Source organism: Periplaneta americana, chromosome 9, assembly GCF_040183065.1.
Source record: "Periplaneta americana isolate PAMFEO1 chromosome 9, P.americana_PAMFEO1_priV1, whole genome shotgun sequence".
NCBI classification, from domain to species: domain Eukaryota; kingdom Metazoa; phylum Arthropoda; class Insecta; order Blattodea; family Blattidae; genus Periplaneta; species Periplaneta americana.
Genome location: NC_091125.1, coordinates 72,086,621 through 72,319,120, shown reverse-complemented (window position 1 = coordinate 72,319,120; position 232,500 = coordinate 72,086,621). Strand labels below are relative to the sequence as shown.

The window sequence follows — 232,500 nt, the reverse complement described above, 5'->3', positions numbered from 1 at the left end:
AAATAATTGGTCCTAACATATATAATTAACCATCCTGGAACCGAAAACCGCATTTCTGAAATTTTTGTTTGTATGTCTGTCTGTATGTTTGTTACCTTTTCACGCGATAATGCCTGAACCGATTTATATGAAAATTGGAATATAAATTAAGTTTGTTGTAACTTAGATTTTAGGCTATATGGCATTCAAAATACTTTATTTAAAAGGGGGGTTATAAGGGGGCCTGAATTAAATAAATCGAAATATCTCGCTTATCATTGGTTTTTTTGAAAAATGTTTCATGACAAAAGTTTCTTTAAAAATGATTTCCGATAAGTTTTATTCTTTACAAAATTTTGATAGGACTGATATTTAATGCGATAAATGAGTTTTAAAATTAAAATAACGCCATCTAAGACGGTGCAATGAATTAAGAACAAATGACTTCGTCTATAAGGGGCCTTGGACAACAACAATCGAAAGCTATTAAACATAGCCTACAGAGAATGTTTCTGTGTTTGTATGAAGTAATATCAGAAGCTAAATTAACCGATTTGTATAATTAATTATTATTTCACCATTGGAAAGTGTAGTTTCTCTAGATGGACATAATGCTATAATGTTATTACAGTAACGTCTGAGTAAATCGAGGACAGGTAAGATTAAAATAGCTTCTTATGCACAGAAAATCTGATAGGCTATTTTGTACATTCGTTTTCTGTATTTCTTAAAATAATATTTATGTACACTCATTTTAATCTCAGAGAATTAACGAACAACGAGAGTGTATTGATTTAATATGCAGTAATAGTACGTTAGCTTAACAATCCATTATTTTATAATTCAAATTTTAACTTTGCTCAATTGAATCGTGGTAAAATACATAAAATATATATGCAATAAATGCAATGCAAAAAAAATTGGGTAATGAGCGAAGCAGATTATCTTGCGCTGCTGTAAAAGTTGTTCCCCGGATCAAACGTCCTATTTTAATTATGTAATTACTTTATATTTATTTCTAACAGGTGCAGCGGAGCGCACGGGTACGGCTAGTTATGAAATAAGCCAAGACGAGTGCATCGTGTTTCTATCCTGAAATTGAGAATTCCTTGTGTGAATCCGCCACTTTCTGTCGGTTATCGGTTACCCGGCTAATAGAAAGCATGACGTCATAACATGCTGAAAGGTTGCGCTTCATTGTCGGCAAGATGGGGCTCTTTAACGCAACGGGAACTGCGGAAGCACAGCCCTGCCAACTGCTTCCGAAACTCCGTACTCAAGACCCCAAATAACTACTGCGGTCGATATACTGTTTACGACAATTTGCCTCTCACTCTATTTCGATCTTGACCTTGATTTATATAACAATACGGCTCTAGCTTAACACTTCTCATTGTTGTATGTAAGACCTTAGTGACCAACGCACGTGACCACCGCGGCCGATTCATTGTTTGGGGAATATGGGAATTAAGCAGACCTCGCACTTCTCAGTTATAGAAACCACTCACTATCTTTCGTGTAGTCCGGATTTGTCACCTCGCAACGCGCATGCGTCGGTTCAGAAAACCAAGGCTTTAAGATGATATGCCACCTGACGGCTGAAATGTACAGGGGCTTCATCATGCTGGAAGAACATGCCCATCCGTGTAGCCAAGGAAACTGCAAACAGCTGTTTCTCTACACACATTATTAACAGTGTTATTCTCTGACGGTCTCAGAAAAGCGACATGTACTATTCTTTTGTACGTAATCATTTGTCTTTCTTTCTTATCAAGCTTATTGTAACATTCAAACAACTGTATCTGCACACCATTGAAAACTGAACAAATGTATATATGAACAATTTTTATTGAGAATAATCCCTACTACTACCGCCTAAAATACATTTTAGTACTCTTCCTGAATCACGGTGTATAAAAGAGCAAGGCAATCCCATTACAGCCTCCGATACAAAAATAAACCTTTAGGAGAGTGGAATATTAAAAGGCTCCCCCTCACGAGACAATTAGTATTTAATAATAGTAGGGATGTCAGTCCTACATGCTGCCCGCCTTTGCCACCAAAGAAGCATCCTGGTACTCATTTCTGTTAGTGGCTGAGTGAACTCCAGGCTTATAGTGCAGCCGAAGTACTAGTTCAATAGGAAAAAATGTATGATTTTATCGGGAATCAAACCCACGACCTTTCGGCTTGTAGCGCGCGCCCCAAAATAAGAGGGTTCGATAAAAAAAAAAGTGGTGCAATGCTGCTACGTCACCCACGTGAGTCAGATAGTCTTAGAGCAGCGGTCATCAGCACAGTTCACCCTCGGGTTAGCGTCTCTTACCCACGGATAAGACATTGCACTGGCGTGCATCCGTAGCTGCTGGCAGGTATGCTTCCTCCCTCTCCCTTCTGCACGACGCTGCATATTGCGATACGCTTCTTACCTGTTACCCATTTCAGTGAGTGCTGATGACCACTGTCTTAGAGGGTGTTGTGGAACTGAGAACGGAAGGACAGACGAGTAGGGCAGCGAGTGGTATCGGATGTACAATATTCAGTCAAATACGAAGACTCCAAAGGACAGGAGGATAGTGCAAGCGCTCTAATGCATGTTTAAGATGCTGGACTATTACCAGGCACTGCGTGAGGCATATACGTACAGCGTTGTCATATCGTAATTTTCTTGAAAATACAGCGTTTACTACTCTAACGCTGGATTGTAAGAATGTATTTATTGGTTATTGTATGCCGGTAAGCGATAAAACGAATTACAATACATCACCATCATACAAGCATACAGTAAATGTATATTTTCAAAAAGAAAATAACTTATTCGCTTATTATTATAGACGGTCAACAACGACCGCATGGTACAAATATCTAGTGGAAAATCTGATAACTACATACCCCAAGACAGTCGGCCATTTTTCAGGTCTAAACTGCAGGATTGTCCAGATCAATACTGGGTGCAAGAAAACGAGTCAGTAAATAAGTTGTTCTATCTTCACGAAACTAATACTTAAAGTTGGTGGTCTACTTAGACCATGTCCCAAAGCTGGAGTGAATTAGATAGTTGACTAAATAGCCGGATCTGAAATCAAAAGTCATGATCCAAATCTATGTAGTGCATAGCAATCAATTCCGTAGTAGCTAGTAAACGAAAATGCTTGCCTGATTGATGACTTGTTCACTAAATAAACATGGATGCCTCATCAGCAATTGGAGCTATGAAATCTGAATATGCTTTGGAAGTAAAATGTAGGACAATACATTAACCTTCAATATTGACATTGGTACTTTGGTACATTCTTTACATTTTTAAAGTACTGTAATATTTTAGGCCCTTATCTTTCCACATAACTCGTAATGAAATTTCACTAGAACATTGACTTCTTAATTCAGTGCTGTACCGTGATGTCATAGTTTTAAGAAAAATGGTCTATGAAGAAGGCTGTGATTCAAGCATACATTTCAAAGCACTTTAATGTGTAATTTACTAGTCAGCTAGTTGCTAGTCACTAATGTGTAGTAGGCTATAGACTTGAGCCTAAATATAAAGCGTTAATTCAGTAATATTTAACGGACAATTATTTATCGTTCCAGTAGCCATTTAACTCTGTATTTCGAGTGAGCTAACGAGGTGGGAAGTTTGTACCAAAACACAGATTTCACATTGTGTGGAGATTATCTCACTAGTTGTCTGCTGTGTATACTATATTAAATGTTCACATAAAAAAACTCACAGTATATCCGCAACTGTGGATGGATGACTTTCGTAACTACATTACAGCAATATGCACAGTAAAGAAGCAGTTTCATTATGTGCTAACGTTTGCAGCGTAGTTGTACAGTTTAGTGAGCGGTTTTTAACACGGCAGAATTTAAATCTTTCAATCACACGAAGTTGAATGCAAAACTTCAAGATTTACTGGTAATAATACAAGCCTATCAGCGAATGCAGATACATATTATGTGAAAATAATATGATGTGCATATATAATGTAAAGAAGGAATATTATTTCAGGGAAGCTGTGTCACGAAATATTTATACGGAATACTTTTCTTTGCGTGGGGGATATAACAATCAAGAGAAACATTCTACTTCAAAATTGGACTCAAAATAGACATCATTTTTTGCTTTCTCGACCTATATACGCTGTTATGTTTCAGTCTCCCTTCAAACAATTGCCTGCAGTAGTCACTCTTCTGCAGTCCAGAAGTAAAGAAATGTTAATTGTTATGAACCTCATCCGCCACAAGTGTGATTTTTCAATGAAAAATCCAGGTATGGCGGGACTCGAACCCGGACAGCCTGCGTGACAGGCTGAAGGTCTGTCTACTCAACCACCGCAGGGGTTTCCAATAAATATTGCAATAGATGTGAATCACTCAAAGCTGTAGGAAATACAACAAAAAAGGTACATTTAGTTGGTCTCTGATCCACTGACAACACGCCAAGCGAAATCACAACTAATAAAGCACTAGACTGCAACCAACTGGTGGGTTGATGTCAGTATAGTGCTGAGCAGTGCGGGCGGATTGGCAGTGCTGAGTGATGGGCTACCGTGCATTACTCTGGTTCGGCGGGGGTGAGCAGGGGGATTTGTCTTAGTGCATGCACATCATTCCATCCCGGGTGGTACAAAGGTCCACCCGAGCGACCTGCATGCGAGGATAGTCCCAGTCCCGAAGGAGGACTAACAGGTAGAGCGCTGCTAGCTAATCTTGACAGACAGTGGATCAATACTTACTTTTTTACTTTTAGAAACTGGGAACGTATTTATACCTTACTAACGCAACGTTAACTATTTAGAGAACCAAAATCAGAGCTTTAAGTTAAAGGACACTAATCGAATAGAAACGTATGATAATTATTTATATCAGTTTAGACTATTACGCTATCAAAGAACACGTTCTTATATAATTTTAATTCAATTGGATTTTTGTGGTAGTTCCATCTCTCGTGGATGTTGTGAGATTTACTCGAAATACATATTTAAACGTTAATATGACGATAACTAACAGTCCCTTAAATGTCATTTAACTAACGCTTTATAATGTAATGCTTACTAAATAAATTTTAATTATCTAACGATGGAATGACGTATTTATTGATTTGTTTTCTTGCAACCCAACATACCAAGACCGATCTTTATCATTTCATTTGGCAATATTTCTTACGAAATAGAAATAAAAGATTGAGTAGAGTCAATTCCGAATATAACGTATTCTTTTCATTAGGCCTATTTCTTAGATATTCAAATGTTATTTAAGTAAAAATTAGTGTAATTTAAAACCATCACTCTAGGATGAATTGAATTTTAAATACATATTAAATATGAATAAAGTCCGTCCAATAGTTTAGAATTAAATGATGCACATAAATGGAAAGGCAGATGTCCGACTAGTAATAAAATTGCCGGTCTCGAAAATGCTGAAAAAGTGTATTTATTTAAAGATCTATAAACCATTATTAAGCAGCATTTCAATACCTACTGATGTTGTGAGAGTAATGCTAACAAAGGAAATATTATGTCGTTTCAGCGCCCGCCGGTGCAAATGAAAGTAAAGACAAGCGATGTGACGCAGTCGTCTTGTAAGATATTAAGTCCAACACGCGTTTAATTAACGACAATTTGAATGAACACAGCTCGCCGAGGATTTGCAAGTTTGACCAGTTGACGCGACGCGTTCGACAGCTAATTAAGCTACAGTTTGCTAGTTAAGAGGGCGGCGGCTCGTAATCCTGATTAGCGATTTAGCGCGTTAATGATTAGTTAGGGGAGTATTTAAACTCCCAGTGGGGCGGGGAAGGGAGAATATTGTGACGTTGTTCTCGGGTCACTGGGTCCATTCCGCCTCCACTAATCGCCCGTCCAAACTGACATTTCAGAGCGTCGCCACGCGACATCAACCCCGCAGCAGGGGTGCACACGACTACTACATCAGTGCGCGAAAAAAATCGGTTCACTTTCCTTCAGCATTTCAAAACTACACAGCGCGGCGAACAGGACTTGATCCTGGTAGCTGGTCGCTCTCTCCTCTGGCAGACGGCATACTGACACTTTATACAGATAGAACTTAAGCACTTTTAGTACTCGTAAAGTAAAGCATTGCGACGTGATTGCTGCAATAACCGTCTTGAAAGTTCGACTTCCAACTTTGCATCAATCTTGTTTGTATATCGTCGAGATTTTCTGTGATGGCTCTCTTCGCATGTTGTCTTTTTTATTGTTGAAAACGGAGCCCATTTCACGACGCTTCTTAACCAAGTCAAGGACATATTGCTTACACAGTCCAGTAGCTTCCGGAAAATGTAGCTTAAATTTGCTCAGACATTATTTTTACGTGTGAAATTTTCGTTAAGAGACGTCCACAATTAGTCTTACTCAGGAGGAAAGAACTGGCCTGGGGCTTATTAGGTACTCGTCTGAGGATAGGACCTGATTTTATCAAGGCAGAATGGCCCACCTATCAGCATGGACTTCACTAATGTCACCCAGACCACTTGTTGGGCTTGGACATCATCGTATACGTATAAGAGTGCATAATGGTCCAATGTAAGCTCTAAGTGCAACGATTCGTCCCGCGCCCAGCCTTGAAAAGCCAAGACAAGATAAGTTCTCCAGCGGAAGTAGGTCTCTAAATATAAATGTATTATTTTTTCTAAATTATCATTCGTGTTAGCATTTACTTTTTCTGAACAACGGCGCGTTGTCATTAGTGACATGAACTGTAAGTTCTAAAGAGTCGTAGTTTGAATCGAACGCATAAATGCCGGAACTCGTTTAGTCTTGGGTTCAATTTTCTATGAATCTAAGAGATGACATAACCAATCACGACTAGTAAGAAGCGAACGGGTCATGCGACTGGAATGTCAATTATGATAGACTGGTTTTTCGAGGGCCGAACCCGGGATGGATCCACGCACTTACGCTTACATTGGCCCATATGCGATGATTGTTCCACTCCGACAGGTAGCATTCTTGAATCCGATGCTGACAGACGGGTCATCCCACTTCAGCCCTGCCAGAACCAGGCCCCATTCCCAGATAAACCCCAAGGTCCGGAGCCCCAAGTCCTTAAATCCTATATTAAGCATCGGAGACCCATAGGCCTAGAGCTCCTTCAGTGGAGCAGCGTAACCCGGAGTGAGACTAGTGGCCAACAGGCTTGGAGCTCACATATTTAGTTTCTTACAGTCCCCAACCCCTTGCAAGGACGCGTTTTGCGTACCTTTAAATTTTTCCTCCCAATTCCCTTTTTCGATTTTTCGATAGGCCTATTACCTCCAGACTTCATTTCAATCAATTGTAACTATTCCATATGAGAGCTGAAATGATGAGAAGTGAAGATTCTTGGTGGAATGGAAGAGGAAAACGGGAGTACTCCGAGAAAACATCATTCTTTGTTTCCTCCAAATTCCGTCGCAACCAAACCGAGGATCGAATCCAGGCGGCCTGAATTATGAAGACCAACGTACTAGTGCAGAGCCGAAAATGTGATATCTTGAGTTGGTACAGAGTACAGACTAACAGAAGTTTGTATTTAATTGAATAAAGTTAAGATTTCAGCTTAGTATTAATCAATGGATTATTAAACCACCCTCTACTCCATGTAGCTTTTCTAATTGATTTTACACTCATCTTTTCGTCAGTATGAATAACGTTAGGCCTACATAAAATATTCTTGACTGTTTGATTGTAAGTCTCAAACGTACTCTACCGTTCATAATAATTGATCAGTGCAGTATCAAAACTGATCATTCACAATCTTAGAGAAAATAAGTTAGCTCTGATCTGCCTTATTTAAACTAGATGTGTATTTTATGAAATAATTGGACGCAAAACGTATTATTCCTCACCATTAATGGGGGTGTTGAAAATTCGATTCGGTTACAAAACTGATCATTTACACTGGAGTTCCGATTTCAAAATTTAGAATTTACAGTACCTAAATTTCTTTCCAAAAATGATCATCTATAATGTTTTGGCGTTAAAATACTCATATATGGATTCAAAACTTAACACTATCACCAACATTGGATAACTTTATTATAAATTTCCTTGCATGAAGATATTTGAGAAAACCTCGAGGTAAAATTGACAGAATCTGGCACTGAACAGTGCACAATCGATTGCAAAAATCGTGGTTACACGATGGTGATGACTGCAGAAATAGTAGTAGGCCTAGTTCGCCTTTGTCAGATATAAGACCTGCATAAGAAAAAAAAACAGCCAGATCCCAAATAATGAATTAAAAATTAGAAGAGAAATTTGGCTACATTATTTTTGTGTGTAATAATATTGTGATACTCTAACTTCATATTAACAAAATCTAAATGCAAAGTCCTCAAAATATAACAAGCGCATATGGATTCTAATAATACAAAAAAGTAATGTAAACCTTCAGAAGCATGGCTGATATCAACCTAATCCAGTTTCTTTAGAGCATTCAATCAATTCCAATAAAACTTAGGGTGCAGGGTGAAATATTGTGACAAATGGTGGAACCTGTATGTTCTCCCATTCTACAAAGATTCTTTGCATGAAAGAGTACAAGATCGTCATCTAAATATTGATGATTGATGATGATGATGATGATGATGATGATGATCACGATGACGATGACGAAGAGGAGGAGAAGCAGAATCTCCCAATGACTGGTTTTAGTTTTAATGTTTAACTTGGTTTATTGAAATCATAACTTACTTAACTTAGGCCTACATATTTTTCAAAGAAATTGTGTTATTTTTTCATACTCACTCTTAAAAATGTTAATTAACATGAAACTTGTACTTTGTACTTTAAACTAACAAATAAAACATACATCAGTATGAGCAGTTTCGAAATTAATCACCTTACACATACGTTTGTAAAACTAATCATATGCATATTTCAGTTAGAAATTTAACCTCTTTCTAGCGATATAATTAAGTTGAAAGTTAAACATTAGTTATCTGGGACGACAAAGAATTAAATCACTATACATGTAAATTTTCCACTATTACATTGCAAAGCTTTGGACAAATATTTCGGCTCTCCTGTAGAATTAGAGAAATGTTAGATTATCACTTTAGGAAATTGAACTACTCATTGTCAATTATAAATCTGCGAACAGCTACACTGTAGGTTTTCCACACCGTAGACACGAGGTCAAATGTAGCGAACCCTAGTGAAATGTCTGCTTTACAAAGACTGTTTTTATGAGTGAGATATTCTCAAGCTACTTCCGTTTGATTTAGGCACTCCACTATTTCTCCATTATTATTATTATTATTATTATTATTATTATTATTATTATTATTATTATTATTATTATTATTATTATTGGCATAACGTAGTTGGACTTTTCATAAAATACAGACAAGTTCGAAGTCCTTTGGAGCAATGCGTAGAAACTCTAAGTCACTTAGAGTTTCTACGCATTGCTCCAAAGGACTTGACGCTTGATAACAATTTGATAATCGAAAGAAAGAAAATAAATAATTACCATATTTTTGCTGTGTGTAAAACACTTTCGTACTGCAGTAGCGCCCGTATAAATTAAAAAATAAGTAAACGCCATGGCTCCATCATTATTTCAGTTGGTTGTGGTCGGGTCGGCATTCTCACAGTGAGTAGCCTAACGCACCCAAACACTTTAACTGTCGATAGAAGATTGAGTAAGGACCACTCACAGGTAACGTGGCTGTTATTTTCTTCCAAAGACGGATAGGCTACTTGATTGGCAATGTAAAGTCTTATACCGACTCATTTTAATTTCCAAGTTTAATTCCATAATAGCAGAACTTAATTTTGATATGGGCGAGAAATTGGAAGTTATTTTTCCTCGAAACCTCTCATTCACGAACAGGATAAGGGGCAGATTTAGGACATGGGCTGTCACGTTTTATTTCCTTTCCGATGAAGTAATACTAAACAATTTGCATCGATCCCTATTGGGTTTTAACTAGTGAATGTTAGTCTACTGGCAAGCAAGATAACCGCTAGACCACCAAAGGAGACTGCAGTTTAAATTAAGATTGGTATTATATTACGTCATCTACTTTATTCATTACTGCCTCTTCTTCAGTAATGTGCTCCAGTATGGTACCTTAGGATTGGAAAAAAAAAATATGCTTAATTACTGTTCACCATCCATTGTCCTACATAGAATTTGCAAACCCCTTTAATTCATCTACGACATTGTCGACATCTTCGAACACTCAATCCCCAGAGTGCTTGTCATCCCACTGTCCTCCTAACCGAGGGTCTTCATTGCGCCTTGATCTATCTCCCCTTCCTCTAGTCTTCTGTGTACCCTATTCATGATTTGTTTTAGACGTCTTGTTATTCATGCATTGAAAGCGACGTTCCACAGTAATAGTTTTTTTAGGTTATTTTATTTTTATAATAATTTTTTTTTTTTGGAATAGATAACTTACTTAATAGTTACTTTCCCTTCGTGATATTCTGAGACTCTATTCTAAATATGAATTCCTACCGCAATCAATTTATTTTTGTACTTGTATTTTAATTTGCCGAACTTCACAAACCAAAGTAATTATATTTTTGTCTGCGTCATTATGTATGCGATTTTTCCCTATTATTATTCTTGTTGCTCTACACACACTTTATTGCTATTATATTTCAATGCTATTCGATTATTTCATTATTAGATATACTAGGCCTACAATCTCTCTTGTTTAAAGTCTATTTATTACAGTTTCCAGTCATATTTATTTCTTGCTTCTCTAACATCATTTTAAATTACGTCCTCATGTATAATAATCAGAATTTTTATGTTTGTTTCTACTCCCAAAACTTAGTGATAAATATCCATTTACTTTAAGGAAATTATTATTAATATTAGGGGTGTTACTATTATAATTGAAACTAATTATCCCACATCCTCGTCTGTAACGCAGATGGTCGGACGTCAGTGTATTTACTGTACTTATGAGTAGAGAGCGGATCTGTGTGCGGTTAGAGAACGAAACAGGTTAGACGCGACGCGACGCCAGCAGTAGCAACACAGTTCATGCATACTAACCATGAGGGACAACGCACACAGAGCCGCCCTTTACTTACGAGTCTGTGTGTTATTGATATGTCACATCATGAGTTAGACTATGCCAGAATATTCTGTAACCTTTCATACGTGCACACATCACAATGGTCACAATGACGTCAGTCACGCCGAGGCATATAAAATTCCATAATGTGAACTGGGAGACATACAGATATTCAGACAAGATTACGAAACATGTAGGTCTGTTAGTTTAGTTTAAGTTTCATTTCATCGTAATTCTGTACCATCAACTTATATTTTCCGATCGATCAGTAAACTTAGTGTTTGCAGCCCTTGGTTGTTAAAGGACTTAGGTCTTTTACTTACGCATCTACAACGCACTCCAAGATAAAAAAAAACTTCATGCCAACTTCATTACAATGCTTTCTGGTGAAGGTCCCAGTCACTATAGGAACTAGATAAAATACCTTGAAAATGCCTTGGATTTATAGTATTGATTAGTATAAATTGATGTGATCACTGGGAGAGCTAGCCTATAAGCCCACCCAACCCTCCTTCCCAAATACGCACCTTATATATACGAAAATCGTCGTGCGTGAATGAAGAATACGGCCATAATTCGTTAATGTAACAGAGGGTTTCAGTGTTGCCAACATAGTAATAATACTACACACCTAATCCAACATAACCTAACCTCTCTCATACTACACACCTAATCAAACCTAACCTAACCTTTCACATAATACACATCTAATCTAACCTAATCTAACTTGTCACATAATAGTACACACCTGTAGTATTGCCCGCTCTGCTACTCGTGTCGGTAGCCATCTAGTGGAAGTGGATCGTAATTCCAGAAAGAAAATATGGCGACTTTCATAATAATTACTAGACTTCGTGGAATTGTCACGAGAATCTCAAGGTTTACTGCGCACGGGGTATAGACTGTATGAGAAGGGGGCGTGCAAAGGATGGAGTATGCCTCTAATGTAAACACTGAGCAGTATACTGCGGTTACAATAAAACCTGTATCCTGCGTTGAAGAAATATAACGAATGATCATTGAAGTAGGAAATGTCTAAACATTTAAATACACAATTATTTTATACTGAGATATATTAACTCTTAAAATTTAATGTAAGATACTCATATCATTCCTTGAATATGTGCATTGCAGTGAAGAGTTACGTACATTTTGAGCGACTGCAAAGTAACCTCCTCCGATGGTCACTTAAACGGTTTTTATTTTGGGAAAATGTAGTCTAACTAGTCGTTAGCTTAACTGAAGAATATTGCTGGAGAACCTTTTAAGTGTAGTGTAAATATTCGTAATTTAAATATGTATTGTATTGATTAAGGCTGGTTGAGTGGAAGAGAAGGCCTTATGGCCTTAACTCTGCCAGCGAAAATAAAACATTATTATTATTATTATTATTACGTTCAACATCATACTATGTAATACGTACATATTTGAAGAACGGAAAGTCACTACTTTTCAGTACACCAACTTCAGATCTCTTGTCGTGACCTGATGGTACATCATTTACAATACGAAGTTGTGAATAGGCAGAATTTTTAGCAATAATGTTTCTCAACTTACATTTCACTTTTTCTGAAATTAGTGAATTGTTATTTTGGATAACGGTTTGTGATACTTTATCCACTATATTAAGGGCTTCTGAGAGTTGTAGTTTAGACGATTCTAACAGGATGATACTTTTGGATACGATTTTAAAATTAGAATAAGTGAACAGAATATCTTCCAATAGCTGTTCAGAAGGCAATGATTTTACAGCTGCAACAGCGGAACTGTCTGTGCTATCCAATGAATCAATTACCTCCGTTATTTTGCCGTATTGTTCTGCATAATAATTAACAGCATCCAACCACGTTCCCCAACGTGTCAAGACTGGTTGCGGGGGTAAGGGTATTCCAGGGCAATTATGTGGAACAGCAACACTCTCATTGTAGCATGTTTGATTGCACTGAACAGATGTTAAGCTTTGACTATTCCAACCACAGTAATGCAAAAATAAGTGCTTACATAGGTTTACATTATCTGTAGCTGCTCCATCTATTTGGACCGGTCACAACTCTTAACATGAACTGCTTATACTACGAGACCGGGCGGTCGCTTACCTTCTCTATACTACCGTATATCGGTAACCTGATTGCATGCTGCGTGTGGCAATTCAACGAAGTCTAATAATTACATTTAGTTCGTTCAGTGTATGTTTTGTGATGTATTAAATATTTAATGTTGTGATAATTCCATATATATATATACACACAATAAGAATTGAAATATCCTGTGGCTGTGATAAAAGTATTGAAAATTGGTTTATAGCGTCACATTGGCAGTGATAAAAGTGTGAAATATTCGTTCAATGGCCGGTGGATACTCTACTTTGACTCTTTTTTATCCTCCTATCAGCTTTCTTGTTAGAAATCAATGTTTTATACAACTTGTATAATAATCTAATTGTCTACATGACATGTCTTATGATTATGTAATTCCCACCCTCTTACACTTCTTACTTAACAACAAAAGAGAACGCGATCGGGGTAGTTGATAATGCGTTGTTAATTGAACCGTGCTGGATCGAGCTGCGGCATTCCCATGACATCCGAACCTGCGTGGCGGGCTCTTGGGGTTGTCAGCTATTGTGACAAGCCATCACGAGCTCATGACGTCATCACGCAACAATTAACCTCTATCTCTTGAAGCGCGCCTGCCACTTGATGACAATAGCGCGGATCTCTCGTTTCTTTTGTGCCTCTCGACATGATAGAGATGACACCTAGTGGAAACCACTCCAATTAACACGACAGTTTTCTTTCGCTTGACAAGACAAAGCATAAATGAAGTCTTTAGTGTTTTGTTACGTGTGATTGGTTGGTGTTCGTGACGTCAAATAGGAAACGACGCTGATTGGTCATTATTTTGAGGTTATTGTTTGTTCCCATGTTGTCTCAAGTCCCATTCTTAAGGCCTCGAACACGTTTAGCGTCTTGCTCACAGATGTGAGACTGATTTACCTGAGCATCCCAAGCGTATACAAATGTTCATTTGAATGAAATATTAAACGTGTCTCTTTTTGGGGCTTGTCCGTGACAGAACTAACTTTTATGACAAATATTTGTTTAGTCTGTTTTATAGCTTTCTAGCCTTTCTAGCCTTTGTACGAGAACGTTTGCACATAGCAATTGAATTACAATCGTCAATTCAAGGTGAAAACTAATTCATTGATGTGTCTCAGTGCCCGCTGAGATTCATGGCGGTAGGTTCCATGTTCCTGGTTTTAGTGAGCGTTCGTAATGAATGACAAAATTGCAAATCCCACGAAATGTGAAATTCGAAGTTTGATTCAGAATTTAAACGCAAATTACGTTTGCCCTATGGAATGCATGTTGACGATGGTATGTATCAATCAAGTGTGAAAAAGTAGTGATTAATGTTTAAAGAAGGAAAATAAAATCTTAGCGACAAAGAAAGTTCCTGTCTTCTCTTTCTTATGACTGAAGAATTAATATATATATATATATATATATATATATATATATATATATATATATATATATATATACAGGGTGTTTCAAAAATACGGGGCATAATTTCACGTATGTATTTCCCACGTGTAGACAATCAAAATAGTTCATTACAGCATATGTCCGGAAATGCTTTATTTCCGAGTTATGGCCTTCACAACATTGAAATTCACCGGAACGTTTTTCTTTCCGCAGGTCGTTGCCGTCAAAGGAGACATTAAGAGGGCACTCTGACAGTTCATTCCGAGGCGAAGGTTACATTCAGTGTTGTGTAGGCGTTAGACTGTGCGACATGTATTCAAATCAAGAGCTGGCAGAGATACACTTCATGTACGGTAAGGCGGACGGCAATGCTGCGCTGGCTCGTCGTTTGTACCAGGAGAGGTACCCACAGCGACAATGTCCAGATCGGAAGACATTTGTACGTCTCCATTACCGTCTGTGCGAGTATGGAAAATTTAACTCTTCTGGTTTGGGAAGGGGACGACCAAGATCTACAACTCCAGAAGTACAGGAGGAGAGTCTGGAGGCTGTGAATATGACTCCTATCAGCACACGAAGGGTAGCGTTGCAAGTCAATGTTCCTCATACGACTGTCTGGAGACTGTTGGAATCTCTTCGGAATCGAATTGTGGCATGTTCTGAGGACATAGCAATACTCCTGGAGTTTGGGATCGTGTTCGCAGTCAATGAGACATCGATGTGAGTCTGTATTCAAGCAGGAGGTGGACATTTTGAACATCTTCTGTAATGACAACGATCTGCGGAAAGAAAAACGTTCCGGTGAATTTCAATGTTGTGAAGGCCATAACTCGGAAATGAAGCATTTCCGGACACATGTTGTAATGAACTATTTTGATTGTCTACATGTGGGAAATACATACCTGAAATTATGCCCCGTATTTTTGAAACACTCTTATATATATATATATATATATATATATATATATATATATATATATATATATATATATATATATATATGTTGACGACAAAATTTACAAAGACAAATGCCCACTCTTCTTCAACTGAAAGATTTATTTCCTCAAAGTGAAGATTTCTTCATGAAATTCTTACGAACCATTTTGAGTACACAAAAGTTTGTTCTTGACAATCTGCTAATGGCTTCATTGCCAAATGCAAGGCACTAGACAACAACAATTATCAGAAGGTGCAAAAGAAAAAATCAAATGGGAAAAGCCTGAACATTCCTTTTTGGCGGGAGACGAATCTTTTAATCACATTTGTACAGGAAATTAGACATTATTATCTAACAAACTCCCTCAAAGTAAGTACCAATCAATGAAGTAACATCATCCAAGATCTCCTTCAAAACCAAAATAAGTCAGCGAACTGCGAAAGCAACTGTGTTCTGGGACCGAAAAGGTCTCTTAAGGAATTATTGTAGGCCGACAGATATTTTGAACAGATAGTTTGCTCTACAATTTAGTGAGAATTTCAACAAGCCTACTAGCTGCAGTTAAAACAGGAGGTTTACTGATTTTCCAGATAGATCAATAAGAGAACGGCAGGCCAACAACATACACCACGAAATAAAAACACAGGCATACCAATCATCACTCCTGCATTAGGTGTGTTACTTGCTTCACATAAATTATGCCGTAGTCGTCCTCGATAGCCGAGTGGTTACGTACTTGCCATTAAATCCAATATTCGTTACTTCACACTTAATCAAGCTCATAGGTTCCTGAAGACGAAAAAAACTTATTAGACCTATGTTTTCTGTCAAAAAGAAACCGAAGGCAGGAAGTTCAAGTCACAAATTTACAGCACAATTAAGAATCTTGTCTCTTAACGAAATAACTCGAGGTAAAATTTATCGACCATCTCTCTCTCGCATTACAATTCAAATCCGCCGGTTTTCATCCATATTGTCATCCTATCATCGAAGATTGTAATCTTTCCTTGAAAGTGTTCAAATATGGATTTCTCCATACTAACAGACTAGAAGAGTCGAGCACACACTACGGTGTTAGTAAACAACCAACAAATTGATCGTAGTTGCATGTCATAGTCATGCTTTATCATTCTGTTTCTTTCTCTTCACTTAGCCTATCTGTAACCTTCATTCCATCGAAGAAAGATACGAAACTATCTTATCTTCCTATCATAAAAAGTTTTCCAATGGGTAACAAAGTCACCTATACAAGCCTGGGCACTTCGTATATCATGTTGTTTGATATCTTCAGGAAAAGGCGATGAGGAGTTTGTCTAACTCACAAGCAAACATTCTGATGGGGGCAGATAAAAAAAAGTTAAATTTTTTTCTTCCAGCATGTAAATAATGTCAAAAGAACTGCTTATACAAATGTTGGCCACTCGACCGTAATTACGAGGCTGTCCAGAAAGTGATTTTCCCTGTGGCCGTTTACAGAAAAAGCACAATTGCATGGAAAGATTTATTGAAACAGATACAGCAATTGTTGAGGTATTTGTCAACATATCCCCCACTGGAATTGAAACATTTGTCATATCATGGGATCAATTTTTGTATCCTTGTGTCGTAAAAGTCAGCCGCCTGGGATCGGAACCAGCGTTTGACAGCCGTCTGCAACTCTCTGGCGATCCTATGATATGACAGATGTTTCATTTCCGGTGGAGAATATGTATGTTGAAAAATAGCTCAACAATTGCTGTGTCTGTTCCAATAAATTTTTCCAATGAAATTGTGTTTTCTTTCTGTTAACGGCCACTGGCGAACTTATTTTTTACGGCCCTCGTAATTGCGGTCGAGTGGCCAAAATTTGTATAAGCACTTCTTTTGACATTATTAACATGGTGGAAGAAAAAAAATTAACTTTTTTATCTGCCACTATTAGAATGTTTGCTTGTCAGTCAGTTCAGAAGTGTAAGGAATTTCTTTCAATTCTGACGAGAAGAAACATCTCCAAGATCATAAACTATTATTACTTACTTACTTACTTATTTACTTACTTACTGCTTTTAAGGAACCCGGAGGTTCATTGCCGCCCTCACATAAGGCCGCCATCGGTTCCTATCCTGAGCAAGATTAATCCAGTCTCTACAATCATATCCCACCTCCCTCAAATCCAATTATTATTATTATTATTATTATTATTATTATTATTATTATTATTATTAATTATCACTGTTATTGTCAGATTTATTATTTAACCCTTATGATAGGATAAAAAGCGAGAATGGTGAGAAGTAGTAGTGATAGTGGTAGTGGAGGAAGAGGTAGGGATATAAGCAGTGTACCTAGCATCTGAATTCAACACGTGCGATAAATAGCGAACGAATTTTGGTCTGGAGTCTCCTATCTGGGAGGGTTCTTGTAAGTGCAGTAAATCCACAACATATGGCTCACAGCTTTACTTATGCACCCAGGAGACGTCATACTAAGAATTTTATCCCTTTTTAAAATCCGTCACCCACGGCAAAGCTCAGGCTTTAGGAGCGACTGCCTTCTGATCTGAAGCTGCGTTTGAGCGTGGGCTCGATTCCGGCTTGAGCTCATTGTCTGGTCGGTTTATTCGAGATTTTCTCCAACCGTAAAGCGAATGCCTAGTAATCACATGGCAAGTCCCCGTCCCCATCTCGTCAATTAGCCTACCATCTCGCTATCACCATTTCTATCGACATGAAAACTTAGTACTTGACATGGCATCGTTAAATAACAAGCTAAAAAATTCATACTTATCCCCATTGCCCGAATTTAAGCCCTCGAACCTTGGATCCATGGCGAACATGGTAACCATTAGACCGGCCAAGGAGACAGGATGATGACAGATACAGTTAAATTTTGTCTGTAATCCATCCTCTGGAATTTACTTTCTTTCCAAAGAAAAACGTTTTTGTTAAGCTTCGCAAAAATTAATTGTCCATGGCCGAATTTGAATCCGTGAGCCGGAGGATAATGACAAGTATTCTTTTTCACCAATCATAAATGTAGTATGTATAATTAAATCTTATTTTTTAATGTTGGATTTGCATGCTGTTAATTCCATCTTCGGCTGCCGAATTTACTTTTGAATGATTTTTGCAATTGAGGCGGTCTCTGGAAAAAGGGCCCATAAGTAAAACTCGTGTTTTGAGATATGGATGGTATAAAGATTTGTTTTAACTTTACTTAAAGACAACGTCAAGACAACTAATATAATTATATAAACTAAGTGCATGTTTAGGTAGTACATAATGTGCAAGATCTTATTGGTTTGTTGAGAGAAGATCATTACATAAAATGAAATACTGTCAACTGTTATGGGCCTTTTTTCTGGAGAACAAGTTGGTTGGTAGAAAAATGCATATTATTTTAACATGGAAGTGGAAAAGGCAAGCAATTAATGGCCTATTACTCTTAAACAGCATGAACAACAATATATGTATAATAACTTTATTCATATTTCCAAACAACTGCACGATTTTAAAGAAAATTTCAATCTCACAATATAAACATAGAGTGAAATTATTTTGAAGAAATTAAGAAGAGAGGAAAGAAAGACATTTTTGTAGGCGTTTTTTCCCATCAATGTGGTGCTGTAGTTATTTTGCATCCATATCACATCCGCAGTCATTCTCCGGCTTTTCATCATGGTTATTGCTAGCCTCGAGGATTCCCTCTATCCATACATAACCTTCATTATCCATGTGTTTGAAAAGATCCCTACAGCTCTTCACAGACTACAAAAATCACAATGTTCATTTTAGATTTTCGAAAACGAAAGTTGTTTGAAATATGTGAAATAAGTTTTATATTTCATTTTTAGTTCAAGTCCTGTTTTCTATTTGAAATGATCACAAAACAGATTGCCTAAATAAGATTTTCACGTTTAGACTTAGATTATAAAAAATGTACCCTACTCAAAGTTAGTTTGATGTTGGCAGTAATGACTGTTACTACGTGAGATTTATTTCAAGAGCGATTCTAATATGCCCCTTACGTTTTGATGAATTTTATGCAACCTTTTTCTTCAAAAGAATCATTATTTAAGAGTTTCTTTTGTATCATAGGCCTATTTATTCTTTTCGCAGAAATTTGAAATAAATTTAAAACCATTCTGCGACACTTTTCAACGTTAACTCCATTTCTTCTAATGACATACTGTAGGCTACATCCAAGTATTTTCACGTATTACTTTAGGGTTCTCTGTCATATTTCGGTTCACCTTTTTTTTATATATCGACATGCAGCCTGCTAAACTATAGTCCTGCAGTGATTTCTCCTTTGCATTATAAAATTTACTGAAATACACATTCTTTTTATTATTTATAAATGTTATAAAACATAACTTCTTAGAACAGGAACTAACGGCCACAAAATGTTTTTCTTCAGTCACATCTCCTTTAGCTAAAACACAACTTTTACTTTGTCTTCCCTTGATTTGTATTTCTTCACGTTTCAGTTAACTTTACTGTAGTCTCTCCTTTTATATATTATTTTCACAATGTATTTCCTCCATTATTTAACATGACTGAGTGACGAACGCGGATGTCATTGGCTGACTGAACAGAATTCCGCAGCGCACATCATAATACAACTACTACTGTGTCCTTAATACACAAAACAAAATCAGTAAATCACCAAACTTCATACACTGTTAACAAACAAATGCAGCTAATGAATTGTTCTCCGATGAAAGAGCCCATAGACCTATGAGCCTATTTTCTAGAGACCGCCTCAATTGTAACGCTGTCTATTCTCTTAATATAACTTACTCTTATGTATTCTACTTTCCCTTTTGTCATTCTATCCAGTCATTTATTGGTTGTACGAGTATTTTACACATTTCTCATATGTCATTACCGTATTACATTTTCTGTTCTCAGTTCTTGTAAGAATTTTCATTTCTGTAATCTGAATCGCATTATATCGATTATAATCTGTCGCTCTTCGAAGAAATGGAACAGAATAGAAGAGTAAATAACTCTTTTATAAATTAACTGTATGTATATCTTTTAAGTAATTGCGTAGATATTTTTTATTTTTTCACTTTTGGGCGTGTGATATTTTATTGCAGTGTTGCAAACATAAAAATGCATATGTTTTGTAGAGATATATTTATTTCTGTTTTAACATCAAAATGTGTTGTGTGTCACCTACTTTCTTGTAAAAAGAGGACAACTAACAAGTTCAACATGCACCAGCTCCTTCAACCTCGTCTGGGAGAGAACCGTCAGCACATGATATATAATTACTAGGCTACATGGGTCTATCCAGTTGATGGATAATTTATATTAATTTTTCAACGTAAAAGATTTTATTTTAGAAGGAAGTTTGTTTCTTGCAACCATTCTTATTGGAGTACAGATTGTAACTGTACAAGATAGTATCAATTGGATTATTTCAAATTAAAAATCCATTAATTTTTTACTAAAAGTTGTTATATTTTATGTTCATCATTGAGATTGATTCACAGACAGTGAGTATGTCCAACAGTTTAGAAAAAGTCAGTGTACACAAATGGAACGATCAAAATACTTCAATTCCACAGACAGTTGACACGTGCATAGCCGTGACAAATTTCGAAATCTGTGTTCCGCAATATCACAGTACTTTTTCTTTATACTTTGTGTAATGGGAATGTAAAACATAATCATAATCAAAATATGTCTCCTATAATTCAACAGTATTTTGTACAAAATGGTAACTATTGAAAACCACTATAGGTTCGTTTATAAGGGAAGTGAGACTATCAGAGTTCAAAATCTTCTGTTGCGGATGCGATACCGCCTCTTGTAACGTCGATGCAGGAAGAAGCCCACCGCCACCAACAGGATGGCAAGCACCGTCAAGCCTACCACAACACCAAGCATGGCGTCCGAGGACTGGAACGTGACATTGGAATTGTCGGACGAACCTCCGTCCATCATAAGGCGCTGCGATTGGCTACAAAGTACCGGTCTCTTTTTGTCGTAGAAGTGCACTAGGCGCGTCTCTCGCAGAGCTGCAGGCGATGCGCACCTGTAAAAGAGTGCGACATTCATGCGTTACAAAACTTCAAAGGTCATAGATTCTGTATTCATTACAAAGAGGGACTGTCATGAATTATTAAGACTACTGAACCATTAGAAAGTCTTATCGCTGAAGATTGACAATGGGAGAGGCGTGATGAACCATCAGCTACTGAGTAGCTCAGGCGGCAGCGGGCTTGTTTGCTGATCTGCAGCTGCGCTCGGGCATAGGTTAGGTTTTCGCTTGGACTGATTGGGTCCAAGATGTAGAACTATGTCCTTCCTCGAGTGTGAGTGAGGGGATATAGGCCTATACGAAGTTTCGGATGTCCCAAAAAGTGCAAAATTTGAAACGCTTACTGTACGGAAACCATACCAGCTACGTTAAAGATTTTTTTCAAGTTGGGTAGAAGACAGATGTCATTTCTTACTATGTAAACCGGTTGGGCCAGATGCACGAGGGGCGATGGAGAGCGGCGAAAATGACCGTCTTTAATGACCTCGGTAAGGTGCAGCGACATGAGTAAGGACCGTTTGCGTAGTGTGACTTGAAATAAGGAAGCGAGCAGTATCTCGTTCTTGAGCAAAGACAACACTATCAGTGAATAAAAAGACCATTTATCTGCGAGTTAAATTACGAAAGTTGCGAGACCAAGTTTGTGAGATTAGTAATGAAAATTTAAAAAATGTCAAATATTCCTAAAAAAATTTCGGAAAAAATACCATTGTGAGATGCCAAATGCATTAAGAGAGGTGGCCGGAGCCTACAAGGATTCAGGAAAGACCACTTATATCTGAAGCCGAGCTCGCTAACTCCTAAGCTACGTCAGAGAACATGATTATAACAGTGACCAGTAGAGTCCTGCGTTTGGTTACTTTGAACACAAGTTAGGTGTAGACCTACATTGATCATACCAGCTTCACGAGAAATTGCGAGTCAACAGTTCACGATGCTTTCAGTAGTCTCCCCACACGCTCCAGTACTGTATGTTTACGTCTGTTCATTTGTGTGCGTGTGTGTGTGTATACAGGGTGTTTCAAAAATACAGGGCATAATTTCAGGTATGTATTTCCCACATGTAGACAATAAAAATAGTTCATTACAACATGTGTCCGGAAATGCTTTATTTCCGAGTTATGGCCTTCACAACATTGAAATTCACCGGAACGTTTTTCTTTCCGTAGGTCGTTGCCGTCAAAGGAGACATTAAGAGGGCACTCTGACAGTTCATTCCGAGGCGAAGGTTACATTCAGTACTTGGATCGAAGGTTTCCTGATCGATCGATAGGTAGAGGTGGCCGAATTGCTTGGCCTCCACGCTCACCTGATCTGAACCCTCTCGATTTCTACTTGTGGGGCCATTTAAAATCATTGGTTTATTCGTCTCCGGTGATTGATTTGGAATCCCTTCGGAATCGAATTGTGGCATGTTCTGAGGACATACGCAATACTTCTGGAGTTTGGGATCGTGTTCGCAGGTCAATGAGACATCGATGTGAGGTCTGTATTCAAGCAGGAGGTGGATATTTTGAACATCTTCTGTAATGACAACGACCTGCGGAAAGAAAAACGTTCCGGTGAATTTCAATGTTGTGAAGGCCATAACTCGGAAATGAAGCATTTCCGGACACATGTTGTAATGAACTATTTTGATTGTCTACATGTGGGAAATACATACCTGAAATTATGCCCCGTATTTTTTAAACACCCTGTATAAGTCGGTGAACAACAGGAATAATAGCCTATTCACGTACAAAATATCACTTGGATTCAATAAAAGTAACAAACTATTTATTTAAAGACAGCTTATACGCAATAAAAGATCATTTTTACCAGAAATAGACAAAATTAAAAAAAAAAATCAAACGTCAGACTATTTTCAGAAGCCACTACAATTTGTCCACACATGCAATGAGAAAAACCATTCAAGCTAAGATAAAGATGCATTTACTGAAATATATTAAACAATATTAAATATCTATGCAATGCTTCCACACGCTCTCAGAGTCGCTCTGAAATGCTCAACAAATGTAACGATATTAATTTAAAAAGCACATTCGAATTTCTTCCTACAACAGATTTTGTTAACAGTGTGTATTAGTCGTAGTGACATAAAAGAAATCGAAGTCTTAAACAATTTTGAATTCAATAAAAAAACTCAGGCCCCACATAAAAATATTTTGTCTCCGCGGCCACCTGGCGCCCGAAATCTGTCTACCGCTGACTTTTACAATAAGTAAAACGCATCTAGCTCTTTAATTTAAGTTTGGAATTAACAAATTAAAAATATTAATATCAGAACAAAGTTAAAATTAAACAAATTATGAGTCCGTGGTTTGCGAGTCTCTACACATTACAAATCCTCTGATTGAGGTTCTGGCTGATATACGTCAGAGGAAGAACAATTATTTGTATGCATCTGAAGTCTGATTAGTTTAACATATAGCTAATCGGCGATGTATGCATTGGAGGAGGAAAGGAACTGGCCACCCTACTCCATTGTCTCATAGCCTAGTTGCCTCATAAGTAGTGCCTTTTGGTATCATTTGTGAGGTTCAGACCTGTCTTCGGATACTTGACACAAGAACAATACATTACAATCAATGACTGTAGGCTAAAACATTTTAAGTGTTTCGAATGAAAATTGCTTTCTTCTTTCTTATAAAATACATTTTCTTCTTTCCTAACGACATGCTCATTACCAAATTCTACTATTGCAGCACTCATTTCCAACCGCCTAGTTTTGTTTTGTTTTCGAATGTTCACTGAACAGCAGACCTGAACAACAAGGGAACCGTCCCAGGTCGTGCTGCTTGAATTCATATTTCATAAACGAGGAAAAAGCGAAACGAATGACTATCGCCACGTTTCTTAACGAACGAAAATTAACTTAAATATGCATTTTCATTAAATTCAAGCAGCACGACCTGGAACGGTTCCCTTCTAACTAGCATTGGATGCTGCTGAGCTATACTCCATAAGCCCTACATACCGGTACCTACACTATTGTGGGTTGCTTGGAAACTTCAGGAAACCAAACGCAGGACTCTAGTGATAAGAGATGAATCTGTTTAAGAGATGGAATACTGTTTCTGCTAGCAAGTTCAGCATTGGGTGCGACTCACCTCAACTCGTGCAATAACTTTGGAGTGGAGTTTAGCGCGTGAGGTACAATCTGGTCCAACACCCACTGCAGGGAGCACGTGCAGGCCCAAGGATTATGCTGGAGGTCCACCTTCTTCACGGACTCCCAATTCACATTCCCGCGCTCCAGGGACGACAATGCGTTGTGGCTCAGGTCCAGCTGCGGAGAACAAAGCATAATTTAAAATCGACTTTCTTTTAAGCAGTTGAATGAACACCACAACATGTAAAAATAATTAATTTTGTCTTTGATTGCTAAAATATTTGCTACAATAACGTTTAGATATTGTTATAGTAACTATCACTTTTCAACTGTAAAACTGAATCCCGCTAAATGTATTCTTGTTTGCCATCCCATCATTGGGAATAATGAATTTTACCTTACATGTGCCCTTACTTAAGACTGGAGTTCGCCAGTCAACAAATTAATAGGATTCAAGAATGTCTTCACCGACCATTTGGAAATATAAAAAGAAAATTCCACCTTTTACCAGCTGAAAATGAAGTGCAGTCTTCTCTGACAGACTATTTCACATTATTTATTACATGTATCATGCATTCTCGAATAACAGTTCCAGAAAATACTCATTAATTGCATAATTCGCCACCGTTTTTGTCATTATCAGTAACATTGCCATTTATATTATACTTTTCTTCTTCTACTTTTTCGATATGTGAACAATTGCTGCAATATGCTCCCACTAAGCTTGTTCTGTTGTAACTGACATATTCGTCGTTTTCCTTGGTTTACCTCATTTGTTCCGTAAAATATAATGTAACACGTGTTTCAGAACATGATCATCTTATATTATCTACAATTTAAATGTTGCATTCATATATCTGTTATCACATATTTCTCCAGTAATATTAAATAGTCTATTCTCCATTCCCTTTTGGTGTTGTAATTTCTCTATTAGCCAGGTAATGTCACCCAAGCTACAGATATAAATAAATAGACTAAGAATGTACGGATGAAAGGTATCCAAGGGTATTCAAAATATAAAAAACAGATTTTCTATAGTCCTCAGTTTGTTCAGGATGCTTTTCCGTGTTGGAGGTTCACGTCCATATTGAGTTCTAAAAAGACCCTGAATAAACGTAACAGACCTTTAAATTTGCTTGCCACAACAAGCTTGCTATCTTGTCCTGAGGGGTCGAAATTGTTTACTGAGCACGCCAACGTCACCAGTTGGCGCATGCGCTTGATCGAAGTATGTACTAATACAAAACTTTGAGAGATTCCCTTTGCGTTGTGCAAACCGGAAATGTTCTACAATGAACACCTTTCGAATTTTTTTTTTATTTTAGATATCTTTCATCCGGACACATTTCAGCAGATTCAGCACTTTTCTTATTGCTTCAGTTCATGTCCAATTCTCTTCTTTCTCAAATGATGGTACTAAGTTTCTGCTAAGTGAGAATTTGTATGATTTCAGTGCTGATTTCAAAATAGGAATGTATAAGTTGTGGTTAGTTGGTTTTGATTAATTGGTTATTTGGTTGGTTAAGGTTGGTTAGTTGGTTTGTTGGTTTGTTTGATGTTATTATTGCTTACTTTTTGTTGGTTCTATGGTTCGTTTTGATTTGACTGAATTTTGATATGGTTTGGTTCCTTCTGGTTTGAGTTGAGCTGGATCGGATTGACTTAGTTCGTTGATAAATTTTGCCTGAAACCCTTTCAGTCAGGAAGTCTATTTTAGGTGTCGTAAATCTGTGACACGAAATTAGAATAACCATTTTCATTTTGGTCGTCTGATACCACTGTGATTTAAAGACTATAATTACCGAGCAGGTGCCCACGTCCGTGAAGGCGTCGGGATGCACCTTGGTAAGGCGAGGATTGTGCGCAATCCGCAGTTCCAGTCGCCGGCTACAGTTTTGTGCCAGCGCCGCCATCTCTGCCCCCTCCATATCCTTGGAGTCGTCAATGCAATCCCCGCAGGGAGAAAGAAGACCTGTCAAAAAGAAGTTAAGATGTTGCAAATAATTAAAGATAAATTCCTGTCAAATTCAAGTCCACTTATTAATCATTAGTCATTACTATCGATTTATAATTATGTGAAAACGAAAGATTGAACTTAACAGACGTGTGGAACGTTTACAGATTCTCAAATATTTGTAGTTGTAAGCCTTTTATTATTTCTTTGTCACGAGAATTTTTTTCCTTTCTAATATTTGCCATTTTATGATCATCGTAGTATCGTTTTGTCATAACAAATATTTTACTTTCTATTTACACAGATTATAAAGAGAAAGAGGCATGCGGTAGCGTCGCGGTTAAAGCGTAACGCTGGAAGCAGGAAGGTCGAGGGTTCCATTCTAAATGTAGTCATTGATTTTTTTTCCATTAATTTAATCATTTCGGTCTCACTATGACCTTGGGGTTTATTAAGCCTCTAACAGAGATGAGTACCAGGGACATTTTCTTGGGAGTAAAGGCGGTAAACGACGGGCATATAGGACTGGCATTCCTACTGTCATATCTTATCGAATGTCGGTACAGTTGGGAGCCTTAACCTTTCGCCAACCTGTCGGCCACCATGGCCTGTGATGGGATGACTTTACTGGCTTTACTTAAACATGAAGTATTGTGATGCTGCAAAAGTTCCATTACGAGATTTTCGCGGAAACCCACGCTCTCAGCATCCCTTTATATAAAAAGTGTTATTACAGTGGCGCAGCCAGAATTTGATTCTGAGGGGGTTTGAATTGTTTGAAAAGAACTAACTGCAATACATACGGTAACAAGACTGTAATGTTTCATTACTTATAATTACAGTTTGACTGAAACAATATTTCTCATTGGACTAAATAGGCGCCCAACTAAAGCTGTTTGCTGCTGAGTCCACTGGACACAAATTCAGCATATACTTTCTCGACAAGAATGCAATTATGCACATGCGCAATGCGTTATCATGACATATCAATCATGGAAGTTTATAGTAAAACAGTACCGTCAAAAAAAACTTTCTGAGTTTATCTTTCACACCATAGACTATCGCCTATTGTGCTGATGCGTAAACATGAAATGTAAATTTTTCTCGTTGTAGTTCATTTTGTCGCATTTTACTTTTAGGACGTAAGTTTCATCTCATCGCATTTCTTTTAACGTAGGTATGTTCAAAAGTTGATATTCTTGGTTTGGCAACGCTAGTGTACGCTACTGTAGCCTGTCTCGTAGGCAAAGGTACTGCGTGCTTTCGCTTAGTCTTAACGGTAGTGTAGAGTAACGCATTTCCTTTTTTTATAGTGGTTCCGAAATTAACGTGGCTTCAATGTACGTCCAAAACATTTTAACGAATTTATTTTAAACAAATGTTCCTGAGATGTAAATAAATGTGTATTTTAACGTCTTAGTATTATATAAACATAGGCTATATACTTTTAGAGTTTTAAGTAGGTGTGTGTATTTAACCTCTTAAGAGTTTATAAACATGGACTTTAAAATACTGTAATCAAAAGTAACAGAGAACAAAACATTAACGTTTACCGTAAAATAGAACATGTGAAATAGAACTTTTAAACATTGATAAAACAGGGTATTATGACCATGAAAACATTTCATCATTTCTAATTTTAAAAAAATATCTTTCAGCAATGAAAAGAAAAGCAGTAGGTGGTTTTATGTGCAAAACCCTTAGGGTGCTATTCATAGACATTTCGCTAGCCCGGGCTACGAGCGTGCTAAACAGGATTCATATCATATCATACCATATCGCTGACACTGGTTTATGAATACGAAAAACGTTAGTTCGCTGATCATCCACCGAAAGCCCGCGCTAAGAATGTCTATGAATACGGCCCTTAAAGTTTATTAGAGCCGAAATTAAAGAAAATAATAATTTTGGAATTTTTTTTCAGACAGGCAATTAATAGGAAATTTTGTAAAATGTCCCTTCCTCTTCCTCTTTCATCGAAGAAGCCTTACAACATGCTTCTGCTGAAAATGTAGTTACAGAAATTAGATAACAGTTTTCTATGTAGATAGCAACAGTAAAATCGCCTTAATAACTTGTAAAATATATCTAACTACTGTCGCAAATAATATAGACCTATACATCATTGTTTTTGCTGACATTACTTTTGATTATGCTCCCAATCATTTCTATCAAATGTAGGCCTACACCATACATTCGTGTGTTAACGATTTCATTATTCCTGTGGTTACTTGTTTTTTTGCCAAATGCTAAAACCCAAACATATAACATAGGGTGTTTCCAGAAGAAATTATACTTCCTAATATGTGGAAAGCATTAGTAATTTCAAAGCTTTTGTTAGATCATGAAATAGCATCACACAATGCTGCCAAATTAAATTTTCCAAGTATTAAAATTACAAACTGTAAATTTCACTCAGGATAGAGTTGGCTTAGAAAAATTAAAGGAAATAATATATGAAACCAGGAGCTCCGAAACAAAACATCTGAAATTCGAAAGTGATTAAAAGCTTTTATTTTTTGTTTTTTCTATTTGCCAGCATCAGAGGTAACAGATGTTTTTCAGAATTAATATCACAGGTCCTCTTGTTAGTGAATGTTTTAGATTTCTCATTACATTCTGGAAAACTATATTGTAACAACAATCTTCCCCCCTGAATTATAGGCTGAATCACCACAATTTCGAACTGTACGAACTAGACATAGCAGAATGTTACCACAGTGAATTGCAGCATGAATTTTGCAAGACATACCTCCTATCTTCATAGTCACAGATGTGCTAAAATAAAAATATACTACATGTGAGATGCCGGTACTAAAAATGTCAGAAATGGAAATAGAAAGGACAATAAAAAAAGTGGAATGGACAAACACGCAAGGAATTATTCATCTTTAATCAGTATGAACACTTCAAACACTCGGCATATAACAAGGACAGTGTGTCATTAAAGAATCGAAGAGTCCACTGATTTCATTTTAGAGAAATCGGCAGTTTCATTTCGATACCTCAGCCCCCTGCAAATGATGAGCACGGTACCTGCAAATGCGCCCGCGTCCAACTCCGTCAACTCGTCCATGTGACTGATGCTCACGAATGTCAAGTAGAGGAAGCGTTCGCCCTCCCTCTCTTCCGCGTCCGCACCCCCCGACGGCTTCGGGAAGCTCACTTGTCGGATAGGGTTGTAGTCGAGGCTGAGCCATCGCAGTGCCGGCAGGACGGCGCCTGTCACATCGGCCGGCACCTCGTTGAGCTGGTTGCCTGATACGTCCAGCACCTCCAGCTCGGGTAAATTCCGAAGAGATATCGTCGCCAGCAAATTGTGAGACACATTCATTAACTGCAAAATTACATAAAACTATGAGGTCACTGCACTGTCTTGTCCTGTTGCAATCTAGATGATAAGCATTTGAGACTGTTAGTTACAGAGATGATGTATACCAACCAGCTTACAGTAGAGATTGGTTAATTGAACATTGGATATTTAGAATTTTTGGGTAATTCGAATAAAAGTGTATTCCGTGATTCCTCTTGAAATTCCTATTTAAACCGACGTTAAAATTTTACTTCTTTTTTCGAAGTTTACATTTGGATAATTCAAAGCCATGGTTTTAACGGAAATAGTGTCCTATTGTCTAAATCTAAGTTGTTAAATTATTCCAAGAAATCAAATTCTATTCCTAAAATTCATAATTAACGACAGGTGGAGGAACAGAAAAAGGTCATTGCTACTACTAGATGTCTTAGTATTATCCATTGACTAACCGTAGATAAAGACAACAGGCGGAATGTCCAACGCTATTTACAGATAGTTTATATGTGCCCCCCTCCCTCCCACTCACCATTCAATAACTTCGAACGGAACGAATTTGTGGATAATCTTCATTATTGTACGTAAAGAGGTTATGGTCCGTCCCAGAAATCTGTAGAGTAGAAAGACGAAATAAAACCTCTGTGCAAGTGGTATGTGGGAGGGCTAGAACAATGACCGCTCTAGGGAAGGCATTGGTTGAACGAAGCTACCAATCGCTTGCAGGGAGGAGATCATTTCTATCTGAACTCTCTACCACGAACGTCTTACCTCTTAGCGGCCTCGAGCTGATGCTGCCCGCAATACACTCCGGCACAGATAGACTACGCCCCCATATGCGCCAGTCACTCTACAGATTCCTGGGACGGACCATAGTATGTTATTGGGTTTTCTGCATTCTCAATCTCGAAACGTGGAGCATACTGGCGTACATAAGTTTAACATTAGCAAAGAAAATATCATCAGTTAAGTGTGCTTAAAAGCGACAGGCTCATGTCAGTAGATTTACTGGCATGTTAAAGAACTCCTGCGAGACAAAATCCCGGCACACTGGCGACGCTGATATAACCTCTGCAGTTGCGAGCGTCGTTAAATATAACATGATATAAAAAACACACCAAATGTTACTTCTTACTGTACACGAGAGTATAATTTTTTCTTGATATGAATTCTGTGAAAAGGTAATTTGCTGGTTAATTCAAATTTTGGATATTTCAAACTTTTTCAAATTCCCCTTCGAATTCATTGTAATTAATTACTTCATAAACACGATTCATCACATCGATTTTATTAACTTCTTAGTGCATGTGTACAGTTAGACTATTAGACTACTGTATTATCTAATTACACGATATCTACAAAAATATTCGGAGCCATTAATCTCACCGTATCTACGATGCCGCCCTATCACCAGGTGATATTTTACTTTTACACAAAGATAGGGCGAAGGACAGCTGGCTGATAGGCTGGAGGTCCCATCTAGAACAGGTTCTCTTACTGCCAGTTTCGTTCTCTTTCGAAGAAAACCATACTAAGAAGTCTTACCGTCCTTAAACACTGTTACAGGAGGAATAGTAAATATTTTGGTATATTGTAGTATGCTAATTCTCGGTAAAAATGTTAATTTATACATGTGTCCAAATAAATGCAGAGATACAGCTACTTCAACCTGGCTCATTAAACTCTATTATGAGAGTTATTAGAGAACAACAAATGCATTATTGTGTTTATTGGCTGAAAAAAAAAAAACATTAATAAATGGCAGTTCATAATAATTGTTTGAAAATCATCCTTCTATCCTCAATACACGTTGCAACTCCAATGGTATGTATGGTTCTTCCGAGTTTCTTTCATGAAGACAGCGCTATCAACACTGCGAACGATCATATTGTCTCTTACGTTCACCTTTGTTGTTCGTTTTTCACTCATCCTCACAAACAATAATCTAAGGAAGTAAGAGTGAGGTCTGGGAACCTTGGCACCAATGAACGGGGCCATCGCGGCCGATCCAAAAAATTAAATGAAATTATGGTTTATTTAACGACGCTCGCAACTGCAGAGGTTATATTAGCGTCGCCGGTGTGCCGGAGTTTTGTCCCGCAGGAGTTCTTTTACATTCCAGTAAATCTACTGACATGAGTCTGTTGCATTTAAACACACTTAAATGGCATCGACCTGCATTTAAACACACTTAAATGGCTTCGACCTCGAGCACAGAAGTCCAGCGCTATACCGACTACGCTACTCAGGCTGACTCGGCCGATCCATCATTCAGGAAAAGCGCGAGTCATATATTTTGTCACTTGACGACTAACCTATTACATGCAGGGAGACTCTTCGTAATAGTGGAATTTATTTCTGCAGAAACTGTACATATGTGCCCTAAAGAAGATTTGATAACACAACGGGGCCCACTGAAGTGACTGTCGCTCATACACCACATAATTACAGAGAACTAATGTTGACATGTGGGTTTTCGTAGGGCTACCGATCGATGCAAGTTATGGATGTTGTTGATCGTCAACAGTTTGTACATATGGGCTATTCCATATGAAATCGATCAGTAAAAAACCTCGCATTTTTTATACTCTAATTTTTTCCCTATTTATACAAGGTGCTGAGGGAAGTGCATTTTCAAAAATATACTATCGAAAGTCAAACGGTTTTCGTATTATTGAGCGACAAATTTAGCGTGTTTTATAAAAACAAGCCTCTTTCAGCGATCAGAACTCTGGAACCATTTACTGCAGAACATTGAACGAGAGCTTATTTTGAAGCTGACATTTGGTAGGTTATGTTAAGAAGTAATTCTTATTTTTATTGTACACAGAGAGACAGATAATCTGATTTTACTTGCTTTTAGGCTTTTTGGTCATTTGTAAAAATGTAAAAAATATTGAGAAAAAACCTTGCATTATTAAGAGGGATTCGGCATTGTTTTCTTAGTGGTTCGGCAATAAGTTTCGAGAGTATTAAATAGATTATTTTCACACGCCTATACTTGAACGGCGCAGTACCGCAAGCACTGGCCGAGAGCTGAAGATAAGCGAGCGTTGGGCGTCATTTTCCTCCTGTGTTTATGAAAACCTGTGATAAAGCTAGCACAGCCATGACTGCTAGACGACACATCACGTGTTTATGTCTACTGGCCTTACTTCCCTCGGTTATCTCCCGCCTCACAGTCAGCTGGTTAGTTCAAGCGCGTACTACTTATTTTCTTTATTTGATATTTTCAGTACTTTCTTATCAACGTACCACCAGTAAAAAATATGTGTTTATTTGTACTTTCAATGCGGAACCTAACCATATATTTTAAAAATATTTTTTCTTGGCCAAAGGCGTCTTAATGAAGAAAAATCTAAATTTCTCCATTTCCATAAAAAGTAAGAAAAACTGTTTACATGTCAATATAAACTTTAACTTCTCAGCATAAAAATAAACCATGATTTTGATCATTGGGTGAAAGGGTTTCGGAGCCACAACAATTTAAAGTTGCTAATTTTATGAAAATACGATAAATTTAAATATTATTAATTTAAACACTATTAAGTTCTGATGCCTCAAACTTTGCACAAAGCATTATACCACAGTTGTCTACGGACAGAAAAAGTTTCATTGTATTTAAAAATTGCAAGGTCAATTTTCTCTATATATCGGTCGATTTGAGATGGAATAGCCCAGATGCATATTCAAACGCATTATGACTGCTGGGAATAGTGCTAATCTCATATAGTTTGTTGTAGTCTGCGGTTAGGAAACCGTCGACGGTATTCTCTGCATGCAGCAACAGCACTCTCATCACAACAACTCCGAAGGAACAATATATTAATACTCGTACTGTATATCCAGCATGTGTAAAGACGTGCGGTAGTAACACCTATGCCCCAAACCGTAGCAGAAAATAAGCATAAGCTTCATGTGGTAAGATAAAATATCATCTTGTTTAATTTATTTGCTTTTTTTTACTACTAGATATTTACCGTCGATGAAATTGATCATAACGAGATGGTATCTAGTAAGATGAGGTGAGGATTTGTCATAGATTATCTGATAAAAAAAAGGATAAACAGACCAAATGGGTCGCAGAGCTCCGGATCAGCAGGAAAATGTACCTGCTAACTGAACTACGCCTGTGGCTAAATTTTTTTATGATCAGCAGGCAATTTTTTTTTTTTTGTTTCTTATTATCAAGATAGCAAGATACTACACATAAGTTAAATATATTAAGATTAACTTATGTATGCCGTCTTGTTTAGCTTATCTAAAATTACATGTGATTTATTTATTCACATACATCACAATATATAGGGGGCAATGACAGACGAACGTTTTCGGCATGGTATACCATCATCAGATTGTAAAAACCATTAATAACAAGATATGAACACTTTACAATAGTTATGAATAAAATACAATATTTATAAACATTTGCTATATGATGATTAAAATATATTAAAATTGGTCATTTGGTGTATGGCATTGAAGTTAAAACAAATGATGTGATTGTTCATTAACATATGACATAAGTATGCACAGTAGAAAACAGTGAAACACCAGGAATGAATGCAAGTCTGTTGTGTGGACTGCTAGTTTTCTAATGTGAAGTAGTACAAACTCTTCCTTGGGAAGTACATTACAAAATGACTATAAAAAAGATACTACACGCCTGTTGTCTAATACATGAAGAAGAAGAAGAAGAAGAAGAAGAAGAAGAAGAAGAAGAAGAAGAAGAAGAAGAAGAAGAAAGTACTAAGATGTTGTAGTTGGAAAATAATTTACTCGTAAAGATGGTACAATTCGTATTTACTTAGACTAATATTTAAAGAATATACTATAGGTCTAATGCTTTTCACACGACTTAGTTCATACGTCTCATCTTCTTCGTGGTTACAATATTTTGTCTGGGAGCATGTAATGTTTAACTTACTATAACTAACAGCTGAGTCTTGATATTACAACTAGACAACGTTATTTAAGCGCGAATGGCTCGTTTTTATTTCTGTTTATTCTTTAAAAAATCGTGATCTCAAAAGAAGACTTTTGTCACTAATTATAAAAAGTGACAAGCCTATGTAAGGTAAAACATTTCATTTTTTAACAAGCGGAATGAAGAAACAAGTTTCAAGTTGAAAGAAATGCATTGATGATGGTGGTTATTGTCAAATAAATTATAATTTTCAAGATAATGTTCAATGTCTTGTAGTAAAAAAGAGAAAGCCCTTTTACTCATTATTACAAACATTAATAGTTGAACGCGTTTTCGCTATCAAGTCTGTTGTCTATAAGATAAACCACACTCAGGAAAATGGATTTCGTAGTGTCTCACCTGGAGATGTTTGAAGTTTACATTCAGATCCTTCAGCTGGTTGTCCTCCAAGTGAAGTTCTCTCAGGTTCATGAGATTATTGACAGACGTCCCTATGCTCTTGAATAGATTGCCTCCCAAGGACAGAGACACGAGCCTGGCAGGAAACTCGGGTACTTCGGCGAGCAGATTTCGCGACAAGGACAGACTCTGCAGGGACACAAGGTTCGCCAAGGCGCTGGGTTCCAGCCTTGCGATTTTGTTAGAAGACAGATTGAGATCCGTGAGCGAACCCAGATCTGCGAGTAGGAAGTTGTCCACGACGGTGAGATTGTTGTGGGCCAGGTTCAGGCTCCGCAGACCTCGAAGACCCTCTAACACGTTCCCCTCCACACGTTCGAGGGCGTTGAATGAGAGGTCGAGAGACTGCAGTGCCATATTTGCGAAGGTATTGCCGTCAAGGTTTTCGATGAGGTTGTGAGCCAGAGATAACGTGAGCAGGAACTTCAGCTTGGCGAACGCTGCAGCATGCACGCGTCGCAGTTTGTTGCGTGACAGGTCCAACAGTTCGAGCGATTTCATGTTCTGGAAGAAGAGAACCACACATCTTCAGTTTCTTAATCTAATACCAATTTCATAATTTGTGTTCAACCTAGAAGAATTTAAAATCTAGAGCAATGCTTCAGTTTCAAACCCAACTCGAGCCTGCGTACCTGTCTGCATTTCTCTATCTGTCTCTCTACCTAGTTGTCTATTTACATGTCGTTTTTCTCAAATTTATGCTTATATATCTATCACTTATTTATCTTTGCTTATTTACAAAAGTGAAAAATTGATCTTTAAGAATTTTACCCTTTGGACAATTGCTCCACCTTTGTCCTGAGAATTTTTAACCAATATTAGACAGTCACAAATAGCGAGACTCTTTCGTTATGTGGCTAGCATGTTATAGGGCCTAAGACAACACAAGGAAAAAACATCACAAGGGACTACCCAAGGAAACTTTATGGAAGCAAGGAAAATCAATATTTCTGTGCCAGATGTCGGCTAGACTTGTAATTGAAAAGCTATTGCTACAAATATCTTTCATTATGATAAATGTTAATTTCTGAAGAATTATATTATATATATTATTATATTCCATTACTCTTTCATCGTTCTGAAGAATTGTTATGTTAACTTTGTACAGCAATTCCTGCTTACACAGAATGATTTGGATTGATAAAATCTACAATTGAAGGTTTTTTTTAAAAAAAGAACTATAGTCCAAACAGTGAAAATTCGAGATATTAATCATATGGTGAGCGTATTGTAGCGACCATCTACTGAATCAGTTGTTAGGGGGGAAAACACCGAAGTCCTGTGTTATAGGAGTGGACATTTTCAGTAGTTTTCATAAAACAACCATAGTCCACATACTTTTTTGTGAAAACAGTCATTGTCCAGCCAGGACGATGGTAGCATTTACAAATATCCCATTCATATCATCTCGAAACATTTATTCATACAATTTTAAATCGTAGTAGATTGGCGTAATGTTTCTTAAGTACGCGGCAAAAGCTACCTCAGAAAAAAATACTTTCACACGTGAATTGTTGTATTAGTAATGGAGTCATCCTTAGGTTCAGAAGTAAACCCATGGAAGAAATGTTAACATCGAAAGGAAAAGAAACAGGATATAATAAAGAAGGGAAGATTAAAGGAGAGGTACATTTCAGTCACAACAGAGAATGTTTTCTTAAAAACAGCCATTATCCACAGTTACCTGCATTTATACATGTATTTCTATGAGGCAGTTTAAGTTATAAATGTACTTTAGTTTTCCCACGTTTCTACAAAACCTAAAAAAAATAGCATGATGGACTACATACTTGAAGTGTCAACAACACCCATGCCAGGTAGCTTTTTGTTTCTTCTGAAAATTTATGTTTTTGAACTGTTTTTTTTTTTCAAAAACCCTTCAATTGTTTTCGAATTTCACTTCTCTAATCTGGACAGTTATCCGATAATATTTAAGCACATATTATCTATTTTCACAATCTCTATGCTCTTTGATAAAATTGTTAACAATCAATTATCGTATGTCTTTATTCCAATGATGTTATAAAAGTACCCATGAAAATTCTACCTTTCAACAAATGAAACTCACTTCACGGAAAAATCGCAAATCTTAAAAATAAAATTTATAAAAAAATAATTTCGTTTTTAAATACTGTAGTCACTTATTTCCACTTAAAGATTGAAGGCCTAACTGTTCAAATTTCGAAATTACTGTTTGTAGAGAATGTAAAACAAAAAGAATCTATTAATTGACGGCAAAAACTTAGAATATAGCCTACAAGTTGGTCTACTTCCTATAGAGACATTTCGCATTTAACACCACTGCAACAGCCATCACTACTACCACAAAGGACGATGAGAGAAGAAATTGAACTAATCCCTTTGCTAATCCCCTTCATCGCCGCGTTCACCCGCTGCTTCACATAGCTAGTGTTTCTTTGATATTCACTCTAAACAGCCACCGGCGTGGCTCAGTCGGTTAAGGCACTTGTCTGCCGGTCTGAAGTTGCGTTCGGGCGCGGGTTCGATCCCCGCTTGGGCTGATTACCTGGTTGGGTTTTTTCCGAGGTTTTACCCAACCGTAATGTGAATGCAAGGTAATCTATGGCGAATCCTCGGCCTCATCTCGCCAAATATCATCTCGCTATCACCAATCTCATCGACGCTAAATAACCTAGTAGTTGATACAGCTTCGTTAAATAACCAACTAAAAAAATCACTCTAAACTAACCTCTCTGATTACCTCTACTCTTGTCACCTGACTATGAATGGTCTTACCTCGAGCTTCTTGGCGATGACTTGAATATCTTCCAGCATATTACCCTCCACTCTCAGTTCCTTGAGCTCTTTCAGCTTTCCGACAGAAGCACCGAGGTCCTTGAGCAAGTTATCTCCCAGGGATAGGGACACGAGTCCAACTGGAAACTGGGGGAGGTCGGTCAGCATGTTGTGTGATAGGGACAAGTTTTGCAAGGATTTCAGACTCTCGATGGTCATGGGCTCCAGTTTCGAGATGTTGTTGAAGGATATGTCCAGGTTCGTAAGAGAGACCAAACCCGCGACTATGAAGTTGCCCACTACGGTGAGGTTGTTGTGTGCCAAGTTCAGGCTCCGTAGGTGCTCCAGACCTTCTAGGACACTCTTCTCCACTCGCTGGAGGACGTTAAAGGAGATATCGAGAGATTGCAAGGCCGTATTGGCGAACAGCTTGCCATCCAGATTGTGAAAGCGGTTGTGGGCCAGAGACAGGATGCGCAAAGACTTGAGCTCGGAGAACACCGTAGCGTCCAAGCGTCCCAGCTGGTTATGCGACAGGTCCAGCAGCTCCAGCTTCCTCAGGCCCTGGAAGTGAAGATCACATAATTATGCTCACATCAGAAAATATTTAAATTTCAAAAAGTTTATACATATATCCGGGAAGTTTGAAAACAGTTAGCTACATGAACGCATAAGTCGAGTTCTAATGCACGCAGTACATTGATTTAACTCGTACAATATGCAGTACATGCCATTCAATAATTTCGTGAGCCTGCAGCTGTTCTGTATTGTATCCCAGAATGCATTATACCTACAAGTACACACACATATATGTATACCACATACTGTTCATCGACGACACGCAGTTAGTCAGGAACACATTAGCTTACGAGAAGTGTTTCAACTTCTTTGTACAGTGGCAGTGCCCTTAACTTGCCGTTATTCGCTCCGGCTCTACGAGCGCGACTCTCAGATGCCGCTCGTGTCGAGAAGCGTAGACTAGTTAGTTCGTCAGACACTATCCAGAGTGCACCACAGGCGATGGGTGTACATTGTCCTCGTAATTAAAGATGGGGAATATTGTTGGGATGACACAGGGGCACCTGTTACCTAGGCCACGGGCTTGCGTAACACAAGTTATATAAATTCAGAGTGGAATTGAACCCGGGTCCCTGGCTAATAAGCTCGACGGACTAGTATTGGGTCACCAAGGCAGTAGAAGTGTTTTAAGTGGTAGCGATTAAATCCATTATGTCAAAATGCAAAAATTAAATTTTGTCAAATGATAGACAAGTCGATAACCGAAACTCTAAAAATTTTCCATCAAGTGCGTGGCGAAACAACACGGGCCGTAGCGCAGTTTTTAAGCATCACAAGACTCATCACAAGATAGTAAAACAGGAACGTAAGTTCTTCGGTCGAATTCGAAAGTTTCAGAAGTATTTTAGCAATTACATCAAATCTAGCAGAAGTCCACCGCTGTGGAGTAACGGTTAGCGTGTCTGACCGTGAAACGAGAGGGCTCCAAATTCTGGTTGGGACAAGTTACATGGTTGGGATATTTCCCGAGGTTATTCCTCAACCGATTGAAGCAGAATTGCTGAGTAACTTTCGGCGTTCTACTTCGGATTCATTTCGCTATCAATGATTAAAAGTGTGGTTGTACTCATTACCACGGCCCGAATTAAGTTCACGGTGCAGCGTGCTGTATTCATACAAGACCGCGACCGTTCGTCGATAAAATCATTCACAGAACAGGAGTGGTAAGCACAATAAGACTTAAGCCTCAAATTGCAGTGCAAGTCTTCAGGCCCCTCCTTCATAAAAAAAAACACTAGTAGAAGTGCACTGTACGGTTCGATGCAAATTAAGTGCCACAACTATGCTATCGATATTGCAGTCAGGACTATAACCCTGTATCGCAGTAGCCCCATTCACTCTATCGATTCTACTAGATTCATCGTCACTATTAGGCCTACTATAGATTGTTAAGAAATGGACCCAATCCCCCTCCTCCAACCATATGAGGACTTCTAACCAATATTAAGAATCATTCATCATTCTAAACTAGATAGACTCCTTAGCTTTGTGATCAGCGTGGCATAAAGTAACCCTTACGATCTCACAGAACAGACACAAAACAAAGGACAATAATCCTCCACTTGTTTCCGAAAATAGAGAACGATTTGTAGCCATTTATGCTACCACATCTGAGTGACACAAGATGATGTGAGATGTGGGCTTAAATTTCAGGATCCACGATATTGTCGTTTGCCAATTTGTGTAACAAATATATTTCACGCATTCGTCAAGAAAAAAAAGGCGTGATCATCTCCAAAAACAATACCAATTTCAGTTACGCCTATCTTATCTAAGTAAGATTTTTTTTTTTTTGGAAATATTCAGTAAACAATATCAACTCTTTAGTTACCTCGAGAATAATAATAATAATAATAATAATAATAATAATAATAATAATAATAAACGTTTAAGAACTGGCCCTCTTAGTTCCAATTGTCACTGATATCATAATTTGAAGTAATACTAGGCATTCATATTTATAGCAGAAAGACCTGTTCATGCAATCAGCATGGCACATGGCTTAAAACCAGTGGCCGCTGATTGACTGAGGCAAGTGAGGCCGAGCCTCAGTCACTTGGCTTAACTGAAATCAAATCTTGTGTTTTTATATAATATATTAGTTATTTGAATGAAACATATATCGCTGTAGAAGCAATTGAGAACTTTGTAATGTATATAGACCTGTTTTGCAGTAAAATTTGCTCCTGAGGCCAGGATCGCTCGTGCCGGATCTGACTTGTGATGTATATAGACCTGTTTTGCAGTAAAATTTGTTCCTGAGGCCAGGATCGCTCGTGCCGGGTCTGGCTTCTGCATTTCGTGTGTTTTTGCGTGCTTTGAGGTTGCGTTTAAAACGTTGTAGCCGAGGCACAATTCGTCTGACCTCGTGGCCTGGTCTGGTTTCACTCCTCCCATCCATGGGCCGGCCTCAAGGGTAGAGTGGGGTGGGAATAGCAATGGTGACTTGTCTTCCTAAATAGGCCATAAATAACAAAAATTCCAGCTCTTTGGCAGGCAGAGACGCACACTATTCTCTCTCCTTATGTCTTCGTTTATTACTTAAGCGAAGGTGTTGTACTATTGTACTTCGTAATACAGTAGTGAATCTGGGCCATTGTTGTTATGTATTTCCGGCAAATATAAACAGAAACAAATGAGAGAAATAATGCTGGTGTAGTTAATTCATTGTTAGAGTGTCCTTTTTCGAGAAGAAATAATATTGAAGAAAGGAAGTTTTAAATAAAGAATGAGCCTACCGAGATACCTACGACATCGCTGACAATTTTTCTGGCAGATAACCTTAAAACGCGAGTTTCTATTGCATTCTAGTATGGGCAACATAAATGGTTAAGTGGTAATGTAGTGCAAAATAAACTTCTCTGTTGGCCTTGTTTGTTGCTGTCAAAGGAAAACAATAAAAAGAAAAGAAAGGGGAATTTCAACTCATAATATGGGTTGCTTCATCACACTGTAACAATCACTGAAACTCGCAGTATAACAGCTTATTTGGTGAGTGAAATTATTATTTTTCATTAATAGTAATAATAGTCTAATAGACTAATAATAATAATAATAATAATAATAATAATAATAATACAGTAATAATTATATTAGTAATATAATAATAATAATAATAATAATAATAATAATAATAATAATAATAATAATAATTAATATCATAAATAAACATTTCCTACCGGAGGCACTTAAACTAGTTGCATCTGGCTTCACCGAGGATTTCGATCACCGGCCGCTACTGCTTAAAACAGTAGGATTTACAATACTTATAATAAAATCGTTAATGACAGGTAATTAACTGGGCATAAACTGTATTAGGAACAAAGTACAAAGTATTTCGGTTGTGTTCTCAATATGGGAATACCTGGAAGGCCTTGCCATGGAGAGAGTGCAAGTGGTTGCGACACAGTCGCAGAGTCTTGAGGATCACGAGGCGCTTAAAGGATCCGGCACCCAAAACCGCCAGCGAATTGTCCGCCAGGGACAACTCACTTACGTTGACCAGGGACAAGACAGGCAGCAAGGTTACTTCATTCCGCTCGAATTCGGCAATCAGGTTCGTGTACTTGAAGTGCTGGAAGCTCGCGAGATCAGGTTGGCGCAGCTCTCCCACGCCATTCTTATCCGTGTCCGAACAATTTAGCGTTAGCACATTCTGCGACATTTGACATCGACATATGTCGCAGCGATCCTGCGAGATGGCGGCTCTACTACACAAAATGGCAGCCAACAGCCACACCACACTGTTAAGCATTATGACTCTGACAGTCTGAAACAGAAAAAAAAAAAACAGCATTAACACTTTGTAATAAGACAATGGCGCATTTGAATAGTATGACCACATATGAGGTTTAATACTGTTACGTACTCTTGAATGAATGAAATAGAACTGCAGTTGTAATGAAACATTAGGCCTATATGTATACTGGTACCGTAACCGAAGTTTGGCCCTGATGGAAACCAAGGGAAAGTGAAAGTAAAACTAAAGAAAAAAGGTAGACTATTTTTAACAACTTCAAATTAATGTAACTCTGAAAATATTCAGAATAGAACCCATGTTTATGTGACAGTTTTTGCTCAGAATGTCTTCAGAAATAAACTCCGTAAGTGGTGATAACTCCTTGTGAATCACCCTATATACATTTTACGGACCAATAGGCCTACTGAGAAAGACGAGTATGATGATAAAGTTATTACAGTATTAAGTATAACCAAAATAGGGGTGCAAAGTAAATGCACAGTACCAGCCGCCACCGTTACTAGTAGGCCTACTGTTTACGTTCACGCGTTACAGGATGACCTTAATTAGCTGAAACCAATAGTCAGCTAGCACACTAGATGTTCACTTCCCTCTATATCCTTTTTTTCCATTAAAGCAATATATTGATGAAAACGTAGGCCTACTTCGTGTTCATCACTCACGACACCCAGATTGGAAGTAAAGATGCCCAAGTCGGAGTGTAGGAAATATATTTTCAATTACGTATTTACACCCCAAACTTCTATATGCTTTTAGCATCTACTCGATCATTTCTCTGTAGTTTTCAGCCCTTATATTTCCTAGAAAATAACTGCACACAATCTTCAATTCCACCATATTGTTTTCTCATTATCCAATAGCGTATCTTCAAACACTCTCTTTTACACTATTTCATGTATTTTCAAGCAAGTATAATTTCTTTCAGTTTAGCTCCATTAATCTTGGAAATTTTTCTTTCAAATACTGAAAACCGCTACCCTTCCTGGCTTTTACTAAGTTTCTCATTTTACATACATACATACATACATACATACATACATACATACATACATACATACATACATACATACATACATACATACATACATACATACGTCCACATCTGTGGAGAAACGACTAGAACGTCTGGCCGCGAAACCAGGTGGCCCGGGCTCGATTCCCGGTCGGAGCAAGTTACCTGGTTGGGGTTTTTCCGGGGTTTTCCCTCAACCCAATATGAGCAAATTCTGGGTAACTTTCGGTGCTGGACCCTGGACTCATTTCACCGTCATTATCACCTTCATCTCATTCAGATCCTAAATAACCTCTGCTGTTGAGAAAGCGTTGTAAAATAACCTAGTAAAATAAAAATAAAATGCATGCATACATGCATACATACATACATACATACATACATACATACATACATACATACATACATACATACATACATACATAGTGTACTGCCCAAGGGCAGGTCTTTCACTGCAAACCCAGCTTTCTCCAATATTTCCTATTTTCTGTCTTCCTCTTTGTCTTCGTATATAATCTATATAGGCTATGTTAATGTCGTCTATCATCTGATATCTTCTTCTGTCCCAAACTCTTCTCCCGTTCATCATTCCTTCCAGTAAATCCTTCAGTAGGCAGTTTTTTTCTCAGCCAGTGATCGAACTAATCGCTTTTTCTCTTCCTGATCAGTTTCAGCATCATTCTTTCTTCACCCACCCTTTCCAACACAACTTCATTATTTACTCTGTCTGTTCATTTCACACGCTCCATTTTTCTCCATATCCACATTTCATATGCTTTTAGTTGCTTCTCTTCCTTCGTCGTAGTGTCCTTATTTCTGCCTCATACAATGCCACACTCCACACAAAGCACTTCACTAGCCTCTTCCTTAGTTATTTTTTCAGAGGTCCACAGAAGATGCTTCTTTTTCTAATAAAAGCTTCCTTTGCCATTGCTATCCTTCTTTTGAGTTTCTGGCAGCAGCTCATTTTACTGCTTATAGTGCACCTAAATTATTTGAAGCTGTCATTAAACCTAAGTTAATGGGAAGCGGCGGTAGCAAAATTTGACATTTTTAACCAGTGGTTCATAATTTACACTCATTTCGCCTGGCACCAAAGCATAACTTATAGGCTACCCTCTTGCTTCATATTGTTTCTGCTTAGCTCGACTGTCCCACTCGCATAGAAAAGAAAACAGCAGCTGTCTGAATAGTGTTGTCAGAATTATGTGAGCGTAACACTCAACCCTAAATAAATTTTCCCAAATTCTCTTTCAATTTTGTGAATATATATTTCTGACTACAATCCAAAAATTACAATTAGTTTTATTTGTGCAAGGAGCTACAAATTTTCCCTTGTGTTCTCAGTCACTTAAAAATGCAGAAACTGTGTCCGCCGTTTCTACAGGCGAGGATTTCAGTTCTCACAATTGAACCTAAAACCATTGTAGCAGGATTGAAAAATCTGACGAGTTTTGGAAGTATCTTAATGTCTCTATAATTCGAAGCATGTCATGACTGAAATAAAATTAGCTTAATGAATATCAGACAATACTTTAGAAATGGCAAATGGAGTTAAAACGTTTATTACAATCGCCTTTGCTTCATGTGAGCTTAAGTTCAAAAACACATTTAATAAGTTATGACGTACAATGCATTGACTTGAAAGACTGATTATGTTGCACAGTATGATAGCGAATGTCCCTTCAGCAGCTGCTAATTTCATATTTTTATCACCAAAAATTTCATTTCTAAAAACGATTATGTAAGTAACCGGATGCACTAGTCGCCACAATATTGTTTATCGCTGTTTAAATTATGTTTAATATCCAACCGATCCCCATAACTAGGGTTACCAGACTTCAGGATGTACTGCTTTTTAGATGTGTCCTGCGCCCGGGTAGGCATTGTAGAAAATGAGAAAATCACCTGCTTTTTTTTTCGTCAATTCTCAGTCGACCAATCATCTATATCTGGAGATTTGTAAAATTTAATTTAAGACATATCTTGTGGATTTTCACAAGTAGGCTATTACTGGATGACAAATAATATTCCTTGCTCAAACAGCAAAGAAGTATTACCAACAATATGAAATTAAATAAAATATTAATTAATTTATAATATATACAATTAAATAGTTACTTTAAGTAGTGAGTATTAACAGTTTCATATCAATTTTATTGCATACTACGAGTAAGAACAACAATTTACCATATTATACAAGATACTGGGATTACAGTAAGTGGTCACGTGTCACTTTATATTGTCCTGCTTTTTTGCGGAACTTTCTGCAGGTTCTTTGGGTAGATTCTGTTTCTATTGTCGTGTGTTATAGATGACTTGTATTCACGTAACTGATTTTAGATTTTGTTTTCATATTTATGATAGGCTATTGGTGATTGAGGCTGTAAATTTGCAATCCGGCATTTGCCTTCGTGTCAGAGGGAAACCATGCAAAATCCCAGTCGGACTGGCCGACCACGAACTTTGAACCCGGGACTTCTCGAATGCGAATCTCAAACCTACCGTATGAGCCACTTGGCTCGGTTACAGCAGTTTTAATTAATGAGTTATTAAAATTCATAAACTGACTATTCTCGAAGAGTTTCTTGCACAGACGGCTATTTGCACTCATATTTTTGTATCTTTTTAGCAGGTCCTCTTACCGACTACTTGTAACCCATTTTTTACATCTGAAATCATTGCAACATAGTTAACATAAAAATTAAGCAAAATAAAATAATAATAAATTTCGAAGCTCAACTACATTAACACAATGCCAAGCGTAAGCCAGTAGGCGTACATTAGTATCAGTCAGGTTTCAGAGCTGGACACAACACAAGCACTGCTCTACTTAAAGTGACCGAAGACATTCGTGAAGCAATCGACTCTAATAAAGTAACAATACTAACACTTCTTGACCTTAGCAAAGCTTTCAACTCTGTAAATTTTGATATGCTCACCCATAAATTGAGAAATCTGCATTTGTCAGAGACTGCTGTGAGGTGGTTCGAATCCTACTTACGGGAAAGACAACAATGTGTTGTATCCGGGAATTGAAGCTCTTCCTGGCTTAACATAACATCAGGTATACCACAGGGTTCGGTACTCGGAACATTGTTGTTCACAATATATGTCAATGATATTTCATCTTATGTAAGGCATTGTAACTATCACTTTTATGCTGACGACCTTCAATGCTACATCTCTTCCCGCTTAGATCGAATAAATGACGCTATTGATAAATTGAACGAAGACATTGACTCGATTGTGGCATGGACAAAGAAATTCCATCTTAATATCAATCCTGGAAAGACACAAGCAATCATATTAGGACACAAACGGCAAACCGACGCTGTAAAGCACCTCGACATTTCCCCCGTTAAAGTAAGTACAGTGCATATCCCTTTCAGTTCTTCGGTAAAAAATCTTGGCATTCACATGGATAATAATCTCAACTGGGACATGCAAATCACAGAAACCTGCAAAAAAGTATATTCTATTACCCCATGTGCTAAAAAGGATAAATGTTCATCTTCCCTCTTGCTTAAAAAAGTCCCTTGTGCAGACCCTTGTATTTCTCTATTTTGACTATGCTAACATTTTACTGACTGACCTTTCCAGCGACAACAAAACGAAACTTCAACGTGCTCATAATTTGTGTGTACGTTTTGTAAGCAATGTTCGTAAATATGATCACATTACCCAATCCCTGGAAGCAATAGGTTGGCTTAAACTAGATAAGAAAAGAAATTTACATTCACTTCTCCTTCTCTTCGAAATCTTGAACTCTTCTATTCCTTCGTACCTGTCGTCTCGCTTCACTTACCTTTCTTCCCACCACAATCTGAACACACGCTCTCGCCATGAAACAATACTAACAATACCATCCCATCGCACCTCCTCATACTGATCCTCTTTCACAATAGCCCTGCCAAGACTCTGGAATTCGTTACCTGCTAGCATCAGGGACTGTCGAAATAAAATTCAATTCAAACGCAAACTTACTAGGCACTTGGTCAGTAATTGAGACTCGTTCAGACATGGTTTCCTGTAAATAGTTTTCTTAATCTATCACAAAACATTTCAATATCCGGTAATTTCATCACTATAGAATTTTGTTATTGTAAGTTTAATTTGTAATTCAGTAAATACAAAAATATTCTTTGTTCTTAACTTCTATGGTAAAATGTCTAGCTTTCATTAATCAGGTATTCTTGTCGTACTTTAATTTTTATTGTAATTGTAATTGTAAATTTAATATTAATTGTAATTTTATTGTTCATGTTACAGTTGTAATCCCCTGGTAGAGGGGCAGAGAAGGCCTGACGGCCTTATCTCTACCAGGTTAAATAAATAAATACTAAATAAATACTAATACTAATTAAACGTAATGAATTTTTCTTGATCTTTGAGGAAAGTAAACAAATGCAATTCTGAGTTTCGTCCTTTCTTGTTGCCGAAGTTTACAGCTGACATTAACGTCCTTTGGAAGCATTCTTTAAATATTTTTTTCGCTTATTCATTATCATTTCATTACTATAATACAGTATATAAACAGCTGACTCTTCCAGTAATGTTACTTATCTGCCGCTTGGATCGCTGGCATTATGTGAGCGCATGTCCGTCTGGCAGAAGAAATGGCCGAATTTCCTTATTGTATTACTTATTCTACTGTGGCTGTACCACACTTAGCTAAGTAAAGTAAAATCTGACTTATACCCAATGAACAGGGACCGTATTTTTTGGTAACAGCGATATGTGCGAAATTTTTCACAATTATTTTCACTGTTATATTTACCCTTCTAAATAGTATATAAAATACCATATTGAAGCAAAATAAACTCGCGAAATAACACGACATTTGAATAATTGTGAGAAATGTGTCAATAACCACGAAACATATCCCCTCTACCCCAAAGCTACGAATATGCACCAACATTTTATTCAGTATTGTTAAATGTCCTGTTCATCGCTTCTGTTTCAGTTGAAGTTAATTGCTTGTGGTAAAGGCATCCACCCGTATGTTTAGGTAGTGCAGACGCGTTCATTTATCATCGCTCTCATTATTCGTCTCGTGTGTTTTTGACAGTCATTTACTGTTTATAAAGTTCTTTGTAATTGCTTTAAGTTACTGTTATAGTTGCGATTATGTAAGTTTCTGGAATCTGACTTAACATAGGCGTTAAAATTTGGATCCATTACTGAATAGGATGTCTATAAATAAAGCAAGAAGAAAGTCAATCGCTTCCTAACGCCAATATTTCTGTACACGCTTTAACATATTATGTGGTCATATCGCGAGTGTACGATGACCTTTTTTGTGTATATCAGTAGGCCGTTTTTAATGTAGTTGAGTTTCTGTTTCTTTTGTCGTGTATTGTAGTTCCTATTTCTATTGTCGCTTGTTCAAGTAACTGATTTAGATTTTTATTAATGGTTATGATCAGGGAAAGGATTTATATGTAAATACATATTTACTTATAAAGCTAATATAATTTATATTTTGCATTATCTTTATGTTTCACAATGTGTAGGGTTGAAAAATCCTACTTTTATTTTCCATATTTTTCCATATTTTAGAGTTTAGTACATATTTTCGTTAATTTCCATATATTTTCCATATTTCATATAAAACAGTCCATATTATATTAGGTTTAACAATAAAACAAAACAAAATTCCATTAACTTTTAAAAATACATTTCAACAATAGAGATTTAAACACATGTTCAGTAATCCCTTTAACATCAGAGTTATTTGAAAATTAGCAGTCCTATCAACAATGGGAAAGTAAGTTACAAAACTGTATTAATTTAATTTAAAATTTTTAACAGACTTCAGTTGTGCAGCTCAACAGTTAAATGCCAGTCAGAGTACACATAGGTTCAGTTTTGTAAATCATACTATAAAGACGGTAAATATGCCAAAAGTACGTCATTCAGTCAATTTAAAATCAAAACTAACAAGTTACATTTCAGAATTTAAAGAAGATGGTTTATCAACTGACAATAAAATATTATTTTGTAATTTGTGTCAGTGTGCAGTATCATCTACACAAAAGTTCCTGGTGCAACAACACATTACAACTAGTAAACATCAGGCCAACAAACAACTAAATTCCAAGCAGAGACAATTGTTTTTAACACAACCAACAACATCGAATGTAAGATCTGAGTTTAACATCGACCTGTGCCGTTCTCTCATCTCTGCTGATATTCCTCTCTACAAACTAAAGAATAAGGTCTTCAGGGAATTCCTTGAAAAATATACTCAACATACAATCCCGGATGAGTCAACACTTAGGAAGACGTATGCTCCATCCATCTACGATGAGACAATACAGAAGATAAGAGATGAAATTAAAGATAGTTCAATTTGGGTTTCCATTGATGAGACTCCCGACAAAGAAGGTAGACTTGTTGGTAATGTAGTTATCGGTTTGTTAAGTGAACAATATTCTGAACGAATTCTTTTACATTGTGATGTTCTAGAAAAGTGCAATAACAAAACTATAGTTAAACTGTTCAACGAAGCTATGGGTATCCTGTGGCCAAAGGGTATTATGTACGATAATGTGTTATTCTTTATTAGCGATGCTGCCCCTTATATGGTCAAAGCTGGACAAGCATTATCTGTTGTATATCCTAAATTGACTCATTTTACTTGTGTGGCGCATGCATTTCATCGTGTGGCAGAAGTGGTCAGAGACAATTTCCCTAAAGTAGATTTGTTGATTTCATCAGTGAAAAAAGTATTTCTCAAAGCTCCCAGTAGAGTTAACGTGTTGAAAGAAATGTACCCTGAAATTCCATTGCCACCAAAGCCAATTTTAACTAGATGGGGTACATGGCTAGAAGCAGTTGAATATTATGCCGAACATATAGACTCTATTAACAATGTTCTCCTTGCATTGGACTCTGAAGATGCAGTCTCAATTGATACTGCGAAAACAGTTACCTGTGACATAAGTGTGAAGAATGACTTAGCTCACATTCAGCATACATTTTCATGCATCATAAAAACGCTCAAAAGTCTCCAAAATAGGCACCTTTCACTATCTGAAAGTTTTGAAATTATAAATAGTACTGTGGAACAACTGAATCGTGGTAGAGGTAAAGTTGCAGATGCAGTAAGAGCTAAGGTGGACACTGTACTTTCAAAAAACCCTGGATATGAAGAACTACAAAAGGTTGTTGCTGTGATGAGTGGTGAATCAACAGTGAAGATTAACTTGGACTTATCCCCAGCAGACATTGTGAAATTGAATTATGTACCAGTTACTTCTTGTGACGTCGAACGCTCTTTTAGTCAGTATAAATCTATCCTCAGAGACAATAGAAGAAGATTCACTTTTCAGCACTTGAAAGAAATGTTTGTAACCTATTGTTATGGTAACAGACAATAAAAATTGTGTTTTGTTGAAACTACATTGGAAGATAAGGTACGTCCATTATATTTTTTGTTTAGTTTGATTAAAATGTACCAATATTTAACGTACATAGTCATTTTTTTATAATTTTAAGTCCATATTTAATTCCATATTTTGGTAAAAATCCATATTTAATTCCATATTTTGGTAAAAATAACTACATATATATTTACATATTTCATATATTTTTAGTCCATATAAATCCGTTCCCTGGTTATGATATTGGTGATTGAGGCGGTGATGAATCGTTTCCAATCCGATATTTGCCCTTATGAACGAGGGAAACCATGAAAAACCCCAGTCAGATTGATTGACCAGAGGATTTGAACCCGGGACCTTCCGAATGGAAGCCTCAAACGTTACGGTGTGAGCCAACTTTCTTGGTCTGTATGGGTATTGTATACACTCGTTTTTATGGCTACCGAAAGAAAACCGATTTCTGTAGTCGACTGCAGCAAAGAATGAAGATGTTATATGTAGGCACTAACATCGTCAATCTTTCTTGCAGTATGTTATGCACCGGAGGCTATATTTTATACGACGAGGTTTTGGGGTGACTAATAGAGGACCACAGTGAATTTGGTGTGAATTGTTTGCAGGCAGTGTGGTTCTCTCAGGGGCGTATTTAGGCCTAGACAGACTAGGCAGCTGCCTAGGGCGGCAGATTTGAAGAGGCGGTTTTTAAGCTATTATTGTTAATTTTTTATACATTTTTTTAAATTTTATTCAAAACTCTTTAAAAGAGTACATGAACTTAAACGCACAGTGGAAAAGATAGCGTATGAATGACACTGGCAACAATCAGTTCAAATTTGATGAATGGTCTGCCAACGGAAAAAAGGACAGTTTTTCAATAATAGTGTCACAGTGCGATCATAGCACTTTTTCAATGTTACGCCCTCTCATCGTGTCTCACGTGATAACCTTAAAAAACATTTCTCGTTATTATAGACAGACTGATATCTGAATAAAGCATTGGAAGAGTTTTATAGGAAATTTGAGATTCTAAGCAATTTGCCTGGACAAAACAACACTGAACTATTAGTTCTACGTAGAAGACTGCAAGAGCGTTACAAAGACGACTTGGAAGAATTATTGAGTGATGAGATTATTCATTTTAAAGCATAGAATATATTAAGAGCAACGAAATAAAAGTATCCTTCTTAAATGCATAGTATAAAGTGTTGCTTGAAAACCACATTCAAGAACTGTTTCTTAGTTTAGAATTGCATTACGGATATTCTTGTCAACCGCTGCAACTAATTGTTCGGCTGAGCGCTCTTTCTCACTCCTCAAAAGACTCGAGAATTATTTATGATCACCCATGTCGCAAGATCGTGTCAACAGTCTTGCCATTCTCTCCATGAATTCTGATATTACACAGCAACTGGACTATGAAGTTGTGATCGACGAATTTGTAGCAAAGAAAGCACGCCGTAGACCACTCATTGCCTGACTCGACTTTGAAGAGTTCAATATGCATGTATTTATTATTATTATTATTATTATTATTATTATTATTATTATTATTATTATTATTATTATTATTATTATTATTAAAAGTGGTATGGGCATGTTCAGAGAATCAAAGACAGGATTAGATATCAAAAAAACATTATGGTCTGGTATCCACCAGGAAGACGAAAACGAGGCACGCCTAAATTTACTTGGAAACCAATAATTAGCAGACAGATGAGACAAGCAGGACTGACAGAGGAAGATTGGGAGGACAGAAATAACTGGAGAATGAAGGGGAAAAATGATAACAAAATGGGAGTAGGAAGATGGAAAAAAAAATTGTACAACCTGCTAAATAAATAAACTGCTACTTGGATTAAGTTAAAATAAAGATCGTTGAATGGAAACAACGTGACAGAAGAAATATTTGACATAAACGTCAAAAATTTACTTAATAAAGTCGAAATAGGAAAATATTCCAAACCGTGAAAATCATAATGATGCTGCTAATGTTGCTAGTGCAGATAAACAAGCGATAAGTGGCCCAATAAGCATCTTCGAAACTAATGTAGGCAGTACGAGTGTAAATGAGGAGCTGACGGCAGCATATTCTACAGGACAATTGCACAATATCGGCCGAGCCATAGCTCAGTCAGGTGACAGCTTTTCAAAAAAACTGAAGTGGAAGATCCTGAGATATTTATTGACAGAATAGCTGTGGGAACACATTTTCTCATACTTTCTTGTTTTCTCCTACGTTATTTGTCCACAATTCCTACATCTTTGTGACAGTAGTTTAAAATGTGTTTCAAAATGAATAGGATATACATTTGTAATAGCGTCGTTATACAGACTTGGTACTTACGTGCACACCTCTCACCAGCGAATACGCACTCATTCTGCGTCACGTCCGCATATCTAGTATCAGCTCATTCTTCGATATCAGGTGTGACTGTTTACCTGAACAGATAGCGAGTCGCAGCGACGGATTGTGCCATTGCGCCAGACGGCCTGTTATCATACGACCCCTGTCATCTACAAATATAGAACACGTGCTATAGTCGGCTTTGTTTCAGCAGTGTTGTTGTGCTCGCCTAGGGTGATGAATATCGGATGCCTTCAAATAATCACCAATTTTATTCTTTCGTGTTAACGAACGTGGAAGCAATCTGGAGAAAATTACGGCTCTTCACTGTGCACCACAGTTATTTTTATTACAAGAAATACAACTTTCTGTATTTTCGAAATTACAGTAGAATTCATTAGAAGCATGGTGTCGAAGAAGTGTGGTCAAAGAAACGTTTGTTTGATGGTAGTGTCTTAGAGCATGTATTGATAACTTAAATTTACGAGTCGTCACTGTACGTACGAGATAAAACTTTTCGCGATTGACTAATCTCGTAGAGCAGTTTCACTGAAATCAACATGGATCATTTCCTCAGATGTGAAGTCACTATGTGCCACTCCTACTCCCTGAGATGATAACCTGAAAGTAAGTAGCCTACAAAGAAAATAGGAAACTAAATCAGTATAAAAAGAAAATTGACTAACGAAATGAAAAGAAAGACATGCATATAAGCGAAGAAGAAAACGAGAAAGAAATATAAAAAACGGGAATAAACAAACAATTGGATAAAATGCGAAGACGCGTAATACGAAATTAAAAATTGAAAATAGGGAAAATAAGAAAATATAGGAGAAAATAAAGGAATAAAATAACGAAACAAAATAGAAAAAACCTATGCAAAGAATCAACGCATCAAAGGAAGAGAGGCGGGAAGAAACAAAGAAAGTTTGAAGAAGATACACAAAAGAAGAATTAATGAATTGAGCTCTAGTCCGCCATTATCGATAGATCGATAGCGTGTTATCAAGAGTTCCGCAGTTCGATTCCCGATGTGGGCAATGGAAGAGATCTATCTTCTGTCCACAGACTGGGCATTTATCTCTTCTGATGTGCTGTCCTGTATTGTTTCAGCGGTAGCCTTGCGCCGTTCTGACTGACCGCACGACCAGGGATGCCCACAATGTGTCTCTCAAGTGTTGACCTACAAGTTATATATTATATCCTCACTTACAGCGCACTGAATAGTAGGAAAGGAAGAAGTTAGACAAAAGAAAGACCTGAGCTTATAAAGAAAGGTAAAATCAAATGAAACAGTGAAAGATAAAAGAAATGTACAACAATGAAGTCAGATAAATGTGGTGATACCGAAAATAAATAAAACAGTGAAAAGACAAAAGAAATGTACAACAATGAAGTCAGATAAATGTGGTGATACGGAAAATAAAAATAAAAAAACTCGTAGGTCTAAATGGTTTAAATAATAAATTTCAGATGTACATTTTGCTAGGGATTTTATTTTATATTTATTTATCACAAATGTAACAAAGTTAATATAGGCCTATCTTCGTAGATTTCTATTCATCACTGGGTTAAGTTATATACCTGGATTATCACTTTAAATGACACGCTGTAGTTTCTGAATACTTGAAGACAAAATGGGAAGAACGCTTCATGTCACGTATGTGGTGATGAGGTAATCCCTGGTACTACATAGACATGAAGCATTCCAACTTTCAAAGAGGCTTTTCGTACCACTAGGATCATCTTTCCGTTTCGTGCTTTAGGCACGTGATAATGTTCAAGCACAGCCACTAGATGGTAGCATCAGCTCCCTTTGTACCGAAAGTGAACATGAAGAGTTTTCCCGCTTGGTCTTCATTTATTATCGTAGTTACAGACAGTCAAAATTCTTCAATAAAAGGGACTAAAATTTTTGGTTAAAAGGGATAAAAATTCTTGCGTGAAAACGAAAATTTCTTGAGTAGGTAAACCTCAAATTTTCATCTTGTTTTATTAAATTATTATGTTGCTTAAGATAATAATTGACAATTATAATTATATATTCAAAGTTTTACGGTGACAACAATTCTAAGATACTTAAAACTATTTAACATTCAAAGTACGCAGACAACAGTTCTAAGTTTGTCATTGTAAGGTTTCTTCTTCTATTTGTTAGCACACACGAGAACTGTGGAAAAAAAAAAAAGTTCATAGTCAACATTAGAAACTGGAACCCATATAGCTTGGAGTGCTCCGTCCACAAAATCACTGTGATCTTCATGTAACGACAGCAAACCTTGTCGCACTGAAAGTCCAGGACTATTTTTAATTATGTCCTTCAGTTCACTTTATGCATGTACTGCTACATCAATGAACCGCAATGAACCTCCGTGTTCCTTAAAAGCCAGTAAGTAAGTACTGCTACATCAGGTGACAGATTCTTTAAGGTTGGCTCCTGATCAAAGAGGGGTTTCAAACTGCTTTCAGTTGCATCGAACCGTTTACGAACCATTTCAACTCACGCCATCTAGTGCCAGCATTCCAAACCTTGTGCATTTTTCAAATAGAACTTCTAAAATTTCCAAATTTAGATAATCTATATATTAATTGCTGAAAAATTGAGTATTTTCGCGAATAACGACAGAAAATATGCTAAATTCGCGAGTCATAGGATTTTTGCGATGTTTCCCGAGTTGAAACGTGTAATTATATGATATTTTTTTATGTGAACCATGTTTTAAACTATGTTTATTTGGTTTTTAGGTTTTTCGCGAGTTCGCGAGTCACGAATTTTGACCGTCTCTAATCATAGACATTGTCCATGAATGAGTTCCATAATCTATGACGGGAACGAATATTGTCAATCTGTTTTTTTTTTTTATTATGCGAACTTTTTACTGCGTATTCGTCTACATAATGCTACAACATTCAATCACCGAATAAACTTTTTCAGTGTGAAATTTAAATATTTTATTTACGGTATGACGCATTTGCGTTTCACAACCGTGGTGCAAAAATGTAATCACTCTCATGTTTCGAAATTAATTCTTAATCAACTAAGATATGTAGCGTCCATGAAATTGTTAATAGTAAGATGGTGTTCGATAACTTGAGGCTCAGGATATGCCTTCGGATTACCTGACATGCTCCTTACGGCCGGAAAAATCTCGCAAAAGCATAACTAGGTAAATCAATACACGCCCGAGCGCGCTTCGGATCAGCAAGTAAACGCACCTATCGCCTGAGCCGGAAACTAAAAAAATCAAGGTAGTATCTCTTGAGACTTGAAGGATTGTAAGTAAAATTTCTGATCTCAAGCGACATTATACCGAGAATGTAGGCTAAGTTGTAGTAGGCCTAGTTATGAAATGTCTGAGAGATTAAATTCTTACACACGGTTGCAAAGTCATAAAAATGATATTCATGTTTTTATTTAGTTGATATTTTCATATTTGACGACACATGTATATAAAGTAACACATCAAACATTCCATTGCACAGGACAATAAGTTCGAATTATGGAGTAGGCATATTTTTCAACTATTTTCGAGTGCTCAAAAACTGCGAGAACATTATTGAAGAGGAAAGGAGCAGCTTACTGTACTTCTATCAGAAGTTGATTGGCAGTCCATTCAGGTACTTGAGTATTGAAATAGCAGAGTTCCTCATAAAACTTTTCACAAACATGGAGTAATATGTCCAGCCAGGGTACAGTGAGTATGCTATGTTGCGACTGTAACAGAACTCTAACAAGTGATAATTCCGAATGGGCAACACAACACAGTATCTTCCAGAATAGTACAATGTAAATCTGTGATGGAATGCTTCACATTTGATGGAAGAGCACTTTGCCACATTCTCAGCAATGTCGATTGCGGTCTCCCCAACTGCATTACGAACAGTCACATTCGCACCGATCTCCACCAGAGCACGCACCAGCCCAAAGTAAGAATTTCTGACGGCCACTAACAGTGGGGTGTTACCTTCCTCATCCCTGCTATCGACGTCCACTCCTACCGAGACCAAGAAGAGAGCTAGATCAACATTGCCGGAGTCGACAGCAACCAAGAGACTCATAGACACATCTGCGTGCATGCGTCTGACAACGCATAGTTCGCAGCATTTTAGCTGGCACTTTGTCGCCAGTTCCTCATGACTAGGTTCAATATCACGGACTTCGAACATCTCGGAAAGTGCTGGCCAGTTACAGATCCTGTCAGCATACTGCAGGGGTGTTAATCCGAGAACACTGTCTTCCACTCTGATAGAGGCTGCATGATGTAGCAGAATCTCCACAAAACTGCATTTATGTGACAATTTTGGTGCAGGGTATACAATCTTCTGATACAAGGCAGAGAAATGTAGCGCAGTTCGGCCACCGTTGTCAGTCTCATTAATATCCATAGTGACATTTGGAAGTAAATCCTCATCATTACCGTTCAGAATAAGTTGATGCAGATGGCACTTTTCGCTTAGCATCCGATCAAACATCTCGCGAAAAACGGTGTAGCTTTCAGAGAAATATATGGTCCGCAGTATGGTTCGATTTGAACTGAAATTTTCTGAAAACCACATTGCAGCGAAGTATTCAGCGAAGGTTCGATGCACAAAATATGGTTTTCCAGCAATCACCTGCACAACAACTCCTCGCTTCTCCTTCCCATCCTCGATCCTTTTCAAGAATTTACTCACTTTGTTTGCCAGCTTTGTGTCATGTAATTCTTTCAAAAGATTATCTGGTAACAAAGCCAGAACTCCGGCAATTTTATAATTATCCGTGAAATATTCGCGTAGCAACTCGTTATCATCTTCAATCGCGGCCCTCTTCTTTGAATCTTCCTTCTTTGCGTCGTAATATAATTTCAGCTTTATGTCAACGAAATCACTGTACAGGTTTAATATATTTATTGTTTCAGGCACATACATGATGCCATCCATGATTGAAATAGTCACATATGACTCGAAAACAGTAGCCAACAAGTACACATGCAAAGGAATTGAGCAGAAAGAAACCGATAATTTAGATGAGATGATATCCAGTAGAAGATGGGAGTATTCTAGAATATGGAAGTCGAAATCACCCTTATTGAATTCCCTCTTATTCATACTCTTGATAATCATCAGCTTCGTTTCTGACAGTCTTAACATCAACTTATCCACATGAGATTTAACGCAGCAGTTAATCCACCGAGATTTGAGAAGCTGAAGTTGATCGTTGTCTGTAAGTGGCATTAAAGTGAAGGACGAAGCATTTAGTTCCGATTCCAAGAGATCTTTTACGAGAGGGCGAAATGCCAAACACAATTTCGCTGCTTTGCTGTCCATAAGATATTTTATCAGCTGCAGAGTTTTAGTCGTATATGTGGGATAGATTTCATCGAATCCGTCCAGCAACACTACCAACTTTCCAGACGTCTGCGCAGCATGCCAGAAAAGCGCCCGCTCGAAATCGCTGCCGCTATGCTTGCCTGCAGCTTCCCAAAGGAACTCTACTGCTTGCTCAACAGAGCACTCTGTGTCGCTGAGTTTATCTAAGTTTGCTGAATTTTCGTTCAGTGTGATGGCAATTATCCAGAAGGAGCGGTCCTCCTCCTTGCTCTGAATGGCCATGTGAGTTAGAAATGTGGTCTTTCCAACTCCAGGGTCTGCTGACAATAGGAATAATCTCTCGCTCAAAGACCAAACTGAACGAGGCGTTACTCCAGGGTCATCTGATTCATTAAACTTTTGCAATTTTCTCTTAACATAGTCAAAGTCTAGCTTTGTCAGAGGTTTTCCGAAAGTAGGAATGTGAATGTCCATTAGCAACTGAGATATTATATCAGCAGTTATAGTTCTCTTCAGTGCATTATTATTTCCCGTCAACAACCTAAGTTGACAATTGTAACTTTGAAAAATGACTGATTTCTCCAAAATATAATTTTGTGTAATTTTATGCATTTCTTCAAAGCCACAAATATCATGCACAAGCGGATAGATATCTGGTAAACCAATAGTGGACACTAGAATAAGCTTCTGCTTTTCAGTCAGCCTCTGCAACACTTTTAGATTCTCAATTGCACTTTCCCCACAGTCAACAACTAAAGTATCGCACCAGCGTGTCGGCCACAGGGATAGAACATCCTTCTCCTTATGCTCCAGTGCATCTACGTTTATGAAAAGGTATTTGGTTTGTCCAGCTGCTTCTAATGCCTGGCGAACTTTGACGCAACTCAGAATTGTACAGCCTCTGTCAGCCACTATGTTCAATACTGGATGTGTAAGAGAGATAATGCTTGTGTCCCGAAATATGACATTAAAGCTATTCAACTGCTGCAACTTTTGTTCCGAGAGCTGAACTATTCGGTCGGCTCGCGATTGCATTATGTCCTTCCAGAATTTTGTTCTTTCTGTGAGGTACTCGGTGTCACGTCTCCACCATTCTTCCACATGCTGAATCAGCTCATTGAAAATATCATTAGTTTCGTGCTCACTTGTACCACACATCTCGTGTATCTCTTTTTTTATAACGGCATCCAGATTTTCGGCTCCGGACTGCCCATCCAGCACTTTCACATTCTTCAGAAACGAGTGGAAAACAGATATAAAGTTTAGATTTAACGCAAGATTCTCTAAATTCTGCTTCGTAGGCTGCTTCTTCATTTTTTCCAACATCATTTTAATCTCGGATCTCTTTGCAGATTTCATTATCTCCCCAATCTCCAATAACAACGAATCGTCAAGCACCTTACTGTCTCCATTTCTTTCACAGATATCCTTCACAGATTTTTGACAGCGCTGAAGGTCCTCAAAGAGGGAAATGACTAACTTGTCCTCCTTGTTTTCCTCAGAAAATCCGAATACAAATCCATTCTCTCCTCCGGAGTTGTGTATGTCTTCGCAAAGTTTCTGCCCGTGTGGCAATTGTCGTTTAGTGGTAAACACTGCGTTAGTGTAGAGGAAGAAGGAGCAGTGGTCCAAGTCGGCGCCGAACACTGGGTGGTTGCTAGACGGCGAGAATCGCTGCAGGATGGTGTGGTAGGATTGCAGATACTTGAGTAGGTCGAAGTCATTACCCGACATGCAAAAGGATTTGAGTGGCAGCGTCTGACTCTTCTTATGTTTTAGTTGCAGGAAACTAGTGTGCCAGACATCGTGTAGCAAATACTGGAAGATGACGTCGTCAAAGGCGCCGCAGTACTCCATGTTCGAAGCGATGCGGAAGCTTTGACATCTTTTGTGTCCCCTCAAGAAGAGAAGCGCTATCACCTTGACTTCGAAGGACTCTCCCGCGCCGTCAGCGGCACCACCTCGTCTTTCGAAGTGGTTCATCTCCCCCAGTCTTTTGTACGGATCAGCCTGCAATGTAAACATTTGCATGTTCATTGTAGAAGTTTATATATAGGCTATAGGCTACTGTAATTCATTCGTAACTTTAATTAATCCCCGACAACAGCTTCACTCAAGTTGAGTGATCCATAATTTTATTGTACACGTTGTAACTAATGATGTATCAAACGCTATCTTTTACGAGTTGTGATCATTTAACAGAATGAACCATCAGGAGGTATATGGAATTAAGACAATTTCACTGGCACGAGAACAATCTGTGTAGCTTCAGTTCTGTATCAAGAATGACTGCGGGGTGTGCGAAAATCGCGTTATTCTTCCCTTATGCAATCTCTGAATTTCAATACGCATTTTGTTTGCTGCACCATTGTAAATTATAACGATACGTTGAACTATAAGCTACTGCCCACCACTTTAATTGTACCTTACATGGTCAAAACTACTGATCAGTAATACTGAATCAATTATACTGACAGCACTAATCAGTATTTAAAAGCAACCCTTCACAATCAGTACTACTGTCAGTATTAAAATTCTTTTGTTCAGTACCATATATAAGTAAAATGGATTCTAGTAAAAGAAAGGCATGTTTAGCTATAATATTAGCAGTATTCACACAACGCAATGTTAAACCAAATGATGAGTTAAAGATTATTCTCGTATGAATTTATTAGAGAGGGAAATACAGTTTAACAATACAGAAGATTATAAAAACTATTTTCTAATGACCGAGAGTACCTTTGATTACTAATATCGAATGGTAAAGCCCTTCATACTAAGGCAGAACACGAACAATGCAGATTTGTCCCATCGGTTGAAGAGAGACTGACGGTGACATTGCGATACCTTGCAACTGGTAGCGGTATTAAAGGTTCGAAGTTTCCCCTGTAATGTCACATCGTAATCAGTACGACATTCTGAAAACATGCGCGATATTGATTTTCGTTCTGCAATACTACATAAAGGTAAGACATATAATAAAAAACATGAATAATAATAATAATAATAATAATAATAATAATAATAATAATAATAATAATAATAATAACAATACACGTGTTATTACAAAGAAACTGAAATTACATAATTAATATTGCTATTATATGGTTATTCTGCAGTATGACTATTCCCCAGTATTTGGTATAAATGTGTGAAAAAATGTTCGTTTGTGACAGAGACGACAGTTGTTGAGTAGGGCCTATAATGAAATTCAATTTGTGGACTTATTATACAACTGAAAGGTTCTGGCTTGCAATTTCTGTTGTACATCTTGAACAAAATGGAAAATACATTCTTGCATATAGGCCTATTTATTATTTGGATTTTCATACATTTTATCTTAATCTTGACTTATTTCCAAACTGAACATTAAATAGGATATCACTGAGAGCTGGTATTAACGATCACATAATATAACATGAAAGTGAACGATTTGGTGGACGTCTCCAACAAAATACTCTAAATCTACCAGTGTTTGGTGCAATCTATCGATTCAACTATACACACTTCCAACGGAGTCCGCGAGTAATGCCCCTCCGTTCTCCTTCTCCTGGGACTTCTGCAGCCTCCTCAACGAAGCCATCTGTATCCAAGTAACGGTACTTACACTCTACTTCATCCTGTAAACCTATTGATCTGAAACTATTTAATGATTATGTATGAAGTTCAAATTAATAAAATTGTGAAATGAGTTCGAGGTCCAACGCCGAAAGCTACTCAGCAACTTTGCCCCAGATAAGACTGACGTAGTCCACACCTGTGGAGTAACGGTCAGCGCGTCTGGCCGCGAAACCAGGTGGCCCGGGTTCGATTCCCGGTCGGGACAAGTTACCTGGTTGAGTTTTTTCCGGGGGTTTCCCTCAACCCAATTTGAGCAATTTTTTTATTTTATTATATTGGGTTATTTTACGACGCTGTATCAACATCTAGATTATTTAGCGTCTGAATGAAATGAAGGTGACAATGCCGGTGAAATGAGTCCGGGGTCCAGCACCGAAAGTTACCCAGCATTTGCTCGTATTGGGTTGAGGGAAAACCCCGGAAAAAACCTCAACCAGGTAACTTGCCCCGACCGGGATTCGAACCCGGACCACCTGGTTTCGCGGCCACACGCGCTTACCGTTACTCCACAGTGTGGACCAATTTGAGCAAATGCTGGGTCACTTTCGGTGCTGGACCCCGGACTCACTTCACCGGCAATATCACCTCCATCTCATTCAGACGCTAAATAACCAAAGATGTTTATAAAGCGTCGTAAAATAATCTACTTAAAAAAGACTGACGTCCTACATGTAGGGCATTCATTCATTCACTCAGTGTTCTACCCAACGGCAGGCCTTTCACTGCAAACCCAGTATTCTCCAGTCCTTCCTATTTTCTGCCTTCCTTTTATTCTTCAGTCTCCGCATATGATCCATATACCTTAATGTCTATCATGTAACATCTTCTTCTGCCCCGAATTTTTTTCCCGTTCGCCATTCCTTCCAGTGCATCCTCCAGAAGACAGTTTCTTCTCAACCAGTAATTCAGCCAATTCCTTTTCCTCTTCATTCTTTCCTGACCCACTCTTTCCAACATAGCTCCGTTTCTTATTCTGTCTGTCCATTTCACACGTTCCATTCTTCTCCATATCAACATTTCAAATGCTTCTATTCGCTTCTCTTCACTTCGTCGTAATGTCCATGCCTCTGCTCCATACAATTCCACACTCCACACAAAGCATTTCACTAATCTCTTCCTTAGTTCTTTCTCCAGACGTCCGTAGAAGATGCACCTTTTTCTATTAAAAGCTTCCTTTGCCATTGCTATTCTCCTTTTGCCTTCCTGGCAGCAGCTCATATTACTGCTTATAGTACACCTTCAAGTATTTGAAGCTGTCCACTTGCTCTACTGCCTCATTTAGAATTCGCAAGTTTATCTTCTTTACTTTTCTTCCTATGGCCATGCTCTTCGTCTTGTTGGCATTTATCTTCATTCTATACTGCTCACAGCTGTCATTTAGCTTCAATGGCATATTCCTTAGTACCATCTCTTCTGCTAACAACGCTATATCAGTAAATCTTATGCACTTTATTCTTCTTCTTCCTACCATCACATCCCCCATGTCCTGAAAACAGTTCTTCACTAAATCCTCCAATTAGATGTTGAACAGGGTAGGTGATAAAGAGCATCTTTGACGTACTCCTCTCCTTATTTCACTTCCTTCTGACATTTCTTCTTCTATCCTGACTTTGACTCGTTTCATGTAAAGGTTACTCAACAGTCTCCTCTCTTTCCAATCCACGCAAATTTTCTTTAGGATCTTCATCATTTTATTCCAATCCACTCTGTCAAACGCCCTTTCTAATCCACAAATGCTATATACACTTCTTTATTCTTCTCTAGGTAACGTTTGCCGATTATTCGTAGCAGTTCAATTGCATCTCTCGTACCTTTTCTTCCTGAAGCCAAACTGATCTTCCAACTGTTCTTCCATCTTATAATATAACCATCATTCAGTACACGCAGAAGAATCTTCGCCGAGTGTGATATCAGGCTGATAGTCCTGAACTCGTTACATTTCTTGACATTATGTTTCTTCGGTATTGGAAATAACGCTGTCTCTGTAAAATCTTCAGGCCAGTCACCTTTCTTATATATTTCGTTGCATAATGACAGTGTTGTAAAGTTCACATAAACTGCCTGCGTGTTTCTTCAGAATACGAAACCCACTGCTTTTATCCCCTCATGTTTAAACAGGATACGCTCACCCTCGTTCTCTAGTTGCTGAGGAGGGTGGAATCACGGCGCCTAGCAGTTTGATGATCACATAGCCAAAACTAAGAGAGAACTGGACCCGCTAGAGACAATGTTTTACACGGTTTTTGTGACCTCAGGAGCGTCATTCGGCTCAAAGCCATGCTGAGGGGGGAAGGCATGGCGCGCATCTCGGTTGGGTATATAAAGACGAGGTCAAAGTTCCATTCATGCAAGATGGGGCAACATTACATGTCGCTCGCCAGATGAAAGATTTGCTGCGAGGAACTTTCAGTAACAACTACATCATCTCTAGGCAATTTCAGATGTGTGGCCTTCAAGATCCCCCGACCTAAATCCATGTGACTTCTGGTTGTGGGGATATTTGAAAGATCGTGTCTATCAGGGACATATCCGCACTCTACCTGATCTAAAGGCTAGCATACATCGACATGTCGCTCTGATTTCACCAGATATGCTGCGAGCAACTGTCAACTATGTTATGGATGCAACATGTTGAACAGTGTTTGCAACCATAGTTCCTAATAAACGTGCCGAACCACCGTTATCATGTGTTTAATCTTTCCTGCCTTTTTCCTGCACCCATACCACGTTCTGACTGCTTACATATTTTCACCTAGTGGCAAGATTTGGGACTATTTTTTTTTGCATAAGTCGCGAGCGCATTGCTTAATTAGCATATCTACGAGGTTTCACACTACCGTACCACGATCATTATAGTCCGTGCTTTGCCACGCTGACCACAGTCAGTTTAATTATAAGCACCTGATATTTAAAAAATCTGTAATTCTATATAGCTGCATATTCAATAGTTGGTACGTACTGTAATACATTGTTGAAAGCTAGACCTACGTTGAAAGTGTTCACTTTTGCCTCCAATTTTAACAGTTATATCTATATCTGTGGCTGACAACAGCGTTGTTAATTGTTTAGAAAAATGGACGGTACCTAACGTATTGTGTATAAAAAGTTAGTAGAGGAGATAGGAAGAAAAATTATGTTTTATTTAACGGCGCTCGTAACTGCAGAGGTTATACAGCGTCGCCGGTGTGCCGGAATTTTGTCCCGCAGTTCTTCTACATGCCAGTAAATCTACTGACATGAGCCTGTCGCATTTAAACACACTTAAATACCATCGACCTAGTCCAGGATCGAACCCGCAACCTCGAGCACAGAAGGCCAGCGCTATACCGACTACGCTACCGAGGCCGACTAGATAGGGGAATTATGATCCTCTTAAGAAAAATTTAAATTCACAGGTGTAACAATTAATTTTTTACCTTAAAACCTTCACATCAGTTACAAGCTCGCGCAAAAGATGTGAAAGCTTGGAGACCGTTGAGATTTAAAAGACAGGTACCGGTTCCTCGTCATGACACAGTATAAACTGTGGTCAGGCGTGAAGTCCACTTGCAAAACATTTGCCATTCGTTCACTCGCTGATAGATACTTGTAGTGGATCTCTTTGTGGTACTTTAAGGAAGTTTTATAAATATGCATTTATAAGTGTGTATGCATTTAAATGTGTGTATACAGAGTTTAAGTGTTTGTAATTTGCATTGTAGTTAAGGAAATGGATCCAGCAATTATTTGAAAATTAAATGGGAAGAAGCTTCATAGTGAAACCAGAGAAGTTATAAACGATGTATCTATTGGTGTTTACATCCAAAGAAGCTTCTCAAGGAAATTAAATTTCTCTACACATAGTTCAAAAGCGAGTGTTCAAAAGCTAAAGGCGTGTCCTGTAGCAGTATGAAAACATGTTGCAGAAACGAGGAAAATTGAGAGAGACAACGGTACGTCTTTCGAAATGCCGCATAAGAGAATAATAATTTTAAACGAGTATCTTCCGACCAGACGCATATGACGAAAGTGTAATGCGAAGGATAGTGTACAACTTTACATTATCCGAGAAACATGTTGCAACAGTCACTACATTTAAAATGAAACTGAAATACGCAATTGGCTTTAATGGGGCAATATGAGTGATAGAACTCTGCTAAAACAAGTACGTCGCTATTAGTTGAAAATCACGATGTTAGGCAAAGGAGGATACACCACCTGACATTATTCCTAATTTCGAGCTGAGAGAAGAAATGAGTAGTAGATTTAAAAAAATCAGTTTTTCCACAATCATAAAAAATTGCTGTAATATGCCTATGATCTTATATATAAATATATAAGCTTTCCATGTTATACATATGATTTTCGCATCAAAATACAGTAATTTCTACAGTTATATAGATATGAAGTTGGGTTTTGAGATTTTTAATTTTCCATACAGCGTTTTTTCTTCAGTTTTCCTTGAAAATAAATAATATACAAACTTGTGTTTTGAAAGTCCACTCCTGAAATATTTTGTACCTCAGCGACTGCTACGAGTAATAATAGACGTCGGAGGTAAGCTGGGTTCGTTTCTAATGGCACACTAGTTTCGAAATCTCAGAAAAGATCTGGAGATTACCACTCTCAAATAATCCAAGTTAATTATGAGAAATGGATTCGAGAGAACTTGAGCCTAAATTTGACACCGCATTCTGTTGTATTTGATAACACTTCTTACCGTAATGTTGCTTAAAATTCAACAACTGTAATGGAGGAATGGCTTCAAAAAGAGGCCATTTCTTGCAGTGATGATTTGTTGAAACTAACGCCTTCAGATCTTCCGCGCGAGCTGCACATTGCTAGGTGCTTTAAAAGATACACTATTTTACGTTTTTCTTGTTTATTTTTTAGTTTTTTGTATTTCCTGTAAAGAACAATTTTGCCCTGTTGACGCAGAGTTGTGTTGTCACTTTGCCGACCGGCGCCGGTCTCTCGTCACGAGCATAGACGAACAAATGAATGACCGTATTAAATATTGGATAAAAATTTTGTTTTTTTTTGGAACTGTGTCAGGATAACTGCTGACTGGAAGAACATTACTTAAGTATTATAAATCACAAATTCTGAGAAAGAAAAAGCTGAAGTAAACATTGCGATATTATAAAATAAACCTACCTTTATGAGTCGGAAAACAGTTCGTCGATCTCCGACATATCCTCACCAGATTAGCTCGACTGTGATTCGGACCCAAGGTGATTGATAAAAGGACGAACGGCAACACATCTTCATAACCATCTATTATTCCTTCACGTTGTAAATAATCACGCTCTAGTTGTTGCACCCAGAGATACCTTGAAGATAGAGACCGGCAAATCAGACAAGACTCACGCCCGTAACTGCTTACCGCCAGGCTTGGGTTCCGGTGACGCTACAAAGCAAGTTAACTTTTAAGACTGAACCCATTCAGCCCGGGTTTAATAGGTTCAGTCCAGGCGGGACCCAAGAAAGCCTGCCTGTTTGCTCGTATTATAAGGTAGAGTGACTTGCATTCACGGAAGCCAGTCTGCGCTGGTTAAGATGAAACAGTACTAGTTTGAAATCTAAGTTCGTTGGCTATTTAGTCACTTCAAAAAATCTTTATTTTATGGTCCAACACGGCAGAAAATTCTTGATTAAAGAAATATAGTTTCACAATTTATTGCACTACAGAATTTAATAAAATAATAAGATAAATATTATACATTTCATTTTTCTACAAAGTGTATGTGACTCAAGAAATAACGGCAGATAATTCTTGATTAAAGAAACACAGTTTTACGATTTATTGCGCTACAGAATTCATAAAATAAAAAGACAATATTATACATTTCATGTTCCTGCAAAGTGTATTTGACTCAACAAAATAGTAACATTTCATAACTTGTGACTAAGAGGAGAGGAGAGGAGAGGAGAGGAGAGGAGAGGAGAGGAGAGGAGAGGAGAGAAGGAAATATGTTGAAAAAATATGAACAACTATTATAGAAAAATATTTCATTTTAACTTTTTTCTTATCAACAATTAAAAAAAGCCTCATCAATACTGTAAAATGTATAAAAGTTTTTCGTTCTTCAGAATATTGATTTGCTATTTAACTTCTGAGGGACAGATTTCTTTTTATTTATGAAGCTGAAAGTTTGAATGGTTTGAATTAAATTTACATTACTACGAAGAAAATCAAAGTGCAAGTAATTTATAATAATTGTTGGTATTTAATGGATATTATGTTGACGAGAAATAGTTTTCTTTTCTTTATTAACGGTACGTTTCAGAAAACAACAAATGAAGTTTTCAGTAGTTTGTCTATATCTGTAGGCTTCTTTTCAGATATAAATGACTTAGTTGATATTTATCATGCATCCGAAAGCAGCACAGTCTGGCGCAGGTCGACGGAACCCAACAGTCCTTTCGGGTCACTCTTAGGACTGTTTGGGAGTCACGTGCAACCACACTGCCTGCCTGCTTGTGAGGGAAGGTTGCAGGCGGGCGAACGATACAAAGCGTAAGCCCGCTCACGGAGTAAACAGTCATGGGCAAGCCTGAGAGATATTTTGCCTGTCTCTGCTTGAAGACTATCTTTTTTGTAACCTCATTAAATCTCTTCGCTGCCAGTCTCCAAACATCATCCAGTTTAAATGTTACATTATGAGAAGTGACCCAATTATTCACTAATTCCCATATTCTTTCAATTGAATTTAATTCTGGATGATAAGGTGGAAGTCCCAAAACAGAATGTCCATGTTCATTTAACAAAGCGTCAATCTGGTACGTCACGAACTTTGGTTTGTAATTCTTAATGATGTCTTATAGTTCAGGTTTGGTAAATTCGGGTGGAAAATAAGACGTGTTTCTATCTCGAAACCATTTTTGTATATCCCCTTTTTGTGTATTTGAAACAGGAGCAGGATTAATTTGAACGTTATGGTATGAGGCGTCGTCAATTATGAGAACAGATGATGGTGGTAAATTTGGGATCAGTTCTTCCCTCAGCCATTTCATAAAATTTTCTGCATTCATGTCGTCATGATAATCACCTAATTTTGTCTTCGACTTGAATATATGAAGAGCAATAGGGATAAATCCAGTCTCTCCTCCCGCAAGAACAATTACAAGTTGAAGTCCTTTTGAAACAGGAGCACAAAAACCCTTAACTGATTTATCTGTCCAAGGTAGAGGTGGTGCGTGGTCACTAGTAATATATATGTTTCGTCTATGTATATTATCGGTCTATTTTCTTGTCTGAATTGCATTATCTGTCTCAAAACCTCTATCCTTTTAAATCTAATGTCTTTTCTGTCTGTAAGGACAGACCTATTGTTTTGAGTTCTTTTCCACTTAAAGCCTAAATTTCGCAAAATCCGGCGCAAAGAGGTTTTACTGTCTTTGTAATCAGAGACGAGCATGGAATTTATTAATTGTAGGCACTTCATTTTCACGTGTAGCATATTCTTAAACAGTTCTACGAATCACTTCATCATCCACTTTCGACACAGGCGCGGGCTTTTCCCTTTCTTTCTCTGGGGTGGAAAACGAAGTTGAGGACCCTTCTGTGGACTCTTATGTTTTTCTAGCCTAATTGTACTTTCATTGATACCTGTTGCTGCGGATGCCCTTTTACCGAAATTTGTAATGGTATATGTGAATACCGTGAAGAGCTCATAAAAACATGAACATTTGACACTATTTCCCTAGCTTGACTGTGGAGAGTTTTGGAATTTAATTTAGAAAGCATTAGAGGCATTTTCGTAAATTCACAAACCAAAGCATAGCACACCGAGAATTATTCAGCACTAAAGCACGTGTTTGAGCGGCTGGGAGCAGTATTGGGGAGAGGAGTGTAAAAAGGGGAAGACTCCCGTCACGTGATTCGAAAATAGGAATGGCTGACAAGAAATTGATTTCTGCGTCGCGGACAAATTACATGCCAACATCTCTACAGTCACGGGTTTGTGAAATAGCCAACACGCTTTCGCGCAAACGTAAGACTTCGTGAGCCAATCCGGAAATTAGCTTGAATCTGTAGCTGAGATCATGCTTTTAGCACGTGTACGTGTGTGTTATTGACTGTTGTATTTATTAGTGGTTTCTTACAATCTTTTAAATGTACATTTAGTCATTCTTGGTGTTTTAGTCTTAATATACAATATTCATCTGTTCGTGTGATCAGCATTCGTTTCCAAAGAAAATGAACAGTGTTTAACAGGGGCGTAGCGTGCATGGATGCGGGTGATGTGTCGCATCCCCTGAATTTCTCTGAACAAAAATATATTTATCGTTATTTACCGGTACTTTATTTTGTATCGTGTTTTACCTGTTACACTTAATAATTATTATTTTAAGATTACTTTCAAATTTTAAATGTCGCTGCTACAGCAATGGAAATATATGATATTACACGAAGTGACAAAGACGCGCGCCCGTGCCAATTTATTAACGGCGAGTTCTTACTTCCAAGAAATGTGACTGTGTATGTCACAATGGCAGGAGTATTTCGGAGCGAGGCAACGTTCAACTGCTGAGTGAAAGAACGTCACTGTGCTGAGGATGCGATGTAGATTACGCATATCACGGCCGACTTGATGCTCGCTTCGCTTCAGTTGGCCGTGCGCATAACCGTCCTGCGCCTGCGTGGCAAAATGTGATAGTGTCCTTCACATCAGTGTTGAGCTACATGAAAACAGGTAATTGCTGAGTGGAAGAACGTCACTTATGCCGTTACCAAGGGATGTGATCTAGGTCTTGCACGTGTGCTTATATTGACTCTTTTTGTGTGCTTTATAACTTTGCTGCATGACATATTTTGTTATTGCTAATAGTAATACTTTTAAAAATTATTTGTGAGAGCTGTGCCTTTTAAGTTAATCTATAACATTCTGTATAACTGTAGGCCCTAAATGTGTAATTTTGCCACAACTTTCAAGCGACAGAATAACCTATGTGATTTAAGAATCGCATCTGCAGGTAAGTTTGCCGACTCGGAAACTTTTGTGTTGTTAATGATGATAAAACTGACATATAGGGATGAGTAAACTTTTTTGTGCCTTTGTTTGTTATTTTCTCGTAAAAAATCTGTGTGGAATGATACAGATTATAGTGATTTAAATAATATTTACAGATCCAGGAAACGACACAAAGACTCTGCAAGTCACAAGTGTGGAAAACAACTGCATTTCTTTGTCAAAACCCTAAGTATTGAATTTTCTTTAAGTGATCAGTAAAGGCTTTCTATTAAAAAGCATAGCGAACTTGTTCGACAGAACAGAACAGTTTTTGGCCATCGGATCTTGGAAAATTAGGTCTTGCATTAGAGAGCATGACGAAAAGTAAATCCTCAAAGAATAAAGGCAATTTTTTTAACGAGATTGCAAGGCACGACAGTTTACTGAAAACATACTTAGAATACTGCACTATGTTTCGTTTCATTTCACTTTCAATTCAGAAATTTCAGAGTGACTTGATATTTTCAGTGGCGAAGTCATGGATAATAAAATTATGAAAGAGGATTGTAAAGCACCATTCGTAGCTTTAATTCTGGATGAGAGCTTTAACATAGCATGAAATCGCAGTTATCTTCAATTCTGCGATATATAACAGAAGATGGAGACATTGGAGGAGTTTAAAAAGGAACAGACATCAGCATGGATAGTCTGCAAATGCACTCCTTGAACATGTTCTCGAAGTCATTAACGATTTTGATTGCAATGATAAAGTTATTGCTCAAACCTGCGATGGAGCGGATGTGATGGCGGGAGAACATAATGATTTAGGTGCATACAAAATTTCGCAGCCACTGTAAGTCAGCGAATCTCGTGTACGCTACGCGTACAAATTTATTAAACCTCGTCTTAACTTAGTGTGTCAATTTTATGAAACAAGTAAAAGTGTCTTCACTAATCTTGCTGGATTTTCGAGTTTTTTCTCTAAATCATCAAAGTTGGAATGCTTATTTGAATCAATAATTGATAATGAAGATTGTGGATGGAATCACGAAACTGACGTTTGTGCACGAGGGCTGTTCAATTTACTTAAGGATTTTGATTTTATTTTCTTTTAATATTATTCGCTGCAATATTCCCACATTCTGATATTCTGTTTCAAAAAGCAACAAAGCAACAGATGTTGCTTTTTGTAAAACAAAAATTCTTAATTTCGAGGAGTACAAGCAAGGATTGAGAAATTACTTTCAGGAATTTTGGGAACGCATGGATGATTTTGCTGCTGAAAATTATCTTCAATCTGAAAGATCACGGCTGGATGCAATCCCTGGAAAGGGTAAGAAAATTGTGTATAGGCGATTGTTCAATGAAATCCTGCACGTTATCAGAATTGACATTATTCAAAAGTTTTCTGAAAATTCCAAATTGAAACTTTTGAGTTGCTTGATCATACACAATTTACCACCTTTTCAAATTCGCTCCTTGAAGAAATATTGTTAAACCTAAAAGAAAATTATGAAGCTTACTCGTATTTTGATTTACTGTATATCAACAGTGTAGTCGGTCTCGTTGTATGTACTTTCGTCTTTCGTGTTTCGGCCAGGTTTCGGCCCGGTAAATATCCTTATAACTTATGTTACAAGGAAATTATAAAGAGAATTTGAAAATTCAACTCAAACATTCATCAATAAGTGGCTGTTTCCAGGGACGCAACTCCCACATATAACAAAAGCAGACTACTGTATTTTAATCATTTAAAAAATTGCATCCCTATGTCAAAATGTCATGTGACGCCACTGGTGTTCAATATCTTTCACAAACAACTTTTTTAAATTTTAATCTTGGAAGATAAGTGCAAAATAAAGAAGCTTGGAAGGCCGTTACCTCAACTCGATTTAAAGCAAGCACAAACAAGCCGAGGTAAGACATTTTGCTTTGTTTTTAATGTAAAAATATATGATTAAAGAAACAGCTGGATTTGTGGTTGTGAATCTACAAATAAATTATTTTGTTTCCCTGCCTGCTATTTTCTAAGGGTAAAGATACGAGCTGATCATGCACTGGTGTCTGAGATTTAAGCCATTTGACACAGAAAATTGAGAAGCATAAGAAATCTATTGCTCATAAGAATGTTTGCCTAGATTTATCAGTCCTCGGAAGAACAGAAATTAGGAAACAGCTTAGCTCAGCTTTCAGGCAGAATATTGAAAGACAGAATGATAACGTAAGGAAAAATAGCTATGTTCTTTCAAAGATTATTGACCATCATTATCATCATCATCATCATCTTTTTAAGGTAATTATCTACTTTAAAGAACTGTAGTATTTTTTTTATATATTTCAGAAAATGAGATATTGTTTAAATTGTTGGAAAACTATGTAATATTATGAAAGTAGTGAACCCTTGTCATTTTAGACGCTAACCGCCACTGGCAGTTAAAATTCTATTACTTCAACTGATTCGACCAAATTTTAAAATATTTAAAGAAAATTTGTATGTATGTATGTATGTATGTATGTATGTATGTATTTATTCACACTGCAATGGGTATATACCCGGTGGCAGTGGTAATTAATTGCACTCAATAATGACAATAATAAACTTGTTAATTAAAAATACACTTAATAATAATACCAATAATTAATACTAACAATAATTTATAATAATAATAATAATAATAATAATAATAATAATAATAATAATAATAATAATAGGGAATATCCCAAATTAAATGAAGCACTATCACTTAAAATAACATTTAAAATAAATCTAATTTGTATCTTAAATCTAAGTTCGAACTAAAACCCACGAGTATGATATGTTCATATCTGCACAAGTACCTTTCCACATTACACTCATTTCGCTGTCAACTCACTCACTGCACTGGAACTACGACACATTTCACTGATTCTATCCTGATTTCACTAACACTTCAAAAACATTTCACTGTTCAAATACTTTGCACTGCCACTGTAAACTATAAAGCTTCCCTTACAGGAACACGTTTCATTGACACAACACACTTCACTGACACAACACAATTCTTCACTGATACAACACTTTAATAACAAAATATCATTTACATCCTTTACATACTGTGTATAATTACCGTCTATTAGTAAAGTCCTTAAGCCTGTTTTTAAATACGTTTTTGGTTGTTGGTAAAGCCTTTAGTAAGTCTGCAGGTAAAGCATTCCAGTCCCTGATAGTACGATTGAGAAAAGAAAACTTTCCAGTGTCCGTCCTCTGTCTTCTTTCCCTCAATTTATATGAATGGTCGTTCCTTGAAGAGTAATTTGGCGGTTGCAACCTATTTTTTATTTCTCTCCAGGCAGGCTCACCTCTGTATTTTTGAACAGTGCGCATAATCGAATTCGCGTTCTCCTGTCCGTGAGTGTGTCCCATTTTAATGGTGAATTTTTCCGACAACACTTGAGAGCCCGTTTTTTAATCTTTTCCAGTGTCTTAATATGTTCTAATCTGTAAGGATCCCAACATGCAGCACCATATTCCATTACTGGACGTACTAGTGATTTATATGCAATCTCTTTGGATTTATCAGACCCTTTTCTTAGTACCCTCATCACAAAGTGTAACGCTCTCCATGCTTTTCCCGCTGTGTCCGTAACGTGTTCCCCCCAGCCGACATCGCTGCTAAATGTTATTCCGAGGTATTTACATTTCCGAGACCTATTTCTTTATGTACTTCTAGATTTTTACCAGTACTTCTGTTTTTAACTACGAGATAACCTCCAAATATTTAAATTGTTGTAGCCCATATGCCAGACGTCAAGATCTTGATTATTTATAATTTTGTAAGGTTATCAAGGGTGATTGTGATCTATCATAAGCAACGTCAGCCTTCGTATTCCTACTAAAGAATTTAAAGTTCATAAAATTTTCTCTACCAGAAATTCTAAATCTCTTTCTCCGGTCGTTAGTTGCATAAAAACTGCCAATTTGCATGATATGAATTTAGATCTACTGTATGTAATGTATTGTTTTGAACGATTGTTATTGTATAATCTGAAAATTTTCTAATGATTAAGCCTAATTCTCTTTTAATAATTATGATTTATGTCATTATGTTTCCCTTTCTTTTTAATGTATGTTTTGTCGGTATTGTTTGTTATTGCAATTATTCTCATTATCATTTATATCCTTTGAATTTTATATTTGTGTATCTATTATTTGTCTTTTATTGTATCGTGCTGAACCAATTGGCCTCTCGCTTTGTACGGCACACAATTGTAATATGCGTTACAAGAGCGGTATGTTGAAGTTTCCATGTTCGAGGAAAAGTTTGAAAAAGCGAAACGTAGTTGAGCTTTTTTAATTTCCGAGAATTGAAAGAAAACATACCGCTCGTGTATCGTACATTATTTTGTGCGAAGATCGTTTATTACATACCTGAAAGAGGAATTTCTATTGCAATGAAATCTCCATCTTGGTTTCTGTTCAATGACGGAAAATTTGCAAAACAAAAATATCTATCTTCAACATTGTTGCTTTAAAATGTTTTCTGTGTTTACTATACTCCAGCAGGCCGTGATATACGTCTGTCCTTTTTTCCCCCAGTCTATGATGAGTCTGGAATCTTGTTGATTTTTTCACGGCTTCCTTAATGTTACTTGCATCACGAATGCAGTAACTTTAGTGGAGTTGTAGAATTTACTTAATTTTTGCAAATATTTAAAAACAATAATTAACAGTGCAATTTAGGTGAAATTGCAGTGGTAAGTTTTCAATTTATAATTATTACTATATTGAATGTCTCTAAAAATAATATGTTAAAAGCCTAAAGCAGTAAAATCAATATGTCACTTAAGCGGTAAGAAGAGGGAAATTGTTATGTGTGTTAGGTTGGGAATACTGAATGTGGAATTTTAGACTTTCCGCGGATTGGTGTTGTGCGGAAACCAAGCAAATACGCACGATCTCGCACAAATATTAATAAATGAATAATTATTATTATTATTATTATTATTATTATTATTATCATCATTATTATTAATAATAATAAAAAGAGAGGTTACTTGGAGGAAAAACTGACTGAAGTAGAAACAAATAGTAAGAATAATAACATTCGATATTTATATAAAAGTAGGCCTATAAAGGTATTTAAGAACGGATATCAGGCAAGGGTAAACGTGATCAAGAATGAGAATGGTGACTTGCTTGCAGACTCTCATTCAATCCTGAACAGATGGAAAAATTATTTTGGGCAACTACTAAATGTATATAGGCCAAATAGAAATGATCGGGACGAAATTGAAAAAACTGCTGAGCCATTTACACCCGAACCCACGCTTTCAGAAGTCGAAATTGCGATAGAAAATCTGAAAAAGTACAAGTCTCCAGGTATCGATTAAATTCCAGCAGAATTAATACAAGAGGGTGGAAGTGCATTATATAGCGAAATTTATAAACTTATACTTGCTATTTGGGAAAAGGAAATTGTATCAGAACAATGGAAGGAGTCCATAATTGTACCTATTTTTAAGAAGGAGGACAAGACTAACTGTAGTAACTTTCGAGGAATATCACTTTTGTTGACGTCGTACAAAATTTTGTCCAATATTATTTTGAGAAGATAAACTCCATACGTAGATGAAATTATTGGAGATCATCAGTGCGGTTTTAGGCGTAATAGATCTACTATTGATCAAATTTTTTTGTATTCGACAGATATTGGAGAAAAAATGGGCGTATAAGGGTACAGTACCATACATCAGTTATTCATAGATTTCAAAAAGGCATATAACTCTGTTAAGAGAGAAGTTTTGTATAATATTCTTATTGAATTTGGTATTCAAGAAACTAGTTCGATTAATTAAAATGCGTTTCGGTGAAACTTACAGCAGAGGCCGCATAGGCCAGTTTCTGTCGGATGCTTTTCCAATTCACTGTAGGCTAAAGCAAGGAGATGCACTATCACTTTACTTTTTTAACTTCGCTCTAGAATATGCCATTAGGAAAGATCAGAATAATAGACGGGGTTTGGAATTGAACGGGTTGCATCAGCTTCTTGTCTACGCGGATGACGTGAATATGTTAAGAGAAAATCCACAAACGATTAGGGAAAACACGGAAATTTTATTTGAAGCAAGTAAAACGATAGATTTGGAAGTAAATCCTGAAAAGACAAAGTATATGATTATGTCTCGTGACCAGAATATTGTACGAAATGGAAATATAAAAATTGGAGATTTATCCTTCGAAGAGGTGGAAAAATTCAAATATCTTGAAGCAACAGTAACAAATATAAATGACACTCGGGAGGAAATTAAACGCAGAATAAATATGGGAAATGCCTGTTATTATTCGGTTGAGAAGCTTTTGTCGTCTAGTCTGCTTTCAAAAAATCTGAAAGTTAGAATTTATAAAACAGTTATATTACCTGTTGGGTATGGTTGTGAAACTTGGACTCTCACTTTGAGAGAGGAATAGAGAGTAAAGGTGTTTGAGATAATGTTCTTAGGAAAATATTTGGGGTTAAGAGGGATGAAGTTACAGGAGAATGGAGAAAGTTACACAACGCAGAACTGCACGCATTGTATACTTCACCTGACATAATTATGAACATTAAATCCAGATGTTTGAGATGGGCGAATCCAGAAATGCATATAGAGTGTTAATTGGGAGACCGGAGGGGAAAAGATCTTTGGGGAGGCCGAGACGTAGATGGGAGGATAATATTAAAATGGATTTGAAGGAGGTGGGATATGATGATAGAGACTGGATTAATCTTGTAATTACAGGATAGGGACTGATGGCGGGCTTATGTGAGGGGGGGCAATGAACCTACGGGTTCCTTAAAAGTCATTTGTAAGTATTATTATTATTATTATTATTATTATTAATATAAATGATAGGCCTATTTACTCCCTTTTAATTATTACGGTCCCATGCCGTAGAGTTGTGGTTTATGGCATCATGCCTTAGATTCGTGTTATAGAATCCGCGCTGGTTCATCTCCTCATAAGGAAGGAATTTTCTCATGAAATTTCGGACATTGTATGAGACCGGTGCCCACCCAGCATCGTAATAAATTTGGGGAGCTATGATATATAGCGAAATCTAGTCACGAAAACCAGCTACAACTGTTGGAAAGATCATCGTGCTAACCACACGATACCTCCGTTCTGGTTGAATGATCTTCACTTATGCTGAAGCAAGTGGACGTGAGGCCAGCAGCCGGCTGGTTGGCCTTTGCCCTTCATGGGCTGTCGTCCACGGATTATTTAATTATTGTGGCACCAGAGACGATGTCATTTTGTCATTGTAGTATGTTGTGATCCCGTGATAACTTTACTCATTCTAGTTTACCTATCTAATGGCTAGTAGGTACCGGTACTTCACAAAACAATTACAAAATGTTGTAGGCCTATCATTAAAACAACAATAACAGCAGACACAATATTTCAGAATAAATTTTATTTCTCCGGTTGGATAAGAGCCAGGTATGCAGAACATGAAGGGGAAATTCCCCGGCTTTCCTCCATTCAATTCCACGGCTTATTTAATCAAGTAACAAAGGGTTTATGTAAGTACCGTAATTTACTTACTTACGGCTTTTAAGGAATCCCAAGGTTCATTGCCGCCCTCATATAAGCCCGCCATCGGTTCCTATCCTGTACAAGATTAATCCAGTCTCTGTCATCATATCCCACCTCCCTCAAATCCATTTTATATTATCCTCCCATCTACGTCTCGGCCTCCCCAAAGGTCTTTTTCCCTCCGGTCTCCCATCTAACATTCTATATACATTTCTGGATTCGCCCATACGTGCCCTGCCCATCTCAAACGTCTGGATTTAATGTTCCTAATAAAAATTAATAATAATAATAATAATAATAATAATAATAATAATAATAATTCTTTATTTATAGTGGCAGAGTTAAGGCCATAGGGCCTTCTCTTACACTCTACCAGGTCACAAAGTATACAAGCAGTGAAAATTTAACAAAAAGTTAAAAAACAGAATAATAATATATTACAAAAAAATAATAATAATAGAATAATAAAATCGACACTAAACAACATGAAAATAATACCATAATAGAAAAAAAAAAAAAAAAAAAAAAAGTAAAATACATTGGAATATAGTAAAAGCAACTCAGTTAGTACAAATAATTAATACGGAAAACGTAAGGACGAATATAACAAAATGGAATGTAATAAAATAATAATAAAAAAGAAAAGAAATACGAAAATTAAATAAAATTCACAATAAAAAGAGTATGATAATCAATTCATTTGGTGATCAAGAGAACAAAAAAGGGAAAAGGAAGGATATATATATATATATATATATATATATATATATATATATATATATATATATATACACAAAACTATCGCAGAGAAAAAGGCTTATAACTGAAAGGAATCTGAATTGAAAAAGTGCAATTTTAGTTTATTATTTAAACTAGACAATGTCCGACAGTCAGGTGAAGAATACAATGCGTGCAGTTCTGCGTTGCGTAACTAACAATGCTGTAAATTGTATAATATGGGATTGTTTGTGTCAGAAACACCCGCACTTTTTGGATGACTAAGATGCCGCAAATTATGAACTAAGTTTAGTTACAAAAATGTGTATTTGGGTCTTCTGTACTATCTCCATAGATTTGTTAGTCGAATTTTTCCTCATCATGTACCTATACAAGGTGTGTTGATCGTTCTGTGATTCCCTAGCTTCGCGGAGACATACGTACTAAGTTATTACTGAATGTCACAGAGTACCAGACTTACCGTAATTTTGTAGGTCTGTAATAGTGCTCAGTTCATCGGTAGACATGCTGTGCTATCTTTTCGTGGACGCCATAATCTGTCTCCTAGGTGTGCTGCCTAGCAAAGTCACGGATACCTTAGTCCTCTCCAAGTTTGACTGTGTTCGCGGAAAATTCATATCAGGTCGTGCGATTCGTACAAACAGGAAAGTCGAGGCAGAATCATGAATAAACATGTCATGTGGTGACGTCGTCCGTATTCGCGATGACCACACACGCCCTTGAGAAAGCTGAATTGTAGTGCCAGTGCCATCTGTTGAGTAACTTCTCTATCGGCAGAGCCAGCGTATGCGTTACGTAACCATGGCATTGCCGTGTCTGTAGTCTGTAGCTGGCTCGTTGGCTACAGTGTTAGCTCGTTGGCCTTCCATCCAGGCGGTTTCGATCCCCGGTTAGGTTTGGATGGAACTTGTGGTGAACAAAACAGGCGTTGCAGGAAGTTATCTCAGGGCACTCCCGCATCCCTCTTTCATTCACTTCACTTCTCCCTCATTTCATCTATCATCTGTAATAGTAACAATAGGCTGAGGTGATGTCTGTGGGCAGTACGGTTTTGCAATGCTGAACAAAGTCCTAAGGGCTTGAGGCTCCAGACTCTGGGTTCAGGCTCGTTAGTAGTTGATGGGACCTTAACCTGCATGGCCCAGGGAGGAGGGCCTGCCTGTCAGCGTCGGATTCACTATTGCCATCTGGATATTTTGTCAGACTTAGAAAATCATCGCATATAGGGCATACAATGGGCCTAAACACCCTAACAAGCAAACATTCCCATGGAGGCAGTTAATTTTTTTCTTCCACCACATTAATAATGTCAGAACAAGAGCTTATAGAAATTTTGGCCACTTGAGCGCAAATACGAGGGTCATCAAAAAAGTAAGTTTCCCTGGAGTCGTTTACAGAAAGAAAACACAATTTCATGAAAAGAGTTATTTGAACAGATACTACAGCATTTGTTGGGTTATTTTTCAACATATTCCCTATCGGAATTGAGGCATTTCTCATACCATGCGCTCAACAGAAAAGTGCATATGGCTGTCACGCACTGGTTCCAATCCCAGGCAGCAGACTTCTACGACCAGGAATACAAAAGTTTATCTCAATTCCGATGGTGAATATGTTGAAAAATAGCTCAACAATTGCTGTATCTGTTCCAATAAATCTTTCCATGAAATTATGTATTTTTTTTGTGAACGACCTCAGGGAAACTTACTTTCTAATTACGCTCGAGTGACCAAAATTTGTATAAGCACTTGTTTTGACATTATTAATATGGTGGAAGAAAAGAATAACTTTTTTATTTGTCCTCATGAGAATGTTTGCTTGTAAGAGCAAGAATCCATCCAGATCCAGTCCTGATGAAATCAAACAGACCATTGCATTGCGTAGTACCTCTATTTTCATTGTTTAACCTTGCAGTTTTCAAGCCCTTTAGGTTCATGACTACCATTATCTCTATATAAATTTTCTCAACTCTCTGTATCAAAATAAGATCACAATGAAATTAATGTATTGTTTTACATTTTTGTATGTGTACTTTTAATAGACATTATTTGCATTTGCTTGCCTCAAAAATATAAAAAGGAGTCACACTAGTACTTGTGAATGCTTAGTTTTATAGGAAAGAACCCAGATGATGAGAGTGATATTAATATTGTCATATCCAGAAAATGTCCATAACGTAGATTATTAGTATAACCTAAAGGAATTAATATTTATTTAAAAATAGGTAACAGATAAATCAAATAATCTGGTATTCTACAACATGTATGTATGTACGTATGTAGCCTATGTACAGATGTTTTATTACATTGTGACAGTTGATCTCTGCGGAATAGGGGAGTGGTGGCAGTTGGAAGGGAGATGAACGACTAAACCATGAGCTGTGTCAGTATCGGAGACCAAGGAAATTACACTTAAATTAAATAAAAATCTTATCCTGTGGGCCATGCTGTTTAACTTCTGCATAACACTATATGAAGTCTAGTGATTAACTAGCATGGAACTTAATTTAAAGGGGAGACTCCGACAATATCCAAGTTTGTTTCACATTCAACGTAATCATCATCATCTTCATCATCATTATCTTCTTCTTCTTCCTCATTTCTCTATCCTCACTTTCACTACTGCCACCACTATCATTTTCATCACCCACATGGATCACAATTTCTTCGCCAATGCTTAATAAACACTCTTCCTCCATTATAATTAATTCAACTTCTCTCACTTTTCTGCGCATTTCCAGTCAGTCTTCAGCTGTTTTAGATGCAAATATTTAGACTGCTATCCAAATGACGACTTCCTTTTTAAAAGTGACATTGCTTGCTGCGACCCAATTTTTTTAAATTGCCGAAATCATTTCAATAGGACTGAGCTCGGGATGATAGGAAGTCGCAAAACGGAATTATGCCACTGTTCATGAAGGTGTTCGATTTTATATGTAAGATTCTTTGGTTTGAATGGGACAATTAGCTAACTGATAAATGTCAAGGCCCTGTTTCATAAAGCTGACAAGTCCTTCAATCATGACAATTCTACAGATATGTCACAATATTGTAGCATTTGTTTTCTGACAATTCTTACCAGCTTTGAGAAATACAATTTGTGAATTATCAACAGCATTTCATAAACATGACAATGACAGATAACGGTATGTGTAAACATGCAAGATTGATAGCAAATTATTTCTTCTTATTCATTTAATATTTTTATAAAAATTATCGATATGAGACGAGTTGATCCAGAGCCTTCTTTAGTTACAAGCCGGGGCATAGGTAGGTTTGGCAACACAGAGTGGAGGCGGGAGATTTTAGAGTGATATTGTGTTTGCTCATTGCTTTCGTTATACGTAACGCGTATTTTTTCAATATTACTTCATGCACAAAGGTAAGATCAAGATTCAGAGTAGTGATGTAAATTATTACGGGTTCGAAATTAGTGTTTTATTGCAATCAATTAGCTATACTTCAGAATACGGCGTAAGTAGCTACTTACATACAAAGGCTGCCACTTAAAATAATTACAAAAAAAAACATGTTTTTATTGATAGTACGAAGGTAAATAAATAAATAAAAAAGATATTCCTTGCACCGAAAATAATAAAATCAATAATGCAATAAAGACGTAAGTTCCTACGCAGTATTCTCAAGTTCCATTCAGTTAACAAATTTGTGGCTAGCAAATTGACAATGTTTTGCGACTTAATGGTGTTTCATCTGTGAAAGGTTTAGGATATATTTTAATATTATCTTCTGCGATTATCTATCGTGTTTTTCTACAAATATTTCAGATGCCTATGTGTTGTAGCAACTACACTTATAATTAAAAAAAAAAAATAAAAACATATTTGTTTCTTCATTGATGGTACAAGGGAAAATAAATAAATACTTAAAGAAATGTTACTTGTACCAAAAATAAATAAAACAATGACGTACTTTCGCAATACCCTATTCCAATCAATTAACCATTATGTGGCTAGTAAATTGACAATGTTTTGCCACTTAATGTTGTTTCACCTCTGACATGAAAGGTGTAGGATATCATATGCATTTTAATTTCATGTGATTATGTCGTGCTTTTCTATAAATATTTCAGATGTCCAGGAAGCCAGTTTTAGTTTGAACCTGGCCAGTCACCATAACAATACTGTTATCCTAAATTATTTGTTATAAACTTTTTAAAATATAATTTTAAATAAATATAACTACAGAAAACAAGCTAAGAATGTGAATTATGCAAATAGGCCTAAAATAAAATGTAAATAGAAGAAACTATTGACATTCCTATTATAATAAAAGTATGAGGATGTAAATACAGTTAAGCCAAGTAAAATAATCTATGAAAAAATTAAAACACATCCCTTCAACATAATACGTAACAAAACGCAACATTATCTATTAAGTACATGTATGTATCAATTAGCGTAAACTCAGTGGACTTTAAATCCTGTAAATACCAAGTGGGTGAATGTAGAATATCCAACGCCCACTGAACGAATATTTCACTTTTATCACTGACAATGTTGCGCTATAATCGTATATGCAAGGTAGGCTATAACAAAAACCTAAACTAACCAAACCTAACCTGTCAAAGAAGCAACAAGTTATACTAAATATGTGTAAAATTGGCCTATGTCTCTATAGTGGGCGGGACATAAGTAACATTGACCAAAAAAACCAACAAAGTGATTATATGCATGTACAAATTATAGATAGTTCTGACGTATAGCAGGCATTCCGAATCTTCAACAAAACTGCAACATTTAAGGGATCACAAAACAGCTGTTTACAATGACTTTGAAAACCAACGGCGTAACTTTATTGATATAGCAGGCGAGACCCAACAATTTGACTAGAATTCTGATACACACAAATCACAAATAAGAATATAAAAATGTGGTTATACAATATTTAATAGAATAGTCAATTACTTTGTCATCCATAACCGTAAAAATTCCCAAAGACTGCAACCATTTTATTTTCATTTATTGTCTTGTTTTTTTTTTATCACCAACACGCATTTAGTTTATAATACATCAACAATTAACGTTTGGTACGACCGCAAACATAATTCCATCGACACACTTATATTGTAACATTAATTTGCATTGGAAATCGGCATTAGCACAAACACGTGTACTGTACGGTCAGCCTCCGGGTGACAGATAATTACAGTGTTGCCGACGTATGGCCCCGGCCTGTAACTAAAGAAGGCTCTGGTTGATCAGATGATCAATAAAGCACGCCATTATTGAATTTAAAATTACGGTAGTAATCACCATTAGAAAGTCATTTATGAATAGCAGGAAAATTACAATTAATTCTAAATTTGACTAGAAAAGCAACGAAATCCTGTCAACAAATGCAGCTTCATTTGTGAAGGAAGCATCCATTTTTTTGTCAAAGATCCTTCCATAATTTCAGGAGCTCTTGGTAAATTGACTGCTCTCACGAAGAGCTATAGAATAGAATGATTTCCATAAACTATATGCATCCGCAGTTAAATGATATCGATCTCCATTTCCCATCCAGTGTAAGAACACAATAAATGTAATCTTCATCTTAAGATGTTTGATGACGTATATACGTCCGTTGATGTGACATATTAATGAATTTAAATACTATTATAGTCACAATCATGCCATGGTATGTAATTTTTCTTTCATACCATGGCATGATTGTGACTATAATAGTATTTAAATTCACATAATAAATGTTTTATTTCTTTTTGTTTTGTGCAGCAAATCTCCTATTTTACTCATTATATTTTCAGCTGTTGTTTTGCTAATACGAAATTTTTTCATGATTACAAACTCACTGAAAATGTAATTTAGATTTATCTCTTCTTTAAAAATCTTTGTCCTGCATGGTTCCCCCTATAATCATTACTTTCTCTACTGCTGCTGCTCTGCTGCTAGTATTGAGCATCACTTACATAAAATAAAGTATTTTCCCTAAAATACACAGCAATATGCAATAGCCCCAATTAAAATATAGCCCAACTATTGCAGCAATAAATTGTCAAACTTCCTTGACATACAAAACATAAAGTGTCAGAATTTCATGACAATTCCATATGCTGAATTGTCAACAAATGAATCGACATTTTTCTGTTTCATAAAATGAAATATTTCAGAAAAGTCTTAACAAATTGTAAAATTTTGCCTGGTATGGTAAAACCACAGTAAAACTTTTATGAAACAGGAATCTGACAAATTGTCATGGTTTTTCCTGACAGGGGAAATGTTTTATGAAACAAATTTGATAATTCGTAGAGTCGTCATTTGTTACTTGTCAGAATGACCCTAGTTACAATTGTCGAGTTTTATGAAAATAATAGGCCCCTATCAACCACAGTAAAATTTAGCGGAATTTTGGCAACTTTGTACCGAATTCCGCGTTTCTGAAGTTGGGCACACTGGGTGTTTCAGGATCGAGAAACATGATCGAGTTCGAGTTAACGATTCGAGGCAATTGAACGTGATCGAACAATGGGCAAGTTCGAGGTATAAAATTTGGAGGCAAGTGTGAAATTTGTAAGTTATTTTGTATTTTTGTAGTAGTTTCCTGCAATTTCTGCTGAGATATGTGTAGTCCGGTATCCCATTCTCAGTATCTAATGTGTAAGCATGAAAACATAATAGGTGTCTAATATTTGCTTGCATGTGTGTAAGAAGTGAAACCGCCGACGTACCCTACTTACAAACAAAACATTTGATTCGTACAATCACATCATCAAAACAGTTTTCATAATCATACATACACAAAAATGGGTCCCACGGAAATTATTTTGAAATACTTACGTGATCAAAACCGGCCCTATAGCGCAAATGACATTTTCATGAATTTGCATAAAGAAGTAGGAAAAACATCAGTGCAGAAATGTCTAGATCAGCTTGTAGAACAAGGTGCAGTGATAGAAAAGGTATATGGCAAGCAAAAAGTGTATGTTATAAAGCAGGAAGATACGAATAATGAAAGCGATCTTAAACAAGAATTGAAGAATTTAGATTCTAAACTAGTTGACATTTCTGGAAAACTGGCTACAGCTGAGCAAGAGCTGAAGAATTGTGAACTTCAACTACGTGAATTGCAATCAACACCAACAACTGTCGAAGCAAAAACTCAGCTAACATCTCTTGAAGACAGAGTCCAGAAATTAAAAGATAAGTTAGAAGATCTTTCGAAAAATACAGTGAAAGTATCTGTGGAAGAAAGAGAAAATATACAGAAGAATTGTGAAAATAACTTAAAGTTTTGGCGAAAGAGAAAGCGGCTATGTTTGGATATTGTAGATTCCATTTTGGAAGGCTATCCAAAGGACAAGAAGACTCTGTTAGGAGAAGTAGGAATTGAAACGGATGAAGATGCAGGAGTATCGATGACTCTGTAAAAATATGCTTTGTTGATGTATGTGATTGTTAAAAATTAAGAGAACTATGTCTCTATCAAGTTTACCTTTGTTTTGAAGTTTGTCATTAACTGCAACGGTCTGTATAGGCATATCTGAATTGTAATTTTGGATTTTTTACAGCACGTGGCACTGAAGGCTTTTTTTTTTTTTTTACGAAAAAGATCTAAATTTTAGAGGGAAGATAGTTTGGAATGTAAAGAATTCATAGGCCTATAGGATGTTAGTTGATTTGAAAACGTAGCTATTAGAATACAGGTAACAATTGGAAAGAATTGATCGGTGTAATTAATCTAAAAGTGAAATAAAGAGAGAGGTAGGACACGATATAACGCGAAACGTACATTTCACTTCACTTACTATATACAAGGCATACAAAAAGCCTAAACTAACCTAACCTGCTACAGATTCGTATATACAAGGCATACCAAAAACCTAAACTAACTTAACCTGTCATAGATTCGTATATACAAGGCAAACGAAAAGCCTAAACTAAGCTAACCAAATCTAACCTAACCTGTTACAGATTCTCGCACCAGAAACTTAGAAAAATTCAAGTTGGAAGTTTCAGTGTCGTGTGCTATAGGAAAACCGTAATTTTTGTAACTGTGTACAACTCAGTTTGTAAGTTTACGTAGATTGGTAGTTATTTTCTACTTCTGTAAAGCGAGCCAAGTACAATTTATGATTTAAAAAGTTGATGCAATATGTTTTTACATAAAAGTTGTTGCAGTTGCAGATATTGTAAAGATGTGATATTTGCGTTCAGACTTTATATAGGTAGGCCGTAATAATAAATGTAACGAAAACTATATTAATTATGTTTGTTATCATGTATCATTGAGAGATATTGTGACTCTAGAATTTGTGTGGAAATGCTGAGTCCAGTTCTGTAAATCATCAGTACGATACTGTTTGTTTCACTATGTCTAAACCTGTCATATTAAAGTTGACATGTAACTTACCTATTTTAATTTTATACTTTAGATCATGAACACTGCTTATAATTCACATACAAGGACCTTAATCCATAACCTGTAATAATAATAATAATGTAACGGGAGATTTCTTTATGGGAGAAACTAGTGTTGAAGTAGTTTCGGTGATTTTTTAAGTGAAAGTGGTTGAATTTGTACGGAATTTTTTGTGGAAATGGATTTGAAAAGTTAAGGATTTTACAGGGTAATATTTGAAGAAAAGAAATTTATTCGGAAATGGAGTAAATTAACTGTGAAATGAGAGATGCGTGGTAATGGAAGTGCAAACGTGGTTTCTAATGAAGGAAAACAAAGTACCGAGTAAAGCATACGATACAATGTAATGTGAAGAACGCGAAACTTGTACTAATTCAGTAACCTCTGAAAAATAGTGAAACACTACAAATAATAATGAAATAAACACATAGTTTTCATAATATAACTTCGACTGCCATTACACTAACTAGTACTGAAGTACTGACATCATCACTGAACAAAAATTACCAGGTTTTGAAAATCCTGTATAGGTTCGTATATGCGAGGCATAACAAAAGCCTGAACTAACCTAATCTGTCACAGATTCGTATATGCAAGGCATAACGTGAAATTTTCGTAATGTCACCAAAATTATGTTGTTATGACTGGTAAGACAGTTGAAGGTACATAAACGAAATGTGAAGGGAACTACCCTGGTGTTAGTTTGGTTGGAATATGAGAATCATCCTACATCTTGATTTACAAATAAACACTTTCGTGTTTTCTATGAATATATTTAAAGCACTGGTAACCTAATAAAATAACATTAGTCTAAATAGAAGAATGATAAAATTATGGGGGAAAAAAAAAAAGTACAGATTGGCTATATGCCTGCAAAATTAACAGCTGCGTGAGAGTACAGCACATTTCCTAATTCATCTTCATTAGCATTTTAAGAGGCAAGGTGCAACAGAAGTGAGGCAGAGGAGAGAGAAGTATTGCATGCCAGAAAAGTGCTGTGTAGGATTAGCTTGCCATATTGTATTGGTAACTGTTGCATTCAGTCAAGTGTTCAATGCTAGATGTGCCTGCTATTGCTCTTAGCTTTTCACCGCCAGCCAGTGAAATAACCTGTCAAAATGCTTCTCATGATATTAGAATTACCAGTGGTTCATATTTTATGTAAATGGCCTGTATCGACATACAGAATAAAATCGTCAGATGTTTTAATGGTTTTTCTCTTCCCTCCTGTTTAAAAAATTCTTTTTTCTTCCATTCTTTTTAGATAAGGTGTATGTTGTATCCAGTTTTGTTTGCCATGTCTTTATTCTTTCTAAAATATAATTTTTAAATTCTGTAAAATTCCATAATCTTTTTATGACATGTCAAGTGAATCTAGATCTTTCCCTAAACAATTTCATTTCTACAGTACCGGGATTTTATCTTTTTAAATCTTATTTTCGAAGTGTCCAAATTTCGATACCATACAGCAAAGTCGCAAATGCTGAAGTGTTGTGTAAGCCTAACTTATGTTCTTTTTTTAACCTTCGGAGTAAGTTTGAAAATTTGATTTAATAATTATGCCTAATATTGTTTTGGTAGGCTACGGTAATAAATTATTATTATTTAATAATTTTTATTTGGAAACCTTTTCTCACCTTCATGTGATATTGGCATCCCTTTACTTATTCTAATATCAGTCTTCTCTACTATTTGGTTTGATTTGTTAATGCTGGGCTTGGAATTCTTCCATTTACCTTCTTGCATCTAATAGGATGTAGGCAGATTTGTGCTGTGTAATGCTTAGAGACAGTCAAAATTCGTGACTCGCGAAAGCGCGAAAAACCTAAAAACCAAATAAACATAGTTTAAAACATGGTTCACATAAAAGATATATAATTACACGTTTCGACTCGCGAAAAATCGCAAAAATCCTATGACTCGCGAATTTAGCATATTTTCTGTCGTTATTCGCGAAAAGACACAATTTTTCAGGAATTAATAAGAAAGAAGAGGCATTCTTTTCAGCACTTTTTGCAGCTGAAAGGCTCCAAGGCAGGGCTATTCCCTCTTTCTGTTCTGACTAGGTTGAACTCTTGGCGGGAATCAGTAGACTGGAAGCTTTCAGTGCTGCTTCTACGTACATCCATAGCTTGAATGAAGATGAATGGAAAAATCATTCATGCAAAGGCCAATTTTGTTGTCACTGTCTTCTCTCCTCAAGCCAATGCTCACTGATTTTGAGACAATTTCTAAGCCAATCGCTGGGGAAGTTTATCCTAAGCTGAAAAACTTTAAGAAACAAATAGCAGTGGTTTCGGAGGATACTTTCAGTGATATGCTAAATCAGAACTTAAGTGAGCTGAAAAGCCAACACAAAGAGAGGGCGGTCATTGAAATGAAGAGTGCTGTAAGGCAAATGGAGATCTTGCTCGTAAACTTCTTCAACCGGTACCTGTCAGAACTGTTTTACAAACAGAATTTGTTAAGCATTGATGCAATTGAAAGCAGTTTGAAACCTCTCTTTGATCAGGTGCCAACCTTAAAGATTTTGTGGACGGAGCACTCCAGACTATATGGGTTCCAGTTTCTAAAGTTGACTCTGAACTTTTTTTTCACAGTTCTCGTGTGTGTTAACAAATAGAATAAGAAATCTTACAATGACAAACTTAGAACTGTTGTCTGCATACAACTTTGAATGTTAAATAATGTTAAGTATCTTAGAATTGTTGTCAACTTAAAACTTTAAAGATATAATTATAATTGTTAATTATCTTAAGCAACGTAATAATTTAATAAAACAGGGTGAAAATTTCAGGTTTACCCAAGAAATTTTCGTTTTAACTCAAGAATTTTTATCCTTTTTAAACAAGAATTTTAGCCCCTTTTATTCAAGAATTTTGACTGTCTCTAGTAATGCTTTACACTGTAGTATATGTTCCCTATCCATCAAAGAATCATGGTAACTACAGAGTACACAATTCGGAGAGGTATACCGGTAAATGTTATGTGCAGCCAAGCAGTCTTATCCTGTATGTACTCTGAAAAGTGTAACAGTGCTTCTTCTGAGACAAGATTCTTCTCTTAAATAGAAGATTAAATCTATTGTTTTCACTTTCCTTGTGAACTTCATTATTTATTTATTGTTATATGGCTTTACTGATTAGTAATTTTAAGGAGTGAAATGGTAATTTGTTGTGGAGTTTTTTTCCTTTTTTGCCACTAAATTAGCCTGCTCATTGTCTGTAGACCCCAATGAGAAAAAATCCTCTGTAAGTTAATGTTTGGCTAGACCATTGTTGTCAGACAGAGACTAAATGGAGCGGTGCGCTTCACTATGACTCATTGTATGGTCCGGTGTTTCCAGACATAAAGTTCACTTGCTTCCTGCAGTAGTTAGCATTGCTGCGTCTACAGCAGGAGCGCTGGAAGAATCGAGCTCAAGTTCTAGTTCCTTCTTTGACCCAAGCTGAGAGAACGTATTTTGTGCACAAAAGTGAGGAATAATGTACAGTGTCTAATTTGTAAACAGTTTCTGTCAATGAAAAGATTCAATGTGATGCATCATTATGAGGGAAAGCATCAAAATGATTACAAAATATAGAAGGTGAGGAACGTGCTGATCTGGTAAAATGTATGAAATTGGAAAGTGATGAAGAGGAATCAATGTATTTAGTCATGCAGTTGTAAAATGTAGTTTTGAGTTTTCTCAGTTACTGGTAGTGTACTGTCGACCTTTCAGTGATGGTGAATTTCTCAAAGAGGGCATAACAATAGCAGCAAAAAATTTGTGTCCAAATTAAATGAACAAGTTTGAATCTCCGAGTCTTTCACGTAACACCATAGCAAATCATGCACAAGAAATTGCATGTCAACTTTTGAAACATATACAAAATTTTAAATGTTTCTCTTTAGCTTTTGATGAGAGTAGCATTGTATATTAGAGGAGTGGAGAACAACTTTGTCATAATGGAAGAATCCTTAGATCTGATATTATTAAAAGATACCACAACAGACAGGATATTTTTATCTCCATAGAGAAAACCCTGAATTCAAAAGGACTGTCATGGGAAAATTTGTTATCAGTTACTACAGACGGTGTTCCCATACTAGTTGGGGAATCTAAGGATTTTTTTTTAGCAGATTGAAAACTAAATTTAAGTCCATGGACATCACCATGTTCGCACCAATCTACTGCTTATTCACAGGGAAGAATTGTGCGCAAAAAAACGTAAAATTTGCTAGTGTAATGAAAATCGTTATAAAAACAACCAATTTCATAAGGACCAAATGCTTTGACTCATAGACAAGTCAAAGAATTTCTAGAGTCCTTAGAATTGCATCATACGGATATTCTGTATTACTGCGAAATTCGCTGGTTGAGCCACAGGAGATTGCTCTCAAGGTTTTTCGAACTGCGACAATATATTGTCTCATTCCTGAAAAACAAAAATAAATGTACTCTTACAATAGAAGACCCAAAATGAATAGCAGACCTTGCTTTCCTAGCTGATCTTGTTGAGCACTTGAATAATTTGAATCTAAGTCTTCAAGGTAAAATGCAGTTGATTACATATATGTGGAATTTAACTGTTGCTTTTCGAATGAAAATCTCCGTCTGAATTGATCAATTGAGGGAAGGAAATACCCTGCATTTCTGCAGACTAAGATCTGTCACTACAAAAGAAACTCTTCACTGGAGAATATATCGCAATATTATCTGATCTTCAGGAATTTAGCAGACGAATTGCGAACATAGGCAGCCTTGACATTGTATTAGTTATATTCGAAACTCCACACTCAGTAGATATCAAAACTGTGAGCAACCCTACTGTACAGTTAGAACTCATTGAACTTAAATGTCATAGTGGCCTTTGTGAAATACTGAAGACAAATGCTATTGGTTTGGTGCAATTCAACAAAGACCTTGATAAAACATAATTTCAGCATTTAGTTCAAAAACAAGAATAGAGAAAGGCTTTCTGACATCAATCTGAAAAACAGCCTTCGAATTTGTTTTGCAAATAGCATCTCAGCCAACATAAAAAGATTAGTGGACAATAAAAAATGTCAGGTTTCAAGCAGTAAGCGCACAATTATTGGAAAGTGAATGGACATTGATAGTTGTTTGTGAGAACCAAGAGCTCAATATTTCACACTTGTGCGCATTTCCTATTATTAATTTTATTATTAAAAATAGGATTTAAGAAGTTAATTTCTTTTATTTGTTCCTAACCAAATGTTTACTATTAAAACTTTGAATCCCGGTACTGGTTAAGTATGTATTTTGTGTTCTATTATTATTATTATTATTATTATTATTATTATTATTATTATTATTATTATTATTATTATTGATCATCTGAAAATTTATTTGTTTAACAGTGCAGTTCTGTTTCACTTCGTTTTTTAAGCTTGGCTTTATCCTTCCTTTTGTAAGTTCATACTTCCATTACAAGAAAGATCTAAAAAGAGAAATCAAGCAAAAGTGATGAAAAGGAATCAATGTATTTAGTCATGCAGTTGTCAAATGTAGTTTTGAGTTGTCTCAGCTACTGGTAGCGCACTGTCGACCTTTCAGTGATGGTGAATTTCTCAAAGAAGGCATAACAATAGCAGCAAAAAATTTGTGTCCGAATGAAATGAAAAAGTTTGAATCTGCGAGTCTTTCACGTAATACCATAGCAAATCATGCACAAGAAATTGCATCTGATATAGAATGTCAACTTTTGAAACCTATACAAAATTGTCAATGTTTCTCTTTAGCTTTTGATGAGAGTGGCAACGTAAGTGTTACATCTTGGTATCTTTTAATGATATCAGATCTAAAAATTCTTCCATTATGACAAATACAGCTGCATCTGATGTTCAAGACACACTGTTGAACAGACCCAAGTGGAGAACGTAAACAACAGAGTTCATGCCCCGATTGCAGTCTCCAGCTCCACAACCAGTCTTGGAGCTTACAACTGTGACTCTACTGGGCTAGACTGATAAATTTCTATGACTCATCTGTTTGTAGGGTTTCTGGCTATGACTCCTTGTATAGCTGATGTAGAGGCACTTATAACAACAGCTTTGTTGAAGGTTTTAAAATAGTAGAAGAGCTGTTTAGGACTGAGTTAATAGCTTCCAATTTGCCATCATAATGTGTGGAATTTTGTGACTAGGGATATAGGCCTATATGTACGAACAAATAATCTGCTAATATTTCTGCATCTGCATTATAGTTACTCATCAGGGATCCATCAATGTAATTGTGTACCCACTCTGACTCTGGGTATCGTGTGTGATTGGTTTTCAATGCTGTTTGTTTTTGGATGTTCTGATCAGGTTCTTGTTTTTTTCATATATAATTCTGTATAGTACGGTAGTATATTTTAACTAAGTTGTTAATAGGGCTGGATGGTCCAGGTAGTTTTCAAAGTTATCCAGCTGTAGGTTATGTATTGTTTGTAGATGTTTAACTCTGTGTATGAACCCTTTTGTGTTTCAGGGTTTTGTATATTTTGTGTGTAATCAGGTAATCAGTGTTGGAAATTCTCTTTAATTTTTTGTACAGGATGAGGCTTTTCTTTCTCTGTCAATTTGTAGAGAAGGATCATTTGTAAAGGCTTGTAAGTCTTTGATAGGAATGGATGAAACTGCACCTCTTATAATTCTTAATGCCTTAATCAATTTTGTCAAGGTTTAATTTGGAACATCTAATAATAGTTTTACGTCTGTATTGAATAATAAACTTAAAATGCTCACAATGTGCAAGAATTTAAATTATTCCGACGAGCAAAACTTATTCAGAGATTCAATTCTCTGCTTTCAGTTCATGACATGGTATCAGTCACAATGTTTCTGACACATTTCACAAATGCAGTTACAGTAAACCTCGTTAATATGCTCCTGCTTATAATGCTATATCGTTTATTATCTCTTTCATATGTAACTTAATCCTGCACAATTTTACCCTCTTGTAATGCTTCCAAATTCCAGTTGTGTTTTTTTTTGGAGGGGTCAGAAATAAGTAAAAAAATTCCGTATAAATTGCGAAACTTGTAATGTTTTGAAAGAATGGTGAAAAAATATGTTGCTGTGACTGTACTGAAGGTCACTGCATCACGAATGCAAGAAAGAAATTTCACCTTCTACTTGAAAAAGCCCTATGGTGGGCACTGTCGGAAGTTGCACTTTCCGGTACTTTCCTTTGTATGAAAGGATTTTAACGCTCAAAAGTCTCCCTGTCAATACATTCCTGTAATTTCTGTAAAATTTAGTTATCTTTTGAATTTTGTGAAGTGTGCAGTAAGTTTGCAGTGCAAAATGGTATAACAACCTGTGAAATTAATGTCCCTTTCATAATGGATGATGACTAGGATTGGGCTCCTGTGCAGGCGAAGTTGGGGGAAGTTAACATGGAGGATTTTGTGTCAGTTGACAATGGTCTAGTGACCTCAGAAATCCGCGGTGTTGACAACATGATTTCAGATCATGCTGTCACTATCGTTGAAGATGAAGACAGTGTTGAGGAAGTTGAATCTGCAGAGGAAAGTGTACCCATACCAAACGAAGTCCTTAGAGCAGTAAATGTGCTCCGAAAATATATTAATGTTGCTCCTACTGGTTTATCAAGTGAAGTTATCTGTAGGTTCCTTGAACTGCGTAGAAAATGTTATCATTCATAATAATAGTTTACAAACACACAGCAAACTTCAGTCAAAGATATTTTTGATCTGAAATGAGCTCTTATTTGCATTTTGCACTGTAACTAATGCACGATAAAAATATGTTTCGTATGAAGTGGTGTCTAAATTTTATTATTTTCCTCATTTTATAAATCACTTCCCTCTATAGCACTGCCACTGCTTGAAGGCCACAGTCCCTTGACGAGTGCATTAACATACCGAACTGTTATATGAAAACTTTTATTTGCTCGCATTTTCTTATGGTAGCACTGAACAGCAAAGTGCGTCACAACATGTCGTAGATTTTAATTCACTTTCACTTGCTTACATTTTGGTGATAACATAGCATCTTTTGTACAGAATTAGCTCCATATTTCTCTTCTCTTTCTATGCCTTAAATTCAGGAGCTTAGTTCAATTGTTGGTAGAAGGCAGATGTCTTCGAACAGGAAAGTTTCCCTTGTTAATTTGTAAATCAATCTTAATGGAATATACTTTGATAGATCAAGGACTGCTTTCAGGAACTGGGCTTTTACCTTGTCCATGGTAGAAAAATTGTTTGTTTACAGTTTATGCCAGATAATGTCAGTGCTATACAGAGTGATTCAGACCACCTGTAATAGTAATTTATTTCGGAAAGTAGTGCATTGAATTTTTCGAGGCAAAAATATTTGTAACTAAAGCACATGTGAATTTCACTTGAGCTTGATTTCTTCAATCAGCCCTAACAAAAAGTAGGGTCAGTGGAGTATCACTTTAAAATTTAAAATGGGACTCTGCAGTGGAAGTTACCATTTGATAAAGCTTTAAAAAAACGTTTTTATTAATTCCTACTCTTCCAAGGAAAAAACGTATGGAGATATAATGCCATTAATATTGAGCAGTGTTACAAGAAGAAAATGTAAACAAGACAAGTATATTTAATGTTGGTATAGTACATACGTACAGTTACCTGGCTGAGCAGAGTGTAGACCTGGTGGTCGGTAGCAACATCGAGGGGTGAATACAAGTAAACTACTCCTTTCCCTTTGCTTGCTCAGCTGGTTTACATGTACACTGTGCTTAGCCAGGTAATAAGCTCAGGTACCCATGAACTTCATAGTCACTGTCGTGACATTTTCTTCTAGGATTGCTATCATGCCTACTACTACTTCCTCCATGATCTTCTGGAGTTCAGTCTTTGCCTGGGATAGGCTGTTTGCTTTCTATTACAGGAGCTTGAATTTTTGCCCTGATAAGATCAGTTACATACTGGACTAGTGATAAAATGTGATTTGAAGACCTGTGATTTTGTTGCTAGTTTTGACTGTGACTATAGTTCCAAAATCACAGCTCTGACAAATTGCCATCTCCAAACGATATGGGACTCATAGCGATGGCGATTGATGTATGCATACTGTATGTGAGCTTCTGAATCCAGACAGCTGCAAGTCAGAAGAATGAAAAGGATAACATAACTGGGATTTAGTCCAGACAGCTGCAAACCAGAAGAATGAAAAGGACAACATAACTGGAATCTAATTGAAGAGTACAGGAGAAAAACAAAGTCACAGTAGTTTTCTTAAGGGTGATGTTATCTTCAGCATATTATTGCAAAATATTTATTGCTGTTCCTAATGAAAAAAGGAAAGGATGACTGTCTCCGTGGTGATAATTCGCCTTTATCAGTTTTGATTAACAAAAAAAAAAAAAAAAAAAAACACTAAGGTTTGCAGTAATATCACAGTCTAGTAGTCGCGAATTTCAATACGTTGGGAATATGCATCCATAGATAGTTGCTAACCACTAGGATCGCTACTACCACCTCATTACAATGTGAAATAGTACCCTCATAAACACAAGCTTCATGAGTGATACCCAAGATCATATATGTAACAGATAACTCCTCGCTACGTTAAAATGGGCAGCACTTTGAAAAGAACAACCGCCAGGATCGCCACCCGTCCGCCGTAAACGAACACGAGATGGCAGCACAGTCGCTGATGCAATTCAAATGGGTCTTATGACGTGACTCCTTATGTAACAACTAGATGGCAGCGTAGTAAACCTGACAAAAGTAGTTAACCTCAAAGCCTATAACTCCGACCCTAGATCATATATACTAACAGATAGCTCTTTTATATAGGCCTTTAAGGTTTGCAGTCGAGGCCGGCTTGATGTAGTTCAATAATCGTCAACAGATGGCACAATGACCAACACCATCACGAGACACGAACTCTGAACCGGTCTGGTCGGTCTAAATCGATTATTTCTTGCTTACGAGATATTCTCGTAAGCAACGGTATGTACTGTCGACAATTGATGACCATGGATAAATATTATTGGCCTATATGACCTAGGCAAGTTCGGAACGAGGGAGTTCTAATTATAGTTGTCACGTGGGCGAAGCGGAGAGATAAGATAAAGTACGCCTTTGTATTGAATAGAATACAATGCAGAGTCTCGCGCAAAGCCAATCTACCTAGAATTTTTAGACCATGTTATAAAGTTATCGGTGGGCTAAATTATGATTCGTTATCTCTTCTGTCTTTATATATTTGTCGTGAATATTATTTATATTATCAACTGAGTGTATAACATAATTTATCCGTTAATTGATATTTCACTAATGATAAATCCAAAGAACAATGGGAAATAAGGGACTAAACACTGAAAAATAAATAAAATAAGAGAATTTGACGTTCATAATTATAATGTTGTCGGAGTTTTGTTATACTTTACTTTGAATTATTTTAATTTGCACCACAAAAACTTATGAAAATTAATGTTAACATTACCTATTTAGTTATGATAGCAGTATATTGGAAAATTTGTGCATATAGCCTGATTACAATATATAAGTAATCCTATCCTAACCTAACCAATGGTAGTCTTGTTTATTTCAGACATGTTCGTATAATTATACAAAAACAAGAATTATCTAGTTTGCAGCCTGTGATATTGTCTCGTTTACAGTATTATATAATATACATATTACGATATTTACTAGGTACTTTAACAATATATAGTTAATAATATTATAAAATATACAGGCCTAATCCATTACCAAGAAATAGCCCTTCCCTCATATGTTCAATACTGTTTACCTCAAAAGGCCTTCAAACCTTAAAAATTATTAGAAACTGGATTAAAATAGTCATGTTGATGTAGGCCTACAACATTACATTTTTTGTCACTACTCCTGATCCCATTCTAACAGTTTCAGGTTTTGTAATTTGTAACAATACTAACAATACTGATGAGTCATTCCATAGTCACACACGTAACATTTTCGAAGTAACTATGATCTTCACAGGATACTTAATCAAATACTTAGGAGTTCATGAAAGACAAATCATTGTTTTTTAACCTAAGCATTCCAAAATATAAACAGAAAATCATAATGAAAAGGAATAATTAATAATGTAAAAAATATTAAATATTATATGGTGTGACACATGAACATTTTCTTGCCACTTAATTTATTACCAAAATGGAAAATGTTCATATTATTGTGCCAAATGTCATAAATGCATTTAATTGTTTTTGAAACAATTAAGACGTTTGTGAAGTACATGTAACTGCTAAATCGCATACTTTAATAAAAATAACAGTGCCATTAACAAATATAATATTACAAATTATATTGTGACACACGAACATTTCTGTCAAGTTGATTACTAATCTTTTCAAATGCATATAGAGATTTACCGTATACACTGTGTCTACAGTTCTTATTATACAAAGCAACAGTTGATTACACTAAAGTATCCACACCTGTGGAGTAACGGTCAGCGCGTCTGACTGCAAAACCAGGTGGCCCGGGTTCGAATCCCGGTCGGGGCAAGTTACCTGGTTGAGGTTTTTTCCGGGGTTTTCCCTCAACCCAATACGAGCAAATGCTAGTTAACTTTCGGTGCTGGACCCCTGACTCATTTCACCGGCATTATCACCTTCATATCATTCAGACGCTAAATAATTTAGATGTTGATACAGCGTCGTAAAATAACCCAATAAAAAAAATTACACTAACGTACACTTTCAGATTTAAAATATCCACGGTTGTTTACAACTATATGTGGTGATATCTCCTGTGTAATGTCACGTAACAAATACTTCAATATAAGCTATCCACTTTTTCTGCCATTTGTAGTACTTCCCTTTTTTTAACAACACAGACGCTTTAAATTCTTCGCCACTACAAGCTTTTGTAACTTCCTCTGCTTATCTGACGTCTTTTTTTAAATTGATTATTTAACGATGTTGTATCAACTACTAGGTTATTTAGCCTCGATGGAATTGATGATAGTGAAATGATATTTGGCGAGATGAGGTTGAGGATTCGCCATAGATTACATGACATTCGCCTTACAATTGGGGAAAACCTCGGAAAAACCTCAACCAGGTAACTTGCCCCAATCAGGATTTGAACCCGGGCCCACTCATTTCACGGTCAGATGTGCCTACCATTACTCCACAGCAGTGGACCGAACATGGGTTATGTACATTAATTCTTTTGACTTTCGGTTAGCTTTCTTAAGAATACGCATAAAGAAATGTAGTGTTTTCCAGGCTATCCTTGTAATATTAGTGACTTATTTCAACCAGTTTGTTACTAAAATATATACAGTACCTAAGTGTTTACTTGTGACACTGGTGATCCATTTAATTGGTATATGAGACGAATTTAATTTTGTGTTTTACAGAAGGATACATATTGATTTACTTTTGCTCACATTGATTTTAATTTTATTTGTTGTAGTCCAGTTTTCAATAACGTCAAGCTAGTTTTGCAAGGCGGTGATATAAGATTTATCACTAATTTTTTCTGTATAGTATACAGTCATCCACGAATAACCTTGCCTGAGAAGTGACATTTCTAGTCAAATCCTACAATAATTTTCAGTAAATATTTTGCACCGAGAAGCTATTATACATTTAATTTTACTTCTGAGACCAGTGAAATATATGCCAATTTTATTAGAAAGGTGCATGTATAATTATCCAATAGCATGATATTATCTGCAACAAAAACTAAAGGGCATGAAAGAAGAGAAGAAAACATTAATGCTGTGGTTCTTAGAGTTCCATTAGAGTTACACGTTCATTGTCCACTGAAAGTTGTATTTCTCTATTGAAGTGTAAAAGAGAAACTCTCATAAATTATGTCAGAAACAAAGAAAGGCACCACCCAAATATGTGGGATAATTAATTTAATAATGTTATTACCGGGACTTGAAAAAAGCAATCATATGTAATGGGTGGGGAAAAAAATACTTTTTAATCGTGCTTCTATAGTTCGACAATGCTGACTATTCAGAGTTTTGCCTGACAGGTGAGCTACCATAAATTCCTTGAAGTCCTAGTTATTACTGAAGCCAAATGTGTGTCTCTTGTCAAGAGTCCATTTTATTTATACTTGTTAAGACATCATTCATAGACTAGTTACCGCTTTCAGTTTTGATACTACATACACTGAAATTAATCTATTATTATTCGTCCTATTTATACATTTATATTGAATGATTCGGTCTACCTTCATAACACATCTCATCAACAATACTCGATAAGAGTTGAATTAGCTTCCATGCTGCGTTGTATTTATTTTGTCATGTTCCTATAGCAGGAATATTAAATAGGAATTCCTTAAAACAGATTTATATTCACTCCTATGCCTTTATATAGAATACCAGTACATATACTGTATTTCTTAAGATTTGGTTACTTTATAAACAGTCTGTTAGTGCAAGAATTCTTTTTTTCATATTTAATAATTCTGGCATGTGTCAATAAATATGCTTGAGACCTCTGTCTCTCTGAATTACTCTTTACTAACTGGAAACATATTCCAAATTTATATTTTAAAAAAGTATTAAAATATCCTCACAATTTAGAGCATAACAATTCCCGAAATAATCATCCTACATTAAATTATTAAGATAAAAATGATTCAATCTATCGCTTGTAACAATACCTTTATGGTCCTAATAAATTAAGAAATAATTTACATCCAACAGATTTATTTTAAAATGGCCTGCAGTTATTATTTTGAATTTTATTGTACCTTAATAAATTGAGTTAAGGTACAATAAAATTTCATCAAGTTTCAAACAAAGTAATTCCATCTTTCCAACAGGGGGACAATAAATACTTAAAGTAATGCTAAACTCGAAAACTTATTGATGCAACTTAATTTCATATTCTATACCACTAACACCAAAAAAAAGTGTCCTATTGTTCATACTGATTCAAGATGAATAGTTTCTTAGTGTTTGTCCATTCCACTTTTTTTATTGTCCTTCCCATTTCTATTTCTCTCATTTTTAGTAGGTACTTCACATGTAGTATATGTTTTATTTTAATACATATAATGACCATGAAGATATTTGGATATGTCTTACAAAATTCTTGCTGAAGACCATTGTGGTAATATTCTGCCGCATCTGTAGTTTGTACATTTCGAAATTTTCGTGCTTCAGCCCAGAATTCAGCGGGGGGAGGGGAGGTTGATGTGCCAATGTAGTTTTCCAGAATATAATAATATTCAAAACATTCTCTAATAGGAGGGGCCTCTGATATTAGCTCTGCAAAAAATCTGATATCGGTACTTCTGTTGCTGGTAAATAAGAAAGAACGAAATATAAAAATTTTTAACCACTTTCGAATTTCAGGTGCTTTGTGTCTCAGCTGCTGGTTTGATATACTGTTTGTTTCCTTTAATTTTCCAGAGCAAAAACTGTCCTAAGCGAAATTTACACTCTGTAATTTTAACACTGGGAACATTTATTTTGGCAGCATTGTGTGATGCTATTTCATAATATAACAAGAGCTTTGAAATGATTAACTGCTAACTACTTACCTGGGTGAAGCGGTTCCTGTGATTTCTGAAGTGAAAACCGTTCAATTTATAAGGAATTTTTTTGTGGAGATGCATTTGATTGTATATGCAAGGTGTAAAAGTGCCTAAACTAACTGACCCCAGTGCTGTCATGGAGGCCACACGAGGCCATATATCGTATGGAACCTACAATTTTTTTTAATTAATCGTATGGGAAAATGAAAATTTTGTCTGTAAGGAGCCATACGGCATATGGGTGCCTAAGTTTTGTACGTGGAGATCTATACAGATCTTAGATCATCTCTTCCTCTTCCTACTGTACCTACCGCCTATTTTGTTTGATGTTCATAAACAAAAATTATCCACCTCTTCAGCACTGGAATCCAGAATTATATAAAATAATGGTTGAAAAACAAGAAGTGCTGCAAATATACACTCCAAGATTCATCGAGACAAGTGTGCATCTATGGTGGTGCTACATGGTGTATTCTTTAAATCAAACTTGTACAATTAAATTGTAAAGCAAAACAATTTCTTTACTTCTTCTTTAATATTAAAAAAAATAATTAAATGACAATTGGAGAAATAGAGAGAGGAGAGTAAAATATATTTCAAGGGAGAAAACAAGGGGTGGGGTGTATGGCCAAGAAAAAAATTACCATGACAGCACTGACCAAACCTAACCTGTTACAGACTCATGTATGTAAGGTGAATAAGCTGAGTATGAAGGAAACTACCTCAGCGCTAATTTAACTCTTATAGATGAACTATATAAAGAACTTCAAGTGTCAATATTGTCTCAAAGGTTTCTGTGTAACAAACTTCATTTAGAAATGCCCATCTGCGATTATGTTAACTGTAGAAGAAGGAAGAAATATTGTTGTCATATGAAGTTACTCAAATTTCCAATTAAGGACAAGGAAAGGCTACAAAAGTTATTTTTGATTTCACCCTTATAAATTGAACGATTTTCACTTCAGAAATCACCGTAACTACCTCAGCACTAGTTTATGTAATTTAAGGACCAGTATAAATGAAATTTGATTAAAGTGAGAAAGAAATTCGTAAGGGAGGCGGTCAGGAGGGATTGAGGTTGTCTACTAATTCGTTGCAAACAACTATTATAGGCTATTTCATATGACTAACGATGATTTGTAGAGAGCAAAATACCTACAGTAGGGTAAAGAATCTAAATCAGTACGTTTGAGAACGGATATAAAAGTGTCAGGAAAATAACAGAATTACCGTATATTGCAATTAACTCTGCATTGGCAGAGAAACCGCACAGGGTATCGTAAATCTGCTGAAAATTAGAAAATTGTGTAAAAAAATGCATTCAGAGCGAATTTTCCAGCCTGATAATATCTCGCCCACGTTATGGACATAATTCAATACCGTAAGACTGATATAAAACGAATACTAGAACAATTTGTTAACCAAAGACGATGTTCAGTAGTTATTTAACAACATACAGAGCAAATAAAAACACAAACGCATATTCTAGCAATAGTTCAGATGAAAAGAAAATGATTAGTACGACCGCTTATTCGTAAAAAGAACACTGCCAGCTGTGTAGCCTACATGAAGCAATATATCAGGTCTACGTTATGAACACGTTGAATTTAATGTGGACGAGAAACGTACAGTTATTATTTATCTGCTTCCATATCGCATCATATAATACACCTGTAAAATGAAAACATATAGGCCTAGAAAAAAGGAAACAAGTTTGGGTGGAGGGAGTTGTAATTCTTCCCCTTTCGGATAAATTTCAGAAGAGGGATACCTGCTTTTCCTTCATATTCAAAAATTGTAATCTTGTTCACACAAAATAAATTAGTGCCTTTTCGTGAGCATCATGATGTGCATTCAACAAACGCAGACAAATCTGATCTTTTTAGTATTTTGTGATAATTGTTGCTAGGGAGGTATTGTATACTGAAAATTAAAAACAATTAGATTTCGTACATCAAATGATGACAGATTATATATTGAACGCAAACAACATTATATCAGCCATGTACCAAAATGTCATCTATGTGTGTTGATGAATTTGGGTAAAACAAGCTTCTGTATACTACAATTTAGCGACACATCAAAGTCTTATTGTAACATAACCTCACATTACAATGAGAAAGAAATTTGGAGGTGGCATGACGTAAAAAAGTCATCCCACAGTCGTATTACTCTATGTACTGTTCAGGTACTCTGCCATCTAGTGTTTGTTATTGCAAGCTCATTTCTCGACACTAGCGACGCATAGCGTCCGTTATTTTCCAGTTGCGTCTAAATTTAATATAAGCTTGGCCAATCTGTTTTATATATGATCTAGGCTCCGACATATGTGTTACATATATGATCTAGGGTGATACTAGACGGTCATTAAACCAAGTTTGATACGTTAATTTAAATTGTTTTAGGCTGGCGAAAGATTGGCATGTATTTCCTTCATTTGTAGGTATATAGGTTCGCAATCCGTCTGTAAAATATGAATTTGGGCTCTCGATATTGACTTGCATATTTACAGGGGCGGCTTCGGGTTTCCCCCATCTTGACATAGTGCTGAAATTGTGAAATATAATCTTGAGCCATTTTGAAGATTGATTACTTAAATTTATTACTTTGTTTTTTCCTGATGAGAAGCAAAATAATGGCTTATCACTGTCAAATGTCAATCCTTTCTTTTTTTATATGGGACTTTTTGGAGTGGAAATGGGACATTTTTGAAATTAATTCAGACATGGCAACACTGCTTCAAAGACAAAAGAAGTCTTGTACATGTAGTGTTTGCGGTTGAGACAAATTTGACTGTAGTTTTATGGTATTTCAAGTTGAGAGAAATTGATGGTGAATATGTAAATTGTTAATAATAAATGGAACTGAATGACCTAACGTGGGTGTAGTTGTAAAAGATCGCCGATGGATCTAAAAGAACTTTTAAAGAAATGTGCAGCAAAGAAGTCAGGTAGGTTATATCGGTATGCATGTATCGAACAATTCATTCACTCACATTTTATGTTGTAAAATCAAAATCTAAATGTGTTTTGTTGTATTTCAGAAATTTCAACAGAGAAAGCGCTTGAGATTGAATCAAAACTTTTTATAAAATACTATTCCGAGAGAAAGAAGAAAGAGACTCAGAAAGATGCAACTTACTTTGCAATACCACAGTTCTATTTTAAGGTTAGATTTGTATGCGTTATAATTTTATTGATTGAAGGTTCAATATGTTCACGAATTTTTTCACAATTTTATTACTGCCACAACACATTGCACTGTATGTTAAGGCAGTGGTTCCGAAACATATTTTTGGGTGAGACCGACATTTGTTTGTGACTCCTCATTACGATACCAGTAATTAACACCATTCGAAATACACAAATGTCTGTAAGATCGAGAACAACGATAATTTTACTCAAAATAAACGGATATCACCCAACTTCTAATATGTTGATACTTGCAAGACGAGAAATTGCAATATGCAAACCTATTTTTTCAATTATTTTTGGTTTCTTAGATCGGCCTTTCTTGCTGATATATTTTTTCAAACACTTTGAATAGTAGTTTTTTGAGGCCAAGATGTTAACATAACAGCCAGAAATAAAATCGACGGATTTATAGGGAAATTTGATTTCTTGTAGACATTACTGGACAAAAAGAAAATTTATTCATTCCAGTGTATTAAAGAACTCGCGGAAAATTTAGCTATTTATCATATGACACGACAAATTCCTAGTTTGTTTTTGCGGACATACAATTAAGTTTGCACAATTTTAAACAACAGCTTTCTTAATACCTTCCGGAAAAAACAATCATGACAGTGACAGATACTGAGTCCGTTTTTAAACAGTTGCATTCAACTGGCTGAAATTCCAAAAAATTAAGAAAAAGACTTACTGAGATAGGCTATGTGCTTACTGATGAAAGACTAAAAGTGTACTTTTTCACAAACCTTAGCTTAGTTGTAGGCCTAGATCAAAAGAATGTGAGAATACCTCAAGCTTGCAAAAGAAACTGTTACAGTTGTGATAGCATTTCTAACTCGTATTTATGCAAAACAAGTTTCCAGACTATGACTGCCATCAAAATAAAAGCGAGAAATCTCTTTGAAATTGAAAATGATATAGGTAATTGTGTGTATATTGAATATACACAGCCAAGATTTGAGATCTGTAGTAAGTGAACTGAACAAAGACGATACCTCTGCAATTGAGATTATTCAGAATTTAATATGTGATACTATAAAATGTGACTTGGCCTTCATATCTGCTCATTTCGGTTTCTTGATTCACTCAATAAAGAAACTAGACATTTCTGTAGATTTATTGAGTAATTCAGTTAAAGAAATACAGTATGTTGAAAGACAACTTAACACTATCTCAGATTCGAAAATAGAAGTTCTAAGAAAAAAAATTTAAGAGTATGTTTGAGAAAAATAGTGGCTACCAAACCCTCTGCAAAGTCGTTCAAATTTTGGAAGGCCAAAACATAAGTGAACTTGATCATGTGTGTGTTAGTGATATACCCCTCTTCAAATATGCAAGGTTAACATCGTGTGATGTAGAACGTTATTTTCTCAATATAAGGCATTGTTCTCGGATAATAGGCAAGGATTTGTGATCCACAATCTGGAGATGACATTTGTTGTGCACTGCAATTCCAGTCAGCATTTTACTCTGATGTTTAGCTGCAATTGGTGAGTTTCAATATAATTTTTTCTAACAAGTTACGAACATTCCGATTTTTTTGTTTTCATTTTCAGAAATATTTTTTTTTAGTTTTAGTACATGTTTTTCAAATTTTTAGTACATAAAAAAATAAATATTTTTTAGTTTTTAGCACGTAAAACCTCGAGCTCTAATAATAACTATCATGGCTGCAATTCACAAACACGAATTATGAAATGATCAAGAAGAACATGAAATAAAATCACAATTACTGGAAAAAGAAACCCTACCTGCCCAGTTTTACCATCATTGGAACACTAGGGAGAAAAAACCAGGTCTATAAAATCACTTAATACTATTTTTCTAGTGTCCAGAGTACTGATTAATTAATAAACCTTTATTCAAGTTTCACCCTGAGAAATTTATTGGGGCCCCATTTAAGCTGTATGGTAGCTTCACACAGAGAATGCGATGCAAATGTTTTTCAAACACCTTCAGGATTCCATGGTAACATACTTGACTCATTATTACACTTTCTTTAAAAAGGCATGTAAAGTAGTAAATTGCAAATATTAGAATTTAATTAAATTTAATAACCTAAACTAACATCATTACCGGTATTGTTCTATACAGGATGTTAGGATTTTTGTTCTATACAGAATGCTAGTCTTCAAAAAAACAACAGAAGGCGAAAAATATGGTTGTAGGAATATAATTTACTTACAAATTATATTAATTAATTTTTTTATTTTAGTTGCCACGTGATGATGAAGTCTTGTCACAAAAACTTCGTGAGGAAGCACGTGCTATCTTTTTGCAGCGTCGTGGGAGACAACTGTTGAATAACAATGAGCTGAAGGTAACGTACTTGCTAGTAACATCCATATTGTAATCCAGACGATCTTAAGAATGAAAGTTAGTTACATAAGGTGTTTGAGCAATGAGCAATGATAACCCTAAGCACAAATGTGATGAGCATGTTTGTTACTAATCACTAGAGCTGGGATTTATATTTACTGAAAGTTAAGAATGATACAGAATATAGTTGAATGGTTGTGACAATAGTTAGGAGGGGTTTTAAGCCAGGTTCGCAAGACTCGGAAATGTAACAATAAGAGTTGGCAAAAAAAAAAAAAGAAAATTAAAGACCAAGTAAGCTTTTTTCTTGGTTCAAACTAGGATTTTGTTTGGTTTAAGTAATTTTTTCTGTTTTTAACATCAACCACTAACCACAAACAATGAAATAGCATTTGCTTTGCAACATCACACTGACTTCATTATATTAATAACAGTGGTAAAGTGAGCTAGAAAGAAAGAGAAAAAATTAAATAAACTTTGTAGGTTACATTTTTTTTCGTGACAGATCACAGATGACATATCTGTATAATCCTCTGCTCACACTCTGTTGTTCCTTTTCCTCTTCCACCAGTAAACTGACATTTAGTTAAACATCAAAATAATCCAAATTTGCCTCCTTATTGAAAACTCTAAAACAAGAAAACCAACTTTGAGGCTTTTTCTGTACCCAATCTGTTTCTAAAGTTAGAGTAAACTAGTCCAAATTATTAAAAAAAGGTGCTCAACATTAGTAGAAGAAGCCTTAGTTGTGAGTAGCTGTTGAATTACAGGAAACATTTTGTTGTTAAATTTATTCAGTTCATTTTTATGACTCTTCCACTAATCATAAGCTGTCCCTCCCATCTTCACCTCAGATTCAAAGAAAGCTTTATGGAATAGTGGTGATTGTTTAGCTTGGAATTTTATGATTAATGCTACAAAGAAGTTCCTGGATAACATTATCTAGCAAAATTCAATGTGTATTTTTTTCTTATTAAGTGAGATCCATGTAACATGTATTCATGGAGGTGTGCTGGAGTTAAGGCTATGTTGTATGTATCTGCAACTTTTTTCCTAGAAGACTTGTCATTAAAATTCTTTCCACATAAGAATTGACTCGGTGCTGGTGCAGTTGTTTCTTTGTACTTCGTTTAATGCTGATGAAATGAGTTTCAACAAAGAGGTGAAATCTTCAGCGTTTCATGACTTAAAAGATTATAGTAGGCCTATGTGGGCAGAACAGCCAAAAGTTATAAGATCCAAATCATCGTTGTTTCTAAAATTTGCCGCATTTTAGTTATATTACCTGCATTATCTGTGACAAAGATCTCATTTTGCAATTTCTTTCTATTTCATATTTTTTTACTGGCTGTCACATGTGCTAGATATTCAGCAATATGAGGATTTCCAGAGTTATCAATTGTGTTGCTTTAATAGATGTCACCTTTTGAAGTTGTTATAGTTATATAAACAATAGGTCCATTCTGGATATTTGACCATCCGTCAAACTCAAGACACACAGTCACTTCCAATTATATTAAAAAGTTTTGATCTTTCTTCTTAAAAAAGTATAATTTATTAGAGAACCACTTACTTCCTTTCTAATTGTAGGGAAATAATCTGGACAGTGATCCTGCATTAATTTAAGAAACTGTGAGTGTTCTACACTTCTAAACACAGAATTAGAGGCATAAATGAAGAAGGCTACTAGACGATCCAAATTCTTTTTACTGTTGTAATAATTCTAGTAATGTAGGTGTGTATCAAATATCACCTACCCCAAAGTTAACTTGAGTACAGCTTTCTATTACAAAAAGGTTTGGACATACAACTTAGGGATACACAACTTTTCCACAGACATAGGGTATATGTTTCTCTGGAGTGAGAACCAGTCTAGAAGAGGAGCAGATGAGGTGGAGAGTTGCTTATTAAAATACTTGCAGACAGCTGATCCCAAAGCTGAACATCTCCACATAATAACTGATAACTGTAAGGGACAGAACAAAAATTGGACGATTGCAGTCCTGGAGAGAGCACTAGTAGAATGCAGAAGATTTAAATCTTTTACCCAGTAGTTCTCCCAAGTGGGTCATACCAGATTACTCTGCAACCGTGATTTTGGACGAATAGAAAAACATTCACGAACAAACAGAGGCATTTACAATCCAAATGTTATAACCAAGTCGTCTGTCAAAGTACCTTTCATTGTCACTATGATACAGAGAGAAGATTTCAAGAAAATAATGATTACCACTATGATGAAGTTTTCATCCACAGAAAAGCCAGATATACCCCTCAAAATCCATTTAGTTTGCCTGAAAAATATAAGAAGTTCTTGGAAATAAATAAAAAGAAACTCCAGGATGTATTGTCATGGATTACATCCCAGTAGCAATTCTTTCATGCATTAGAAGGTGACAACAAGAATGACTTGGAGATTGAAAATGTTACTTAAGAAAAATTGATAAAGCATTTTGTAATACTGTTATACTTTGATCTTATGTTATGTGATTAAAATAAAATTACAAAACTCTAAGAAGCTAATAAATTTAATATTTCTGGAGACAAAGTCATAAGCCACCTCTAAAATTATCTACATCCTTATAATATATGTTCATAGTAATTAAATAGTGAAAATTATAAAACAGTATTTGCTTCTGTAAAATACTTCAGAAAATATTAGAGAATATACCTTAATAATCTTGAAACATGTATTAGATTATTCTAATTTTAGCATCCAAAGTTTTAAAATGTTTTTGTACCAGGTATTAGATTACTCTGATTTTAGCATCACTCCAAAGTTTTAAAATGTTTTCCTGTAAAATTATGGTTTTGTTGCTTGTGACTATCTCTGACGCAACACCTCAATTTATCATTGACAATTATATACCGTAATCTATTATAGATTTTAATCCTCTAGCTGCCCAGGTATATTTATGTATATTTTTGTGCTTAATGAAGGAATTTGTAATTCTCAAATTACTGTAAAGGCAAAAATTGGTCAGTATCCGACTATTATTATTATTATTATTATTATTATTATTATTATTATTATTATTATTAATGGGTTCTCCTTTTGACCCAATACATCCATCGACTGGTTGGTTTCCAATTCTTGCATTATAGTCACCAGCTATTATAAAATAGTCTTGTTTGCAAGTTTTATCAACAATTTCCTGAATATTGTCGTAAAAATCAATGGTTTCTGCTTTTGGTCCTCCTGTTAGTGCATAAATGCCAATAATTGTCATATTGTGTTTTTGAAAATTTTCATTTTAACCATTACAGTTCTTGGGGATATCCATTGATAGTATATATTTTATTCTGTAGTTCTTTTCTAATCGAAATTGAAACACCTGATGACGCCCACTTTTCCACTGGTACATCAATATAAGGGTCCCTTCAGATGAGGCCACTTTAGTAGCGTGTTAGTGGCGCTGCGAATGTGCATTAGTGGCACTGGTTAAATTTTTGTAGAGAATTTTTCAGTCTTCCAGTGAAAATGGATGTAGAAGGCGATATGCTTTTGGTAACTTTGCTCAGACGGGGAAAAAATAGACGTAAAAATAGAAGAAGAGTCTGGGTTCATCCATTAGTTTTCGAAAGACTGAAGTGAGAACTATTCCATACCTTGTTTGATGATTTACATCGGGACGATAAAAAATATTAATTTAAAATTACGCAAATGAGGGATAATATGGCATAAAACATATATTTGTTTAATATTTAAGAATTCAAAATTAAATATAATAGGCAGCAAACATGAAACCATTCTATAACACATAATTCAACCTATAGGCTATACTACAATGTGTGTCTGTAGTCTAATGGTAAAGTCAAAGGCTGTGGTGTAATTGAACCCAGGTTCGAACCTGAGATCAACTAATTTTTTATCTCTTTGTTAATTTATTTAAATTATTTTAGATGCGTTATTTTATTTTAACATAAAATAAAGGAGATTTTACTATGTAAGTAATATATCCGTAATTCTCACTACTCCAGCTATTTAGTTGTCTAGTCTATAGCTATATTATTTATTATTATTATTATTATTTTTATTATTATTATTATTATTGTTATTATTATTATTATTATTATTATTATTGTTATTATTATTATTATTATTATTATCGTCATTCTATATTATTCTGTCGTAACATAGCCTTTATACTGTCATGACGGTGTAGGTGTAGGGAATTGGTGGCCCAAGAGTCGTCCGTTAGCAGTGCCATGAACACGATGGCCTGGCTGTAGCCCCATCTGAAAACCTATCATTTATTTCTATGTATCGCGACGAGAAGTGCCACTTTTAATGGTCGCCACCAGCGGCAAAGCCAACCACTCAGAGCGTCAGCAGCGCGACTGATTCTGTGGTCGTGACTGTGTCTGAAGGCCTCCATTTAAATACATTATTCACAAGTGGCAGCGCATTAGCAGCGCTTCTAAAAGTGGCCTTGTGTGAAGGGACTCTAAATCATTATGTAATGTTTTAGTTCCTCTGAGTCCATGTTTTTCTGTTTGGTTTCTGAAATGGTGGCAATATCCTTTTTAATAATTCTAATTCTTCAACTTCATTTACCAATACTCGAACATTCTAAGTTGCAATTTCCAAATCCTTGATCATAATCCTTTTTCTTGCCAGGTTGACATCAATGAGATCTGCCCGGTTTACTTTCTTTAGATTCTTTCAAGTAATGAAGAATCCCATGGGTTGGTTACCATGACTCGGTCCCCAGAGCCTCATTAGTGAAAGGGGGGTGTACCACAAGTAGGTGAGATTGGGAATTTGGTAGGAGATGTAGAATACACATCATTACCTCTTACAATCCGCACTATCTACCTATTGATGCTGTTAAATAGTTTTATTGCATGAGAATTCTTTTCTGAGATCTTTGTGCATAAAAAAGAGACTAGGTATTTTGACTATGAAGGAATTTCTTATTGTATAAAATGTGTCTGTATTTGTAGGCATTATGGGTTTTGCTCGATAAACATCAGAGTCCCCCTCACACAGAAGAGGAGCAGCTTATTAATTACGAAGATTTTCTGCATGTTGCGACTTTGGGTGGACCAAAATGCAAGTAAGTATTATTTATAGCGCCGTACAGGGTAGAAAATTTGACAGTTATTACTTATTACCTTTATTTGTTATAATTAAAGTCCGAAGGTTCAGCCCCTGATCTAGACTGTGTTGGAGGGGGTAGCATTAAATTTGATTACAGCTGTGCCATGCATCAGTGAACTTTCAACACTTGTAGTGTAGGACCTAAAGCTCCAGGCAACTGGGTGAGTCCCAGAATTTGTCTGTGCATAATATGATTAATGAAAACAGTATGCTGGTAATAAACGATTGTGTTGTTGTTCAGAGAACAAATATACAATAGACAGTTGCAGAGATGAACTAACATTTAAATTGTATAAAGGAACAGTAATAATTATGTGCATTGTCACAATTTTCTGGAAACAAAACATTTTTTTTCCTCAAAAGAACATACGTGTAGTACACAGATGAGATATAAACATGGTAATTACATTATTTACATTTTACAACTGTATTTACATTATACACTGGATGGTGCACAAAAAAGTAGCTTGCCTCTCATTTGAGTGAATGTGATATTTTACAGCTGGAAATGCCATTATCGTATCGTGTTGTGTAAACAGCTTCAACAATTGTCAGTTTTATGTAATAATCGATAGTTGGCAGTCTTCTGTCATTTTATTTCATTACATCACTCTAATCACACGTTTCTGTTCGCATTCTGCAAGGTGACTTACTCAATAGAAGAAAGAGTGCAAATTGTGAAAGCATATATTATGTGAGAAGGGTTCGTTTAAGGAAACTCCGCAAAATTTTCAGGGACAAGTTTCTTGGTAGAGGCCAACCAGTAAAGAGAGCTATACAGACTTTGGTTAATGAGTGGTGTAGGATTTGTGCATAATGCCAAAATCAGAGCCCCTTCAGTTTGCATGCCAGAAGTTATTAACAACATTTGCCAAAGGATTATTCAGAGTTCGAAGAAATCAATATGTAAATTGGTGCCGCAGGGCCACGTAAGTAGGAGAACATTACCAAGTGTGTTGAAGAGCCTACATTTTAAGCCATATCTTGTGGTGGCTGTGTCTGACAATCGCAAATGTGTAGATTACTACATCTGGCTTCTGAACAGCATCAGTGCGTGTCTGTTAGACTCTTTCCAGTATTTTATGAGTGATGAGGCATGGTTCTATCTCTCTGGCCACACGAATTCACAAAACATGTGGCACTGGGTAACTCCTAACATTGTGCTTCAGCAGCCACCATATGAGACTAAAAATCGGTATATTTACACTTTCCTGTATACTGATGAAACTTGGATAAATGCAGGCTCCACTACTTCTAAATCTTGGATTGACAAGACAGTAACCTCAGCATTATATGCAAGAAGGAAATTGCTTACAACAGGGAACAAGCTGTCATCAGGGAAAGGTAGATGCATTATATTAGTTCACGCTGGTACCAAGAACGGCTTCATTCCAGGAGCCCAGTTGGTGTACCACGGAAAAAAGGGTGGTGATTACCGTGACGGGATGGACGGTCCCATGTATGAGAAATATTTCAAAGAGAAACTTCTCCCAAACATTCCACCAAACAGTGTCATTGTATTGGACAACATGACTATCCATTCCAGGAAAATGAAAGACTTCCGACTAAAAGCAACCCTAAATTAGCAATTCAGACTTGGCCAACAAGCAATGGAGTACATGGGATACTTCCATGCTTAAGACTGAATTTTGAAAGTAATGAAATCTGTCCATCCTCTGTATGAGTCCAAGTTCATAATCAACGAAATGGCAAAGGAATACGGACAAAGTGCTGTGTTTACTCCTGTATCTTGAGAACTTAACTCAATAGAAGAGACTTGGAGTTAAAAGGAAAGTTGCGCTATAAAATACCACATTTAATTTAAATAGGGTGCGGGAGCTTGTGGAAGCCATGTAAACGATGTGATGCCCGAACAGTGGAGGAACTATGTTTCTCATATTAAAAGTATCTAGCAACACATGTGGGACACAACTGTTTGTTGGCCGTTATTCATGACAGCATCGTCTTAAATTTAGAAGATTCTTCTGACGATGGTAGTGACAACAATGATCTCAATTCTGACTCTGACTTGGGTGTTCTGACTAATAATGCAGCTGGCAGGTGAGTTAAGTATCTTGACAATACTCTTTTCTGCATGATTTATAAATATTGTACTGTACGTGATTAGACTTTCAGTGGGGGGGGGGGGAAGTCTAATGTGTTTCACGTAGGTAGTAGTGCAGTAGCAGGCCGAGGTAACAACTCTTCTGTGCCTACATTCTGACCATTGTGGTCGTGGCAATGTTTTTAAAAGCAAAAGTGAGGGAAAGTGTGGGTACATCGTCTTCCCCATAAAGGCCACAGTAACCTCATTGGATGAATTGTAGTGTAGTACTTCAATAGAAATTATCTCACCATTGTATTAAACAACAACGAAAGCAATATGCTTCCAATACAATATGGCTGGCCGTTGAATAGTCACTCATTTGCATTCTAGTGGTTTTTCTATAAAGTAACAGATCTGTTCACTGATATGACTGAAATTCTTGTGACAAGTATAATAGTTTTGGTTTATAAGTTAGTTCCCGTTTTGATTTACAACCTCTTGTATTAATCTGTTTGAGGGTTGTGACAGTCCACAGACATGACTTTTCACATTCTTTGACAACATTAAATGTAGAAAATAAAATTAATTTACAATTTCAACTATATTTGTATGTTCATCTAGTTTTACTTTTAATTTTAATATAAATACTGAGTGTTTGAGTTACGGTACTATTTGTGGAGAAATGTTGCTGTGATAGTAAAATGTATCTTTTCAGGAGAACAACCCAAAACTTTAATGTTGTTGTCTAGTGCCTTGCATCTGGCAATGAACTTTAATGTCAAAATTAAAAATTTAAATAATGATTGTAATCGACAAAACTGGAAAAATAGATGTAATTTTTATAGAATAATAAAAATGTAACTAAATATAATAATTCCCTGTTTAAACAGGAATAATTTTGAAATAAAATAATGACAGAATGTAATAAATTTATATTTTAATACAAAGTCTTCGCAGCTTCTTGAATATTTCATCTACAATCTCTTTAGGTTTCACTACAGTGTCTTTATGATGTATAAGAGAACAAGTCTGTTCAGTCTGTTTTCTCCTATAGAATTTCTCAAGTCGGTAAAAAAAAAAAAACAAAAAAAAAAAACGTAAGGTGGACTGCAAGTTGTATCTGTAATGTTGCCATTATATGCAAGAGCTTTCTTACTGTTTGGTATATTAATTCACCACGTTCTTGCAAGGCTTCCAGATCTTTAGATGGTCCAATATAGTATGCCACATTTTTATTTCATCTTACAATTATTCATAATATATGTGATCTGAGCTGTATCTTCTGAGTATACAGCCCTTCATACTCTTACAGATATTTCACAATTATTTTCACAGAAATAATTATTGAGAACTCCGCTTCTGCATTTAATTACTTTTCTTGTATCTTCGACATAACAGATGGCTATGAAGAGTTCAATTTTTTCAGTTTCCAGATTTTTTGAAAGTGATAAACTCTATGAAACAGATTTATAACTGTGTGAAAAGCAATGACAAATTCACACTTGCTTATTGCATTGTACAAAATGCTTGCACTTCTAGCAGAATCTTCATCTGTTCATGAAGAGATAATTTCTTGAAGGGTTTTCACTGCTGAACCATACGTTTTAATGAAAATCGTTTACTAAATCATGTTGTATCCATCGAGTGGGGATGCCCACTTCATTTATTTTAATGATTGCTACTGAATTCATTCAACACAGCCTGATGTTTGGGTATTTTAAAAAATAATTGTTACATTTTACAGTGTATAATATTCAAGAAAAATTTAAGTACTAACCATGTTCTGGTTGGGGAGACCAGTTCTGTTGGTCTCACCCCTTCGCTGCGTCTCTGTGTGGCTGTTCTCTTGGGAAGAAAATTGGATTAGGTTTGTTTCTTTGTGTAGATGACTAGGCATGAAGTACAGGGTGAGCAGGGTGACCAAATGTTGTGGTTTTGGATGCTTTGTCACAGTGTCTTGAAAAACTTTCTTAGGATGCAAAAATATCCCAATTTTTATAATCACTCATTTGCTCATTATGAGAGTAGTTCGATTTACGCCAAATTTACACGTATACTACATATATATGTTGGCTGCCCTATTTCCGTCAATCTTAGTGATGAGAATGTAACGAATGGAGTTTGCGAACAGGTAGTTTCAGCTTTAGTCTTGATGCATATGCTTCTTATTTACAGTATATTTTTAAGTGTAATAACACTGAGTTTTCATTGATATTCCAAAAAGAAAGGTGTTAAGAAACAAAATGATAACAATGTGATACTACTAGTTATTACTGATAACAGAAATGTTATGTTGTCCAGGAATTATTTCACACCTGCAGTATTTGCAAAACTGCAACATGGAGACCCACATGGACGGATCAGCATCATGGCCCTATTCAACTACATCATGAGAAAGGTGTGGTATCACCAAACTCGCATTGGACTTTCATTGTATGACGTGATTGGACAGGGATACCTTCGTGAAGTGGTGAGTTACACCCACAATAATTATAACCCATCTTGAATATGCTCATACATTTGTGTCTGTACTATATTCTTATCTACTTAAACGAAATAACTCACTTGAATGTGAATTGGTTGGTCATAGGTTTAATCTCAAAAATGAGCTGAGATTTCTTTGTCAAATGTGTATGTATTATTGACATTAATAGAAAGCCAAGAAACACATTCTTGAGGTGGCAGCAGCAATAGTAGTACTAGTAAAAGATAGTCCCTTCACATGTGGAGGCATTTGGGAGGAATGGAGTTAGAGCCCCATGCTTTCTTGATCTCGGCACTAGAATGAGGTGGTGTGGTCAGTCATCACCATGCTCCAACCACCCTCAGTACTCAGTTTGAACCCTGGACTTTCCAGTCTGTAGCCAGCTGCTCTACCAACTGAGCTACCCAGCTGCCAGTAGTAATAATAGTAATTATTTAGCAATGCTTCCAACTGCAGATGTTACATTTATGAGAATAGGCCTAGCTGACTCTACAATGTAGGACTTAAAACGAAATGAAAAATTCACGTTGTATTCAGTTTTGAGTTACATTTCTCATCATTAGAGATACCATCTTCAGCAGAAGCCCTGAATTTGGGTTGGACTGTTATCCTAAAGGGCGAAGATCTCTAGGTTGTTCATTGAAGAGATGCAGTGAAAATTAATTGCTGAAATTATAATAAGCCCCAGAGTCTTTTAGCAGGAGGAGAAGAAAGAAAGATGATTATTATTCACCAGATATCCAAAACTACACTAGATAATTATTTCAAGCAGATGTTTCCATCAGTAGTGAAAATACTTCAGACAAAACTTAACATAATGAAAAGCTACTAGAACTGCCATTCACACTACTCTTCATGTTCCAGGATTTGGAGAACTACATCTTGGAGTTAATTCCCACATTACCGCAACTCGATGGATTGGAGAAATCTTTTCACAGTTTCTATGTATGTACAGCTGTGCGGAAGTTCTTGTTCTTTTTGGATCCACTGCGTACAGGGCGTGTACGCATTCAGGACATCTTGGCTTGCAGTTTCCTGGATGACCTTCTTGAGGTGAGAGCTCCTTTATTGTTTTCAGTATTCATTCTTTCATAGCTTTCTGTCCAGGGGGAGGTTTTTACTACACAAACAACATTCTCCAATCTTCCCTCTTTTCTGCCGTCCTTTAGTCTTCACAGTATGATCCACATATCTTCTTCTACCCCAAGCTTTTTTCTCGTTCATCATTCCTTTCAGCGCATCCTTCAGTAAGCAGTTTCTTCTTACAAGCAAACATTCTGATGGGGGCAGATAAAGAAGTTAAATTTTTCTCTTCCACCACGTTAATAATATCAAAATTCATTCAGTTATTAATGGAACATGAAGTTTCAGCATCATTCTTTCTTCACCCACTCTTTCCAACATGGCTTCATTTCTTATTCTGTCTGTCCACTTCACACGTTCCATTCTTCTCCATATCCACATTTTAAATGCTTCTAGTCGCTTCTCTTCACTTCGTCGTAATGTCCATGTTTCCATGTTTCTGCCCTATACGATGCCACACTCCATATAAAGCATTTCACTAGTCTCTTCCCTCATTTCTCGTGAAAAATAACTGAATAGACTACAGTGGACTATAGTGGGCTTTATGTTGTCAGCAAACAGCTGGATACATTAAGAAGATTGATTGATAAGATTGTTGTTTTCTGGCATAAATGTCAAGCTACTGTCTGTCCGAGTGGTTTTGTTGCAGGGTTGTCGAAACGGGAAAAATCATGTGACAATTACTTAATAGAATCCTTTCCTTTAAATTATTTTGAACAGTTCTATAATATTTTGTAGGCTTCCAATTCCGTACAGAAAACATTTTCAGGAAAGAGGCTAGCAACTTAGTCACTAGCCTTTACAGAGGGGCCAGCAGAAGCGAGTGGGGGAAACCAAGACGCGAAATAACCACTCATACAGACAGTACCAACATTTTAAATGTCTTATATATGCAGTCTTTCCATTAATACAGATTAAAAAGACTGTTTTTGTGTCACAGAGTTGACACTATGAAGACTACTGTCACTTACGTGACACATATCATCTTGAAATCTGTATGATACAGAAATACTTGAAGCATTTTGAGGTAGTAGTTATTTAGTATGAGGCAGTCATAAATTAATGTTCATTCATTCATTTAGTGTTCTGTCCAAGGGCAGGTCTTTTACTGGAAACCCAGCTTCCTCTGATCTTTTCTATTTTCGGCCTCCCTCATTGTTTCCTCGTATGATTCATATATCTTAATATTATCAATCATCTGATGTCTTCTTCTACCCCAAACTCTTCTCCTGTTCACCATTCCTTCCAGTGCATCCTTCAGTAGGTAGTTTCTTCTCAGCCAGTGATCCAACCAATTCCTTTTCCTCTTCCTGATCAGTTTCAGCATCATTCTTTCTTCACCCACTCTTTCCAACACAGCTTCATTTCTTATTCTGTCTATCCTCTTCACATGTTCCATTCTTCTCCATATCCACATTTTAATTGCTTCTAGTCGCTTCTCTTCACTTCGTCGTAATGTCCATGTTTCTGCCCCATACATTGCCACACTCCATACAAAGCACTTCACTAGTCTCTTCCTTAGTTCTTTTTCCAGAGGTCCACAGAAGATGCTCCTTTTTCTATTAAAAGCTTCCTTGACCATTGCTATCCCCTTTTGACTCCTTGGCAGCAGCTCATGTTACCCCAAGTATTTGAAGCTGTCCACTTGCTCTACTGCCTCATTTAGAATTCGTAAGTTTATCTTCTGCATTTTTCTTCCCATGACCATGCTCTTCGTCTTATTTGCATTTATCTTCATCCCATATTGCTCATAGCTGTCATTTAGAAATTAATGTTAGCATTTATTTATTTTTTTTTTTATTAACAGAATGTGCACAGATAGGATTGAAAAAACTTCTTCACTTTTCAACATAGTTCTACCACGTTCAGTGCAGGTTTGCCAGTGCTTCACTAATATCTGGATTGTCTTTAAAAGAATTTCACCTCAGAATAGTTCAGTCAGTGTATAAATATTATAATAGGCCTACTCATTAAAATACATTTCAACTGTTGTTACATATCTGTTTGCTACAAATCTCGCAGAATATTATTTTTCCATCGAAAGTGAATTGTGGAAATTCTGTTAGCCATTCCCAGATCAGCAGTAGATGTTGCACTTTTATCTTTCGACATTAAACTGCACAGGATAACGTCCTACCACTTAAACTTAAATAAGGAGAGGGAAAGAAAAACAGCTAACAGACTTTCAAACTAACCATTATACAGCATTGTTGTTGAAATTCTATTTGACGAAAATACAACGTTCCATCCATTGTTGCTTTTCCTGGTAGTGTTAATCCATGAAAAACTGACCTTATTGTTTACATGTATGAGCATGTGAGTAAATAGTGAAATAACGAAACTCTACATTGATACAGTCATTTTAAGGCACTTTTAAACTCTATGAATAACGTAAATATCATTATTTTTCCTTTCTCCTAAAGGAACAAAATAGGCATTTGCCCTAAAATCCGATGTCTGGTTGTAACACAGGATATCCACATTTACTTTCGAAGTAAGCCCTACTGTCTATTGAAATCCATAATTCTCTGTCGAATTTGAAACTGTGAATCTTGGATCTAATGGAAAGTATGGTAACTACTAGATTACCAAAGATGATGCTCAAGGGATTTCTGCAGTAGGCTGTTTTCATAACCATTGTTGTGCTTACAGCTGCGAGCTGTGGTGTTGCCTAAAGATCTGCAAGATACAAATTGGTTCTGTTCCATCTGTGTTGCGAGTATATGGACAATACCTGAACCTAGATAAGGACCACAATGGCATGTTCAACAAGTTTGTGATTACCAGGGAAAGGATTTATATGTAAATACATATTTACTTATAAAGCTAATATAATTTATATTTTGCATTATCTTTATGTTTCACAATGTGTAGGGTTGAAAAATCCTACTTTTATTTTCCATATTTTAGAGTTTAGTACATATTTTCGTTAATTTCCATATATTTTCCATATTTCATATAAAACAGTCCATATTATATTAGGTTTAACAATAAAACAAAACAAAATTCCATTAACTTTTAAAAATACATTTCAACAATAGAGATTTAAACACATGTTCAGTAATCCCTTTAACATCAGAGTTATTTGAAAATTAGCAGTCCTATCAACAATGGGAAAGTAAGTTACAAAACTGTATTAATTTAATTTAAAATTTTTAACAGACTTCAGTTGTGCAGCTCAACAGTTAAATGCCAGTCAGAGTACACATAGGTTCAGTTTTGTAAATCATACTATAAAGACGGTAAATATGCCAAAAGTACGTCATTCAGTCAATTTAAAATCAAAACTAACAAGTTACATTTCAGAATTTAAAGAAGATGGTTTATCAACTGACAATAAAATATTATTTTGTAATTTGTGTCAGTGTGCAGTATCATCTACACAAAAGTTCCTGGTGCAACAACACATTACAACTAGTAAACATCAGGCCAACAAACAACTAAATTCCAAGCAGAGACAATTGTTTTTAACACAACCAACAACATCGAATGTAAGATCTGAGTTTAACATCGACCTGTGCCGTTCTCTCATCTCTGCTGATATTCCTCTCTACAAACTAAAGAATAAGGTCTTCAGGGAATTCCTTGAAAAATATACTCAACATACAATCCCGGATGAGTCAACACTTAGGAAGACGTATGCTCCATCCATCTACGATGAGACAATACAGAAGATAAGAGATGAAATTAAAGATAGTTCAATTTGGGTTTCCATTGATGAGACTCCCGACAAAGAAGGTAGACTTGTTGGTAATGTAGTTATCGGTTTGTTAAGTGAACAATATTCTGAACGAATTCTTTTACATTGTGATGTTCTAGAAAAGTGCAATAACAAAACTATAGTTAAACTGTTCAACGAAGCTATGGGTATCCTGTGGCCAAAGGGTATTATGTACGATAATGTGTTATTCTTTATTAGCGATGCTGCCCCTTATATGGTCAAAGCTGGACAAGCATTATCTGTTGTATATCCTAAATTGACTCATTTTACTTGTGTGGCGCATGCATTTCATCGTGTGGCAGAAGTGGTCAGAGACAATTTCCCTAAAGTAGATTTGTTGATTTCATCAGTGAAAAAAGTATTTCTCAAAACTCCCAGTAGAGTTAACGTGTTGAAAGAAATGTACCCTGAAATTCCATTGCCACCAAAGCCAATTTTAACTAGATGGGGTACATGGCTAGAAGCAGTTGAATATTATGCCGAACATATAGACTCTATTAACAATGTTCTCCTTGCATTGGACTCTGAAGATGCAGTCTCAATTGATACTGCGAAAACAGTTACCTGTGACATAAGTGTGAAGAATGACTTAGCTCACATTCAGCATACATTTTCATGCATCATAAAAACGCTCAAAAGTCTCCAAAATAGGCACCTTTCACTATCTGAAAGTTTTGAAATTATAAATAGTACTGTGGAACAACTGAATCGTGGTAGAGGTAAAGTTGCAGATGCAGTAAGAGCTAAGGTGGACACTGTACTTTCAAAAAACCCTGGATATGAAGAACTACAAAAGGTTGTTGCTGTGATGAGTGGTGAATCAACAGTGAAGATTAACTTGGACTTATCCCCAGCAGACATTGTGAAATTGAATTATGTACCAGTTACTTCTTGTGACGTCGAACGCTCTTTTAGTCAGTATAAATCTATCCTCAGAGACAATAGAAGAAGATTCACTTTTCAGCACTTGAAAGAAATGTTTGTAACCTATTGTTATGGTAACAGACAATAAAAATTGTGTTTTGTTGAAACTACATTGGAAGATAAGGTACGTCCATTATATTTTTTGTTTAGTTTGATTAAAATGTACCAATATTTAACGTACATAGTCATTTTTTTATAATTTTAAGTCCATATTTAATTCCATATTTTGGTAAAAATCCATATTTAATTCCATATTTTGGTAAAAATAACTACATATATATTTACATATTTCATATATTTTTAGTCCATATAAATCCGTTCCCTGGTGATTACCAAGGATGATGCTCAGACGATTTCTGCAGTAGACTGTTTTCATAACCGTTGTTGTGCTTACAGCTGCGAGATGTAGAGTTACCTAAAGACCTACAGGATACAAATTGGTTTTCTGCCCCATCTGCCTTGCGAGTATATGGACAGTACCTGAACCTAGATAAGGACCATAATGGCATGCTCAACAAGGAGGAACTGGCAGGGTAAGTATCACGACATTATACTTAAGTAATTTTATTTTATTTATGAGAACAAGTAATAGTACTACTTAATGGAGAAACAATAGGAGAGGGATCAGCATTGCCATTTAATGTGATCATAGCCACGTAGTTGCTGGTCTTTTTGAAGTATAGAAGTATAGTCTGTAAAGTATGAATGGAAGAATCAGTTGTGAAGTGTTGAGCCATGTATCTGCATGAATGAAAAAGAAGATATTATTCCTTCACATCCCAAATGATATACTTGGTATTCATTAGCATTAGTACTACTCCAGGATAATGTGTGCGTGTGTGTATTCAGTGCCTACCCACTTCACTTGTGTGATTCGGATTCCGCATATTGTGAATAGATAGCAGGACTGTAACCCATTTTCAAGTTGCACACCACTTCAATAGACCACACTAGACATAACTAGGCATAACCCCTGCTAAATGTGCATATTATGTTTCAGGTATGGCACAGGAACGCTCACAAAAGTGTTCATGGAACGTGTGTTTCAAGAGTGCTTGACCTATGATGGTGAGATGGATTACAAAACTTATCTGGACTTTGTGCTAGCCATGGAAAACCGGCATGAGCCACAGTCTCTGCAGTACCTTTTTCGTATCCTGGATATCAACAACAAAGGTTACCTGGACACTTTCTGTCTGAACTACTTCTTTAGGGTGAGCGGTTTATGTTTTAATATGTATTTATTCAATTCTTGATCTCTTGGATAGCTGGCACCAACATCTTAATCGAATGTCAAAAAGTAAGAATCCCTAGGATAAACTTGAACTTCAAAGCAATAGGTATATGACCACTGGAATGCCACATGAAGTGTGGGAATAGAACTTTTTGTAGACCAAAATAGTTCTTTTAGAAGCTTAAAATTGTTCAGTCACATGTTAAAAAGTGTTAAAATTTATTTAAAAATGTTATATACCTTGGACAAACGGCCCGTTTCGATGCGGTGTTGCGTCTTCATCAGTGTCCCACGAATAGTGAGTAGTTCATGGGACACTGATGAAGATGCAACACCGCAACGGGCCGTTTGTCCAAGGTAGGCTATATAACCTTTTTTAATAAATTTTAACACTTTTTAACGTGAACTAGAAATGAGTTCTTTTAGAACTTTACCTGTCAGTGGTGGTGGTGGTGGTTAGAACAACCACCTTGACATTGACGATGATGCTAATTGTCGACTGGAAGGGCAAGAATGGTTCACATTAACTGACTATTTCTGATCAAATGGCCTGACAGGAAATTGTTAATGAGCTCATGTTGAAACCTCCCCTCTAACTGTGCACACGGTTAGATATCTACAGCATATAGACATATGTATACAAAAATAGCTGCCCATACTAACTGTACGGTTACGAAATTAAAGTTTCATAAAAAAATTACGTGTCTACAGTATCAAAAAACTGAATGGCCCCGAGCTATGAGTAGTAATGCTCACTCATCTGGCATAGTGCATTGAGTACAGAAATCAATCTTGCATGTCACGTGACAATATAGGCATTTACAAAAGATTGCAGTTCAACTACTACAAATAAACGCCATTGTTTCTTAATGCAACATTCCAAGTAAGTTGTCACTCTCTTATAATTGAGGGATTGGGTGCAAGAAAGACACTTCTCTCAAATGCAAGTTTTAAGAAAATTGATGTTGAAAATTCAAACCATAATAATGTTACCTATGCACGCCTTTACATTTTGGGTACTCCTGAGCTCTATGATCACAGTATTGAACTAGAACTTGGTGATCAAATGCATAACAGATCAGAGAACACAATAAAGTGATTTACTCAAAAAGGGCAAATCCTGCAAAATGCCCTTCTTGCACCCAGCCCCTCAATTCATATGGGCAGCTAATTTTTTATATCTGGTTTCCCTGCTGATCTGTGTGCGCAGTTTGATGGGAGGTTTCAACATGAGCTCATTAGCAATTCTTTTCTGTGTTCACACGCAAATGTGATGAAGTGATGATGTTCTGTCTGGTAGATTTTCTTTAAGTACTTTGATTTTTCTGACTCCTCATTTCACTGTCATTCCCTTTATTATTACGTCACAATCTCGTAGGTTTCTTTATTACCTATTTATCTTTTCGATGTGGTCATCAATTGGGATTTAGTGGTTACCGTGCCACTAGGTTCGAACCTCACTTAAGATAATAGATTTTTAAAGGTAGTACTTTAGCAGACATCCATTGGAAAGAAAGTAAAGTAGGGGGACTCATGTAAATTTACAGCATTTAAAAGCTGTCTATGAATAGGAGAGCTTTGAGAAAAATTTACTGCATTTCTCACCCGCATCACAATTCAACTTTCCTTGTTATCAACTTCGCATATTCTATCATACAAAGTAAAGAATTTCACTCCAGTCTCCAGTTTAGACATAGAATTCACACTACTAGGTTAGCAGAATCAGAATGGTCTTATTTGACTGTATCTGTATGTATTAGGAATAGAACTGTCAATTGACAAAAAGTTTTGATCAGTTAATCAGATACCTTAATCAATTAGTTAATCGATTTCAAACATTGTAAGTTTGAACAAAACCACTTAATATCATTTTATAATAGCCTCGAATTTCAAATATGTATGTATTTATTAACACTGGAATTGAGTATACATCCAGTGGCAGTAATATATAATATACAATATAATATATGCATGGAGTAATTAGTTACCCAGGCAAAAACAGGTGGCAGCAAGATCAATTTCTACATTAGCGCCTCTAGCATTTGAAATAGAAAAATCAATAACTTTTGCATTCTATTATATTTATCCATGTCTCACCTATCATTCTATCATCTACTGTGATAGGCCTACCACCTATCTGTGGAACTATTGCATCTGATAAAATATGCACTGTCTGGGTACAATGGTAAACCATTGTCTTGTGTAGAAAAAGTGTATTGAAAATCTTAAATATAAAATTTATTATACATATTTGATTTAATTTGAGTATTTAATATTGTCACCAAATTTTATATATGATTCACTTACCTTACCCCCGGCTGATTTTGTTTGTTCAGGCAATTCAGGAGCAAATGACCATTCATGGTCAAGAACCTGTTCCCTTTGATGATGTTAAGGATGAAATATTTGACATGGTCAGACCTGCAGATCCTTATCGAATAACTCTGCAGGATTTGCTCAATTGGTAAGTTTACATTTCTGATGCATCCTGTTAAGCAAGAATTTTGTTCGTATGGCTGACAACCAATAAAAATCACTGCTTGCTACTGCCTGGCGTAATTACAATTAATAAAGGGATTGTTAACATAATAAGTGTGATGAATTTCTGAATATTTCACTGTCCTTTATTGGTACAGAAAAGTTATTTCGATTGTCAAACAAGAATTCCCTACAACCATTCCAGAGTTTGAATTAATTATCATTAATTGAATTCGTATAGCTCGTTAGCCGTAGACAAGAAATCAGCTTCACTGTTACGACACTTCCTCATTATACATTTCATGTATTTCTCAAGTTCTTTTATCATGTTGCAAATGTTTCCCCCTCCCCCCTCACTTTTAGAAATCATTGCACCCAAATGAAAAGGTAGAACTTTCATTCTATGCATTAATTTTTTTATAATCCCATGAAATAAATGTACCGTAACCTTCATTTAAAATGTTACAGTTTAAGTAAATGTATGTAAATAAGTTTAAATAATGAGATTTTAAGTATATTCCTTTATAGACATAATCAGAAGTACTCTGAAATGAAACAATTGAAAGTAAGTTATAAAACTAAATGCTTTTGTAAACATATTCCATGCATAACATGGGAGGTTTAGAACTTTAAGAAAGGATATTTTCATTCTGCACATTGCATGATCTTCTGTGATAATAATGCTGTTCTGAAGATGGTTGAGTTACTAGTAGTATTGTCAGCTTTAAAACAAAGGCGAAAACTTTCTTCATTTATTAATCCAAATCACAGTCCATAGCATGCAAGATTCACTTTGCCTAAATGGACAAACTTTCTAGATTTCAAAGTTTTAAAACCATAAATCGATCTCGAGCTGATATTGTGATATTTATGATAGGTAGAGTGATTTTGGGGTACGTTTACTTTGAGTATTTAGGTTAATACTGCCATTTATTTATTTATTATATTCCAGTTTTACATAGAACCCTATTTTACCTGAGATAGGCATTTTAGGGGTATAAATACATTATTTTAATATTTATATGATATTTATTAATGAAATCTTATATTGGAAGTATTTTTTTATGTGATATAATTTACATTTATACTGCCATTTACATGCCATCATTGTTTTAGTTCATCATCGCTCTTCAATATAGATTGTGTAGTTTCAAAGCATTATTCTGTAGAAAATTTTTCTAATTTATTGAATGTCATCAGTGGTGTGATCAGTGCCATGCTTGCCATCAGATTTAAAATTCACCACTTCAAACTTGACTGAGAACTATTGATTTTTAAGGTCAGTGTAAGTAAATCCTTTACATCCTGAGGAAAAGAAGTGAAGTTAAACTTCTCATGTCATTGATTTACATCACATAAAATAATTGTCACTGAATGAGAGGGCTCCAGGAAAAATTATCGGTCATTTCCTAGCCAGTATTTGCTACAGAGGGTCGTACTGAAAGTCATGAGCAACACATTGCTATAATTTCAATTTTAACAATGTGACAAAAACAATTATATGATCATAATCTACAGATTTTACACTATGTATTGACATATTATAAGCTCGGTGAATATGGTAGTTAGATCATGCAGAAAGTTCTCAAATATATCAATTACTGGTAAATTTTCTATGTTTAACATTTCATTTCAGTGGACAAGGAGATACCATGATAAGCATCCTGATCGACCTAAATGGCTTCTGGACATACGAAAATCGGGAAGCAATGGCTGCAGATACAAGTGACGGGCCTGCAGAAGTGTGAATGAACTGACATTTAAATGAATAGTGCCTTTAAATATTACAAAATGAAAAGGATCAGTTTGTACAAGATATACCGCATCTTGAATCTAACTTGGCCTAGGTTTCATGAAGCAAAGAACTGTTGACACTTAGATATGAACTGGAGAGTTGGTTTTTTAAGTATCTTAAATGCACATACCTGGATTGCATTGATACCGTAAGGGACTTAGCTTATCAGCTTTGGTAAGAGGAGGATCAGAGAGTGGAGTAGTCAGAACTGATCAGAGGTAGTCTGAGAGAATGATGTAAGCCTTGCAATGTGTATAATCATTAAAACGTCTTGATTTTAGACCTGGTATTATATCTATACATAATATTGTTACACGCAAACTTAGTATATATCATGGACTTGCTGGAAAACCGAACTTCGGGAGATTTACGAGTTTACCTAAAGCAGTATTGCAAGTACGATTTATATCATTGCATAAGTCCCTGTGGTGTCTGAGCAGTCTAGACCTTCCTGTGACGTAAGCAGTCCTGGTTCGAGTTCCGTCAAAGCCTGGGAATTTTTATTGAAAAAAAAAACCGTAGCAACACTTGTGGTGGACAAATACATAGTTAGGATTTCTCTGTGTTCTCCCATTTCCCTATGTAGTCACATTAAAAAAAAAAATTAATATTAACATTTCCTTCAGTATATTTGCTGGAATTCTGAATTCTTTATTACTCGTACAAATAATTTATCAGCATATCAATAACAACCTCATAAAATTACTTACAAAAAACACTCCCGAAAATAATAATACACTTATGAAAAAAAATAAAATAAATAAATAAAAAATTATTTGATTAACAATATTTTCACCGTTACAATTACACATATATAAAAACTAAATATAAACATTTACATAGAGATAAAAAATTTTACAGGAGAAAAAGTTCGTCCAAAGGGCTGGACTCTGGAAGAGTACCCAAAATGCTCATTGCATTTCCGCGTTGAATAGCAATACTTAAGCGTTGACGCAAATAAGTAGTGCAACGGCGATCACCAGTAATGGAGATCAAAATTTGGCCGATTTCAGATACCAAAACTTTAGCGTCATGACTCCAAGGACCGAAGGCCTCCACAGCAAATGGGACAAAGATATAATTGTCTAAAAGATGAGCATATTTATTGACTTTCTTCTTCATGGCTAATTCAGCAGCAGATGCTGTGCATCTGGAGGTATTCGGTAAGTGAGATGGAACCAGAGTGTCAATGCAAGTGGCATCCCAAATTAAAGATTTTCCTCTAGACCATGGAATTAAGGTCAGACCATCGGGTCGTTTACCATCTGCGCGACTAATACCTGGTGGTTCCAAAAGAGACGGGATGCCACAAGAAGTCAGAGATCTTTTAATGATATCATTGAATGATGTATGTCTGGGAATGCGACTCTTGCTCCTAGCTGAGTGTATGATGACCGTAAATATCAGCAATTCCCCCGCAAATACATTGGTGTGGCTGGCAGAGTTTACAACCAAGGTGTAAAGCTATTGCAATTTTAAAGGATGTACTATCTATTAGGGTGCTGATGTGAGGAGAAGGTAATGCGTGTAACCAAGCTCCAGACTCACTCTCTTGAAGAGCTAGGAGATGTGCAATGTCTTGTTCGGATGTGAAAGAAAAAAGGAGTGTATCTAAAATGTTTTGGGAAAAGATAACGTCCCACTGGTTTTGAAATTCAGGATGGGCAGGAGGATGAGTGGTTTGTGAGGAAGTATATCAACTTGTCAGAGCATCACGCACATGGCAGATTTCAGCTGCATCACTGTTAGGTATCAACATCATTCTATCTTACCTCCATTTCTGGCTGGTTTAAAGATGAGTGGAATTGCCTGCCCAAAACCTGGTGTAATCAGCTGGTCAGCTCATAGGGGTTAGGAATGCTTCCAGCTGGAGGTGAATATAAAACTTCTCCCAGAGAAACATCACGCTACGATTCGACCTCCTCCTTTAGAACTAATATCATAGCACAGCTCACCATTGAGTCCTTGCACATGCTATCACTATCCATCACGACAGCACCCAAGAGTCAACTCAATAAAGGGTTAACATTCCTGCATTTATCTTATATTAACTAGCACTCCAGCCAGGCATGTTTCTGGAAGTAAACAGATTAAAGCTAGGCCTGCACTGCAGCAAACTGTTTCTGGCTGCTCGAAACAAAATGTTTTTTGCTGTTTCAAACATCTTCAGTACACACTGCAACAAACCATTCATTACCAGACACATAGTTTCTGTGATCCTTCAAGTTATAATTGTAAATAGCTGCCGTGAATGTTTTTCTATTTACACAAGGAGCTTCTCAGCTTCGCATTTCATCTAAAAATTAGTTTATCTTGCTTTAGGTAAAAAAAAAGCTCAGTTTTTTACAGTATTTAGCGGACAACAATAACTTTTGTTTATACATTAATATAATATTGTATTTCATTAGTCTACTGTATTTTTAAGTCTGTAAATTGTTATTTCAGGTTTCGATCAAAATTACATTGTACCTAAAATAATAAATCAACTGTAAAATATATGTATCTGGTAGTAAGAATGTTAATAAGGAATTGATAACTGATGATAAATTAATATAGAATACCCATTTTTCTCAACTTTTGAATTCCTTGTTTATTTATTTATTTTATTTTTTACGGAGCTATTTCAAACATCTCCAACATACACTGTATCAAGGAAATCACACAGTCACCTGGAAAGATGTTTCTGGATTTTGACTACTGCAAACAAGTAGATATGAAACAACACCCAGTTGTGTCTCCCTGCTTGGAAGAAACAAAACATTTCATACACTTAGCCGTGCGTTGTTTTTTTTTTAAAGCGCTTCATGCCTTTGCTGCAGCAAAGTGAGTGTCGAAAAAAAAACGTAAGTAGGTCAAATGACTGCAAAATGGCGGACAATTAATATTGGCTTCTATTTCTGCCGTAATAAATTGAACCCTAAAAGAACCGAACATGTTAAATAGTTTCGACTTCCATGATAATGACATGGAATTATTATTACTAGACGATTTTGACAATAATAAACGTTGCAAAAGACCAAAACAACATTCCGCCATGATGGATCGTGCAGCAAACTCGTAAAGCGAAGTCTTGATTTGCTGCACGCTTGCTACAGCGCTGCTGCAGCGATGGTGAAGCAAATGTAATAAAAGAATGGTCTTGCTGCAGCACTTTACGTCTTGCTTTAAAAAAAAACGCACGGTAGTATATTCATATGTCAGGCTGTAACCTTCTCATCAAGGGCTAGTTGGTTATAGCAAACCATCTGAATCAGTTACAATCACTCGACACTGTTTTGTTTCATGCAGTGTAGTTTAGCCCTAAAAGGACCACAGATGCTGTCAGTAACAAGATTTCAATTCGCTGTGTGATGTCAGAAAGGAAATATGTCTTATAAATTGTGAGAAACTTGAATTGTGTTGGTTGACATGCATTTTGAGGGACGGATCCAAGATGAATTCATGTCCTTAGGCTCACATTGACCCATTGTGCGGCCTATATGCGATTATTGTTCCAGTCCGACTGGTAGTCTGGGTGACAATTGTAAATCCAATGTTGACAGGTAGGTCATCCTGTCTCGACCACACAGAGTCATGTTCCATCCCCAGATGAGTACATGATAAATCCTAGGAGCCAGAGTCCAAAATCCTTAAATTCTGTATCAGTAAGAAGATCCATACTATCCCCCAAGACTTCATCTCAGCCTATTTTTAATAATCGAAGAAGATAGATGAAATGAAGGAGAAATGGAAAATGGAGCGTGTTTGTGGAATGAAAGAGTTAAACAGGAGAACCTCGAGAAAAATTCTCTAGTGTCTGTTGTGTCCAGCACAATTCCATCACGACCAGGCTGAGCATCGAACCAATGCAGCCTAGTGCTGAGACACAGATGTGGCTTGAATTGTTTTATATTGTATTGTGGGTCTTTCTTTATGGGAGGGAAACCATTCAGAAGGACGGGATATAAGTACTCATGTCAAAAAAATTTTAAACTGGAAAAGGCTGTATTTTTTCCCTACATATTGCATAATTATACTATTGTTAGCCTTAGGTTGATCCTGTTGTAAACATATGCACGTGTTGCTACTCGTATATCACTGGCATACTGATTCCTCGGAACGAATCTGTAGCAATGTGCTTTGAAATTTAGTCCCGAAATAGAAAAAAACTTTTAAGTGTATTTTTCGTTTTTGTTTACATGTAAGTGATTTACGATGTGAAGTTGAATACAAATAGTTATTCGAAAACTTCGAAAGGATCGTAGATATAATTAATTTAATTATAATCGTCAGCGGATGTCACCTCAGAGGAATATCTGTTGCGCAACACATTACACATCCTGAGAATGGGAACTTGCTGCAATCCGAGATATATATGGCTGATGTTTTCGGCACAATTGTAGTGTGATTGTCCCTATATTTTATCATGTGGCGCTTGCAAGTAGTGTCGAATAAGCACCAATCACCATCTATGTCTGCAGATGAACACAGTTTCTTTTGTTTACATCAGGATCAACCTTACGCCGGCTTTAATATAGTTTAGTCATACATGTTGGAGAAGACAGCAGTAGACAAAATGGCAGTGACTGCAATTATTTCCCCATATCTTTTGACATGGTGACAGAAGATGAACCTAACTCGGACTTGTAAGACTTCTGTAATCTAGTGGTGAGTCAGTGTTTTTATGTAGGTTCTACTGTGGATGTTAGCAGTTGCACAGAGACGTGGTTTCAAGAAGCTATGGAGTGGGTAATAGTTGAAATATCCTGCATTCTTCACAGGGCTGCTGAGCTGAGTCCTCTATCATATATTGTTGTTTAGTCAGCTGTCTGAACCTTACAAGTGATACAAGACACGACTTATGAGGCAACTAGGCCAGGAGATACTGGGGAAGGGTGACCAGTTGCTGTTTCCCTCCATTATATACATTGCTGATTACCTACATCAGGCACTGAAAAATTGTGTTTCGTGAAACATCGCTTGAACGACGTAAGTTCCACGTGATAACACTCCCCTCCATGCTGAACCCCTTCCTCTAGCGTTATCTGTACTGTCAGCAGTGGCTCATTCTGTTATCCAGTAGTATCTGAATAGTGATTTGGCATTCATAACATATTTCTGAACAACTGAACTGCAGACTTCAAGGATATGGCCAGAACATAATTGACATGTACGATGCAGTAAAATCTTTTTCCATGATATATGTTTGGAAAGTGCAATTGAAAGAAAATGAGTTTCATCATTTTTCTTGTCTGAAGTCACTTTCAAATGTTTCTGATTCAAGAATAGATAAATACTGCGATATTCTGGAAACCTTATTTTTAGAATTTAGAGATAGAAAGTTTTGATTTCAAACAAGTGGAAAATGATCTATTTGCAAATCCTTTTATCATACCCATCCTGAAGGTACGACCAAACTTACAATTTGAGGTTGCTGATCTTCAAAATGACACCTTTGTGAAAAGCAAGCATAAGAATTGTTTTGGTTTAGATGTATTTAAAAATATTGACTCCTCTAAATATCTGCATCTTAGATCATTTGCTGCCACAGTCGGTTCGGTTCTACATACACTGTATTTGTGAGCAATTTTTTTCAAAATTAAAAAATATTAAAATGAAAAAGGACATGCTTAACAGATGTCAGCCTTCGTGTACAATTGGCAGTGGCAACCCCTAATTTTGAGGTCTTACTGAATGGAAATATTGTAATCAAAAAATAAAAGAATGCAGATGAAAATAATGTAATCCTAAAAAGATATTCATTCCTTCTTTCTCTTATTTCTTTGTTATGAACACGGAAGGTAGTGACGATCGCAAACTGCCTCTGCTGTCTAGCTTACTGCATCCAATGCTCCCCACCCCTCAGTCGTCTCTTTGTGTGTAGCAGGTAATATTTATATTGAGTCATGAATTTGTGACTTTTGCTATGCCTGAGTTACATATTACACTAATCAGACTTCAGATGTATACAAACAGTTGTTCTTCCTCGGACACACATCGTCACGTGAGATGTCCTTCTGATAATAATGGATGTACATATCAGCCAGAACCTGAGTCAGAGGTATATTGCATATTGTGAATCTTTATTGTCTAAATGACTTACTGTCATGCCTGTATATACATTCCTCATTCACAGAAGTTCATGCAAATGAGGCTGTTTATTAATAATTCGCAATAACAGCACATAAATTCAATGTTGTAGACATATGATAGAATCAAAATTTTATTTTGGAGTAGATAGATCATGAGATAAGATTTTTATATTTTTGGTGAATTGTTTGCATGTTTTCAGTGAATTAATATTTAAATAATGGCACTGAAGAGTAGTAGTAACATGTGAAATGACCAACACCTTCCTAGGACTTATGAATCCAAATATCTTGGAGTTATTTTCGATAGTAAGTTAACATGGAGCAACCATTTGAAATACATTTCTGAAAAAGCTCGTAAAAGATTCTCTCTTCTAAAAAGACTAGCAGGAAAGAAATGGGGATGCTCTAGGAATACTTTGAACACTACATACAAAATGTTTATACAGCCAGTGCTGACATACTGTGGAGAAATTTTGATTACTTCACCTTTCATAAACGACATAGAATATGTTCAAAACCAAGCTCTCAGACTCATTACTGGTGGAATCAAAACAACTCCAATAGATTCTAAGAGATTCCTCACTAACATTAACAGCATCAAAATGACAATAGAAGAAAAAGCACTGATTCAATATGAAAAACTTATCAGATTACCAGGAAACAATTGGCATTCATACAGTCCTCTCTGTAGATTGAAAACTCAAAAAAGTTTCATATCCATTGTTCAAGAATTAAAACAGAAAATCAATATCCCGAATTTAAAAGAAAACTTACAAATTAAACCAAACCCTTTAACTCTATTAAATATAGAATATAATCTAAATTTAACAGAAGAAATACTGAAATCAGAAGTAAACACTGAAATACTGAAACAATTGTCTTTAAAGACAATTAATATTAGGTACCCTCCACAAAACTGGCTTCATTTATACACCGAAGGATCCTTGATCTCCAGAGAACAAGGTGCCGGTGCAGGTGTTACGTGCTGTCTCTTCTCACTTTATAGATCTCTTGAATATGGAACAAGTTTTGATGGTGAAATCATTGCAATAAGGGAAAGTCTCAGGAATCTTCTATGCCACATCAATAAATTTAGGAATGCAGTTATATTGTCAGACCCCAAAGCAGCTATTCTATCAATAGTCTCTAAACACACACCTTCATCTCAAACAGCAGAAATAACTAAAATGCTCTCTCAATTAATATCACTCAATAAAAGAATTGTATTCCAATGGATACCATCCCATTGTGGAATCCTGGGAAATGAGAAATGCGGATGCTTTAGCAAAGAAGGGCAGCACTGCTACTTACAGACCTGTTACTAAATCTACGTATTACTCTGTGAAAAGATTTATTAAATCTACATACTTAGACTTCAACAAACAAAATTTAATAACACAATCCCAAGGGAAAAAATGGAACTCTCTGCATCAAAATCCACAGTTAATTCCCGATTTACCACGAAAATCGTCTGTAGCTGCATTTAGATTGGCAACAGGCCATGATTGTTTGGCCAAACACCTGCATAGAATTGGAATATTTCAGTCCCCTAACTGTCCATTGTGCAATTCAAACCAAGAAATGGATTCGGAACATCTCAAAATCTGTGCTTCAGTGGCTGGTCATGATAATATCTTTGAAAAATATTGGAGTGCAAGAGGTCAAATGACTTCATTGTCAAATGCCTGGCATTAGAAAACAATAACAACATGTGAAATTACAAACTCAAGTTCCTAGGGTCCATTTCTAGTGGAAAAAGTGGACATATTTTTACTATAGGTGTAACTTGGTGGTTGGCAAAGATTATGTCATATAAAATGCAGCCTGCAATACATAGGAAAGGGGAAGGATACCCAGACTGCTTAACGTTGAATAAACAAATGATTGCTAAGGGGAAGGAGATCATGCTTTACCCCTCCACCCTGCTTGTGTATTAAGAGGTTGATTTGCAAGTCACGAAATGCCAACCACTGGTGTAACATATATTTTCGAGTATTCTGAATACAATGCTCAGCATATCTGTAATTTTGATTGAAATCAATCAATAAGAGCAAATATATTGAAAATAACGAAATATCATTATAAGCATTACACACACAAATGAATATTTTCCCCCTTATTTAGTGGAACAGTGACATGTTGGCAAGTGGTTCTTGATCATAGTTGTGCTGGTTTCTTCACATGAAGAGGATACAAGAATCCAAAATTTACTTAATACATCTTTCTGGTCTAAGCCGGCCACACAAATCTGTGATGTCTAGATACTCACTGGACCGCAAAACCACAGTATTTATATTACTACACGAATTTTCACTTCGTCCCTACATTTATTGCCAAATGCCAGAAACCTCAGGACTCAAAAGTTAGGAACAGTACATAAATAATTGAAAAACCGCCACTGTAATTTCGCTGATGAATTTGTTAGGATATTTACATGCTGTAAATTAAGAGCATAGAACCCATAGCTTTACTTCACTTCTGGAAGTCGTCATCCTCTGCTGGATTTGAACCCTCAAACCTTAGATTCAGCAAGGTCATGAATTTTCTCCATTAATCTAATCCTTCTAACTACACTATGGTCCTGGGCACTCATCTTCTAACGAAAATGAGTAGGTGGCAAGTACATATAACTGAATCTTTAAGCAACAATATCATTTTGCTTGCAAATGTACCTTGTGAATCTTCATGACTTCTAATTTGGATAACTTGCCACTTATTTTTTTTTAAGGTATAATGTATATTGTGGTTAAATGTAAGACTTAACAAGCAGTTTATCACTAGACTATATGAAAGTGAGTTTACATCCACTGATGGATGTTATTGCAGTTATTTCAGGCATTACCAAATATCAATAAGTTTGTAATTCAATTTCGGTAATGTAATGACACATTCCTAATTGCCTGCTTGGAATGCCTCTCTTGCTTTGTTCAGCCACTAGTTTCTCCCACCTTTATGAAACCCATTGTGTGCGCTGCCTTGCAGTGCATCTCTTTATGGCACTATGAGTTTTTCGCCCACCTGTAGTGCCTTTTGCTTTGTACAGTCACAGGTTTTTCTCCACCCTTTTGAAATTCTTTGTGTGAGCTGCTCTCAGACACCAAAGGCATGTACATGGCGTACAGGCATCTGACGTCCCCTCATCCCAAGAAGTCAAGACACAGCCTTCAGCTGGCAGTCATAGTCACCATCTTTGGGACTGATGGTGTGATGCTGGTTGAATATCTGGACTATACAAAACTGTCAACTCAGCACACTAAATGCAGATCTGAAGAAATTGCACTGCCTTCAGTTGGCAGTCATAGTCACCATCTTTGGGACTGATGGTGTGATGCTGGTTGAATATCTGGACTATACAAAACTGTCAACTCAGCACACTATATGCAGATCTGAAGAAATTGCATGCACGTGTTAGAGTTCGTCAGCAGAAAAATGTGACCAACATGATAACACTTGGTTCCACACAAGTCGGAAGACAATTGCCATAATGGAGAAGCTGTAGCTCCAGAATGTTCTGTCTCATCCACCTTAATGCTTAATCGAACGGTAATAAAGGCATTTCTTTTGTTTCTTACCCCGCCTGAAGGTTTACTTGTCAGAGTAAAGTTCCAGATTACAAAACCTGTAAGCAATTGGTGTGTAATACTAATAAATAATATTGTCAGTATTTTATTTGTATGTTTGGTACAGAAATATTACTAAACTGTTAAAGACTGGCACTTCTACTTTAGTGTTTATAAGAACTTCATCAATCCTAAATACATGTTATATCTAAAATGAATATTGATGAGTATCGACCAGTTTTAATGTTATTATATTCCACTATTTCTGAACATCGATTAAGTATTAAGCCTACTCTTAATCCAAAAAGAAATTATTTTGGTCTAGTATTTCAATATTCCATACCAATACCTTTATTTTGTACCTACATTGCATAGCCTGGTGCTAAGTATAAATACCATTACATTTATCGTTTATTTACACACACTCTGGCCTCAATAAAGACAGGTAACAGAAGAAAGACTGGTCCTACTATAATCAGTACAGACAGACCTGCTTTGAAATTCCAACTGTCCCCTGAACACATATAAATCAAAAAGTAATGTGTAAGAAAGATAATAAATATTTGTGGGTCAACTTTATTAAGTCTGTACATTCTTCATGTTATACTACTATATTTTGTCACACATTTTAACACTTCTCTTCAAAGCTTAACATTGTATCTACTCTGTGTACATTGTAGTAAACATAGTTACGAAGAAGGTTCAAAGGTGTAACACGTTTCTCCTTTATATGGGTACTGTTTTGGTAACGCTGGTCGAAACATCCTTTTATCTTCCAACCAATAGTATAATGCAGCAGAAGCACCCATAACCCCAAGGAAGGCAAGCAACTGTTGTCTGAGAGTATATCGAGGCTTCGAGCTTACATCAAAGCGGTCTTCTCCATACATATCAACATCAACATGTATTGGTTCCCCAAAGTTTCTCTTGTGTTCTGGGAAATCCCATGGGTAAAACGGGTCCCGTGATTCTACCGACATATCTGGCAGCTTGGGGTAGTCTCCATGCCCCAGACCATCGTCGGGATAAGGTTCATATTCTTCGGGACTTAGATTGTACTTCCTGGCAGCGGCGGCTCTCTCTTCAGGAGTCTTAGGATAAGGACCTGGTTTCCAATCCTTGTTCCAGTGATTCCTAATAAATTGGTGCACTACTGCTCTCTTGAAATTCATAAGATGAGAACTATTCATCACCTTCACTATGGACGCCATGTTTTCGTCTGGAATGACCAAAAACCAGAGTTAGAGCACTGCATATATATGATACATTTATAACTACAGTACGCTAATGACTACGGTGATTTATAAATAATAAGTCCATTTTCCTACATGAACTTATTAAATGTTTATTTACCAAAGTCACCTTCCCGATTTCAATTTTCACTACCCTACTGCACTCTATAATTCTATATGTAGACTACAAATGCGATCTCGAACTAGGTGCGATGGCACCACTCAGTACATCCAACCATATATTCAATATGTCATTTAGTGTAAACTAGTACACAGGCTTTAATAGTCTTCTCCGATAAAAAAAGTGCATTATATATAAAATATTGAATGAAGTGAGAATTATAACATTGATACATATACACAACTTTTTACGTACTTAAATTATTCATAATTGTTCTTGTTGTTGGAGTTGGCTGAAGTGTTGAGCATACTGTATGTACTAGTAGGAAAAAAATGGAAGCTGCGTGTCCGAAGAAGTTAATTAAATCTAAGTCAGGATTAAGAATTGTAGTCACAAATGATAAATACAGAAGTCCTTTTATTCTTTGTGAACCACAATGGATTCCTGACAGTGAGGTAGGCTTTATATAAATTTCATATTAATATTTTGTTTTTTAATGTAGTTATTTTCATTCCTAACCTTCATGGTTTAACCTGTTGAATTATTTTTCAGAGTACGAACTGCACTGAATGTAACGCTAAATTTGACTTCTTAACAAGGAGGGTAAGAAATGATTAATTTTATCAATATACATTATTAAGTTATGAGTAAGAGAGTTTCTTTCATGCCGATATGTTCAGTAGCAATTGGTCATAAATGTATCTCGTTTTTAAACCTTTGCCTTGGGTAGACCATAGGGTTTTGTGCAATAAAATTGCATGCTTTTAGCAGTTTTTTTTGGTAAAATTGCACACACTGTATAATGTATCAAAATAAATAGGCCTATATAGACGTTGAACATCTATGGAATAGGCTACTGTATTGCTCCAATTTTTCGGAAAGTAGTTTATACAAATTAAGTTTGATTTTTTTTTCACCATCGGTATTGATCTTAATAACACGAATGTTAAGAGATGTCAACCATGTACATGAATTTGAATTTTTACAGCACCACTGTCGTCGCTGTGGACGCATATACTGCGGTTCATGTTGTGATACTAAAGTGGGACTTCCTCGAATGTGCTTCGTTGATCCAGTTCGAGTTTGCAACAATTGCGCTTTGGTTACAAATAAAGAAAGTGATTTCTTTGATCGGCAGCTGAAAACCCTAACAAATGGTAAATAGAACGTGTATGTGACATTGTTACCCATTTGTTTTATTGGGTTTGTACCGTGTCATATATGCAAAAAAAAAAAACTAATATTCCAGAACTAGGTATCGGCTTTACGATAAGGAAAGGGAAAGGGAGCACATCCGCAATTATAGAGAATAGCTCTTGATAACAGATCTAATAGATAGGTTCTCCTTCCTTTTCCTTTTCTGATGATGAAGGTAATACGTAGTTCCGAAACCTTGGATGTTTCTGCATCTATGACACAGTGCAAAAATCAGTAATAATCGAGATTATGTTGCACAGTATGGGGGAGACTATGTACAGAAAAAAAATTGAATGCTTCACCCCCCACCAGCGGTATATAAAAACAAACAAACTAAAATAAACTAATTAAGTAGTCTACCTAGGTATTATTACACAATTTCGTGCAATCTAGATAATTCTTGACTCCGCTAGCCATAGTTGTGTTAAAATTGTTTAAGTATACATTACTGTGGATCACTATAGCTGTTCCAGAAATAGTAGTGCAGTTGGCTCTAGTATATTAACAAAATAAAAAGTGGATCAACTATCCAGAATTGGGTAAAAGTCTAGAATAAGAATGACTTGAGTCATCATTTTGCACATGTGATAGTTAATACAGTCAAACCTCCGTACAACGAAGATCGTTATAATGATAAACCCGCATTAAACGATATTTTTCTATGGTCCTGGCAAATTTCCTATATAAATGACGTTAAATATCCCTCACTATAGTGATGAAGCAATTTTAGAAACACCCTGTTACAACAATATGTATTTTTAACTTCAAGGTTTTTCGTAAATTGACAGCTTGGTCTTGCATACGGTAACAGGTTCTTGATCTGAGAATGATATTTCTACGAAGGGATGGACGTGTACCCAGTCTTCCTAGTTATTTTCCAGCGTACAGGTGACGAGGTGGGAATAAGTAGGCATGGCGATGGCTTCTGCTAAACGGAAATCAATAAGTTTGGAAACTAAATTGGCTGCATTTAATGAAGGAATGAAACAGACAGCGGTTCACAAAAATATAGAATTTTACAATCTAGACTACATTTGTTACTTTTCTTAAAAACAAGGAAAGGAATTTAGGAAAGTGTTACGAGCGGCATATTTCATTCAGCACAAAAACGATTGAAGACGGCAGTTTCAGATGATGTGGACAGTGCTATAATGAAATATTTTATATGTCAGTAGATGATGATGTATCAGTATTTTTCGGAATGCAGTGATGAAACTATAGCCGTTGACTCAGGAGAAGATGAGCATAGAGAAAGGGTGGATAATTGATAATGTTACGACAACACATGCAGTGCTTATACTATTAGTAAACGGAAACATTATTTCCGCTTACTAGTAGTACAAGTATTGCACTGTTGTCATAACGTTATCTGTTCACTACCCTTTCTCCTCACTCCGCGCTCGTCTTCTCCTGAGTCAGCGACAGTATGATTTCAGAATTGAAGGATGGGAAGATAAAAGGCAGCGAAGATGAAGATTTTATAGATGATGATTGTGATGATAGTGATGTAGAAACCAAAAAAGTATCTTACTAGAACTGCTTGGACACATACAACAAATTCAGTGTATTGCAAGTTCTCTTCAATGTGTTATGAAGGAACAACTAATTGCTTTGGAATCTTTAAGGTCACTGTTTATTAAAGAGGCTATCAGGAACAAAAAGCAAAGAAACTTTTCAGATTTCTTTCAAAAATAGAGATGTATGCAGTAATACTGTACTATATTACGGTATCTAAGTACATAAATATGTCATTTATTACATTTATTTCCTTTTATGTTATTGTGTAGGTTAATTAGTACTCTACTGGCACTTGTTATCCTATGTGATAAATCTCACAGACCCTCAGTATAACAATAACCTTGATGTAACAATACAACCTGCTAAGGCCCGAAAATATCGTCATACGGAGGTTTGACTGTATATAGCACTTACAGGGCAAAAATTTAGATACTTTGTTAACAGATTGCTGTATACGAACCATCCCGCTTCTCTTTTTTCGTCTCCCATTGTCCCATTTTCTCTCTTATTCTTTTCTTCTCTCTAGTCTGTGTCATATTTCATATTACAGATACTCGTATTATTGGTAATTATTTACTTTAGCTGACAGTGTTTTTCTCGACGAAATTTATTTAGAACTCCTTGATTTGACTTGGCAAATACGTACAAACTACTAAAATTGACTGCAAAGCAATAATAATAACTCTAATTTTGTCTGTGTCTTCTGTAGCCTGTCACTTAGCTATCCCCTGATCTAATCCACTCTTTGCCACAGTCCTCTGTCTCCTGTCACTCAGCTATCAGCTATCTTCTCATCTAACCCACTCTAACCTTGTTCCATTTCTCGGCCTCACATCACTTAGCTATCCTCTCAACTAACCTATTCTAATCTTGTCACAGCCCTCAGTCTCCTGTCACTTTGCTATCCCCTTATCTAACCCACTCTAACCTTGTCACATTCCTGAGTCGACCACAGTGGAGTAACATTTAACATGTCTGACTATGAAACTAGTGGGCCTGGGTTCAAATTCTTGTTGGGACAAGTTACCTGGTTGAGGTTTTCTCCGAGGTTTTCTCTCAGCCCATTAAGACCAAATGCTGGGTAATTTGGGGTGCTGGATCTTGGACTAATTTCACTGGCATTATTATCTTCATCTCATTCAGACGCTAGATAACCATTGAAGTTGATAAAGTGTCGTAAAAAAACATTCCTTGGTCTCTCATAGCTTCACTATCCCCTCATCTAACCCACTCTAACCTTTCCACATACCTCGGCTTCATCTCGCCTAGCTATCTCCTCATTTAACTTTATCACATTCTTTGGCCTCACATCTATTAGCTATTCCCTCATTTAACCTAACCTTTAACATGTAATATTGACGGAAATATACACCAGAGAAGGGTAAAACACAGTGCAATATGATCCCCATGATCAGACACTATCACTAATATGTGCCAAATATAATATTTCCGTAAACACACCAACTTCAGCTACCCTCTGTACAGATATAATTTTAATTTCTAATCACAAACAATTAATGTGATGAATAATTTCGAGGGAAAAATTGTTCCGGGGGCGGGTATTGAACCCGGGAACTTTGGTTAAATGTACCAAAGCTCTACCAATTGAGCTACCCAGGAACTCTACCAGACTCTGATCCAATTTTTCCTCTATATCCACAGACCTCAAATTGGGCTGACAACCGTCAAGCAACCAACATTGAGTGCACACTAACTCTGTGTGACTTAAATTGTGGTTCTCTGTTAACGAACAGTGATGTGTAGTATGCAAATCAAGCTTTCAGGTATAACTCCCTGTAAAGTTGATTTGAATAATTTCGAGGGAAAAATTGTTCCGGGGCCAAGTATCGAACCTCGAAATTATTCAAATCAACTTTACAGGGAGTTGTAGCTGAAAGCTTGATTTGCATAACACATATCACTGTTCGTTAACAGAGAACCACAATTTAAGTCACACAGAGTTAGTGTGCACTCAATGTTGGTTGCTTGACGGTTGTCAAATAACCAACATTGTTTATGTTTATGTCTTTTTTTTTTTTTTTTTTTTAATTTCTGGATTTGGTCCCTAAATACATATTGGAAATAATATAACACCTGCCTCTGATCAATGTTACACTCTGTCAAAGACAGTTGCCAGTTGCAGAAAGTAATTTTCCCTTTCAGGGAACAAAACGCACATTGTCTGGTTTGCACAACTTTCAAGAAAAAGGTGAAGATAGAGGTGATTAAAATACAATGAAGTGGCATTCACCTCCTCCTTACAACACCCTAAAAAGCTTCACTGGAGCTATGATAAGCTTTTTGTTTTTTTTTATTTATTTATTTATTTTTTTTAATTGTGTGCTAACAGTAAAACCAAAGATATCAAGAGATTAATTTCTGCTTTTGATTTGTGATGGTCATATAATTGCAGTGAAACCATGACAGATGTGCAAAATAAACGTAAAGACTTAAACATTAAAGATAAATTGTCAGTTATAATTGAACATTATTACAAATTATAGAAAATTAGTCAATACAATATAGCAGTACAGTTACAAACTCACAGCCCCTTTTATGCAAACTGTTAAAACACCGAGACAATATCCTGAGCACGGCCAGGAAAACGAAAACTCAAAACTGAAGAGAAATTGTAGTGGGGAAAGACTATTTTTTGAAATGTTTGTAGTTAGCATTGCCTTGCAGTTTTATATAGTATTGCAGTATAGACAAACTTTTTCGGTCATTGTTATCAATCAGTTAATGTTATCAGATTAGCAGCATTCCGAAGTGATTATAATAAGTGGCATTCACTGTATTAACATTTAGTGGTACTGGTATTTAAAACAAATGGAAGCTCTATTTCTTCAATTGATCGATTTATTATTGTTTCTGTCAATTCCACCTCCTCCTCTAAAGTATACATCTCTCCTGAGAGAAAAGTCTGAATTCAACACTGCTGAAGACAGTTGAGATAGTTTTAAGGAGCTGCCTGGAAGAAGAAAGCATGACAGCCTTAACAGAATAAAGTGTGAAGAAGGAACTTATTGAAATGATTTTGAAGTTCAGTAACAAAGTTATCATTTTGTTTGACAGCTGGAAGGATTGCACAGTTATACTCACATTGAAGCAAGTGTCATAAATGTGTGTCACGTCATTTTTTTTCTGTCTTTAAATTGACTATACTTATACCACGAGGTGCCATTGGTGGCAACCATTGTCTCATAAAGATAACAAAAGAAAATATTACCTTCGGAACTCAACATATTTTGCATCAGATATGTTTGTCTTAATGCCAAAGGATGCAGCCACTTGCTTGTTGCAAGATGTGAACTAATATTGGAATGCTACGTCATTTGGAACTTTTTACTTGATCTGCAGGTCTTGGTGATGACATGAGGAGTTGTCGAAGGTCCACAAGAGTTTTTGGCCCCTGTACATAGACTATTTCTTTTAAATGGCCTCACAGGAAGAAGTCTGGTAACCACCAGCATAGATTACGTGGTGGAGGAGAGGAGTTTGGAAAGAGAGGATTGGTCAGCAGTTCTTAAGGAGGTCAAAGTTAAACTTAAATGGTCATAGCACCACAGAGATGATGATAGGTCAGGTGGTATGCATTTGCCTATTCAGGAGTTGCACTCTGGCATGGGTTTGTTTTGTGCTTGGTCTGATACCTGGTTTGGTTTTTCCGAGTTTTTCCTCGATTGTAAGGCGAATTTCAGGTAGTTCATGCGGAATTCTCGGCCCCATCTCGTCAAATATCACCTTGTCACCAGTTCCATCAATGCTAAATAACCTAGTAGTTGATAAATTGTTGTTAAATAACCAATTTAAAGTAATGTAGTGTAATGACATTATATTGGGTGATCTGGCAGGCCAGGAGATAGGTCCTCCCCTTACTATCCATTTACCAGGATGTGTATCATTTAGATGGTTGCAGACGGCCAACATTCTGTGCAGTGGAGCTCTATTTGTGTTGAAGCCTCATCGTCTCGTAGTGGCACATCTGCTACCAAATGTGGGAGTTAATTGTGTAGAATATGAAGGTAACATTCTCGTGTTATGTGGTCCACAACGAAATGCGGTCCAATTATGTGTTCACTCAAGATTCATACCATACGTTCACTCTCCATCATTCTTGAAATGCTGCCAATCTTACCCAGTAAGGATTATCTACACTCCTATAGTGGATATTATGGCAATTCACTGCGACATTGTTATGGAATCTTGATTCGTCCGAAAATAGGCTTTTCAATGCAATCGCTGCATCATTTCCCATTACACCTGCAATGTATTTGCTCTTGATTCTTCGTAAATAAGTAACATACGAGTACCAACATACATGTCCATGGAGTACATAGCAAGTGAATGTACAAGGACTGTGTTGAGACCGTATAGTGGCAGATTGCATGCTGCACACATGCACAACATAATGTTGTATTACTGGTCGAATGCAACAAGAACTGACCTACATTCGTAAATTGAAGTTCTGTATACGAAAAAAAAAACACTAGTAGGATTAGTACCTGCTTAGCCATGACAACAATGTGTGCAGGTCTCATATGAAGCATCTGTAACGTGCATGCCACCTCTAGCTCGACATTTTTTGACAGTTTCATATTGCTGTGTTTTGGTTTTAAGCATTAATTGCACATTCTACTATACCTGATCACTTGGCATGACCTCATAACTACATCATATGAAAGAATATATTTTTAGAAGGGCCTTATTCTTATGGGGCGAAGTGAGCTGTTACCATACAGTGTAACAGACAAGCAGAGGAATGTAGACAATCATGTTATTTCCGTCTTAACAGATTAATATTATTGTTTAGATTTATAAGGGGCAGCTGGTTAAACCAACTTATCTGATAATAATTTCAGTAAGGGTGACTTAACAAGCACAAGAAATGTTATATTACATATCATAATCTTACAAAAACATATAGAGACGCTGAGCTAACACTTTGAAAAGAACATCCATATCCATGCTGTTTCTGAGACTAAAAGCAACATATTTTTATAAACTTCTGAAATAAATATAAGAGAAACTTTGTTGTGTTGATACTAAATGCTAGTACTAATTTGATAAAAGATTAAGTGGATCTTGAGCCATTAAAAGTTAAGAGAAAAGAAGAGAGAGAAAGATGTACATGCGTGTGTGCATACGTGTAAATACTGTAGTGAAGCATTCAATAACTAGCTTATTTTTAAGAATTAAATGCTCTTTAAAAGTATAAATGACAGGGTTTTTTTTTTTCCTCCAACAGGTGCCACTTTCCTTCTGGACCAGAGACTCTCATCTTGTTCAGACTCTGTCAACTATCTTGTGTGCAAACTCTCCCAGGACCATAGGTCAGTACCATGAACTTGTATGAAGAGATTTATCCAATAAGATAGTGCATGTTCAGAATGCAACTGCATCTCTCATCGAGTTACAGTAGAATCGGTAATTCGAGGTAATGGGGAGTGAGGATACATCAATTTGGAATGACTTGGACTAGGAAAAAATCGTAAGACACAAAATAAAACCAATAACAACTAAAGCTAAGGGTATTTCATTGTAATTTTTAGTGTTATGACAGATCGATTATTTTTAGCTAAAAACAAACAGTAGTATTGGGGTTATTTTTTGAAGAAGTTCTTAACCAACTTCTGCTTTGGGATGCTACATCATCTTTGCACTGCAGAGTCGCACCATCGCTTGAGCAACAGGGTACCTCCTGTTGAAGTGACAAACTTTGACCTGGTGGAGGGGATCCACATTACAGCAACAAGTATGTGCGTGATGTATGTGGCTCAAATTAGCAAGGTTCTAATGTACTTGAAAGGAGTCGAAATGCACATAAATCCTGTAGAACTATCAGTTCTGGAGAGCTACTCTTGGTGACAGATCCAATAGATAGTCAATTGGCTGTCCTGGAGAGTAGCTCTTGGTAATGGGTCCAACAGATACTTTGCCCCCCTTATTAGTTGAAGTTCATATGTAGCTCAAAAACTTCGAATATCTCTACATTTATGGGATAGTATAATTATCCAAAAACCTTATACTCATATCATAATGGGAAGGGAACAGCAGGCCTTCAGAAAATCTGCTCCAGTAATGCATGTATCTAACACAGATATCCACATTTTGACTAATACCAGTGATAATCAAGCAGTAATGTAGGGACTAAGTGAAATTCACGTAGTATCAATTAATATCTCACCATGGTTTTGTGGTTCTGTGAGTGTTGTGACACCACAGATTCGTGTAGTTGGCATAGCCAGAAACACGTATTAAGAAGTAAGAAGAAGAATTTGAGGCTTTAACATGGAATGTTGTATAACTTGCCATTTGCCCAACAGCTTACCACAGTCCAATTTTTTTTAACATATTTCGTGGGTATTAGAAGAGTGGGTTCTGAAGAGAGTCTATTGCAGTAAGAGTACTCAGAAGGTGATGCTCTGTTGCAGATACCTGGTGTTCGAGGGCCGACTGGCAGATAGTGTCAGTCCAGTGGAATTGTATCAAGTGAAAACTCTAGGTGTTGCCCGGGATCCTGACTCCGGTATGCTGAAGTAGTTTTCTTGTTCTGATGTGACATGTTGAACTAAATATTTAGGAGAATATATTATGATAGCTGTAAGTTCAAACAAGACATTTGGAGAACAGTCATTCCATGTCAAATCAACCACAGGTTTAGACCTCAGTCTCAGATATTCGTGTTTTTTTATTAATTGCATGTGCCCATGGTGTAAACAAAAAGTAAAAGTTTCAGAACTTGTTTTTGTTTTCCAAAATATGAAAAAATAATCAATTTCATACATACTTCGTGGGGAAAAAACTGTAACTCGAAAGTATAATAGCTATACAGTAGAGCTGATCCTGGTGTCATTTTAAAGCTCGTGGTGTGCAGCACAATTATGACATGATATTTGTTCAAATTTTCCAAAATCTAACATTTCTCATTTTTTAATAACACCTCTTTTGAATTTTCTCAAACAAGTGCATGTTTCTCTTATACATGTGGAAGGAATACATACTGTGGAAGGAATTTGAGGATCCACAAAAACGAGTTCAGGAGAAATGAAATTTTGAATAGAGAGGGAGAGAGTATGTGTGTTTTTTTTTTCTACCCCATTTACCTTTCATTTCTCCATTCCTGGCCTTCAGTTCCCTTGTGAAAGTAAGAAATGAAAAATTGTTGTATCAATGGATGTTAGTGTCCATTCACACTCATAGAAATATTTAATATTGAGTAATTGTAATAGCAGTAAAAACTTGTGTGTGTGCTTGCACGCGAATTAAGAGAGATTATATATACAGTAAAAAATGTATAACTGATTTTTAATAACATTTGAAGACTATATGGAAAGAACAAGTTAATGAATAAATACATATTTCGGTTATAGGAATAGCTGCTAAAACCAAAGGGGGTGGGGGGCAAGAAAAGAAAGACTTAACTATGTATAAATATTATTTTTGTTTGTAGTCTATATATACACAATGAAATTAATTACTTGGCTGTAACCAAACAGTACCCCTTGTTATAGGTCAGCTATCCCTTTCCAGATTCTCTCTCTCTAATAAAACTTTCACAAGAGAAATTTAGAACTTTACAGTAAAGCCATCTTCGAGTCTATAATACAGTACTCAAAATTATAACAAATATCCTTTGAAAAATGTAAGACTAATTATTTGTGGAAAATCTTAGCAGCTTAGAGCCAAAGCTAGCTGATATAGGTATTACATTTCAAATTCCAATACAGAAAATTTTACGACATTGGCTTACCTTATTCTTCTAGTGTGAGCTTAATTTAATAACATGTCATTGTTTTACAAAAAAGGCAGTTATTTCGGAGTGTTTGCTCAAATTGTAGTAATTGTTCCATAAGTCATTTAGTTACATCATGATGTGTTACAAAATGTTTCACTGTTTCTAAAGCAGTAACAGCATCATTGTTAAAGGACACACGATAGATGGAGGAAAGAATGGGCAGCTACGAATTTCAAAGTGGGTTACATCTTAACACTTAACAATGAACACATACTGTATTTTCGCATTCTTAAATTTTTAAGGCAAACCTAATTTCGAGAAAAATTGATTTAAAACATATAAATGACGTTTCGTATCTTTTGAAGTTTAAAATACGATCGTATAAGTGTAAAAAAACATTTAACCAAAATAAATAGACATAAAAAGTATTGGAATTTTTCCAGGACTTCGGGAAAAAAAAGTATAAGTGTGGAAAATGTATGTGTGAAACATATACAATAGTTTTACTGTATTATGTATTCACTCCCCCCCTCCTTTTTGTGAGATTAGTTGTTTCGGTCCAAATTGCCACTTTCTTGTAGATATCATGACTCAGATATGTGGTGTTATCTGTCGATTCAGTCTTGTAGGCTCAAGGTCCAGTGAAGTTCCACTAGAGCATCTTCAACCCTCCAAGATCATACTACCCCTCTGCAGAGTGGTGCCATCTGTGCACCAGTTAAAATACTACATCCAGCTGCACCATTTTGGGTAGATAATATTGAAACAATGGTGATTACGATGAATAATGAAATGAAGAATGATGGTTGAAAACAGGAGAACCCCAAGAAAAATCCTAAGAAACCTAGACTTTGTCCATCACAGATATGACTCTGCCTTCACAAGGATTTAAACCCAGATATGCATTATCATAACCTAGTGCTCTGCCAACTGAGACAATAAGGCTGCTTATTTATTCATTTATTCCTGTGTTCGTTGAATAAAGTCCACAAGTTCATTTTATGAATGTGTATTGTATCTGCAGTCGATTATGAGATCTGTGGACATAGTATCACAGTAGGCACATGACTTTGCTAATCTGTTTTTTTTAATAGATGATAATGAAAGACGAAATTGTAGAATAATAAAAGAAAGACGTCAGTAATGTGAGAAAACATCGATCAACAACTTTTCTACCACATATATTCCTGAATTCAGTGAGATTAGAACCAAGTATTTGATATGGAAAGCTGATACTCTGAATTTATTTTATAGAATATCAAATTTGAAAAGTTGATATAAGATTCTGGCAATGAATTAATTTATATAAAAACTGAAGTGTTCTATGAGTTTTAACAAATTCTGTTCTATTTCTTTGGTGGTCATTATGTTAATGTGCTAACTTGTGTTGTAGCTGACAATGAGGAAGAGATGAGAGGTTGGTATTGTGATTATACTATTTCATGTATTTTTTCTGCTGCTTCCTGTATCATAGAATTAGATATGGCTAATTTCAGAAATATTTCAATACAAATGACAATGTAGTGTATTGTTATGGTTGATTCATTACCGTGATTTTTTACCCACAAAGAAAATACCTTCTTAGTACAAAACAATTAACTTCGGCAAGGTTGTTCGAAATAAATTGGGGAATATTGTGATTTTGTATATAAAGTTTTGCACTTGATAACAGTAGAATGAGCTTGCAATTTCGAAGAGCTTCATTTAATCAGTGTGTTAATCTTTATTCTCGTCTTTGAGTTACTCTCAACCATTTTTTTAATAATATCTCCAGTGTCTTTTCCTGGTTTGTATGTGTATAAGTGATCACTAAGCTACAAAACAATGCCCAAGCTATATAAAATAAACTTTAATGCAATATTTTATTGTATAATGAAGATAATATATCATAATATGAAATATTATATTATAATTATATATTATATTATGTTAGTAACATTGAGTCTCTCTCAAAAAAGTATTATTATTATTGTTTTTGTTATTATTGTTATTTGTATTATTATTACTTTAGTAGAACTCTGTGCTATACTATTGTGCATATCTAGTTAAGAATTTGGCATTGGTCTTTATCGGAGTTTTTTCGGACACTGTTGCAATGTCACCTATGTGTAGGGAATGAAGGGCAGAGGTAAAAAGATTCTTGGAAAAGGGAATGTTCTTCATCCTCATATCTAGGTGACATTGCAACAGGTTTTGAAAGAACTCTGGTGAAGACCAATGCCACATTCTTAATTGGTAACGCACAATAGAATAGACTAAAAGGATCTAGATAAGAGTCCACCCCTGTGGAGTAATGGTCAGCGCGTCTGGCCGCGAAACCAGGTGGCCCGGGTTCGAATCCCGGTCGTTACCTGGTTGAGATTTTTTCCGGGGTTTTCTCTCAACCCAATACGAGCAAATGCTGGGTAACTTTCGGTGCTGGACCCCGGACTCATTTCACCAGCATTATCACCTTCATTTCATTCAGACGCTAAATAACCTGAGATGTTGATACAGCATCGTAAAATAACCCAATCTAGAGACGATGATGATGATGATGATGATGATGATGATGATGATGATAGAATTTTTTCATGGCTATTTATGTGCATTATAAATTCTGATGTTGATATTAATAATTTTTAAGAGTATTAGGTTACATACTTTTGGACTAAGAGATACGGAGTGAATGTTACATAAAATTATCAAACAAATGAGCAAGGAACAATCTTAAGACTTTCTTGGTCAAAAAATTCTCACAAGGTGCTTCAGTTTAGTAAAAGTGTTCTGTTACTTGAAGGTCACTAGTAGGACTTGAGTTTACATTTTGATAAGTACACTTTGATTGCGATTTGTTCCTTGTCTGTTGATAGGGACAAGCAGCATTGAGATCGTTTACACAGAGGGCAAACAGCAGAGTGAGCAGCGGGTGAAACTTTGCTCTGGCCCTGAACCTCATCGCAAGCTAGCCAATGCATGGATTGATGCTATACAACAGGTATGTAAAACAACCTCATGTGAATCATTTCCTTATATATTGTAATGTATGTCACCTTTACACCAATTTTCATACAAAAATATGTTTCAGTGATTACAGAGTATTCCTTAAAAAAAAACTTGCCTACTAATTAAGTTAGCTCATAAGTAGTGTTGTTTCTTGTCCTATTAGTTTCCTTTTTATGCTTACATTGATAGAGACCTTGATTATTCTGTTCAGTTTTAATAGTTTTTTATGCTAATATTTATTTTGCCAGTGTTTTGACTTTAGTAGAGCCAAATTGGGTAAACCAAATTTCGAATTACACCTTTTGCATTATTGGTAACAGTAATACAGAGTGACTGCTTTGGCTCAAAAAATTTTGAAAATAGAGAGTAAAGATGATTGTAAATAAACGTGTTACAGAACAGTGGTTTCAGCATGTTAGCAATATGGATACTAGCATTGAATCAACACAAAGAACATGATAAAATTCTAAATTCTAGATATGAGAAAATAAAACGAGTACGTTGCACTTTAAAGTTGCATTCCTTTATGCACTATCGAAAACAGAGCTCCTAACCAAACAGTATCTTTTGAAAATGGAGAGAAGCATGTTCATATTTATACAGATTAATGTGCTGTGATCTTCTCCCCTGTGATTTTTTTGTTCTATTTGTAATGAACTTCCTGAATAATTTGTGTTGGCGCGAAACTCTAAACTATGTGATATTTTATTAAAAGTATTGACTACTCATTAAGTTATGTTCACTTCGACTCAAGGACTCAGCCTGAGTAAGTGATGTGCATCTGGTGGTCTGTGGAGGGCGCATCTGATCTAGTAAATAATTTAATTCTTATAGAACCAATAGCAATTCCATTCTCTAATTTAGTAGTGTTATGTAATAGATATAAGGGAATTACATGGCATTTTTCCTAGAATTTTAAAGCATTGGATGAGGTTAAAATATAATTTTATAACATTAAATGCATGATAATGCTTCAAATTACAGTTTAAATTCCAGAAGGAAAATTGTAGAAAGAAGTGCTTACTTTTAGCTTCAAATTGACATGTATAACAATTTTATACGATAAATAGAACTGGAGATATGCTTAGTTATATAAAGAAGTGCGCTCGAAATTTTAAAAACTCCGATATAATCGAATGATGCGAAAATATGCTTTTCTCTAGCAAACAAAACTATACATGCATTATATTTTATCCATTAGAATACACTGACAGAGTTTTGAAAAAAAATCGAAGACCCTGAAGTAAATCATTTTCACCTGATTTTATTCGATTTGACGTGGAAGGAGTCATATGTAGGATACTACAGAAGTTATTACATATTCAAATGAATGAAGGTCGACTTTCGTTAGTGTCCCATGCATGTGGTAACATTAATGTAATCATATAAAATGCATTTGTGACAACTCGGTTTTTCGTTAAACCATTCAGTTCTGCTTTTTTATGTCCATTCTAGATGCTTTGGCATCTGTTTCAAATGTTTGTTGCACAGTTGCCATTTCATTTCGAATTACATGGTCATGTAACATCTGTTGCAGGCATTCAAGTTGCTGTATGAACGTCGCTCTGATGACAGGGATTAAGATGTGGTATTCAGGTTACTACTATTCTTCCATTATATTTTAATGTTGAATTACAACAAATATTACAGTTTCTGTTTCCATATTTGGATAACTGAGCGGAAAAACGTTACAAACGCCAAATTGAAATTTACAGAAACAGAAAAAGAAATACTTGATACTCAGCATTGTAACATTTTCTCATAACCTCCTAGGTTCTACAGTATAAATTGAAGGTTTCACTTTCATTTTCAACTAATAGAGTTCACTAAAATATAAATCGAAGTACATGCAACGTGATTATATTAAAACATTGCAAGAGGAAATAAAATGTCGTTTGCAACGTTTTTCCGCTCAGCTATTCATTTGTTAACCTATTTACAGGTTATTATTTGTTCATATGACATTTATAGTACAAATAGAGGTTAAAGTATTTGACTTCATTATATATGTAATGATTTGTATTTGCTAGATGCAATAGTAGCCATTGCTCAAAATCTCTACCTTGTAACACTAGTTATGTTTGTTACTACAGTAGTATTCCTTTTCATATACATCAGATGCAGTTATTAATCGGTTTTATTTCTGAGATGAAGATATTTACTAAGCAGAATTCGTTACCTCCTGTGATAAAATGATTTAGAATTTAACTGGAGATATGAGGTTGTTAAGTTTCATTACATCATCCTTTTTGACATTTTATATTCTCTTGAATATTTACCATTATTCTTTTGACAGGGTCGAGAACCTTCGTATTATTGTTGTTTTAAGAGAATGAGTCTCTGAGAATAATCATGTATACTGTGTCCAGGAAAGAACTGACGAAAAAGGAAGAATCATATCTCTGAAACAATTACATTTATTGCCTCAATGTTTGCTCAATTATATAGAGAATGCACTGGCAGCATGCTATGTGCAAGGACATACCTTTGCATAAGAAGAAAACGTAACCTTGGAAATTCTTGAAACAGTATATTTGTAAGCAGCAGAAGTATTTGTAAAAAAAGAAAACTGGTAAATGTTTTTAGTCATTCCTTAAATAGGAGGAAAGCAATATTATAAAGAATTAACATTACAAAGAGGAATGTTCAGTGTTCACTTACAAGAGTTCGCTGTGCTCATGTCTCATGTAGATGTTACTGACCAGTAAATAATTTACATTTTCAAACGAAATGTTTGTTCATCTCTTCGTTATGAAAAGTCCCGCAGGTACACAAAACACTTCCCTGGCGATTGAAAACAGCAATGGAAATATTTCTGAATGATCTTTCCACCATTTCAGAATGTCATTACAGTTTGCGTCACCTGTTGCAAGATACAGCGATACCTCGTCCATGGAAGAACCTCCCTTCCTCCATTTAGAAAATCTTCCACACTTAGGTGGCAAAGTTGCCTGAATTCCTTGTGCAGACGATTCTCAATAAGCAGCACATCTCATTTGGGCATGTACTTAAACTTTCTCCCTCTCTGTCTCATTTACTATTGCTAGGTGTTTGAATGCGGGCCGCAAAACTTTGCAATATAATGCAGAGGTTGTAGCATAAATTTTTCTTCAATGAATTCTGCAGCACTTTTTTTCATTTCTTTTATTTCCTGAAAGAATAGAACAGTGATGTTAAAATTTGACTGAAGCAGTGAAAGTGAAAATTATTATTTCAGTTCTAGACGACAATAATATTTACCTGAGTCCTCTTCATGTGGTGAACAATGGTTAATGAGCTCAGATTTCCACAGCAGAACTAATGGCAGCGTCGGCTCATCTGCTTCCAATTTTTCGAAACCCTCTTTGAAGGGATCTAAAAATTCAGTCAGATCCCCTACAAGACTTCTGTCGTAGTTTTCCATTTTACTTGCAGCATTGTGCTGGAGTAGTTGATTTATAATATCATTATCTTGACTGTTCACCGATTTCAAATTTAAGAGGCGGGAATGCCAGTGGACGTCGCACTCTTGTAGCAGTGATTCAGTAAGTTTATTTACAAGCCCGGTCCATTTCATGTAAGCTGTAGTTTCCTTACAGGCCAATTTGGAGGACCAGATTCTTGGTAAGCGTTCTTTCAGAAAATCTTCTTTGAAGAACAGTGTTCAATATATGGGCTGCATAAAGGAACCATTGGTAATTTTTTTTTTTTGGGTTTTCTTGATATTACTGCCCTGATCTGACACAAACTTAATTTTTATCAAGTTCTCTGAAGGTAAACCAATCGACATCATTCTGTTTTCGATTTCTCTTCTCAGGTTATTACCTGATTTGTTCTCATCAGGGAATTTCTTTGTCATATGAACATGGATTCAAATTTACAATTTTCTGATATGTAATGGCCCGTGATAGTTGTGTAGCTGATTTTCTTTTAATCATTGGACCACATATCCGTAATGTGTGCCAGCAAACATTTGCCTGCTGCTTGAGAACACTAGGAAGTACATCTTGTCTTACTCGATTGACAATATCATGTACATTATAGGATACAGTGTGTGGATCTGATAGTGCTTTAACAATGTCTGTGTTTCCATGTTTAGTCCCAATGTGTACAAGATTCTGTACCATAGTACAAAACCCTTTACCAGCAACCGTTCAAATGGATGGATATCACTTGCGCACATGAGTACACAACTCCTTGTGATAGTCTCCCGGTCTTGTTTACTAACACGGACTCCACAGAAATGGAATGGGCAATTGAACACTTGTGTCTAATCAGACTTGATGTTCTTGAGTTGTGAGAAAGCACTTTATTACATGTTTTGCACTGTGCAAACCTCAGTTTACTTTTTTCATCCACTGTGTAGATTTTTTAAAAGTATCCATACTAAACTCGTACCTGGCCTTTCTCTGGTAATATATACACCACTGCTCACCTTATGTTTAACACTTTGTGCAGACTCCATCTGCATTTTCAACATATTGCCTGAATGTTATAGACAACTGAATGGGTAATCGAGTCACGGTCCTGCTTAGCTACAGCTTGGGTCACTCTAGGACCACACTATAGTAAACAACTAAATAAGCAAGGAACTCACTGCACTCTACACCCACCCAGCTACTGCCTTCCTATGCAGTGACTCGTGCTGCTGTTGCATCTGAGCACGTGCGTGACTCAGATGATAAGTCCACGGTTAGTAACGGTTAGCACGTTTGGCTGCAAAACCAGGTGGCCCGGGTTCAAATCCCAGTTGGGGCAAGTTACCTGATTGAGGTTTTTTCCGGGGTTTTCCCCAACCCAATTTGAGCAAATACTGAGTAACATTCGGTGCTGGACCCCGGACTCATTTCACCAGCATTATCACCATCTCTTTCAGACTCTAAATAACCGAAGATGTTGATACAGCATCGTAAAATAACCTACTTCTCCTCCTCCTCTGACGATGATAACAAGTACCTGTCCATTATAGTATTTTCTGATGAGGTCTCATTTCATGTCTGTGGCAAAGTGAACAGACAACTGCGGGGTTTGTGGAATTGAAAACAACCCGCATGTGTAATTGAGTACCAGCGTGATAGTCCTAGGGTGAATGTGTGGTGCTGTCTGTTGAAAACTGGTTTCATTGGACCGTTCTTTAACAATCCTACAGTTACTGGTAACATTTACCTGGATATGCTGCAGAATTATGCTGTTGCACATCTACCACCAAGAACCATTTTCCAACAGGACAGAGCCTTTTCACACTGTCAGCGATGTACTCTCCTTTCTTGATGAAACATTTTCTGACCATTGGATTGAGAGAAGTGGACCTATGCCTTGGTCACCACAATTGCCGGACATGATCCCACCAGATTTCCTTCTGTGTGGTTTGTATTGGATAAAGTGTATGCACTTCTGTGAACCATATTGCAGATTTATGTGGCCGAATCAACAAAGCAATAGCACTGATCACATGGATACTTTCGCTCATGTGGCAGGAAACTGAGTATAGTCTGGACATAGTCTGTGCCACAAATGATGCTCACATAGAGGTTACTAAAACTTACTGAGTTTCTCTTTATTACTGTGTAAACATCGAGGAAATAAATGTGATTGTGTCAGAAATATGATTCATTCTTTTTCATCAGCTCTTTCCCGGATATAGTGTTTAGAATAACAGAAGCAAGGATGATGATCAGCAGAACTGAATTAACATGGGTGAAAAAGCACTTTAATTTGCATGAAAGCCTCTTGTTAAAGCAGAGTTTTTTTCTGTGCCATAAATGTCATAAAATTATAACAAACCATGTCACAGAGTTAACTGCAGTTAAACATAGCGTATTACTGTTTGAATAAGGATAATTGTAAGTCATCTAGCACATTTCCATTACTGCTATTTTCTGTGTTTCTTTCCGTTTTTAATTCTCATTTTAAAGAGGAAGTTGGAAGTCGTCCGCATGCAGAAGATATAAAATTACATTTTTACATATGACTAAAATATGTTTCTTTATTCTTTATGCTTTCTTCATTTTTGTAGTGATATCATGCTAAATATTGGATCTGAAGTTGTTGGGTTCAAACCTGGCGGATTTTAAGAGGTGATGAAATTCTTAACATAACCTCCTTTGAGAGGGAAGACTATGGATTCTTTGTCGTAGATTTATCGCACATAAAATAATTCTTGTCTCTGGTAGGGAGTTCTGGGCAAAATATATTGTCCATTTCTTCCTCACATTAAATTTGAATGCTATATAATCTTTAGTTGAAAGCTTTGTTGTATAAGACTCTAATACTACTGTTTTCACTCTGTAGTGTTACAAGAAAACTCTAAGAATATTATTTAAAGGAAATAATTGATGGGTGGATGATAAAATTATTCTTAGTGGGATAATTTTATTGCTCTTATGAAGTTGAATACTTCATTTTGGTTCATTATGTAGGATAAATTTCGATCTTACATAACACATTCGTGAGTAATAATAGTGTTAGAAAAGCATTGGTTACTATTGCGCATAGCTGTTATGATTTGTAGTATCAAGATCAAGGTCACATTAACTGTGGGTCTCCAGAATCTGGGTTATAACAGTTCTGTAACATCTTTCCAGCATATCTGCATTGTCCTGTGAACAAGGCTGAGTTATTTGTATTACATTACAGTGAAGTAGGGGAAATGCAATCCAAGCTATGATTAGTTTATTTTTTTGTTTAATAGAAAGAAATATATAGCAAACCTGTTGCAAGGACTTGCCATAATTTTCTAGAATACGACCATGTAATTACTATATTGTATGCATTTGTAGAATGGTTATACAGAACGAAAGATAGCAGGTAGTTAGATTACTTTTTTTATTGGTGTATCTGTTGCAACTTTTATCCTGCAAGTGTGGCTGCTGTTGTCACATGAAACAGCAATAAAGTTAAGTGTTTAGTTTTCTTTCCTTCATGAACTATTTCTTAAATATTATGGCAATACTGTAAATAATGAAGCAGATTTTAATCCTTTTGTTTCATGTCTAATGAAAAATGTTTGTTATTCTAAAATTTAAATGCAGTTTGATCAGTTCAAATTTAACACAAATGCTTGAATACAGGTAGGTCCCATTTTATGACAGAATTTCGTTTCTGAAGGTATTTTTCACAAAAATAAATAAATCAATGTAATGAAACTAATTGTATAAGGTGTGCGCGTATATTTTTTTCTCTCTCTCTTTTGAAGTTGAATGTTGTCATTTGTGAGTCCATTTTAGGATCCATCTTCTTTATGATTAGACACTGTAGATGGTCTTTTTCCAAAATAGTGTGCTAATATTATTACACAAGATACAGTGCGCAGATGAGTAGATGGACATTCTGTGGAGGTGTTTTGCAAGACATTCTCTTGGCTGCTGTGTCTGATGATAGTCTTTATTTCTATTTGGATGAGTTTCTTTATTTTAATTTTGGCCGAAATATATGACACAGTATTGTTTGAGGACTGTGCAATTTTTTGCCAATATGTCAGCAAATTTATTTCCATTTATCTGTGTATTAAATATGATAGGAAAGAAATAGGACAAATTTAAAACATCACAGTATAATACATAATATACACCAGTCCATAGTCCACAAAGTTAATTATGCATTATTAAGGCATTTTACATGTTATATTTATCTGATGATGTTATTTGTTTGAAAAAGTGGCTATTTAATTTCAGGAAATCATGAAATTCAACACAGGTCTGTGCGATATTTATTTTAGTTTTTAGGTTAGGCAGTGAGATTTGATTCTTTTCAGAGATCCACACTTTGTTAATTAGCGAAAACACTCTTTCCACAGGAGCTTTGGTCTCTGGGAGAGAAAGAATATATTGCACAATACTGACATTCTTTGATTTCAGAGCACATATAAGTCAGTCCATTGTCACATAATTTAACATAAAACTAAATGCGTCAAAGAGAGCTATGTCATTGTCTAGGAAAACCACTTTCTTGGCAATAAAATCCATGCTACTTTGCACATCTGACCATACTGAAATTTTCTGCAATAGAGCTCACTGAAAAACTTCAAGTTCCTTGAAGTGCCCACATCACTGATTCAAATATGCTATACATCTATCATAAAAACTGTTAACAATTTCTTCAGTATTACATGTATCAGTTTTAGATCAGCGAGAAGTTTTCTCACTTTAATAGGAAGAAATATAGAAATGTTCTTGTTGTGCAGGTTGTCACTTAGGTCCTGAAGATGTTAAATTACTTCCACACCAGGTATTGCATCATCTTCCATTTGTTTCACAACATTGTGAAATATGGTAGCTTGAGAATGTACGAAGTGTAGTCATATTTCTGAGTGAGGGTTTTCAAAAACTTTTTCATTATTTCTAGATGCATGGCTAGGATAAAAAAATAATACTTCAATCCCGGGTATAAATCCAATATTCTCTTCACATCTGGCATCAGTGCAAACCACCTAGTTTTGCTGTAACTTAAAACATGTTGATATTCAGTGTCCACGAACTTATAGAAATTCTTTAATGCTTCTACTCGCACTGTATAAATATAGTAATATAAATATATTTTCACAGTTATTGTCCTCTGGCAGATAATCACTAGCAATGTGAATTGCATTGTGCACAATGTGTGCATTAAATCCTATACTGACCAGATCTCTTTCTAAGACACAGTTTAATTTTCTGTAAATATTGTTTGCCCCTTTCCTTGATATATCTCCAAAGTTTGTGTTTATGTTGTCTCTACAGTAAGCCATAATCTTATTGCATAACTTATTATGTGTAATAACTTCTTCCAGATACGTTGCCACCAAATCCAATTTTTCTCTTGATTGAGACTGAAGGTCCAAAAGTTTCACTCGTGTGCCTTTGTATGGAGCAAAGAAATGTAGAATAACTAGAAATAATTTTATGTTTTCATGGTTTGATGCGTCTGCTGATAAAGCAACACACTGAACATCGAATAACTGTTCATTCTTTTGTTATTGTGAAAGAGGTGCAATAATGTTTAATACTATTGCTTCGTATTTTGTATGCCCCCACCTGAACTTTGACTCTATACACTTTTAAATCTGGATGAACAATCAGAACAAAAACTCTGATTTTGTCTTATGGTGTGGTAAACCCATGTATCTTCCAGAGCTGCCATCTCAAAATCCTTTACTGTTGGATTCGAGCTCTTAAAGAATCCTGTGATAGTCTTATTAAAATGCACTAGATTCTTGCAGTTTATGTCAACTGGTGTTCAAATGCTTTGTAATATCAAATGAACTATCATGTGAAAACACTAAAACCTACACTACATATTTCACAATGCAGCATGATTATCTGATATTGTTTTCTTAAAACTGTACTGCATTGTAGATCATCATTAAACATATGTTTACTCTTGCCATCTTGCATTTATTTCTCGTCAGTATTTATTGATTAATATGATGAAACTAGAACATGATTACTTCGTTGGTTGAACAAGTGAAAAGAAATTGGAAGCCAGAAGTATTGTCAGATTCTATTGGCTATGATTGTCAATATCAAAAATCGAAAAGAGTAATAATAATTGATCGTCAATTAACTACTCTGCATGGTAACATCCACAGATCACTCCTAAATATTTTTGGAAAGTAGTAAATTTAAACTAAATTTTGTGATAGCATTCAAATTGAGCATCCCTAGTTGTTTTGTGGGACAGTAGAACATTTATACAAAAAAAGAGGAACTGTCCCACCAAAAGCAGGACATCTGCTCACTTTAGTTGTGAAAGACATGCTTCTTAGAGAAGTTCAATTCTTTCCTGATATGGCCTGCAACAAATCCTTGATTGAGATTAATTCCTGGCTTTGAAGAAAACGTGCAGTATTGAATATCGGAATTTTCTTTTTCTTTAAGAATCTCAGAATAAGTGGTAATAGTTATCGTTACTCTCCTTTTCATTTTCACATTTTGATCTTAGTTACATTCTCACAGAGCTACTGTAATTAATGAAGGTCTGTGGTATTTATAGTTGTCTTTCTTTTCATCTTTTGCGACTTATTTTCTATTATTGGCCTGTTTCTTTCAAAACTGCTATGAATAGTAAAACAGACTTTCGCAAAATTAGAATTACTTATACATGCTATATCCAAAATAAATTTCTTTCCTCACAGTGATGAGTACTTGATTTTTCGTCTTAAATATTATTTATGACCACCATATTGCACCAGGAAGGATGATCAGAGAAGTAGTACAGTGACAGTAGAAAACTCAGGAGTAACCTGCGAAAATCTGTTCCAAGCATATTATGTTCACTACAAATTCTGCTTAGCTTTGCCAGGATTTGCACCTGGTTCTCCTGCATAGATAGCTTAATATATTGTAATTATTTGGCTAACAGTGTGCTTTTCAAATAAATGTGCCATACTAAACTTACTGAAGAAATTTAATATTTAAGAACAACACTAAGATTTCAAGAACTACAAACTCCAATGAATATCGAAAAAACAGAAAATTAGTTTCGAAATTAAGATTATATACAAAACCCTTAGTGCGAGAATGCAGGTTAAAATATATCTAATATAAAATGTGCCAATGTTTGTTAGTACATATTAATAAGAAATGACAAAGGCTTTGCACTTCCCCACTTTACCTATATTGGATTGCATGTTTCACAACTAGTTTCACACATTCTTTGTAGAGTTGTACAGGTGTATATCGTAGTTTTGTGTAACTCGAATTATATTAATCTTTGACTTTTGTTTGCATTGAGTTATGTGCTAGAATTGAGAGTATCTTCGACAATTGAAAGTAGTGCAAGGTGGTGCCAAGCCGACTGACACATTTCAGAGGTTCATAAATAATTGAATTCAAACAAAAATAAAATGAGTGAAACACTTATAAATACCTTGAAATATGCTATTTATTATCCAATACTTACAAACTTATTTTTTTTAATTACATCGGAGAGATGGCCTCTGTTACAATCTATGCATTCTTGCAAGCATTTCGTGAAGTTATTAAACACACAGCTCCGTAGATTGAAGGTTAAAATGTGTCATTTGGATCAGCGCCACCCAGTACTTTAATATTACAAGAGACAATTTTAAACACTCAACTTAGCATTACTTCTGATTTGTTGCAAGATTTATGAAATGTTGATTGCCCAAATAGTATGCTGTCATTGTTTGGAAACAGAGTTGGGTAAGTTACTTTTTAAAGTAACTAAGTTACAGTTACTTACCAGAAAAACTAACTTAGTTACAGATACAATTACCAGTGTTACAGTTACAATTACTTTTATATAAAATTAGCCTACAATAAAAATCAGAATGATATCTTTCCCCTATAATTTGTCTAATTTTATATGAAATAAAGAATGCCTATCGACTAAGTATGCAGAAAATGAACTTTAATAAGTTTACATTGTGAAAAATGTATTGTATTTTGTATAAAACTTAAAATTTATAAACATTTATTTTATAAATATCAGTACCTGCTGCCCTCTCACTTCGACTATGAACGAATACAAATCTAATTTATTTTATATTGCATAATAATGTGACTACCTGTGGATGAGACCTTACAGTAAGCTAAACATATCTAATCTATAAACAAAGTTTTGGTAATGAGTGTCCCAGTCCTGTTGGTTACACATCTTTAAAATTTTATATGAGCTGCTTGTTCATTTTCAGTAAAAGTTGTTTTTCAAATGTTTCATGCCCCAATTTGCCCCTTAGTGCTCTCAACACAATACCCCCTACACTGAAAACTCTTTCTACAGCAACATTTGTTGGTAGGCCTGTATTATATTTCATGAAGAGAGTCTTGAACATGGGAAACCCACTGAGCATTTGTAAGTCAGCAGAATTGCTTCGTAAGAAATTGTTCAAGGTTCTGTTCAGCACTTGAATGACTGTTTTGCCTCTCAGAGCAAAAAATGTCGTCTTCATCTTCTTTTCTTCTTCTTCTTCTTCTTCTTCTTCTTCTTCTTCAGGTGCTTCCTCTTCCTCAGCGGTGTCTTTTACACTTACATCCTGCATGGCTTCGAGCATATAACCTTTAGCCACACAGGAACAAGCTCGATCCATCCAATTTGTTTTGAACTTGGGGTGAAAGCATGCAGAGAGGATGAGATCTTTTTCAAATGCATTATCAAACGTGAAAAGAATAGTCCAATATTTATTTTAGTAAATATCAAGAGAAAGCTAATTTCTAAAATATTTCAGAAAATTATGTGTTATAATAAAATATCAATTACATACATCTCACCTCTTTTGCAATCCCTGAAGAACTGTCTCAAGCAAAGGTCTGCACATTGTTACCCAACTAGATAGCTTATTGAGCTTTTGTTTCAAAGCAGTCGAAGTTGGAGGAGGAAACCCATGTACATATTGTGTTCCCCTTGTAACAAGTTTAGTTCCTGTGTCAGTGGACTCATCACTTCACTGTATTCTTTTAAGAAAGTAACTTCTTGGGGAGTTAATCTTGGCAGTGAACAAAAATCCAGGCAGCTGTCAATTTTTTCTCTGCCATTCTCCAGTGACTTGCATAGCTGTTGGACAGCCTCATACATAGAGTTCCATCTGAAAAAGTTGTGATTATTTCATAATCTGTCAAACTACAATAACTGCAACTTATTGTAAATAAATAATGAATAACATAAAACCCTTTACATCGTAATTACAGGTGTCTTTAATATGGTCTGCAACCTGTGTTGATTGGTTCTGTTTATACCAAAGCTTGGTACACTTTACCATGGTGCTTCTTGAAACTTTTTTTGAAGTTTGCATCTTCTAGTGCATTTTCAAAATCTTTTACAGCAATCAAATTTAATGTATGGCTTGCACATCAATGTTGAGGAGGCAATTGTATCTCTTCTTCTTTACTTTCAATTTCACCTTCTGATTCCAAGATACTGAAGGCACTTATAAATTCTAAATCATCTCTGCTGTCATCATCATTGTCTTGCTGTTCATCTTCGTTAATATTCTGCCTCTGGAGCAATCTAAAGTGAAACAGAAGTAAGGAAACGTTGTCTCCTTTTTCCACCAATGCACAGTTTACAACGAAACAAATCATTTTTCCCATCTGTATTCAAAAATTAAAATATGTCTGCATAAGCTGGCCAGGGCATAATCTTCTTTGCTTCCTTCTCCATAACCGAAGCAAAATTATTGAAGTGAATAAGTGAATGTAATATAGGAAATGGGATGTTATTCTGGAGTCATGTGTCTGCAGTACCGTATTTGTTGTTGCGTATAATATTTTCAAATAAAAAGAATGTAAATAAAATGTAATTGGGGAGTGACTGTATTATTCAGAAATTTATTTCTAACAAGCCAAAGGCAAATTTTTGGATTTGCACGATTATTTTGATATATTTTATAGCAGACACTATTGTTATGTAGCTAATGATGTAAGCAAAACAAGGATGTGGAACACGAGCAAGCGACATGTGGAAGGGAGGAGGGAGTAGCAATAGAAAGAGATGGAGAGAGAGAGAGAGCAGACGAGAACAGAACACGTTAAAATGTACGTAATTTGAAATGTGATGTGGAAAGAGAAGCATCCGTTTATTAATATATTATTGTATTGCTACCCATGATAACCACTAGTAGGTATCATTTTCTCTGCACGTGCAGCAGTGCAGGTTGCGAATATTTGACAATGGAAATCCTAGACTGAAGTTGGAACTGTCAATCTTCTTTGTCATAAAATCAAAGGCTTCACTGGTAATTATACCGAGGAAAATGCATACTCATTGTTGAAATGGTCGAAATAACTTTTGACATTTTTACAAATTAATACTAAGACTGGTGTTAGCCTCTCTGAGATTCTTACAATAAAATACATTACAAGTAGTGAAAAAGTAACAATGTTTTTGTTGTATACTTGTCTTGTATACTGCATTTTCTTCCTTATCAATCTTTCTTTTTTAGGGCTCTTTTTTTAACCCAGAACAAAAAAGAAATGAAAGTCTTTAACAACAATCCTATAAATGATTTTGTATATAGACCTATGTAAGAAAATAATGTTATGAGAATTCGATAAATATGTATCTTGTGGTGTTTTATATGGAAGTAAATATGGTAATTCAAGTGCTTTATTCCAGTACATTCCAGTGTTTACGAACTGAATATAATTACTGTGGGTAAAGAGAGAAATGACTAAATTGAAAGTTTCTGGATTATTTCATATTACATAACAGACTATGAAACCATTTTTTACGAGCTTATTCTGCCTCAGACCTAAACGTATCTATTTAATAAAAAGAATTAAATGCTTTTTCTTACTTCCTTATTTCTGATTGAGGAGTAAGTACCATATGCTAACCTAATCTGTGATATTATTGACTTACATTACACAAATTGTGTTGAGATAAATTTAATGTAAATTTTTGTTTATGTTCAGTACAGACTTCAAGGTGCTTAGCTCAATTGCCTATTCATTAGTTCAGAGACTATGCTATGTATTCTAAGGAATTGAGAGAAAGATGTTGTAGTGTATATTAGGCAAAGAATTTGATTACATTTTTAAATAACGGGAAGGAAAATGATACTGTCTTAAGTATGATGGTCAAAAAACCATAAAACAGTTCAAAACTTGGTTACAGTTAGAAGATATAATATTTTTACTTAAAATATCTTTTAGCACATACCGCTGTAGTCAGTCATTATCTTGCAGAATCCCTAAAGAATGATTTAAATACTGCGTATTTCAGTAATTAATATATACAATAATTTGCAAATCTAGACGGAACTTCTCTGTTAGTGTATAATTTCTGTTGACATAGCACCAGTCTTCTCCTCAATGAAGTGACACATAATCTTTCTTAACGTGAACATGAAGAGAGATGTTGTGTCAAACAAATGTACAGGTACACAAGTACTTGACATCTCTGGATTGGTGTTTTTCCTTCAATTTCTCTCTTCATTGTCCCAAAAGAACACTACATAGAAACAAAGAGTATGTGTTTGGATTCTCATTCCACAAGGTGAAAGGAATTACATTTCAATAAATGTATGTAATATATTTAATATTGGGGTTTATATTCCATGGAATAGCATTAAAATAGATAAACTGATGCAGACATTGTTGCCAAATCTTTTTATATTTGCATGTTTCAATGTACAAGTATTTATTGTTGACGTATTTACATTTTTATATATTTACACAATTGTTTAATATTTTATTCTGTTATTATTTTATCTGTTAAATATTCTGTGTTGAGAAAGATGTTATCAGAACGAATCCCTTTTGTATGATTCCATATGTACTGATAAAATTCTTAAGTTACTGACTATTTTATTGTAAGATATAGATATTATTTAATGTGTAGTAGAGATGTTGTATTACCTGAGTACAATGTGAAACAGGGTTGGCTAGACCAAAGTTTCAAATAATTACAAGCAAGGAATTGTGAATAAGATACAGTGTTAAAACTATTTCTTTCAGTTATGTACTATCCTAAACATGGCCACATGACCATAGCCTCATTGTGAAAATTGTGCTGTTAGTTTCGAATTTGCAAGTACAGCTCTCTAAGTTATCAGGTTGCATGTGTGTACAGTTCCATGCAAATTAATCGGAACAAAACAATAATATAACATTTTACATGTTTTCATGCATTTATTCATCAGTTACTTACATTTATCCTTTTTTAATAGTTAATATGTCTTTCTGTTTTATAAGTTCCATTACGCGATCTGGCATTGATTTCACAAGCTTGGAGCACATTTTTAAGTTTATCATCATGAAACCACGCTCGAATTAAAGATGCTATTATGAGTTCTTTTGTGGAATAGTCAAAGTGTGCAGGTATCTTTTTTGCAAAGAGCCACATATTTTCTATGGGATTAATGTTAGGAGAGTTCTCTGGTCATTCAAGCACATAAACATTGTTATCACTGAAAAATTTCTTCACTTTCTTTGAAGTGTGGCAAGGAGCTAAATCTTGCTGAAAATTCTGCTACCATCTGGAAACCTTTTGTGCAGTTCTAACAGCTCTCTACAGTACTCCGATGTACTGGTCACTTTTCATGCCTTCAACAGGAATTGAAGGTCCTGACCCTTCATAGGTGAAACTTCCCCAAAACATCTTCCTGGGGTGTTTTACAGTCTGCTGCAAATGTGCTGAAATTGCAGGCTCATTATTTGTTCGATGCACATACTGAACCATATGTCCTTGCAGTTTGATTCTCATCAGAAAAAATAAATTGCAGTTTTGACTCTCATCGGAAAAAATAAATTGCAGTTTGACTCTCATCAGAAAAAATAACTTTTTTCCAGTCTTGTATTGTCCAACTCTGATGACCACATGCCCACAAGAGATATTTCTTGTGTAAGAACTTGTTTCTTCACAGGTTTTCAGACTTTCCTTCCAGCTGCTAAAAGTGTACGATGAACATTAAATGTGTGTAGATTCACTCCGCTTTCCCTCAATTCGCAAGCTAAGTCTACAGCAATGAGCCTGAGGTTTACTTTGCTTTTTCTAAAGAGAAAGTGATCATCATAAACCAAGCAAGTTGGCTTAGATGATAGCGTTTGAGACTCACATTTGGGAGATCCTGGGTCCAAACCCGTGGGTGGCCAATCTGACTGGGGTTTTTTATGGTTTCCCTCAGTCACAAAGGAAATCCTGGATTGGAAATTTACATACCATGATTCATAATCGCGTCAATCACAAATATCATGAACATTAATAAAAATCTCAAATCAGTTAGATGAACGCAAGCCATCTACAACACACAATAGAAACAGGAACTCAACAATGTAACAATGGCCTACTGGTATACCCACAGATCCTAACACGCAATATGACCACATATGTTAAAGCGTTTAAGTAAATTTGACAAAAAAAAAAGCAGTCATCGGTTGGTTTAATTTTCTTTTTCCTGCCATAGTTCTCCTTTTCTTTTGTGTAATGGAGTGAGTCTGTTTGTGCTGCTTTATTCTATGTACATTGTTTACATGAACACAAAATTTTCTAACTATCTTCTTTGTGTCATAGAAGTATTTTGTGTTAATGCCAGAATCACTTCGCTTCCTGGGAGTCATATCTAATGAAAAACGAAATTTACAAATCTCACAAGAGAATTATAAAACTAGACCACATAGAAATAAATATACATTTGAATTGAAACAACTGTCACACACAACAATTTGAATCAACAGGCAACAATGGAGAGAGAGCATAGGATTTTACTGTAAGCACATTGCTGACAATTGTTTGGGAAAACGAATAAAAAATTACCTTGTTCCAATTAATTTGCATGGAACTGTAGGTTCTTAAATCAGACCTTTTACCTACACTATTGTAGTCCAGCTGATGTCTATAGGCTCCCATTGATAATTACAAATATATAATGTGTTCTGACTTACTCTCAGCAGACAAATTAGTTGATCATTGAAAAAGCTTGAATACTTGTGTATACATACATGCCTTAGATTGGCTGACAAATGTATTGTTTCGTCAGATGAAGAATCACCATCAAACACAACTAAGAACCACAAACTGTTTAACACACACTTACATAATGCACATCTAGAAATAATAAGCACGACCAACTTCCAGTTGTTATTTCCATATTAAGTTACCAATGAAATTTTCTGGTGTAAAGAAAACTACTGACTAAAAGTCACTTTCTACGTATTTGTTTTTAGACATTTTCCCCATCCCGTCACAGGAATGCTGATACCATTTCGAAATAAATCTGGCTCCAGTGATGACAGTCATGTATATGCTATTGTTTTAACTTCTTATCACTCTGAAATCATGTTTGTTGTATCTTTAGAAAATCCAAAAATGTAGATCACTCGGTAAGATCTAGAATAGCCCGTCAATATTGTTGAATTTTCTTTTTGTGGCAGTAATATATTATTGTGATGCATGATTGATTCATGCATTTGCAGACTTTAGTATTTCCTTTAACATTCACAAAGTTCTTTCATTGCATAAATCCAGCAAGTAATACACATTGTTCATTCCAAAAGACGTTTTGCTGTAGAGCTCTGGCTCTTCAATTTTTTTTATGGTATGGTATGTTACAATGCCATGGAGGCCACTTTGGCTCAGGCATGCAGTTAACAGCAGTTCAGTTAAGGAAGACTATACTTTCCTTCTGATATTGCTCCAAATGTGTCAGGCTTAGTCCCATATGCAACACGTTATTGTCATCCAACAGTTCATATAGCACCTACCAACAAATCTTGTGCTATTGAAGAATGTCATAAATCATGCAGTGGGTTTTGCCAGGAGACACATTTGCAGGATCAGCAACCTGTCAAATGGTGATAAGAGTTACTTTGATCAGATTGTCAATGCACATCATGTTACCATCAGTTACAGTTTGTTGATAGCCATCACAGTGCTCACTGTCAACCACACAGTTCTGTTTCCAATTTGAGACACTATTATAATATGTTTCGAACACAGATCATAAACCTCCAACAGTTCTTTGAATTTCTACTACCATATCATCTCATTAAAATCAAATGACTGGACGCACTTCACTGTTGGATCAGCTTTACAAATGCATCATCATTTCATATTCTAGCTGTGAAGCAATGTACGAATACCATGGAATGTAAATAAATACAATACAATCTCTCAGTACTCTGGCTAGCATGGCTTCCAGTGCATTCTCTAGACAAGAACTATAATTCGTTTTAGTGCAATGGGAAAACTAAAATTCCTGTAATATTTTACATGTAACATATAATTGGAACTTTTTAGTACATCACTTCAAAATGCAATAAAAAGTTTCGTAATTTCTTCAATTCCGAAATTTTTACAATTTATATGATCAGCATATAAGAGACAATATGTAAACAATCTATTTGAAGATCGTACCAAGAAATAGTAATTCGTAATAGTGTTAATAATAATAATGATGATGATGATGATGATAATCATCATCGTCTATCAAGGTAGGCCATATGGACCTGTTTTGCCTCGGAAGTAGTCTTCAGATGCATAGGTGTTGCTATATTTCGTCTGCCTTTCGGTCAATACTGAAAGGCTTGTTTTACTAGTCTTTCATCAGGCATCCTTGATAAATGATCCATCTAATTTTGTTTATTCTGTTGTATTATTGTTTAAATTTAAAATATTGAGCTTTTCTCTTATATTCTCACTTCTAATGTGATCTTTAAAAGCTATGGTTCCGCTATGGTAATCATCACCCAGTGTACAACGTTGGTGATTATCGCCGAGCGAACGTCAGTTGAGCTGCTTTCTTTGCAGCGAACATCATCGTCTTTCCTATCGAAAGTATTAGGGCCTATGCCATCAGAAAATTAGATAGTATCACTAAGTTTGGAGGCAATAATTCTGCTGAATCATTTAGCAATGGAGGTTGGAAACAAATTCAAGGCTTATTTTCTAGTAAAGAAGGAAGAGCTAAATGGTGTCGGTGAGATACTTTGTTGTATTTATGCCACTTTAAACAGAGACATATCGTATATTTACATTATTTTCTGAGTGAACTATCCCTGTCCAAATTAATTACATTGTTCATTCTAAATTATTATTCAAGCCTTTACCCAAGCTATTCAACCTAAAGCTTATTCTAAAACGAACTTCATTAGGATTTTAAAATGATCTGAAATAATTTGATTATATTAATCGTCGTTATTAAAAGTTGGAATTTCTCAGAAGATAGCCTATACCATTGACACTCCATATACACGTTTCTGCTCTAGTAATAATAAATTCATTTTTTTTATAAACACTGTCTTTAAAAATAGATAATATTTTAATTATTCTTTCTCTAATGTATTGGAATATATATAGAATTAACCTGTGTTGAAATACAGATAATTTACCAATCTTGCCTATAATTTCACCAACTTCCTTCCACAATATTTTCTTTTTATGGGTATCTCTGTATTTTTTGAACTTATATTGTACATGACGGGATGATTGTAAACATGGTTAATTAAAATTTCTCCATTTATTTGTGAGAAATTACTAAATACACAATGTTTTGCAGCTATATTTGTGATATTGTCATTCGTTTGTTTCTAAATGAACGACAATCATTGCTGTCAGTTTGAAGCCAAGTCTAACCAGAGCAATGAATGCCAGTGCAGATTTCTGCAGCCTGCGCAGAACATTGTAAAGAAACCAGCTCCATTTATTTACATGTAGAGCTAATCAAACAGCATTGTTTGCTTGGTGATGATTGCCATAGCAGAACCATAGCTTAATTGTACAACCAGCTACATACCGTAAAAACCTCATTTCAGCTGTTCCAATTATTCTTTTGTCACTACTATTCATTGCCCAATTCTCTGATATATACATTAAAATTGCCACCGCCATTGTCTTATAAAATTAAAAAAATGGCGTCTTTTCTTGTTTTGTTTTTCAGTGTACATTTTAGAATACCACAAATATTCTGGAATTTATAGACTTTATGTTTCAAGTCATCATATTCATAAGATAGAGTCAGCTTGGGTGGTGCAGTCGCTATAGTGCTGGCGTTCTGTTTCCAAGATTGCAGATTCGATCCCGGCCCAGGTCATTGGCATTTAAGTGTGCTTAAATGCGACAGACTGATGTCACTAGATTTACTGGCATGTAAAAGAACTCCTGCATGACAAAATTCCAGCACACCAGTGACACTGATATAACCTCGGCAATTGCAAATTGCAACCCTGATAATTAAAATGTCTAACCTGTTCTATTACACTGTTATTAGTTAGGATCTTTTATTTCTTATGCTATTTTCCCAGAAATGCCATGACTTTTGATTTTTCAGTTGATATTTTCAAATTATAAGTAGCCACTGTTTTATTAAGCTGAAATGAAGCTAATTGAAGTCTATCTTCATTATCTGTGAATGTTACCCTGTCGTCTGCAAATAGTATTGTATTTAAAATGGTAGACCCAATTCTAAAATCATTATTCAACTGTGCTTGCCATTTGACTACTATAATAATCCATGGTGCCACAGCCCTTGAAGGCCCAGACCAACTAGCCGGCTGTTGGCCTCACGATCACAAGCCGAAGCAGAGGTGGACGATCATCCAATCAGAATGGAGGTATCATGTGATTAGCATGATGATCCTCCCCCCCAGCCATTACAGCTTGCTTTCACAACCGGATTTCTCTTATCGTAGCTCCCCAAATGCATCACGATGCTGGGTAGACACCAGTCCATCTTTCCTGGATAGTAATATGTTGGCTTTCTTCGCTCACAATTTGGACATATTCTTTAGAATTTTGTATTGTATTTCCAGATTTTGTAGCCAACTACACCATCCTTTCTACATACCCTCTAATAGCATCAATAATTCAAAGTACCATTCTATAGGAAATTCAAATATTTCGGATAAGTAGTACATCATATGGCTTAAGATAAAATTCTGCTTGAAATGGCTTGCAGCTCCATCAGAAAAAAATTTAGACTTGTTTTAGCTTGGGAAGGTTGTTTTTATGCAAATGTCAACAGAATACTTATGTGCCAGATAATCAGAAACAAGAGCAAAGGACTGTTTCTGAAAGCAACAGCTGTAAAAACTGAGATCTGACAATTGTTCCAATTGGCAGCCTGTATCTGTCTCGTTCCCTACAGGTATAGTTTTCAGAAAAGTCAGTTTGTATAATGGCTTCATTATTGTAATTTTCTCGAGAATATTTAAGTGCTTGTGATTGCTGCCTTTTCACATACACATGGTTTAGGAAACGTGGAAGATATTCACGCAACTGTTCTTTGCAATCAGTAACAGAAACTTCTTTCACCTCAATTTGGGCTCTTCCATCACTTGTCCACTGATTCCACTCACATGGTGAATTAGCCTGTTTGTCTGTTATGCCTGTTTCACTTATCAGTGGGCACTTCTCACAACCTGACTGTATACATTCACTTCTATTTTGGTTACACACTACTTGAGCCAGTGGCGGCTCGTGAACTTGTGGATTGGGGGAGCTGCAGTAGATTTTGGTACATACAAATTTCACTTCTTGATATCATTACTAATAAGTATAGCACAAAAATAAATGCACTACATATCGAAAAATCAAACTTCCTGACTTAGTTGGGAGATGTCTGTGGCATCATTTGCCATAATCGCTAAAAAAAACTGATACCATCAATTTCAGTCTGAATTTCAAATCGGCAGACACTCAACATGCAATCTACCAGTTCATCCTGAATTGTTTTAGAATTACCTTTAAACAGTGGCATGTTCCAAATGATTTGTGAGAGACTCGTTTAGATTACTCACGAAATACACCAGAGTTCTTTGAATCGTTTTTTCATCATGTCCCCTAAGGGGGAGTCCACATTGGCCACAAAATTTGATACAATCAATATTTTTTAAAATAATTTTACGATTTTTTCTCATTTCTTCATTATGTTTGAGAATGTTTGTTCTGTTCATTTCACTTAGTTGCGCAGCAGTAAGTAGTTTTTCCTAACATAGCCAATGAAACCACATTTTTTCAGGTGAGACTGCGAAGTTTCGTGCTTTTTAATTTTTAGGGGCAAATGTCCTAAATCTGTCACACCACTTCTATTCTATCCAGTATCATCACCGAAGAGGAGGCAAGGAAAACAAAATACAGATTTTTTTTTTTTTTTTTGTTCACATCCACATAACCACAAATGCTTAGCGTAAATTTCATTGTTATACTTCCTTACATATATGCACTATTTCGGCTGGATGAAGCTTGAGTAAGATTTAAGTTGGGTAACGGACGACCCTTTAATTTCACTTCATTACATCAATCTTCTCCGCGAGGGAAAGTTGAGAAAAATAAAATTAATATTCTGTAATTCACACACTCTCATGCTTGCACATTTGCACTGGTTAAGTTACGGTACTAAGACGTCACACCAAAGCAACACTCAGATATCTGATGGTCAACAATGTTCTAAAACTGGAAAAGAAGTCTCTTTCGTATTTTACGTGCTATATCAAAAGGATTATACTCGTGCAATCTTTTTGAGTTAAGGCAAATCCTAAGGTTCTACTGGAGACTGGATATATACATAACAATAAGGCAAAAAAGAATATTAATTTCGTTATATTAACTCGATAAGATTCTACAACAATAAGTATGTGAAGAGAAAATAAAAATGTTGTCATTAAGTTTCAAGGGAATAGAGAATCCATTTGACGTAGCATTACAATAGTGACGTGGGAGTGGAGGAAAGATCTTCCCTTACGGCCTGGCTCTGCAAGCCACTGCAGTGAAATATGGGTTTTAACAGCGGCAGTTTCCCTCTGCTTCCCTTCACCTCTCTACCCCCTGACCAAGCAAGAGACACTCTCTATGAGCTGCCTACCCTGCAGATCCCAGGATGACTTTGAATACAGTGTCAATTCCAATACAGTCGACACGCAAAAAGATTATGCATAAGATAATAGTTCATATTCCCGGCCAGATGAAATATAAAGCAATTTACCAATAAAAGCTGTAACAATTCTTCTACAAATTAAAACAAATATTATTATTATTTTCCTGTCAAAGCAGGGAGTGCTGCAGCTCCGCAGCTCTTGTGGACGAGCTGCCCCTGACTTGAGGTATAAACTTGCGAAACCCAATCTCAACAGGCACATGCTTCTTAATTTGTCTCTCAACCTCTGAGCGCAGTTATTTCTACTTTCTCTTTTTCTTTTCATTCTTCATATTGGCCTTGGTCCTTAATACCTTGTCTTTCTGCTGCTGATTTTTCCCTAACAGAAACAAATCTTGTTTAATACAGATGTAGACTTTGATTTAACAGCAATTACATGCATATTCACCTTCACCAACGTCTTGCTTATTACGACCAAGCAGTAGTAACTGGGAGTATGATGAGTCAGAGAAACACGTCTGGCACCTGTATGCAGAAAAACTTATTTTAGAGGAAAATGGTTAAGTACTTTTTATTTGTAGTATAATGTAGATTTTGAATCTGAAAGGAATTTTATTCCATTGTTTATTATGCTGTTTAGGAAAGTATTTACATGTTGAGCATTACGATCTGACCAGAATTGCAGTGGATAATTACATGTCATTATAGGTGACTTAACTATTTTGTTAAAATTATACTGTATCATCCTTTATGTTGAAGTACCAAAGCATAACATGGAAAAATAAATTGTGTAAGATTAAATATTTACCTAGTAAAATTATATAAGATTAAATATTTAAAATTATATTAGTTGAACCGTTAAAAGTGTTATAATTTAAACAGGTTATGTACCTTATGACAGACTGGTCCTGTTTCGACACCTGTGTGGTGTCATCTTCAGTGTTCTTAGAACAGCAGTAGTTCGAAGAACATTGAAGATGACACCACACCGGTGTTGAAATGGGACCTGTCTCAGATACAGATACATAACTTGTTTAAATTATAACACTTTTAATGGTTCAACTAATATAATTTAAAGTTTAAACAAAAGTTAACGTGAACAAGAAACAATTTAATATTTACCTAGTGAAATTTCACTTTGAAAAGTGCAGGTTTTATCACGATTTCAGCATGTTTAATACCGCAAGTTTTTATTTATGATAAATACGTTCATGGCGTATTTTTTTTTTTTTTTTTTTTTTTTTCAAATTTTCTTATTGACTAAGACACTTGAGCCATTTAAGAACACATTTAATAAACAGAAAACAACCCAACTGTAGTTTCCATTTTTACCCCTCCAGTTGACATATTCATGGAACCACTCAGTAGTAGTACAGACACACAGCAAACAACATTCTAAGATTTTTTTCATATGAAATAAACTCTTATTTGAATTTGTAACTAATGCACAATAAATTATGTTTCCTAAGAAGTGGTGTCTACATTGTTTTCCCCATTTCATATATCATTTCCCGTCTATAGCGCTGTCCCACTTATTACACTTGAAGACCACAATCCTTTGACGAGTGCATTAATGAGGTTGTACTGTATTATAAAATATTATCAGGTCTCATTGTCATGAATATTTAATTTCTTTCGTAAACATTCAAGTATCTACTGAAATTCCATTTCCTTGTCCTTTGTATCGGAAAATTAATTAATTACTCCTTGATTGAAGTTTTTGATTCCCAGTATGAAGACCCTTTTGATGGAGGACATTGTGAGTGAAGAAAATCTTTCTTAAGATATTGTGTTCCTTAGGAACGTTTTTACATGAAGAAACATCTCTTTGCTTCTGTTTGTTGTGATGGGAATAGTATTGTTATAATGATTTTTAACAGTTGTACACATTCATTAAATGTTTCATTTAATTGTTTTCACGAATGAAGCAAAGCAAGCAATGAACTAGTAACTCAACTGAATGATTGACTGCTGTATATAACAGAAAACTGTGCAAATTCAGAAGGGACAATTAGATGCTCTGTAAAACTGAATTTTTGTTTAATTTCTCACAATATGGTTTCCTACTTTCACTCCTTTCTGGAAAATGGTCATACTATGTTGAAAAAAATATGAAGAAATAATATCACAAAATTTATTGCATTTTTTGTAATGTTATTTGCATTTTGTTAATCTGAACCATATTCCATCCAGACAGATTTTGTGTAATGTTATCATACAATTTTTAAGTACTGTAATTGAATTATGCATTAGTTTTGGGAAGATTGTTAAACATTGAATGTACAGGGAAATATTCATGCATGTCGTATTTTCTGCCAACTTATTTATACTTTATCATCTTTAGCATATTAATAACTTCATACAGTTGAAAGAGGTTAGGTCTCTCTAGCTGAAGTGTGGGACATATATGCAACAGGCTGCAATAGATTTATCTTCTTGGATTTTACAATTTTAATCTTTTAGGAAATTGTTATAATTCGTTCATAACCACTCATATTGATTTTTGGACAAAAAAAAAAAAAGCGAAATTTGTATTTCATTTCCTGTTAAATTATTTCTTAGTCTATTTCTTTCTTTTCAAAAAAATCAAGTCCCTTAATGTGCGCATTTAGACATGATACAGGTTTTTAAAATGTCAGTGAAAATGTTTTAACATTTTCTATCACATTTTCGCTATGAAGAAAGATAGAAAGGAAATTTAAACTGAAAACTGATAATATATCATAACATTCTTATTAGAGTCTCTTAGATGAATAAATTACTACTGAAAATAGTTTTGGTGAATACTTACACACCAGAAAATATTGGGAACTTCAAGGCCCTTTTTTGTCTTAAGCAGTCCATACCTACAGTCATCTGGGGCTGTGGTCATATTGCTGTGAACTTGCAACACCCTGCTGTATATTACCTTTTGCTGTCTTCCTTGAGAGTGCCTTATATAAAGTTACCTAAATTCACTCTTTATGTTATGTTCCATTTTATTGTGTTGTATAAATGTGCTTGAGCATACAGCCATTGTAATTTTTAAAAATAAGTACAGCAGATCTTCACTGTGAAAATTAGGTACCTTTTGGTGGCATTACTTAAGAAGAATTAACCTAATATCAGATGACCTACACCAAGCCCTTCATATTATGTTGTAATATGTCGAACAAATTAACAGTATACATCACAAATCTTTCGTTATTCTTCTTGCAATAAAAAAGTAAATGTAATATTTCTAAATAAAATTGCACTGGTCTTACTAAAATTCGTCATTACCCAGTGTTTACTTCACCTGGGAGATACTGTAAATTAAACAATATTTTCGTGAGGTTTGAAAAGTATTTCTTTTTGTTAAAGTTCTGTTAGCCTTCAATCCTAGAAATTGAACAAAAGAATGTATTTGAACAGCAAGGCAAGAGAAGTGTGAAATAATGTGAATCATGTTCTTGTCATCTGTATTAATTTCTGTTTTCTTCATATATCTGGTGTATAAGCAACAATATATATATTTCAACATAAAATGTTTGTTTCATTCCTTTAACTTACATTGTACAATTTAAATGGAAAGCAGAGTAAATCATTTGTTGCAATGAAGAATGTTAATATTCATTCTACTCATTTATCTGCATACTTATAGCTTTATTGCTTCTTCTCTTCTGTGTAATTCTTGGTTTCACAGCCACCAGTTAACCAGTAAGCTCCACAACTTTATGCATTTCTTTGTTTTCACCGTAATAGGAAGAAATATTTGTGCAACAGAATTCATTCAGTTTATGTGTGAGGTAGTCAACTAATGAACTTTTTTCTTGGTTCCAATTAACAGTATGTTAACTCGAATAACCCTTTCACAGATCACTTACATTACCTAGTTGACAACATACTCACCAGAAACACCAAGACTTGATACTAAGGAGATCTTTTTATGCGCATGGTGGATAATGTAGCTTGGAAGAGGGAGGTAGGGAGGTAGTGCCTCCACCCCCATGTCATTCTCGTTTCGCTCATTCCAGTCTTGCTATTTGTCAGAATATTCTCTGTAGTTTAAAGAGAATCGTTAAATGATGGATTGCCTAGAAACTAATCTGAATGTTTATGAAAGAATCTTTATGTAGAAGATTTTCTCATACATTATAGTAGCAATGTCATCCTGTTCTATTATGTGCTGTTCTTCAGTTTCGTTCCAGCAACAGCACGCATTCAAACCTTGCCTCCTCTGATATCCCTTTCCTACCTGCAGTCTTAGGGTTGAAGTCATAGGGGAGTACAAATTTAATACAGTGTATCACTCTACCTCATGCTAAAGAGTGAAGAGCATTGAAGTCATCATCACACCCTCAATTACTTCAATCTTCACTTTTTATTTTAAATAATAAAATAAAAAATTGTCTCAGAAATAATATCAGTGTTTGGCAGTACGTATAGATGTAAACAGTTTTTTTCTTTCATAAAACTTAACATATCTAGGCTAAGGAATCGACTGATAGGCAATCATTTATGTTCAGTTTTAAGGATTGTAACTGAACGTAAGATTACCTGATATAGAGACTGTTGTATCAAAAAATAAATGTCAAACGTCTGCAGCAGATCATGCTTTTCTCATTTGCTACATTTTTTAGCATTCAGGCAGCTATTGCTATAGCAAGTTAGCAAAACAGCAGCATGATGTTTACAGCGTGATGCACAAATAAAGATAATTCTCAGACTGTATAGGAGGTGCAAAAAAAAGTTATTGTTATTTAGATATTGAGCAATTCACATAATGAAGTCAATATGTGAGACATGATTTATTAATAATTTTGTACTCTTCACATCAGGATATAAATCTGGTTATAGGGACTGCAATGAGACATTAAAATATTTTTTTTCCTTTTAGAACTGTGATTTCAAACATGCGAGTTTCGAACATTATTTGCGAGAAAAATGTTATGCATCATTGCAACTAGCTTTATTTCGCCTACCTATATAATAAGAGCAATGTTATCAGTTCGTGTGCTAATTTGATCAGGGAGAAAATTAAATAAATTGAGCTAGTTTCATTTTATTACAAATCTAATTGATGGATATGAGTCTTAAGCAAGCGCCGAGTGTGGAGGTTCATTTGTGCAAGTCGGAGGAAGTAGTATAGCAAAGGCATTGACCTGTGTATAAGTGAACGAAGTCGAAGTGAAATGGGGTATATTGAAATGAAACAAGATTTAGTAGCATTGAAGGAGATCATAGCGAAGATGAGGAAGAAGAAGGAAGAAATCCAACACGAAAATGAAAGTTTGATAAGTAAAATATGGGAGCACTTAGACCGAGACTTGGCTAATGAGCAGCGTAAATTTGTTTGTGTATTGTTGTGTGGTTGGCTTGTTTTATTGTTTTAACCTCCCACTAATCATTGGAACCCAGCTAATGACGGCATAAATTTGTGTATTGTTGTATGGTTGGTTTGTTTTATTTTAACCTACTAATCACTGGGATCCAGCCAATGACGGCATAAATTTGTGTATTGTTGTATGGTTGGTTTGTTTTATTGTTTTAACCTCCCGCTAATCACTGGGACCCAGCTAATGACAGCATAAATTTTTGTATTGTTGTATGGTTGGTTTGTTTTATTGTTTTAACCTCCCACTAATCACTGGGACTCGGCTAACGATGGCATCAATTTGTGTATTGTTGTATGGTTGGTTTGTTTTATTGTTTTACTCTCCCACTAATCACGAATTTCACTTCTCACAAACTTAACCCAGATAAGACTGACGTCCTATATATAGGACGGAAAGTTTTATTTTTTTAACATTGCTGTGTAAGATTTTCATAGTCGGCAATCATGATACCATAATCCTTATGTGTTATAAATTGCCTCCAATTTTTTTTTCTTAAATTTAGTCTGTCATAGTCATTGTATTAACATATTTGTGTGAAACGTCCGGTGTCCTATATATAGGACGTCAGTCTTATCTGGGTTAATAATACCGATACATACATGAAGGATATTGAATACGCTAAATTCCTACAACACTTTCAGTACCTTTTAATGCTGTTCTTCACATTCTAGAATATGACAACAGTGGAAATATAAATCTTATAAGCTTTCTCATTAATTCAGTGTTGGCACCTGTTAGTTTAAGTACAAAAGCATAAAAGTCTTAAATGGTCATCATCATATGAGCCATTCAGAGCAGAAGTGTGTAAGTCAATTTTGACTTACACCACTTTTGCTCTGAACGGCTCAAATAAATAATATACAAAATACAATTCCTACTTTCTCTTTATTTTTTTTCTCTCTCTCTCAATCTCTCTGTTCTTCGTATATACATTTACACGCAAAATATATATTCATGTCATTTTAATTTGTATAATAACGACCGAGTCATTAGCCTAGTTTATATGAGCCGTTCAGAGCAAAAGTGGTGTAAGTCAAAATTGACTTACACACTTCTGCTCTGAGCGGCTCATATAGTGATGATACTAAGGGCATATGTCGACATAAACATTAATACTGACAAAATGTTAGAAAATAAGAGTTAAGGCAAATTGATATTTTACTGTATTGTAACTTGTATTCCACCCAGACACAAGTCCGTAATATCAAATGAAATCTTAAGTTTTTCTTCTTAATAACTTTTCAGAAACTAAAAATTGTAAAAAAGAAGTGATTTAACCTCCATTGACCATGCACCGAAGAATTGTAAAAATAAAAAAATAAATAAAAATTGTACTTTATACGAAAATCTTTAGACTTCCTGCGGCTTGGTTAAAAGTGTTTTTAGGAGGTCTAAATTGTTTGTGCAAAATGTTGGAAACTTAATGCAACTTTTGTGAACCCTTAAATTTTTAATTTCGGAGAAAAAATTTTTTCGGCCTTTTTCGATATGCCCTATTCTACAGGTACCTACATAATAAACGAGTTTTTGTTCATAATACAGTACAGTATGTACAGTAATTGACTTTAAAAAACTTTGTTATTGTTCAGTACTGTATATGCATACACTACTGTAATTTTTTAAAAATAAAGCTATTCGGATAATACGTAGAGATGGCTGGATAATCGGAACTCTTACTTACTTACAAATGGCTTTTAAACCGCATGTACACGAGACCAGTCAATGAGAATTTAATTGGAAGACAGTTGACTGGCATAAAATTATTGGCTTTGTGTGAACACTTCAGCCCAACTGCCTAGCCAGTTGGTCATGTAATTGAGCCAGTCAATGGTCCCTGACGGTAGATTGAAGACAGCTGTCCTCCACTCCCACCATCACCGAGAGCATGCCATTGGCTGGGCAACTGGTGTCATGTGAACGTGACATGCTAGTTGCTAAGCTGTTTTTGGAGCTAGTCTGCTTGAGTCAACTGAGAAATGAGTTTTCTTACGTATTTTTCGGTTGTTTTTCGTTGTAATAATGGCCCCAAAGTGAAGTGACATTATTAACATATCAAATTCGTTGAGCTGTATAAAGAGAAGCGATGTTTATGCATAGAAACATGCAGCTATCTCATAAATACTTGCAGTAAAAATTTCATCCAGATTGATTAATATTTGGCATAAGAAAGTTGGTGTTGAATCAACAAAAATGAACACAGAAAAATAGATTTGAAAATAAAATGAATATTTATGTAAATTAATATTCTCCTCCGCTACATTCTTCTAGTAACTTCAGGGAGCCAACAAAAAGTCACTAGATTTGTAATCAGAAATTTTAAAAAAGAATTCTTCGATGAAAAACAATTTTGACAGCTCTTTAAATTCCACTCCCCCTTCCAGCCTTAATTTAAAAAGTGTAAACATACAAGTATTTGTAATTAGAATTGAGCTGAATCTACTTGGGGTATGAAAATATAAATTCTGAATAAGTGAAATAGCTAAAAAAAAATTGGAAAAATGTTCATGATTTTCAGTGGAGTCTTCCCTTAAGGAACCCGGAGGCTCATTGCCGCCCTCAGATCTTCCAACTAACACTCTATAGGCCCTATGCATTTATAGAGTCACCTATATGTGTTACATGCAATCGGGACTCTACTGTATATCAAATGTTTTCGTGATTCGTGAATTTGAAGATTTTGTATTTTGTTTGTATTCGGCGCCAATATAAATGTCATATTTGTAATAGTTGTCAGCCATTTTATGTCTGAATTCTGAAATAGAATTTGGCCTCGTGATTACTGTTTTATGCCTATGCCTGTCATGCAACCTTGAATGTCAGATGTCAGTTGAGGGGAACGGATAAATTATGGGACGGCTTTCGCACTACAAAGTCAGTGTCATTTCATATATTCGTAATAATCATGGTGAGTTTACTGTATTTCCTCATCGACAATCACATATTTTTATGCTTGTTTATATAGTATTCACGACTTTGTTTCAGCTGACCTTGTATGCAACGTGAGTGTATTATATACATATTAAATCACTACGAAAGAACACCAATTGAAGTTAAACTTAATCAAGATTATTATGACAAAAAATATATATAAGCATATTTAAATAGTTGTATATGTTCGAACTATAAAGCAATTTCCTTGGGCCTACTATTATGAATAATTAAAATATAATGAATTTGTGAAACTGTGATTGAAATTCAGTTTCTTGTATCAGTTTACAATTTTGCTAACATTGCTGCCAGGTTGTACCACATGCAGTTTAAACATACATTTCGTACGTTATAATATATAAATAATATGAAGGTTAAATTGTGGCAGTACAGTAAAAACTACGGTCACCACTACTACAGTTTTAAATGTGTCAAGATTTGTTACGCGGTTGCAGCGAAATTTGTATAAACTAGGGAGGTCTACTAGACTACTACTATGTAAGTGTTATCACACAAACTGTGTTAATGTTTGTTTTGCATTATTATTTAGATGGTGAAACCCCAGATCACACACACACACACAATAAAATAGGAAAATTTTGTATGGTCGAAGGACGTACAGTATAATATATACATGTGTCATTTTATCAAGCAGTGCAAAGTCTACATAAAAAATCTGTTTGTTTGCGGAAATATCTGTTATGATCGCAACTAATGCAATATCATTCATTGCAAAGAAGCAAAAGATACCATTCCGTTCAGAATTTGAATGTCATGCGGATCATGCAAAATAATGCGCTGCACAGCTGTGAGCAATCCTACCAACTGTGACAGATAGGTAAGTCAATGGAAACTTTAAACGTTTAGAACATTGGGCCGCGCTTTCAGTGCGGACAATCGCTCTTTAATATTTTTATGACTGGCAGCAGCTACAAGGGGCTGAACTGCCAGATTCCTGTAATTTAGTAAATTTTATGTCTATTGCAACAAAGTGTTGCTCATGACATTAATAAACGATTGATTGTTTCGACTACAGTTTTCTTACTTTCAGATCGCTATTAGGGTCTGTGTCACCCTAGGCGATCATGGATTCCACTCACCCTAATGGGCTGGTGAGAGGTATTAAGTTTTATCATTCAGTGGTGGAAAAGTCAGCGTCAGTTTGTGATTTTCTTAAATTTAACAACTTAAGCTGCTATTGGTCATGTTTGGCTTAGAAATGTTCAGTGTATAATTTTTAGTCTTCGTTAAAATCAATTCACAGATTTTTTAGATTTAGGAAACGAATGACAGAAAACACAAATACCTTGCAAAATTATTTATTAGTAATTACATTAAGGACATTATTTATAATTTACCATGTTCGGCATCTTCTTGTTTATTATGAAAATATAATGTATGAATTCTTACACAAGTCTTTGAAATATTCAACTTGCGATAAAGTGAGAAGATTTAAAAAAAAACTAAATGGGACAACAAAATCTACAGATTTTAAAATAAACTGTTTCATAATAAAAACGTGTGTAAAAGTAAGTACCGTGAATACTGTCTAAAGAACTTTACACAATATAGTGATATTCACTGCACTAAATCAAGCAGTCCTTCAGAGTTAAAACTGCATTCATTGATATTTTGCTGATGAATGTATCTTCTTTAATACGTTCTTTTTATTGCACAGCGTTTTGTTAAAGTTGCTACAGGTATAAGTAAAGTACACCTTATTAATCAAACATAGCTTCAAATTATTCTGAATTTTATTCAGCTTCCACAGACACAGAAACAAAATTTCGATCACCTAAATTTTCCAAGTTTCAGTGCTTACTGAGCTTGCACAGTTTGTTACAACTGGAACTTGGAAAATTCAGGTGGCCCAAATTTTGTTTCAGGATCTGTAAGTACCGACTGAAAGAGCGTTCTTGCCACTCACTATTCACAAATTATTCATGTGAGAAATACTCTTTCAACAATGTAGGCATTAGTTCCAGATTAACTGAGAAGAAACTCAAATATTGTAAGAAAATTGAAATAGGACACATTATTGGCATTAAGATGTGAAATAATTTCCCACTAGGTGATGTTTTTTCGAGCTTAGTTTTTCTTGCTTGAGTGTTACACAACTGTAGGGGTACAATCCATTTGTTTAAATATTCAGTTTAGTTTGATATAATGAATGGGCATAGTCTACTGTTTAAATTTTGTAACCTCTGATGAAAGACCTTCCTTTTTCAATTTATCAGAAATTGTGCTGACAGCTGATGTTAAACTAAATTAAATTATCTCTAGTGACATTGTTATGAATCAAATAAGTTACAAATTTCAATATATTTACTAGTTGCTTTCAGTCTGTAATTTACGTGATTTTTTGATTAGACTTAATAAATAGTCATACTTCATTGAAACGCTTAACATGCGAGAGAGAACTCCCAAAATCTATAAGAAAATATACAAGTCCCTCAGGTGAAAACACACAACTACAGCTCCTACTAATATATTTGATGCACAGATTAGTGAATTCGAACTGTACACTGCAATAAAGAAGAGAGGACAAGATACATACAGAATTCCTCAAACATGCAGGGATGGGGGTAAGGACAATCCGAATATGGTTCCAAAAATAAGGGAATCAAGCCATGTCCCATCACTGTGAAAGAAAGCAACTGTCATTCCCATACTGAAAGCTAACAAAGACCCTATATATTTTGCTAGTTACAGAGTTCTCTCCCTGACCAACATTTTGGGGGAGACTGTGGAAATAATAATTAGTGTTAGATTAAATTGGATATTTTAAATCAATAATATCATATGTAACAAACAAGCTGTTTTCGAACACACAGATTTAACATGAACATAATTATTAAAGTCGCATTGGATTAAAAAAAATATTGATGGCAGTTACAGATAGCATATTTGTTTTGTATACAAACTCTCATTTTGTTTGTGTAAAAGAAACTACCCCATTATAGGGAGTGAATTTAGGCAAAATTAGCAACCTTTCTCCTATCTAACAGATTTTCATCAAACTGTGTACAGTAGTCACAGGTAACATTTATTTTATATACAAACTCTCATTACATTTGTTAAAAAAAAACTAACCCATTATAGAGGGTGAATTTAGACAAAAATAACTTTTTTCCTATGTAACAGATTTTTATGAAAGTTTGTACAGTAGATACATATAGCATATTTGTTCTGTATACAAAATTATTACGTTTGTTTAAGAGAAACTATCTCTTTACAAGGATGCATTTAGACAAAGTTAATAACTTAGCTTCTATATAACAGATTTTCAGATATTAATGAATTGCTGTTTAGTGAGTTTATATTAGAATAAAGTGAAAGTACTTCAGGGATATATGGTAATGACGGCGAACATTGTGAAAATTATGCTTTTTTTATATTTTGTAGCCCTTTCCAGAGTGGTTTCTCTTCTGTCTTTTATTGCGGATGCTGCATGCCTGCACTCCTCAATGAGCTGACTTGCAAGACGCACATCTTTTGATTTCTCCTTCACCAGTGACTGTACTAATCTACACCATGTTTTTAAACTGCCTTCCGAAAATTATTTTCTTGTTCTTCCAACTCCAACAAAAAATGCATTAGGAGTACGCTCTGTGGTACTATGTGAATGTAATAATCTCCCAGAAAATTTATTTCTGAATTGAAACATTTTCGGCATTTTAGCACAAACCTGTCGCATTTTATAGAACATATGAAAAGTCAATATGAAGTGTTGTTGGGCTTCGAAAAGAATGAGACATAGTTCATAAGTTTCTGAAACAGTTTAACAGTGAGATAAACAGAAATCTTAAATTTCATAAAGTTTCACTTCAATCCTTTCAGGTGTCCTGTAAAATATTTGTTTCATTGTTTCATTATCGTACTAATAATGATTAGTAGATAAATATCATATTAATACAACATAATGGAACAAATAAATAACTTCATATAGTTGGGATGCTCAATTTCCTACGAAAATAAGGTATAGTTGTTAACGCCTAAATTACGAAATTTCTCAAAATTACTGGAATAATTAATAAAGTCCTAAAAACCTCTCAGATTAAAAAAAAATACACATTTGAAGGTATACAACACTTTAGCAATACCCACACTATTATATGGCTGTAAAACTTGAGCCATCAAAAGGAGAGATGAATCCCACATCACTGCAGCAGAGATGAAATTCCTGAGAAGAACAGCAAGATACGCATGGCAATATCACAACACACATGAGATATATTATCAAAGCTTGAGGTCAAACCTGTGCTAAAAAATACATAAATATAGGAAGAACTGGAGATTGCATGTGGGAAGAATGAAGAGGGTTAGAGTACCAAATTTAATTTCAAAATATCAACCAACAGGCAAACAGAACCAAGATAGTCTGCTTAGAAGAATTCTAGATGAACAGTGAGACCGGAACAGGCCACTGGGTCTAAATCCTTGATTTGTTTGCTTATTCAATTATATTCAATGTCCAAAAAATAATTGCCTCAAAACCCAGTTTAGTTGCAATCCCTAGTAGATCAGGGTAACCCCTAGTGCAGTCTGCTGGTTACGACCTTGGTTACATCTGTGTTAAATTTAAAAATGAATTTGTACGAATTACATTTTTGGGATTGAAATAATGGGAGTTTTAATTTGCCTTTTCCTGCCTTTTTAAATATAAATATCTTATTTGCGAAATAAATGTCTTTTATTGCATTAATTTAATTATTTATAGGCCTACATCTTGATTACACAACTTTTAACACTGTATCACTTCGGAATATGTATGGTAAGACTTTCCTGTCTTAAATTTCAACATACCTCGTTTACATGTTTCGACCTATTTATGGGTCATCTTCAGAACTGGTCGTTGTTGGTCTTGGCGCCACTTGTTCTGTTTCCTGTGAGGGTGTGTTCCTGTGGTATAGTGTAGAGTCAAAGAATGTGTGTGTTTTGAAGTTGAGTTGTGTGTTGAGAATTTCGTTGGGGTGTGTTTTTGTGTGTCTGTATATGTCATATTGTTCTAGTGTGTTTAGTTTCTGGCTTTTTGGTTGGATGTGTAGTATTTCCATGTCTGTGTTGATGTCTCTGTGGGTGTGGTTAGCATTTGTGATGTGTTCTGCATATGTGGAGGTGTTTTGTTATTTTGTTATGGCTGTGATGTGTTCTTTGTAACGTGTTTGAAATGATCTGCCTGTCTGTCCTATGTAGAAGTTGTTGCAGGTGTTACATTTGAGTTTGTATATGCCTGTGTTAATTATTTATTTATTGTTTAAATTAAAACTGTCTGCCTGTACATTTATTTCCATAACTATAACAATGATATATATATTAGGTAATTGTCATGATGGCCATGACTAGACTGAGATAATCATGTGACTCTGATTTGCTCTGTAGTCTGTCTTTCTCGTTAGCCACGATTCAATGTTGAATTGAATGTGCACCTTATTAATTGGTAATATGGGGCAGGTAGTTTTTCCATGTCTTCTGTATTTAAGTCATACCGGTATGTCTTCTGTAATTGCTGGACTTTCTGTATATATCCTTGTTGTATTTTAAATTTTTTAGACTGTCTTTATAATTCTTCCAGTAATCAATGTTAGGGATTCTCTTGAGTTTCTCGTAAAGGATGAGGATTCGTCCTCTGTCTAACCAAAGGCGTGGGTTATTCGTAAAAGCTTGTATAGCTGTGATGGGTGTGGATAAAACAGCACTGTTATAATTCTTAATGCTTGATTTTGAATCTGTTCGATTTTGTATAAGTTTGATTTATTTGCTGTAATAATAGTTTCACTGCCATGTTGAAGGGTTGGTTTAATATGTTTTTTGTATGTAGTATTTAACACTGTTCTAGAGCAGTGGTATCAACGAAAGCGCAAATGTGCTCATAGCCCATATGCGCTGATCAGACACATAAGGCACGCAGGTACAAACCACTTGTGAACACAAGGGTTGTACATTACACATTGACGAAGAAGTCATTCAGTAAGTTTCAGGCTGATTAGACTCTTGACTTCTTATGTAAGTGAAAGATGAGGTGATGCTCTTTGTTGGTTTGTGGAAATTATTTAGTTACAAAGACAAGCAGTGCCGAACGCCTGAAATTATTAGTTCATCTACAGATTGATATAATATTCAAAGTAGTTTGTTTTTATTTACATTAAATTGTAGTAAATGTAGGCCTATGTGAAGATGTATTGCAGAGCGTCTTCCTCACAGCACTGTATTTATATTTACAGAATAAAGTACAAACAAAAGTATGTCCTGCTAATGGCATAGACTTGTTACATGTCAGTTACTAGTTGTGTCTATAAATTGTCCAGATTTCGTACATAAATTCTCAGTTTGACGATGTTTTTTACCATTACAATATCCTTTGGTTAAACCAAGAAAAAGTTCTGTCCAGTTATTTTGAATTGCATGAATATTTATCAGAATCCATAATAGAAAACTAGAGACAGTCCAGAACTATTTGACTCTACTCTACATGGATGAAGGAACTTAACTTTCTCAAGGATATATTCGAGCATATGAACGTTATGAATTGGAGATCGCAAGGAAAGAATTAATTAATTTGTGTCGACGGATAATATTAAAAGCTTTCAGATGAAGATTTCATTGTGGATATCACAGATCTCACAGCCTTTAGTCACTGAATTCCTGTTCATCAGAGAAGTATCGACAACAAGAAAAATAAGATACCTGTAAGCTATTTATAATCTGTACTTACAGTTTTTTTTTTTTTTTTTAATTTCGTTTAGTTATCACCATGCCCCATAACGTATAGTCATATTACATGGTTTATTGAAACTTGTTTATCTGTTATGTGTTCATTGGTGTCCCATTGTCTTTTGCTTCACTTTTTCGTATTTTTGTTGAAATTCATTTTGTTATTGTATTATATGTTATTCACTGTTGAATGTTCACTATCATTATCTTTAAGTTAATGATACTAGTTCTATTTACGCTGTTTACATATATACGCTTTTTGTAATTGGATCTTCACTATCACTATCTTTCAGTTAATGAAAGTATTTCTATTTAACTATTTACATATAATACACTTTTAGTAATTATAACTGTAATGACTGTACTTACAGTTAAATAGTTAATTAAATTATTATTAACAATGTTTTTATCAATTTTATTTTATACTAAGACTAATAATTTAGTACCTTATTAATTTATTACATCAAATACTGAAAATAAGTGTTATATGTCACATTATCATGGCCTACTTTTTTTTATGAAAAAATCTTGCTTCTTAAGATAAAAGTCCTGCTTTTTGTTTTTTATCTGGTAATCCTACTGAACATCCAATGATGAGGATAAAAATCTATCAATCCAGAACTGAATAGCATTAAGAAATTGAGCACAAAACAATGACATTTGACAGTTGGAGTTCTATTAGTAAAAACTTTAGGCTTATAGATTAGATACCATACTATACAATCTTAGACAGCCATAAAGCTCAGCATCCATATGTACCAGGTATAATGTTAGTAGGTCATAGTGGACTAGTCTGATGAGGGGGGGGTAGTTTATGAAATCGAGAAAGATTGATAAATCTACAGACACAGGCATTATCATAAATCAGCACTTAGAGTTTATGATAGTTTAAAAGGACCAAAATGACGTCCTATAAAATTTAAAAGAGTAGAAAATAATAATATTTTTTAAATTAAAAATAACTAAGATTTGGGAGCTGAGCCTAATGATCTCATTCAAGATAACATATTTGCCCTGAAATTAAAATACTCCAGCATAGTAATGCTAAACGACAAATCGTTTCTGCTCCTACATCATAGTTATAAAAGGATGGTGCTTCACTTACGATGTTTCATTGTCTTTACAGTTGTATTACTGGTGTAAGGGGCGAACTGGTGGCGCATCTGCAGACTGTGAGTATTATTCCTCTGTTTCTTGCAGCTTATCTCTGTAAAGGTAGGCACTCACTTACCGGAATGGATTTGTTCGGCGCATTCTGATTTTTATTCTTTGCATTATTATAAATTGAGCATCGCCTCTGTCTGAATGACCGGATTCTGTACAGAATTCTGGCCAAAGAATTCTAAATGGATTTCCATATGGGCCTAGGTCGAAATAAAGGATGTAATGAAAATTATATCGATTGTAAGGTCTCCAGTCACAGTGATGTTGAAGATATAAATTAAATGGATGACGTGAAACTTATTTTGTTTCTCCAACAGTATGAATTATCAAATTAGAATTATAGCAATGTAATATGCAGTAAGAACATATGTAATGAGAATGGGAAAGTATTGAATCGACTAGGTATGTTCTTTTCATTTTATTTAAGTTACTGAGCTATTAATTTTATTTTCAAGTTCAGTTCAGAACACTACATTGAAATAATGCGCTCTGCGGTAAATTACAGCACTATTTGATGATTATCAGAAATAAAGTCCGAATGCGCCAAACGAGTTTTTACAGGGAAGTAAGCTCCTACCTTGAATTCACTATATAATTTCCATTGAAAATATTCATCCACATGTGGCTACTCAAACTCGCAACTATTGTTTGGAATTCTTCAGTAAATACACTGTGTCTCAAAAGTCAGAGGTTTCAGTTATATTTGTTGAATGAATAGAGGTGGAAATGTGATATTGGTGTCAGATGAAAATAAAACTCTCAAAGTTTTTCGTCGTAAGTTTGAGACACTGAAGGAAACGAAAGATGGCAACAATCGAACAAATGCAATAATTTTATTGCTACAATAATTATACAAGATGGATGTCGAAAGAAAAGTGCAATGTGTTTTGTGGCTGGCAAAATATGAATGTGTGACTCATGGTATATTCATACACAGCAGACTCATTCCTTTTGTGATAATCATCTGAATGAAGAGCATGCAACAGTTGAAGTTTATAAGGAGTCAGAGATGAAGACGTTTCTTTAAAGCTCTATGAACTATTGTTTTCGGAGGTCCTAATTGTCGGCACATTTACGAATTGATTTCTTTGGACTCTGAACAAATGCTCTTCAGATGGCTTCTACTGTTTCACCATTTGTTGATGGTCTTCCAGTACACTTTTTCTCCAGTAGGTTTCCAGTTTCTTTTTAACTGTCTATCCCAACGACTAATGTCATTCTCGTGTGATGTTGCTTCGTTAAATACGCGACGAAATTCATATTGTACATTCATTCATTCATTCATTCATTCATTCATTCATTTATTTTATTCCATAGATCTTACATGAGCAATGAAGCTTTAAGATGTGGAACATGTCAACATTTTACAGTATTACAATTACAATTTTTACAAATTGTTATAGTTTTACAATTTAGTAACTTTCTACAATTTTTACAATTTTGTACAATTTTTTTACATTTTGGCGAGATGTAGTGAGATGAGATGAGGTCCGAGGATTCGCCAAAATATTACCCGGAATTTGCCTTTTCGGTGGGGAAAACCTCGGAAAAACCCAACCAGATAATAAAATCAAAGGGGGTAATCAAATCAAAGGGGTTGATGCCAAGGACTCGCCATAGACCATCCGGCTTCAGTCCCACGGCTGGGGAAAACCTCCGAAGAAACCAAAGTCCAAAGGGGGATCCAACCCAAGCCCGAACGCAGCTCCGGATCAGCAGCCCGGCGAGTCTGCCGACTGAGCTACATCGATGGCTCTACTAAAAGTATACAATACATAGCCAATCAGATTATTAAATTTACAAACGCAAACGATCATTCATAAGTTGAGCTATATTATAATACAAAACAATTTAATTAAATTTAAGGCATAAACAATTCAACCAGTTCTGATATACAGAAATTGATAATACATATCATGCAAACTACTTCAAATTACAAACACAAACAATTTATCAGTAGAGCTATATAGATTACAATCACGAGTCACAGATTCAAATTTTGCCAGCCACAAAACAGGTTGCACTTTTCTTTGGACATTAATTAATTGTAACAATGGAAGTTATTGCATTTCTTCAATTGTTACTGTCTTTTGCTTCCTTCAGTGCTTCAAACTTACAACGAAAAACCTCGAGAGTTTTATTTTCATCTGGCACCAATATTATATTTTCAACTCTATTCATTCATTCAAATATAATCTTCTGAAACACCACTGTGACTTTTGTGACACAGTGTAATGTATTTCATCTTCAACATATCAGTATTACTTCCGAAGTATTAACATGATTCTTTGCTATGGCTCAAATCAGCAAGAATAAAGATTACAAATATGAGGAGCTCAGCACACAAATGATCCAATCCACAAAATTTGCATATTGAGTTTATTGCTTTAAAGAGCTCCTCATACTGTTCCCTTCAAAGAGTAAATGGACCTAATCATCATTCCTAGTTTTTCAATGAGATTTCAGCACAATTTTCGTTTGTGTATCATCTTCCGCTCACTGTTACAAAGAGGTAAAGTGGAAATATAATTTTGTGGATTGGCCCATTTGTGCGCTGAGCGCCTCATATATTGTGCCCAGTAGGTTAGATTTCCAACAGAAAAATGGGTAGTTTTATCCCTCCATAACAACTGAACAAGTGTCCCTTATTAAATTTATCCAGTACTTTCTTCCTGGTCTTGCACCATACTATTTGTTGATGGAGTCTCTCTTGTGTGATTGTTTAGTGCTGATCAGTCGTCATCACAGTAGTGAATAGATGCTTGTGATGACTAATTATTAATGTAACATATTACATTTATGCTAATTGTTCAGTCATTTACCTTAACAATTTGTATAAATTATCATTTTCTGTTTGGAACTAAAGAAGTAATTTGAGTTCATGAAAGTTAATTGATGACAGATGGTGAATAGAGAAAAATAAAGAATAAAGTTTCATATTTTCCTAAATAAATCTTTAATATTTCGCAAGAAAACATGATAAAATTTCACGTAAAATGCATAGTCAGCCGGTGACGCAGCTTTTACAGTAGTGAGTTGGACTCGAAATCAGAGACAGCGCTAGGGCGCGGATTCGAATCCCCCTTGAACTGATTGCCTGGTTGAGTTTTTTCGAGGTTTTCTCCAACTATAAGACGAATGTCGCCAAATACCATATTACTATCACTAATTCCACTGATAATCGTAATAAGTCTTCAGGCTGTAGTGTTTTCGGAACAGAGGAAAAGAATGCACAATCACTTATACTGTAATAAGTGATATTCATAAGTATGTGTCGTTAAATTAAATGTAAATGTAAAAACATAGTATGAATCGAATTGTCGCATAAGATTTATGTGAAAACATCAAACATAAAAACTCCGTATTTAACATTAACCAGTGGGCCAGAATGTCAATTCTAGCTGGAAAAAATTATATTTTTCAATGTCACCGAAGTTGTGTTTCTACTCTGTAAACACTAACCCGACTAACCCTACACTTCAGAAATACGCAACACAGAAAGATATTCGGAAAGATTAACAACAGTAAATACTGTATATAGTGGAAGTCGGTGTTTGATTAAACACTTCAGCAGTCTGTACCCAGTTGTGAGTTGGAGTGATGCAAGATAAGATCGTTCTGTGTTGTGCTTAAGCAAAATATTTTTTTTAAACTCTACGTAAAAAGTCTGTCCAAAGGTATGTAGGCTAGTTTTGGTTTATATAAAGTTTAATTATTAATTTATTCCATGTTAATACTGTAAAACAGTGTTCGAAATTATTGAACTGAAAATTAAATTTTCGTTCATGAATTTCGTTTTAGACTGGGATTAAAAAAATTGGTACTTAATCACACGAAGTTTTTGTGACCAAAATACAAAGTAACATTTGAGCTTTAAATCCCTTATTCCGGTTTAACTGCAAAGCGCACGTTTTTTTTTATTTCAATTTTTTAATTTTAGGTGATGGCCAACAGAAGCAACTTTCAGTGACTCGTAAAGAGTTATTTGAATTAATGCTCGAGAAAAAAAGCACTTTAAGATCATTATGTGAGTATGTTTTGACTAGATTATAAATATTGTGTTCACAGAACGATTTTAAGAGAATTAAGAAATGTATTTGTTATTTTATGAATGAATTTAAGAATGGTGAAAGTTGTGCAGGACGAAAAAAAGACAGGTTTCTGGTGAAGACTGAGGTGAAGTTTTCTCAATAGAAACTCATTGGTATAGCTAAAGAACACTGCATCTCGCTTACTAGAGGAACAGGGGGACATTTCAGTCACTAGCATACGTTCTTTTTCAGAACATTCCTTTGTAAGCAAAGGAACAATAATTTGTTTCGTTTTGAGTCCTGCCTCGTGAAAGGATTTTTTGTATCACCCAACACCCGAAACTATTGACAATTGATCACTTAATCCATTTTGAATCTTGCGTACACTACTTTTAACACTTGGTAGGCTCTGAGGATGGTGCGTGAAGCACTGAAACAGCTGTAAGCCGCACAAATCTTACATAGTTAACACGAGTAAGTCCGCTAGTTAATTAATTATAATTAATTAGTTCACTTAATGTTACACCACAGGATTTCTGTTGAGGAAATTAAACTTTATACAAAACAGAAGCACATACCTTTGGGCAGACTTTCAATAAAAAAATATGTTGTTTTAAACACAACACAGAATGATCTTCCTTTGCTTCACTAACTTCCGCTATGTATTTACTGTTGTTAATTTTTCCAAATCCCTTCCTGCGTTGCGGATTTCTGAAGTGCAGACATCTGGTATGTCTATGGTTCTTGCAATGGTTATATCAGTACAATTCACTAAATCTAGTTTCTTCAGTATGTAGTGAAGAACTTGTTCTTTCCTTTCAGAAAAATCACTTTGTCCTCGCCAGACGTGTAATAGCTGCCTCCACGTAATCTGCGTCCCTAAACCTGAAAATAAATATATATCCGAAAGTAGCGAAAAGATGCAGCTGAATTTTCTTTCACTAACCCTTGTAACATTACCTCAAGATCAAGCCTAATAATAACCCATGAAGTTGGGTAGTAATTATTCCACTTTTTGTTAAACTGAAACATTGATCCCAAGACTGTGAAACTTCATTTTAACGTTAGTCAGAAAAAAAGGTCACTGGCATGAGGCTCAAACATGCTCCCTTCCATATGACAAATGGCTGAACCATCTGAGCTACTGAGACTAAATGAAAGGCCACGCTTCTGAGGGCGCTGGCATATTAATTTTCTCGTTAACATTATGTGAATCGCATTATGAAATGATCTCCAAAAGCCACCCCATTATTTTTTCTAGCACTGTAAGTATTCAGATATTCAAATTCGTAAGCTTCAGAGTTTAGCTGATTGGCCTGTTTGAGCTTCAAAACAAAATGTCTGTGCCACATAAGATTTGGTATCCTTTACTTTTGTATTCTTTGAATGTAAATGTGGCTACATTTTTCGAAATGCAGAGTACATCCATTCTTTCCACATGTCCGTGTCATTTCTCTTTTTATCTTGCCATCTTTGTCTTGTAATTTATAAAAATTGTAAGTTTATTTAAAACTCTTCCTTTGTGGAATTGCGGATATTAGAAGCGAACTTGCAACCGAGATACTTTGTCGAGTTCATCCCTAATATCGCAATTAAAATTCTTTTTTGATTCGCCCTTAATATCCGCAGCACCTCAGTTGTTTTCCTGTCATTGGTCAGTGTTCGGTTTTAAGGTTCTCAATTTCTAAATAAAGACTGAAAGAAGAACAGGTCTTCTCAAACCAACAAGAGAACGCTTAAACTGGGTTTGTGACTGCTAACTGAACAATAAGGATGTCAGTTCATGTACAGAAATTGACAGTTATGAAAATACTGATTTTTTATTATGGGAATGTGAAGTGTCAGCACTTCTCTCAATTCATCATAACAATCTTTATTGTTCAAGAATTGATTATGGAGAGCACAATAGAGCCATTTCGGTTATTGACCTTTTGTAATCTAATCTAATTTCATATATTGATATGGTCTGCGAGATTAATTATTCAGCTATTTTTGTTTGTGATATTCAATTACGTCATATTAATCATTACAGAAAAATTGCCAAGTCCAATTTTGATTGTAAATATAAGCATTTTACTTTGGAGGGAGTAGCTAGTTGGTAGCCATTTCTTTGTGAAGTTTCTATAGACACGAATTGTTTCCACGGAGCTGGAAAGGACTTCTGCAGTTCCACGCAGTCATAAGAGCATGTAGAAATGCTTTGCTCAGAACTATAATTAAAGGGGAGAGGGATTGTTGCTTCCTTGATTAATTGAAATCTGTCTTCTTACAGGGGAACGTCACTATTACAATGTCCATAAATTCAGATGTTAAATCAGATATAGCAGATATGACTGTCTACCAAAATTCTGAATTGCAATTATCTAGCAGTCCAGAAAGTGACTTTGGAATGTCAAGTCAACCGTACAGTTTATTACAATCATCCTCCGAGCCTTGTATTTGCACAGATGGATCACAGTTATCACATGCACACTGTGTATCATCTAAATCAGAAATACTGAGGCAAGCAGATTCAACACTGGAACCTCTGGTCCAAGAACCAATTGATTCGATGGTGCCCTGGCAGCAACGTGTTGCCCAACCAAATCGACTGGATTCAGACAGTAGGGTTACCTCTTCTCGCTGTTTCTTGTCCGTGGAGGTGACAATCTTCATGTACACACTGGCATCGGGATTGTCAGGTTCAATAGTGACACAACTTCTATTGGTGCGGCATTGCCAAAACCTGTTTCCTGGAAACTCGTCACACTGTAGTTTGCTGGAGGATAAGACAGACTCACTGGAGGCTCGACAGTTAGAGGCTCTGGTTCAGCCTCACGTATCTATGCTGCAAATGTACAAGACTACCATTGACTGTGCCCTGCCTGTTGTGCTGTCAATGTTTCTTGGGCCTTGGAGTGATCTTTATGGCCGCAAGCCTCTCATAATCTGGCCCTTGTTTGGTGAGTGGAATATCTTATATTGGAGATAATTACTAATTGATTTAAAAGTTTTGTTTCAAATTTAGGACATTCAGATAACAATAATAGTTTATAGTCATTCTTCTTGAAGTTAACTTTATAATACTTGTTGTTAAAATATAAAAACTTTTTAAATTGTTAAAATTGCATTTAAAAAAGGTAATGTACCTTGGGTAACCGTACGGTACCATTTCAGCATAGTGTTTGCCCTTGTCAGTCTACTGCTTCAGCTATGGCTGTCGTTTATTGCTTTGCATTTCTCGTCTTCTGTAGAATGGGGATCTTTAGGTGGTAGTGGGGATGATTACGTGTTGCGTAGTATTACGTCGAATAGTGTACGTGCTAGTGTTAAATTTTGAGTAGTGATATATTATTGTGTGTTTATATATTCAGTATGGTTCTAATATGTTCAGTTGTTACTTTTCTATATCTGTTTCTATATTATTGTTATTGTAGTTGCTATTGGTGATGTCGTGTGTAACTTCGTGTTATGTGGTTTAATTAGATATTGTTTTAATATGTTGTTGTTTTCTAATGCCAGGCGTTTGACAATAAAGTCATTTGACCTCTTGCACTCCAATATTTTTCAAAGATATTATCATGGTCAGCCACTGAAGCACAGATTTTGAGGTGTTCCGAATCCATTTCTTGGTTTGAGTTGCACAATGGGCAGTTAGGGGACTGATATATTCCAATTCTATGCAGGTGTTCGTTATATTATTTGGAATGACGTGCCAGTTTGACTCATATAGAAATCTGGGCAACTATTATTTTGAACTTGTAAGTTAGACAAATTGAATTATATTTGTATTTATTTGTTTGTTTGGTATGAATGTTTAGATATTTTTGTAGTATGTTGTTTGTTTTCTTGAATGAAGCTGCAATTTTATAGGTATGTATTGTGATAAGTTAATATTATATGCGGTATTTATTATCTTACTGTGTTTATGTTGGTTTATTATGGTTTCGTTTGACTTTTTACAAGTGTGTATATTATTTTGGGATTGTATCCATTATTATTTATGGATCTTTGTTCTCTAGCTATCTAGCTACAGTTTTGACTCTGTTTGTGTAGGTACTCATTCTCATTCTTGGTACTGTACCATATCTCCTTTTTTCTCCTCTTTTTTCTTCTGTTCCTTCTCCTCTTCAACTTCCACACATACACTTCTCTTTCTATTTCTCTCTTTCTTTCATCTTTTTCCTTTTCATCCCTATTTGCTTTCTTCCTCTTTCTCTTACCATCCTCGCTAGTAGGTTTAATTCGTTATTTTCAAATGGACGTTCTTTGTCTTCTGCAGGTTATGGTATTGCATATGTTTTGCTCACTTTCCTGAGTGCAATACCCCATCTGGGACCTGACTACTTCCTCTTGTCCAGCCTGCCAGTAGCTCTAAGTGGTGGATTGGTCACAATCATTTCAGGATCTTTATGCTACATTACTGACACCACCACTGAGAAAAGACGATCTCTCAGGTAAGTGAATTGTGACTTTTTGCTTGATTTAACTTGAAGCTCTGCTAAGAATATCAGTATACCGGTATATTTAAACTTATTTACAAGATTAAAATTCCTCGGTAGAGTGGAAATTAAGCTGTGATCCCACAAAAACGCAATTGGTTCATTTCGTTGCTGGTATGTGCGATTTAATATAATATGATAATATTCTTTTATATTCAAAAATAAATTTGATGATCACCATCATGGTACTATATCATTAACTGAATGAGTAGAGAATCAATATACCACATTAGAAACGTGAATTTAACCTCCAGTGAGAGTTCAAATAGAATACATAGTGAATAAAAAACGATTTGGGACAGTTTTTCTAGTGGTGCGTCCGTTTATCTTGTCACCATCCCAAGAATCTTGTATGGTGTTTTTTATGAAGATGTGTCTGGTACTGTCAGTCTGTCTGGAATTGAGGCGTTCAGAGCAAAAGTGGATCAAGTCACAAATTTTCATAAATTGAGTTTAATTCATTTTCTGATTATCCGTAGTTGGATCTTTTCCGAGCAGTAATGGATCAAATCTTAGTTCCAAGCATTTGCTGGTGGGTGACACCAGTCACTTTTGGCTCAGATTATTTGTTCACGATGTCCTGAGCCATAGTGGATCTAGTCACCAAAGCATTGCGTCAATTAACATGACAATATCGTTTATATTTTATAAATCTAGAATTTGGGAATAGAGCAATAAAATTATTGCTAGTAAAATTAGATAAGATAATTCACTAGAGCAAGTTAACTTTATCTCAAAACTACTTCTCATCGACTTGATCCACTTTAGCTCTGAACCCTCATATGACAAAACCAGCCAGTTGAGCCGAAAAGAGATTAATAGAGAGAAAAGAAAATATTATGATTGTGAAGGCGATGATTGTCATAATCGTCATCATCATAATATTATTAATTAAAAGTTAGCTATTTAAATAAAACTGCATTCTCATTTTTTATTGTTATACTCCTTTATCCTTTACTACTGTTAGTAAATGAAATATATTATCTTTATCTTTCTTTTTGCTATCTTGAATCTGTGCGAATATTAATGAGTACGAGGTTTACTGCTCACTCACCTACTTCGAGGGTATAAATTGCAAAAATATAGAAACTTTGAAATCCTATATTTGAAGAGAGAGATGACACAAAGTTATAGCTGTCCTTTCTAAGGATTACCATGAAGATACAGCCTACTGATCAATCCAAACAAGATAATATTTAATTTATGTATTAATAATTGTTAATGCAATAGTACAGTAACTGTTTTTGTTCTGTTTATATAATTTTGATTGGCCAGCTATCACTTTCAAGAAGTTACTCCATTTTAATTTTTAAGAATATAAATGATTATGTACCTACAGACCCAGAAACAAAATTTGGGCCACCTGATTTTCAGAGCTTACTGAGCATGCGCAGTATGTTATAAATGGAACTTGGAAATTTCAGGTAGTCCAAATTTTGTTGCTGGATCTGAATATGAGTTTTCTATTCCAAGACAATTGTGGAAATATTCGTATACCTCATGAACTGACTCAGTAAAATTTGTGTTTTCTGAAAGGGACATGATGTTCTGAACTGCTTTCTTCCTCCTGTAGTAACTTCATAAAGGTACTGATTTTTACGTTGTTCTCTCAAACGCTTATCTGAACATTGTGGATTTTTGCTGCGTGAAAAGTCTGATTGTTTATTGGTGTGTGGATAAGCTTCAGGGCTTATACCGCATTGTCTTGGTGTTATTGGCTGATGTTTCGACCGCTGTGTTGTGGTCATCTTCAGAGCAGTTGTTGATAAGGAAATAGTCTTCCAGCTCGTGTATATATATAGTAGTCTCGCTGGGGGGAGTACTTGCTGTGATAGGACGTAGGTTCTCCTTCTGGCATCTGATTGGTCCTACGTTGTCCAATCCGGTTGAGGTCTGTATAAAGGGGAGTATTCATATTAAATACTGGCCCTCATAAGGTCCGAAAGAGTGACCTTGATACTGTGCCCGATGTCCGGATGAAGGGGGGGGGGGGCGCCGCGTACATGTGGAGACCTGATTGTTTATTATTTGCTTTCCATTGTTGTCTCGCTTTATAGTACTTTACAGCAGGGTGATCTGGACTTTACACAGAGATGTAGCAGTTCTAAGAAATGTAGTGAAGTCAGTTACCAAAGTATCAAATTTCTTTTCATCTTCTCTTCTTGTAAAAGTGACGAAAATTGTTGATCCCATAACCCTAATTCATTTAAGTCTAATTTATTAATGTGCATTGCTGATGCTTGTAAGATGCTGTATTTCCCAGTATCTCCCATATTTGCCCCTAATTTTTAACAGTCTCCCAGCTCCCAAATTTTTCTTCTCTTTGAGCATTTTTCTCCCTTATTTTGCATACTGTAAAAATCTTTATTCTAAACATTTGGTTTTGCCACGAATGATGATTATTTATATTATGATGGATTTTGTTGCTCAAGAGATGCATTAAAGTATGCAGTCTTTATAGAATGTAATGCTTGCCAAGAATGGGTTTTAGTGCTCACCCGTTTAAAATCAAACCATGTTAATGTTATGAATTTGGAAAAACTGGCTAGTTTTGTTCTAAGCATAACAATTAGAAATTCTCATACAAAAAGGATGTTTCATCTCATGAACAATAATTAGACATATGTTCGAAACATGAGCACGACACATCTAATTAAATCAGAGCTGTAAACTGCAGTCGACTTCAACTATTACGCGAGACAAAATCTGTCTCAAAATACTCTTAATTTAAGCCTAACTGCCAAAGTGTAGAATAAAGTTGTTTTTTAGTAACTGAACCGAATAATTTGTCTGTTTTCTATGTGAAATTTTGTCGATTCCTTAGTCTCCCATCAGTAGCGGCTCGCCGTAAAAAGAATAGGTGAAGTGCTGTTCACATACACAAATGCATGAAAAGTTTTACCAATATAATGAGTGGGCCTACTATTCGTAAACTACGTACAGTTTTAATAGATCTAGAACACATGCAAATAGGAAAATTAATTTATTTCAGGACTCACCCAATTTCTCGCATACCAAGTCAATCCTCCTATCTTTTAAAACAGCAAACCTGTCGATGATGTCTTCATAAAATGTCTGAGTTTAACTGAGGGTGGACAGTATATCTCTATGCAAAGCTATGGGGCTAATAATGAAAGTCTCTCCTGTGATGTAGCATTCCGAGTGAAATTTTCAATCTCTTCACACAGAAAAGCTTCTTTCCTCGGAAGAATTTTTTAAAGTTATTTTATACAACTTCTGTACTTTCTTTTCACTTTTTAAAACAAATAACAAATGGAACTGTAGGTCGTCCAGAATTTAAAACATCTTTTTTATCTTCATATTTAAGTCTACAAAACGACATTTCTAATAAATTACAAACCGTGTCATTTTCGGGATAAATATTTCGCACTCATTAATCAACATTTTCTATGTACTGGTACTTAAGTATTTGTATAATAGCACTATGATGTAGAATTAATACACTATGTACACTTATCACTAATATATTCTAAATATATTAAATAATAAGTTAATATATATGTACACAATATTAAACTACATGCGTATATTTACGCGCGCGTTAAACCTTCAAATACAAGCGTTAGAACAAAACTGCCAAGATCACAAGTTCATGAGAAAAAATAATACACGCGGCGGAAAACAACTTTTAAACTTTGCGAATGTATGTGGGGTGTATTCCTGATAAAATAACATAGAGCCAGCTAATTTACCACTGCAGGGGTGGATGCTTGGAAACAAGAAATGAGGATACTATTCTCGAGTCAGGTAGTACATACTGTAAAATTTCACAGCCCTTAAACAATAGCCCCAGGCCTTGGAGACTAGCTGCAACCCTTCTCTATTATTAGTACCGTTAGATCTGCAAACTGGTTACTCCTCCTACAAGAAGTCTGACAGTTCTCCGTAACTGAAAGACTGAGAAACGCACTTCACTCATACAATCTTTCTTTAGTGCGTGACATCACGTTACCATGGAAACCAAGTGTTGTATGAGAATGGGAGCCCAAATAATTTCACCTGTACAGTATTGTAAGTTGCAATAGTCACCACTCGGAGCTCGTAACAGTTGACATTATTCTATTCAGCGGACAGTTACAGGTAGTATTTATACAACTAAACACTGTTTATAACGACAGAAAAGAAAACTTTTTCTTATTTTAGAAATACGATATCGGTAATAACTGGAATTAATTATTAATATGAGATAAAATTGTGTTTTACATGTAAATACGTGAAGTAACACTTCACCTACTTCACCTGAATAACTGCCCCTGTCTCCCATATTTTCTTAAAAAAAAATTTGGCAACCCTAATTAGCACTGATGTCTATTTTATAGGCCTATCTATCCAATAAAGATTTTCTGTAAATGTCAAGATGAGCTCTCACTGTATGCATTTTAACATGTTGGAAATATTTTCCACAGTATGGACAAATTGGATCAGCATTAATATTTTCCTTTACAATACTGGTAACATTTTGACTTATATAATTTCGCTCAGATTCATTGTTGTGTGAAATGATATTTATATGTATGTTAATGTTTTCCGTTTGATATCAGATGTAGGACTGATGTTTTTGCAGTTAGTATTTTCAATATTGAAATCTACAGCATCAGAAGCAGTGTAATAAAAATTAATCTTATCTTCCTGGACATTTTGACATTCGGAATTAGGAGAAGTGTGATGCATTCTATCAGATGTAATAATGATCTGATTGCAATTAGTACCAGTTTTACATATTTCAGTAATGAAATCTACAGTATCTGAAGCAGCGTTAGGAGGGTGATTCACAACAGGCTGGACAATTTTAGATTCTGAATTGTGTGTGTAATGTATTCTACTTGCATGAATTTTTAAACCTTTAGGTGTGTAAAAAAATTTTCCACATTGATGGCATTGATATGGTTTATTTACACCATTCATATATCTAGTGACTAAGTAAAATAAACTCAAAGTTTCAGAAAATAATTCAGTAGCACTCAATATTTTCAAGAAACTATTTACCAATATTACTGCATTTTAAGAAAAGTAATATCAGTTTCACATTAAAAGAGTCCAATCGAACTTCAGTAACACTTTTAACGTGTCATTAAACAATTTTAAGTTTTTTAAACAAAGTGTTAACGTGAACCAGAATCAATCAATTCAGTATTCCATATAAGAAGTGTACTTCATATACAACTCACAAAGCCACATATTATTTATAAAGAATAATATGTAATACTTTTATTCAAATTTGTATGTTTTGTTTACGAGGTTGATTTCTGCTGATCGTCGTAGGAACTTTATTTCTCCAAGACTCATTTTTCTGACTATTGGAAATGCTAATAATCAGCTTCTATTGTCTCCTCAATGAAGGGAGGGACGCACTGACAGCACCAATGATTACAGGATGGGAATATTTGAGGCAGCCTTGCTCAGTGGATTTGTTGTGGGAACCTACACCTGCGCCCCCTTATTCTTGGCTGCAGGACAATATGGTTACGTGACTGTGTTTGCTTGCAGTGCAACATTCGCTCTGTTGGGCTTCCTTTATGGTGTCTACATACCGGAATCTGTAAATGTCATTCAAGTGAGTTGTGCATCAATAGCAAAACACTTGTTTATTTGTAATTAATTCGTGTGTGTGTGCGTGCGTGCGTGCGTGCGTGCTCACAGATAGGCCTATACTAAATAGGAATTTATTCCAGAACATTTATCATTTTTAAAGTTAGTAAATGTACAGAAAGCATACAACACTGAAAAACATACTCTGAGATTTTAATTGCTTTTCAATATGAAAAATGGCCTCGCATGTATTTTGAATATATAATCAAAGATTTGTATTTTACGTTACAAAAAACACTAGAGATGTTTATTTTTAAAAACGGATACTATTTGGTTAAGGACATATTTAACGAACAATACTGTAGTATACTGTTGATCTTGCCGGAAATTATACAGGATTAAGAATGTTGATCTTTTTTCTCGAATTCAGATTCTCACTTGAGAGATGTGTGTGAGTTCAACGCATAAAATGGTTAAAGTAATGATGAGTATACTCAAATCACTATAAAAATAAATTCCCCATACAGTTAACATGTGGATTGTATGTGGGGACGAAGAGGAAGTCGGAAAAGAGGGGAGATTGCAGAATGCTGGGTTTGTAGTGAAGAACTTGACTTTGAACAGAAAACTATAAATGAATAAACAGTTGACATGACACTGTTAAACAAGCAGATGGTGGCTATATTTTGCAGAAGGGAAATTCAGTGGCAGGACTGTGCACATTGTTCGATTCTGAATTTATTGTGAGGATGGTTTCCACGTGCTGCAAAAGGAGGGAGCAGTATGGACGAGCCATTTTGTTCCTGATTATCATTACTACGGCTACCTGCATCATCACTATGGAAGGTGAGGAAATTAAAGCAATCTTTTTCATTTTTATTTCATTTATTGTAGCTATGCCTTAGATCTTACATCAACATCGTAGCTTTGGGATGTGAAACAAGTTAAATGTTATACAAAAACATACCATACAATACACAGTAAGCGGATTAATTCAATTTACAAGCATAAACAATTGATCAGTAGTGTAGAAGTTACGAGTCTAGAAATTTTGTTATGTACCTTTTCTCTTGACCCATAAAAGCTTTAAGAAAATTAGGCTGTGCATTAAAGAACATAGTACATTATTAGTGATCTTTTTTTTTTCATAGCAGCTGAGACTATTAGAGACTATTATTAGAGAAAAGACAAGAAACTTTGCCCTTAGCAATTCGAAATTTATTAAGCGAACCAAAAATTCTGGAAAGGTCGCAAGGAAGGAACGGCTGCCATGACAAAGTATAGAATGACAGCTACACAGACAGCAGCATTGACAATGAAGATGATTGTGGTGATGGTGGTGTTGGTGGTGATGATAATGATGATTATGATTATGACTATTAGAAGTGTTAACGCAAACTTGGGATAGTTTTATTTTTTTGAGGCATTGCAGTAAACAAAGTTATTTTTTATATTCTTTAAGAAACCTTAACTAAAGAAACAAGTTACGTGCTGGTATTATTTTTACCTTTATCTAGCTACATATTGGTATACATTAACTTGTAATAACATATTTGATAATATAATGCCTTTCAGATGCTTTTGTGACTTAATTGTAATTTTTTTTTCTCTCCCTCTCGTGGGTTCTCACCTTGTCGTGGTGAGGGGGCTTAAACTTGTTGTTTAAGCTAACAAGTAACAAAGAGGTACCCGCATGAGCTACATTAACACCAACGCAGTCCCACTATATTTTTCACTGCTTATGATTCATGGAGTCCCTCAGTGTAAAATTCTCCGGAGGTAAAATAGTCCCTCAATCTGATCTTCGGGTAGGGACTGCACTGAGAGATGCCAAGAATCGTACTAAAGTAGTAATTTTTTTTTCCCAGATTTAACATCTAGCCCACTGTGCATTCCAAACACAACACAGCATGAGAGAATAAATTGCACTTATTCTTAGCTGACTCGTTAGTATTATGTAATACAGTAGAGTCCCTCTTAACCGGCACCAATGGGACCAGGCAAGTTCCGGATAAGAGATTTTTCCGGATAATTGAATAGTTATTTTAACAAATTACCTGTTTGTATGAAGCTTATTTCTTAGTCACTTGATCATAACTAAATAACATAAAATTGTGTGGATATTCTTTATTAAAACACATCACTTAACAAAAAAAAAAAACACTAATTTTCGATTCAAATATTCACTGAACGATCTTTGATTTATTTGAAGCTCTTAGGCGAGGTACCATTGCACACGCTAGTGTTGTTGTAGGAAGACACCTCCATAATAAACCAGTCTCGTCAGCATTATGTATTTGTTCCGCACTAACATTACTCTCTGACACAATTTTCTGGCATTGATTAATAAACTGATCTGCAGGCCCTTCGTCGACACTCCTTTGTTCACTGGACACAATCTAGTTTTCGAATTTCATGTCTCTTTGAATCTGTTAAGCCACCCAACAGAAAATCCACACTCACCTTGCAGTTTCATTTTATGGTGCAATTCCCTGGCTTTTTTTTTTTTTTTTTTTTTTTTTTTTTTTTTTTTTTTTTTTTTTGGAGCATCAGCCCAAAAATGCTCATTCCCTCAGATCTTTTAATTGCGAACCATTCATATAGAACACGATCTTATTCTTCACAGTAGAACTGATGTACAGTTTTTCAGTTTTCCGCAACTTTCGTAGATTCAGTGTTACTTATGAATCGCTGGAGCTGACTGCTTTGTTGTTTCTTTATATCATATAAAGTTGAACTTCCAACTTTATATTCATCCATTAATTTGGATCTACTAACCCCTCTCTCCATTTTCTCGAGTAATTCAAGCATTTGTTTTAGTGTGAGGATGTTCCTCTTGAGCTTAGCAGTAGTAGCCATGATGCTACCTATCACACGAATGAAACTTTTACACGCAATAGAAACAGAGAATTTCACACTTTCCTATTTATACTCACTCAACACCCCCTCGAAATGAGCAAGTTCAAGTGGTAAATTTAAAGATATCGTCTCTGCGCATTGTTTGCAAGGCCAAAACTGCAACTTAGCAATGCTGCCCGATCTACCCCAGGAACATAACAGGGTTTTCTGTCTATGTTTTCACGTGTGAACAGTGTAAAGAGTGAACACAATATGCGGCATGTGCAATCCGCGAAAACCACTCACATCTTTGTCCGACTCTTTCCTTTCGCATGAATACCTTTTTTTCTTTTTGGCCTAGCTAAAAGTCCGTTGTTTTAGTATTTCCGAATACGAGGGATTTTACTGTATTATTTTTCTATATGGAACTATGTGGCCAGGAAATTTAAGTTTAAATTCTTCCCTTGTTCTGCCACAAGATTTATTTTTCCTTATGCATGTTTTCAAAATGTGTACACGTTCAGTCACTGATTTTTGTAACCATTGCAAAAAACAACACAACATAAGCGAATAAACTGCACTTATTCTTAGCAAACTCACTGCACAGCTAACATGTAGAGCAATCAACCTGAAACCTGCAGCAAGCTCCTGCAAACGGAACCATCAGTGGTAGTAGTGGGGGGGGGGGAGGCTGCTGCTGATCAGCCAACAGAAACACCGGCATCGTTCGCTGCAACTCACTGTATATTCTTAAATCTTTGGTTATGACGAACTGAAAAACACTAATGTAAAAATATTGGCTGCACCAGCATCGACAGTTGAATATTGAAAGGCTCTTGAATGCTATGAACAGAATAAAGGCTTCGTTGAGAAACTGGCAAAGAGGTAGTTCACTGGATCACTGCATGAGTATTTCTATTGAAGGATAAAAGATTCCAAATTCTTATGCAAAATTCTGAAGCATTATGCCACCAAGAAACAGGAATGTGCTGTTTTGAATGAGAACCAAAAGAATCAAGAGATGTTACACTACAGATACCATATGTATTTGCGTTTACATACACGTGTTGTCCCATTTAAAACGCCCTAGTTTCAGTTTGTAATAAGATATTAATGTTATGGTATTTTTATGTTGTACTGATGGCAGATGGTAAGGAAACTATCCAAGTTGGGAGGAATTTGTTACTTCGTGAGAAAATGGCAGGTATTGATGTTGGTAGCGGAAAGTGTGAAAATGGTGTTAAGTGGGACATCGTGTATTCAAAGGCTTATAATTATATTTACTTTGAATGTAGCTGACTTACTGACTTTTACGTCTCCTTCCCCCAGATTTGAAATGGAAATTTTAATGGCATGAGATTTGGCCTGAGTCTGAGAGTATGTGGAATTTATGGAACACAAGGACTGTATTTGAGCAGGTTTTCTGGGGATTATTCAAGTTTTACCTGCCACTGGTTTACCAGACCCCTTTACCATGTCCCCAGGAGTAAGTTCCCAGTCTTGCCAACATACGTAACACATCCTCCAGCACATAGTAAGGGCTTCATATCTACCCAGATATTTCAAATGCAAATAAACAAGAGAAGAAGAAATAAGTATACAAAATGATGCACCTTTTATGAACCTCTCCGTCATCGCACATGCTATGTAGAACAGTGGTATTTAATCTATGGTACGCAGGGATACGAGGATTTGTCTCAAGAGGTAAGCATCCCACTGACTACTACGTAAAAATGCGTACATATTTTATTATATTTGTTGATAATTATTGCAGTTTACATATTTTCATTGTTCTTTGTTATTTTTCATATAATTGCAATGCAGTTTAGGTGTGTGAAGGTAAAAAAAAAATATTTATTTTTTTTGGGGGTATGCTTGCAAAAAAGATTGAATACCATTGATGTAGAAGAACTTATTAATCATCACCTACTTCAAGGATTACTCCCTTTGACGTGTTTCGTCTCCAATCATTCGAATATTGCGAAACAACATTATACATTCACAAATAGCAGCATTCCCTGATCATGTTGTCAGTATGTCGCAAGACTGTCTCGACAACATAGGAGACATATAAAATCACTATAAGATGGGTATAAATATCAACTTCCTGTTGAGATTCGAATTCGGGTTTGTTGAATTTGTAGATGAAAACATTGTCTCTTAAGCTGTAGAAGAGGGCAAAATAATTTCAATAATATGTAGGGCTATATTTTGAGATTTTCTTTCTGAGAACTATTGCCATACCTCGTTTTGTGTTACAGGTGAGAGTAATATCTCGTTTCTGTACACAAGGGAGAAGTTTGAATGGAATCTTTCTAAATACACTCGTTACAGCAGCATCTCTATGGTAACTGTAGTATTGGGTAAGTTGTGACAATAACCTTAGATTAGAGTATAGATATAGAATACCGTATGTTTTTACTGTCGTTAAGTATATTACAGTTCCTGTAGTTCCATTGTTTGTTAGGGTCCGTTCAGACGAGGCCACTTTAGTGGCACTGCAAATTTGCGTCAGTGGTGCTGCTTAATATACTAAATTTTTGTAGAGAATTGTTCAGTCTTCCAGTGAAAGGGACGTAGAAGGAGATATTATACTTTTGGTAACTTTGCTCAGACAGAGAAAGAATAGACGTAAAAATAGAGGAAGAGCCTGGGTTCATCCATTAGTTTTGGGAAGACTTAAATCGAGGACTATTCCATACCTTGTTTGATGATTTACATCAGGACGATAAAAAAATATTAATTTAAAATTATGCAAATGAGGGACAATATGACATAAAACATATTTTGTTTAATATTTAAGAATTCAAAATTAAATATAATAGGCAGCAAACATGAAACCATTCATAGTACGTAATTCAACTAATAGGCTATACTACAATGGGTGTCTGTAGTGTAATGATGAAGTCAAAAGCCGTGATGTAATTGAACCCATGTTCGAAGCTGAGATCAACTAATTTTTTTTATCTCATTGTCAATATATTTACATTATTTTAGATGCGTTATTTTATTTCAGCATGAAATAAAGGAGATTTTACTACATTAATAATATATCCGTAATTCGCACTAGTCCAGCTATTTAGTTGTTTAGTCTATGGTTATATTATTATTATTATTATTATTATTATCATCATCATCATCATCATCATCATCATCATCGTCATTCTATATTATTCTGTCGTAACATAACCTGTATACTGTCGTAACAGTATAGGTGTAGGGAATTGGGGGCCCAACAGTTGTCCGTTAGCACCACCATGAATGCACTACTCACGTGCCACAAAAATAATGGCCTGGCTGTAGCCCCATCTGAAACCTACCATTTATTTCTATGTGTCATGACGAGAAGTGCCACTTTTAGTGGCTGCCACCAGCAGCAAAACCAATCACTCAGAGCATCTGCAGCGCGACTGATTCTGTGGTCGTGGCTGTGTCTGAAGGCCTCCATTTAAATGCATTATTCACAAACAGCAGCATGTTAGCAGCGCTTCTTAAAATGGCTTCGTCTGAAGGGACTCTTAAATTTGGGTCAGTTTGAAATGTCAATAAATCAGCAATGACAGTATGTGCTTCTGTACTTGTGTGAAAGATTACTTTCAGGAATTGAGTTTTTAAATTAAAGTTTAATTATTGTTGCTAATTCTAATAGTGTTAAATTAGTTTATCTTCTGGCCTTTTGTTTGATCTCCAGGCACCAACAACTATTCCATATCACTGAAAACTGTAATGATAGGTACCAATTCTCTTAGCCAGATGGAATGAATTTGAGATCATGACTATTCATTCATACATAGTGTTCTGCCCAAAGACAGGTCTTTCACTGCAGATCCATTCTTCAATCTTTCCTGTTATGTCTGCAGTTTTTCTTGAGAAAGATAAATGCGGTAGCTTCTCACATATCGTGACTATTATTTTCTCTAAATGCTCATTTTCTCTGTATTTAGACTCATGTGATTGTATTAGAAAAGAAGATGAAAATTGTGTTAAATTTAATTATGAAAGTACCCTATAATATGCATCTTACAAATCTATTTTGTCATGCCATTATTGGTAATCTGGCAGCAATAATACTAGCATATTGAGTGATTTATCTCATTTACTTTCAGGCGGCTTAGTTGGGATGTACATCTTCAGCGTATGGCTGAAAATCTCAGACAGTTTGTTTGCTGCATGTATCTTTATCACGAAGTGCTTGCAGACATTGATTTATGGTTTGGCTCCAAAAGACTGGTACATGTATCTAGGTAAGTAAATCTGTAGGTTCATGTCCCCTTACATTCCCCTCCACACATACTCTTGTGAATTTAATACTCTGGCGTTGTGGTAATCATCAATTAGAACTTGCAGTTACCAATGTTCTTAAAGATATTTCAAGAATCAAACGTCATTATAAATTGTCTACTGACTTAACCATATACAAAATGTACGAGTTACACAAGTAGACAGCACTAGATCATATTTCTTTCAAATATTCTAAATTTTTTCACAATCTCGATTTCTCATTGAAAAGAAAGAATGGAATAAAACTTGAACATGTGGTGTTCTTATGATGAACATGCGGTATGTGCAGCTGCAATGGAAGAGAAAGAGGCTCCATTCTGAAAATTAGAGCATTACAAGACTAACAAATCGAAATGCTTCTCAGTACCAAATCTAACGAAGTCTGTTTTATTTTACAAGATAAAGTTATGGACTTAACCTCGTTGTCATTCATTTATGGATTGAGTCTGTTTTCAATCCTGATGTAAAGAAAATGACATGTGAGTCTGTTTTCAATCCTGAGATGAAGAAAATGGCATCATGTTTCCACAGCTATTTTTGTAAAGAAATTACATTTTGTTCTGATTCCTATGGTAGTCTAAATAATTGTTTACGACAGCAGGAAAACAGAACATTTAAAAAATAAACCAAAGCATACATAATAGAAATGCAGTAGTATTGCAGTCTTATGAAAAATCAAAACCAATTTATATGAAAATTACTCATCCCAATGATTGAACTCAATTGATTAGAAGTTGCAAGAAATGAAACGTTTAATGTCGTCCTGATGAAAGACGATGGTTTTTATAATTCCTCTAGCCTGCAAAAGAAAATATATCATTCACAATGCGAAAAATGAATGAGAAAAGAAGAGATTTTTTGGTAACGAGATGCAGTTGTTGCAGAATATGTAGAATATTGTATGTGTGCGAAAAAAATGTATTCTTGATGAAAAAAAGTGAGGTCAATACTACAAACCTAAATCGTTAGGAAAGGACAAACAGATGTTGATGTTGATATATATCAAGTGCTTACAGAAATTTATATTGATATAGGTACTGCAAAATGGAGTGATTTTGATTATTTTAAAAACAGACGACTGTAAAAATTTCTTCATTAAAATTACCTTTAAAATTGCATGGTTTATATAATATCAGTTGTATACATAACATTTTTACTCAAATAGGCCTACATATTTTTCCGGGAAAAAAAATTAAATACTTTATTAGTGATCTAAATCATATCGTTGTATTAGCTACTTCAGTGCACTATCGCTTTATTAGCAGTAACTTAATTATTCTTGAAACAAATAATTCATCTCAAAATTTTTCTTTTCTTCCATCTCATTCCCTTTATATTTAAGCATGGAATATGTTTTTCATCAGCAGAGTATTCCTTGAAAATTATTTGGATACATCTAACCATGTACATCTTGTCTTTAAGTATCGTGTGAGATGGAAGAAATTGTGATAAATCATCATTTATTTATTGTGTCACTGATATCTTGTTTATAGTTGTTTCTTGAGAACTTGTTCTTTATTTAGTTGGAACATTTTTGCAACCTGGAAACCACTTACCAAATTTCCTTGACCCTTGCTTTCAGTGTTGTCATTCAAATCTACTAGCGTCTTTGTCCTGAAAATTGATCTTTTGGCAGGACTGCAGTTTTTAATATTATAGTTTTCTAGCGGTCTTTCACGTTTCGTCATTAAGTTAGTGTAAAAAAGCACACATCCAGGGACTGACACAAATGTATTGCATTTGAAAGTAAGCAGACAAAAGATATATTGTTTTCTACATATACGTTGATAACACTGATAGTAATGTAAGAAGATCTGTTGTTGCTGTTAAATACTTTCCGACCAAGATGATGTTGAGTGTAAGGTAAGAATGTATTTTGGAATCAATCATAAAATGTCTGACCGTAACATCAGCATAATTCTTGCATAGTGTGACACTAATGAGCAACGAGTGACTTCATTGGATTCTCCTGTTTATCTAATCTAGTAAAATATTTGATGAAAACGGATTCTTGTTATTCAAACTATGTGCACAAAGTTTTTGATATGTATATGATGTATTACAAACTTTCTCATAGGCCATGTGAATTACAATTTGTTAGGAAGAAGATGAAGGAAACTGAGATGTTCAGTCATCCTTGTTGTTGATGCTGCTGCTAACACTTAATGACATCACAATTGGTGTTACTGTTCTTGGAAGAAGTCTTATTTTAATCGAATTTCTTGCAGGCAGCACGGTTGGTATCTTTGGAGGAGTGGTTGGACCACTGTGTCGCACCATCATCTCCAAGACAGTGCCTGGAGAAGACACTGGTGAGCAACAACACGTCTTGTAAGAGTGTGTGTAATTTGTGTAAGTGTATACTGGGAAAAAATCTCTCTACACCTAAACGTCATGTGAATGTATGTAGGCCTATGCAGGATAAATCAGAATAATAATTTCACACTTGTACGTACGCATGTGGATGGGTGTGTGTGTGTGTTTGTGTGCGAGCGCACAATGTAAGTTTCGTTACACCCTTGTACAATTGAAAGAACTACAGGGAGGAAGTTGGTCTTTTTTTCTTTAGTCACTCATGTCACCTCTAGAGTTGATGACAGATACTAAGATACACATTTAAAACACTTGTAATGCATATTAAATATAAATAACGCTAATAACTGGTAAAAAATATAATTAGACATTACGTGAAGGTGATGTGATCAGCAGCAATCTTTAACTACCTTTCCCCTCCTTGGGGGAAAGTGAGACTCGGTTTTAATAAAAATACTTATTGGACTTTTTCTCTAGGATCTGCATTTGCATTGACCTCATTGGTAGAGGCCCTGACGCCACTAGCTGCTTCACCCCTCTACACGTTTGTCTACAAGGGAACGTTTCTGATATTTCCTGGGACTGCCTACATGCTCTCAGCTGCCATTTTCGTTTTGGACGTCATTCTTATGAGGTTTGTGCAGTCAAAATACTGCTACTACAGCTGTTACAGCCAAATAAGTGACTTCTGACGTCTCTCATGAAAAAAAGTGAAATGTACAGGGCCAGAGCATGATGTTACATTTAGCAGCATTTACCACCCTTCTCCCCGAGGTAGACAGTAGACAAGCATTACTGTTAAGCATGGAAGGAAGTGTTTACATTACACTGACAATTGAACTTTGAACCTATGTGACAATGCCATCTTAACTTGCCTTGTGATGCCAGAAAAGCAAGTGACGAAGTTATTTCCTATTGGCTCGTCCAAGCGGGCAGTGGATAGAAGGGAGTTCAGAAATAAACATTACAGAATTGTCAGAAGTTGGTTCTTTACTTGTGACAGTTTTACCTTTATTTTATATTTAATCGCCAATATACAGAATATCATAAAGAGATATTTTTCATAAAATATTTGTAATTCGACGAATATTAAATTAAGTATTTTAAAGTACTACGCCTGATTATAAAAAATATATTTTTTTTATTGTTTCTTGTTTTTGATACGTAGTAGATAACTCATCGTTTAAGTATGAGCTAGTTATTGTTACATAATGAATTTAAAACTAGAAGATGTCCTTTAAATATGTTTTCATTTGGAGAAAAGTATACATGATTCAAATTTTAATTCCTGATTATTCTAGAAGGTCAGCTGTTGCAAAATTTAGAATTAGCATTGAACATGATTGCCTCCTAAAACATTCGTACAACTGGTAATATCAGTGTCTCCAAATTTAGTATTATATGATAACTATAGCAAATGGATGGAAAGAAATATTAATAGGCCTACTTACAGAGCTTTCGCAGTCATTGAAGTTATCTTATAGAAATACTGAGAACCTGAGAGAGGAAAATTACTTGTTACAAACTAGAACATTGGGAGTTAACTGAAGATTGCCATATTCAAAATCGAAGATTGAAACAGCAGTTAACTCTGTAATTGTCCTTCAGTGTCAAATTATTACAATGTTTCTCATTAACATCTGAGATTTATATGTTCAGATCTAATCAATTTGAAGGGCAATTAAATAATTTTGCTAGCTTCCTTTGTAGAGAAACTAAGGTAGCCCTGCTCAACTCCCTTGTTGCATTCCCATACATACAGTGCAACAAAGCATTTAGCTATATCAGCGAAATACTGAACTAAATGTCTCACATCATTTTTAACAATCATAACAGCAATAATAATATAACAAAAACAAGAGCAATTGGACGAAAATATAACATTAAAAACGAAAGTTGTGTGATCACCTTTAAATCCCACAGATTATGCTGTTAATACAGGAGTGGAAATCATGAGCTAATTCCTGGTGACTCACGAACTATGCGTGAAAGTTGGTAGGCCTGTAATTTTACTACTAGAAATAATTGGTAATCAGTGACGATGTAAATACTGGGTAGCTGAAAAAATTTTCCTTACCTTGTATCTTTCTTTATACAGCAGGTCCAGGCGCGCGTTTCTTCTTGGTTGCATAAGTATCAATGACTTTCCTTGAAACTGATCAATTGCAAGTTGTTTAACCAGTTTCGTTTCAATGGTGATTGTACTGAGAGAACTTAATCTTTCATTCTTCGTTGAATTACGAAGATAATTTTTTCCCTATTCATTGTGCTCATACTTCTTTCTGAGGAATGTCAAGACCAACTAGATAAGTCGTGTTACCTCTTTATAGATAGTTTGAAGACCATTGCTAATTATGAATTCCAGGTCTGCAAGGAGTAACTGCTTTTACATAAATATTTACTTCACTTTCTAATCGTTTTTTTTTAATGGATATGTGGACAGAAGGTTATTTAATTTCATAACAGGAAAATTTAGTTTATATCCCACAAATCTATTTTGATCTAGCAATCGAACACATTCTATCTTTTCAACATCTCCAAAACGCGTTTTCATTCGTACAGTCATTTGCACTTGACGTAACTTTAAAGCCGGAAGAGCACTGCAAATGATCACGTATAAACTGTTCTTGTCTGGAGAGATGGTCCAATAATAATTCAAGATAATCCTCTTTGTTGTCGAAACTTTCATCTTCAAGCTCTTGCTTATCTAAGAAGCAAATAACTTCAGTAAGTCTCTCAATTGCAAATCTGTTTTGTTTCACAATTTCATTATGTTTGTTGGCTTGAAGCTTGGCTCCTTCAGAAATTGCATGTTCAATTCTTCCACGTCCTAAGAAGAAAAAACTCTCTTCAATCTGAAGATGTCTTCTTTAACTCAGATTTTCCTCGGCTTTTCTATCAATTTTTTTTTTGTGACACAGACCAGTGGTGATATTTGGCTGGTTCGCACCGGTTCGGCGAACTTTTTGGTTTGTAATATTTACAATTACCATGGACATATACCGAATATTTTTAATATAGGTACACAAGAGAGAACTGGTTGTTAAACTTTTTGAATATCACCACTGACACAGACCCCCAAACAGAATACAGCTATAATAATATAATTTATTTGTCTCAGAGCATGCTATTATCGAAGGATATTTCTCTACCATGAGAATTGAAATTTTTTATTTTGTTTCCTCCATATGGTATTTTAATATGCAAATGTGTTGTCGATCTCCTATCTTTGTAAGCACATTTTGTTTCATACGTCCAACTTGAACATGGTTTCTCTTTTAATTCAACAAATAATGACTTCAATGTTCTCTCAGTATGAGCAATTTTACACAAAATTAATATGTAACACACACACATACATACACATACACATGCACTTTTGATTAAACTAACGCTCAACAAGCAGCACATTCACAGAAGGCCAATATAGCGTGATATATTATATACATATTGAGACTAGCCATCTTTCCTACAGAGCTGTAGTAGTGAATTGATACCTATACCCTCCCCGGCCTTTCCACAGGCTTGCGAGTGCTGCTGACTATGAAGAGGCTTGTGCCAGGAGCCTCTCGCACAGAACTCAACATGCTCGAATGACTGTTGACAGTGAATTTAATATATGGAAGGATTGGAGTGAAACCAAGTGTTAGGATACATCATTATCACGAACTAACTTACTAGATATAATAACTAAAATTTTTTGGGTAGGCTAAACCTCAAACTGTTACTACTGGGTGTTCATTTCAAAGTGTGTCATGACGTCACTGTTGTTGGGTCACCGATTTGAAGCGAGTTTCAGCTTATATGTTAGAGAAGTTGCCTATTATTTAAGGCGTTCTTCAATCTGAACTTGAGAACGTGTACGGTATAACTTGAACGTCATAGCAACAGATGGCGTTCTGTACGGTCTGTGTGCTACCATAACCTCTTTCGAACTGTGTTTTGCGCCGGCAAGTCGTACACAGGGTATTTGTTATCATCGGTTGCGTACGATAACATTCCACAACACAAATCAAATGCTTCGTGTCCATGTTGACCGTCGAAGTTAATGTCAACAAATACGGTACGTAAGTAATCGTCTTAACCCTCTCCCCATATCCCGACAGTACGTATTTCCAAACAGTTCACATTCCTGCCACTACTGGCGTTACTGTACGTATCGGTACGTACTCTTCAGAATGAATGCCGTACTTGCTAGGCAACTTCTCTGCCTCATAGGTTATACACCTCTGCGGAAGTGTGGGAAGATTGAATTCTCTAGGCTCATCGGCTAGCCACATGACGGCATACAGCGAGCCATGACACACTTTGAACTGAACACCCAGTAGTTATTTTGAAACTCCAGAAATAATACGAGCTATTTCCATTGTTGTTTTTTTTTTTACAATAATTAACTATTAGTTGTTAAATTTGACTAAAGTTGTAGCATCCGTTTGATGAAACTAATTTTGAAATGTTACAGTGTCGTGATTGTGCTGCAGGGTCCTTACACTCGACAAGAAAGAGATTCTGAAGCAAGGCAGAACACTAGCTAGTGAAAACTTTCTTTGCTCTAGCATGCAGAGTCAAGTTTCTGTTGTAACACATGGCTTCCAGAAACAACTACAAGAAGATTAATTTGCAGGAATATTGTCAATTAAGCAGTAGTGAGTACCAAATGACTGAAATTTTATTTTTTCTAAATGAAGTTGTACATGTTGGGGAATGGGGCACATTATTTTTAATGGATAAGTGTCTCTGAAGAAGTACCGGTACACGTAAGTCTTAACAACATATGCACTATCTTCAGTACTATTGTTATAAGAATTTAAACTACCATTTTGACAACATCGTATCATAGTGATCTGTATCATTTAATTACATTTCTACTGTAGTAACTGAATTTCGTTTCCCCCTGAGGAGATGATAGTGCTTTCTTCAATGTTTAAAGGTAAAAGTGTCCCTAATAGGGGAATAAAGACCAAACGAAACAGGGTAGTAGGGTGCCCACATTTATAACCTAGATAGTGGGAAATACATTGTCGGAATTCCAGTACAGTCAAGTACCCATACTTGGGACAGTAGCCTTACTTGGGACATTTTGGAACTTCTCATTCTACAAAGTTTCCTATCTTGACAATTGTTTATAGTGAGCTGGAAGCATGTTTAATTACAAGGACGATGTTTTAGTTGAGTTATGAAATGAAATCAAGTTCATTTTAACTGATTTTGTGTTGGAGTTTAGAGTTTTGAAGTTCTTACCAAAAAAAGGTGAATTATTTCGTAAGATTAACTTTAATTACCACTACTCTCTGAGCAGCTTCTAGAATTTGCTGACCCCTGATATGTAATGTCTGTAATGTTTCCTTCAATTCCTAACCACTGTTTTTTAAATGTCTTATTTCATTTCCTTCTTTTTAATATGTTTTTAAAAACGTGTATAGGTGTTCCTTACATGGGACAGTGTCCCAAGTTATGTCAGCATTTGTAGTAATGTCATTTTTAGGTTAGGCCTACACTTCAAATGATCTTTTTTCAGACTGAGGTCGATTTTAATAAAAAATGAGTCAGACCAAGAGGAGTTATAATAACTTTGATGATGAAAATCTAAATCGTGCAGCTGAGGCTGTTCGCCAGAGCCAGAATATCAAGAGAGCTAGGGCAGCTGTGTCTCCAGAAATTATAGATTCATATTTTGAAGAACTATCAGAGACTCTGAAAGATGTTCCGCCAGAAGCTATCATTAATTACGATGAGACAAGCATGCAGGATAATCCAGGAAAGAGTAAGGTTAACGTCCACAGAAGTTGCAAATACCCAGAACGAATAATCGACTTCTCAAAATCAAACTTCTCAGTGATGTTTGCCAGTACAACAAGTGGTGTTGCCTTGTCATCATATGTAGTTTACAAGGCTGATCACTTATATAGCACATGGACAGAAGGCGGACCAGCTGGAACGAGATATAACCGATCAAAATCTGGTTGGTTTGAGGGAAACATTTTTGAGGAATGGTTCGAAACGATAGCTTTGCCATATATGAAAAAACTTTGTGATTGCCCCAAAGCTATTATTGGTGACAACCTTGCCAGCCACATTTCTGTTAGAGTTTTACAACAGTGTATTGACAAGAATATTCAATTCATATTATTTCCACCTAACAGCACACATTTGTGCCAACCCTTGGACTTAGTCTTCTTCAGTCCATTTAAAGTAGTATGGCGGAGACAGCTGACGGACTGGAAGATGAAGTACAAGGGGGCTATAAGAAAAGATCAATTTCCTAGGCTGTTGAAGAAGATCCTGGATGAACTTGGGACTGTGCAGCTGAAAATTTGAAAGCAGGTTTTCAAAAGGGTGGAATCTATCTGCTCAATAAATATAGTGTTGCAGCGCCTACCTCAAGTTTCTCAAGCTGAAGATGACTCTACTTCAGCAGCAAGGTGGACTTCATCATTTGAAGAATTCTTGAAAAACACCCGTGAAAAAGAAACTAAAGTGAACCCAAGGAGGAAGAAGATAACAGTCACACCTGGCAAAAGTCTGACGGAGCGAAATGTGATTGAAGAACTAAGAAAGAATGAAACTGAAACTGCCCAAAAACGAAGAGAAAAAGAAAATCACAAGAAGGTGACACATCAAGCTAGAAGGAATAAGAGGAAGGCTTCTGACAATGGAAATTGCAGTGGTGACCCTGCTGACGATCCAGAACCAGTGCCTGAAAAACGAAGAGGAAAGAAAAACAATGAAGATGAGAGTACAGACGAAAGCGACGTGATATCACTCCATCATTATCAGATGAGGAGGAACATTTTGCAGTATTGTCTGATAATGGCGAACAAGAAATAAATATTGCAACAATTACTAACCAGCAGCAAGTGCATGCAGACATTGACAACATGGAATAATAGCAGTGACCAACCACCAACTCATGTTGAAATAAATGACTTTGTTATCGTTGAATTTCTTTATGATCAAACCAAGGAAAAGCAATTCAAAAAAACCTTTACTGGAAGAGTAACAAGTAAGAGCAATGACAGTTCCTTCTACAAAATTAGTTTCATGCGAAACTACATGGGGTCGCGAGATGTTTTCATTTTTCCTAACGTACAGGATGTTGATGATTGTATTCCATTAGAAAGAATTAAAAGGGTTCTGAAACCAGTGTCTGAATTCAGGGGTAGATACATTTTCGTTTTGTAAATTAAATAATTAAGGTGACTCTTAATGGGTTTAGCTCTTTAAAATTTGTTTGTAAGCTTAAACTGTTATAAAGTATCCTAAACAAACAATTTTTGTACATGAATAAAGGTTATTTTGTTGTGTAATATTGCTCATGTTCACAACATTGTATTGTCTAATGTCCCATGTTAGGTAATACCCATCCAAACATGGTACAGAAGCTAAAACAAATAGTGTCCCAAGTAAGGGAACATGTACCCTAACTTGGGACAAGGAAGATTTTTTTAAATAAAAAAAATATATTGAGAGAGAGAGAATTTTTATTTCATGTCACAAATAGTGCTGATAGAGTTCAGTATTTCTACATATTTATTATTATCCAATTCTAATTTTTCAAAACTGGTATTTAGCTATGAATTTGTAAACTGTCCCAAGTATGGGTACTTGACTGTACTTGAAATGAGGTTGAATGGATTATAGAGAGAACTCATCTCAAAGTTGTAGCAAAGAGAAATCGCTCGTTTCCAATTGATATAGATGTTGGTATATTACAATCAGTCGCTGTACTAATTGTACTGTCTCAGCTCTTCTTTTATTGAGATATTTCCTTATTTAGTACTGGTACATGTAACTACGGTATTTTAAATTCTAGAACCTAGTCAACTTCAGTGTGATGCTACATTGACAATGAAACAAAGATAGAATATGAATCACAAAGAAAACGACGAGTGTTCAGGAAAAACCTGCTTCATAATTATTTCTTTTTCTATTCATTTTACAGAATCTGCGGAATTAAAAGCTCAGTTTTAAGGTGGTATCTCATCACTTGTCTGCATTACATGTGGGGTTTTTTCCGAACTTCAGTGATAACTGTGCATTTAGTGGACTTTGTAACAAAGACAAAATTAATGCTAAAAACTTCAATTAAAAAAAGACAATAGAATAATACTTTCTTATTTAATTCTGTCTACGATGTTTTGTACATAATCTTTCAGGATTTGAAACACTGGCAAACATTTCTGTTTTAATTATCCATTAATTGGTGATGAAACAGGTCTTCAGAATTTTGGTTGCTTCCAGTAAAAGGACTCAGTTAATATTACGAGAGAGCTGCTGTGAAAGATGTTTTGTTAAAATCATTTGAGCATGGATTTTAACGAGCTCATCCATCAACGACAATTTAAAAAAATGTGATCATAATAATCGACAAATAGTGTTTCGGTATTCTGTAGTTTGTAAGTTCATGTAGTGACAATGATGGTTCGTTAGATTAATTATGGATATTTGCGATGTGCGTAGGTTGTAAGTATGCGAGTACTTTTCAAACACTACTTTTAAAATAATGTCGGTAAATCAGTAGGCCTAATCAGTGATTTACAAAATCTAAAGATTTTAAAATGTATAAACCACAAATATTAAGTCTGTAGTGTTGTAAGCCACAGACATCACAAAATTGTAACAAAGAATGAACGAGCACGTAGGTCTACTTACTGTATTTTCCTTTCAATCTATATCTGCAGAAAATAATATTGTTGATATGTATGATGATGGCTGCTGCCATATATTTTAAGAAGTGTATGCAGCAGTTTTTCTCTTATTATTAAGTTTCTTTTGACATCTGACTATTAGTTTCCGAATTTCAAGAGTTACATAATATTGTTAAAACCTGTGTTATATCATATTGGGTACAGGTATATTATTTATATTGAATGTTAGTAGTGATACCAAGTAGGACAGAATGTAGTCTTTAGTTGTAGCTTTAACACACACACAGACATTTGTCTTTGAGTGGGAGGATATACATTTTTATAGGATTTATTTCTTCTTTAATAAGTGGCCTTTTTCTGTGATAATGTATATATGTGTGTGATATTTTAATTTGTAAGTAAGAAAGCAAATGAACTCTACTTCTCGATGGCTGTGAGTGGTCACTTTAAGTGTTGGAGAAAGACGAATGTGAGAACTTGTCTAGAAGTGGGTGGATGGAATTATCTTCTAATTTCTATATTGTCTATAGTTTATTCAGGTAATTCCGGTATTGTTTGTAGTTCTACTTTCTTAGCTTGAAACATCCCTCCAGTCCACACCTGTGGAGTAATGGCTAGCACATCTGGCCGTGAAACCAGGTGGCCCAGGTTCGATTCTCAGTCAGGGAAAGTTACCTGAGTGAGGTTTTTTTTTCGGGGTTTTCCCTTACCCCAATATGAACAAATGCTGAGTAACTGTCGGTGCTGGACCCTGGACTCATTTCACTGGCATTATAACATTCATCTCATTCAGACGCTAAATAACCTAAGATGTTGATAAAGCATCGTAAAATAACCTACTTAAAAAAAACATCCCTCCAGCGTTCCATTGTAATACTCTTATTAATACTCTTACTACTATATTGTTCTGATTTCCCAATGTTGTTCCTCGCCAGAGATCTGAATCAGAGACTATTTTACCTTCGGAATTAAATTTAACCTTGGGAGCCATAATTCATATGAGCATAAATGTTGACTATTTTACATCACCCAGAGAGTACATGTGGTTTAAGGGTACTACAGTCGCAATCAATGTTACTCTCTATTGTGACAGTCACTCCTGACGTGGAGAACAGGTACTGTTTGCAGCCATTCATCTGAAATCAGATGCTGCTGAAGATAGATCTTCCACCTTCTTCGCCATTGAACCTTATAGTCTTCTTCCGCTGTTGAAGCTGTTAAATCTCTTCAACTGTATCCTAGATAAGGGCCCTTACGAGGTGCTGTCAGCCAGGCCAGCTGAACCAAGGTTTTTAACGAGGTGTTACTCCTCCCCTTCCTCCTTTCTGAACGGGGCTTTACATGTTTAAATGATTTCAACTTTTGCTCACTCAGAGATTAATTACTTCTTTATTTCGTAGCACCATTTCCAGCTTAAAAGACACACAGAGGCTTACCACAGGGAGCAGTGTCCAACACCACAATATTTAACATTATTATCAAACATTTGTGGATACCACAAACAAAAATTATCCCAATACCTACAAGGAATGCTAGATGCACTTTCTGAGTTGTATACCAAAACACGATGGAAATAAATTCGAACAAAATATCTTACGAAATTTTCTCATTAAGAGACAAACTATCAGAAGTTAACATTCACTTAAAGGACCAGACTATTGCTCACAACCAGGAAACAAAATACTGGAGCAAAGATTAACCTGGAAAACACACTTATAAACATCAGCAGAAAAAAATTCAGGAAATGCTCTAACTTCTGAAGAGGTTATCTAGCATTAGGTTATGTAGATTCACAATGAACACTACATACAAAACTATCACTAGAATACGGAAGCCATAAATCCCACCTCGACAAACTAGAAAAATCACAAAATTCAGCCCTAAAATTAATATCAGGAGAAGTGAGTAGCACACCAATAACAGCTATGTGAATATTGACATACAAATATAGAGTTGAAGAAAAAGGCCTCCTCCTCTGTGAGAAATTAAGAAGACTCCCATTTAGAAACTTCTGGAACACTTACCACATTATTATCAGGAATACAACTCAGGTGAAGCTAGTGAAGCAGCACTTCACCTCTTGAATTTACCAAATCACATTTTTAGTATATATTTTTACATAAGATTTTATAACTTTCAATAAAAATGTTAAATTTGGACGTCTTATTTCTAACCAGATCCCTAGATTTTTTCTGACTCCGTACACTAGTACTGACCACCATCAATGGAGAGGTCTTTAGCCAGAGGCTATAAGGTTTAGCCCAACCTGACTGAGGTATGTTTTATTCTGAGTGAAGTCCTGTGAGAAGGAGGTGCATTGTTACATTTGATTTCCATGACGACAATGTTTTTCTTATGTTTGTGAAATACCTTTTTCGTGGCTAGAAGTGCATCTCTAAGGCAGATTTATTTTTAGTGCCGTCAAATTATCTCTAGCCTCTACAATGATGGATTGTAAACTCAAAAGTATTGAAAGAAAAAGTATAGGTTAAACCATAGTTAAGCAGTTGATTATTACTTTATTTAGATAGTTCACTTATGATAGTAGGTACCTTAATAAGTTTTAGGTACCTACTCATTATTATTGGCAAAAGATGAAAGATAGCAAAGGAATCAGCATCTCAGACATTTTTTATGATCTCATTCTCTTTCCCTCTCCCTCACCCTCTCTCTCTCTCTCTCTCTCTCTCTCTCTCTCTCTCTCTCTCTTCCCTCGCCCCCCTCTCTCCATCTCCCCTCTCTCTCTGCCTCGCTCCTCCTCCCCTGCTCCTGCCCCTCACCCTCAGTCTCTCTCTGATACCTTTATCTCTGTATTTTTTAATTGGGCATAGGATTTTTTTTCCTGCTGAAAATTTCCTTTCTCCATGAAGGAAGCTGTTCCAATCGTCTTATTGTGTCTTAAAAATTCATTGTCATTGGTCGACTTTTGTATTCATTAATTTTGAATCTATTGAAAACATAATAACTAACTACTAAACCACTGAATATGATATTACTTCAAATTAATAAATTAATTGTCAATGGTTTACACATTAAATATGTTATCTATTGATAGCTCCAGTGTTTACACCGTGACATGAAGGAAATTGCCTCTAGAGTTCTAGAATTTCTTTTATACTTGGTATTGAGGTATTATGAGAAGTGTAAAATGGGTCACAATAATCTCTGCTAAAGACGTAAACAAAAAGACGTAAATGTGCAATAGCAAATTTGAAATGTGCCATGTTTATCCAACTAAACTTCATGTCCATTGTTAAGCAGACTAATTGGAAGAAAAATTTTAACATGAATTACAGTATACATTATCTTTCTTGGATAACCCCTGTGACATTAAGAAGTGCCTTGTGTTTTTCATGAGATGACATCATCATCATCATCATCATCATCATCATCATCATCGAATTCAATTCACTACCTAATATTATAATATTGCTGCTACAGAATACTGAAGAATTCATCTTTCACAACGAAAATGTTCATCATCTATTTGTATGATCTGTAGAGAACAACAAAATAGTTTTGCACGTCTGTACCTGAAAATAAAACATATTCAATACAAACAACCTTTTTTAGGAGATCCAGTATTCGGTTTTGATGTCATTATAGGTCTGAAGTGGTACCATGCTTGCGCCTAGACCCAAGTATCGTGGGTTCATATTTCACCAAAAGTGATGGATTATTTGAACTAAAATCTTAGAAGAAAAGTGAAGTTGGCAGGTTCTTACGTTACAGGTATGGGTACCTAAGTTTATAGTATGAAAAAAATTAGTATCTTACGCAAAATTTTCAAGCGGTATCTCTATCATTCACCTACAGATTCTACTTTTTAGTGCAGATGGTTTAATTAGCTACCAGTACGTCTCACTGATGACTCCTGGTTCCAAAAAGTAAGATCCATGTGTAAATTCCTCTGCTAATCATCTCCACCTATCATTCTATCATTGGAATAAAGAATTTCGTTCTGTACATGCCTCCTTCCCTAAAATCCAACCAATGTTGTTATGAGTATATAGTTAAATCTTCCGTTTCTAAAATGATGGATTAACATAAATACAAATTTCGTATTTATCACTCAAGATCATCGTTTCAAATTTCAAACACCATTTATTTTTACAGTTTTGTTCAATGTTATTTAAATATGAATGTATTTAATTTATACAGTGTAAGTGCATAAATTATTCATATATTTACATGTAAATGTAACAGATTCGTAATTAGAAGAAAATGATAGTTAATATACCCAGACCTTCCTGAATTCGGCTACTTTTGGATACCGGTATTTGAAGAATTCTGTTTTTGAGCTGGAGACACCTTTAAGGAGAAATTCATTACTTGCGATTATAGATGAGAATGATAACTAGCAGATTTTGAATTTTGACAAATGCGAGAAATGGCTGAAACTTTGTACATAAGTTCGCTCATGCATTTAGGTCTGTAGCATTTTCTACCTACTGTAAATCAATAACACAGACTTCATGACTCTATTTTCCTTTCCATTCCAAAGATTATTGCCCATAAAGAGCCATCATCTGCAGCCACAGACATCGGATTTAGTGCAAGAATTGTAACCAGTAGTTCACAAAAGATGGCTTAATTGCATAAGGAACTTCGTTCATTATTTTGAAATTATATTTTTCAGTCTTCTCGTGTTAAATTATAGTTACTGGTATTGTTATAATTTATTTTATTTCTCTAGCATTATAAAGTATGTTAAAATAGTACCCTACTTCAATTTGGAAAATAATCTGAAACCGAAAAATATGCTTCTCAGGTTACTTTGTGGGTATACCTTCTATCTGCAACATTGAAAATGAAATATGTTGTTGTTTTCTAATGCCAGGCGTTTGATAATAAAGTTATTTGACCTCTTACACTCCAATATTTTTCAAAGATATTATCATGGTCATATGATGAAGTATTTCCTTTATATAGCCTAAGCTGGTGACTAAAAATATGCCATAATAGGGTATGCTGGCACATATTATAAATTGTATATTATTTATATTTAAACAACGTAATATTGTATTCATATGTAAAATTATAAGTGATTTATTTGAATATGTAATAAAATGTTTCAATTAATTCTGTTCCATTGTTTCCACAGGTAAAGAGCACCTCTTCCTTCTCTTTTCCATAATATTTCAACATCACTTCATGTTTCCGTATAAGCCGTGATTACTATTTGATTGGCATCATATTGTTTAATTTGGTTACTGTTCATAAGATGTCTTGTATCTGCTTTAATGCATCTATCAAATCCCGTCCATTTTTTGTTTTATAACACTTTATTACATCTTAAAAGTGGGTATGAAACATCAGCCGTTAAAACATCAATAAATATGTATAGATTTATGTAAGATTGTTTACTTAATGCTTTCAGTGTCATTGTAACATTATGATGAATAGTTCTTGAGCCATGGAGGTTTTATTTCATGTAATTGTATTTTTATTTTCCAGTTCGTAAAGATTTACCTCATACAGTTTTTCCTTCAAGTAATCTCTCTTCTTGTTCCTTAGTGTACGATTTGCTTCCCATCTTTCATTGAAATAATTACTGTACCTCTGTTTCGCCTGGACTGAATCCTGTAAGAATTTCAATTTTGCCTGTTTTTCTGAACAGATGGGAAAACTATTTTGGGCAACTACTAAATGTACATAGGCCAAATAGGAATGTTCAGGACGAAATTCAAATACAAATTGCTAAGCCATTTATACCCGAACACACACTTTCTGAAATCGAAATTGTGATAGAAAAGCTGAAAAGGTAAAAGTCTCCAGTTATCGATCAAATTTCAGCAGAATTAATACAAGAGGATGGAAACGCATATCTGTGAAATTTATAAGCTTGTACTTGGTATTTGGGGAAAGGAAATTGTACCAGAACAATGGAAGGATTCCATAATTGTACTCATCTTTAAGAAGGGGGGAAAAGACTAATTGTAGTAACTTTCGAGAAATATCACTTTTATTGACATCATACAAAATTTTGTCCAATATTCTTTTGAGAAGATTAACTCCATATGTGGATGAAATTATTGAGTATCATCAGTGTGGTTTTAGACGTAATAGATCGACTATTGATAAGATTTTTTGTATTCGACAGATATTGGAGAAAAATGGGAATATAAGAGCACAGTAGGCTACATCAGTTATTCATAGATGTCAAAAAGGCATATGACTTGGTTAAGAGAGAAGTTTTATATAATATTCTTATTGAATTTGGTATTCCTAAGAAACTAGTTCGATCAATTAAAATGTGTCTCAGTGAAACTTACAGCAGAATCCGTATAGGCCAACTTCTGTCTGATGCTTTTCCAAGGAGATGCACTATCACCTTTACTTTTTAACTTCGCTCTAGAACAGCGTTGGACATCCCACTAATTTTGTGGAAGAGCACTCATTTCCTTCACTATGGAACCTGAGTGCAGGCAACCAAACTGGATTTGTTCATGCATGGTGCGGTAGGTAGTATAATTCTATCAGTGGTGTAATTGCAGTGTTACAGAGTGAAGTCAGTGTGCATTATTTAAAATTATGACGGAAAGAAGTAGATCTGTGAATAAAGGAGCAGTTTCCCCATCAGTATATTTTAACCGAGAATGGGAAAATATGTATTTATTTGGGAAAAGTAAAGGAAAATATTATATAAAATAAAAGATGTCAGAAGTCCAAAAAAACAAAGGTTAAATTAGCTATATGCAACTAAAATTTCTGCAGAAGTAAATTTGAAAATAACCAGCTATACAGTTGCATGAAACACATACGGTATATTAAATTTGTTATGTTATGTTTATTTATTCTCTTACCAGTTAGTTTACTTATCTTGTGTAAAAATAACTCAAACTGTAATGATGTTTTCAATTTTAAACTTCTGACATTTGTTTATGTTGAGAACTTTGGAACAATCTATTAATAATTCTTTGATCATAAATATTTGTTACTGTTAGGCAGGAGCCTATGGTGTCTCTGCTCAGGGCCTCAAAATTCAGGAACAAGTTGTTCAAGTGATTTATGCATATTGAAATATTGTAGATAAAAAATTCTGTCAACAGAAAATCAGAATTGAGGAAATAGGTAATTAGTAACAAGTAATTACGTAATTGTTATGTTTGAAAAAGTGTCAAAAAGCAATTCATTGTTTCAAGTTCAGAGTGATAAGTTGATTGCAGAGTTTCATATGTTCAACTTGTAACATTTGGCTTCCATTCACAGTTTATTCAAATTATAACAGCATTTAAATAATTAATAATGAATGCAGCAATCAAAGTCAACAACAATGTCAGTTCTGTTTGTATTGATTGTTAAACCAAACAACTAGTGCTTGTATTTTCTAATTTTTGTTGCTATAGGACTAGGGTTCCCATACATATTGGAAAAAAATACGGGACACTTATCAGTTATCACTGAGTAAGTTTAGTATGTGCACCCATCAAATATGACAATCTTTCAAAGTGTGTGTGTAGTAAAGTTTACTACACAAACATTTTACTAACTAAGAGTAAGTAAACAAATAGTAAACAAAACCGTTATGGAGCATATTTGCATTAAGTTTAAACTTCTTTATGTAAGTTGCCTTCAAATTGCTTTTACTAAGTTATGAAGGTAGTGGTGGTGGTGGTGGTGGTGGTGGTGGTGGTGGTGGTGGTGGTGGTGGTGGTGGTGGTGGTGGTGGTGGTGGTGGTGGTGGTGGTGGTGGTGGTGGTGGTGGTGGTGGTGGTGGTGGTGGTGGTGGTGGTGGTGGTGGTGGTGGTGGTGGTGGTGGTGGTGGTGGTGGTGGTGGTGGTGGTGGTGGTGGTGGTGGTGGTGGTGGTGGTGGTGGTGGTGGTGGTGGTGGTGGTGGTGGTGGTGGTGGTGGTGGTGGTGGTGGTGGTGGTGGTGGTGGTGGTGGTGGTGGTGGTGGTGGTGGTGGTGGTGGTGGTGGTGGTGGTGGTGGTGGTGGTGGTGGTGGTGGTGGTGGTGGTGGTGGTGGTGGTGGTGGTGGTGGTGGTGGTGGTGGTGGTGGTGGTGGTGGTGGTGGTGGTGGTGGTGGTGGTGGTGGTGGTGGTGGTGGTGGTGGTGGTGG

General features: G+C 35.6%; 5 protein-coding genes and 1 long non-coding RNA gene across 18 annotated transcripts; 4 read left to right on the top strand and 2 right to left on the bottom strand.

The window, feature by feature from the left end:
• Positions 1–18,890: 18,890 nt before the first annotated feature.
• LOC138706083 (insulin-like growth factor-binding protein complex acid labile subunit) lies at positions 18,891–79,955 on the bottom strand. Of its 5 annotated transcripts, XM_069835023.1 has the most exons (9): positions 79,700–79,924; positions 67,145–67,320; positions 41,938–42,342; positions 37,995–38,558; positions 35,178–35,741; positions 29,581–29,881; positions 26,393–26,562; positions 24,589–24,767; positions 18,891–21,472 (listed from the first exon to the last, which is right to left on the bottom strand). In XM_069835023.1, the coding sequence occupies exons 3-9, from the start codon at positions 42,325–42,327 to the stop codon at positions 21,211–21,213; spliced, it is 2,430 nt and encodes an 809-aa protein (XP_069691124.1). In that variant the 5' UTR covers positions 42,328–42,342; positions 67,145–67,320; positions 79,700–79,924; the 3' UTR covers positions 18,891–21,210. The 5 variants fall into 5 exon arrangements, with proteins under 5 accessions (XP_069691124.1, XP_069691123.1, XP_069691122.1 ...); XM_069835022.1 differs by lacking the exon at positions 67,145–67,320 and having other exon boundaries at positions 79,700–79,940; XM_069835021.1 differs by lacking the exons at positions 67,145–67,320; positions 79,700–79,924 and adding an exon at positions 53,078–53,200.
• Positions 79,956–85,688: 5,733 nt separating this feature from the next.
• On the top strand, positions 85,689–95,426 carry LOC138706085 (homologous-pairing protein 2 homolog). The gene has a single exon (XM_069835024.1). It carries the CDS (start codon positions 86,002–86,004, stop codon positions 86,623–86,625), a length of 624 nt encoding a protein of 207 aa, XP_069691125.1. The 5' UTR covers positions 85,689–86,001; the 3' UTR covers positions 86,626–95,426.
• A 9,401-nt stretch (positions 95,427–104,827) lies between these two features.
• Positions 104,828–128,764, top strand: LOC138706079 (serine/threonine-protein phosphatase 2A regulatory subunit B'' subunit gamma-like). 2 transcript variants are annotated; one of them, XM_069835012.1, is made up of 10 exons: positions 104,830–105,053; positions 105,147–105,271; positions 107,510–107,614; positions 112,561–112,673; positions 117,066–117,234; positions 118,114–118,302; positions 123,374–123,510; positions 123,978–124,191; positions 126,548–126,675; positions 128,326–128,764. In XM_069835012.1, the coding sequence occupies exons 1-10, from the start codon at positions 105,008–105,010 to the stop codon at positions 128,435–128,437; spliced, it is 1,338 nt and encodes a 445-aa protein (XP_069691113.1). In that variant the 5' UTR covers positions 104,830–105,007; the 3' UTR covers positions 128,438–128,764. The 2 variants fall into 2 exon arrangements, with proteins under 2 accessions (XP_069691115.1, XP_069691113.1); XM_069835014.1 differs by lacking the exon at positions 126,548–126,675 and having other exon boundaries at positions 104,828–105,053.
• Positions 128,765–138,671: 9,907 nt separating this feature from the next.
• Positions 138,672–139,575, bottom strand: LOC138706082 (uncharacterized). The gene is made up of 2 exons (XR_011333894.1): positions 139,469–139,575; positions 138,672–139,334 (listed from the first exon to the last, which is right to left on the bottom strand). It is a non-coding gene; the product is annotated as an uncharacterized lncRNA (long non-coding RNA).
• A 54-nt stretch (positions 139,576–139,629) lies between these two features.
• Positions 139,630–179,639, top strand: LOC138706081 (zinc finger FYVE domain-containing protein 21-like). 2 transcript variants are annotated; one of them, XM_069835017.1, is made up of 8 exons: positions 139,630–139,923; positions 140,021–140,071; positions 140,457–140,625; positions 147,432–147,516; positions 148,618–148,712; positions 151,315–151,338; positions 152,774–152,898; positions 154,444–179,639. In XM_069835017.1, the coding sequence occupies exons 1-8, from the start codon at positions 139,801–139,803 to the stop codon at positions 154,486–154,488; spliced, it is 717 nt and encodes a 238-aa protein (XP_069691118.1). In that variant the 5' UTR covers positions 139,630–139,800; the 3' UTR covers positions 154,489–179,639. The 2 variants fall into 2 exon arrangements, with proteins under 2 accessions (XP_069691118.1, XP_069691119.1); XM_069835018.1 differs by lacking the exon at positions 151,315–151,338.
• A 4,613-nt stretch (positions 179,640–184,252) lies between these two features.
• LOC138706076 (probable peptidoglycan muropeptide transporter SLC46) lies at positions 184,253–229,520 on the top strand. Of its 7 annotated transcripts, none has more exons than XM_069835004.1 (12): positions 184,283–184,395; positions 192,259–192,304; positions 198,600–199,269; positions 200,589–200,763; positions 206,203–206,383; positions 207,051–207,204; positions 211,458–211,559; positions 213,303–213,440; positions 215,706–215,789; positions 216,268–216,424; positions 220,253–220,436; positions 228,045–229,520. In XM_069835004.1, exons 3-11 carry the CDS (start codon positions 198,618–198,620, stop codon positions 220,323–220,325), a joined length of 1,716 nt encoding a protein of 571 aa, XP_069691105.1. In that variant the 5' UTR covers positions 184,283–184,395; positions 192,259–192,304; positions 198,600–198,617; the 3' UTR covers positions 220,326–220,436; positions 228,045–229,520. The 7 variants fall into 7 exon arrangements, with proteins under 7 accessions (XP_069691107.1, XP_069691106.1, XP_069691105.1 ...); XM_069835000.1 differs by lacking the exon at positions 228,045–229,520 and adding an exon at positions 223,733–225,045; XM_069835001.1 differs by lacking the exons at positions 184,283–184,395; positions 228,045–229,520 and adding exons at positions 184,669–184,916; positions 223,733–225,045.
• Positions 229,521–232,500: the final 2,980 nt, after the last annotated feature.

Bases quoted from the DNA above. Each gene is read 5' to 3' on its own strand.
- LOC138706083 (XM_069835019.1), bottom strand. From the start codon at position 60,370: ATGAACCACTTCGAAAGACGAGGTGGTGCCGCTGACGGCGCGGGAGAG.
- LOC138706085 (XM_069835024.1), top strand. From the start codon at position 86,002: ATGGGTCCCACGGAAATTATTTTGAAATACTTACGTGATCAAAACCGG.
- LOC138706079 (XM_069835012.1), top strand. From the start codon at position 105,008: ATGGATCTAAAAGAACTTTTAAAGAAATGTGCAGCAAAGAAGTCAG. The intron at 105,272-107,509 runs GTTAGATTTGTA...TTTTTATTTTAG, and splicing joins TACCACAGTTCTATTTTAAG to TTGCCACGTGATGATGAAGT. The intron at 112,674-117,065 runs GTAAGTATTATT...TATGTTGTCCAG, and splicing joins TTGGGTGGACCAAAATGCAA to GAATTATTTCACACCTGCAG.
- LOC138706081 (XM_069835017.1), top strand. From the start codon at position 139,801: ATGGAAGCTGCGTGTCCGAAGAAGTTAATTAAATCTAAGTCAGGATTA. The intron at 140,626-147,431 runs GTAAATAGAACG...TTCCTCCAACAG, and splicing joins GCTGAAAACCCTAACAAATG to GTGCCACTTTCCTTCTGGAC. The intron at 152,899-154,443 runs GTATGTAAAACA...CATCTGTTGCAG, and splicing joins GGATTGATGCTATACAACAG to GCATTCAAGTTGCTGTATGA.
- LOC138706076 (XM_069835004.1), top strand. From the start codon at position 198,618: ATGTCCATAAATTCAGATGTTAAATCAGATATAGCAGATATGACTGTC. The intron at 200,764-206,202 runs GTAAGTGAATTG...CAATGATTACAG, and splicing joins GAGAAAAGACGATCTCTCAG to GATGGGAATATTTGAGGCAG. The intron at 216,425-220,252 runs GTTTGTGCAGTC...GAAATGTTACAG, and splicing joins TTGGACGTCATTCTTATGAG to TGTCGTGATTGTGCTGCAGG.